At 50.0% G+C, this 274,215-nt stretch overlaps 14 protein-coding genes and 1 long non-coding RNA gene across 37 annotated transcripts; 5 read left to right on the forward strand and 10 right to left on the reverse strand.

Moving 5' to 3' along the window:
* Positions 1-9,034: 9,034 nt before the first annotated feature.
* KDELR3 (KDEL endoplasmic reticulum protein retention receptor 3) lies at positions 9,035-16,576 on the forward strand. The gene is made up of 5 exons (XM_074826658.1): positions 9,035-9,375; positions 10,369-10,469; positions 11,000-11,158; positions 12,508-12,760; positions 15,779-16,576. Exons 1-5 carry the CDS (start codon positions 9,285-9,287, stop codon positions 15,817-15,819), a joined length of 645 nt encoding a protein of 214 aa, XP_074682759.1. The 5' UTR covers positions 9,035-9,284; the 3' UTR covers positions 15,820-16,576.
* Positions 16,577-37,287, reverse strand: DDX17 (DEAD-box helicase 17). The gene is made up of 13 exons (XM_074826651.1): positions 36,719-37,287; positions 32,423-32,573; positions 30,250-30,349; positions 29,999-30,132; positions 29,207-29,272; positions 28,772-28,913; positions 26,522-26,682; positions 26,260-26,432; positions 25,827-25,937; positions 25,297-25,358; positions 24,848-24,907; positions 20,402-20,641; positions 16,577-19,732 (listed from the first exon to the last, which is right to left on the reverse strand). Exons 1-13 carry the CDS (start codon positions 36,760-36,762, stop codon positions 19,209-19,211), a joined length of 1,968 nt encoding a protein of 655 aa, XP_074682752.1. The 5' UTR covers positions 36,763-37,287; the 3' UTR covers positions 16,577-19,208.
* A 75-nt stretch (positions 37,288-37,362) lies between these two features.
* On the forward strand, positions 37,363-50,579 carry LOC141924327 (uncharacterized). Of its 4 annotated transcripts, XR_012623532.1 has the most exons (5): positions 37,363-37,682; positions 39,020-39,136; positions 39,825-39,997; positions 45,201-45,329; positions 47,556-50,579. It is a non-coding gene; the product is annotated as an uncharacterized LOC141924327 (long non-coding RNA). The 4 variants fall into 4 exon arrangements; XR_012623531.1 differs by lacking the exon at positions 37,363-37,682 and having other exon boundaries at positions 37,689-39,136; XR_012623530.1 differs by lacking the exons at positions 39,020-39,136; positions 39,825-39,997 and having other exon boundaries at positions 37,370-37,682.
* DMC1 (DNA meiotic recombinase 1) lies at positions 39,407-73,083 on the reverse strand. Of its 5 annotated transcripts, XM_074826653.1 has the most exons (23): positions 72,948-73,083; positions 72,376-72,445; positions 70,498-70,598; positions 67,902-69,599; positions 66,671-66,846; positions 64,051-64,123; positions 61,857-61,995; positions 61,030-61,085; positions 56,752-56,882; positions 56,232-56,372; positions 52,266-52,356; positions 50,480-50,524; positions 47,487-47,633; positions 47,101-47,183; positions 46,417-46,469; positions 45,472-45,513; positions 44,190-44,262; positions 43,452-43,543; positions 42,564-42,637; positions 42,352-42,466; positions 41,452-41,512; positions 40,797-40,913; positions 39,407-40,103 (listed from the first exon to the last, which is right to left on the reverse strand). In XM_074826653.1, exons 8-23 carry the CDS (start codon positions 61,069-61,071, stop codon positions 40,034-40,036), a joined length of 1,377 nt encoding a protein of 458 aa, XP_074682754.1. In that variant the 5' UTR covers positions 61,072-61,085; positions 61,857-61,995; positions 64,051-64,123; positions 66,671-66,846; positions 67,902-69,599; positions 70,498-70,598; positions 72,376-72,445; positions 72,948-73,083; the 3' UTR covers positions 39,407-40,033. The 5 variants fall into 5 exon arrangements, with proteins under 5 accessions (XP_074682754.1, XP_074682755.1, XP_074682756.1 ...); XM_074826654.1 differs by lacking the exons at positions 61,857-61,995; positions 64,051-64,123; positions 66,671-66,846; ... (2 more) ...; positions 72,376-72,445; positions 72,948-73,083 and having other exon boundaries at positions 56,232-56,373; positions 56,775-56,882; positions 61,030-61,062; XM_074826655.1 differs by lacking the exons at positions 56,232-56,372; positions 61,857-61,995; positions 64,051-64,123; ... (3 more) ...; positions 72,376-72,445; positions 72,948-73,083 and having other exon boundaries at positions 56,775-56,882; positions 61,030-61,076.
* On the forward strand, positions 72,736-76,067 carry CBY1 (chibby 1, beta catenin antagonist). Of its 3 annotated transcripts, none has more exons than XM_074826662.1 (5): positions 72,736-72,891; positions 73,451-73,712; positions 74,118-74,223; positions 74,308-74,423; positions 75,436-76,067. In XM_074826662.1, the coding sequence occupies exons 2-5, from the start codon at positions 73,635-73,637 to the stop codon at positions 75,514-75,516; spliced, it is 381 nt and encodes a 126-aa protein (XP_074682763.1). In that variant the 5' UTR covers positions 72,736-72,891; positions 73,451-73,634; the 3' UTR covers positions 75,517-76,067. The 3 variants fall into 3 exon arrangements, with proteins under 3 accessions (XP_074682763.1, XP_074682760.1, XP_074682761.1); XM_074826659.1 differs by lacking the exon at positions 75,436-76,067 and adding an exon at positions 74,548-75,243 and having other exon boundaries at positions 72,754-72,891; XM_074826660.1 differs by lacking the exons at positions 72,736-72,891; positions 75,436-76,067 and adding exons at positions 73,212-73,306; positions 74,548-75,243.
* Positions 76,068-76,270: 203 nt separating this feature from the next.
* TOMM22 (translocase of outer mitochondrial membrane 22) lies at positions 76,271-78,292 on the forward strand. The gene is made up of 4 exons (XM_074826663.1): positions 76,271-76,417; positions 76,522-76,640; positions 76,980-77,097; positions 77,545-78,292. The coding sequence occupies exons 1-4, from the start codon at positions 76,310-76,312 to the stop codon at positions 77,617-77,619; spliced, it is 420 nt and encodes a 139-aa protein (XP_074682764.1). The 5' UTR covers positions 76,271-76,309; the 3' UTR covers positions 77,620-78,292.
* A 223-nt stretch (positions 78,293-78,515) lies between these two features.
* On the reverse strand, positions 78,516-89,260 carry JOSD1 (Josephin domain containing 1). Of its 3 annotated transcripts, XR_012623534.1 has the most exons (6): positions 88,292-88,377; positions 87,085-87,892; positions 82,712-82,840; positions 82,401-82,595; positions 80,802-80,976; positions 78,516-79,974 (listed from the first exon to the last, which is right to left on the reverse strand). XR_012623534.1 is itself a non-coding variant. In XM_074826665.1 (5 exons), exons 2-5 carry the CDS (start codon positions 87,267-87,269, stop codon positions 80,877-80,879), a joined length of 609 nt encoding a protein of 202 aa, XP_074682766.1. In that variant the 5' UTR covers positions 87,270-87,892; positions 88,853-89,260; the 3' UTR covers positions 78,516-80,876. The 3 variants fall into 3 exon arrangements, 2 of the variants coding, with proteins under 2 accessions (XP_074682766.1, XP_074682765.1); XM_074826665.1 differs by lacking the exon at positions 88,292-88,377 and adding an exon at positions 88,853-89,260 and having other exon boundaries at positions 78,516-80,976; XM_074826664.1 differs by having other exon boundaries at positions 78,516-80,976.
* Positions 89,261-89,712: 452 nt separating this feature from the next.
* On the forward strand, positions 89,713-111,050 carry GTPBP1 (GTP binding protein 1). 2 transcript variants are annotated; one of them, XM_074826670.1, is made up of 13 exons: positions 89,713-89,945; positions 95,501-95,612; positions 99,779-99,959; positions 101,022-101,370; positions 101,814-101,937; positions 103,828-103,942; positions 104,403-104,547; positions 104,690-104,872; positions 105,554-105,689; positions 106,267-106,445; positions 106,950-107,147; positions 108,275-108,316; positions 108,748-111,050. In XM_074826670.1, exons 1-13 carry the CDS (start codon positions 89,754-89,756, stop codon positions 108,838-108,840), a joined length of 2,049 nt encoding a protein of 682 aa, XP_074682771.1. In that variant the 5' UTR covers positions 89,713-89,753; the 3' UTR covers positions 108,841-111,050. The 2 variants fall into 2 exon arrangements, with proteins under 2 accessions (XP_074682771.1, XP_074682772.1); XM_074826671.1 differs by lacking the exon at positions 108,275-108,316.
* A 1,312-nt stretch (positions 111,051-112,362) lies between these two features.
* SUN2 (Sad1 and UNC84 domain containing 2) lies at positions 112,363-122,919 on the reverse strand. Of its 3 annotated transcripts, none has more exons than XM_074826667.1 (18): positions 122,815-122,919; positions 122,277-122,432; positions 121,557-121,729; positions 121,270-121,404; positions 120,989-121,084; positions 120,701-120,794; positions 120,410-120,480; positions 120,025-120,149; positions 119,437-119,667; positions 119,279-119,356; positions 119,156-119,199; positions 118,538-118,691; positions 118,225-118,452; positions 117,086-117,170; positions 116,861-116,976; positions 116,506-116,673; positions 115,976-116,068; positions 112,363-115,859 (listed from the first exon to the last, which is right to left on the reverse strand). In XM_074826667.1, exons 2-18 carry the CDS (start codon positions 122,402-122,404, stop codon positions 115,746-115,748), a joined length of 2,133 nt encoding a protein of 710 aa, XP_074682768.1. In that variant the 5' UTR covers positions 122,405-122,432; positions 122,815-122,919; the 3' UTR covers positions 112,363-115,745. The 3 variants fall into 3 exon arrangements, with proteins under 3 accessions (XP_074682768.1, XP_074682767.1, XP_074682770.1); XM_074826666.1 differs by having other exon boundaries at positions 121,557-121,732; XM_074826669.1 differs by lacking the exons at positions 112,363-115,859; positions 115,976-116,068; positions 116,506-116,673 and having other exon boundaries at positions 116,827-116,976; positions 121,557-121,732.
* A 2,059-nt stretch (positions 122,920-124,978) lies between these two features.
* LOC141923753 (extracellular serine/threonine protein kinase FAM20C-like) lies at positions 124,979-130,167 on the reverse strand. Its single transcript, XM_074825378.1, has 10 exons — positions 129,620-130,167; positions 127,962-128,137; positions 127,795-127,873; positions 127,227-127,319; positions 126,927-127,042; positions 126,452-126,632; positions 126,226-126,335; positions 125,504-125,585; positions 125,299-125,358; positions 124,979-125,213 (listed from the first exon to the last, which is right to left on the reverse strand). Exons 1-10 carry the CDS (start codon positions 130,087-130,089, stop codon positions 124,979-124,981), a joined length of 1,602 nt encoding a protein of 533 aa, XP_074681479.1. The 5' UTR covers positions 130,090-130,167.
* Positions 130,168-134,556: 4,389 nt separating this feature from the next.
* Positions 134,557-139,475, reverse strand: DNAL4 (dynein axonemal light chain 4). 2 transcript variants are annotated; one of them, XM_074826673.1, is made up of 5 exons: positions 139,402-139,447; positions 138,888-139,168; positions 137,803-138,024; positions 136,891-136,974; positions 134,557-135,751 (listed from the first exon to the last, which is right to left on the reverse strand). In XM_074826673.1, exons 3-5 carry the CDS (start codon positions 137,872-137,874, stop codon positions 135,587-135,589), a joined length of 321 nt encoding a protein of 106 aa, XP_074682774.1. In that variant the 5' UTR covers positions 137,875-138,024; positions 138,888-139,168; positions 139,402-139,447; the 3' UTR covers positions 134,557-135,586. The 2 variants fall into 2 exon arrangements, with proteins under 2 accessions (XP_074682774.1, XP_074682773.1); XM_074826672.1 differs by lacking the exon at positions 138,888-139,168 and having other exon boundaries at positions 139,402-139,475.
* Positions 139,476-145,603: 6,128 nt separating this feature from the next.
* Positions 145,604-156,579, reverse strand: NPTXR (neuronal pentraxin receptor). Its single transcript, XM_074826676.1, has 5 exons — positions 155,723-156,579; positions 148,639-148,861; positions 148,251-148,495; positions 147,746-147,925; positions 145,604-147,326 (listed from the first exon to the last, which is right to left on the reverse strand). The coding sequence occupies exons 1-5, from the start codon at positions 156,308-156,310 to the stop codon at positions 147,102-147,104; spliced, it is 1,461 nt and encodes a 486-aa protein (XP_074682777.1). The 5' UTR covers positions 156,311-156,579; the 3' UTR covers positions 145,604-147,101.
* A 3,928-nt stretch (positions 156,580-160,507) lies between these two features.
* On the reverse strand, positions 160,508-178,304 carry CBX6 (chromobox 6). 2 transcript variants are annotated; one of them, XM_074826675.1, is made up of 5 exons: positions 178,196-178,304; positions 177,997-178,040; positions 177,737-177,802; positions 177,477-177,543; positions 160,508-169,309 (listed from the first exon to the last, which is right to left on the reverse strand). In XM_074826675.1, the coding sequence occupies exons 1-5, from the start codon at positions 178,262-178,264 to the stop codon at positions 168,392-168,394; spliced, it is 1,164 nt and encodes a 387-aa protein (XP_074682776.1). In that variant the 5' UTR covers positions 178,265-178,304; the 3' UTR covers positions 160,508-168,391. The 2 variants fall into 2 exon arrangements, with proteins under 2 accessions (XP_074682776.1, XP_074682775.1); XM_074826674.1 differs by having other exon boundaries at positions 160,508-169,363.
* Positions 178,305-181,000: 2,696 nt separating this feature from the next.
* Positions 181,001-199,697, reverse strand: CBX7 (chromobox 7). Of its 6 annotated transcripts, none has more exons than XR_012623535.1 (8): positions 199,460-199,697; positions 197,967-198,010; positions 193,892-193,957; positions 193,301-193,367; positions 192,350-192,689; positions 190,147-190,281; positions 189,551-189,670; positions 181,001-181,162 (listed from the first exon to the last, which is right to left on the reverse strand). XR_012623535.1 is itself a non-coding variant. In XM_074826679.1 (7 exons), exons 1-7 carry the CDS (start codon positions 199,526-199,528, stop codon positions 189,636-189,638), a joined length of 753 nt encoding a protein of 250 aa, XP_074682780.1. In that variant the 5' UTR covers positions 199,529-199,697; the 3' UTR covers positions 183,222-189,635. The 6 variants fall into 6 exon arrangements, 4 of the variants coding, with proteins under 4 accessions (XP_074682780.1, XP_074682779.1, XP_074682782.1 ...); XR_012623536.1 differs by lacking the exon at positions 181,001-181,162 and adding an exon at positions 181,168-181,182; XM_074826679.1 differs by lacking the exon at positions 181,001-181,162 and having other exon boundaries at positions 183,222-189,670; positions 190,147-190,278.
* Positions 199,698-223,390: 23,693 nt separating this feature from the next.
* On the reverse strand, positions 223,391-244,737 carry PDGFB (platelet derived growth factor subunit B). 2 transcript variants are annotated; one of them, XM_074826683.1, is made up of 8 exons: positions 244,679-244,737; positions 238,797-239,643; positions 232,014-232,110; positions 228,756-228,839; positions 228,067-228,272; positions 226,197-226,338; positions 225,624-225,793; positions 223,391-224,387 (listed from the first exon to the last, which is right to left on the reverse strand). In XM_074826683.1, the coding sequence occupies exons 2-7, from the start codon at positions 238,950-238,952 to the stop codon at positions 225,657-225,659; spliced, it is 822 nt and encodes a 273-aa protein (XP_074682784.1). In that variant the 5' UTR covers positions 238,953-239,643; positions 244,679-244,737; the 3' UTR covers positions 223,391-224,387; positions 225,624-225,656. The 2 variants fall into 2 exon arrangements, with proteins under 2 accessions (XP_074682784.1, XP_074682783.1); XM_074826682.1 differs by lacking the exon at positions 244,679-244,737 and having other exon boundaries at positions 238,797-239,724.
* Positions 244,738-274,215: the final 29,478 nt, after the last annotated feature.

Consider the following 274,215-nt stretch of genomic DNA (forward strand, 5'->3'; position numbering starts at 1 on the left):
GGTGGGAGTGGCAGGGACAGGAGAGGACAGGACTTGTGGGGCCACTGGGTCTAGTTCTGTGGCAGGCACAGCCTCTTTGTAATGCCATTGAGCTTTTTGGAGGAATGAACAGCCTGCCTGTCAAGCCTCTGGGTTCCCTGATGCCCCTCAACCCCTACGCTCACCATCCTGCTGGCAGGACCAACCCCTACAGCTCTCATGGGGCTATAGGGCTGCTGTACTCTCCTCTGTAGCAGAGTCACTTTTGACATCCTCCTTCTGTAAGTGTCTTTTGAGCTGGCCCCTCTGCTCGGGTGCCTAAGCAGGCTGCCAGCAAACACCACCGTCCGGCACAGAAAGGGAGCAGGTGAGAGAAGAGGGGAGACCAAAGACAAAGGCAGGGGAAGTGAGAACAGGCAGTGGAGAGGCAGACGGGATGAGGCCAGCAGCTTATTGCACCAGTTCTGGCACTGCTTGCTGTGGAGAGAGGGAGGGAGGGAAGGAGGTGAGGAGGGAGGCAGAAGAGGTGTCGGGGTCTTTTCTCTGAGCCTTTCACAGGGGACAGAGTGGGGGACGCTCCCTCCCTCGTTTTCGCACAGCATCAGGCTCCCTCTGAAGTGTTTCGGGAGAAATGTTGCCATAGAAATAAAACAGCCGTCCAGATTGCGAAGGGCAGGCCTGCCACCATGGCGGCAGGGGCTGGTGCAGGCGCGGGCAAAGTGGTGGCGGAAGGCCCTGGCCAGCAGTGTAGGGCAGTGCTGGGCTGGAGGGTACCTTGTCCTCCATCCTCTGCTCCCTTATCTCCGGCAAGAGCGGCAGTGGTGCTGCTGTGCCAGCGTGGCTGGTGCCAGCCCTGGGTGGCATCTCCTCCCCAAATGCACCAGTGGGTGAGTGCCAAAACTGTCCCTGCAGGCAAGCTGCCTGTCACCAGGCTCCTGAGGGGACAGGCATGGATGTGCACAGGTCTCTGGGGCAGTCGGGACAGGGTTGCACCACAGCAGGCTCCCATCCCTCGTCTGCCCTGGCCACGGCACCACCTGCATGCTGGAGAACAAGACTGAGAGGTCTGAGGGCAAGAACCAGCTCAAAGGCAGCCCCTGCCTGTCCCAAGGCCCCCACTGCCAGAGGATCATCATCCCTCCCGAGAAGGAGCTTCAAGACTGACCATCCCTGGTAAAGCCACCTTGTTTGGGAAGGAAAACCGGTGCTTGTTCCTCCAGGGGCTCCATGTGAGGGCCCCTCCACCCTGGTAAGGGGCACAGAAGCAGTGCTGTCGAGGAACACTAATTTAGCCAGACACGGTTTCGCAGCGCTGCGAGGCATCGCAGACGGCTTCACTCGGTCCTTACCATTCACAGAAAAACGAGCACCAGCGGGAGGCTGGGGAGCCGCATGTGTGAGTAAGGGATCGATCGCTAAGACACGAGCATCCATCTATTGATCCCCAGCCATGCTGTCGGGTTAAGCCAACCCAGTGCAAAAACGAGACAGGTCAGTGGGAACTTGCTGAGGGCAGATTGCCATTAACCACTCTGCTCTGTGTCTGCACTGATGTCAGTGTGCAGAGGGTGCAGGTATCCATCACTGTGTCCTCCTTCCCCTTGCTGGCACCCTTCCACTGGTGATACCACCCCAGGAATGCAGCTGCTTTCAGCGTGGTGGCCAGCGGCCGAGCTCAGGGTGGCCAAGCAGCTGGAGGGGCCAGCGGGGACTCATCCTGCCAGGTAACTCTATCCTTCCATGGCCATCTTCTAGCTTCCCAACTTCCCTTGTAAACTATGGTGGGGGGCTATGAGGGGCAAGGACTGCTGCCAGCCCCCTGCCAGTGCCATACATTGTGGCACTCGGTCTTGGCACCCAAAGAGGGGGAGAGATGGAAGACAAGTGGAGGAGAGGGAATCCCACTTCCGTCTGGATCAGCCCTCTCCAGTTCATCCTGTCCATGGCCATTCTCACCATCCCTCTTCTTCCCCACCAGCCCCTGTCCCCACCAGACTCACCTTTCCCTCCTAAGGCACATATTCCCCCTGTACTTATTGTCAGTAGCTACAAACAGAGGTGGCCACGTGCCGGGGTGACTCAGGCATCTGTGGATGCCACTTCCGATGGCGACAGGAGAGGGGGCACATCCCCACTTCTTTGGCGAGACATGCTCCCCACGCACCCTGCTATCCTCTCCCGGGCTCCGGGTGACCCCAACCCCGGGGTCCCTCTCCACACCTCCCACCTCCCATGGGTGCCTCCTCCCGAGAAACTGAGGAGGGCACAGAGCGGGGGTTGAGGGTAGTCTTGGAGCCATGTCACCACCACGCGTCCCCCGCGTGCACTGTCACTGTCTGCCCTTTGCAGCACACCCCCCAAAGGGGGGAAGGGGAGAAGGGAGAGGCCCTGGAGCCACCGTTTACTTTGCCACGGATGGAGCTGGGGCTGGGTGGTGGGGATGGGAGACTCCAGGCTCTCGGCAGAGGGGTTTGGTTGTCACCAGGTGATTTGTCCAGGAGGAGGGCATCGGGGGCTGAAGATGTCACCAGGGATGTTCGAAGTGATCTGCCTGCACCATGCAAACCTGCCTGCCCACTCCCACCCCAGTGGCGATGCCGGCCTTGCCAACAGGGAGCAAAGGCAGAGTTTCTCTGGCATTTTGCTCATGTCTTCCTCCTGAGATCCCTCACCCAAACCCAGTATCCAGAAGACCCTTTGCACTGTGCCTATCTGGGGGATGTTGGATCACCACTGGCAGGATCAGCCATGCTGGGACTAGAAGAACTGGAAGGCAAGAGAAAGGGGGGTAGGTCTGGAGCCTGAAAATCTCCACAGGCAGCGGGAGACCCAACACGTCCACTTCAGACCTGGTTGTGCCCGAGTGCTTGGAGAAGGTCTCCAGTCCTGTTCTTCTCCGGGAACCATCTGGGACCATCACCCACATGGAGCAGGAGAAACAAAAGGTGAGCCAGACCCAGCCCCGGGCAAGAAGTCACTAAGGAAACATGGGGAGCCGAAAAAATTAAGAAGTTACCTGCAAAGCGACCAAAGTCAGGGAGGTGAGGGGTGGGGAGGGACGTCAGGGAGGTTTACAGGCAGGTACCCACCCCTGCACCTTGGCCCGCGGCCACCCTGGTAGCTATATGTGCATACACGGTGCACACAGGCAACTTTATTATTCACTGGCACGCTCACATGAAGCCACGCATCTCTCCCTAAGTTATATTTATAGCTGTTTCTCACAGCGAGCGCAGATGAAACAATACATTATTTTCCTAAGGAAAAAAACCCCTTCCCAGTCTCATGCCGGTGAGGGGAGCAGCGCGCCCCAGCACCGCCTCTTACCCGGGTCCTGCCGAGGGCTGCCGCCTGCTCCAGCCGTGCCGAGCCAACATCAGAGGAAGGGGAAAGCAGCCGGTTTCTCCATCTCACCATGAAATGTCTCAGCCGGACCGGAGGAATCAGGGACGTTTCTCTGCAGCCCTCACTCGCCTCTGGCTTGGGGTTCCCCCCCCACCCCCAAGGAGCTACTTCTCCCCCGTGACCTGCTCCTCTCCTAACTCTGCCCTGCCCACGCCAGTGCTCTCCTCCTGCCTCTGCCTCTCAGAATTTTTCACTCCCAGGAGCGTCCATCCCACGGAGCACTGATGTGCCTTCGTGGCTCAGCGATGGGTTGAGGTCTCCCCCTCCTGCCTGGCTCCCTTGTTCCCTGGCATTATTTGCCTGTGCCCCTTGCTGCTCCACCGCTCTAGTCCCCAAATCCCCCCTCTCTCTTCCACTCTTCCTCCCTTTGCTCTCCGCTCCCTTTCCCTGGCTGCCTCTCCCCCTCGCTGATTGCTATGCAGTCTGTAGCTGAGAAGTCAGTAACTCTGTGGTAGGATCCAACAGCTTTCCGCTACTTTAGCCCATCCTCGCGTGTGAGCTCAGAGCCGCGGAGGCACCGCTGCGGAGCCGCCATGGGGGAGATGAGAGCGCAACCATCAGCAGTGGGAAGGGGACGGCGGGGCCGCTGGATGCCCCGGGGAGGCGAATCCTCCCTCCGGGCTGGCGCAAGGGGCTGAAATATCCACTGTTGGGTTTTTTTTTCCCACCTAGATTTGGGGTGCTGGGCTGACACCTCGCCCCGAGGAAGGGCCAGGCTCTCCCAGCTCATGCAGAGCATTTGCTGTGGGGCATCACCTCCCCACATCCGCAACCCGGCCTCCCCACCCTGAAGTGTTGAGGCCATCCTGCCGGGATGGGCAGTGCAGAGGATGGGAGCACAGGCAAGGAGGGACCAGCCCTTGGGGCTCCAGGATGGTGCATGGCCTCCCTGCTAGGAAACCTGTCCCAGAAACCTCCTCTGGGTCTCCATGGCCAGCACCATCTCAGGGGCTTTGAAGAGGTCACTTCTTGGTGACAAGGTGAGGGGCTGGAGGGACCTTGCAGCAGCAAGCTGAAGGCTGAAGAGAGCCCTGACCACACAAGCAGTGGCTGTAGGCACAGGCTCCCAGGGTCCTGGGTCCTGGGACCCTGCCACGCTGGCAGGGTCCATGGGCATTGTTTCTGTCTCGGTGTCTCATCTGCCATCCCCAGTGTTAAAGCCTGTGCTGGAAAGTCAGAAAAGATCAAAAAAATACTTTTTGAGTGTCCCCTGGGCCTCAAGCCTGCAACAATCATGACCCTCCCTCCCAAAACCATCCCAAGATCCCCTGGCACAGGGGATGCCCCCTCGCACAACACACTGTAGGGACTGCCACTCCCCACCGGCATTGGCCAGCACCGCTGTGGCAAGTGCAGCCTGCTCTTCCCTGACAAAGCCACCCCAAGGGGAGCAGAGGGTATTTTTAGTAGCTCTCCACGCAGATGAGCAGCTGCAAGCGGGAAGTGCATCAGGCTCCTCCACCAGCTAGCTTGCCCCAGACTGCCTACAGCTGCTCCCCACTGCTCAAAGTTGGGGGTCCTGGGGAGCTGCAGTGCCTGGATGGAGCAGGGTCAGCCTGATTCCTCCATCCCCTCTGCAGCTGTCTCTATGGGGACCTTGTTCAGGTTCATGAGGGGACTTGCTTTCCCAAAAGCCCTGCCCCCAGGCCCCATGGGGCTGCTTCCCAAGAGCTACTGGCTGGAAGCTGCACAGGTGCCCCGTGGCAAAGCGTACCGGCCCTCTGGCATTGTGACAGGCCTTTCCCCTTTGTGCAGTAAAGGGATGAACATGTTGCTCCTTCTTGGAGTGGGCAAAACTGCCATGCACCCGCCCACCCCTGCAGCCTCCTTGGCTTCAGGTTGCATTTCACCCTCTCTGCCCTCATCATCAGCTCCCCCTAAGATCTCACTGTCTTTCCTTCCACCTGGGCAGCAAGAGGATGAACAGCTGCACCTTGTGAACGGCCCAGCACCCTGGCATGGCCAAGAAGCAGCCAGCACAGCTGGGACCATCGGGAGGGACATAGGGACATAGGGACATTGTATCGAGGATGCCACCAGCCCCTCGCTGTCCTTGTGCCCCCGGGTTGCGGTGCCCTGGCCATCCCAGGCCCGCCGGCCCCGGCAGCGGGGTGGCTCACACTCGCCACCCCCGCCCGTCTCCACCGGCACCGTCTTTAATAAGAAGTGTGGAATATTTTAGCACCTATGGAAAAGCCACCACAGACGGTGGTGGCAGCCGTTGCCAGGGAAACGCTCCCAAAAATAGCCCCACTCCGCCAACCTTTCCCGATGCTGCTGTGGGGATGAGGGAGGCAGAGGGATGGAGGGACGGAGGAATGAAACAGTGGAGGGATGGATAGAGGGATGGAGGAATGGAGAGAAAGAGAGATGGCGGGAGGGATGGAGGAAGGTTTGGAGGGATGGATAGAGGAGTGGATGGAGGGAGGGATGGAGGAAGGAATGGATGGAGGGGAAAGCAGGAGCTCCTGGGAAGGTGAGTGCTGCCTGACCCCTCTCCATCTTGGGGATGAAGACACCTGCAACCCCTATGCCAGCAGCCCCTGCTTGGGCACCTATGGTCCTGCTCTCCTGCGACACCAGCTAAGCCAGCACAAACCCTCAAGACCTCTCCGCCCTGGGCAGGTCTGACTTAAACCATAGTGCTTAAACCAGACAACACAGTTTTGACTCCTTAGCACCTGCCAGGGTCCTTCTGCCATCCTCCTCCAACCATCCCATCTCTGTCCCCAGTGCTCTGGGACTGCCTCAGCCAAGCTCTCTGGTCACAGGGGCAGAGGTGGTGAGAGATGGAAGTGGCCCATGATGCTCAACCCCACCATGTTCCCTGGCCCCTCCAGGAATGTCAAATCACTTCCCTCTCTGGGACAGCTCTGGGTTGAATCCCAGGGGCTGCCCACCCTCCTGGGGGATTCTGGATGCAGCCTGAGCCACAGTCTGCAGCAGAAATGGAGAGGGATTCCTGGCTGAGCACCTCCAGAGGCAAAAGCACAAAAGTCTTCCTGGTGGCAGGAAACAAATGCTTTAGTGAGAAGAAAACTCCCTTCAGCCCTCTTCCCATGCCATCGCCTCGCAGGACAGGTGGAGGTGGGGAAAGGCCCTCAACAGAGCTGCTACCACCTGGCCCAGGAGCTCTGCAGGAGAAGGAGCCTCCCAGACCAGTGAAGGCAGAGAGGGAAAACCAAAAATAGAACTAAAGGGGGAAAAAAATAAAAAGAAGCCAAACAACCCCAAATTCTCATTTTTAATGCCAAATCCCAGCTTGCTCGCCTCCCTGTCACCCTGGTGACATTCCTTGTGGTCGCCATGGAAACGAGAGGCATAGAGAGAGCATCACCGTGCAGGGCGGTGGCAGCACCCGGCATTATTTCGGGAGGCAGGGAGACACCCGGTGCAAGGCGCTTCGTGTTGTGGCAGGGAGGGAGGAGAGAAGGTTTATTTTTACTTGCTCCCACTTCGTGTGCCAGTTTTCCCTTCTCTTAAGTGTCCGGGTGCCCCTCACCCTCCCAGCAGCTTTCCCACGGGCCTTCCACGTGCCGCACAGGGATGTCCCATGGGGAGACCCCAGCCCCACCACCATGTCCCAGCTGGGTGAGCTTGGTTGGGCTGCTCCCGGGAACTCCCTCTGACGGTCACCTTGGATGGCAGTTCCTGGTGCCACAGCAGGAGATAATGCCATGGCTTGGGGCCAGTCAGCTCTTCTTGGAAAGGTGCAAGACGAAGAGAATAAACCTTTGTCACCCTCAACGGTTTTACCCTTCTGCAGGAGGCTTCATCCGGTGGGTGGGACAAGAAGCTGCGAAGAGGAGCGAAGGGATGAGAGGATGATGAGGGCTCTCAGACATCACGCCCCAGGGGCTTGGAAGGGGATCTGTTGGAAAAGAGGACCCTAAATCTTCCACCGAAACCTCCCATTCCTACTCCAGGGCTCAGATCTCTCTCTGCCCACCTGTGAAAGGACCTGAGACACCAGGGACCTGCTGGGCCACCGGGGCTGGGGCTTGGCTTTTGCCAGCACCCACACGGCCTTGCGGAGTCCTGCTGAAACCCCAGGCAGCTCCACTCCGGCGGCTGGAAACCTGATTTCAGACAGTCCCTACCCTGTCACTCCTTTGCTAAAGCTTTCCTTAGGTCTAACCTGCTCTTCTCCCACCACACCAACCTCTGCCTCGGTGCGCTGGCCAGGGGCAGGCAGGGCCCTTTCTGGTTTCACAGGGCCGAGCGGGTGTTTTCCAGCCCAGCCTGGGAACGCGGCTGGAAAAGCCCGGTGCGGCAGGTGCTGAAGCGGCAGAGAGGGAAAACACGGCAGCCAGCCTAATGGGCAGGGAGGAAATATATGCAAATGTATTCAGAAAGGAATCCGGTGATGCTAATAGACTTGTTAGTCCTCTCAGTAAGCACCAGGAATAATATTTTTACACTTTAATCATTAAGGGTTTTACTCCAAGTGAGCCCATAAGGACACAGGGAGACACAGAGGAGATGGCCACATGTGACGGCTGGGGACAGGGAGGGCAGCCGCCAGAGCTGGCCCTGGGGCAAGAGCAGGCGGGGTCACGCAACCCCCAAGTAACCAAATTAGACCCACAGCCAGATGTAATTTGCTTGGGCATGAGGTGACAAATTCAAACATCTATTTCGTTGTATTAAAGCAACTTTATATTAGCAATTAGATAATGAATATCTCATGTCCCTGTCCCGATGCAGAGGTCCCCCCACCACTGCCATGAGACCTCCCGGAATAACCGCTGCTGCAAGGACAAGATTTATCCCAACCAGGCAAGATAACACCCAGGGATGTTTCTGAATATATTAAAACTTTATAACCATCGCTACTAAGCTCCTTTCTGTTAAATCTATAAAAACAGTAGCACCTATGTGCTTCTTTCACTCAACACATGTATTACATTGTTTGCAATCCACTTGTAGGAATCCAGGATTAATATTTTCAGCAGAGTTTGTTTCAAACCAGCCCTTGGGAGAATCTTTTCTTTCCTCCACGGCTCGGCTCTGGGATCTGCACCACTCCAGACAGGACACCTGCAGGCAGGGGCGCCTGGTGGCAGGGCTGCTGGGGAATGGCTGTGCATGACCCACTGTGGAAGTGGGGTGTGACATACAGCCACAATGGCCCGATAATTCAGATCTCTCCCCACTTCTTTGTTTGCTCCAGGAGACAAGGTGGAGCTCTGGGGAGAAGGTGCTGGAGGCAGGACAGGGCTGGGAAGGGCAGAGGGCAGGAGGCTGCTGGGTGGCAGCAAGACAGAGGTTAATGCACCCACGGGGAATGTCCCTGGAAAGCCTGGCCCTTGCAGGAAAGTGCATCCCCAAGGCCAGAGGATGAGGATCCCTTTCCCTCTGCCTTTTCCCCTTTAACGACACTTCCGTGTGTAACTTGAGACAAGTTGGGGAAGAAAAAAGAGGAAGGGAAAAAAAAGAAAAAGGGAAAAATAGCACAGTTATTCCCGCCTCTGCCTCCTCCTCTCTCTCCTCCCCAGCCAGCCAGGAGCCACGTCACCGTCACCCAGCACTGGCTTCGGGGCTGCTCAGCGGGCTCAGCCTGGGACTCTCCAGGGGACAAACCCCAACTTTCGGCCTGGAGCAGGGAGAGGAAGGCCCTGGGGCAGGGAGAGAAAATCCCCCTTGGGGGAAAAATAAGCAAGGGAGACATCCAGCTTGAGCGCCTGGCAGCGGAAAGGCACTCACAACCAGGGGAGAGGGGAGCCTGAACTTTTCTCTGCCAGAAGAGAGGGCTCCATACTCAGGCGAAAAGTAAAGTGGAGCTAGAGGAGAGCATTTGCTGGGTTGAGGCTCAGGGAAGAAAAGCTCCTTGCCCTCGCCCTCCCTGCCCACAGAAAGCGCCCTGCTCCCTTCACCCTAGAGGAGACCCCCCTGGCACCATGAACGTCTTCCGCATCCTGGGGGATGTCTCCCACTTGCTGGCCATCATTATTCTCCTGCTGAAGATCCTGAAGTCCAAGTCCTGCGCCGGTGAGTGCTCCCACACCCCAGGGAAGGAGGGGGGCCCTTCCTGGAGGGCAGCTTGACGAAGGGTGCAAGCAAAATGGGTGCTGAAAAGACTAGCAATAGCCCACACAAGCTGGCAGCCCTCCCCACTGGGGTCTTCGAGGGAAGTCATCCTCCTCCTCCTCTGGGAGGTCCCCCTGACAGGAGGAGAGGGCTGTGTTGGAAGGATGTGATGTGGCAAGGTGCACAGCCTTGGGCAGGTGTTGGTCTTGGGGTGGTGAAGCAAATGAGAGGGCAGCAAGGCCAGAGGGAGGTGGAAAATGAGTACAAGAAGCTGTGGTGGCACCAAAACCAACAACCTGGAGGGAGACCTGCTTTAGGTCGGGGGTCCTTCCAGCGGGTGGGCAGGTACCAGAGGCTGTCCTGTCCCTGGGCGAGGAAATCAGGACAGCAGCTTCCTGCAGGAGGATTTTGTTCAGAGTTCATGGTTTCGTCCCCAAGAGACTTTGGGGCTGGGCTGCAGCACCACAGCCATTATCCCAGGTAGAGAAATGGGTGGGTCTGACTGCATCTCCCTGCCAGCGGTGACTAAGCTCCATCAGCATCCCTGGGCTGGTCCCTGATCCTGCAGCTCTTCCCTCATGTGGTAGATGTCACATCACACAACCCCTGGGGAGGCGGGCAGGCACAGGGGGCAAGGGAGGGAAGATGACATTAGGCATTTTGATGACAGTAAGGACTGAATTGGCCAAAGCAGTGAACGTGCCCACTAAGTGCTGGTCCTTACGACCCAAGGCAGGGCTCAGAGGCATCAGCAGGAGCCTGCCCTGTTACTTGGGAGACTCTGGTCAGTCCTGGGATAGGTCTAGAGCTACCATAGCACCTACATGCCACACCTGGCTCACAAAGCAACGCACGTATATACACCACTTCCAAAGAAGGCACAAAGGGAAACCACCATCCTAAGGGTCCTTCCTCCCATCTGCATTACCTCCCTTTTTTCTCCCTGCCATGCAGGTATCTCCGGGAAGAGTCAGATTCTTTTCACCCTCGTCTTCACAACCCGCTATCTGGACCTGTTCACGACCTTCATCTCTGTCTATAACACTGTGATGAAGGTAAGGAGAGGGCAGTGCAGAAGCAGAGGCTCCCCTCAGCTCTCTGGTTTCTTGGGGATGTGACGGTACACAGTCACTAAGTCAGTTTTCCAGCCAGGAAGGGTGGATAAAGATACTTCCTTTGGTGTCACTGGCCCTCCATTGAGAAAAAAAAACAGTGAGTGAGCCAAGTCCGCCACATTTAGTACCAACAAAACCAGAACGAGATGCCACGAATCAGGCCTGGGTGTCCTTGCACAGCAGGAATATTAACAGATGGCTGCCACCAAGCCAACCTCTTCACACAGAGCCCTAGAGGGCTCAAACAAGTGTGATCCTCATGGTAGGGCAATCTTTAGTTGACTGCTGGAGTATCTCCGCAGAAGTCAATCCACAAGCCAGCACAGAAAAAGCATTCACCACTGTCTCGCCCTGTCACGGCCCCACCAGAACCAGATTAACAGATCTTGACTTTGGCAAAGCCGTCCTCTCTTCAAGCCCAGAAGGTGTAATTGCAGGTAAGGTCTTTCTGTCTCCCTTCCCACCCCCAGGTAATTTTTTTGCTATGTGCCTACATCACCATGTACATGATCTACGTGAAATTCCGGAAAACGTTTGACAGCGAGAATGACTCCTTTCGCCTTGAGTTCCTACTAGTCCCTGTCACAGGCCTGTCATTTCTGGAGAACCACAGCTTCACCCCCTTGGAGGTAAGGAAAACCTGAGGCAGGGAAGGGGAGGGGAAGCAGCAGCCTAACACCAGGCAGCAGAGTGAGCAGCACATTGAATAGTTGAAATTTTTAACAGCAAAAGCAGGCAAGAAAGGCAAGGTTGGCAGGCCTTGAAGACTGTACCATCTATAGAGCAGCTCAGCGCTGTCTCCTCTCAGTCCCAGCACAGCAGGCTCATTTTCCCGAACTCCAGCAGCACTACTCATCCTGCTCACACATTGGTGCTCTGCCAAATGAAAAAAGGTTTGGGTCTTAACATGTTAAGAGTTAAATCCAGTTGGTGGCCAGTCATGAGTGGTGTCCCCCAGGGCTCGGTTTTGGGGCCACTCCTGTTTAACATCTTTATTGATGATCTAGACAAGGGGATTGAGTGCACCCTCAGTAAGTTTGCAGATGACACCAAGCTGGGTGGGAGTGTTGATCTGCTCGAGGGTAGGGAGGCTCTGCAGAGAGATCTGGACAGGCTGGAGCGATGGGCTAAGGCCAACTGTATGAGCTTCAATAAGGCCAAATGCCGGGTGCTGCACTTGGGCCACAACAACCCCCAGCAGTGCTACAGGCTTGGGGAGGAGTGGCTGGAGAGCTGCCAGTCAGAGAAGGACCTGGGGGTGTTGATTGACAGCCGGCTGAACATGAGCCAGCAGTGTGCCCAGGTGGCCAAGAAGGCCAATGGCATCCTGGCTTGTATCAGAAATAGCGTGGCCAGCAGGGACAGGGAAGTGATCTTACCCCTGTACTCGGCACTGGTGAGGCCGCACCTCGATTACTGTGTTCAGTTTTGGGCCCCTCACTACAAAAAGGACATTGAATTACTCGGTGTGTCCAGAGAAGGGCAACGAAGCTGGTGAAGGGTCTGGAGCACATGTCGTAGGAGGAGCGGCTGAGGGAACTGGGGTTGTTTAGTCTGGAGAAGAGGAGGCTGAGGGGAGACCTCATCGCCCTCTACAACTACCTGAAAGGAGGTTGCAGAGAGCTGGGGATGAGTCTCTTTAACCAAGTAATAAGCGAAAGAACAAGAGGGAATGGCCTCAAGTTGTGCCAGGGAAGGTTTAGACTGGATATTAGGAAGCCTTTCTTTACAGAACGGGTTGTTAGGCGTTGGAATGGGCTGCCCAGGGAGGTGGTGGAGTCCCCATCCCTGGAGGTGTTTAAGAGTCGGGCCGACATAGCGCTGAGGGATATGGTGTAGTTGGGAACTGTCAGTGTTGGGTTAATGGTTGGACTAGATGATCTTCAAGGTCTTTTCCAACCTAGATGATTCTGTGATTCTGATTCTGTGTATTAACCAGCACCCAGACTCTCCACTGCCTTCATTTTGCATCTCACAGATACTCTGGACCTTCTCCATCTACCTGGAGTCTGTGGCTATCCTTCCTCAGCTTTTCATGATCAGCAAGACGGGGGAAGCAGAGACCATTACAACACACTACCTTTTCTTCCTGGGCCTCTACCGTGCTCTCTACATTGCCAACTGGGTCTGGCGCTACTACACAGAGAATTTCTATGACCAGATCGCTGTAGTTTCTGGGGTAGTACAAACCATCTTCTACTGTGACTTCTTCTATCTCTATGTTACCAAAGGTAGGTAAATAGGTTGGTATAGATCTGAAGGGTTCATTCGGCACTCTTGCAATGTATGGTGGAGCTGCAGCTTGCCACGCATTAATCTTTATGTGAGTTTATTCTTTGCTGTATTTGTGATGCACACTGTCCACCTAAAATCCAATTTAAAAAAATGTATCTCCTGAATGCAAGTTGGGCATCTCTGCTCACAAGGCTCTAGACCTGCATGTGAAACAAAGTATAAATTAAACCAGAGCTAAGCCTGGTTTAACTCCACCTTGGAAAGTAACAATTGCGGTATATTCAATTCTACGTACATTTTGAAAGATTATGAATCACACAGAAAAAACTTTGAGGCAGAAAAAAAATAGCTGTAGGCAGACAATGTACCTGAGAAAGCAAGTGCAGACATATGGAGATATTATTAAGCCTACTTTTTCTTTTGACGGAAAAGATGTAACATTCTCAAGAACTGATTCTGTAGGAAGATAGGCATCTGCATGGACAAGACGGCCCTTTCTGTTTCCCAAAAACAGATGCCCCTTCCACTTCAGCACCATGCTTTGGTAAATGGCTACGTACCAGAGCTAACAAGTGCATCAAGGGCATAAAATCTGGTAGAACATGCTATGGTTTGCTGCGGCTGAAGTACGCTTTAAAACACTTTTCTGTTGAGGAGGATGGAATTTGATAAAGTCTAGCCGGGTGAACAAATATTTTCTTCCTTCTTCACATTCCTGAACTAGTCTGCCAAAAGCAGTAGTGATGGCCCACATTTGATGTTTTGAGGGATGGATATTTGGTAGCTTCATGCAATATACCTGCTGGTAGAGAGGTGACAGGAGCACAGAGCAGGTGGCTGGCCTTGGCAGATTAAGACTTCCTTCTGTCATTAAAACATTTTTGTAGCCAGAAAAGTACTTTGTAAAACCAAGATCAAGGTGTTCCACGTCAATTCCGTTTTTTTTTTTTTTTTTAAATAATTCCCATTTTAGCTTCACTCAATTCATGCGTCCCGTGTCCTTCTGTATTTTGTGAGAAATCCATAGTCTTTGTAGTTGTGGATGGTGGAACAAAAGGGGGAAAAAAAACAACTGCTGGCTTTCAGTCTCACATCGCTAGTGATAGAACTGCAAAATTTAGATGATACAGGAGGCAGAAGAAAAAACATTTGTCCCTGGGACATCAGAGCAGGAAGAGAATTGCTTTTTTTTTTCCTTTACACCAATGTTCTGGATCATGAGAGAGAAAAGGGGTCTGAAGATATGCAAATGCTTTGCAGTCATTTATGAAAACCAGCAATATTATAGCAGGTTGCATCTCTCTTACAAAAAAAAAAAAAATATCACTTTTCAAAACATTTCTAAGACTGAGCTCAGACAAAAGGGCAGCTACGCTGCAAAAAAACCCCAAAGATGTGTTATATAAAGAAATGTATTTAATAAGACTTCAGAGTCTATACCAAAGCATTGCAAAGGGATTTTTATAGAATGCAAGTTCTCTTAATCTTGTTTTCAAAACTAGATGAGCTCCTTTCTGTTTAACACAAGGACCTGAAAGATACTCCGAGGAAGCTTTCAGCTCCCAAAAGCTTTTATTTCACGGAACAGCTGAGGTTGGAAGCAACTAGGGTGACCATCTAATCCACCCCCCTGCTCACAGTAGGGTCACCTAAAGCAGGTTGTTCAAGGTCCTGTCCAGACAGGTTCTGAGTATCTCCAGGATGGAGGCACTGTGCTGCTGTCTGATCATTCTCACTGTAAAAAATTTTTCTTGTTTAAGTGGAATTTCCCATTGCCCCTTGCCCCGTTACTGGGCACCACTAAGCAGTCTGGATCGTCTCCTTTACTCCTCCCATCAGGCATTTATACACAGGGGTAAGACCCCTCTCAGCCTTCTCCAGGCTGAGCAGTCTCAGCTCTCAGCCTGTGCTCCTACACCAGATGCTCTAGACCTTTAACCACCCTCCTGGTCTTTCTGGACTTGCTCCAGCATGTCCCGGTCCCTTGTACTGGGAGCCCAGAGCTCCAGCTGTGGCCTCACCAAGGCTAAGCAGAGGAAGGACCACCTCCCTCAACCTGCCAGCAGTGCAGCTCAGGAGGCTGTTTGGATTCTTTGCCATGAGGGCACATTGGTGGCTTGTGTTCAACTTGGCATCCACCAGCACCAGGGCCTTTTCTGACAAGCCGCTTTCCAGCTGGGCAGCCCCCAGCACATAGTGGTGCATGGTGTTGTTCCACCTCAGGGGCAGGATGCGGCATTTCCCTTTGCTGACCTTCATGAGGTCCCCACCACACCATTTCTCCAGCCTGGCACAGTCCCTCTGCCCGCATCTGGGGTATCAGCCACTTCTCCATCCACCCCATCAAACCCTATGGGCCGCTGGCATTTCCAAGGGGCCTCCCATCCCAGCTTCCAGATCAGGTGAGATGAGGAGAATCAGAGCAGGTCTGACCACAGACTTTATTCAGGCCATATTATTTATTAGAAGGAGGGAGAAAGCACTGGGGATAGAACAGTAGACTCTATCCTACAACACCAAGAAAAAATGGGGTAATAAACAGGGTCCGTGTTTGAGAATAACCGTAAGAGGAAACAAGACCCTTTCCCTTTAGCATAAAGGAAAAGTAAGTTGTGGATTTGCCCCCCCCTTAGAAGAAATTTTGTAGTGGCTGTCTCCCATCAAAGATCATAAATTCTTCCATTCTCAGGCTTTTACCCTTCTTGCTAAATGCTCCTAGATGCTCCTTCCACAATGAACAGGATCCTCTGGAGCTGTCAGCACACTGTCATAACTGAGACAAGCAGTTGTGTTACCTGAAGACAGCACAGCCCTATTCCTACTAGCCTACAACAGCACATGGAGGATACCCGACAAAGTCTATTTGACAGCCTTAATCTCATCGCTGTTTGCAAACCTGGCAACCCACTATCTAGCATTCTAATTAGCAAGTGTTAAAAAAATAAATTGTTGAAACAATGAAACAGTTGAATTCCCCAAAATTCCTTCATTACCTTCTCTTTCTCTCTGCACAGTCCTAAAAGGAAAGAAGCTAAGTCTTCCCATGCCTGTTTGAAGACATTTCTACAGACAACCCAAGAAATTCTGAAGACGAAGCTCTTAAGATCACAGCTTTCCTTTCCTGGCCCTTTTCGACTAACGGATGGCTCAGCTGAGTTTCACTCCATTGCCAGGAAGATGATGAGGCCTGGAAAGCTGATATGCTTTTCATCCATATGAGACTTTCCCTCTTTTTTTTTTATATTTCTTCTTACTTGAATTTGGTGCTAGTAAGTAGTGCTGGCCAATACTGAAGTAGTGCAAATTATTCTCTCCCAGCTCTTCCCAGCATCTACCTCCCAAAACATGCCTCCACCTTGACCCTGAGGCAACACAAGGAGTCTAAGGGAAATTGTCACTACTTTTAGTCCTTCAGTCCTTTAAGAAGTGCCTATAGTAAAGGGAACATGGTTGGATCTAACATATACAAAGGCCACTGACCCATTTCACACATGGCCACATCTGACACAGCAGATGCTACAATGAAAGTTAACTCTGCCTGACCCTCATTCTATTCAGGTCCTGTAACATTCAGGAAAAATACATTCCCTTCTAATGACATCAATCGTCCCGTTCCACAAGTATTCAAACATTCTCCCCATGCACTCATTCAGTGAAAGTTGTTCCTCGTATTTTACAAACGGGGACCATTTCAATTAAAATTCAGTGGGTTGCCAACAAGAGTTTCCAACTCCTTGAATTTGACTCTAAGAACTGGGAAGAACGGGGGCAAAGATGGCTTTACACTGCAAAAATAAAGACAAAGTTCACAATTTATTGACAACAGTGTTTTTATTTATACCTACAAAAGAAAACAAGATGGTATCAAAAGGACAATTTACAAACTAAGAATAGTAACATAGCTCTTAGTATCCTGTGTCTGAACACCACAGATCTATGAATCTCTCAATTCAAGTCTTCATTAATACAACAGGAATGTGTTCAGAGACCAGCAGGTGTGTGGAATAAGATGCTGATCCTACACAAAGCCACTAACCCTTCCATCGTTCAGAGAAGTCCAAACAGTAAATTGCTTCAGGAAGTGGGAGGGGAGGAGACACCCAACTCATTTGACACTCCCACAAACTTTTACAGATTGAAAACAACGCAAACAATACTAGACGCTACTGCTTTATCAACAAGGGCCCTCCAGCTGGTATATGGAACAGAGCAGCAAGCACCAGGTGGGACAGGGCAGCACATGCCATGGTGCATTTATGCATTCAACAGTCTGGTTAACACTCTGAACTGAACTGAGACCCTGGACTTCAGCTGACCTCAATGGCAATAAAGCACTGAAAGACTTGGCATAGATGTTTACATGTGCACAAGTCCCCTCCATAAAGAAGTGAAAGCTACAGCAGACTATAAGGCAGCTTTGGCGGTCCAGAGACCCTTTTAAAGCCAGTCAGTGAGATGTCCTACTCCTATACCCCTCAAACACATTTCTGCATTGAACTCACAAATTAGGAAAAAAAAAAAAAAAAAAAAAGAAGCTCTACACTTGCTTGTGACAGAGGCCAAAGACAAATCAGTCAGTGCCTGGAAAAATGACATGTTTCTGGCTTTCACTTAACACAAGCAAAGGAACTTCCCACCCAAGCTCTGGAACTAGAAGATGGGCCGAGGGAACCAAGGTTCTGGAAGATCTCTCCCTGTTCCCCGTGTCAGCAACCTACCTGTGTACTGCACACAAAAAAATGTGCATTCATCCCCCAAAATTTTGCTCTGGGAAGAAATTAAATTTAAAAAGAAATCATTTCTTCATAAGCAAACTCTTTTCCTGGGCTATAGGAAGTTCCACATTATTACAGAAGTAGTGGGCTGCCTTGTTCATCCACATGCAAGAACGCCAACTGAAAAAAACCCCAAAACCCTGCACTCTCATAATGCAAACATTATGCCTCACAAATCAGGAGATGTATCCATTCTTTTGTCGTATTATCAGATCAAGAGCAGCCAACTCCTGCTATCATCTACTGTCTCTGAACCGTCTGATATTAGAAATAACAAGTCAACAACATGCTTTACTAAAGGGGAAACCCCCTCACACCCACCTTAGCCTGTAAAATAAACAAGTTTTATTTACGTATTTACTAAAATTTCACTCTTCTCTACCATTTTCTAAAATGCTACCTACCTGCGAGAGCTCAGCTCAAAGGGACCAATGGAGCAGGGAAATGCACTCAAAAGCCAGAAAAAGCAATAGTCAGAGCAAGGTACAAAAGAAATAAAGCTTCAGAATCAAGATGCACTAACCAGCTCACCGCTTACCTCATGAAAAGGAGATTCCAGGCAATCTCCTCCTCCTCCTTTCCTCCCCTTGCCCTTCCCCCAGCCCACCTTATTCAAACGTCTTCAATTTAAGTGTGGAAAACTCTGTCACATTTTATTCAGCGTAGCGGCATTCAGAACATTCCCCGTGGCAAAACGTAGTTTGTTCATGAAAGACAAACAAGACACGCTGTTCATCATCTCAGTTGTTTAGTTTCTGGGCTCTCAAATAAGACTTCTCTCAATAAACCCAATAGTAATTTGAGAGCAGAAACTAATTTAAGGATAACCAGGCTCCACATTTGTGATACTGCAGTTTAACAATTGTAGGCAAAGAACTTACTTGGCTAATTATAGCAGCGGTACCTACAGCAACTCTCTGGTTTTCAGGTTATCAAATCCAATATAGGTTTGGTCTCTGACACGGGGTTGTAATCCCAACTTCCCTACTGCAGGGTGTTACAGGTACCAGAAGATGGGACCGCTGCCTCCAGAGCTGCAGAAAACACCAACAATGTACCTGGGGCGTTAATCTGAACACCGCCCAGCTCAGACAAATGAGCAGAGTTTTCCTACAGAAAGTCACCTATGATAGACTACAAGCAATAATAGTGAGCTATTTAAAAAAAAAAATTAAGATTAGGAGAAGTGAGCATTGCTCCCTTGCATTTATTTTAAATGAAGTGCTTTTTGGCTCCCCGAAGTTTCCCACCTCTCTTGATACTTCCTGAAATTAAGTTAACATGTTACAGAATAGAAATTCCTCCCCTCAAAAGTAAGTTTTCACACAAACCTTAGACACCAAGATGATCAAGCTGGGACCTATCTGCCTTATACCCATTTCTTTTAGAGAAAATAAAATTTCCAATTTCCTCAACATGCAAGACAAAAAATAATAAATTTTCCAGTCAACTATATATATCTCTTAAAAAAAAAAAAAAAAGAAAAAAGAAAAAAAAAAGAGGACAGGGTCAGTAATGTGGACTGGGGGCCATTTCTGATGGGCTTGAGGGATCTGAGTGTGAATTCTAAATCTAACCTGCATGAGACATCACAATGGGAAAGAAGAGAAAGAAAAGGTTCCTTTAAATGCAAGAGGTCTACACTGGTCACCATCAGGCGAGAGTGGTCTCATTTGCGTGAGGGGGGAGGGGGTGGGGGAGGGGGCGGGTACTGGTAGGTGGCAGTCTGTCCCATATAGCCCATCACATTAGTGGCAGGGGGCTGCGGAAACTGTTGTGACATGAGCGGCTGTGGCTGCTGGCCCGAGCGCCCCACCATCCCTGCATACTGCTGTTGGGTAGTGCTCTGTGAGGTTCTCCCAGCGGTGGCAGCTGTGGTGCTGGCACCATAGCCACTAGCACTGTACTCTGCAGTGCCATAGCCACTCGTGCCATAGGCAGCTGCTCCATAGCTCCCTTGAGTGTAACCATACTGGCTCTGTGCTGCCCCAAAAGCAGAATTTGGGCTCCCGTAGGCACTGCCATAGGTCTTGTTGGCTCCGTTGGCATAACTGTCACCACGCTCACGGTCTCTGAAGCCACCCGAGTCTCTCCGGCCCTCTTTCACTCCCCGGAGCCTCCTGTCACACTCTTCCTGGTACATCAGGTTAGGGTTGTTTACTGAACTGCTCGTTCGGTAACGAGAACGACCTCCTGGCGATGGATATATTAAGATTTAGTACCGTGAACAAGTCTTAAGCAATGAACTCTGGTCCAATTACACCACCCTTTCTCCCCCTTCTACATCCACAATTTTGCCCACAAGCAGCAAGTTCTTTTGACTGACTGTAACTCCCCTGCACAGCTGTGCATAAATCTCTCCATTTTTTTCAAGGTGTAAATACAAAGTTCATAAAGGGTTCTTAATGCATGTGCTTGAAGACAAAGAAACAGAAGAAATTCAGGACTAGCTTGGAAATATAAGGAAACTTATTATTCCTTCAGGGAATGGGAGGAAAAATAGTTTCAGTCCCTGAAGGTAAAGTCAGTGTACCCCTTTACTGATTTCAATTTTGCACATGCACGCACACGCATCCTGTTGCCTTTGCTTAAGAAGCAGCTGCGAGGGATTAATTAATTCAAGCGAAATTAGCTCTGTGAGGACCTTACCAGGAGAGAAAAAAAAATATCTACAGCCAAGGTAAAACAGCAAACTACCTCTCTGTCGGACAGAAATACTCCACCTACATAACACGTTGAGACCTTGGGTACAAAACACCTTTATTATTAATCTGTCTGTTACCTTACACTTGTACTTACTACTTCCCTACCCTCTTTTAATCTTCCCTCCCTCAAAATAGCCCTTTTCCCATGTGCTTTTACCTCCACCACCACCTCCTCCTCCTCTGTGGTCCACAAGCTGCATCAGTTTTGGATTGATGGCTTGATTGGCTTCTTCCAACACTTTGATAAGCTCCCTGGCTTGTTTCAGGTTTCCTGGTGTGAAGAAGGTGTAGGCAGTACCTTTGTTGGTACTACGTGCGGTACGGCCAATACGGTGCACATAATCTTCAGAGCTGTTCGGATAGTCGTAGTTTATCACAAATTTAACATCTTCCACGTCTTGTGAAGTGCCCAGGTGCGAAGCACAGTGAAGGGGTAGGGTTGAGGAAAGGGGAGAAGAAGAGAGGACGTGCCAACGAAAGGTGGGGAGCACGAATGCAGGTGACAGTAATAAGAAAAAAAAATACAAAGTTAGTAATTGCATGGAATAAATACAAGACAGACTCATCCCAAAAGAGTAGAAGACTCAAATGTAAGATCATCAGGAACAAAGATCAGTGTCCTGAAAAACAGTGGTAATTTTAAAGCAGTTTTGCCCTGCACTCAAATTCGTCCTCCCCGGAATGCACTTCTCTGTCTTCCTGTGTCAAAGACACTGATGCTTGTGAATAAGCTAATTTAATTTTGTACTTTGTTTTTTTTTAAAAAAAAAAAACACAATCTGGAAAGTGAAAATGCCACCATCAGACAGAGCAAACTGGGGCGGAGGAAGGGCAGAACGGCCACGGTAAAGCTTTTACTCTGTTGGGAGAAGTCTAACAAATAATAACGGTAATGAGATCACTTACCTTCCACTTGGTAACATGAAATATAAGGCAATCTTAAAAATATTTACTTTTATAGTCCTAATAAAATACAGTGAACTACCTTCCCTAGCCTAAAGCTTAAGACACTCCAATTACATTAGTATTATTCAGCCAACTCCTTAAAAATTATTCAGACCTAGCACATCTTAACTCAGCTTTGTAGTTATCACCAGAATGCATTGCACTAACATTTCACCATGCTGTTCCATCCAGTTCTGGCGAGCTTTCCTAATCTGGACAATCCTGAATTCCATTAGTGATTCCCTACTTCCTACAGTGTCAGATGGAAGCAGGAAATGAAATGATCAAAATTGCTTTGAATGCGAAATATTAAAATTTAGATCAGAACTGCATGCCTTATGGGAAGACAGGCTTTGTAAACTTATGGGACAGGAACAAAGTAAATGTTAGTGTAACGCTTCAGTGAAAGCACCTCAAGTTTCAAAAGCACCTATTTACTATAGTATACAGTATTTTTAAAAGGCATGGTATTGCCCTAACAGCTCATAAAAAAAAAATTAAAAATCTGCATTTTAAGAAGAATATTCTGAAAATATCCAAGATAAAACACAGATTTTTGTGATTTCCTTTTTTTCGTTTTTTGTTTTTTTTTTTAAAGAGAGAAACATTCTCTGTTTTGTTACCAGACCGATGCACACTCCCTCCTCCTGTGGGAAACCGCTGCAGCCGATCCCGTCTCTTTGCCTTTTATTTTTGGCGGCCTCCTTTCGAAAACTCCGCCCTCTGACACGGGACCACTGGAGCGCGGGGAGCATGCATCAAGGGTCCATGGCAGCGAGAAGTCCCCACACACGCTCGCTCTGTGAACTGGCTTAGACGCTTCTCTGTAGCCCCATTTGGTTGTGAAGCGCCGGAGAACCTGGGTTCAGGTAAGTTTCAGGTCCTCCAACGCTTTTTGTCCCCTATTTGGGGTTCTTAGGGGCAATTGTCAAAAAAATGAAGATACAAAAATTACATCCAAAGGGTCAGACTGCATCTATTGCCCAGACTGCATCAATTTCAAAGGGGTTGTAGGAAAAATAAAAACAAGAGGGTTGTAGTGACAAGAGGGGGACTTTATGTCTGTTTCTTATTACAGCAAAGAGGGGGCTCCTCAGTCTTTGCTGACTCCAAAGTCCTGAATCACACCAAAAAAAGGGAGTGAGAAGGCAGGTTTCACAGGGGGCTGCGCGAGTCTCCAGCTAGGGTCCTTGATGCAACAGTTTTTTTAAAAAGGGAAAGTGAAGTAAAGAGAGGAGTACGTATGACAGATTGCATCTTCACAGCCAGAGTGTAACTAGTCTGACAAGCTGCAGGCTACATGATCCTCAGCCAGTCCCGTTTCACACATTCATCAGTAGCAAAGTGACTTGAATTACCACAGAGGATACAAGGACGTGCTTTCCCGGCAGAAAGCACAGGGAATTGTAGCTACCAATGCAGACAGAACTGACTTGACTGGGGAGGAGCAGGAAGAATGGGAAGGCAGGAAGAGGAAAATGCAAGGGTGTTTTCCAGACTAGAAAGTGGTCCTGGTAGAGCACGCAGCTCGCTGAAGAAAAGACCAGAGCAAGTACAAGACTCGGCTTCTCCAGTCTAGCATGCTCCAAAGCATTTGCGCACACTCACAATCTTCCTGCGCTTTTCGAAGATAATGTAGCAGGATCAAGAATTGAAACTGTGTTATCATTTTTGACAGCTACCTGGGAAACATTCCCTTTGTCAGACCATCGGAATGCCCTATGGCACAGACAGTCTCCAATTATTAATCAGGAGAGAGATAAACTAGCAAACATGCTAGTCTAGAGAGCTGTTTAGACCATCAATGTAGATGTGCCCCCACCCCTGCACTGAGAATGATCTGCAGCTGATATCAAAGCTTCTGTTAAAGAAAACAAAACAAAACAAATTCAATGTTTTTAGTTTAATAGACTGAACAAAAAATAAAGTTTAAAAAAAAAAAAAAATCAGTGCAGAGAGAGGACCTCACTCCAGGGAATTATCACAAAGAAGTCATTATGGGACTCAGAACTTACCTGGAAGAAGCTTTTTTGAAACCAATGTTCCATTAGGAAGAGGGAAAGCCCTGGTGACTCAGCCAAAAGGCGCGCGCCCCTGTTTTATGTTATTTAGGTAGAAGCCTTCACTTTCCAGGATCTTGGAGGAAGTCGTCCAGAAGTTTGCCAGTTAAGTGACTTATTTTAAGAAGCAGCAAACTCAGGGCCCCAAAACAAGCAGAGATGTTGTTCAGTAACAAGAAACAGACTCTGGTACCTTTCCCCCTTAGCTCAGGTGAAGTGGAGGATGGGAAGTGGGGACACTGTTTTCTGAAGTGTTATCCAATTGAGTAGTTTTGGGGGCAGTGTTTTTTTTTGCGGGGGGTGAGGCTGTTTTAAATGTCTAGGCAAGATGCACAAAGAAGCTACCAGCACATAGCAAGCCTGTTTAAAAAATGCTGCTACAGAAAGCAGCTCTTTCATACAAACTGGTTTCAGGCCTCAGTCCCTTCTCCCAACAGGCCCAAGTTCTAACTGCACAGGTCCAGACATGACCCTAGAGGGCAGAGACTGAAGTCCACATAAACACCTCTCTCAGGAAGTGTTGGACGTTTTTTGAGGGGGGAGGGGAAGGAGGGGTGAAGGTTGTGTGAACAAAGTCTAGTAATGGTCTGCCTGTATTAAAGTGACCATATGATGCACAGCACAGCCACCCTTCCAGCACATGAACAAAAAGAGAGCTCAGGTAACTGAGATATTTAACAGAGACTTCTCTGAGCTTATCTGCACTGATTTGCAGTAGTTTTGTCTAAAATTTACTACAATGAGATATCGACCCCCAAGTAGTTTATCTTCTACCAAACTCAGGGAGGGTAGAGTATTCAATGTCTGTTACTGAACTCAGAGCACTTCAGAAGCCATCCTCCTCTTCTAGAGTGGGCACACTAGGACTGTGCTTAGCACGCAGTGTTTCACAATACAGATATGCTTATTAAAAAAGGGGGCACAACTGATGCATCCAGACAGATCATTTTCATACCACCAGAATAGAGCTGTGCAATTTTGATTCAATTACACATTTGGGTAACATGGTGTTAAAGGCCATATATAATCTCAGTGGTCCTGCCTAGAAGGAACACAGAGGAGGGAAGGTTACATGTCAAGACCAAAGATCTGGAGCAGTGCTTTCTCAGATGTGAATACATCTGTGGGGTAAACATGCGTGTACACTGGGGTTGGTATGTTCAAATCTGTGGTGTGTCATACAGGGAGAATATTAGCTATTTGCTGTTGAAATGCTCTCCCACAACTTCCTACTTGAACTTTATCTGACACGCTCTGAACTGAGAGCAATCCATCCCTATCATCCAGCAACAAAAGCTGGATTTGGGGAAGAAGTGAGTGTGGTGGAAGGGTTGGGTTGCATAATTGGACGTCTCTTCTCCCTCTTGGCGATCGATTGGTCATGCCTAGGCCTTGCTGCAGACCAAAGCCTGTTCATTAGGAGCAGGAAGAGACTTTGAATATGAAAGAAAAAAAAAAGATTAATGTTAAAAAACGTATTTCACATGTGGGGGAAAATCACGCTTTGAATTTTTTTTTTTTTTTTAAAAAGAAAACATATTTCAGTCCAAAGAAGAAAAATATGCAGCAGTAGGCAAGAGTGGTCTATGTGTACAAACCTAGCCCACGAGATGCAACGTCGGTAGCAATGAGGATAGGAGCCTTTCCAGAACGAAACTCTGTAAAACAAAGCATGCTATGAAGTAAGATTTTTCAAAAAGATAGTTACCTGAACTTGATTTACACTAAATGCTCATTTTTCAGAATCTAGGTAAGTTGGGTCAATTTCAGAAACCCCAGCAAGCCGGGATATAATGTGTCAATTATTTTTCAAAATCCAGCTCTCTGGGTTAAGCAATTTTCCCCATTGTGTTTTTGTCAAAAAGAAAAAAAAAAAAAAAAGGCTAATACAAGTACTGAAATTAACAGTACAAAGGCAAAGGAAGTTCTTTTGAAATGTATCTATTGGGTATAGAGACAAAAAAAAAAAAGGAGGCTGGAGAAAAGCATGTCTCGGTAAATTATGTACAGTAGCCCGAGTTAATTCTCCTCTCAGTGATGGACTCACCATTAAGCACCCAATCTCTTTCTGGCTGACTCTTGTCTCCATGGATACACATAGCTGGCCAACTGCCAAACAGAGATGCACATTAGTATAGACAGAAAGTACATACATTAAAGGCAACAGGGAGCTTTACTGGCATTTTGGTAAAAAGGCAAAAAATAAAAAACTTCAGAAGTATTTTTTATTCCCTGTCCTCCTCTGGCCTGCATCTACCTAGCATGCATACTGGTTTGTTTCTTGCATATTAAACTCACTGCCCACATAACCAAATCTAAGCCAAATCCCATTTGCTATACTGATACAGTCCCAATCAGCATATCAATATTCCGATACACTAAAAGCTGCACATCTTACAAATAGCCTCTCTTGCACTAATGCTTTGGTGGAGTGGAATCTTCTGGGAAACCAAGACTGAATGCAGCCGAGAAAAGAATGGACAAGTTGTTCCTGACAATAGCATCATGAGCATTTAAACCTTACTGCTTTTGATTACAATTTCTGTTTCCCATTAGAAACAAGGGGAAGCTAATCACCCATCTCTGCGCATCCTTCGAGTGAGATCATCACATCGCCTCTTTGTCTCCACAAAGATGATAGTCTTGTTTTCCTTCTCTGCCATGATTTCTTCCATCAGTTGTATCAGTCTAAAAATAGACATGAGATCTAAGATGTATATCCGCATATAAAAGAATATAGGAGCACTCCCTCAACTTACATTGAGAACATATACAACATGCATCCACATAATAAGTCAGCATCATTTACACAGAATTTAGGTCTGTTGTATAACAGTATGGCTAGAACATACACAATAGAGGAGTTAATTACAGGACTTATTTTGTTAACACTAAAAGGTTAAATAATATTACAAGTCACTTCACTATTCAGAATTCATATTTGGCTTACAAAGCAATGTAGATTTTTAAGTACAACCAAAAAAGTGAGATGGCAGGAAAACCAGCTTACTTATGGTCTTTCTCGCTTTCCATGCATACATCCACTATCTGCAGGATATTGTGGTTGGCACTCAGCTCCAAGTTTCCCACATTGATCTGAACATAGTCCTGCAGGAAGTCCTCGGCAAGCTGGCGTACTTCTTTTGGCCAGGTGGCACTCCACATCAGAGTCTGTCTGTCAGGCTAAGGAAAAAGGGAAAACGGATTTATTTAAGGTACTGGGCTTCAAACGGGAAACCAAAGGAGACTGTCATTTTACAAGGTTCACGCACCCTTATCTGGTCAACAATTTTACGAATTTGGGGTTCAAACCCCATGTCCAACATCCTGTCTGCTTCATCCAGCACTAGGTACGTACACCGACGAAGGTTGGTCTTTCCTGCCTCAAGGAAGTCAATCAAACGACCTGGTGTAGCAATGCAGATCTCCACACCTTCAAAACAGAATAAGGAAAAAAGAGTAAGGCTCTTCATTTGAATGTCAATTGGTATTTTTAGTCAGAATGAATCACCTTCCAGAGCAAGATTGTTTAAAAAAAAAGCACCACCCTCATTCGTACCCAAGATTGAGTCATTTCAGTAGAAGCCCTAGTTTCTTTTAGGTTTTTTTTTTCCATTCTGAAATTACTGTTACAGTGCCATTAGAATAATAAATGCAATACAGAAGCTAAAAGCTTACTGCCAGAAAACACTAGTGAAGAGCTGTCCAAAAATCAGAAGCAAAACAAGCTTCTACTAAAGCCTGACCCACCTTCATCCAGAATTATGTGGTCTAGAGAGCTCTAGAAAAGTAAGAGTGAACTCCAGCTAAATTCCCCATGTTAATCAAACATGAAGTGCTCCTCTTGCTGTACAGGTCAAATTACTTCCACCTTTTTTTTTAATATATAAAGCCAAAGCATCAGCTTTAATACTGAGTAATTATGCACCACTAGTGACAGACAGCAATCCTGCCTGTATTTGTTAGCACAAAAATGGAATTCAAATATTCATAAACTAGTATCAGGTATGGCAATTTATACACTACTTAAAAGGGGGGACTGGTTTCCACTGATTCCCAAATCTTACAGGCGAGTCCTTCAGTGTCATTGAAATGTCCATGGCAGGTAAGTTTAGGGAAGCAGGGGGGTAAAAAAGAGCAAAAACCCAACAGCTTTCTTGATACTGCTCTTACAGATGCACAGTATTTTGTGGCAACCCAGATCTTTTTATCTGTGTCAACCTGGACTCCCCAGAGCTGACAAAGCTGGGCATACTTCTAGTTTCTATAAAGCTCATGCAGGAATTACATTTCTAATGGAGTCATCGGTCTGCCAGGGAGACTGAATAAACTGCAATCTCTGTTAATGATGTATTCCTCCAAAGTAAATACATTAAATACCCCAAAGATCACAACTGAGAAAAAAAAGGAAAAAGAAAATATGTTTTCTGGACGCTTATCTATTCAACAATCTTTGCTGCAGAAAACACTAAGCAATCATCCAAAGCCAGTTAACATCTGAAAGGACTGAAAGCACTGAACCTGCCCACATTCTCCAACCAAAGGGTTTTCTTCATAAGCAGAACACCTACAGCACTCCAGAAAGGTGTGCAAAAACCCACCAAGCTAAGCTGATCCTCCCAAGGAGGATCCTTTGACTCTCCCACTGAAGATGCTACTTTTGAATTGGAATGCACTACCATTTTCTTGAACAAAGCTATCCTACAGCCTCCTACCATCCATGCTTTTATCCCATTACTGCAGTTTTCAATAATGACTCTGCAAACTGCAGCGGTAAGTAAAATTTTCTGATTTCTTGAGTAGATCTGTATATCTAATCTTACCTTGATAATACTTCTTACATCTTTTCACATAATTCTATTACATTTTTTTCATTTAGTGAAGATGAAAGCCAGCAGCACATTCCTGCATTTGAAGTAGTATCTAACTAGCCCTTGTAATGAAGGTTAGGTCACTTGAGCTAACTCTGTTACAGTGGCTGCTGCAGAACTGTGGTTCCTCATCATTCCCAACTCCAGCTCCTTGCTATGTACAGAAAGGCAGTTACAGAATGGTATGGGGTACATGAATGGAAATAGAGCTTAGTGCTTAAGAACAATAATAAACTCAAACCCCACTGTCTAGAAGTTTCTATACATTCAGAAATTAAGTATGATTATTTGAACAAGCTTAGGCAGAAAACTTGAAATTTGGCTTAAGAAAAATCATTCTTTAAACTTGCTGCTACTGCAGTTCCTGAAAATAACCTGTTCTCTGTTAAGTTTCCTTTTCCCCTTCCTACATCCTGATGATCTTCACAAGTGGGAAGTTCAAACAGAAAATAGAAAGGAAATCTAATATCCAAATAAGTTGCTATACAACAGAGACCTACCTCATGAACTATCATTGTAACTGGAGAAAGAAATAGCTCCTCATTCACGCACACCGCCTTCCAAACAGGTTTTAAGCAGATCACTTTATTCTGACAGACACTTTACAATACCACCTCCTCCAGAAACTGCTAACACCCATTTTAAAGTTACCTCTTTCTAGATCTCTGATCTGGGGACCTTTGGGTGCTCCTCCATATATGCAGGTACTCTTCAGTCTTGAACATTTGCCATAATCATCAGCCACCTGCTGTACTTGCTGGGCCAACTCTCTAGTAGGTGCTAGAACCAGACACTGCAGAAGGAATCAATTCAGGATAGCCAAGCTGCATACACATCCCTAACTTAAGGGCTTCGCACAGACACCATAAGCAAAGTTGGACCATCTGCTCTTTATTAGCTAAAACATTTAAGTATCTTTAGACTACGTCAGCAATTGCACAGAATTTCAACTGAGTGGGATGTTCACATAGTGATAGTAAACATTTCTGTACTTACTATTCTGATATACCAATTAAATAAAGTACACATCTCATTAATGATGCCATGCCTTACACACAAAAAGGAAGAGAATCAACAAGCACTCACAATTGGGCCATCCCCTCTCTCCAAATACGGTTGGTGGTTGATGTGAACAATTGCAGGCAACAAGTACTAAAACAGAAGAACTTTAAGTCAAGACACAGGAATTCAATATTCAATGCCAATGACCTCCTGCCATGACAACTGGATCATGGCAAGAGCCCATTTAGCCAAACAATCTTCAAGAAGCCAACACCTGACAGCAAGAAACCTTGGCTATATAAAGATCAGGATTCTGCAGAAACAGATACTTGCACTTACCCAACAAAATAGAAGATTTTCAGAGCTGCTGACCAACCATATCTGCTTTGACATTAGCACAAAATAGAGTTGCTCAGCACCTCTGAAAGGCTCATTGAAATTTAAATTTGCAGTCTAAATTAGTAGAATTGAGCAATCCCGACCCTACTCAATGCTTTTCATAAAGGATAAAATTCCTTCTTAACCACTGCAGATAAAACTAACATACACCTTGAAGACTCAACCATTTTTTAACTTGCATAGTTAATAAAACAAATATGCTAAAGAGCACAGACTGTTTTTTAAACGACAATGTAAGCATAGACCAAAGAGAAGTGACTAAGCATACAAAAAGAAAGACACACACAAAATACATGCCTGTGAATAAGACAGGCTAGTTTAGCTGAAACTTCTCACCCATGACGCAATAAAGCACATGTAATCATCTCACTTTATGCTTGTAGAACTGACAAGCCAAAAACTAACAAGCAGCTGAGAGTAATTTCTGCAAAGCGACTAGGAAAACTAAACAAATAAATAAAAGGCAAGAATACATACTGCTAGCGTCTTCCCAGAGCCAGTCTGTGCAATGCCCACCATATCACGACCACTGAGGGCTAGCGGAAAACCTTGGCACTGAATTGGAGTGGGTTCTGTGAAGTTCTGGTCCATCAAGGCATCCATCACATACTCTAAGAATTTAAGAAAAGAAAAAATTTCTTAAAGGATAACTGAGGCTCCAGAACAGGCCTAAACAGTTACTGCTTTTGAGTAATCCTCATTATCTTAACGAACAGCAAAATACTTACGGGGAAAACTACACTGGTGGAAGGCAAACACAGGCTTGGGGCAGCCCTCCATTCCTCGAATTGTTATCTCTTTCTTTCTTCGCAATTCTTCAACTTCATACTATTCACATAAAAAAAAAAAAAAAAAGCAAAGACAAATGCTGAATGTCAGCAAGGACTTAAAGTGCGTGTTTCTAACTATTAACTCGCTTCACACCTCTATATAACAGCTTCGTTAGATAACTGAATTGAAACAGAGATATAAAAAGGACCGCTTTCCTCAAGATTTTATTTTAAGATTGAGCTACCACATAGCTTCTCCAGTATTCAGACATATGAGCTCTCTATGTAGTCTAGAAGGACTAATGTCTCTCTCTTCTTCCAACCAGTCCTTTTTAATGAAAAAGTGTATTAATATAATATTTTTAAGACCTATACCCTTTTTCCAGAGGCCAGGAATGACCAACGGCTTCAAAAGTGATTAGAAACAGAAGATCAGGTAAGAAACATGTTTTATGTGCCAGTGCTAAGAGCTGAACAAAATAAACAGGCCCTAATACACTAGGAACAAGCAGAGGGCAGGGCAGGGCAGTCCCCCTCCTTCAATTAACACATTCCAGAGGTGGCTAAATACAGAGCTCTTGCTGGACAACTTGCAAGTCAGCAATGTTGCCTGGAATCTTTTCGGAACCAGCACTTCTTTTCTTCATGAAAGAAGCCCAGGCAACGTCATAATGATACCCTAAGATCTCATAATTCTTTTTAATGACGGAACGTCTTAAAATACTTCTGAAATGTGTATCCACATAAGCATAATTTTAGGATTAGAAAGTGTTTAATCTTTGTCTAGGTTATCTTACAAGTCCAACTGCACTTTGCAACATGCTTCCACCATTCATGATCTTATTCTCACTCTCATTAAAAATCAACAGAAAGATACACATCAATACCAAATACACACTTAATCCAAAGCAACAAATTTACTATTTGTGAGAATCTCTTGAGCTTGAATGAAAAGGTAAAAAAAGAAAACACCTTGTGGGAAAAATATGAAAATCCTTTTAGTTAGCGAAGGCAAAGACAGCTACAGCAGCTAACACTAACTGTGGTTCAGCAGTTCAAGTTGTTGTATCTTTAAAAAGCCAGTGCCTCTTTCAACTCCTTTATGCCATTTAAATATCTCATGAATATTTCACAAATAGTTGTAAGTCTATGTAATTAGATAAGAACATTTTGTTTGTTTGTTTCCTCATGTTAAGAATGAAATCTCTTATTTCTAAATATAAGACATTAAAGAGGGGAAAAAAAGACTAGACTCAAGTTGGGTGGGAAGGTGAGACTGTGTTTACTTTGTGGATACAGTAAAGTATTGCATCCAGTTTTGAGCCCCCAGTGTAAGAAAGACATTGTTTTAACAGAGCATGCCCAGTTTTGGGAGGAAAGCTAGATAGAGGCTGAAGTACAGGCTGCACGAAGACTGGGAGTGCTGGATTTGTTTAGCTTGGGAAAGAGAGGATTAACAGGGGAATTTAACTGCTACTTTCAACTACCCGATGGGTCACTATAGAGAAGATGTTTCAAATAATTATTGGGGGGGGAGGGGAAATACCATAAGAAACATTAAGCCTTGGGACAGCCACCTAGAGAGGATATAAACTCTCCCCATCCCTGGGGATATTCAATCTCAAAAGGACAAGGTGCTAAGCAACCTGCTATAGTTTTGTAGTTAGCCCTGCTCTGAGCAGAGGATTAAACTAGAGGTCTCCCACGGCCTCTTTCAGCCTTAATTATTATTACGATAAAATATAACTTTCAAACATTTCTCATGTATTTCTGGTCCTCTTACTTCATTATTTTAGGTTCTTTCAGGGCCTCCCCAGTACTGCAACTCTCAAGTTCTCTAAGTCTTATCTACACTGACAATAGCTAGACCATACAAACATTGTGATGATGAAATATAAACAACCAAATATACAGTATCTCATATAAAAACAGCTAAGAGCAGAAGCATCACCTCTGTTAAATACTGAAGGCAATTACACCTGTGGTACCCTGTAGAGCACACAAATATCAAACAAGCTTAATGAAGAGACAGTTCTATTACACACTGTCCCAGACCTCCTAGAACAAGTTTTTTCACTTGTGACATTTTCTGTTGTAGGCAAAATGGAACAGAGAGAATCTGAAAACTTACTGGAGTAAGCCTGGCCACTTCCGGATGTTCCACGTAAAAATTCTTTTCAAACTTGGGCAGTTCATTTAAATCCCATTTTTTCTTACGTAAACGTTCCCCTGGATTACCAAATTTCTTTGGAGGAAGAGGACCTCCACGACTTGCTCCAAACCTAGGAATGTTAGTTATTATAAAAAAAGAGCATTTGATTACTCTGGAATTTGCAAGTTTGCAAGTATTTTCCACCCTCTTTTTCCCCAGTTGACACATGAGCACAACATTCTACCGGAAGTCACATGCCTACAGTCACTATGATCGCATACAACTTCTTGAAATGACATAAGCCTGCTTTAAGTTATAACCCAAAACCATCTTAAAAGTTTCTTTCCATTACAGCCATCTGTAAGTCACTGCCTTAAAGCTCCTGTCTCTACGTTTCTACCTCAAGGTTCCCTCCTCGGGACAACACTATGGGTAAGCTATAGCACTTGCCTTTTCTTGAAATTGACAGTGCACTTAAAACATGGTTAGATGAAAGGGATGAGAAAAATCTCTAACTGTAAGTTCCCTGTATCTCTCTCAAGGTTAGTTTTACACAAAAATAGCTACTTCTCTGTCTCCCCCTCTGTGTTTTCTCTCCTTTCTTATCAAGCAGTATGCCTCAAATGAAAAACAAGCGTGAAGAACAGAAAGTAAACAACCCCAGCCAAGTCTGCAAGTCTATCTGCAATTCTGGAACCAAAACAATTAAAAATAATAAAATTTCTTTTTTAAACCAGAGTCTAACAGGAAAAAAAGAGTACCTGGGAAAAATCATATCCTCTCTCAAATGCTTCTGATGAAGACTCAAGAGAGTAAGAAGCTAACGTTTACTAAAAATTTCCTAACTAGCAGAACAACTCAGATGTTACTGCTCTTTCTCTCTCAAGTTTTCTTCACCCAGTTAATTTAATACACTTCAGAAGGTTAAGAACTAACTGGAATGACTCATTAATCTATTAGACAAAACATGAGCTTCTGGCAATAATCTGTAAGAGTAACTGAAAACTGAGGGGCATAAAATGATTATTCACTGTAAACATTATAAATTATATATTTTTAAATTCCACAAAAAGTTATAGCTCTTTCACTAGTATCATACAAACACAGCAGAAGGTACTTTTCCAAATGCTATCATGTCAAATTTTGTCCTAATTAAAATTTTGGTTAATAAAGCTACAGCTTTCTGCAAAACATGAATTCATGAGAAATGCCCATTTAAAACAAGACTTTCATTTAGATAGCAAATCCAAAGTGTCTGCACCTTACCCAGGCAGTCCACCAGTACATAAAAAACTGTTAATGAAACAAACCAAAAGCAACAAAAATCCCAAAGCAATCTTCTTACACTAGTAACTTCGGTGAGAAAGTACTAAAAAATAAAGATGACCTGAAATAAATTTCTGGATTATCTTACGTACAAGGCTATCTGTTCAGACATTAACTACATTTGTTCTTTACCTTACTTCCCAATGGAAACTACAAATTACAGTGTTTAAAGAGACCAAAAAACCAGAACTCAAATCAACATATTAACAGGAAGAAGGGGTCACATTGTTGGAAAAGATTAAGTATGATAGATACAATTTAACTTAAAACCTGCTAAGTAAGTTTTAAAATGTTTCCTTTGCCACAACTGCCTCTTCCCTCTCCTATAAATATCCCTTATTTTCTCATCAGTATGTCTACTGGATCCCCCACATGGCATGCACAGTCAGCAATTTTTGTCATACGAAAAGACTGAAACACAACTTCAAAAATTCAGTTAAGCATTACATTTTCTTTCAGGACAAAGTAAAAAAAATAGTATAGATTTTCATTTACAGGGACATTCACCTTTACTGAAGATGTCTCCTACTGATCATGCTAACTTGAGGTCAAAATAACAACTATTTCTGGATCCAAGTAGTTCTAACTAAATCCAGTCTCACTGAAGTCAACTGGACGTTCAAAGGGTCAATGAGTTCCCTTATGAAAGGATACACATACAAGAACTGATTGCAAGACTGGACACTGAAACAGTTGGGTACTATGAATATTTGCTCCACAGCTATCCAGGGGGAAAAAACAGATATATTTTACATAGAAGTCACATAGTTTCAGTTCTCCATTCTTATACAAGATATGGCTGTATACTGACCTGAAAGAAGCGAGCCCTGAAGCAGTCCTCGAACGCTGCCTCTATCCGCTAAACTGGCAGTAACTTACACTTTACATTCTGATTACAAGTAAAAATGAGATTCCAATTCCAGTTAAACTGATTTAAATCTAAGAATATTCCACTGATTTGCCAACAGTTTTCAAGTGTAAATTCAGACTGACTCAAAACATTCTTCTGTAATATTACCGGTGCCATCATTTCTGGGACAGAACCGAGTGAATTTGTTACATTCCAGTGCAAAACAGCATAACTTTCCATTCTAAGAAGTCACCTACTACTTGTTCCTGACAGGAGGAAAACAGAAAGCCTACAAACAAATCAGCACTGAGAAAGTGATAAACTTTCAAATGGCACTTAACCAGCATGCTGGGTGGCCCAAAATTTTACAGGTTATTTATGAAGTATGATGGTTGTTACTACCTACAAATATTTTCACACCTTAAATAGATGTATATAACAAACTGAATCCCAATGCATTAAAGCTTCCAGAATAATATGCCAAGAAAACGGTTTTCCACACAAATGTCCAAAAACTTCACTAAGCAGCATGTAGGTACTCCTTTTACTTATTCAAAACCCCTGATTTAAAAGAGAAGCATCCACTTATAGTCAAAGTCTTTACTCAAAATGGGATTACACAAATTTTAAGACACATCAAGTGTTGTGACTATGCTTTGGCCAGTGTTCTTTTAAGTAACTGTATATAAATCTGCATACTCAAGCTCACTCACTAAACTCCCAAAATCAGCTGGGGTCTGAACTATCTCAGACTTGACAAAGTGTTTACTCCAATGTCCTTGTGTTAAACTGAGCTGGAAATCTCATAGTGGAAAAACACCAGAACCCTCCTCTCTGTGAAAAAAAATGGAAGTATCTTTTAATTTCAGAGCACAAAATGTGGGTGTAAGATAAAGCAAGGACACAACTATCTCTCTTCACAGACGATGAGAAACTAAATGTTAAAATGCACAAAATATTCCTGAATCTCCCTGTGAGGAGGGAAAACAAGAAGGAAAGGAAAGGAAGGGGGGCTGAAAAAAAAAAAACAAAAAAAGAAGACTCATTAACCGAGGTCTAGTCAGACATATTAACAGAAGCTACATGATATGTTTATTGTTAATCCTTGAGAATGGAGGCCTAACTACTTGGGATCTGAAGGACAGAAAATGCCACTCTCCTAAATTAGTTCTAACTTTCTCTTTAAAAAGGCCTGGGATGAACGTCTTGCTATTTTCAACCCTTAAAAAACCTCAAGTCTCAAACTAGTTAAATACTATAATGCCACTGCATTTATTGCTGCCATCCTCGGAAGAAAAAAAAAAGTCAAACGTGCAGAAACCTTTTCCAAGCCAAGTTTCCTCTAAATAGCAGATTCAAGAGTATCAAGCACTAGGCCTCTGCAGGGCCACACAGACATCTCCTGTTTGACTTCTACGTAAGCTCGGTCATGCTCTTTAAGTGTGGTCCAGGGCCATGTTTACCGAGATCACTCTCTCGAGTATGCAAGCCCCCTGCATGGCAGCAGTTTTCAATCTCATTTCTTCTCACGATAAGCTTGGCAGCGCAACTGAGAAAGACCTTTCACCAACTGCCATCTTTCTATTAAGTCCAGAAGGAGCAATGACAACCAGAAGGGCAGACTGTCCAACCACTCTTGCCAGGGCCACCCAGACCTTCGTGGCTTGCGGGCGGGGGGGATGGAGAGAGGAGGAGAGTAGGGTGAGGAAGGGGACTGGCAGAAAATAAATTAAGCCGGGGGGGGGGGGGGGGGGCGCGGAGGAAAATGCAGGCCTCAAAACTGCAAGCTAAGCACACACGGTTACACATGAACGACGGAAAATCTAAATTAAAAACTCAACCCACCACCCCACCTTGCTGTCAGAACCCTACGAAATCTCCAGCCGTCCCCCAACCCCCCAAGAGAATTTCTGGGGAAAAAGCTCCCCCAAATACCGCAAGCAGAACGCGCCCCCCTCGCCGCCGCGAATCCTCCCCAGCCTTCCTCCCACCAGCCCCCCGACGCGGGGCAGGCGGCTCCCTCCACCGCCCCCATGCCGTGTCGACCCGCGCCGCGCCACCCCCCCACCCCCCGCCCGGCCTGCCCACCCCCCCCTTACCCGCCGCGGTCTCGGTCGCGGCCCCGGTCCCCGAAGCCCCTCATCGCACCCGGAGGGGTGGGAGAAAGGCAGCGGAACGCCGGCCGTGGGGACGGCGAGGGACTGGGGGTACGGGGAGACGGTCCAGCCAGGGGCGGCTGTGTCTCGGAGGAATCGCTTTGCGCCACCTCGCTTCTTTGGTGGGATACAAAAGGAGAAGAGGTGGTCAGTGGGTCAGAGACCCGCTGGACGTCGGCGGAGGGAACGGCGGGGCTCTCGGTCGGCTCCAGGGCCCGTGAAGTGTGGAGACACCAGCGTCTTCTTCCTCCGGGCTCCCGGCACAAAATGGCTGCCGCCGCCCCAACCCGCTTCAGTTACGTTACGGGCGGCCCAACGCTGCGCAAACTGCGGCCCTCGAAAATACCTACGCCTATTCCCGGAAACCAACTACGCCCTCAGCTCGCTTGGCGAAACCCTGCTCTGCACGGAAGGCAGGATGCGAAAGGTGCGTAGTGTTCTTTGCTTGAGTCGGGCCCCCGCGTGAGGAAGGGAGGGAGGAGAGTAACGCTCTCCCTATTCCTCAAAGTCTGCTACGCAAGGAGTCAACCCCGTAACCCCTTCTGGGCGGTAGGGAAAACCCAGGCCGAGGCGTACGTTACGTAAGTACATGGCGTACGCAAATCGTGTAACTCAGGCTGGCGTAGGGCAGGAAGAGCCCGTGTGTTTTGCGTAAAATTCTTCCGCGGGTTGTGCAGGCAGGGTTGGCGGAGGGTCGGAGGATTACGTTAATTTTGCAGCGTAGTCGGGTTTGGAGAATACGGCCTTTCGCCTACGCGCCGGCTGGCCCCGTGGAGGGTGGCAGCGGTGCTGAGGAGACAATAACGGGAACGCGGGGCGGCGGCGGGGGCCCGGCACGGCACGGCGGGCGGGGAGCGGCCTCTCGGGCTTCTGCGGTGGCGCCGGTGAGGCAGCACGGGTCCGGCAGGTCGGGGTCTTTCCTCCGCTTTTTTCCCTAGCAGATTACTGGGGGGATCTTAGCGCGGCGCTGGGGCAGGAGCGGGAGTGACAGCAGCCATGATGTTTTCTTTTGCCTGAGTGCCAGGAGGCCGAGATAAAATGGCATAACGGGCCCCGACGTGGGTCGTGCCGGCAACCACCCGGTCACACACCCCCCTCTGCAGCTGCAGGAGGTTCATGGCAACCTCTCCAGAAAGTAAACAAATTCACCCCTTCACCCCCTGTGTTGTTATTGGAAGTGATAGAAGAAATGATCAGAAGTACCCAAAGGACACCAGGCATGGCATAGACACCGTGTTTATGGCTGCTAGCGTTTGACTCCACATATCAACCAGAGACTCTTACCTAAAAGATAAAATAAGCCATGAGGCAATTATGTGGCATAGGCCAGAAGTTCTTTTGTCCTGACACAAGAAGCCATGTCAACTGGGTGGTCTGCGGGCACCAGCCAAATTTTGGTCCAAACCGCAGTCGTGCTATCATCAGTGCTTTCTGCATTGTCAGGTTATCAAAAATCAGTTATATCAGCACAAGATAAAGTGAATCCCCTTTAGTTTTATACCCTTGAAACAAATAACTTGGCCTGGAATGAGACACAGATTGTTTACCGTTTTAGTTTTACTTGCTGTATGTACGTATGGCATATGTGAGAAAGCAAAAAGCAGTCTTGGAGCTTAAAATAAGATGTTGGAAGAAACTTGGGTCTTTATAAGTGGGTGGAAGGGAGTCAAGTGACACTGTAAACTCTCATGCTTGGCCATTAGATATGAAAGCCTGGTGTGGGAAAGACTGGCGCATGCAAAGATTAGATGTTACGTTAAATGACAACAGCAGATCCGTTCCTGGCTCCGTCAGATCAGCCAGCCTCCCTGCCTTTGTCTCTCTGGACTTCACTGTGAAAAATAGTGCTTTACCTCAGGAAAAATATCAAAGGTGGTGTTAAGAAGCCACTCAAGGAAGGCAAACTCTCTAGCTCTGTCACACGGTAAACCCTGGCTACAGTGTCAGGCTTTTCTTGGATGAATTTCTGGTCATCACTGCCTTTTTACTTCATGTTATCTTACATGCATTAGTTAATCTAAATGAAAAAATTCTTGTATCAGTGAGGATAAAGCTCCTTAACCAGTCACCAAGGTTAGACCCATTCTAATTAGCACTCATACAAGAGGACAAAGTTAGGCCTTCCCTTAAAGCATCTAATACGTAAATTGTTGAGTTTATTTTAAAACAAGCAATTCCATGAGCATTGCAGGTAATGCAAACAGAATTGGTATTTTGTCCCCTGATTTCTGTCTTTACTCCCAGCTTCTTCTTTTGCCCCCCATGACATACATCTCTGGCCAGTTCAGAGCTGTGCCTGTGCTGGCAGGCCAGGCAGCATGCTGCCTCAGCAAGCCGAGTCATAACTGCCTTTCTCTCCGTGTAAGTACCAATGCCAGCCCCCCTTCCCTATCTAGCTACTGGTTTTGTTTTCCTGTGCTTTTTAATAATAATATTTAATATTATTTAATAATAATCTTTAATATTCTTATATTAGGAGACTGACAAGGCAATTATATGAAGTTTGTTTCTTTAAAGAACTAGACAAAAGGGTTTAAAATGTTGGGTTGCACCTGGTTTATTTCTCTCTTGAAAGGTCACTGAGATCATTGAGAGCAAGGTTTGATTCAAAGCACCCAGATACAAGCAGAGTACTCTTCCAATTCATAATATTTATTTTTAACTTTAATAAGAACAGTTTTAAAACATTCTCTCCAAAAAGCAGAAAAGGCTAAATAAAAATACAAAAATTATCTAGTCGACAAAAATGCCTAAAACCATATTTTTAAGGTAATTTATTGTTCTACTGGTACATGAGACTCCATCAAGGTCTTGGGCTGTTGCTCATGCCACTGCCTTTTCCATCTATTTATGTCAGTTTTATAACTGACTTTATTCCAGTTCTGCTCCATTTCACACTATTCTACCACATAGACACTGTCTTTGAAAGAAACTAAAAAAGAGTATATTAATCTCATGTGAAAGGACAGCTTTGATTTTCACAAAATATAGGAAGAGGATTCTTCGAACAATTCACAAGTTTATTTCTTAAATCTTTGTCTGCTGAAAGTTTAATTGAAAAATGAAGACCCTAAATGAACCAAATTCTATTCAGATCAATGAAACTGAACTGTACAGAGTTCATCCCGATGTTCTCCCAGAATAGCTCAAGTGGTTCCCAAAAGATAAAAATGCAGCCAGGGAGTTGGTGACCTTGCACAAATCTTCATCCCAACTGCTCAGGTGGGTTTCAGCTGTACATTTACATTGGTTTTCTGCCTATTCTTTGGCATCCCCAATCCCTCCAGCAGTTATTGCAAATGTGGCTTCATTTTCAGGCATCTCAGGGCTGGGGGAAAAAAAGAAACAAGAAACTTGTGGGTTTCCCTATGTTAAATGCCGTTGTGAAACAATCCCCAAAATGTTGTGAGTGTAAGCAATCTGTAATACTTCAATGTCTTTATACCTTGTGAAAACTAGAATGTGATCAATATTGTCAGGATCAGAAAATGTAAAATCTACCTCTTGGAAGATAACAAACACAAGGAAGGGGAATGGAGAAGGTGCAGGAGAAGGAAAGATTCTGTCTGTGCAAACTCTCATTTCAATTTCTCAGTTCCTGACCAGAAACACCAGTCTCTCCATGCAGTTTCACTAGTACAATTTTTAATGACTTGCGTCTGTCACAGCTTACAAGGTAAAGTGATACAAATTGTATCAGCAAAACTTAGAAATTTAACAGCTCTGGAATTTTCCTTGCCAAGGGACCACCAGTCTTACCAAACTATTTGATGGTCTTCTTTAAGAGATGAGCATCTAGTAGGATTTATGATGAAAGATTACATAATTTAATATATGTGATATGCAAGACAACTTTAAGTCTGTTAGTTAGTGTGTCCTTTCAGATTTTCTCTCAGTTTACCATCCAGAAACTAGGTTAGTTTGAAACCATGAATCAGCTGTCAAGCTGTTAAAGTTTGTCACCTTAACCTTACAGTTGCTGGTAACATGTCTTCCTTCCTGTGAAGGAAAGGTGATTTACCTGTCGTATATCTTTGCAATACGCAGCTCCCCTCTCCCTTTCCTCAAACTAATCCTGGTAGTCGAAGCATGAGCAAGGATGTGGCCCCCAATGGGCTTTTTTGGGTCCACCTGAAAGCTAAATTAGCAAGAAAATTGTGATGATTCACTGTGCGAATTTCATAGGTTAATACTGTGATTAACTGTCAGACGAGGCATATTGAACTCAGTAATGAATAATAAAGAGGTAAATATATCAAAAAAGGACTTTAACATGCCTCAATATATGATGTTCAGATGTTCAATGCTGGCATAGTTTTCCTCTCATTAAATTGAAGAGGCTCAGGAAATGCACACCTTAAACTTCATATATGAACTGCTCTAAAAGAAAATAGAGTGCTTTTTCAATACTTTTTATGGCTTGTCCTCATCGTTCAGGTCACAGTGAAAGAAGCCATCATGCCAGGCAGCAGATAAACATGAGAAAAACTCATTATGAAAACTGAGAGAAACCTATAGGTGTCATCCATGAATGATTCATCATACTAGAGGGACCACTGACCAATCTGAACCTTTATTTCAATGCCTCTTGCTCCATACAATCTCAGTTCTCATCTCTGTTACATATGTAATACAAAAGAGAAGAAATTTTTTAAAAAAGAGAAAAATTCTCTTACGTCATAGTTGCTCCTGGATCAGCAGTCATCTGGTTGGTCACAAACACGGCCACATTATATTCTGCAATAGAAAACAATGCAAGGAAGGTGGAATGTATCCAGTTAGAATTCCAAAATATTCTCCTATCCTTGGTAAAATCAAGGCTGCTGCTGAAGCACTTCGAATTCCAAATGAAAGAGAAGTAAATATTCTTTATGTCTGATGGCTGGAGTTAATCAGGAGACAGCCTAAACTTGCTCCTGTGTGACTTCAGCTGTAATACTTAGGCCAAAAATGAGCACTTTTCAGAATTCCACTGAACAAGTCTTTCTCAGTTCCCATGTTCTCTTTTGGCTCCCTGCCCTCAGCCCCCTCTCCCTCACTTTATCTGTTTGCCTTTTTTTTTTTTTTTTTTTCTATTTGCTGCATGAAAAAAAATATTTACTCATTCCTTATCAATATTTTCTTCCAAAGAGGCGGAACCCTGTTTGGCCTGTTAGCATCCCTCAGAGCATTGCAAAATACTGGGAATGTGACAATGGGCATGGCATTTCTATCTCCCTGTGCCTTCGTCCTTTTTTCTATTCTTCATGTTTATTGTGTTGAAATTTGGAGAAGACAATTTCTCTTACTGGGTATTTGTCCAGTTCTACAACCTGTTCTCTCATTTAGGACTTCTCTTAACAGTATTTCTAGGAAGAGTCTAAATGTTGGATAGTTCTAAAGGTTCCTTAATCTGTCATCTTGAAATAATGTATTATCAGTTTGATCTTTTTGGTAACTGACAGGGGTGTAAAATCAGGAAAGATTCCTGGGCCTGATTGATAATACACTCGGACTACTAGGTGGTTGTGCCACCAACAGCTACTGTTTCAGTAAATCCAGTCCATGCTTTCCAAATTTTGCAGTGTTTCCCTTACCTTCTGATATTTTTTGGAGCCTTGACAGCATCTGAGCGAGTTTCTGTTGTCGTTCAGCCAACTCTCCACGACCACTGAAATCCACACGGAAAAGTGCCATTATGGAGTCAATGATCTGCATTGTAATTATGCTAGATAAGTAAATATAGTGAAAGAAAATAGGAAAACTTATTCTGAAAGCAGTAAGCATACAGAAAAAATTAGTCTTGTACCAATAGCTTGAAGATACCCGCTTCCTCATGGAACTTGGCTGCTACATAGTCAAGTAATTCCATCTGATGTTCACCTGGTGGGAAGTACAGTTGTTAAGTGAAATTAGGACCAGAAAGACCTCTGAAGGAACAAAAGCCTGCATTTTAAAATTTCACTTTAAATTCCTGCACTGTTTATATTTTCACTGCCAGCAGTTTTGAATCCAGTGCCCAATAACAAGCTACCTGTACAATACCCAACAGTGCCTGTCCTTCTGCAGGTTCCAGTTTCCACTTGACCAGCTAACAAAACTTCTTTGTGAAAAGCTTCACAACAAAACTATGCATGAAGACAACTTAAGAACTGAAAAGCAATATAAACATTTGAATTTAATGTTGAATTAAATGACACACAGAAATTGTATTAATTATATTGTTCATGTTCATATTGTACTCTCAAAGTCCGATTCAAAACTTCCTTGAAGTTTTAATGCAGTGTCTTGTGTCAGTGTGTTGGAGCTGTCCCTATAAAGTTCCATTCCCAAGACCATAAAGAATCTCAACAGCATTTACAGAATTAGCTTGCATTCAGGCAGTTGTGGTAACATTAATTGGTGCTCCTCTTACTAAGATGCTACGCTGACACTCATCATAGACATGGCAGAGTTCATTTAATGTTGCGGCAAACTGCAAATCTCTATGTAGTGCTGCTGAGCTGGAATACTTACTGAGCTCAGTGTACACCACCAGCAATAGAAAATGGAAGCAAGCTTACAACGTCTTTTGTTATCAGCAAAACATTCTTTATGATCCTCAGTGAGAAATTCCAGTTAATAAACTGAGAACTATTAAAGCAGGAGCCTTAAATGAAAAACATAGATATCATGTCAGTTGCAATAATGGTCTTACTAGTATATGCACGTGCGTACAGCACGTTGTCAAGTACTGCATCGTGGTCAAGATTGAAGCGATCAGCAATGTCACGAAGGCGGTCTGGTCGGCTGACATTAGTCAGAGTTAAGGATTTCTCTTTGTACAAACCATGCTCTGAAAATAATAAAATGCTGTTCCAAAATAGAACTATGGAAAAACAATAAAGAATATTTGTTTTGATCCTAGAGAAGACTGACTTTTTTTCTTCACACTGTCCCATGTACTTAAGATAGTTTAGAGCTCACGATGATAATTGTTTTGTGTTTAGGGTTTGAGGCGGGGGGGGGTGGGGGGGGTGGGGAGCAGGGGGTTGACATAGGGATATCTATGCTCTAGGAATTTAGCCATGAGCAAAACCTATTTATACACAGTCTACCACAGATATGAAGTGTTAAAAATAGTGTTTAGTTCTTAGATTAATTTCTCTTGAAGTAAACAGAAAAGCTTCTATCACCTGTAGGAGGCATATTAGATCTCAAAAAAACAGTTAAAATCTGTATCCTAACTCTAATTTTTCCAGGTTGGATTACATCAAATAACAGAGAAAAAAGTCACTGCCTTGTGAGCCACTACGCACTGTGCTCCAGGCTTTCTGTGTCAGTTCCAATGTTTTACATGTATGAAACTATATCTGGAGCCTCCTACTTGCCTATAACAAAATGAATTGTCTTTCCAGATCATGGTACCTGTAGCTTTTAATAGTCCAAAAGATACAAAGTGTTTTCAGTATCAATGAAGATAATCTTTCCACCTGTGTAGCCATTCGGTCCTGGAAGCTGAGCTGTCACTACAGTAAATCATAGAAGATCAAAATGAAAATGTGGGAAAAATATTTTCTTACTCCCTCTATTATTACTTTTTTAATAAAATATGACTGCTTATCCGTATCACAAAGAACCACAACTTCTAATCAATGTGGAAATCATGAGTATCTCAAGTCTTACTGCCTTCTTGAGAAGAAATTCAAGCTACTTGTCTCAAATGCAGATCAGATGAGATTAATGGTGTCAAAATTGTGTTTTACTCAGTACCATCACTAAATCTGTATATTTTATATTGCAAATAGGTAAGGTATTAATAAGTTGTTACACACAAAACATCCTCTTAATCCTCTGCCCAAAATAGTGGTATTGATTTAGTAGGGTTTTTTTCCAGCTGTAACTCATATGATCAAAAATTCTTTGGATATGAATTTTTCCTGATATGTGAATAGTTACCAATTGTGGGTTTAGTCTCTTTGGAGTGAATAAGCTAAAATACTCAATTCAGTTGTAGTCATTCATGCAAAAAGGTATGACTGCTGACCATTAGACTGTACTAAATGGAAGAGGCCTTATTTTTCCAGAAGGTGCTATAATTTCCTTTATAATATAGGGTTCATTTAAGGGAATGTTTGCCTACCCAGTGTCTGGTAACTATATTTCAGCAGCATTAACAGTTATATTAGTTACTATTTACTACTATTTACACATTGAGAGATGTCGCTGGGAAATCAGAGTCCTGCTGTATTTGGCACTGCCTGAATATGGTGACTGCCAAAGTCTTTGTTTATGCAGTTACTGTCAGCCAGTAGTATCCTTTCAGTGCCCTTTCAGAATGTCATATTCAGCAAAACCTCTTGAAATCAGGAAATTAAAAGAGTTGCTGAGAAAGAATCTTGCCTGTGCCCTTTTCTGAGCAATGCCCCATCCACCTGTAACCCATATTTGTGCTCTGCTTTTCCAGATGGTGTGTTTCACTGCGATCTCTAAGACAGTCATCTTCTCTGTCCTTATGGCAAAACTTACATTGATGTGAGCAACGCTGAAAAGTAATCATTTACATGAGTTCTCTACTCAAACACAATTAACGGAGGTAAGAGTCACCAAGGTCTGTTTCACTGTATTTCTAGAGATAAAGCATTCTAACTTGTCTCTATGTGTTTAATTCTGATATAGTTGTAAAGAATGGATTCACTGAGAAGAAAAAGCTCTTTCTTTTAAGGTATTACACCTACCACAAAGGGTGTGAGATAGCTGAGTTTTGCCTGTCCGGAACTCTGTTAAATAAAAAGGAAAAAAAGGGTCAGGGTTTCTTTTTCTGAGTTGGCCAGATTCGGAAGTTACTGTAGTTAGAAACACGCTTACTTACAAAATTCACGTCTATCTCTACCTTTTAAAATCATTTAATCCCAATTTGTAAATCATACAGTGCAGTATAAATGTGTTACATGAAAAGCAAAATCTGAAATACTTTAATTTGATCATGCTTGACTGCTAAGGTCATTTATTCTTTCCTGTGTAGAAGTTAAAACCACATGGCACCTGTGGAAAAGTCTTAGCTGGGGACAGGGGGGTGGTGGGAAGAAATGGTTGATTCCACTGACTTGGCCCAGTTTCATTTTCAGTAAAATGATCAAGGAGAAGCTTATGAGTTTATTAATCTCATTATATCAAATCATGTTAGTCTCCAGTTTATCTTTTCTAAAGGGAAGAGTACTATGTTTTATGAACCCTTATGGTTGTTGAAGTGTTCACCAAATTTACAGTAACGGTAGCTTAATTGTCATTCCAAAATCTTATATGAAATGCAACATACCCTAAGTGTGCATAAATAAAATATTTTTTGTGGCTGTTTTGTTACCGGAAAGGAACACAGATTGCATCAGGGAAATCCTTCCTATATGACACATTAGTAATAGTATTAATAATGCTATGTTGTAGTGAATCACCATGTCCCAAATCTAATGATTACTCAGCTCAAACTTAGTCTGCAAGCAAATGAAGAGGAAAAAATGGGAAAACACTGACGGAAGTGTTTTCTTTCTTTTTACATTCATGCAGGTACTCATCTTTATGACTACAATGTGATAAATTTGATAGAAGTAATCCAGTTTGATTTAAAATGTAAACTGAGTTGCAACTCTTTGTTCAGTAATACTCATTTAATGTGGTTTTCTCACCTCCAAAGGCCTCAGTGATTGCCATGCTTTCAATCCCACCACCCAGAAGTTTACTGGAGAAAGGGAGAGGATTATGGTATAGTTAAACCCACAAAATCACAAGATGAAAGTAAAAAAAAGACATTTTTGCTACTTTAAGAAAAGTTATTTCTGCCCTAAAGCGCCTCCCTCATTTGTAAACTGAGAATTTACAAATGCATTAAGTGCAGGGCACTAAATGATCACTGATTCATAAAGAATTAATTCTGTCTTAACCACCCTTTCTGTGTGCAAGAGAAAGATCTATAGAAATTATTACTGGAAAAAAAAGAGAGAAAATACCTTTGAAAAGATAACATTCCATAAAAATATGTCAAGGGAGGTCTTGAAGACTTATAATTTTGACCTGAGACCTGCAGATTGTTTTGACCCAGTGAAAAAATGATGATATGCTTAGGATTTCTGGATGCAAACTCTGTTTATTTACAATGACTGTACAAAGTCCAGTTTCCCCTCGGAAAAGGAGTTGGTTTTGTTGCTTACTGATGCGGGCATCTTTGAGCAGCACTAGCTGCAAATGCAAGGTAACCTACGTGTTCTAGCTGTATATTTATTCCTTTATATTTTCGTGTCTCATTAAAGACAACAAATATGATTATTGGAACAATTTGGACTAAGGAATAATTTAAGTAGAGATAAGCTTACTCAAATTCCTGGCTGCCAGTAGTAATATGAAATACCATCTTCCGTTTTTCACTGTACTCAAAGGCAGTCAGGAAGCCTGGTTCCTAAGGAAGACCAAAGAGAACATGAGAAGTTTATTTTAGCTTTAACCTGAAGGTAAAGTGCAATATCCCACATAAGCATCTTCTCTCCACGCTAGCTTCATTTATACAGGTTGGGTATGAAAAGCACCACAGCATTTGTCCGGCTGTTGTAGAATATAAAGTATTATCCCTTTAGAGTAATGAGCAGAATAATTTTCAAAATTGTCTTGATGATGTGGTTAAAAACTCTGTTAAGAGAAATGTTGCACAGCATTTTGGAGAGGCCAGCATAAGTTTAAACTATCAGGAAAGTGATTGGCTTACAATAAGCTTGTTTGCGGCTTCTTTAATCTTGTCCACTTTGGCCTCTGAAAGCCCTTTTACATTGCACAGTGCCCGTCTTGTGGTCATCTGGATTCCTTTGATGGTGCAGATCCCAACTGACTTCAGTTTTTTAATATCTGCTACATTCTGTGAAGAAAGTTCCCTTCTGTGAGTACTCGTGACAGTTAACAACTAGAAGGCGAAGTAAACCTTTGAAACATACTTTAATATACATTCGTATGTATGTGTATTTTCACCAAGAAACAGATTCACAGTAAACTCTTCATTATCTAGTTTGTGACACCAACAACAGAAAATTTTAGGTAACATTGGTGTGAGGGGTCATGGTGCAGAGATGAGATCCTGGTGCTTTTGAGAGAAAGGTGTTTTGGGTCCAGTCATATTTACTGGTCCCTGTTCAGTGCCAGTCTTTCTAGATCCAAGTTGGTAGTAAAGAAACAGTACAGATTACTTCCGATAGTGTGGAGCCCAGCCTAGTAAACCCTGTAACACTCAATCTGTCCTTGGTCCCTTAGCACAGATAATCTGTAAACCAGATAATCTGATTGTGGATAATTGGGAGCTGACTCTCAAGGATCGTTGGATGCTGCCTCTAACTGCTGTGCTGTTTCTGCATGTTCACAGTTCCAGTTTAAAACACACATACCCTCCAGATCTGACCGACACTTTGGGCTAGAATGAACCACTAGATTTTTTCATAAATTGGGTGCAACATGACTTCAGTCAGCACCTCACCTCATTTCATGATTCTGACATCACTGGAAACTTAAAGGCAAGCAACAGATTACTCAGAAGAAAACAAACTATGTGAAACGTGTGGGATAATACTTCAATTTACCATTTCCAGCCAAAATTTTTCTTTGAAAAAAACTATGAACTGAACGTGTCATCTATTTATCTAGAGCATGTGGGTGCATAGGACATAAGAGTGGAGGGGGGCTTTTGTGAGAAATTAGTCATGTTCATTTGGAAGCTTATTTCTCATCCTGTGATATGTTTTTTGATTATTACATTAATAGGAATGAGCGAGCTAAAAATAAATAAGTCACAAATAAAAATTACTCTTCCACCCAAAACATGTAACAGCAATATAAAAAGGATTGAGCTGTTTTATTGTGGTCTTCTATTTAGATAACAGACTACTGCTGCAAAGATAATTTTTCTAGACCAAAACTTTAAATGCATTACCCTGCTTCTGTGTTTCTTCAGTGGCTCTGTCTTTCTGATGACATCAGACTTAAGGGTGTTCTGCATTACAAGTCTCTGTGTGGTAGACCTGGTTGTAGAAGTTCATGATCTCTCCCAGAGATACACCTTTCACCAACATCTTATGTACCAACCAAGGTCCTAGGATACAGGCCTCCTTAGACTAGCGTTCAATACTACAAAGTGTTCAGCAGTACTCCTGGCTTAACATACTGACACGCCTGCCCCTTACACCAGCTGCTTGTCCTGAGGCTCTACCCCATGTTGCAGCCCTGTCCCAGTTGTGTGCCCCTGAGGTGGAAAAGGGAGCAGACTGAGAATTTACAAAAAAAAACTCAACCACATTTTTTGTTGTGACTTTTTGAACAAATTGATTCACAAACCAGTTCACAGGCTACAAAAGCAGATGTGCCAGAAGGGATAGCATGCTCTAGGGGCAGGAACACTCAGCAAAGGCTGCAGGGTTGCAGCGCCTTAATTCCTACCACATACTTTTGAATGTCAAACCACAGCCTCGGTTGCGCTAATCTGGCTCTCTTTGTGGCCACGCTGTCAGATCTAGTAAATATTTCTCTCTCTACTTCTAGGGAAAAAATTCTGAACCCATAAAAAAATTTCTTTAAGCAAATTTATTTAATGAATATGCTTCATCATATGTTCACACAAAGATTTTAAATGGCACAGCTGAGAACAAAATCTTTCCCTAGCATGTGGGAATAACCACTTGGAGGGAAGGAAAAAAAAAAGGAGCAGGAAACCATTAATAAGCTAGAAGAACAGCCTAAGACATTATTCTTTATTTCCAAGATCTTCTGCATGCCGTGCCTTGTTTAATATTGACAGGCTAATACAGCACCCTTCCAGCTCATGAGGTCAGCCTCTTTGGTCAACTTGTTAAATTTTTGACACAAGAATTTGTGTATTTTTCCTATGTTGCCCCATAGTTAGAGCTCCCAACCTCATGATCCTTCTTCAGAACTCTCTTTAAAACTGCCAATGAACTGCCAATAAAAAAACCTGACAATTACACTGCTGACATGCTGAGCCCAGTAACTATAGTGCTGACTAATGCCTCATCGTGTCTGTGTCCTCCTCATCTGTATCTGTCTGTAGTCATTTATCTTAGACTTAAATCTTATATTACTTTGGGCAAACCCAACTTTTTATTCTGCTTCTATAACACTGAATGTAACAGGGTTCCGATCCATGAGCCAGTCTCCTGGATAAACATATACTAATAGTAATTCAAATAAATAGGTGATGTTTATGTGATAATAATGATGATGATAACCATTACAGGCATCCATATTTGCTGAAGAAAACTAACCACTTATTTCTCTAGCTACTAATATTTTCCTCACTCCCACTCTACCCCCTTCACTGGCATGCTGAAAATAGTATAACAATTGTCACAGTGTAATTTCACAGGCACCAAAACCGAAGGAGTAATTACAAAGATTGGCAGGAACAGGAAGTAATCTATCACACAGTTTTCAAATAAATTAGCAAGTAGTTGGTTTTTCAAGAGTGCTGGGTGCTAAATACTTTGAATATCTTGCCACTTTATTTAGGAATCTGATGGGAATGAGATTTTCTGAAAACCTGTCTTATCACCAAAGGCAAAATTTGTCTTCATATGCCTGATTTAGAATTTATTGCAAGGAGGAATTTCAGTTATTTGTATCAACGTGTGTACACTTTTGGAAATAACCTTACAACAACTTTATATGGACAATTCTGTGTGTAAAGTCATTGCTAATACTTACAATTCCATGCTTCTGTAGCAGGTCAATATCCTGAAAAAAGGATTCCTAAAAAAAATAGAAGAAAAAAATAAAAACATATTTTGCTTTTTCTTGTAATTACATCTATGTGTCTGTTTCAAATTTGTAAACATTTAAATTATTTTCTCTAATAATACATAACTTGGTGGAGTACCCAAATAAGCAAAGCCATAGTGAGCCAAGAAGGCCTACACATTTCCTATCACCTTCTTCATAAAGTCTCTCTTCACAGGCAAGCAATCCTCTGCTGTGCTAGTAAAGCTTGTGTTATGATCATTACCACCTTGATTTTTTCTGCCACAGTTTGTCATGGTTTAAGCCCAGAGGGCAACTGAGCACTACGCAGCCACTCAATCACTCCTTCCTCCTCAGGGATGGGGATGAGAAAATAAAACAAAAGGCTCAGGGATCAACACAAGGACAAGGAGGGATGACTCAACCATTATGGTCATGGGCAAAAGACAGACTTGATTGGGGAAGGAAAAAGGAACATCAATTTAATTTGAGCACCACCACCACTAATTTACCAGTCAGCTGAGTAGGACAGTGAGAAATACAACCACATCTTAAAAAAACCCACCTTCCCCCCACCCCTTCTTCCCAGGCTCAGCTTTGCTCCCAATTTTTCTCCTTCCTCCCCCACAGTGGTGCAGGGGGGCAGGGAATGGGGGTTGAGGTCAGTCCCTCACATGTTGTTTCTGCTGCTCCTTCCTCCTCAGGGGGAGGGCTCCTCACACTCCTCCCCTGCTCCCTCTCACAGGAGACAGTCCTCCATGAACTTTCTCTGACGTGGGTCCTTCCTACAGGCTGCAGCCCTTCATGAACTGCGCCAGTGTGTCCCTCCTGTGTATTGCAATCCTCCCAGCAACAGACTGCTCTGCAGTGGGCTTTCTTCAACCTTCTTCTGGTGCAGCCACCTGCTCTGGTGTGGGGTCCTCCATGGGCTGCAGGTGGGCATCTGCTCCACCGTAGTCCTCCATGGGCTGCAGGGGCACAGCCTGCCCTCTCACCATGGGCTGCAGGGGGGGTCTCTGCTCTGGCACACCTCCCCCTCTTCCTCCTCTTTTCTTTCACTGACCTCAGTGTTTGCAGAGGTGTCCCCCTCACAACTCCAACTCCCTCTCCCAGGTTCCCCTTCTTAAATACATTATCACAGAGGTGTGGCCGTCATTAATTGGCTCAGCCTTGGCACAGAGGTGGGTCCAACTTGGAGTCTGGAGAGCTCTGAGAAGCTTCTCACAGGGGTCCACTGCTGTAGCCCCCTCCCCCGCTACCAAAAACCTGCCACATACAAACCTAACACATAGTTCCTCAGTCTTTTCAGGCTGATGACCATTCCTTGGAAGCATAAAATTAATTGATAGCCCCCTTGCATTTAATATAGAATAGTAAAATATAAAGAAATAATATAAAATATATAAATATATATAATATATATTATATATATTTATTATATATAATATTTATATATATTTATTTTATATATATATTATATATATAAAATATATAAATATATAAAATATAAAGAAATAATCCTGTTAAAAACTGCATAGCTTTTGAAAGGTTAATGAAGAGTACTTGAAAGAGCAAGGCTGTACAGGCACTAGGAGAATAAGATTTCTTGGTATTAGACTGGAACAAAATTCTAAATACATTGAACTCCCTGATGGTCTTTGGGGACCTCCTGTCTCCGTGGATTTCATAACACTATCATAATACCTTCAAACAACGTTTGCTGCACGTATTTTTCAATCAACCATAAATTTACCTCATCATCCTGGTATCCTGGTTCTTCCTGGACTACTTGATCCTCCATGGCCTTCATCGTGAAAGAGCAGGCAATAAAGTATTGATCACTACTGGGAAATGGAAGCAAAGATAGTATTGGGGTGGCAATAAATAACTAAATGTCTGTAAAAGGACTTTTACGAAGTCCTTGAACTACAGAACCTTCTCAGTATGCCATCACGTATGTATTTAAACTTGGATTCTTCTTCCAACTCTTTGTTATCTGACCTACCAGCCCAAAAGGAGAAAATGTACTGCATTACTCTCATATGAACCAGTTTGGCTAGAAAGGGTTTAACAGGTATTAGGAAAAGATATGTCATTCCCTTGTGAAAATCATGGGTCAGAGATGAGTTTGGAGGTGGAGATATTTTAAATGACTTATCATAAGTGGAATTTATTCTGGTAAGAAAGTTAAAGGCAGTCTGTATTTTTATAACAAAAGTCAGCATAGTTGTCATGAAAAGGCTCTGCAACATCTCAGCTTCCCCATCTTTATGTGACAGAAAGCCCACAAAACAGTGCTATTTGAGAAGGCTACAACTCCATAGTCATTATCTTGAGCAGACTATAAAGCTGTATTTGTTTTCAAGTTCTTGCTGGAGTTCAGAATACCTAATAAATGCTGAAGACATGCAAGTAATGCCTGTAAGAAGTATGCTTGCATGAAGAGAATAAAAGAAGGGTAATAAAAATCTGAGGCTTTTATTATGCAAAAACATATACAGGTTTTTCATGGTTAACTTGCCATATCTGTACTCCACTGCAGCTTCACCGCCCTCTTTATGGGACTTCCTATAATCAAGGCCTAGAACTGGAATAGGCACTTACTGGTAGCATGGTTAAATAAAAAGCAAAATACGACCTCCTTAAATGTTACAAATGCAAGAAAAATTAATACAAAGTAGTTCCTTAGAAATATGATCTTATAACCTGCTGTATCATTTTTGTGGTTTTGTAAATGGATAGGTTGCTTCTCTTAATTGTGAGCTTGCCTTCACTGTTCTTCTATCTATGGCTGATTAAAAGTTTTGTAAACTACCTCATCCAGATGTATATATATGTTTGTTTGCCATCCTTGTTAATAAAATCCATGAAAAGTAAGTTGGCTTTATTATGAAACTACAAGATGGGCTACATCTAGCAGAGGATGGGATAATTTAGACTAAATATCTGCAAATAGCTTTTTTCAGCTTCTAAATGGATAGTTAAGGTCTGCCTAATATGTTTGCAAGAATACTGTCTAGAGAGGATGGGAGAAGTGAGATAGAAAATATTATAACTTTAGAATTATTTTATTTGGGTTTTGGAGTGAAAATACAATGGATTCACTTCTGCTAGTATTTAATCAAAATATTCCTATAAAATCAGTTGTTTCTGATAGTGTCAGGATATATTTCGTTTCTATTTCAGAACCCTGGCAATTATCGAATGAGAAATCATGCCTTCACGTCATGCCTTGTATCAGTCAGAAAAATGTTACAGTAAAACATAAATTAAAAAATACTTGAAGAGATTTTAACAACCCCTTATCTTCAAATACTGAAAGAAGAAAAACAAGTAATGCAAAAGGCAATCATATTACAATCCCCCTTCTCCATTAAAAATATCCTCCTGAAATGCACATAATCCTGCATTCCTCCAAGCACAGCTGAACAGGGCTTGGGACTGCTCTCCTATGCCCCATATTTAGGTCACTGGCATCTCACAGCAGAAAAACGAGGCAGACCCAGACCTGTGCCTTCCTGCAGGCTACAAGGGAAAATGGAGAAATTATACCACACCCTACTGAACGCTTTAGGGATGAACAAAATCCTCCTGTTTAGTGGAGGGTCCTCCTGTTGCTGGTGTGTTGGCGCACCAAAGACCCAGAGGATTTCAGCCACCGCTGCCTGCAATGAACCAGATAAAAGGGTGAAAGTCCGAGACAATGCAGCAAATCCATGAAGAAGTGAGGATCTTTGTGAGGAAACACGAACACTTTTGTGCCACGTTGGGTGTCCTGACCCTCCTGTTACTGCCCTGGGAGCTATTCATGAGGATATGTGGGCATGACTTGCAAGCTGTTCTCCTTCCAAAAGATACAGACTGTCGGTGTGACAGGGATTTGGCCCCAGCATGTAGTGTTGGGTTTGACGAGAGGGTTTGGAGTGGACAGTCATCGCAGCTGACTTGACTGGAGCCAAGTGTGGGCCCCACGTTAGGGGCAGGAGACGATCGGGCCTGCCCCAAGGGGCGCCGTGGTGGAATTTCACATCTATTGACTCAGAGGAAAATAAATGATTAATCATTTATCAACACACGGATTTATTTGGCTTTTCCTTGCCGGCTGCCTCTTCAGGGGATGTAAATTTCTGTTCCCAAATGGTGAGCCAGCACAGAATTTCCCTCCCCCGCAGAGCACCAAAATTCCCCGTCAAAATTACAACAATAATTAAAACACAGCTCATGCCCGGGCACCTCTGGGAGCACGGGGCCGCAAATGGCTACAGTACCCCAGCGCGTCGGGCTCCGAGCTCCCCAAACCCGCGGCTCTGCCCGCCTGCCTCCTCCTGAGGAGACGCGGCTCTTTTCCCGCCGGAGCGGGGGGGGGGAGCGGGGGGCGGGGGGGGGGGGGGGGGGCCGGGGGTGAGCTGTCTTCCCGCCAAAACGAGGCGCCCGCTCGCGCTGGAGTGCCCGCGACCGCCATGAGGGGGGCGGGCAGGCTCCTGACAGGAATGGGGCTGCCCCTTTCCTTACCCACCCCCCGCGCTGATGATTGCCTTCCGTTACTTTATCTTCTAAAATTTGTTTATTTGCCATCTCTAAGGAATATTGTATTACCCTTATTTTACAGCAGGCAAAGGCAGGCCGAATTAAAAACACGGAGTGGCGTTGGTTTGGAGGGCATTCAATTCAACACAACTCAGCCTTATTTTTTCAGGGTGCCACACACACATCTTCCTAAACAAGGCACGTGGCATTTTTGGATTGGATGGCCTAAACATGTCAGAAAACTGGAAGAGAAGCGACTTGCCTAAAGTCACAGGACAAGAAAATGAGCCTGAGTCATACACATGACTTAATCTGCCATTTTAAAAGGATGGAAAAGGAGCTTTTTAGGATGGAAAGGGAGCTTTTTAGGATGGGAACACTTCTACGAGACTTCTGCGGTCTTCTTGGAGGCAGTGTTTGGAAAGCAATCACCTGTTTTAGCTCACCTCTAGGGTAGTGCATGTAAAGGAGATGTCAGCGCACCCCTGAGAGCAGGAGGAATTGCTGGCAGCCCCTCGGGGTCACTGTCCTGGTAGGTGGGGGATTTCAGACAGCAGAAGGGATGGGAACGGCATCTCAGCCTGTTTCAAGGTGCTTGTGAAAACCTCCCCACCCTGTGCCAGTGGGAGGTTAAGAGTGCACATGGGTGTCTCAGTGCTAGACAAGTTGGGAAACCAACCAACAAAATCACAGCCCCTAAGCATCATCAGCACACCACAGGAGTGCTCGCAGGGTTCCTATTCGAGGCATCAAGCAAGTAATTAAAGTCTAATCCTGGGTGCCCAGGGCTTTGTCTATACAGAGGAATTGGCTGGCACTGCTTTTGAAGACTGCATTATTCTGCAAGAGCTATTCCAGAAGAGCACTTAGGCAGTCAGCCCTTTAAAGATGAATTCCTTCACAAAGTATGCTTTTATTCCAGAACCAAATGCACATGCAGAGGGAGATCCTTCTGGTGCTGCTGAACGGCTCTGCAGCAGCTAATGCCTCTCTAAACAACCATCCCTCCATTATCCTTCTAGTTTGTAAAACGGTTCTCAGAGGGGTCAATGAATGCACAGAATCTGAAGATCATTTCTCACCCCGAAGTGTTACTTAGGGCAACAGATTACATTGTACATCTTCAGAACATTGTGTGATCATTAACTGCTCATTCAGCTTCCAGCTGGTGCTGTGCAATAACCCCACATACCCCATCAGCCAAGTGAGTCGAGGCATCCCAGAGTCTGCTCCTTCCCTCTTACTGGTTCTGCTGCTGACCAGTGAACCTCTGGCTGTGGGTGAGGTACACCGCTGTGATCTGCATTTCCTCTCACTTGAGATCTCATACCAGTCTGGACAAGACAAGACCCAAGTCAAACCATTACCATAAAAATACAAAGTATCCAGCTGATTTTTTCATCCTCACAAACCATTTTAATCCATGATTGCAGTAGAGAAATCATGTGGGGGTTTTTTGGTTGGCTGGTTTCAATTCAGACTTATGTGGATCAAATGGGCTAGAGTCAAATATACAAGCTAATGCCTTCTCTGAACTTTCAAGTCGGGAGTTTGCCTGTTACCAACCAGGACAGAATAATCTGATATTTGGCCTTCCAGAACATAACCCATAAAGATTCAGCCTGGGATATGAATGTACATTTATGTCTGAATTGTTCTAGAAGAACTGTGCTTTCTGGTTTCCATAGGAATGCATTTCACTTACAGTTGGTCCCAGACTAAAACCATGACACACCTGAAATCTTCCCAGAATTGCATAATGCTTCTGGGCAAAGAGGCACAATTTCTTCATATTCTTCAGCTCTCCTTCTCTAGCAGCAATTCTTTGTTTGGGTGTTTTTCCCTGTAAAGTTGAAAATACATGTTGGGGTGGGGGGGGAGAAAGAGGGGAAGAGGGAGAGAGAAAGAATGCAATCTAAATATTAACAAGGTAAAAACTTTATGTCTCCTACAGCAAAGGAATATACAGAGTAAAAGTCCGGCACCACTTCGGAAGTTATGTTAGCTATTGTATCTCCAAAATGACCCAAATCCACAAATCATGAGAGCCTTGCATTTATGTCGCACTTTATCTACTCCCTTAGTCACACCAGAATTAATGATTACTGCTTCAAAAACAATGGGGCAAAAACCTTTCTGCGGGGAAGCACCAGGCAAATTGCACCTCAGTCAGTGCTGCTTTGATGTGCCCCATGGAATTTGTACTAACTCACTCCACGCATCACAGTTTGCTCCTCTTTCTCCACGCCTGAAAGCTCTTCTGAAAACCCCTGTTAGCTAATGGGTTATACCTCTAGCAAAAGAAAAGAACAGCATAATTTAATTCAGGTTATCAGAAGACAGCAGGATGAATCCACACAATTTTTTTGTACTTAGGGAATTCTTGCTTATCTTTCTGCCACTTCTGGTCCAAATCCCTCATTTATCTGCAGTGTCTCTGGTGCCCTTCTTTGAATGCCGCGTCCGTCTTGTGAATATGCCTGAAACTCTGCTTGCATATGTTGGGGCAGACTCTAAGTTTTACATAAAGGAAACAACCTTACCTATGTTTTCCTTCTCTGTGGTCAGAACAAAGATGAACTGCAAAAACTGTATCCATACAAGGGGTCTGAGAATAGGACTGTCAAAATATCACACCAGCCAAGCTTCATCATTCAGACTAGAGTAACAAGAGAGCTCTATTGTTAAAATGGAATTATTGGAAGGAATAGAGATGGTACTGCTAGACTGAGTGATGACTCTGTCCCAGTCTTGAGGTCTTTAGGCAAAGTCTTGACAAAATACTCAATACTATACTGCTGGGAGTGTTCCTGCATTAAAAAGACACAGATTTTGCTACCTCTAATTTACCTTGAGTTAATCACTAAGGACGTGTTACAGGATTAGAGATCTCCCTTCTGTGTATCAAGATGTCCTGTCCAGACCATGGTTCATCATTGCAGCTCTGGAGGAAATTATGGATTAGAGGGCTGTGCCCATTGATATTAGAGAGATGCTAGGTCAAGTCAGGACCACAACAGGTTGGATGTGACTGGAATAGAAAAGATGCCAAAGATAATTTACTAATATCAAAACATTGACTAGAGATTTCAGGCATGGGTATTTTTTTCTAAATGAAAAAAATAATCTGTATGTCAACTATACAAATGCAGTGATAGCAGTCCAAGCACCATGAGCTTCATTTTCTTTGTCATCATTTTAATAGGTAATTGTGAAATAAGTAATTCTTTATATATAATAAAGGATGATATGATAAAAAAAAAAGGAGCCTGGAATAAACAAGGCCACTTTGCAAACCCTAAACCCAGTTAGAGGCTTTATGGAGACATGCAGAGTCTATCGAAAAGACAAAGGAGGTAAGAAAAGCAGTCCCTTTTGAGAATGCACAAGAAATTTTTTACTTAAGGTAAAAAAAGCAAACTAGTAGTAGAGAACAATAGGACTGAAAGGGACATCAAGAGATTATCTGGCTCAAAGCAGAATGGCTAAACTTAGCAGATGTTGGTTTGCCTGCTGAGGCTGTGGATTTTCTTTTATCAGAGGTTTTTGAGAAAGAACCAGACAATTTCAGTGCTTGACTATCTTTGCCATTAGCCTTGTTTTCCAGCATTCACTGCGTAATGCAATTTTGTCTGTAAAAATATGCAATATACTTTGAGCTAACTTCTAGGTTTAAAAGGTCAGATAACTGGGACTCTAATTCTTGCATTCTTGTGTTTTCTACCCCAAAAGAGAAAAAATGCCATCATATCCAGTTCTAAAAACTTGCTCAAGCCTGAGGGATTATCTGGTAGTCTAGGGCTAAAATATTGTAACCATGTAGCTCTGTAATACCGTATTGAAATTCTCAGTAATTTGCCATAAGCTTTGTACCAAATTTGCAAGGCTTCAGGACTGAGGCTTGTCAGGCTTGCTTTGTTTGAACTTCTCTCAAACCCTCTGCACCTTTTACTTGGTGTGACAGCAGTTTCCATAATAGACCAGGTCTATGGCTCATTTGTTTCACTTCTGTTTATCTGTGTGGTACAGCCATCATTTTAGATAAATAGCAGTAACAAACAGTTATTCTACGTAGAGTGGGAGATTTACAACTAGCACAAGGATGCAGTGTAGAGAAATACAGGCCTGGTGCAATAGCAGAGGCCTTGAGAAGTGGGGACAGAAGATATGCAGAGGAGTACAGGCATGCAAATATAACAGGCAAGGCACAGCCTTGGCACTGGAGACCTGATGGCTATAAACAACTCACCAGTGATCAGTTAAAGAAATGCTGACCTGGAGCTGGATGAAAATGTTTTAGAGGTAACAAAGAGAACAAAAAGAAAAGTAACTAACAGGCACCACATACTGTAAAATCAGAAGTAGTGTGGCACTGCAGACTGATGAAGAAAGGTGTAAATTGCATTCTAGCAAACATATAAAAATGGCACCAGGTGGATCCTAGAGCAAGGAAGGAGAAACCATCAACATGAAGATCATATTCTCTCAGGAAAGCAAGCCAGATGCTGACAACTCTCCATATCACAACCCCCCCCACACCAGAATGAATCCACCAACCTTACGACCCACAAGAGCAGTGGAAGGGTGAGCAAAATACAAGGAAAAGAGGTAGAAGCCAAGAAGCATATGTGTTACTATTTTATAGAAGTACTCTAACTGCATTATTATTCTTTCTGTAAATTACTCCTGGATCAATAATCATTAGACTCTTAAGATTTCAATTATATTAACAAATTCTTGGCTTTAATTATACACAAGGCGTGCTTCCTCTTTGCCCATAAACAAGGTTTGAGTGTAGCAGCATGACACTAACAAGCGGCTGACATACCCACGTCTTAATTTCCCTGGTAGCTGATAAATTAGAAGAAACTCAAGGACTGCCTGAGCTAACAAGCAGACCAGTAGCAAAATGGACAGACATGGATTAAGTGCATTTCCTGGTTGTAGCTAAAATTCAGTCCTTTAAAAATCTATCACTGAGCACATTTCTAACCTACGTTAATAGATATTTTTTTTTTAAAATCTATTTTAAAGCAGCTTTTTCATTTTTAACAAAATAATTCTTCCTGCTTGGGAGACTGGTGCTGTGACCTGCAATTTATCAATCTCTGCACAGAAATCTCTACTGCAAGAAATGAAATGCAGCTGGGGAAATATATTACTCTGAATCATGAAATGTACACTTTGGGAGATACGCGTCTTTGTTAAAACTGGGAGAGCTTTCTAAATAGCTTTTGCAAACTCCAGAATAACTGCTTTTGACTAACTCCACATACACAGTTTTTTGTTCTGGAATAAGTGCACCTTGTTCTACTTTAGCTTAAGCAACTTTATGATAAACAGGAATAACAGACTAATTATGAAATAAGACTGCCCACTTATGTAGCTAAGCAGAAGTAGTAATTGCAGTTACATATATCATTGTTCATTTGAATTGACCTCCAAGGTCAGATAAAAGTAGGATGAAGAAAGCAATAGTAAAATTGATTTGCTATGAAACTGTTATCAGTCTTCAAAGTCAGTGATAATGCTATTGACAAGCTTGCATTTGAATTAAAGCTCAGTCACAGGCCTGGCTGAAGTCCATGGGTGAATCATCTTTATTTTGCTAAGTAAACCAGAAGAATTGACTAAATATTCCTCTGCTCACAGATGAAATGGAAAGCCATCACCCAAGGGAATGAAGTACATAAGTCATGCACCAGGGCTAGGCCTGAGCAGACTACAGAGCACGGCCAGGCTGGCACGCTCCCCATAACTAACGTCTCCTGTTGCAGTTCTCAGAGTTAGCCCAGGCTTTGGTTTGAGCCAGCAGGGCATTATGCTCTCCCTTACCTAAATGGCTTTGCATTTCTCCTATTTGTATTCACTGTGGTGCTCATCTGAACAGTAGAAAAGATGGGATCAGATAGCTGGGGGATGGGGAAGAGAGACAGGGAAAGACTGCCTCAGCAAGGGGTTGAATCAATTTTGCCATTTGGTGGACTCACCATTCCTGTAGACAGAGGGAACTTCTCTGGGACTGAATGCATTTGCGTGGTGGCAGCTGTACACATTGATGCATGAGGCAGGAGAAGAGGGAGAAGCAACAGGGATTATTGCTTTAGGAGGAAGCTGAGGCAGAAAACTTGATTTAAGTGCAATAACTCATCAGAAATGGAGGTAAAACAATAAAACTGCTCACAGATGCATCTGCCATGCTGCAGAACACAGGACTGTGTGTGTATTCCTAACCAAAAAAATTCTGACTCCTAATGCAAACAAGCTGAAAGTACTACAAACATTATCTTAACTGTTACAGCCAAATAGTTGGTGCTTCTCTAACTTATTCACACACCAGCATTGAAAAATTAATCTGAAAAAGACACAAACCAAACCAGCTTTATCTACAGAACGTAGGAGAGCAGAGTTTTCAGTGCTGCAGCTAAAAAAAGCATAATTCATGGAATGTTTTTTTTTTCTCCCCCTCTAATACATTCCAGCTCACAGAAGCTGAGTGCTTCTGTTGTCAAGTAGGTTGAATAATGACTTTGAGTACACTGCTCTGTTTTGTACTCAGGGCAGCATTTTCATTGGCATGCTTCAGAAAGAAGAATGTATTTAAAGTGCAGCTAACAGAAAATTTTTAATTTGCAAGTCACAGCGGAATTCACTGGTCTCCTCAAAGAATGGCATTTTGCAAGAAAAACATATTTTAATTCACACTTGGAAGACATTCAAGCACTGATATTTGAGACATTTCTTCATTTAAAAAAAAACCAAACCCAAACCTTGACTCTACTTGAAAACTAATCATTTTCACAGTGTTTCCACATACCTTATGAGTTTGAAAAAGTTAAGCCTTTCTAGCTCAGCCTCTTGGTTGGTAGCGGCTTTTCTTTTAAACCAGCCATGCTGCAGAACTGAACATGCTCTCCTTTTGGCCAGTTTTCTTCTCTTGGCTTTGCCTGCTGCTTCTGCAAGTGAGTTTGTATATAAACCACAGAAAAAACCAATCTTGCTCCATTTGTATTCCATATGTTTGCCAGGCTAGTGGCCAGAAGAGATCACAAGCAGTTTGTTTTTCAAACCCTAAGACTTGGATAGGCATTGACTGCATCATCACACAGCTATTTTTAGCTTACAATAATATTTAGAGCTCTCAGGAGTTGCAATTAGCTTTAAAATACTGTGTTTCCTTGATTTTGCTACACATAGAGCCTTAATTTTCAGTAATGGTCCAGCTAATAATTTTCTTCAACCTTGCACCTTTAAAATTAAGAGATTCATTAGCCTGATTATTCTTGTTTTATCCCTTGTTCCCTGTTCCTTGGATTATCATGGTTTCTTTACCAGCCTTACAGGAAGTGTGTCTATTTCTTCAACATTTCCTCTGTTGGTATCTGAAGAAAGCTTTTAATCTCTCCTCCTCATGTTTTTGCTGAATTGGTGATTATAAATGACGCATAGGTGTCTCTGAAACTCAGTGCCGGTGCACAGCTCCCACTTGGTTCAATATACCCCAGTACTCTCTACTGCAGTCTTTCCTCCTGTTTTGTCTGTTCCCACGGTTATTTTCCCACCGGATTATTAAGGCAGCACTTCCTGCTTTAATGGCCAGGCAATGCAAGACAGAGGAACAGGTCAGAGTTTCTGAGACCAAATTTCACATCACCTCTGTTAGAGCAATGAGTATGAGACAAGTAGGAAATCATGACTTGTAAATCTGATTTCAAAATTGTATGCAGTATTGAACTGCAGCCATAAGATGTTCCTAAATGACCAGTCGCTGTTCCCCACCCTAAGCTATTGCAGTGATGATGCAGCAAAAGCCAGCTGGAGCTAAGAAGCTGATGAGAGTAACAACCATCTTTCATCCCAGCCGCTTGCAAGGAATGACTGAGGGGCCTTGAAGGAACTCTCTCTAAAGTAAAAGCGTCTGTGAGTCAGCTCAGGAGTCTGAACTATCTGGGTGGAGGACTTTTCTGGGTGTTGCTTTAGGAGGAATTCAAGTATATTTGATAGAAAAAAAAAAAAAGGCAGGGAAGGAAATCCCAGACACAGCGAGAATAAGTATGAAGTATATAGTTTGTCACCAACACTATATTAAAGTTCCTAAAGAGCAACTGCTAAAGGAATCCTGTTGAGAAGGGCACAATGCTACAGAATTAGAACTGTCATCATTATGAGACTAAAAATATACCCAAAGCACTAAGGTTTGGAAGCTGTACTTGTCAATAGTTCAACACAACAGAAGTTGTTTCAACTGTCTTAGAGGACCTGCTTCCAGAGAAAGGAGTAAAGTCCTCTCACCCATTCTGCTCAGGAAGACAAAAGGTTTTAACAGGGGGCAGGGAAGGGACCTTACTATCTTAGGGACAGAATCTGTGCAGAACGACTGACAAAAAAGCAACACTAAGATGTGCAAAGCAATCCCACTTCCACACTCCCTTTACAAGAGCAACTGCCCTTAAGGATCTTTTCTGTGTTGCAGGGCATATGTGGATGCCAACAAGATCAGCTATGTCAGCAGGAGAGAGAAAAATTCACTCAGTCTATCACATCATCTCTCATTCTTCTCCAAACACTGCATCACCTCCCTAGGATGAGGTGCTTATTTTTAGTCTTCTAGTTTTAAGCATATGGAGACTGCTTCCAATCACTTTCCTTCTTATGCTTTTCAAGCTTTGCATCTTGGGTGCGGAGGTCTGAAATATTACATGTTAGCCATCCAGATTCCTCTCGCCTATAGCATGTCAGTGAATCCAATACCTAAGGAAGTATTTGCACTAATTACGCACACACAAGAGGATACACACACAAGCAGCTTTGATGGGTTCCAGCTGTCTAGGATTGACAAACATATACACATATATGTACACACACACTCCCGCTTCTCATATGGGGAGCACATACTAGAGCATAGCAAAGGCCTTCAGAACAACAAGCCTGCAAAGTCTTAGTAAAATACATAATATTTTATCTTTTCTTCCCCATTCTATACCTGAAAAAGTCACTGGTTTATATTTTACCTGTTTGGACCTGAAAGACATCGCTTGTTTGATGGGGTTGATACTTGCTGGAAGCTTGTCCATGTCTCAGTTCCTTCAAGAAAAATGAAATGCAGAAAAGCTTCAAGTAATTTACCACGTGGGTAGGATTAATGTCTTAATTCCCAGGTATTCTCTTTAAAAAGTCTAGCCCATCCACAAGTGAAACATAGCTGTTTCTAGGGCAAAATACAGCAGCCACTAGTGCTAGCAGCACCACATTGCAGACATGGGAAAAGGAATAAAAACATCCTCTCCTGCTGAAATGGCAGGAGAAATTTCAGGGTCATAGAAGGCAATTACAGGCTTGCAAAATAGCTATGACACCAGGGTAATGTCCTTATCTAGTAAAAAGTAACTGATGGAACTATTCCATAAAATGCCCAGCCAAGTCAGCTGTCTCCAGCAGAAGCAAGTTTGGAAGACTTCTTCCCTCAAGATTGACTCCATAAATTGCTTTAACAAAATTAATAAAGCACAACACACTCGTGTTTCAATGTGCAGATCTGGGTAAAAAATGGCACTAACATCATATGGTTACTGTATTTCTCTAAACCAGTTTTATAATGAAACTAATCTCTCTCAAACAGCCACTCCCTTCATAATTACTTAGTGAAATATGTTTGCCCCTTGCCACTCCACAGTGACAAAGCAGCCCTGGTAAGAGGGCTTTTTCTATCACTCTGTAATGACAAGACCCTGGCTGTGGTGAGAGGAATTGATATGCTGGCAGCATAGCAGTATCACTTTGATGATATTTAAATACAAGCAAAGACGGGGCTTCCAAAGGATAAAAGTGATCTGGAGCCTGGCAGTATTGCTCTAATAGTGTGTATTTTTAAAAAAAATACAGCAAACACGATTCAGCTTGGTCAAGAGAAACAGTTGTTGCTTCCACTTGTTGGCAGACATGTGACAGCACAAACTTTCATTACAAAAATACATAGAAATCAGCAAGGTGCAAGATGAGTAAGTTGTGTGTTATGCAGATACAAGTCCTCTGCAATATAAGTAAAGAAAAAAGAAAATGCTTGATATACCTGATTTCAGATTTTAAGGAGAATAACTTGCTCTCCTGCCAGCTTGTTTTCCAGGCCTCTAGATTTTAATGGAACAGGCAGACCTTATGACTAATCACCTATTTCTTTTCCCCCTCGTAAGCATACGATACAGGAAAAAATCACAAAGTGTATAAGAACACACACATTGTTCTTAACTTCAATTTAAGAACAATATAATTCAATTTATTTCCAAAGCATTTGTAGAGAAATAAATGACTGACTCTATCAGTACCGACTTTGAATATTGTCCCTGGCTTCTGTATCAGGTTCAGCACTCCCAGCCTCCTATTCAATGCAGCCTCTGTGTACATTTACCACTACCATTCCTTCCACCATTCATACTTTTTTCCATGCTACTTTGCCCAAATATCCTTTTCTTGCTTTTTTCCTTCTGCCATACTTTCTTTACTCTCTGCACTTAGAACTTTTCCCTTCTTTGAGTGACAAATAACCATCTTTTCCATTCTCCTAAACCACTAACAAAAAAACATGTCTAAAAAAACCAGTGAATTCCTATTAGACATTTCAAAGTAGTTTGCTATTCTGTATCCAAGTACAGTGGTAATGCTCCTGCATTAGTCCATCATCCAGGTCATTCAGGCCCCAGGATTTCAAAACAGGAATTAAATCAGATGCTCATAATTAACCGGCAAAAGCTTAAGTGCCAGGCACCTGCAGTTCCCATTGACAGCAAAATAAATGCTTATTATGAAGCATTTTGGAAAGTGTCACTACTTGTCTAGGTGACTAAATATCAAATTAGGACATTTGTTTTGGAAACCGTAATCCCAATTTTTTACTGACTTGATTCTCTTTTTCTTATCTGTATTTGCAGCCTGTTGGCTCACCTGTCTCAATTCTGATTACAAGCTTTCCCGTGTTCCACACAAGGCTTGACATACTGACGTGATCCCTGACAAGAAGTTATCACTACCAGTTGTTTAATCTTGGAACTAAAGCAGCACATTACTTCAGCAGTAAATGAATGAATGGTGAGAACAGCCTGTCAGCTGACCCATGAAAACAATTTAGCTTTCTTTCAGACTGACAAGATTTAAATCTTCAGACACTCAGATTTTCATCTGCTTTTATTTCCAAAATGAATCAAATTACATAGATGTGTGAACTGGGAACCAGTTGCTAAGTATGACATGCCTTCCCTCCCGGTAACATTAAAAATATGAGATTCTTCACAATATTTAAGCACTCGGTGCATAAGCCAAACTTAAGTATCATTTTCCCTGTGCCACATTTTTCACTTCTTTCCTAAAGGAAACGTCTGCTGTATCTTGGCTAGAGAGTACAATACAGACAGCGAGTGTTGCCCATGGAATGATGACCTGCAATGAGCAAGAATGCCTAAACAGTAAGGGAACTGCAAAAGGTGCTTGTGGGGCATGTGTTTGCAATTAGTAAGATCAAACTTAGAAAACGTGAAGACTGCTGAGGACTTCAAGAAATTCTTTCTGAATAGTTAAGGAACAACTCCTTTTTCATGTCATCTGACAAATTGATCAAAAAAACCCCCCAAACAGACAAACCTGTCAGTAATAGGAACAAGAGGAAGAGGTCAGCAATGGATACTTTTAATGAAAGGCTTAGCTTCTGTGACACATCCACTTGCTGGCCGCACATCTTTGTGAACATATTTTTAGCCTACATTCTTGTACAGAGTGCTTACTAGTCTTCTCTGGGCTGCTTGTCATCTTGAAGGAATCTGGGGAAGGGAGGTAGAATGAAAAACACAGTTCGTGAGTTTAGAATCCAGACTTAGAACCAAGTTTATGCAGAGAGCACACCCTCCATAACGCTCATTTTGCTTGGGTATTCAATGCAAATTTAGAAGTTGTAGTTTCAGGGTTCTCTTTCCCTTGTGAACCAGTGAAGATCCTGCTTTACTGCTGCTGAACACAGTGAGACCATCCAGCTATTTATATGACAACTGTTGAGCTATCAAGACCACCTTGTACCTGGTCCTAGTATGTCTCATATTTGCATCCCTTGCTATCCCAGGGAAGAACGCAGAATTAAGACAAGAAACCAAACCAAAACAACTGGGTCTCCCATTTACTGCTGTAAGTGTTACGGTACCTGGCCTTCGCAGGTCTCATAGGGATAGGTTCTAATCTCCTGGTGTCCCTGAATAGCTTTTATCCCAGGCTAGTTCAAGGCCATCACTGAGCCCTCATCTGCATTCCTTGAAAGCCTGAAAAGCTACCTCATCTGTGTATGAGCTTGCAGCAGATACCAGGGACTGGAAACGACTTTCGGGGCCACACAGTCCATTCTCATGCTACTGCAGACTCACAGTTTATATACTGTGCATGATGTCACATGGTATGGAATATCCCTTGGGCTAGTTCGGGTCAGCTGTCCTGGCCATGCTCCCTCCCAGCTTCTTGTGCACCTGTGTGCTGGCAGAGCATGGGAAACTGAAAAATCCTTGAGTTAGGATAAGCACTACTTAGCAACAACCAAAACATCAGTGTGTTATCAGCATTATTCTCACAGTAAATCCAAAACACACTGTACCAGCTATAGGAAGAATATTAACTCTATCCCAGCCGAAACCAGGACAATATCCACTCCTTATTCTATACCAGTTACATCATGCCCAGGTCCCACACTTTTCAGTACATCCCAACTAATCACCACCACCTTCCTTGTTTCTTAATATATACACACAGGTAGCATTCCTGCAGTCTATGGGCCATCCCTATAAAATCTCTGTTGAGTTCATTCAGCCCATGACTTTGGGCTCCATCAGTCTACCTGGGCAGAAGGGATGGTGCAAAGTCCAATCACTCGGCAGAACAAGATGGGACTTTGGTGCAGTGTGGCGGGTGGACGACACTGGGCGCAGCAGAAGGATGGTGCATAGCACTGGATTGTTGTGTGTTGAAGTCAGCTCTGGTTCCATCACTGCTGTGCTTCGCCTGGTTTTACCAGAGTTTATTCTTCATTAATCTAAGTGATTCTTACTGTAATATCATTGATACAGCATGTAGCAATTAATAGTAATGATGACATACAGTGGCAGGGTTGTATAGCAATTAATATCATACAATTTAATTTATTGGTTATTCTCACCTAAAATCACCCTTGAGGCACACATCAGTCTTCCCCATCCTTCTGCATCACCCACCAAGTGCACCTGGTTCCTTGAGCAAAAGCAATCCCACAAATGGGTTTGCTTTGCCTGGGGCAGGAATAACCCAGACTGGTTTCCCTAGCATATTTTTAATGTGCATTACATTCATGGGGAAGAATTCCAGTCCCCGATCTCCATCACAAATGGGGTTCAACGGGTTTCCGTGCCTGCTGCGGAGGGTAGGCACAAGCTGAACCAGTCAGTGCAGCACACGTGCAAGCCCCGGACATCTAAGGGCATCACAGACCTGTTATTGCTCAATCTCAGGTGGCTGAACAGTCTGAATTCAGGAAAGGAGGGCAGAAACTGAGTTTAAAGGACAAGCAATAACTCAATGTGCAGCCTACAGCTTGCACAAGCCACATTTCCTGACAGGAGCAAAACTACCCTCACTTGTCATCCATTCTGAAATTGCATTGCAAAGTTGTGTCTTGGACTCATCAGTACCAAAACATGATCTTGGGAAACCAGAACTGAAGCAGATATACATGGCTTGAATCAGCAGTGAAGAGACAAAACAAGGGTTTAAGGAAAGAAAAATGACAACTCTATACACTTTTTAGTTAAGAGATCATGGACACACTGTTCTTTTGAATAATAAAGTCTATGTTTTAGCCAAAGCAATGACTGCAGCTTTGAAAAGCCAGTAATTAAGGAAAGAAGCGCATAATTTGGCAAAAAAAAAAAAAGATGAAAACAGTTCTCCCTCCCCCTTTCTTTAAAAAAGGTCATGTTCGCAAAAGAGAACAATCAGACAGTTAGTGCAGATACTTAGGACTTTTAGGAGACAAGTAAAGCCTACTGTGAAAAGTGAAGGAAAATTAAGAACCTGGAAATAAGTAAATAAAAGAGAGAAGCCAGAGGTGATTAGGTGAAGGCATATTCGTTGGGTGAAGGATAAGAGGGCAGACGTGAGTGACCAGAAATCAAACCCATGCTTTACCCGATTTATTTTACTTATGTTATTAAGAGTTTTACTATCCAGAACACAAAGGCATGAACTCTCCTGGCTATCACTTGTTAATTCAATGCAGGGATACCACCCGTGACACCCCCGTATCATCAGAAATTACAGTACAACTGATGGTTGGATATTAGAATTCCTGCAATAATTAATAGATGCCTGCATAGCCCTCCGAAAATCTCTATTTATAGGGTGAGTTTCAGATTACTCCTGTGGGGACGGGTTTCTCCATCTCATTTCACTGTCCTTGTGTTTTCTTTGCCCAGCTATGAGCACTTTAATGAGGGCCTCCTGGTGGTGGAATCTGCGACAGCTTCGCAAAGTGGTGAAACAGCTGTTCTAGCTCTTGAGTTGGCTATAATGAAATGAAGAAACAAAGAGAAAAAAAGAGGCGTCTGCTTTGTCAATAAAATATAGGCAAGATATTTAGTATCTAGGATACTAAAAGGGACATCATTAACTGCAGAGCACTGAGGCAACAGGAATGATCTCACTACTGAAGAAATCGATTGGGCATAGAATTAATTTCAAAATGCCAAAAAAATTTATTTTATAGGTTTTAAACTCAGTCTCATTTAGTCAATGTAGCAAGTTTCAAGCAGCAATAATTACAATAAGTATTCTCTTTGACAGCAGAGTAAGCCTAGAGGAAGTCTACTGAATTCACCAGTCAGTGGGTTTTCCCTGTAATTATTGACATAACAGAAAACAGTAATAATCCCACAGTGCATATGAAAAAAAGCAAGAGAAACACTATGGAGTTAAAAGCAGCTCTGAGACCATCTAAACTATAGATTCTGTATTGCTCGTGAACTGAAAAAGCCAAAGAAGATGCTCCAAATTAGGCTACCAAGAACAGCTTGGGTCTATTCCAAAATATCCACATTGTCATGTGCTACAGCCCTATCTTCATCTTGTCAATCTCTCAGCCTTTCACCAGCATTCCCGAAAATGTCTTCATAAAAAGATATGCAGTTTCCTTACACAATGACTGTAATGTGCAGGTTCTTCACCATTTAATGAGCTTTAGCAGATCCTAAGTGGTCCAGTTACTGTACTGGAAGAGAGAGCGTGTGCTAGGTGCTTGCTTCCCCACAAAGTGACAGGCACAGAAGGATGCACGGTGCTACACCACAATGCTTTTAACATCACTTAAAATCACGTGTCAAACTACTCACTGGCAGGAGAGCAATGCAATATATTGAGAGGCAATGCTAGAAACAGCAACGGTCGGCTCTTGTCTCAGTATCTACCTGATGTAAGTGAAGAAATAATGATGAAAAGCTGCTGCCAGAATAGCCTGGGAGGTTGGTGCAGTGAGGAAATTCCACAGCATTTTTTGAGGAAATGGAGTCTGGCAAGAAATGAAATTTAGTAAAACCATGCAAGAGAAGAAACGTTCCTGAAGCAAATCAGACACTGAACCTCTTTCTCTTGCTCTCAAACTCCAGGAGCAGCTTTCTGAACTCTCATTCACAAGCCCTACCAACTGTGTAACTATTTACACACACATTAGCATCCATGCACGCAGCCATCAGGCACACAGAAGCGTGCATTCAACTCACACGCCAAGGAGGTGGGATGGGCTGCATGGCTTTTTCTGAGTCTCTGCCTCAGAGAATGAGGCTGTCAGACAATCGCTGTGAGACACTGGATAAATAAAGCAGTTTCATTTTACAGTAATTATAACATATTACTACAAAACTCATCCTCAGTGCAAGGAGGACTCAAGGGCACAACTGTGCTGAAACATACAGGTTTCTCCTAGGAGGATGAACATTACTATCCCTGTGTTACTGGTGGGGCACATCCTGACCAGAGCTTCTTAACACCTGTTTTTTCCCCCCTCAATAACAAACGCCTTAAGTATTTATAAAGGAAACCTAAGTGCCTTTGTTTCTGAGCATCTCTGGGAGATGCTTTTCTCATCTGGAGCTCTTCAGGTCTGAGTGTTTAGAAACTAAAAATTTTTCAGTGCATATAACAACTTAAAAAAAAAAAAAAAGAGAGTGTTAAGAGCTCAGTTCCTCACTCTTATAAGCACCTAGGTTAGCTAGGTTTTTTTCCGTTCAAAATTTTAATTCTACATTCTCCCAGCTTTTCTTACAAGGTTCTTGCACTCATTTCACTTCTGGCCCTTCTTTTCCAATATACACACGCACACACACACATATGGATGTTAAATGCTGATAGTAGCCACAACTACTTCACAAAGCCCTTGTTCAGAACTGCAAGTTTTTGGTCTACTTTTAAGAGTGTTGGTTCCCCCCTTCTCTTATTAAAAAAAATCACTAATTTCCATGCACAGACTCTCCATGCACAGGGTCAGAAGGCCACTGTTTTTAGCATCCTGCAAGAATCAGATAACGTTTAACTGGACTACCAGAAGATACTGCAGTACCAGAGATTTTTCTTGTCTACAGTCACCAGGTGGGCACTGTGGTATCTGCCCAGTTCTCATTCAAAATGAGCTATTTTCTGGTTCATTTCAGTCAGGGTGCCAATTAAAGCATTCTGAGAATGAAAGACTGTTAAATAACTTTTTTGTTGAGTATTAATACATGTACAAACCAAACTAAGAGGTTGGTGATTCTCTTATTTTCTCCGCTCTTTCTTGGCTCTTCTGTTTATCAGAAGCACCCTTCCCTCCCCTGCGTTTTTTTTCCCCTTTTCTTTACTGTTCCCCTTTAAAGTCAGTATCCAAATATCTCATTAACCTAAAATTGTCAGGAAAGCCTCACAAAGTCCTCAACAGAAACTTTTCTAACAATGAAGCAAGTAATTTCAGATCACTGAACTCTAACAGATTGGACAATTATTTTAAAATTTAGGAAGCGTGGTATTTTGCCTCTGCAATATAAAAAAATATTAGTGATATGTGCTACCCTGACATTCATTCAAAATATTATCCAAGCCAACTGCAAAAGCCAGCTCCCATGGAATACAAGCCAGCAAGTAACACAATAAAACTAAATTTATCCCATCATGTGCTGAGGAAGGAGGACTTTGCAACATGCACGGAAAATCAGGCCACGGGGACTGCTTCAGAGGACAGCTTGTTAAGGAACTGCCAGCTCTCTCCAAGTGCTAACCCATCATTCCCTGAACTCGGGGAGTCCAGGACCCCAGACCTTCTCCACGTCTTCTCCCACATTCCCAAGCAAGGAGGGATTCTCTGCCTAACGGCGTTTCGTTGTTTATCTGGAAAAAAAAAAAAAAAGTAAAAGAAGTTTTCCAACCAATTCAAGCATTGTGTGAGGAATCAGCGGGCCGAGCATGACAAGTCTGACAGCCCGAGCAGAGGAGCCCCATCTGCCAGCACCGGCCCCTTCGCCCTCGCCCCTCTCCGCCGCCGCCAGGGGCCCGCGGGAGGCCCGGGAGCTGGCGCGGGGCGCCGAGGCGGGACGGCAAGAGGCCGCCGAGGCCCGTCAGCCAGGCCCTGACGCGGCCTCCCTCGCCTGCTCCCGAGGCGGCAGCCCCGAGCATCCCCCGCCGCCACCCTCCTGGCGGCACCCGCCCGTCCGCGGGGAGGAGCGGCGGAGCACCGCCGTCGCCACGGCAACCCACCGGCCGCAAACCGCTCCCGGGGCGCGCGGCGGCAGCTGAGGGACGGGGAGCGCCGGCAGCAGGCGCGGCTCGGCGGAGAGGTGCGTCCCGCAGCCCCCGCCGTTGGGGCGAGCCCCATGGGACAGCCTGGCCCTACCACTGCGGGAGGGCGGGGGGATGCTCCTCCTCTGCTCTGCGCTCGCCGGCCCCGCTGGTTCCGCCAGCCGAGAGGGAAAACAGGACGCGGGACCGTCCCGGCGGCGGCCCGTGCGGGAATAACGCTCTCCGGTTACTCCGCTCCTTCTCGGCAGCGTTCCCGCGGGGCGGGGCGGCCCGGGCGGCCCCCCGGTGCCGGGCCGCGTGGCGCGGGGATCGCTGGCGAGCGCCTGCGCGGGCGGCGGGGCGGGAGACGAGGAGGCGCGGCGGGGGCGCCGGTGGGCCGGGGGGCGCCCGGCTCCGGCTTGGGGGGTGCTGGGGGGTGACGGCCCCGTCCGGCCCGGTCACGTGACAGCGGAGGTGCGAGGGGAGCCGCGTGCTGGCGGGGAGGGGCGCGGTGGGCGGCGGTCGGGCCGGGCCCCACGCCAGCCCCCACCCCGTGCCCCTATTCTGAAGGGCGGGGGTGCACAGCGTCAGGAGAAGGGGTGCGGGGTCTTGTTTTAGGTGGAAACTGGGCAACGTCAGCGCCGGAAAACAGACCACCAGAGGAAACCCCGTCCCCACCGACACAACCATCTTGTCGCATCGCTGAGTCTGGCCTACGGCCTTGGACCGGCCACATCCCGCCTGCTCGGGAAGCAGCTCGAGGCTGTCGGGAGCACCCCGCACGCCCAGCTGGCAGCACGCAATGCCTCTCTTCGGGAACACCTTCAGCCCCAAGAAGACCCCCCCCAGGAAATGCGCCTCTCTCTCCAACCTGCACTTGGTAAGTCCTGGCCTGTGGCTTGCCTGCAGTGGCAAGGGCTGGGTGGCAGCAGTTGTGAGCACCATAGTCCTTACAAGAGTTCCCAGCCATGCCTCTTTCCTCCTATGGTGCGGCACCATTTCTGATCACCGGTGACCAGATACGAAGGTAGAAAGGGAGTAGCTTAGGGTACGATAATCATCACCCCACCCACAGTCCAGAGCTTTCACCTAAAACTTCTCACCAATGGTCTCTAAACCCAGGGAGATGAGTGTATGTTTTGGCAGGAGAAGGTACAGACATGGTAGTGAGAGGAGCCGGCCCTCTACTGCAGCAGTACATGACCGAAGTAGGATTTCAGAAATGGGAGAGCAGGGGGTGGCTTTGGATTTTTGTAAAATGTTGAGCGTCATCTCCTACCTGCAGCTGGATAGATCGACCCGTGAGATTGAGCTGGGCCTGGAGTATGGCATCCCCACCATGAACCTCGCTGGCCAGAGCCTGAAGTTTGAAAATGGCCAGTGGGTGGCAGGTAGAGTACAGCTCAGCTCGTTTGGATCTGAAGTAGCCACGGTTGGCTGACAATCCATATCCTGACCTCTTTCTTTCCTTCCAGAATCAGGAAGCTTCACGGGGGATCGCAGGGAAATGCAGCGCTTGCGCAAACGAAACCAGCAGCTAGAGGAAGAAAACAACCTCCTTCGGCTGAAAGTGGATATTTTGCTGGACATGGTGAGTCTTTGCCCAACTGTCACCTGCCCGTAGCAGCGGAAATGCCCACGCGAAGGGTGCTGGGACCACCAGAGGAGGCCGTTCTTGCTGCAGCCTGCTCTTTCTGCTTTACCTTACTATGCAGGACAACTGTAACAGCAAAGTGACTGTGGGAGTAAAGTCTGATCCCCTCTGCAAGGAGAGGAAGGTTCCCCCTGCAGCAGAGCTTGACTTTAGTGAGCACTGTGGCTCAATTAGAGAGGAGCCCCTGCAAGTGCCATGTCTCCTCTTTCCCTTTCTGTGTGGAGGATAGCATTTTTCTTGCCCCTCTGGCCTCTGCCCTAACTGTGAAAATAAGTTATAGCTACCCTTTCTGGTCACAGAGAATTAAAGCTTCCATCTGCTGTGACAAGTGGTGTGACATCTATTCTATGGATGAAAGAATTCCCAAGCCCTAAATAAACCAAAATTCAACCTTACCCAGAGATCACAGCTTTCATGCTTAAAATCTGGAGACATTTGCAGTAAAATAGAATACCTGTGTATTCTCAGTCTGAACAAACACTTATTCCTTCATCATTTTCCTTACTTACGCTCTTCCCATGTTTTAAAACTGGCAAGTGGCTTTAGTGGCTGGAGCACTTAGCAGACACCCCAGCTGCCCTCCAGGTTTTCCAGGCGACCTCAATGTAGAGTGCAAATTCTCAGCTTCCTCTCACTAAAACGGGAACAAATCCTATCACCCGGGTGCTGTAAATCTCAGAGACCTCTCTGGAAAGGTCATGCTGTGAAATCGGAAAAGCTTCCCAGGCACAAACGTCTCGCTGTGTGTGCTGCCGTGACACAAGGTGCTTCTCCAGAGGGAGAGCAGCCTCCCTCTGATCCCTCTGAGGGCCTTTCGCGTCCCGCCACGCGTGTCCGGGGTACACGACCAGCTGTGAGGTCACGGGTCCGGTGTTCGCCCTGCAGCTGTGGCACGGGGCAGAGGTTGGAGTAGCAGCTCATTCTTATTGTTGTTGGCTGTGTGTTGCAGCTCTCCGAGACCACAGCTGAGTCCCACCTGATGGAGAAGGAGCTGGAAGAACTGAAGAACCACAGCCGGAGGAGGAAGTGAGGAAGAAGAGGTGGCTGGAGGATGGGGGAGCGAGGAGGCTGGCTCTGAGTCTCGGCTGCCCCTGCGTGCGGGACACTGGGGCTGGCTTGGGCCTGTGGGGCTGGCTTGGGCCTCCGAGCCGGGTTGGTACTGTGTGTAGGTACTTTGTTCCAGGGCATTGTGCGTAACAAGATGCCTCCGGTACTGTGTGGTGCTGTACGTACCGCATAACGGCTGGCTCGGCACCCCAACAAGTCATGCCACAACACTGTTAATTAACACTCCTTTTTTTTTTTCTCCGAGCACTTTACCTTGCTACCTTTCCTCACTGCAGCCCAGCAGTCGGTACCCTCTTTCCTGAGGCAGCCTGACAGCAGGCGGTGGAGCAAACCCCCCTCCCTGCCTGCTGTACTTAAAAACGCAGGGAGGGTGTCCCCCCCCCCCCGATCTGTCCCCTCGGGGGAGCCTGTGGGGGCTTGGACGAGCTTCACCGCATGCCTTTGGCCAGCAGGATGCTGGAGTTGCTTGTTCTCAAGGGTTCTGCGTTCCTTATAAAAAATTTACATTCAAAACCAGATTCTACGGGTGTTTGTTACGTGAAGGGTCGCGCTGCGAGCTGGGGGGGCCCGGCGGGAGCCGGGAAGGGCGGGCGGCCCCGGGCGCGCCCCGCCGCAGGAGGCGGCCGATGGTCCTCCCGGGCGCCAGGGGGCGCTGCCTGCCCCGAGCCCGGGGGCGGCAGGACCGCCCCGCTTCCGGCGGCGCTCCCGTTCCGCTTCCGCTGGCTGGGCGCCCCCTCCGTCCCTGGCTGGTGGTGATGGCTGCCGCGGCGTCCCTGTCCCCGGAGGAGCTGCTGCCCAAGGGCGGCCCGGGCAAGGCCGAGGAGCTGGAGGACGAGCTGGAGGACGAGGACGACGACGAGGAGGTAGCGGGGCGGCTGGCGGCGGGGCGGGGCGGGCCGGGGCGGCAGGGTGACCCTGGCGGGCGCGCAGGGCCGGGCCGGGCCTGACGCGGTGCTGCCGCCCGCAGTTGGACGAGACGCTGGCGGAGCGGCTGTGGGGGCTGACGGAGATGTTCCCTGAGAGCGTGCGCTCGGCGGCCGGAGCCACCTTCGACTTGTCGCTGACGGTAGCGCAGAAGATGTACAGGTGAGCGAGCAGCGCGGTGGGCCGGGCGCGGTGCCCGGCTGCGGGCGTGGGTCCCGCGGGCGGGGGTCCCCGGGGGGTGCGGGGCTGTGCCGCCGGCTCCCGCTGCGGCTTTGGCCGCTGGTAGCGCAGGGCAGGCCAGGCGGGCAGGGGGCGGCCGGGCCGCGGTCTCTGTTTCTGGGCTGGGTGGGGAGGGCGGGAGGAAGGCGCCATGGATGGGCCGCCTCGGGGCTGGAACGGGCGAAGGCTTTTGTCTGAGGCACAGAAGGGAACCGCGGGAGAAGCCGGCGCCTATAAGAAGCAGCTAAGGAACCGACTCTTAATGTGCTTTCTCTTCCCTAGATTCTCCAGGGCAGCTCTGTGGATTGGGACCACCTCCTTCATGATTCTGGTTCTTCCTGTCGTCTTTGAAACTGAAAAACTGCAGATGGAGCAACAGCAGCAGCTGCAGCAGCGACAGGTGAGGCAGGAACAGGCCAGCCCTCTCTCCTGGCCCTTGGGAGTTGGGTCAGGGTGTCCACACCTCCTCCCAGTTACCAGCTGTGGAAGGAGCTTAGGGAGCAGAGTGCAGTTTGTTACACCTTGTGGCCTCCTTCATCCCACCATATGCCCTGGTTGGATGTTCCAATGGGATGATCCTGCCAATTCCCAGTAACGGGCTGGTGGCAAACTCCGGCAAACACAACCCAACTTTTGCTGGGCCAAAATATGCAACAATGTCCAAACCCGCCCTGTTTGCGTTTGGTGTGGTCGAGCTTTAAGCTTGGTTGTCATAGCTGGGGAGGAACTGATATGGCACAACACTGCTGGTACCTTCGGCCCCGCCGAGTAACCATGGGAGGGGAGGGCAGCGCGTGGCAGCCATCCGGTGTCCTCACAGCTCCTCAACTGACTGTTTTCCTTCCAGATCCTCCTTGGACCCAACACGGGGCTCTCAGGGGGAATGCCAGGGGCCCTGCCTCCGCTGTCTGGAAAAATCTAATTTGTGGAAGCTGCATTGGATTCGTATCATGTGGGAAGACCTTGAGATTATGATATATTGAACTGTTGATTTGTTGGGTCAGGGCATTTTTTTTCTGTTTGTTTGTTTTTATTTTTGGTTCTCCTTTGGGACATTGACCTGTTCATAACAAGGGGGGGAAGCCCCCTCTCTGGACCTGATGATGGCTCCTGTCTGCATCTTCCCCCTGTAGAAGTTGTGAGTCTTTCCTTTTATTCAATTAGTATGCCATAACCAGTTACAGACTTGAACTGGGCGAATCTTCCAGCCTCCTTGCCCCCTACAAAACCCCCCAGGGCACAGGTCAGTCTTCAAAAGGTGGCGGTTAAACAAAATAAACCCTTTCTTGGCTGACTCGGAGCCAAAGGACACCAGTGACAGGAGGAGTGACGTTCCCAGCAGGCAAAGCAAAGGAGGGGTGTGGGTAGCTGCACCCCACAAAAACACTCTCTGGGAAGAGGCATCTGCAAAAATACTTTCACTGCAACTGTGTGTGTGTGTGTGTGCAAGAACCAAGGGAGCAGCAGGCCAGGTTCAAGATGATCACATCCGTGCTGATCCTCTGCCTCATAAAGTAGAGCTTCAGATAGCGGCTGCGTATTTTTTTGTATTGAATATTAAATAAATCTAGCCTGAGCAGTGTCGTTTTAATAGACATCCTTTAGGGAGGCTCCGTTCTTTCAGAGCTGTTGGCGGCTTTGCGGGTAGAGACCCTTCCGTGTCTGGGGCATGGCTGTGGGGGAAGGGACAGACAGTGCTTTGTCACCTTCAGCGGGCTGAGAAAGCTTTGCGTGGCTTAAGGGAGTTCTCAGAGAGGTGATTCTACCTCAGCACCAGTGACCAACTTTCAAGGTTCTTAACTCACAGAAAGGGTGCAGTTTTATAACCAAAGAAAAAAAAAATTTATTTTTCCTTTACATACTTTGTTACAGAACAATTCAGTTGAACATACGGAAGTGATAGGACATTTATATGGAAATGGGTTTTTTTCCATTTTTAATATTTGGTTAAACAAAATACATCTCTGTAAACAAACCCAAGACAAGGCTCTAACAAAACCAAACAAGCAAGAAAACAAAACATGGGCTTCCCCACTCCCAAGCGGTGGGCCTGGACCAGCTTGCCCACCCTCTCGGGCGCAGCAGCCTCACCTCCCACAGGGGTGTGATCATACACTTTCCCTTTACCTGAGCAGCTGGATCACACTGTTTCCCCCCCACAGGAAAGGAGCTGACATACAAGGAGAGGAAAGTAGCCCCAAAATTTTTTAAAACATCTTTGCATATTGTGCAGTGATCCGTTGGCTTGCAGTTTCCATGCAGACAGGGTTTTCTTCAAAGTGTGACTTTAAATCAGCATAGAAAATGTTGCTGTTGAGATTTACTTTTTCCCCCTCTTGAAGAAATGGCTTCAAGTCACGAGCAGAATGCCTGCAGGCTGCGCATCCAGCCTGTAAAGTGTTTAAAAACTCTGCCAGCTGGTATTGGTCATTGGAATGTGTTACGAAATAGGACTTTTTATAGAAACGTCGGGTCTTTAAAACAGAAGAGCCATTTGCCCTTGACTGCGGGAGGCTGTGCACAAAAGGCTGCAAAATGATGCCTGCCAGATGTCCAGGGCTCGGCGAACAGCATCATCCCATTGTCGTGTGGCCTCTGTTCTCTGTTAGGAAGGTGCGATTTCGACGGTGTCTCAGCTTCAAGCACCCGCTCATGCGTTTGCAGAGCTCTCAAGAAAAATAACTGAGAAAAGGTAGTTAAAACCCCTCCTTTCACAAGCTCAAACACCAGCAGCGAGACTTTCCCGCATGATGGAGCGGGATCCTTCAAGCTCCAACACGTCCCAGAGATTGCTGTTTAAGTGAGACATCCCACGTGTAAAGGAAGGAAGCAAACAGCAGCTCGGCCAGGAAGCGCTAAACGCAACAAAGTCTGTTCCAAATTCAGTGTTGCCTTCCCCTGCTGTGGAAGGCATGACTGAGCTACAGCTCGCCCAGGTGACCGGGCAACAGCTGGCGGAGATTCCTCTCAGCATCTCCATGTCTAGTCACTCTTCCCCGCAGAGGGGAGGAAAAAAGCGATTCGTCCATTAATGGAATGTTTGTTGGCCCACACTAAGAGAGAGGTTGGTTCAACTGCCAGGCCAGGGTCTCTCTTAACACCCAAAGGTTCTGGTGGACCCTCTGCATCTTCCACATTATCAGCTAGTAACTATAAAAAGGGCAAAACCTGACTACTATAAAGGCTGCCCTCCTCAGCTGATATTTTCTTATTTTCTTTGTAACTTTACCTCTTTCTGGAACATCTTGCGTGGCATTTGCAACTGTGGGCTAGACTTCTGGAAAGAGGAAAATAAAAAAGGAATGAATTCCTCTCATAACCCCTTCAGGTTTTATTCCTCTCTCTAAGCAGCCCCTAAACTACTAGGTGACCATGCAGAAAACCAAAATAGATGTTAAAAAAGAACAAAAAAACCTCTACAAGGTAGCACAAAGAAACCCAAGCAGACTACAGCCTCTCTCCAGTCCAGAAACAATACTCCTCAATTAGTCTGTGCTTGCTGTTTCCACATTGCCTTAGCCAGCCACATCCGTAAATCCCTAGAGACACTGGGGAAGAATCCTCTAGCTACCCAGAGAACGTCTTGAAAGATGACACTGTTTTTATTACTGTTTTTGACTTTCCAGCACAAACCATCGCTAAGAAGCAGAGGGTCGTGCTGAGCACCGTACCATTCCTAGTGTTTGGGAGTATCCTGAGAGACCCTTAGGAATTGCAAACACCTTCACGATTACCTGTTTTGGAAGGAGAGACTTGTGAAGAGGCGGCAGCGTGCTCGACCCCTGCTCCTTCCCAGCAAGCCCTGGAAGGAGCAGTGTTCCACCACACACGGCCTTGAACCGTGTGGGGAAAGGGAGGCCAGAGGCTTCCAGACACCCTAGCCCCAAGGCCCGGTTTTAAAGGGTGCAATGCCTTCTAGCTAGCCAAAGGGCACGCAGCTCATCCGCCTTTGCAGTTAAAGTGACTGGCTTCCAGTTGCCTCCACTCTGCCCTCAATACTTCCTCACCCACCACCCCCAGTGTCCTACGCCGTTGCCCTATTGCACCAAGGAAGGAAGAGAAGAGCCTAACAAAGGAAATTCCAGATGAGAAGAGTCAGGGCACCCATTATCCAGGTTTCAGGATGTCAGAAGTTCAGTAAGGGGAAGAGCTGTAGTGGGAGGAGAGAGTCAGGCCATGTCACACGTCAGCTCTCCAGCTCTGATGTGCTTCCACCTCCTCTGGCACCACCAGCAGGAGTTCACAGTTCTTTCCTCTCAGCTGGTGTTTCAAAAATTTCCTAAAAGAGAAGGAGAAATAAGTGCTACTGAATGTAGAACTTTGTCATCTTCTACAACAACTAAATGCAACTAACTCTGCAAATATGACAAGAAATGGGAGGAAACCCACACACATTGTCTACTTATTTTCTGACATAAACCACACAAACAACCATTAAACTTGCCGCACAAGATTCAACACACCTCTAAAATTAAAATTTTCACAGAATCAGATAGACATGATCTTAACCTCAGCAGAGAGAAATCTATATAAGATGTCACTTTCCAATTTTCCAAGGTGGCAAAAATAGAATTAAAACCAAGTTCAGTTTCTTCAGATCTCCAAGATCAAGAATCCCACTGTATTTTAAAATAATTGCAACAAATCTGGAATACTTGTGGAAAAAAAACCCCAAACCATCATTCAGATGTCCTTATCGTAGGTCGCAGCAGCAGCTTACCACCTGGTCATCTGACATGGTTCTGCAGCCTGCTTCTGCCTGTAAGCTTTTTCTAATACCAAACTTGGATTATCTACAATAACCTTGAAAGTCAAATCAGCGTTTTCTGATATCTTTCAGCCCAGATTTCCAAAATTCCCTACATAGGAAGTCCTTATTTATTGCTGAAGAACAGCAAACCCAGGATAAAATCCACCAGAGGCTCTGCACAGTAGCACAGTACTTCCAGAATGGTGTAACTTTATCCCAGAATTTCACAAAAGGCTGACATTCCCTTTACCAAGGCTTTAATGGCATGGCAGGCTCTGCAAATACTGCTCATGTGCAATTCCTACCTCAGAACAAGTCTAGTCAAGACAGCAAAGCTGCTAGTAAGCTTTAGAACAGGAGGGAATGGAAGTCAAACAGCAACTAAGAGCAAGTGAGACTTTACAGTCAAAGTAATTACACCAACCATCTCATGTTAAGACTAAAGAGGGGAGGGGAATCCAGCCAGGAGTGCAGCATATGCTTACACAGGCAAGTGATTCCTAGCAAGCAGCTTTCACTGCTGTCAGGGATAACGCTGCGCTTCTAGTCCGGAAAGCCTTTTGTTGGGAACATACACAGAGATTGCTTAAAGAGGCAAAGGAATGCCGATACTCTCATGTTTGAGGAGAGAACAAGGCACAGCACATCTCACTGCAGGTGTCACCAACTAATACCTGACTTGGCCTCTACCTTCATCACTAGTGCCAGAGCCAGCCACGTAACAGATGAAGTCAGGTTCTCCTGAGCTCGCAGAGACCACCACTGCTGAAAGAATTTCCCTAGCTTCATGCATATGGGCTATAAATCCAAGTGGGGCCACAAGAACCTTATTACTCTCAAATGTTTGCTATTGATGGTCAACCATAAATGTTTCAGTTGCTAGCTCTTTAAGGACAGATTCCCCACCTCCAACAGGGAAGGATTTGAGGAGGAAAAGGATAAAAAATTCCCACCTGAGCTCACTTTCACCTCCAATCCACTCGGGCACCTTGAGTTTGGAGTCTAGGTTGTAGTAGGTGCCTCCCACCTCCCGGACACAGATCCAGTGCTGTCGCTTGAGGGGGAGCTTCAAGGGGCCCCAGCAAAGGCTGGAGGGCAGATTCATGATGAAGCCCGTCACGTTAGACAGAGCAATAACGTTAACATCCCTGAAAGAATGCAGAAAGTAAGACAGCAATAAGATTATATTCTGGTACTTTAGCTTCATTTCTTTCTCGTTTTTACAAACAGCAGCCATCTGTAGAATTACACAACTCCTCAGTACCTGCGCTTATCCCACCAAACCGCCTCATAGCCTTTGGTCTGAAGCGCTGCCATGATCACGTTCACATCATAGTTTCCGTTTCCCAGCATGCTCTTCTTGTGGGGTGTCACCATAGTGTTGGGAGACAGCCTGCAAACAGAACAGGAGACTGCTCTAGCGGGCGTTTGCAGAACCTATATTCCACAGTTGGAAGGGGCTACTTGCTGTACAACTTGAAGCCTGTTTTCAGGGGTTTTGTGGTTAAACACAAACTATTCTGTTCCCCCTTATCACTCAACAAAGGGGCTGAGAGGCCTAAATAATGCATTAAGAATAACTTTGATGTACAAAGCCTCCAAAGATCTGAGCTTTGATGTGAAAGAGACAGCAAAGCAGGAAGTTCTTTTTCCCTCCCTTGAACTGGTACCTCTGAAGGATGCTTCAATTACTTTTTCCTCAATTCAGGGTTGGGAGTAAATGTCAGTTTGCCATTTAGAGCAACGGCTATCAGAATTTCAAGAGTTCAACAGTCAACACCACTCTTGAAGACTGGATGAGACAACAAAAGGCAGGGCGGGTTGCCTGCAGAAAAGGTTGTTCTCCCACCCCCACCGGTAAATGAAAGAAGTATTCAGACACAAAGCTGTGAAGATATTTGTGTTTGGGAGATTTCTAAAGCATTGCCATTGCTATAGGATAAGAAAAAAATATCTGTTGCTGTCGGTACCTAAACAGATAACCTTACTGCAAACAAATCTCTTCAGCTTTAATCCATAAGCTTACCTAGACATCACTTGCATTACTACAACATCTAAAAATTTAGAATCAGAGTCCAGCATGTTACATGCAAAAATTTAAGACAGCCTTTGCACAAATGAAGATAATGGGTGCAAGACATAAAACATGGAGACATGTGGCAACAAAGTTAGTCACTTTTACTGTTTTCTGTTTTCTCCTCCCAAGAAATTTTGTAAGGGGGGGGGAAACAATGAAGGGGGTGAATTATTATGGTGACAGACAGGCTTCAACAGCTGGAAGAGAAAGCACAGGGGGAAACCGGGACCAAAGAACAGCAACATCATGCAACACCAAACCAAAGAAACTCAAGCCTGAGATCAGTTCTCTTGTGATGAGCTGCTCTTTTGATTGGTAAGGACTCCATTAGGTCTGCAGGCACAAGGTTCAGATGTTTCATATCATCCAAATATCCAGGTTTCACCTGCCTCTCCCTCACATCACCTCCATCCTGCAAAACTCCTAATGTTCCTGCACATTTTTCACTCAGCCTTCAGTACAGTGCAAGTTCTGCAGGCTTATTTCATCCAGTGAAAATCCCTCAGCCCTTCTGCATTCCTCCCCTGACAACATAACGCATTTGACAAGAAGAAGAAAGCAGTGGATTGAGGAAGGAGTTTCAGACCAACCAAGGCTAGAGAGGATATAGACAGGTGGCTTTTTGCATCAGCTGTGAATTTTCTTGCAGTGGAGCAGACTGCAGCAGAACAGCCTGGGAAGTGACTTTACAGAAGGGAGGAGTCCAAAACAACGTGGTGATAGGAAAAGCTATTAATACCCATCACTGGGCATTTCCGAGCGAGGCAGTGACATTTTCACAGAATCATGGTTTCTAGTCTCCAAAGCTCTGCTGTATTTTACTAATCGCAGAGATGTGACTGTAGCTTGTCACAGTTCTTCCAGCATCTCCATCAAGCAAGATCACTTGGCTACAACTAATTCCTCAAGACCACTGCTTCAACCTATCAACTCTCATGAGTGCCAGCCAGCTAGGAAAGCCTTCCAATTAACAGAGCCCTTTAGGTTGCACAAGCACCCTCTTGTGGCACCGTTTTCCAGAGACAAGTTTATTTGAGAGCTGAAAGAACACATCTATCTTTGTTCTTACCTGTAACTTTCAGAGCCCCAGAAATGAGATGAAGAGACCAGCAGAGGTGATACACAAAAAACTGGTACCCGTGAGCAAACTTTCACGAGGAATCGCCTCAACATCTCTACTCACACCTAAGTAGGTCCACAATCATCAGCTGAAGGATTCTGATTAGACAATAAATTAAGTTGCCTCCCCAAAGTTTGGGTTTTTTTTTTTAATCTAGACACTAAGATGAGGAAGATTGACAAAGTTGGACAGAAATTCAGGTAATAATCCTCCTGAGCTTTCTAAGAAAGAAACTTTCAACATGTTGTCTTAACACAACAGGCTCCAAGATTCCTGTATGCAGTTGTCTTTCCTAATCTGGTCTCAATATACAGACTCCAGTGAAGCAAAGAGATTTTGTGTGTATCTCCACAACAATGTTTGGAACATGCAATCTTACTTCCTGCAACAAAAAAGCCAGAGGAACATCAAAAAGATATTTCTTGTATTAGAGGAAAGAAGAGAGGAAGGTCTGCAAAATCAGAGGGGAGCCTGGATCAAGTTTTGGCATACACTTGAGATGATAATTGTCAGACTACACTGGCCTTATGCAATGAGATGCAGCAAAAGGGAAACTAATGATTAAGCAATGTGGTTCAGTCATTCTTCAAGGGATGTGGTAAAAGCTACAGAAAGCTTAAGCCTATTTGTGATTTCGTTACCTTGTCAACACCGGGTTTAAAAATCACACCTCGCAACACTTTTGTAGCTTATTATTCATCAGTCCTTATCAACACACAGAATATGACTAGACACAGGAAAGACATATGGAGAAGTGATGTATAAAGGGCAACTAAATCCACACTTCTTAAAGGCAAGTCAGAGCTAGACATGAGTGGTAACCCAACAGAGATGCAAAGGCAGTAGCAATTCTTATGTGTAGCCTATAGCTCATCCATTTCTGAGAGGAATTTCCATGTATACTTCCATACTACCCTGTGTATCTCGATCTGAATATTAGGATGGAACAATACCAGGTTGGAATCAAAAACAAATTCTTCCTTCTTGGGCAAGAGGTCTGACAAGATTAACATCCCAGTTCTTTCTGAGAGGTTTCATGCTGCACACTAATTCTCTCTCACCAAACCCAATGAAAGACAACTAATTAGATCATCGCACTCCTTCTACCACATGAACTGCCTTTGTTTGCTTCAGACCAATAGCAATCCATCTGCGATTAAGATTCTGACAATTGCTGCTCTGGAACAAAACCATTGCGTCTTTACATTGGACAAAGAGTGCCTTGAGCCTGCCATGGACCAGCTCCACTCCACCAACAGGAATTTTATTTACAACGCTATCGTAAATAGCATTTCAATCTCATATTTGCTGTTGTCCATCACCACATTTCTTTTGCCAAAGACAGGCATGCATTTGACAAGTTGAGCACCCGCTCCATAAATCTGCCACTTTCCAGAACAGCAGCAACAGGCACACAGCTCCCTGCTCATCAGCACAGGGTAGCGCGACTGCCTTGCCCAACAGTACCTGTATAACTGCTGTCCTGAAGCACGACTTCCGACCTGTCACAAACAAGATGCTGTTAACTGCTGGTATCAGGTATTCAAGTGTAACTTAGGCAATGAGTACAACATCCACAGATTGAGTAAAAGAGACCCCATTTCCTATTTGATTACTTCGCTTCATCACTGAAAGGTCATCACAATTTTCAAAGGCATGCTCAGAATTTCCACAAAGCACCAAAACAGCATAAAGTAAGCATCTGGCAAAATATGAGCTATTGTACAGGCCACATTAATAATTTACATTATTCCAGTAATAACTCAAAAATGCTTTTATTAATTATTTGAAGCTGCTGGGGAATATTTATAGCAATGCCATGGAAAATATGGATCTAGCTACTGAACTAAATCCAGTCTGACAGAGTTCACAGGGTCTTGCTGTATGGAAAAAAACCCATAATATTTGAAGAACTTAACTGCTTGACTAAAGAGCCACTCTTCTGGCAAAACTCCTAATTTCAAAAAAATTTATAAGTGTTGCAGTGCTAAATCAAGAAGTTTTTATGATGACCCATTTGTCATTCCTGCCGCCTTCACTCTCACAAGGCAATCACAAAGTCCGTTATTAACATCAAGAGAACATATCCACATGAGGCAGGGGCAAAAATATGGGAAAACGGGTAGAAGATGCATTAAGGTGGGTGGGGGAGAAGACAGCAAACCAACCACATGACAGCATCTGCAATAAAGCCCTTGGACCCAAAACTGGCAGCCAGAAAAATTTAAGAAACAAGTAAAAAGAAAGAAAATTTCTGCATGGAGAGGGGAGGAAAAAAAAAGGGAGGAGGAAATTTAAATAAGAAGCTACATTCACTTCAAAACAGTGGCACACTCCGAATCCCTCCTTTGCTCTATTTTTCCCCCCATATAAGATCTGAAAATTCCTCTGAGCAACAGAGGACGAGGGGAAGCTAAGACCAGTGCGGAGAGTATCCTACCTCTGAAAAATCTCCTGCAGGGTTTCCCTAGTGAAGGCGTTGCTGTCCTGGAAGACATTGTTGAGGGCATGGAGGGCACACAGCTCCCTACGCTGCTTCTCATGGTAAATATGCAGTGGCGGTAGCTGGGGTGGCTCTGGTGATTCCGATTTGGTCTTGTCACCTTTCCATGGCACGCAACTCATTTTTGCGTAGGGTGGATGGAGAGTAGGTGGTGAGAAATGAAGGAGGCTGAAGTTTCTTCCTCCACAGTCACAACAGCAGCCCGCTGCCCCTTTCTTTTGCAGGCTAGCGCTGCTTCCAGCTCACAAAACCTCCTCTTGTGCTTCAGTTTATTCAGTAATTGCCTCTGATGGCTGGTTTTAAAAACCACATAAAGATCTGCAACATGTTTTTCCTCCCTCCTCCCATACCCCATAAAATGCAATACTTCTCTCCCCCCCCTCCCCCCCCAAAAAAAAAGATTTGAATCCCCTTAGTCTCAAGGTACCAGCTGGAATTTATCACATCGCTCCTTTTCTTCCATTTCCTTTGGTCTATAGTGCCACTAAAAAGGTACCCAGAGCAGGTAACAAAGAGAGGCCCACCCCCAAAGTGACAAAGTGGAGAAGATGAAGCCAGCTTCTGGCGCTGCCTATGGGAGGACAGGGTGGTTAAGGACTTATCAGCTGCATTCCTCCATTCCTTTGGGAATGACTGAATCCAGGCAAGAAGATGCCAACAGCTCAGGAAAGGAAACCGCTTCTTGTTAGGCCACAAAAAAAAGCCAGGTCCAGGCTCCGGGGAAGGCAATTCCTCACAAGCCACCCTGTACTCCGACAAAGGGAAGTCTCCATTAGCAATGAGAAGGGGCAGCACAAGACCCGTGGGAGCGAGGGGAGGGCAGGCAGCAGCCGAGACCAGCCCCAAGGCCTGCCTCGCACCTTCCCACGCCGGCCCCCCGCACCCCACGCTCGCCCAACCACCACCGCTAACAACAGCGGCCCGGGCGGCAAGCGCTGCCCGCAGCCAAGGCCCAGCCCCGCACCCCAGCCCCGGCAGCCCCCCGGCAGCCCCGTCTCCCCCGCGCTGAGGAGAGGCCTCCGTCTAACCCCCCGGCCCCGGCCTGGCAAGCCTTCCCGCCCCTCAGGGCTCGCTGCTGGGCCGAGGCGCCCGCCCTTCCCCTCAGGAGGGACGCGAGAGCCGCCGCTGGGCCCCGCCGCCTCACCCGCTGCTCTGCCCCAGCCGCCCCACACCGACAGCCGCCCGCGCGTGCGCGCCGGGCCCGCTCGCTCCGCTCTAGGCACCCCCCGCCCCGTGACCCCCCCCGCGGCGCGCGTGCCCCGCGGCCCGCCCCGCACGCGCCGACGTCGCGCGCGCCCCCGCCCCCTGACGTCAGCGGCCGGCGCGGGGCAGCCTGAGGGGAGCGGTGCCAGGGGGCCCGGGGCGGGGCCTCCCGCGTCCTGGGGCCGCAGCCGCATTTTCGGTTTGCCCCCGAAACGCCCCGGAGCCTGAAGCGCGGCGCGGACGTGGGCCGGTCCGGAGAGAGGGGCAGGTGGCCGGCTGGGCTTGCTGCCGGGGCGCGGGCAGGGCTCGGTGGGGGAATGTCCCGGCGTGCAGCTTACGGCAGGCAGGGCTCGTTCCCGGCCCTGCGGCTCATATGCTGCATAACCTTTGGCGAGTTAATTTCCCTGAGCTTCAATTTCCCTTCTCTTCTCGCCTGCTTAATTAATGAGAGCGGCGAGCCTCACGCTGCGATAAATAAGCCGGGACGACTGAAGTGGTTTACCGCCTGGTGAATAAACATAAATCCTCCCCGACGTCGTTTTGGGCCAAGCTGGAGCTTGCGGCTGTTGAGGAGCGGATGCGCGACCCGGCGGAAGAGCAGGACGGACAACTTCCCCGCCGGCCTGCCCGCCGCCTCAGGGTCACCTGCCGCCCCGCAGAACCCCTCAGCGGGCCCCCGCGGGCCTGACCCTCACGGGCGGAGCGCGGTGAGCAGACAGGCGGCGGAGGGGCTTTCTGTCAGGAGCCCAGGACTGGAGGGGACGGCGCGGCCGTTCCCGTTGGTACGGCGGGGCCCTTGCCGACCCCAGGAGCTGGCGGCACGCTGGAACCGCGACGCCCGTCACTTCAGCGGAGCGCCCGGCCGGGACAGCCGGGCCCGCGGCTTGGAGCGACAACCCGGAGCGCTCGCTCCTCGTCCTACTGGCTTACACAACTGTCCGTGAAAAATCCCCTCTTTCTCATTGGCTAGTCCAAGAGTAACCCGCCCACCAGGGCGGGCCCTGCCCATCCGTGGCGGCGGCTTAGTCCCACCTAGTTGCTCGGGTTTTCTTCTCCGATTGGCCTTTAGGGATGTTTGTCACGAGGGCCAGCTCTCCTATTGGGTAGGAAGCACCGGACACGTCGAGCGGGCTCTGTTGTGTGTGTATATATAGAAAACAAGTCGAGCTGGCAGTAGTTCTCCCATTGGCTTCGCGCGCTTTGAGTGGGCGTGGCCCTCTCTCATGAATAACAACGATCCCGCCTGCCGTTGTCATGGCTACAGGCTAATCGCCTCCTTTCTCCGTCGGTGATTGGCTGGCACCGCCCTGGCGGACTGGGGGCGGGGCCGCCGCGCCTCCTGGGGCGGAGGGGCGGGCGTGGGGAGGGGAGGTGGGTGGGGAAGGAGGGCCGGGGCAGGGAAGATGGCGGCGGCGGAGCGGAGCCGATCTCCAATGGGGGGCTCCCCGGTGCCGGCCTGTATGTTTGCCCCGGAGCCCAGCTCCCCAGGCGGGGTGCCTCGCGTAGCAGCGGCCGCCTGTCCCCTCCGCGCCGCCTTCGACGCCGAGGACGGTGAGGCGCTCAACGGCGAGCCCGAGATCGACCTCACCAGTAAGGTAGGCCTGGCGGCGGGGCGGGTGGCGGCGAGCGCCATCACCTCGCCGAAACCCGCGCTGCCCTCTCCGCTGGCGGCCGCCTTGCCCATGGGGCTGCTCCGCGGGGTGGCCCGAGAGCCAGGGCCAGGCCCTCTGCTCGCCGCTCCTCTCCCCTCCCCTCAGGAGAGCGAGGGACTGGGGGGCCCGCCTGCCTCCGCCGGGGTGGGGGTGTCACCCTGGGGCTTCCCTGCGGGCTGGAGTTGCGTCCCGGGGGCTCCCCCTCGTCCCAACATCACCCGGCCGGGCGCGGAGGGCTGGGCGGCAGAGCCCGCCGTGCCGTGGGGAGGCGGCCGGGAGGAGCGCAGTAAAGTTGAGCTGTGAAGAGCTGAGAGCGAGCTGTACCCTGGCCGGGAAAGGAGGGAGCTGGCAGGCTTGTCTGCCCTGCTCCTTCCCCTCCTCGGTTCCCCAGGGAAGCGCCTGCAGCAGGTGTTGCATCCTCTCAGCAAGTGCAGGGTTTGAAGCTGACAGCTGATTTAACGTCTCGCTAACGTTTTTCCTCTGTGCTGGTTCTCTGTAGTTAATCTTTGCTGCCAGTCGCACTAGTTCCTGGGGCTTTTTCACAATCTTAAAAGCAGGTCAGAGCTTGTAACTTCTGAGCACAAGGGCTCAGCGACAAGGGTGCCTTGCTCTTGCAAACCAGGTTACGTCAACACAAAAAGGTTTGTTCACCTTACACAGTTCCTTGCTAGGATGCAAGTGACAAAATTGTGTGGTGGTTTTATTTCTGTCAGAATCCATTCTCACTTCCATCTTGCAGGAAAGTACATTGTAGTAATACGTGCATGCCAGAGCCCACCACCACAGGCTACATTAAGCAGCCTTTCCACACCATCTTCTATTTTTTCCCAGTTAGCTGATATCTTTAACTGTATACCTTTTGCTGCCAAGGGTTTGCTGTATTGTGATGCTATCTCACACTCTAAAGTCTCCTGAAAACTTGATTTGGTCCGCTTGTAATTGTGTGATCCAGAACTCAGCACAGCTGGTGCTTCCTCCTGTTTTTCTGCTATCCCTCCTCTTCATGCTTCCAACTGGAGTTGTTCCCAAGTCCTGGATTTTCTTTGCCCTCTGTGGAGAAATGGAGAGAGAGGAATTGTGGTGTGTGGATGTGGAAACATTTGTTTTTGAGGGGATGATTATTTTACAATGTGGTACTGTATTAAAACAAATGTTATGAAGATGTCTTATAAGATAGTAAAGGTACAGAAATCAAACATGCAGTATCTATCGAGCCACCTGTTCGTGCCTTAATGAGCTGGACAAGATTTTGATACAGGATGCCAATATCGATCTGTGCTTTGTCTTGGATGTGGCTGATGTGGAAGAGGGCCCAGGAGGACGCTGAGGGCTGTGACACTGATTCTTGACAGCCAAGAACCTGACCAAAACTCTGATGAAGAGGGAGGAATGCTTTTCTCCCACAACCTCCATTTGTGTTGTCAACCTGTCTTCCATTCGTAGAAATCTGCAGACACTATGGAGGTGATAGGTAAGCATTTTTTTCACCTTTATTACAAGTTACTTTTCCATACAGCAGTGTATACCTGCTGTCTTTTCCCTAGACCTTTTTATTCATCCCCATCTTGGATGAGAGCTAAGATGGAGCTCTGTCCCACCTCTCCAAGTTAGTCTCCTGCTATGTGCTCAAAACAGGGATCCCATATGGTGAGAATGCAGTAACTAACCTGCCCCCTGATCCCCCCATTTTTTCTGTCTTCCCGGTTGAATTGCTGCCCTCCAATTCCTGCTTAAAATGGTGATGCCCACTGCAGTCAGTTTGTTTGCTGGTTGCTGCTTCTGTCCTGGTCTGACCTACACCCTGGCTGTGTTACATACTTTTCTCCCAGTCCTCCCCCAGTGCGTTCATTGTAATGTGTGCTCTTTTTAGAGAGGAACACTTTGGGATTCAGTTATCAAGTGCACCTTGTCAGCTGAGCAAGCAAACCGTTCCATTCATCAGCACAAATTCATTATCATGTCCATCTTAATGGGTGTTTGTTTTCCCTTCAGTACTAACACACTGCAGTAGTAATCATCTTTCAGGTCAAAACCATATCGCACAAGGCTATTAGTGAAGCTGATACTTATATTAGGTCTGTGTTGACAACAGATCATTAATAGCAATTGAACTATGTATGTCCACAGGAAATGGAAAGCAAAATATGACATTACAGAAGGTGCTTTTCCCCTGACTTCCCAATGTCAGGCTGTGTTATTCCAATAAAGAGCAGCACTACGTACCACATAGAGTTTGGTTTGGCCTTAATCTTTATAGTCTGCCTCATGGATATGGGATGCTTCTTTTGTAAGGACTGCCTGTAGTAGTGCTGACATAACCTGAGCTCAGTCTCACCAGTGTCTTGAAACTGCTGTTAATATTATGGGCTCTTGCTTGCTGTTGGGCAGTACAGCATGGCATAGTCCAACTTGTCCCCTTGGAGTAAGCTCAGACAGCTGTAGCTGTTGCCCACCTCTGGTGTATGTTAATCCCAAAACTGATCAGAGGAAAGGTAGGAGAAGCCCAGAGATTGGGAAGGAACTTTAAAAATGGCATCTCAAACTTGTGAGATATATTTCCTTCTGCGGTCATGAGAATAAAACAATAACTGGTTGTTACTTTTTTGCTCTATAGGAAATCTGAGGTTGCTAGACCCACATGGCTCCTACTGTTAACTGCTCAATGCCTCACAAAGTGGAAAGAACAAAACGGAAAATTTTTGACTTTGTGAAAACCTCTGAAAAACAGGAATATGTAGTGCAAGCATGGAGGGGATTGCTCAAAGGTGAAAAGCAAAAAAAGCAAAGAGGCCAAGATGGAGGGCCTCTCTCCGACCAAGGAGATGGCAAAGGACAGGCTCCCTCTGTCCAGCAAGCTAGCTAAAGAGATCTTCAAAACAGCAAGTAAAGTCTTGCAGTGACCTAGGAAACTGCAGAACTGGCTGGGGGCTGCGAGCTGCAGAAACAGCTGTTAGTAATACTGAACGGCATTGGAAGGTGTGATCCATGAAAGCTGTTATTTGTTCTACACATCCTTCTCTTGACGTCCCACTATATCGTATCAGCCATAAGCTTCATCGGCCCCAGGGTAGGCTTTGGAGGCAGTCTACCACTGGAACACCCTTCAGCAGCACCTTTGCATGGCAGTGGAAGCGACAGGGTGGGGGAACAGTGTTTTGAGCTGATGTGTGTGTGGGTACCATGCTGTTTGAGCTCCCAGCCATCCTGCCTGGCACCATGAAGAAAGGCTACAGCAAGCTGCTCAGCTGAAACGTCCCCTGGTACTTTAGCCAACACCCTGCCCACTCACACTGCTGAAGCATTTGAACTCATAGAAGAATGAAGCTGGTGATGAGACTTGAAGAAACTGAAGTTAGCGTGCCTGTACACTGGTGGCCTCTGTTATTTTATTGATCTTTATGTGTATGACAGGCTATTTAATAGATCTTCCTGAGTCCCTGACCTGTGCTGGCACCCTAGCCTAAACAGTGAGCCTGTCTGCTGTGCTTCCAGGAATTCCTGGAAGTGCTTGTTGGGCAAAACAAGGCCTACACGTCAACACACAGCCTTCCATTCCTGTCCTGATCAAGCCTCCAAACAGTTGCTGATTTCCCTCTCAATACATTTATATCCTGTGGTCTCCTTTAAGAAGAAAACAAAACCGAAAGAACAACTAATAAAGGCAAAAGTCAGTCCTTTGTAGCATGAAACAGAGAGACTATGTGGCCTTCCAACAGGAGTGCTTTGCTACTCTGCATACTGTGCCAAGTAGTTAAAAGGCTTAGGTAGGGCATGTGTCTAAAAGAGGCACGTGAAGGTGATTGTGTCTCTTGCCAGGCCTTGCAGACACATACATGTTCTGCGTGACCCTTAACATTCCAAGAAAGTGTTGCTTTGGCTGCCTTAAACCTTCTAACCAGCGCTTGCTGCCTGTGCGTCAGTTTTCCAGATGCATGCATCGCTGTAGTTTTGAAAGCTGCTTAGGTGGTATTTCTGTGGTTTTGGATTCCCTTACGTTCTACGTTTCTAATAAAGGCCTTTATCAACTATGTAGTAGTAGTAGGTGGTAAAGGTAGTCCTTTCTTGAGTGCACATAGTGTTAGCTGTGCTAGCAGTCATGCTGTGTTAGAGAATGTTGGGCAGGCTTGAAGGTGTAATCGTTGTGAACTGCTAAACCATATATTTTAGGTAAATCTAGCACAGGTTTCAGACTGGCCTTAGTGCATAGCGAAGGGAGGTACATCTTTCTGGACGTGATTTTGGAATGTGTATGTGGACAGCTAGTGGAAGTATGGATTTCACTGAGTGTTATAGTGTGGTACGGGCCTGCTACCCATAGGGCTATCAGTAGTTGATACCCTTTACAACTCTTACTAAAGGTGCCTTTTTAACAGAAACGCGTATCTCAGTCACAACAGCTATTGAGCCGCCGTACCAGGATGCTTGACCACCAACAGATTTGTAACCATGGAGGCAGCCAGCAAGCAGGTAGCCAATTGGTTCTCAATGAGTGATGAAGGTCTCCTTGGTTTGCCACTGCCATGCCACCATTGTGGCCACTCTGTGCGAGTGTCCTCAGCTGTACTGTATGAGTGACACAGGTTTTTGCCAGAAATAGTGCTACACCATCCCGTTATAGGAAAAATCCTTCCTGAAGCACTGTCTTGTCCTCCTTTTCCTCTTTGTTTCTGTCTACTTTTTCCTTCTCTTGATGCCTCTACAGGGAAGGGCAAAGGAAGTTGTGGTTGTTGCAATAACTGCAGTCAAAGCTTGTTGGTAACACAGCTGCTGGCTTGCAAAACTGCAGCTCTCCACTGGTGAAATGTCCATATATGCTCATACAAACTGCTTTGTATGTCTGCCTCTCAGCACTGTAGCGTAAAGTACCTCAAGTTTGTTAGGAGTTTGAAAATAATGCTTATTCATGTTCTCTCCTTCCCCTCTACCCCCTCAGAAAACAAAAGGGGAGATCAAGTATGTGAAAGGCTTATGAGATACTCTAGGTTTTGGTGCCTAGGTATGCCCTGCAGTGAGGTCTGGCTGGCTTCCTCTGGCTGTCCCGTCATGCTTTGAGGGAGCAGCAGCACTGTGCAGCAGAGACAGTGGAGTACCCAGCTAAGGAGTTTCTTTAGAGAAAATATTTCCTCCCCTTTCTGTTTTCCTTGCACGGCAGCATGTATTACACAGAAGTAGAAGTGGGATGTCACTTAAATGTGGTTTTAAACATTGGTTACTTCAAAATGAGATGCTAGGTATTCTTATTTGCTTTGAAGTATATCTTCCAACATAAATTAACTCTGAGCTCAGACAAATAACCTTGTGCAGTGTCACAAGAAAATAGCTGTCAGCGAAGATGGTTTTAAAAACAAAAAATCCAAAAACAAACCACCAGAAAGCGGTCCTTGAAAAAGAGCCCTTCTCTTTCAATAAAACACACAGATTGATTGTCCTTGTAACTGAAACTGGCTTTGAAATTGTTTGCTTGACATCTGCAAATGGATATTTAATCTTTTTTCCAGCTGGTGATGGTGAGTCCAACTTCAGAGCAGTATGACAGTTTGCTCCAGCAGATGTCAGAGAGAATTGATGAGGGATGTGGGGAGACCATCTATGTCATTGGTCAAGGATCAGGTGAGTATAGCTTCCTCAGAAAAACCACAAAAACATTAAAATTATAAGAAAAAGCTAATTCATCTAACTGGACTGCTGCTGAAGGTAGTACTTCTCCAGAATAACTTGGAAACCTCCATAAAGTACAGCAGAACATGTGGGACAGATTAATTTATTCCTCCAGCAACTGTCTTATGTAATGGAGCTAAGCATATTTTTTGTATAAAATAAGTATTATGAAAGTATTATTTTGGAAATAAGGCATAAATTTTCTGGGCACAGCAGGAAAAGATGAAGGATCTGAAATTATAGTAGCAGTTTTAGTACAGACATCCTCAATGTCTGATGGAGGTCTTGTTCTGTCTGGTTTTGTTCACTTCTCCATTGTAAATAACAATATTTTCACCCCACAGGAATGTATTGGAGATATTTCAGATAGCCAAAATATATGCTGCTGACTTTCTTTGTTAGTGTGTGTCTGTACTATGGAGAGAAAGGTTTTCCTTTTCTCAGCATGAGGCCTTTATTGTCACATTAACTTGGGTGTGGCTGCAGTCATTTTAGATTTTAGCAGTCAGCATGGGTTACCTTTTTGTTCTTTTTCACATTTTGAATATTTGCATCTGATGCTGGTAAAATAATATTGAACATGGCCTTGCTTTGAAATTGAATTTTCTTTTCTGAATGCAAAAAAAATGTCTATGGCTATCATAAGACTAATGGCATGTTTCAGATATGTTGGATATCTACTGGATATCAAGTTGTTATGATCAGACATTCTACTAGTTACTGTGTTTGAGGAAGAATACAAAACCCAGGTCGTCAGTGCCAGGGTTGGATGAGATAATGAGGGGAGAGCTACCTCTGAACTTTTTGGGTTTTCTTGGTGTCTTGTGAAGCAGCCGACATAGAAGAGAGGCCAGGATTACATGGCCAGTGGTCATGCAGCCAATATCCCAGGGATAATGCTCTTGCCTCCAAGTGAACTTCCCACTTGTAGTCTGAATCCTTGGTGTTTGGGATAACCACATCTGCAGCAGAGATCTAGCTAGTCAGGCTAGTAACTGCTTTCTCTTCTAGGATACCTTGTGAGGATGTTAACTGGTGGTTGTTGCAATGATGTGCTTAGAAGTAGGCATTTGTTTCTTAAAATATGAGCTAAAACTTCTGACTTCATTTTGGGTTGCTGCATAGTCGAGGAAGGTGGGGATATTTTCTGTAAATTGGAAACAATAGCCAACAGGAAAAAATCGTGATATCCCTGTGAAGTGCCCTTCTCGTTCACTCACTGTCAGTGTCTATGATTTTGATCATCCTGCATATCCAACTCGGATGATTGAGAAGCGAGTGAAGACTGCCAGGAAGCTCACTGCTTCATCAGTAGTGACCTTTCCCTTTCTCCTTGGCTCTTACCCTCTCCTGTTCTCTACTTCACATTGCCCTTCTATGACCCAAGACCCCAGCACTGGTGCATTTTGTTTTCCCCATCACCTCAGCAGCTTCTCAGCCAGCTTATGAGCTAGGCTGGAAATCACCCAGCAGCTCTACTTGTAGAGCTGTGCAGTAGTTGAAATGCTGATTAGTTCGTGCAGACTGCAGTTACTGCTTACCAGCTGATGAGTCAGCCATGCATATGAATGTGCACACAGCAATAGCTTTGGTCATCCAGGTGCTATGTGGCTCTCCACCTTTGTTTGCTGGGGTTTTTTACCCACAGAGCAGATTCTGGCCTGAAATCTGTGCAGCTTCTCAGCACCTGGGTTAGGAGAGAAGCTGAGAGCTGTGGTGGCCACTGGCTTGCTCTGACTGTCAGCTCTTTGCTTGGGTGGGCTGTTCAGAGGCAGCAGTGCCTCCTTGGTTTTTTCTGGCCTCATATGCTGTCAGCATTTCTTTCAAGTGCCAGGATGAAGGCAGTGAGACATGCCAAAAACATTGTTTTAACTGGAGTACGTGGGGGCTAAAGAAATTGCTATGCAGACCAGACTTGCAGAAAATGTGCACTTGGGATGTGGTTTTATAAATAAAATAAGCTGATTGTTTAAATTGGTCCCACATTCACTGGTTAATTGTGGTGCTATTTCAGTCAGAGCTTTTCTTTTGTTAGTGCTTCTCCCTTTATTGCAATCACAGAATCACGGAATCATCTAGGTTGGAAAAGACCTTGAAGATCATCTAGTCCAACCATTAACCCAACACTGACAGATCCCAACTACACCATATCCCTCAGTGCTATGTCGGCCCGACTCTTAAACACCTTCAGGGATGGGGACTCCACCACCTCCCTGGGCAGCCCATTCCAACGCCTGACTACCCGTTCTGTAAAGAAATGCTTCCTAATATCCAGTCTAAACCTTCCCTGGTGCAATTTGAGGCCATTCCCTCTTGTCCTATCTCTTACTACTTGGTTAAAGAGACTCATCCCCAGCTCTCTGCAACCTCCTTTCAGGTAGTTGTAGAGGGCAATGAGGTCTCCCCTCAGCCTCCTCTTCTCCAGACTAAACAACCCCAGTTCCCTCAGCCGCTCCTTGTACGACATGTGCTCCAGACCCTGCACCAGCTTCGTTGCCCTTCTCTGGACACGCTCGAGTCATTCAATGTCCTTTTTGTAGTGAGGGGCCCAAAACTGAACACAGTAATCGAGGTGTGGTCTCACCAGTGCCGAGTACGGGGGTAAGATCACTTCCCTGTCCCTGCTGGCCACGCTATTTCTGATGCAAGCCAGGATACCATTGGCCTTCTTGGCCACCTGGGCACACTGCTGGCTCATGTTCAGCCGGCTGTCAATCAACACCCCCAGGTCCCTCTCTGACTGGCAGCTCTCCAGCCACTCCTCCCCAAGCCTGTAGCGCTGCTGGGGGTTGTTGTGGCCCAAGTGCAGCACCCGGCATTTGGCCTTATTGAAGCTCATACAGTTGGCCTTAGCCCATCGCTCCAGCCTGTCCAGATCTCTCTGCAGAGCCTCCCTACCCTCGAGCAGATCAACACTCCCACCCAACTTGGTGTCATCTGCAAACTTGCTGAGGGTGCACTCGATCCCCTTGTCTAGATCATCAATAAAGATGTTAAACAGGAGTGGCCCCAAAACCAAGCCCTGGGGGACACCACTCATGACCGGCCGCCAACTGGATTTAACTCCATTCACCACAACTCTTTGGGCCCGGCCATCCAGCCAGTTTTTTACCCAGTGAAGCGTGTGCCCATCCAAGCCGTGAGCAGCCAGTTTCACCAGGAGAATGCTGTGGGAAATGATGTTAAAGGCCTTACTAAAGTCAAGGTAGACAACATCCACAGCCTTTCCCTCATCCAATAAGCAGGTTGCCCTGTCGTAGAAGGAGATCAGGTTTGTCAGGCAGGACCTGCCTTTCATAAACCCATGCTGACTGGGCCTGATCATCTGGTTGTCCCGCATGTGTTGTATGATGGTACTCTGGATGAGCTGCTCCATCAGCTTCCCAGGCACCAATGTCAAGCTGACAGGCCTGTAATCTCCCAGATGATCCTTCCGACCCTTCTTATATATGGGCGTCACAGTGGCCAATTTCCAATCTGTCGGGACCTCCCCGGTCAGCCAGGACTGCTGGTAAATGATGGAAAGCAGCTTGGCAAGCACCCCAGCCAGCTCCTTCAGCACCCTCGGGTGTATCCCATCCGGTCCCATAGACTTGTGTGTGTCTATGTGATGCAGTAGGTCACTGACTATCTCCTCCTGGATTGTGGGGGGGTCGTTCTCCCAGTCTCTGTCCTCTGGCTGAGGAGGCTGGATTCCCTCAGTACAACTAGTCTTGTTATTAAAGACTGAGGCAAAGAAGGCATTAAGCACCTCAGCCTTTTCCTCATCACTTGTTACTGCAAGAGGAGATGTTTTATCTGACTGAAGGAAATTGCACACATGTGAAGTAAGGGACTTAGAAATGTGTCTTACCAATCCCTAAGTATTTGCTTGTAGAAATTTTGAAGAAAACTCCTCTAGATGAAAGATGGTGCTTTTCTAGTATCTTTTAAGACTTAGAGTGAAGACCGTCCTTTTTTATTTTGGACAAAGGGTGCTTGTTCTGTTTACGTGGCTGACATCTCCAGTCCACATATAAATCCTGGTCGGTGTGGAAGTCCCAGGCAGAATGACATTACTGCTGGCCGTTGCAAGGTGGTGCTCACTGACTGTCCTTTGTCTCCTCACATCATACTAGATGGGACTGAATATGGTCTGAGCGAGGCAGACATGGAAGCATCCTATGCCACGTTGAAGAGTATGGCCGAGCAGATCGAGGCAGATGTGATCCTCCTGCGGGAGCACCAGGAGGCAGGGGGCAAGGTGCGGGACTACCTAGTTCGGAAACGTGTGGGTGACAACGACTTCCTGGAGGTCAGGTGAGAAGCTGGGTGGGGACAGGGTTAGTCAGCAACTCAGCTGCATTTTTACCCTGTGAGCAGTCCATGATGCTGAACCAGCAACGCTGATTCGAGTCTGGGTGTTGTAGCTACCCAACAAAGGGAATTGAGCTTGACCACTCCTTGCTAATGAAATTGCCTTTTTGTTGTTGTTGCTGTCCCTTTTGTGAACAAACTGTTTGTGGAGATTTGCCTGTGTTTAGCTGAGGGCTGTTGCTGTCTGGGTGACAGGGATCTTTTGTGGACTAGAATCCCAGTAGGGAGTCACATGTGCACATGTGTCTCTGTGTGTGTGCATGTATGCACGTGGCTGTAATACAATACTTTTGACCAAGGGTTCAGTTCTATTCCAAGACTGTGATGATCCAAGTCATAGTTAATGCAATCCAAGTTAATGGACATATAATAGCTTGTGTAACATGAGAGTCTGCCCAGACCTGGATGGAATGGATTTCCAACATCTGCCAACAGCTGTAATAGCCAGCTTCATCAGAAACAAGGAAGGAGATTGGTGTAGGAGAGGGCTTTCCCCTAAAACATTTCATTGTTGTTTGAACTTTTCTGGGAACACCAATTTAAGTTTCTGTGCTTTCCCTAGCACCTGGGGCTATTGCAACATGAAGAATATTAGACAGACAGAGGTATTCTAAACCAAGTTTGGATTTAGCCTTTCTTTTGAATTGCCACAGTGTATATGTTGGATTGCAGAGGCTAGGGGTTGGAGGAGAGATACTCTGTATGGCATCAGGCAATGCTGGGCTCAGCTGACTGTTCTGCACACCAGTGACATGTTTTCACTGTCTTCCACATCCCAGTCCCCAGAGTCTGGGATCTCCTGTTAACTAATAACTGTGAAAGAATATATGCTCTGCTTGTGAAGGTCTAACATTTTTGTACCTTTATTTGAAGGTTAGGGAGAAAAAACTAGTTATTTGCAGGAGCAGTGGTGTTTGGGTTGGGTGGTTTGTTTTTTTTTTGGATTGCTTGTTTGTTTCTTCAGGTATCAGATTTCACCAGGTTCCTTTTTCCTTTCCCCTCCAGGGTAGCAGTGGTTGGCAATGTGGATGCAGGAAAGAGCACATTGCTAGGTGTCTTGACACATGGCGAACTAGACAATGGCCGAGGCTTTGCTCGGCAAAAGCTCTTCCGCCATAAGCATGAGATTGAGTCAGGCCGCACCAGCAGCGTGGGCAATGACATTCTGGGCTTCGACAGTGAGGGCAACGTGGTGAACAAGCCTGACAGCCATGGCGGCAGCTTAGAATGGACAAAGATCTGTGAGAAATCCACGAAGGTCATTACTTTCATTGACCTGGCTGGTCATGAAAAGTACCTGAAGACCACCGTCTTTGGCATGACTGGCCATTTACCTGACTTCTGCATGCTTATGGTAGGTAGCAAGAAAGATGTACGCTACCAGCAGGAGCGGGGCTGTTCAGAGCTTTAACAGCCTAAACTTCTTTCCTATTGCAAAGTCCCTGTGGGGTTGTGGAGGGAGGCAGCATCTCCCAGAGGTGGAGAGCAGCAGCCACCGTGGATATCTAGCCAGGGCTCTGAGGCAAGTGCCTCAGGACTGTCAGTCTCAGACAGGCCCAAGATATATGGTTCTTGAAAATGGAAAGATTCCAAAACTCCAGAACACCTTGCTAAAATTGAGGAGCAATGAGCCCTTAGCCAGTGTCCAACAGCATTTGAAATGAGCTGGGTCTGCTCATACAGATGCATCTACAACCTAATCATGGCCTACTACACATCTGACACAAGACCTTCTCTGTAACCCAGCTCACTGCAGGAAGAACGTTTGCATGACTGTATCTTGTATCCCTGGTGTAGGTTGGCAGTAATGCTGGGATAGTTGGAATGACCAAGGAGCACTTGGGCCTGGCCCTTGCACTTAATGTTCCCGTCTTTGTTGTGGTGACCAAGATCGACATGTGCCCTGCCAACATCCTGCAAGGTGAGTCCTACAAGTGCTCTCCAGGGCTATTTCTTACCTCTGTATGTGCTGTTGTCCTCTGCTTGGGTTGAGGAATTACTGCTGGAGGAAAGCTGCTCTATCTAGTTTTGACTGCATCTTAAACACCTTCCAGAAATCTATCCTTTTCCCTTGCCCATTTTGCAGGCAGTTCAGTCGTCGTCACCATTTCAAAATTACCTGAGTTGGGGGACTCAGCTGGGCAACCCGAGGGTTTTGCTTAATTGAGCTCTAAGGGGAGAAGCATAGAGTGGGTGTTGTGCCTTTGTTTTCTCTCTGGGTATTTAAACCTGGAGGGAAAGTCTGGAAGTTCTCTTGAAAGCTGCTTTCCTCCTTGCCCACAGTTTGGGCGTGATCTTCAGCTGTGATCAGACTTGTTCTCCAGCAGCTGTTAAGTGAAGGGGCAGCTGCTTTTTACATCCTGCTCACCTGGACACTTCTCAGATATGCTGGCATAACTACAGCAGCTCCTTCCTCTGTCTGAACAACTAACCAACACTTAATAAATCATGGTTCAAATCAGCTGCTTGTGTGGGCTACGGTAGCAGGACTAGACCAGACACAAGCAGGAATGACAGTGAGCAGTAGGGGCTAGTGACCTTTTTTGCTCAGCAGCAGTTAAAGCAGCACCTCTAACCCCAGCAGTGTCCCTTTAACTTATGCTCGACATTTTTCAGGCTGTGACTAACTCTCACCTTTAAAATTCTTTTGTTGCATTTCTCACACCTTCAGGAACATGCTGTGGTTAATTTGAGCAATGGTTTTTTTGATAATCAGTCCTAAAAGTGAATGCTCCTGGTACTGTCTGTGGTTAGTTCATTATTGTAAAAATCCTAAATATGTTTCAGGTAAACAGACATGTGATCAGAAGATAATCTAAATGTCTCTATAATAGATGTTTGGCAAAGAAATGTAAGGCCCAACCATAAGATAATAACTGGGAAGGAAGGAGAACATTTGGCTTGGGGTGAGGAGAGAAGAGCTGCTCTTGGGAGAAGCCATTCATGTGTCATGTTCTGTTTAAATTAAATAGACACAATATTTGGCTCAAGTGTATCTGTAAAGAGCAGATGGCATGATTAGATGTTTGTGTTTCTGTATCCAAAACATTACTTTCCCATAGGCAATCATTTGTTCACAAAAAACATCTAATTGGATGACAATTGTGGAATATAAATGATTTGCTCTTTTAAGCCCTTACGAGCCTTTTTTTTTCATTTATTGTAAGGTACTTTGCAGGACGCTGATGCTAGTGCATCAGGTAATGCCCCTGCTGGCTGATAGTTACGAGTCTTAGAAAATAAATTAAAAAAAGACAAAAGATCGAGGTTAGGAGCCATGAGGTTTGTCCCTAGATATTTATTTCTGGATCTGGTCCACCTACACTGTCCTAGTCTGTGATGGTGATCTTTACCTCTTTCATGCTTCTCTAAGCTTCTAGGACAGGTTGATCGCCAGGGAAGGTGTGTTGAGGTTGGCTTGGTCCAAACTGATTTCTCATTCACATATTCTCAAATATTTAAATGAAAAATCCTTTATAGGAAGAGGAAATACCTTGTAACTGCTCAAAGCTACTTAATAGACAGCTGTAAAATGTCTAGTTCACAGCATTGCATTTGCAGATGCAAACATGTATGTCTGTTCATGTACGGTGTTGCTTGGCAGCAGGCTAGCTGGCATGAAGTGGAAGATGGAATGGCTCCTAAGTCCCACCTGGGCTGCAGCAAACTCAGTCTCACTCACACACCTTTAGCCATCTTCTCCTGTCTATTTGTGGCAAGAGCATCAGTCTCCCTTCGGGGAGAGACCCCACAAAAGCGATTTGTAAAGACGGGAGATGCTGCCCTAACAATATTCATTTCACCCTTTAAGAAACCCTGAAGCTGTTACAGCGACTGCTGAAGTCCCCAGGGTGCAGGAAGATTCCCGTGCTGGTTCAGAGCAAGGATGATGTCATTGTAACAGCCTCCAACTTCAGCTCAGAGAGGTAACGGGAGTAGAGGAGAGTTGTTTCTCTTTCAATCCTACTTGGAGACTGGGTGAGAAGATTCAGAAAGAGAGTCCCATTGTCTAGATGTGTGAAGGTTGCATCTGCCATGTGGTGTGTTGATTCCATAAGAATGTGTTGATTCTGAGATTGACCTGCTTGTGTTCCCCTCTCAGACAGAAATGAGAGGCTCCTTCTGGGCAGTCTGCAGAAGATGGCAGGGTATTCGGCTTCCTTCAGTCCTAGAACTTTACACCTATTCCTGAATGCCATTAGAAGGCAGAGGCAATGTTGCAGGTTTTCAAACATGGGGTGTTGTGCATCTGACTGCTTGACAGAAGGCTCTCCCTTCCTAGCACTGTGTATTGAATTCAGTCCCAAGATTTTGGATGTCTCCCTACACGTGGAATTCCAGGCACGGAGGTGAACTAACTCCATTTTCATCCATTTTCCTTTATAGGATGTGCCCAATTTTCCAGATTTCAAATGTCACCGGGGAGAACCTAGATTTGCTGAAGATGTTTCTTAATCTCTTGTCTCCACGGACCAGTTACAGGGAAGAAGAGCCAGCAGAATTCCAGATAGATGATACTTACTCTGTCCCGGTAAGGGGCCTGGTATTTGGAAGAATTTTCTGCTTCCTCTTTCAGGTTGAAGAAGGCATCTTCCCTAGAGAGGGGAGTTCTAGACCTCTTCTGCTAGCATGGTCAAGTAACCCCAATTACTGTTTTTTCTTTTTTGGCATAGGGTGTAGGAACAGTTGTGTCTGGGACAACACTGAGAGGCCTGATCAAGCTAAATGACACCCTGCTGCTGGGGCCAGATCCCCTTGGCAACTTCCTACCTATTGCTGTCAAGTCCATCCACCGCAAGAGAATGCCCGTCAAAGAAGTGCGGGGAGGCCAGACTGCCTCCTTTGCTCTGAAAAAGGTGGGGTGATCTGCTCTAGACTCCCAGAACAGGAACCGCTCTCCTAATTTTAGAGTGCTCTTGGAGTTCAGCTGGAATGAGGAATAGCATTGGAGATGCGTAACAAAGCAGAGACATTGCAAGAAAAGTCTCATCTTGTGCTGCAGCTGCATTAGTGGCCTAGGCAGGGTATTTACACTGTTTCTCTCAACTTGTAGGACCAGCTGCTTGATTTGGGGTTTAAAAATTAGCAAAATGTGATGTGACTCCTCTGGCGAAAGGTTTCTGTCAATAGAAGCTACACTGGTTTTAAGAGGATATAGCTATACCAAATTTCATGTGTTCAGTCTTGTAATTTTGTGTTAACAGGCGTTATGCTTTTGGAGAGATCATCTGCTTGGGTAATGTGCAACCAGAATGTATGTTTTGCTTTTAAAGGATCAATGAGTTAAAACTTCTGTGTCAGTGTCCAGCATTCCCAGCACTATAGCTAAAGCTTCCTTAGAAACTTCAGCTGAACTTGATTTTTGCAACCTTTACATAACATCGTTACATACTGCTAAACAGCTCTGGCTTTGCCTTTTGGTGAGCACAAATTAGTATCTGTGAAATCCCTTAGGATCCTTCTGGATGCAGTCAGCCAGAGAAGCGAATTTCTTCCCTGGAGACTCATGCTAAGGTTTTTGTGTCTCTGCTTTTCAGATCAAGCGTTCTTCCATCCGGAAAGGCATGGTAATGGTGTCACCCCGCCTGAATCCACAAGCATCGTGGGAGTTTGAAGCAGAGATTCTGGTGCTCCATCACCCCACCACCATCAGCCCACGATACCAGGCCATGGGTATGTGTCTCTGTGTTGTCTTATCTTTGTTTCCCAGTGGTAACAGTTCATATCAGCTCTAGCCTGAGATGATTTTTCTCCTGATGGCTCTGTCAGCCTAAATATAAGCCATAGTTCCTGGTTTGACCTTTCCCAGCAATACATTAGAGAGAGGAGAGGGAGCTGACAGTGGAGAGTGATGAAGGCTGTAAGTAAAAAGGAGATGTGTGACTCCAAATGTACTTGGAGCCTGCCTGAGCCAGATCTCCATGCTGCACAGATTCTTCAGCTTCAAATGCTGACTGACTCATTTTAGGTCCTGCCCTCTAGCCTGGCCGCTTGGCATGTAGGATTCTGTTGAGGATGCTTCAGGAAAGTCTGTTTGAACGCAACTGTTCTAGCTTATATATGTTTTCTTTTTGAGGACTGAACAAAGGCAGCCGTGTGACCTATATAGTCTTTGGTACGCAGTAGATTTTTACATTCCAAACTCAGTGCTGTTAGCTGTATAGTAGCAAGAGCTGCCTTAGATGTCTGGCTGAAGCTTATTCCACTAATGGCACTGGCTGTTGAAAGCCTTTGTGCATTACATTCACAGTGCATTGTGGCAGCATCCGTCAGACAGCCACGATTCTCAGCATGGACAAAGACTGCCTGCGGACGGGGGACAAAGCCACAGTGCACTTCCGCTTCATCAAAACCCCGGAATATTTGCATATAGACCAGCGTCTGGTCTTCCGTGAAGGCCGCACCAAAGCTGTGGGTACCATCACTAAGGTAAAGGCTGAAGAGTCTGAATTCCTTTTGCCCATTAGCCACTTTTGGCACTGAGAAGCCAGCAGGAGAATCTGGATAGCTCTGGAAAATTGAGGGAAGAGGCCGTCCTTTGATCACAAACATGGGTTGTAGATGACCAATGTACTTTGTCATGTGGTGGGTCTTAGGTGGTGTGAATGAGGGAATGTGAAGGTGGGGGGTGGGTCACATGCCTTGGGTTCTTATAGCTTGGTCTCTTTCTGACAGCTTGTAGCTGGTCCCTTTGAGTCATGTCGAGGAGGGCAAAGTGTCACCTCAGCCAAGTGGCCCTTTCTACCCTGTAAGCGTTCTTGAGGGCAGCTCAGAGGTCTAGATTTCTTTGAACAGCTGTTGCTGCATTCTCCTCCCAATGGCTATTGGTATCAATTCTCTCAAAGCTTTTTATTAAAAAGCAGCATTGAACCTTGCCATGTTGGCCTAGCTATTTTTAATGCTGATTTTGGCCTCTCCCTTTGTAATTTGCAGTTACTTCAGACCACCAATAACTCACCAATGAACTCCAAGCCACAGCAGATCAAGATGCAGTCAACCAAGAAGGGAGCCGTTACGAAACGAGAGGATGGTGTTCCCCCAGCTGGGACAGCAGCTGGAGGCCCACTAGCTGGGGACGAGGCCCCCTCAACAGCCGCAGCGCCGCTGACACCTACTGCTCTGCAACCATTGGTAAGTGAGGAAAATATAATGCCTGTCCTAGCTGTTTGCATCCTGATTTAGTCTGTTGGAGGAAGGACACTGTAAAGCACAAGCATTATACCCTCATACTCTTGAACTTACCTTGGCAACAGAACAGTGCAACAGAAACAAATAGAAATATAGGTAGTGTCACAGCAGAAATCAGAATTCTCTGATCACTGGATGACTCCTCATGACTGACGTGTCAGCAGCCTGCAGCTTAGGGTCCTGGGACAATTCAGGTTGGACCTGGGGAAGTGTCTAGTCTGACGTCCTGCTCTAAGTAGGATTAGCTGTGAGGTCAGACCAGGTACTCAGGGTTTTGTCCAGTCATGTCTTGAAAAACTCCAAGGAGGAGGACTCCACAACCTCCATTGGCAACCTGTTTCACTACTTGTCTGTGCTCACAGTGAGGGAGCATCTCCATATACCCAGTAGCTGAACTAGTGAAGCCTCTAACAACCAGTCACAGAATGAGTCTGTGCTGTCTGAATGAGAGGTAGAACATCCTTATGCTAGAGAAATTACAGCCTAAGTAGTAGTATCAGACAGGTCGTCTGCCCTGTCAAAGAGGGAGGATGGAGATGTCCAAGGAGAAGGAAAGACTTATCTCTTTCTAGAGAAATTTATCCAGGTTGTTTTGTTGGTTAGGACTTCTCAGCTCAACTTGTCCAAGAAGGATAGCTAGCCTTCCTGGTCTGAAAGGAATGGAAACTCAATTCTAGCTGCAGGCTTTGGGAGCTATTTATCAGCTTTATTACTGATAGAAGTAAGGTCTTTTAGTGTACTTAACCGAGTAAGTGAAAAAGTTCAGGAACTGACTCTGTCAAGAGACCCCCTCTTAATTTTAGCTATCTTGGTTACCATTGGTCAAATCTCGCCCTCTTGAGCCAGGCTGGCTGCTGGAAGAGGGCCATCCCTCTGACAGGGGTTCTCTCCCTTTGCACGTGCCTGCGGCTTCTTACTGATCCCCCATCTCCTCCTTGTCTTCTTGTAGTGTCACTGTGGTTGTAAGTAGTGCTCCCAGCTCGCTCTTTGTTTTGTTCCTCCCCCTGAGAGTTTGTGTTGCTTTTGTTCTTGCTTACCTCTGCCTCTCTCTCCTTGCTGCTTGCCCTCAGCCTGCGCTGGATGAAGAGCCCCACATCCGTGAGGGCAATAAGGTATTTGGCTGCTTTAAAAGATAAGGGTGGGCTTGCTGGCCTGAGAATGGGAACAGAGTCAGGTTAGCAAGAGAGCCCTGGTAGGGGGCCGGGGGGCTCTCCTTCCGTTCTGCACAAAGCCTGAGGCCTCAATTTCCTGGATGCCGAGCCCCATGGCATCTGCTGACTCTCATGGGAGCGAAGTGTTCAGAAAATTGGGAAATCAGGTCCTGCCCAGCTTGAAGGGCTGAACTTCATGATGTATCTGTCTCTCCTCCTTCCTTCATGATGTGTGTGTCTGCTTTATCTCCTTCCTGCAGTGGTAGGAAGCTGATCAGTCACAACTGCCCTCCTGCTGTCTGAACATGCGTGTGATCCATTTGAACTCCTGCTGTGTTGATACTCTGATTCAGAGGTCGCTGCGCACTAAAGTGTAACTTCTTGTTTTTCAGTCAAAAGTCGGAGGAGGAGGCCGGCGACGTGGGGGTCAGCGCCATAAAGTGAAATCTCAGGGAGCCTGTGTGACTCCTGCCAGTGGCTGCTGAATTTCTTACTCCTCCTCTCTCTGAGGAATTCCACCCCTTCCCTTCATTTCTTATCCAAAAGATCCAGCGCAGCTTAAACCAAAACCCATCCCAGCTGATTGGCTGCAGAAGAATCGTCCCTCCTCCCTGAAGGAAGCGATGGAGAGGAGCATAATTTATAAGCTAATGAAGGTGATAAAACACATGGAACTGAGTAACTGACACCTTCCTCCTCCCCCTATCGACACGTTTTTGTACATCATGGGCTTAGTTTTTATTCTTATTAGTTTTTATTATATTTTGTGTGCATGAAGATGAGAGGAGAGTCTGGATAGAACTGCGAAGAGCCAGTTAGCTGCCTCCCTCCTCCCTCACCCCATTCTGTCCACAGGACTTGCTGCTCTCCTCCTGTGTGCTGTCTCAGATCCAGGAGTTATCCGATGTCTGAAATTTCAGACTTGCAAAGGTTAAAACACATTGCTTAGGATGTCTCCATAGGGCATTGTTTCCTCACCACTGTGGCTCTGTGCCAAATATGTTTCTGTATGCTCTCCATCTTTCTTAAGCTATTTCTGAGTAGGTTTAATTTAATGTTGTAGTGACTGAAGTTTGAAGGAGATGGTAAGAAAGTTTATTAGTTGGAGATCTAAGAGGGAAACAAATTGGAAAGCAGTTCTTGATGTTAAGTTAAGGAATCCTATACTAAATAGCCTTCTCAAATACATTGATAGCACTTAAGATTTTAATTAGAGACAGAATTAAATGGGCAGTCATTTGCCTATCCTGTTCCCCTTCCCATCATGCTGCTTTTCCTATTGTTTGTTCAGTGCACATTGGAGCAAATCTAACCTGCCTCTCAAGGCTGTGGCAGCTCAATTGACAGTATTAAGAATATAGTGCAGGAACACTTGGTCCATCCTTTGAGCCAGAGAAAGCCTTCTCACCTTGACGGACAGAGATCACAGGTGGTAATATACCTTTGGAACAGAGACACCAGGCAGACAAGACCTCCTTTTGATTCTATTTACTCCCAGGATTTCCCAAATCATCTGGAACTCACTGGCCAAACTTTGCTATGGCAGAGGTAGGATTTGTCTTCTTCCCTCTTGGCTGAAGAGGGCAATGATGAGTTGGTACCAGATTTTAAAAAGTGCTTTCAGTTTTGGAAGTACGTGGTAATTTTTATGACTTTAATTTTTTTAAGTTTGTATTTTTCTTAATGACAAATTGTGGCTTCTCCAGGAAGGCCCTGCAAGGACAGTCTATGAATTAACTTTATTGTTAACATGTTTTTTAACCCTGAGTTGTGCAAGTGATCAATTCACTGCTTATTTTGATCTCTTTTCTTCTAACCCTGCCTCTTTGCTCGGCTCTGTGAGGACAGGTGTTATCCTTTGCTGGCTTGTGGTGAGCTGTGGGATCATGGTAGCATTTTGAGAGAGGAGGTGGCATCCTCAGCAAGTTGTGGCTCTCCCCAGCAGGTGTGGTCAGCCTCGGTTTCTTTGAGGGCTTCCTCCTCCAGTGAAGGACTTTTATTTTAATTAGAGGGAAACTGAAAAGTTTGTGTCCCTCCTTAGTGAGCTGTTCCTGTTTCTCACTCTGTGGCACCTGTGTGGCGTTCATTCCAGTTCACCTTGCGATTCGAGGTAGGCTTTCAAGCCAGCTGAGCGACAGCAGGCTCGGGGGGGATAGCATGTCTCCCAATGCCGGCACCAGCACCGCAAAAGCATTAAGCGGCACAGGAGAGGTGAGGAAAGTGGTTTGGAGACAAGGGTATTTTGCCTTAGACACTGCAGTGGCATGAGCGTGGGTGGAAAGGGGAGGTCAGACAGTCCTTTCCAAGCTATGTGCCTAAACACCAGCACTCTCCTGGTGAGGGAGGAACTATAGGCGGCTACAACACTAATAGCACCCGCATTATGAGGGGGTGTGAAGTGTGGCTAAGCAGGGCACAAGGGCCTGGTTGGTTTGCCTTCTGGCCCTGTCACAGTATCAAACTGTATCTGATTTCACTGCCCTCTGCTTCTGAGGGGAGCAGGGAGCTGCGGGCGGTTTTCTCTTTCTCCATTCCTTGTGCTCCAAATGAAGGAGACTGCCAAGACTGGAAGAGGGTTTACTTCAGTTCATGCAAAGGAGGTGGTGTGATCTCTCTTTTGTGACCAGCATTCAAAGATCACTCAGGCTGGTGTGATCTATAAAATAAATTTTAAAAAAGTTTGTTCCAAGTTAAAGTATGTCCTGTTGCTTTTTGTCCCTCCGCAACACCAGTGCTTGCTGCTTTAATGCCAAAAGCCAGACCAAGCGGGTTTGCCTGGCACCGTGCCCCTTTGCTGGCTATAAGAAGCAGCTGCATTTGTAGTGATGTCAGGGGAGGGCATGCCATGCCGCAGGAGAGGTGCGGCTGAGCCTCTGCACAGCCCCAACGGCTTTTATTCTGCCTATGATGTGGTGCTTCTTGGCGGCAGAGTGGTGTGAGCTATGCTGTGTGAGATGCATGTGTGTGTGAAGAGCTGCTCTAGCAAGTCAGTCAGTTGGGGCCAGCTCCGCCAGAGACACTGCTAGAGGATGCGGTTTTAGCACAGCACTTCCATTGCCTGTATAAGCTTGTGCTTTCTGGGCTCTCACTAGGACTTGCACCTCACCTGTCTCTCTAAATACAGTGAGACTCTCCAGGGCTTGGCAGTGGGCTTTTTCCTGCCTCCTCGGTTGGTCTCAGAGGTTCACGAAGGCTTTTCTGGCCCTTTCACAGGTAAGTGTTGGGCTGGGAGCTGGTGGTGGCTGGAGCGAAGGCCCACGCAGCCCCTCTCCTCCTCCTGGAGATGGCTGGTCCAGGGCCATCGGAGAAAAAGGGCTTCCCTAAGGTGGCCTTCTGCAAGGAGCTACTTGGGTGCTCCTCCACACAAGCCTGCCTCCAGCCCATCCTGGTTAAGCAGACACCAGTGTAACCCTCCCCAAGCTCAAGCCAGTCCAATTTTCCTTTTTGCAGCCTCTTTTTATGCTCTAGGTTAGCTTCCTCATGCTGAGGAAAATGAAGTATTTCCTTTCTGCTTGCTCTTACCTGTCTGCTGAGTAATTACAGCCTGTGTTAAGGAAAAGAGAACAACCCCCAGCTACCCTTAATTGTGGATGTGTCGGGCTTTGTCCTTGCCCTCTCTGCTGCCCCAGCCTCATTTGCCACTCCTTGGGGCCAAGCCAGGCTCTGTGCATGCCCACGGTAAGGCAGAGGGTGAACTAAGGCCCAGGGATGGCTGGGAGGTCACAGGCATGGTCTGTCACAGACATAGACTACTAGAAGTCATCACAGTCCCAAGGCCTTTGAGCTTTTAAGAGTAAGTCTTGTTTTCATCATTGCTCTAAGCAGTTTTTACATCCCAGAGCCTGCTCTGTGACAAGGTGAAAACTACTGACCCTAGAGTTAGTATGTCAGGCTGGAAAACAAGGATTGGCCATGAGAATACACAGAAGGAGAAGAACTCCAAGAATAGCTTCATCGATCTCCTAGCTGTGCATCATTCGCACCAGCAAATTCACCTGCAAAACACAGCAGTTTTGATATAATTTATTTGTCTTGGTCTTTTTTTCTTGCATAGGCATAAATTACAATCTGTTGATTAGAAAATAAAATGAACAAAACAGTGCAGCATTTGCAACAGGCTACAGCATCAAATACAAACTTGTCTCCTGCCTGTAACCATCTGTTTCTGCAGGGCTAATTCATAACACGTGCAGGGCAAACTGAGAAGGAGGGAGAATTGAGGAGGGAAATGGAGTAAATAAGGGAAATCTGCTCTGACAGCTGTTTCACATTTCTCTTCTGCATCAGCACTAGGATTAAATACCCCTGGGCAGAGGTGCACATGCTGAAGTAGCAGTTTTATGTGCCTTCTTTTCCTCTGCAGCTCAGGAAAGTGTTGCAGAAATCCTGTAAGCTGCTGCTGGCAAGAGGCAGCTGGCCAGGCACTCGGTACAGGTGCTCAGGCTGCAGCGCAGCACGGATGAAGAATCTGGGGGATGAAAAACTGCACATAGCCTCAGCCTGCCTTCCTGGGGATCCTCACAGAGTTGGCATGGTGAGGCCTCTAAAACCAGCACTGTCCCCTACAGAAGAGCACAAACCCCCAGGGTGACCTCTGAGTGGTGGCTCCAGGGGGTTTTACCTCACAGCAGCAGAGACTTTCCAAAAGGACAGGGCAAGCTTGCCCTGTACAGCCAAGTGCTCCCTACCCCACAGCCAGCCGTTAACACTCCCTTGGAAGGAGCAGAGACCCTGTTCCAACTCCCTTCTCAGGTCCCCCTTTCTCACCTCTCACCAGCATGCCTGACTGCCCAAGAAAAAGTGATTTTGTGGTAAAAGACCCTGTCTGCCCTGACAGCCCAACCCAGAGACTAGGGAGTCAAAAGGGACATAAAAAAAGGGGTTTTCCAGCCTCATGGTTATGGCATTTGCTCCAGCAGCCGGAGAACCCCTGGGGAAGGAAGAGAGCTTCATGTCTGCTCTCTCTTCAGTTAAATACAGGAGCTGCTCTGTCGAGCCCAGGACAGGTCTAGGCATTCATAAAAGCACAATTCTGTGCATGCAGGTCACTCACAGACATGACTCCAAGGCAAGCAGGCAGCTGTAGACAAGTTTAAAATAACTTTGGCAGTGGATGCCAAGAATTAAGACTACGCTCAATATAGGAGAGAATTTATTGTCACTGGATCTGGCTGCAGCTCTGCGTTCTCCCGGCAGCGGCCTCCCAGCTTTGCAGGGGGCTCCAGGGGATAATTTTAACCTGTTCAGGCTCACTTCCCTTGCCTGGAGCAAGAAGACCCCTCCGGAAGGGATGTGCCACCATTACCCTCAACCTGTTGGTCTGGCAGGGAGGGGTGCAGGGCTCAGCACCTCTGCCTGATGCATGTCAGGGCATGCTGAAGGGAGAAACCTCTTCAGCCCCTTCCCCTCCTCTACACCCCTCACCTTACAGCACTTCAAGCAGAGAACACCAGAGCAGGACTCAAGTCACAGTGCTCTCCCCCTGCTCGCCGTGCCAGGGGAAGATGATGCCAGCATTGGACAGGGCTGAAACACTAAACATGAGCTCTTTAGCTTTCTTCCGCGCCCCCCCCCCCCCCCCCCAACAAAACACAAGACAAATATGGAGGTTGTAAATGCCAAAACCATAAGCCAAACTAAGTGTGCTGCAGGCAGCCAGGAGGTGGAGTGGCCAGATGGCCCTGGCACTCCTCAGCCTGGGGAAGGTCCCCATGCATCCTTCCTGCAGTCCCCTGCCACAGCTCGCCATCACGTGGTGAGTACAGGCAGGATTTATGTGCCCGATGCAGGCAGGACTCCCCATCCTGCTCTGGCACAGTCCTCTGCAGCCAGGGCTGGGGGAGCTGAGCAATGCCAGCGAGAAGGCAGGAGGGAAAGGAGGGAAAGGGAGTCCTTCCAAGAGAAAGGTCAGCCCACGCCAGCCATCTGCCACTGGGGACCAGGAGGTGACCAAGGCAGCCCTGAGCGCTGCAGGGGGGGGAGGCCCTGCTGCCCCCGCGAGGTGAAGCAGCATGCTGGCACCTGCAACCCCTGGGGGAGGAGGTCTCCCCTCTGTCCTATCTCCCACCCAGCAGCCCCCTGAGGGACAGAGAGTCTTGCAGAGCACCAGGGCAGCAGCTCCCGCTCTCTGCAAACAGTCACCTATACACAGACGCAGCCATGGGTGAGTGGCCCTGGCCACGTGTTGCAGTCTCGGAGGACATCTCCAGAGCAAGGAGGGCAGGAGTGCCTCCAGCACCCTGCCAAGCAGCACACCACAGAGTACCTTGTCTCCCAGGTCCAGCTATCAAGCCACTGACAACTCAAGGCCCATATTTTAAACAGCTCTGCTCATCTTATTCTAGCCTATCCTACTGTGTGCACTATTCTCCTACTAAACAAAGCTCTAGCCCTCTCTGTATCTAGGCCACTTGCCCAAGCAGCGCCATGTAATATTCTCAGGTTAAGTAGAAATTGTGTGGAAAAAGTCATTCTTCCCTTTGTTACTACAAAAAAAAATCTGCAACACCCCAACTGGAAAGCCACCCCCCTCCCCGCCCTTTAAAAAAAAAAAACAAACAACCCAAAACCACAATAAACCCAAAAGGGGAAGCAGGCAACAGGCGTTTTCAATAGCATCAAGCTTAACACCAGGGAGCCAGCCAGCCAAGGGGGCTGACAGCACCGCCAAGACCCAACGCAGCCGCCAGCAGCAGGAGGGCTCGAGCAGACGGACAATAGCACCGGGGCGGGCTCTGTCACCAACACGTGCCAAATTTCTTCCCTCCTGCTGCCCCAGACTGTTAGTTTTATGTTAATACTTTATTAATACTGTTCTATTTCCCCTCTGCCAGCCCAGCATCAGAGGTCTGGAGATCTTTACCTAAACCAACGCCAAGGCAGGAGAAATGACCCCACGTGGAGGGGAGAGACTCGCTGGCTGTGACCAGTGGCTCCTACCTACCACGGCAGCACCCAGCCAGTCACCGCAGTCCCACACACCGTATAACGCCCAAGCCTGCGTGAAGCACATCGCAAAATTACATACCCCTTTCCCAAGCCCCGGCAACATTAGGCACGCCACCAGAAAGGAGCAGGGCAACGGGAATGAGGGGCTGCGCAGACCTGATTAAAAAAAAATTAGCTTAAAAAGTTAAAGTGTCCGATATGCACTGACAAGCCAGCCTGCGCTAGGACCCACATGGGATGCTCTTGCCTTGCCACCCCAGTCCATGGAAGAGTGAAAGCCTCACCCCTTAAACGCCAGCTTTTCTCCTCCCCCAAGGGGAGCAGCTCCCTGGGGCGGCTGCTGGCACATCCCAGGATTTCTACGTGCGAAGCGGCGAACCAGACGAATCCCCCCGCCTGCTGTCAGCCTGGCAGCATACTCATCCCGCGCAGCATCTGGGGCTCAGTGCGCCGGCTCCCCATGCACGCGGAAGCGGTAGATGCAGGTGTATTCAGGGTGGCCCCAATTGCTCAGCACCCGGAGCTCCACTAGCTGATACGTGCCCACAGCATCACCCTTGGGGAGAGGGGGAAAGAAAAAAAACTGAGTCCTTGAGAGCTCTCGAGGACTCAAGACTCCAGGGGTCCCACTTTCTTCTTGGGGTCTGGTGTTCTAAAGGCAAAAGCACTTACCTCCAGGTAAAATGTTTGGATGGGGTCACCATCATGGTTGTAAGTGAACTGCCCAAGAAGGCGGCCCTCCTCTTCTCCCTCCTCCTTCAAGCCCTAGAGAGGGTCAGGGAGGCAGAAAGGGAGAACCAGGGGTGATCAGAGAGGGAGACCAGAGGTGATGAGTGCACCCAAGGCAGAAGAGGGAGACGGAGGCACAAGCACACTTGGCCCCTGCTCCTGCTCTTCCAGGCCAAAACAGACAAATGGGGACAGGGGCCAGTGGGAAGGAATGGGGAGGGGAAAAGACTGAGAGTTACACCTATGCAAACCCCTCTCTCCCAGTGTCCCGCAAAACCCTTCCTGAAGCACAGTGCTCCCCTTCTCCCCACCAGTACTGCTGTTTCCTTCTCTTCAGGTTAAGACCAACCCCCCCAGAGCACCCTACAGTGAGGTATGGGGCTCTCTAGCCCTCCCCTCCTGCATTCCTCCACCATGGCACCCTCCCACCATGTCCCCCAACTCCTCCCTAGGGTCCAGGCAAGGGTACTCACATAAACAGTGAAGTCCTTGGGGGCACTGGGGATGGTGCCCTGGGGCGAGAGGGCTTTTGGGATGTGCTCCAGTGTCACGGCTGTGGGGCGGATGGTGCTGGAGAGGCGGATGATGGCAAAGCCCTGGGACCCACGAAATGCCCAGCAGTTCCCGGGGTTGACGTCTGGCTATGAGCGTGGGAGCAAGACACCAGCAATGTTATCACCACCAGTGCCATTTTTCTCCCCTCAACATCAGCCTGGTCACTTGCTTAGAGCGACATCCCAATAAAACCCACCAAACCCACAAGAGAACCAGTCCGGCCAGTCCTCCCCACTCACCCCATCATTGGGGTCTCGCCCTGAGGGTGCCCACCTGCAGGATGACACGGGGGGACTGTGAGTGGTACCACAGGGGGATGCCAAACAAGCTCAGCAGCGCTGTCCGTGTCTCATAGGTCTCCGAGCAGCGGGTGTTGATGACGCTGGCCCCTGACACGGAGAGGGGACAGCAGCAGGTAAGCTGCATGCCAGCACCCCATCATCCCCTCCCCAGGATGTCTGGCTCATCCCAGGTGGGTGAGTGTCCCCCACCACCTACCTGCTGACTCCAGGGCGTAGTCAACCATCCCCACACGGTCCTCACTGTAGCGCTTCAGGGCCTGGTCCACGATGAGGTGTACTTGCTGCAGCGGGAGCAGAGGGTACAAGAGGGGTGAAGGGCCAGTATGAGTGTCCTGGCCCCCACCCACCTCCACCCTGCAGGGACTGAAAGAGACCGAGGACCTTCCCACAAAACAGCCGGGGGATGAATCACCGTGGCAAAAATGAGAGGACGCACATTTGGCTGGGAAGCCTCGTTAAGAGGTTGCTAAAAATACCCCTCGACAAGAGGAGCTGTGCAACAAAGGGGCGGCACCCAGGCACACTGGGCTTGCCTGTCCCCATCTCAAAAGAGGGGCTAGCCTCAGGGGAGGAGTATCCCTCAGTGGGTACCAGACACAACCAGACAGCCCACCCATGTCTCCCCAGCATCATCTGCTGGTCCCTCCTGCCCCATCCCACAGGATCAGTGGGAGCTCCGCAAACCTGGAAGAGGGAGAGCTGGCTGGAGCATCCTTCTGGAGCCCAACCCAGCCCCAGGAGCTGCTATAGTCTAAACTTTATGGCATGCACAAAGCTTGTGCAGACTGTGGGGACTGCTAATCCCAGCTTGATCCCTCCCCCTCTGCTACCTCCACAGGGAATTGCCAACAACTGTTTCCAAAGCAAGCAGACTCATTTTTTCCCTTGCTGTCATTCTGCTGAAATGCTTTGCCCCAAATGACTTGGTGGTGCTGCTGAAGCACAGGAGTAAGCAAGATGCTCAACCCGTAGAAACCTTTCTGGTACCTGCCGTGCCCTCTGGGTGAAAGATGCATGAGCAGAAACTTGGATTTAAGACAGCAAGAGCCCTGCAGGAGTGCCGAGATCACCACCTGTGACGTCTGCCAGAGCAGGGCACAGGCACAGCCCAGGGCAGGCTGGCAGCAGAGAACAGATGAGGGAGTTTCAGGGATGCTCTTGCCAGGTGGGATGTGAGCCCAGGATCTATGTCCCAGCTGTAAGGGCTGTCCCCACGGCTCTGCTACCTGCCAGGCACACGTGCCAGCCACCCCCCGCACACACACAATGGGGCACAGCCCCCAATCCCACACCTGTGGTCACCATCATGTCCCTGGGGCTCAGGCCAGCACTCACCTCCTCTGTCATCCCTGCAGTCCCCCCTTGCCGCAGGGCCACTCCAATACTGGCCTGAGCATCCCGTGCCGACAGCCTTCGGTCCTCCAAGACTTTGGCCAGGATCTTGTGCTCCAGGGCCTGAAGCTCTGCTTGCAAGTCTTCCCGCTGGAGGACAAGGCCAGCAGCACCATCCCGCTGGGACCGCGACAGGAACCGACTGACCCATGCTGGGAACTGTGCTTCCACCTGAAACAGTGGGGACAGAGCTCAGCCCTGGGGCAGGGACCCTCATGCCTTCCTCTGCCAAACAGGATGGGGAGCAGGGACTCACGTCAGCCCGCACTGCCTTCAGCTGCTCCAGCAACCCCTCCATGTGCTTCCCCATCACCTCCTGGTCCGACTTGAGGCCCGCCAGCTCCCTTCTCAATGCTGCCACCTCCTGCTCCAGCTTGTCCACCTCCTGCTGGAAGCTCCCCTCCACGGAGCTGTGCCAAGAGAAAGGCAACAAAACCTTGCACGGACAGTCCCAGCTTCCCTCTGCAAACTGGGAGAGGAGGTTCATCCCCCATCGCGAACGCTCAGCCTCATCTCCAGCCTCAAAGGGCTTTAATTCCTGTGGCAATGACCTCTTCTACTGCATCCCACGGGAAAGCATCCCCAGCTTGCCCCTCAGCTGAAAGGCCACGTTCCACACAGTGATATAAAATGATAGTGGCAAAGGCCATTTGCAGCAATCACCCTTTGAGCCCTGCTGCCAGCCAGGGCACTTGCTTGTTGACATACCCTTGTTATGCATCCCTCCTTTCCTCCAAAGATTGTACCTCTCAATCTCTGCTTTGGTCCGAGCAAACCAGACCTGGAAACCCCCCCTAAGCCTGCTGTGGGGATTTCACCTGCTACCCGCCTGGCCCTAACAGAGCAGCAACTCTGCCCGGACAGCCAGCGTTACCTCTGCCACTCCGAGTTCAGCTCCAGCAAGTGCGCCTCCATCTCCTGCCAGGAGAAGGGGAAGGGTGTGATACCTGTGGTGAGGATGTCCTGCCCAGGTACCACCACACGCTCGTCCCCTTACCTGAGAGGCTTGTGCCATCTTCCCCAGGCGTCCATCTAAATCCCTCTGCACCTGGGCTCGGAGGGCATCCAGCTCACCCTGCAGGGTGAGAAACGGGGGAACATCAGAGCCTGGCCCTGCATGCCCCCATCTCCCCACATGCCTCCCACACCCCTCACCTGGAGGTGGTTGGTCACATCGGTGCGGAGATGCTCCTTCAGCCCTGCGTCCCGGCGGCTCATCAGCCCCTCCAGCAGCGTGAGGATGTCCCCTGGGGGCGGCTCTCCCCCTGACGCCACTGCTGCTGCCCCCCGCTGCAGCTCCCACTGTGACACCTCGGCCTCCAGCACCTCAAAGCGCTTCTCCAGGGCCTGGAGGCGAGTCAGGAGCCGGTGCTCCCCCCACAACCCCTGTGGTGGCAAAGGCAGGGCACGATGCAGCTCCCTGGGGAGGTGCTGATCCCCAGGGGGGCCACCTGCTCTAGAGAGACCCCTGTGAAAGGGGACCCAGGCCACCGGTCCCCAGAGTCAATGGCATCTTACTTATCTGCTGCTTCCCCCCTGCTCCATCCCTGGGACACCCTGAGACTGAGATGGCCAGAAGCTGGGGGAGCCATTTCCACTAGCATGAAGCCACCACCTGCCCCATCCTTCATGACTTCCCCATCCCCTGGGAGGGCTCCTCCAGCCACAGACCACACTGTCCTGGCTCTCCCTGCAAGGCACCCACCCCACCTGGGCCACTGCCGTGCCTTTGCCAAGGCTTACCTGGTCCAGTGCAGTCAGGTCCCCTGCCCCAGACACATCGGAGGAGGAAAGCTTTCCAGCTCCCCACCACGGGAAGGTGGGGAGGCTAAGTGTTGCCAGCCCGTACGGGTAGAAGTACCAAGCTCCTGGGCATGCAGGGGGACAATATGGTTAAAACAGCAGGCTGGTAACAGGCCACAGTTGGCGGTACAGGGTGGACGTGCAGAGGTGTATCGCCTGGGGTTACTGGGAGGCAGATTACAGGGGTGCAGATGCACCAGGGTACCAGGAACCACAAACACTAAGCTCAGGGCCATCCCATCCCATCCTATCCCCTGGGTACAGCAGTCAGACACTCTGCACTGCCCCAGATCTCGGGGGAACACATTGAGCCAGGCCGACTCACCGTAGGCAGCAGCAGTGAGGAGCAGGAGGAGCAGCAGCAGAAGCAGGGACCTCTTCAGCCACGGGTAGCGCCTAGAGCATGGGGAAGAAAGAGGTTTCTGTAGGACTGCAGCACCTTCCCCCACTGCAGCGCTCCTCTGGATGGGGGCCAGAGGGACAGCAAAGCCTGGCCAGGCTTCGGCACGAGACACCCACCCAACACATGCCAGGCTCTGCGGGGCACCCCCTCTCCGCAGGTGCTGTGGGATTTCCCCATGCCTCCCCCATCCCAGTGTCCTGCCACCACGCTCACCTGGAGAAAGGGACGCTGCCCAGGCGGGGAGCTGTGCTGGTGAGGTGGTGCCAGGCAGCCACTAGCCCGAAGAACAGCCACCCCACGAACCGAACTGCCGGGAGAGAAACCAAGCCTCAGGCGGAATCCCAGCAGAGACGTCCCCTCTGTCCCCAGGGATGTTCCCACAGGGGCATAAAACCCCTCTAACTGATCAGGGAATGGCACACACACAGCATGTGGGGAGTAGAGATGGTGGCAGGGAAGAAAGGTGCTGCTAAAAACTGCCCCCACCAGCCCTCCACTCACCGGGGGAGGTGAGCACCTGCCAGAGAAAGGAGCCCACCCGGGAGGCCACGGTCCTCAGCCCTGACCCGGAGCTACTCTGGCCTGAGTAGAAGTGACCTGCAAAGGAAGAAGTGAGGCAGTAAGTCACCAAATGGAGCCTGCCTGCATCCCTGTGCATCCCCCAGGGTGAAGGCTTTGCACGGGGGGTGGCACGCAGCGGGGCTGGCAGCACCCTGGGCTGGTCCCCTTGGGGACATCTCCCCCAGCATTCCTGCTACCGCGGGAGGCTGGTGCATCCCTACCGGCGTAGTCATCTTCTGAGGAGTACCCAGACGAAGAGGCGTAGGTGTCGTATGTCTTGCTCTCCAGCAGCCCATTGATCTTACTGGACTCAGTGTCCCCGGTGCCTCTTCTCCTCCTGGTGGAGAGCTCCCCACCTGCCCCCATAACACAGAGTCACCCCCTGAGAAACCACCCACCACCACCCCCAAAGGGAACAACCCAGTCAAGTGGCCTGGGGGGCTGCCCCAACATCCCCCCCCAGTGGCCAGGGAGGTCCCCAGCTGCTGGGGGAGGAGGAAGGGCTCACCCCAGTATGTGCTGCTGTCCAGGGCATCATCCAGCATAGAGCTGCCCAGGGCGGCAAGGCCCCGGCTGCCCCCCAGGTAGGACTCACTCATCAGAGACTCGCTGTAGTAGGAGGTTTGGGTGCTGGGGGCAGGGGAGAGGCGCTTCGTGCTACTCGATTTCCTCCTGATCATCCTGCTGGGGACAAGAACGGGCTCATCAACCACACGTGGTTATGGCACGAGGGCAGGTCACAGCGCACCCATGGGAGAGAACTGGGGAATCCCAATCCCTCGGCCGGCGTCACTTCCCTCCCCCCCCCCCCCCCCCCCCCCCCCCCGCCGCTGTACCAGATGGCAGCAGGTTTTGGAGGGTGCAAGCGCTGCTTTGCGCAAGGCCCTCTCGCCCTTCCCCGGGCGGCTGCCGGCGCCTCTTCCGCTCACACCGCTGCGGTTTTCCGGCCCAGCGCACCTCCCGCCCGGCACCGAGCCGGAGGCGGCGGGGAGGAGGCGCAGCCCGCCCGAACTGCCCACGGCAGCTCCTGGGCCGGGGGGGCACGCAGGGCACCGGGGTGGGCACAGCCAGTGCCAAGGCGGCCGGCAGCCAGGCGGAGCTCACCATCACGCTCGCCTCTGCGGGCCACCCTCGTGTCCCACCCGGGAGGGTGCCCAGGCCGTGGTGCGGGATGGAGCGTCCTGGCTACCTTTGGGGGGGGCACCCCGCCCCCCTGCACCCCACTAACCTGCCAGTGCTCTCCTTGAAGGGGAGCTGTTGGCCCTCCAGCAGAGAGCTGCCGCTGCTGCTGGTCGTGGCATCGTCGTCCCCGGGGTAATAGCGGGTGGTGACGAGGCGCTGGCTGCGGCGGGACATGGCGGCGGCGCGGGGGGGCACGGGTCACCTGGTGGGGGGCCGGGCAGAGAGGAGAGTGTCAGTGGGAGGGGACCCGGGGGGGGGGGCCACCCCTGCAGCAGGGGTCCCGGCACAGACCGAACCCCCTCCCGCGCGGGCGGCCGTAGGGTGCCCGGTGGGGCGGGGGGTGCTGCGAGCCCGCCGGGAAGAACGTGCTGCCCCGGGCCGTCCCTGCCGCCAGCGCGGCCGCCTCCCCTCATAGGGTTATAAACCCCTTTCTCCCCCCCCGGGCCACCCACCCGCGCGTGGGGCCGCTGCCCCGCCGAACCCTCCGCACCCCCCCGGCGCAGCTCATCTCCCCCCCATAGGAGCCGGCCGGACCGCCCGCCCCCCCGCCAATCCCGCCGTACCCGCGCCCCACGCAAACCTACCAGCAAATCGCGTAGAGACCCCCCGTCCCTCCCTGCTCCGCCACTGCTCCGCTCTCTTTTGTTGTGCAGTGGAAGGCGGCCCCCGCCCCCCCCGCCCCGCCCCGCTGCAGCGCGCGCGCGCGCCCGCCGGGGCCGCCGCCGCGGGGGGGGGCCACCCCCCCGCCGGCCTCTAAGGGCCTCTTCGGTATCCCCTGCTTTGTTATCATCATCGTTATCATTATCGCTATTGACATTTTTATTATTTTATTTTGCTTGGTTTGGTTTTATTTTATTTTACTATTACCATTATCATCTGGGGGGGGCAATAAGGACTGTCCCTACCCCATCCTCACCGCCTGGCTGCCCACGGGGTCACCAAACGCCCCCGTCCCTGTGCCCACCAAGGGCACCGGGCAGGCCCCTGGCAAGTCCCATGGGGTGATGCCGGCCCAAAATGGGGGCTTCCAGGTGCAGGGCTGCACCCCGGCCCCATTTGGGTTTTGCCGGGGCGGCTGGTTTGCCAGCCCTGGTGGGGTGGGAAATACCCAGCACGATGGCACGGCCGAACCCATCCCCGTGGCGAGGGCAGCCCCACTCGACGCCCATGCACCCACGCCGCCTCGACCGGGCGGACGGGTTCTGCTGCTCCGCGGGCCCACGGCCTCAGACACCCCGTTACCATCCCTCTCCCTCCACGGGCGGCCGGGCCGGCTCAGCAGCGGGGCGCGAGCCAAACCTGGCTGCTCCCGTGGGACCTTGAACGCGTGGCGACACAACCAGGACCTTGTGCAAACTGGCTGGGCTGAGAAAACAGCCGCCCTCCCACAGCCCGGTTTCTAAATCCGACAGCACCTCGGAAAAAGATTTGCCTGGGGGGGCTAAGCAGGGGCAGGGGGGAACCAGCCGCCTGCATCTGGAATGGCCCTGCTAGCTTCGGGTATGGCAACAAAAAGGCATTTATAGAAAGAGTTAAAAAATACGAAACTGGCAGAAGGGGAGTAACCTGTTGCAAAACAGCCCCCAATTTCCTCCCCATGCCTGGGTTTGGTGCACAGGCCGGGGCAGCCGCAGGAGGACATGCCATCGGTGTTGGGGGGGGCACACAGCAACAAACCCCGATTTAGACTCCACAGCCCGTTGTGTAAGGCAGACAGATCCTCTTTGTCTCTTTTTTTTTGCCTGCCTTTTGAGCCCGTTTTTAATTCCGGCCTAAACGTCCGCCTGGCTTTTTTCCACAGCAGCTCTGTCTCCCACTGCACCAGTTGCCTTTTTTCATCCTTTCCTGCGACTTCTCAGTGTTCTGTGGGTGACCAGCCGGGCTGGAGGACATCTCTCCTCCCCAGTGGCACCTTTGTCTCTGGCCATGCTGATACCGACCCTGTGCCCCGTCCTGGGGACACTGGAGGTGGCCCTGATGGCACCTCCCCAGGCTGACTTCACCCTGCCACGGATTAACCCCTGTGGGAGGCTCAGGGGATAAGCTGGGTGCTGAGCCACTGGGCACTAAATAGGGTACACAACCCCGGGTCAATCTGTCCCCTCCCCTTGGGAGGCACTTTTTCAGTCAGAGAGGGAGCCAGCGGTGGTTCCTGGGGTATTTAGGGGGGTGTTGGGGGGGGGGTAGGGTTTGTCCCCCCTTGCTGCACCCCCAGTGCCGTGGTGATGCCAGAGCCATGGGTGTTTTCGGGTGGGTGTGGGAAGGACAGGGATAAGCAGCGAATGGCTGGGAGCTTGTGCCTCAGTTTCCCCACACCAGCAGTGGGGGGTTTCAAGCTTTCTTTCTGGGGGTGACCAGAGCATCGCTGTGCTGGGGAGGTGGGGCAGAAGGAGCTTGCCAACTGCTTGAGTTTGGCAGCTCTTGGTGGGGAAAGGTAGGAAAAATCCCTACCCTTTCCTAAAAGGCTTTGGAGGGCTGAAGTAACACGTTCAGGCACACAAGGACGGGTCAGGGCTGGGAGAGCAGCCCTGGTGGGGGAGATCTCAGCTCACGTCTTCTCCACTAGGCCAACCTTTTTATTTAAATACCCCCCACCCCGTCCCGGCTATCCTCACAGCCTGCTTTCCTGGTGCATCATACCGCTGGCTCCAGACACTGCATGGAGTCAGAGCTACACGCCAGCCCCCGTAGCACCCTCAGCAGTGCACCAAAACACCCCAACCCAGTGGAGTACCGAGACATCCCCCATCACACCCGTGACCCCACATCATCCACCAGCACCTTGTCCGGGTGGGCTGCCACGGCCAGGCAGCGTCCCACTGCCGCCAACACCTTCCCCAGGCGACGGTCTAGCGCCTGCAGGTGGGGCTCGGCCAGGACAGGGGCCAGGGGGTCGGTGGCCAGCGCCTCCCGCAGCAGGTCGCTCAGGCGGTAGGGCTGCGTGGCCAGCAGCTGCAGCCGCAGGTAGGTCGACTTCTTGATGCTGCCGAAGATGAGGAGGGAGAGGTCTCAACCCAGGGAGCTTCTCCCCAACAGCAGCTCCAGGGCAGGCGGCGGGAGCCCCTTACCTGCAGCATTGCCGGAGGGGGGCCAGGATGGACGGTTCGTCACGCGAGTGTGTGCCAAAGCTGGGGGGGAGAAGCCCGCCAGTGGGCATCAGGGCGGCATCGCCCCGCAGCGCAGAGCTCAACGCGGGGCACATTTCAGCAAGACATGCGGAATCCTCCCATCCCTTTGCTGGAATTGCTTCCCCCACCACCCCCCCGGCTTTACCCACGGCCGTTGTCCAGGTGGAGCAGGAAAGTGTCGTTCCCAAATTTCTCAAAGGTCTCGTAGTGGTGCCGGTCCATGTTGCCTGCAGTGGGGCAACAAATTTGCCATTGGGTGGCGGCCCAGAAGGTGGGAGCAGGGACACGGAACACCCTCCTGGTGCAAGACTGAAACCCAGAGGCTGGGGAAAAGGTCTGGGGGCACCTCTAAGGTGCCCATCTGGTGGCTCTGGTTGTGGGGGGCCTCCAGGCCCCTTCTCATCCCAGCAGCACCGTGGAGGGAAAACAGCAGCAAATGGAGCAGAAGTAACAGCAAAGAGATGGCTGAGTGGCTGGGGACGGGGAGACAGGAAGCTCTCCATGTCAGATGATGGCAGGGGGGACAGCATGAGGAGGAAGGAGCAGCCCCGAGGACAGGAGAGGCAGCGCGAGCCCAGGGGAGCATCACCACTGTCCCCGGCTCCCCAGGGGCTGCACATAGGATCTTAAGCAGGAAGGTGCTTCCCATGCCCGGGGTGTTCAGCTGGGATCTCCCTGGCATCTCTCCTCTGGCTTCTGCCTGGGATGTGCCCGAATAGCACAGCCCTTCACTCTCATTTTGGCTAAGAGCGTAGCTCTTTGGCCGACAACCCTCACAGGGCATGGTACCATGGGACACGGAGCTGTTTGGGCCTCTCAGTCCTGAGGGGCCGCCACAGCCCCCAGCGCCAGCATGGTGGGGCTCACCCATAAGGAAATCGAGGATGGTCATGTCAATGAGGTCAAGGAGGCGATGGCCCCTGTTGTAGGGCGGCATCTCTCGCACCTGAGCGCAGTAGTTGGGGTTCAGCTCCCACCTGTGGGCAGAGGCCGGGGCGGGGGACAGGGCCATGAGAGTGGCCGTGGGGCAGGCCCCTGCTATCCCACGGCTCTGCTGCCCCATGCCCCCCATGCCCCCCGTGCCCTGGCTCACTCAGCCTTCTTGCTCTTGTGGTAGGAGCGGCGCCAGGGGCTGCGCCAGGAGCGGCGCTTGGCCAAGGTCTTGTCGGGCAGCAGGGTGGCCATGGAGCCCTCCAGCCGGTCCGGCTTGCCGCAGAGGGCATGCTCAGTGGAGCAGTAGTAGGAGCACTCCCCGTAGAAGCAGACGTTGCCCGCTGGCCGTGGGGACAAAACAAACGTTGACAAAGAGCAGGAAGGCAACAAGCCTGCTAAGCCCATGCAGGGTGGTCTGGCAGGTGGCTGGGTGAGAATGCTCCATGCACCATGGCCACATGCCACCAGCAAAGCAATGGCAAGGAAGGCCTTGAGGAACAGACCTCCACAGCAGGAAACCCGGCGGGAGCTGGAGCAATCCCCGAAGGGACAGTTTGCCCTGGGCAGGAGCAGCAAGCTCCAAGTGAGCTCCATGCAGGTGGCTGCAGGAGAGGATGGACAGCATGAAAGCTCACCTGGGGAGATAAAGAATGTCTTGGCCAGTTTCTTGTCTGTGGTGATGTCACGGATTTCCTTCGTTATATTGACCAAACGGCCAGAAACTGGGGGGATTCGCCGGAAATCCAGGATCCTGAAACACAGAACTTGGGACAATTTCTTGCTGACCTTGGCTGGTTTTCACAGTGAGTTATTTAAAACCGCTGTGAGATGCAGGTATCCCTTGCAACACGAAGGAAGAGGTGGGATGCAGAAGCAGTTTCTCTGCCACTTTGCTGTCATGGGAAGGCAGAGTCAGATGCCAAGCTTGTGCTCACCTGTCCAGGTGGAAGGCTGCAATCTCTGCGTTGTGCCGCTCAAAGTCCGAGAAGTAGAAGAAGTCGATGGGGGTTTCCTGGTCCCGGGTCTGCCTGGGAGGAGAGGGGAGGGTGGGGACGATGGCCATGGACAGGGTCACCCTGAGTGTGGGCTTGGCTCCGAACCACCCCTCACCTTGTGTCCCTGGTACCACTGGAGACACAGCCAGACCCAGTCTCCTCTAATCACTCCCTGCTGGGTGGTGTGGCCCCAAACCCCCCAGCCAGGCCCTCATGCACCCCCTGCTCCCAACCCAAGGGCTGGGAAGCCCTCATGGACTGGAGGGTCCATGGATCATCTTCTTTCCACCACTGGAGGTCACTACCCCATCACAAGCTGCACCCAGCCTGCTGCAAGCACCACCGGGGAAGGCGAGGGGAAGGGAACCATCCTACTCGCCTGTTTGCTGAAGCAAGGCAGCACATGAAGCATTTCTCCATTTCTCCCTCCCTGGTCTTCTCTGGCTATTCCTCACCACCTAAGGGGACTGTGAGGGTGGGGTATGGGTTTGTCCCCAGTTCTACTCACTTCATGGGCTTGAAGAGGGCCTGCCCATAATTCGGGAACGTCATGATGAGTTTAAGCTGGGTCCCGCCAGACTTCTGGACTGAAAGGGGGTACAACAAGATTGAGGAAAGTGGAGAGCAGGCAGCGGGGCAGGGGTGTGGGCAAGGGTGCAGGTAGAGAGGTAGTACCCGAGCTGACAATCCTCTGCGTGGCCAAGTCCCGGAGGAGGGAGGGCATCAGGGGGTCCTGGCGCGGGTACAGCTCGTAGCGGTTGATGCCGACGTGGAATTTGAGCCAGGCAGGGTAGGTGTCGTAAGCAGTCTTCCCTGTCGGGAGGAGCATCTCGGCTTTACTGCTGCTGACCCTGCAGTCCGACAGCCACCGCCACCCCAACAACAACAACATAGTTTAGTTGGGATGGGATGGGTCCTGTGTGCCCAGGCCTTTCCTGGGAGCCAGTGCACGGAGTGTGAGGTGGGAGCAATGCCCAGCACAAGCCCTGGATGGTGGCGAAACCCTCTGCCCTGTGCACCCTCCTTGGGGCTCCTGGCACCTGGGCAGATCCCACCCATGGCTGGTGGCCGGGAAGATCCACCTGCAGGGCTGGAGGGAGGTCAGTGTCTTCCCTTGCATTCCCCATGGAAAATCCCCAGGCTGATCCTGCTCTTCTCATCTGTGCCTTTATTTCCCTGCCGGAGCAGTTTGTCTCGTTTTTCCCCAAGGGATTAGCTCCTGGGAATACAACTGGCTACACCTCTCCACATGCTCACTGGGGATACACACATCCATAAAACGGGTGGAGGAGCAGGGCCTTCCCAGCTGCCCCCAGCACTGACCTGAACTCCCACCCTCAACATACAGTTCCCCTTAGATGGGTTTACTGCACACCCCTGCCTTCTCTGGGGGGATGAGTTTGGGTTAGCACTATCCCTTTCTGTGCCTCCTGCAAATTTGCAGTTTGCTGGCATTCAAGAGGGTCTCCTGGGAGTATCTGCCCCGGCTCTGCACCAGCACCCACTGGCACTGCAATGGGACAGTCCAGCCCAGGATATCTATAACCTAAATCCTCATTTCTCTCTCTAGGAAAATGCAGACTGTGTCCCGATTTCATCAAACCAGACCCATCTCCCATAGTTATCCATAGACGAGGTGGTGCTCAGAGACAAGGCAAATGCCTGCTTGTGGAAACCAGCTCTTAAACCAGCTTTTATTCACTCCCATTTTTAGCAGCTACCGTGTCTGGAAGGTGTGCTTTCTGTAAGAAAGCTGCTACATGTTATCAACGCTAAAGCTTTTAATATCTTCCCTCCTAATTAGAGGTTAGTAGTCCAGTGATAAAAATAGGCAGCCAGCAGCAGTGAGCTCACCATACAGTCGAGCCTAAAGAGGTCAGGCAACGTCCTGTGAAATACAGGACAGGGATGGTCTCATGGTTAGAAGTACATTGTGGGCTTTGCATCTCCAACATATCAGGAAAGGGGATAAAACTGGTTAGAAATCTGGAGTGAGGACTTCCTCATACATACAGAGAGAGACCAAAGGCTAGAGTCTGTACTGGGGAAGGAAAGGAGACAAGGAGATGACCTAAAAGATACCCTGCATAATACTATGAATAATTCAAGAGTCTCCTCTGGCTTTGCTGTGTGCTACAGGATTCTGGGTAGCAGCCCAGAAACTCAGGGCTAAGAGAGGATTTGAGGCACAAGAAGAGCACTCTCCGTAATCAGGGCCCCTCTGGGATGGGATGCTGGTCTATGAAAGGAAACAACATGTTTGCTTCCTGCCACTTGTCCCCTCAGACCCACGTATCCCCCAAAAGCAAGGCAGGGCTGAGGTCTCTCCTCACCATTCATCACTCCTGCTGCTGTGGAGGCTGAACTTCTCCATGGGGTTGACGACAAACAACTTGTCTTTCTCCGTCAGCTCCGGGACAGGGATGTTGTAAAGAGGATGCTTGAAGAGCGCTGCCAGCTTTGATCCCTTGATCTGCCCTGCATTCCCCTCTCCGGTCTGGTGCCGGACCCCCGGATCTCCAGCCCTTGCTTGCAGCCTCACTGCCTGCGGCTGGGAGCTTTTCTCCAAGGAGCCATTGCTGCCGCTGAAATCCTGAAGGATTCGCAGGCTCAGCTTTTTGGGGCCAGCCAGCATGGGGCTGCCTGATGGGACACCGGAGGCTTTTGCATCGCAGACACAGGGCCTGCGGGCTGCGGGGAGAGCCAAATCCATCGCCACGTGCACCAAGAGGGCCAAGAGCAGGAGAAAGAGGAGGCTGACTTTAAATTTCCTTTGGAAAAGCCTTTGCAGCCGGCACCGCATCCTTCCTCACCCAACACTCTCAGCAAGGGGTGGGCACCCACCTGGGGCTAAAAAAGAGTTGGTGCAGCCACAGCCTCTGCAAAAATAGGAGAGAGGTGTCCTGGATTTAGAGCATCACAGCAAAAGAGCGACCGGTGCAAGGGTAGATTCGCAGGAAAGATCTGTCACTGCAGCACCTCGTGGGGTGACACTGCCAGGCTGGCAGCAGGATGGGTCTGGAGTTTGCAGCGGGGTTTATCATCACTGATAAGAGGTGAGTTGGCACCGCCAAGGTTAGCATGAACAGGGCAAGTTCCAAATCAATAGCCACAAGGTTGGCTCAGGGACAGCGATGACTGCAGATAACCCCTGCACCACCCTGTCCCTCTGTGCTGTCACCTGCACGGGGCTGCAGAACGTTTCTTGGTATACAGGGCGTTAAAGTGGTTCTACACCTCTGCAGCACCCACTTTGCCCAGCACTACACAGCCCTATTCCTCACGTCCATCATATCTGCACACTTGTAATCCAGGAGAGTTTTTGTCCTGATGCTCAGCCAGAGCAGTTTTATCACCTACCCCCATCCATTCAAAATCACTCATACTCAACCCCCCTTCCAAAAACCACTCAAGTTGGGTAAAACAAAGGGAATGTGAGTATCAGCATCACTGGGAGGGGAAAAGCTGGGCTGGCAGTGTAAGGGAGGGCTGCCAGGCAGGTGAGGTTCACGGGCAGGGATGCTCCCAGGGCCTCTGGAGCAGGCAGGAGTGGGGATGCTGCCTGCTGCCTTGGGCATCAGCATGGAGGAGCAGTGGGACCCACTGAGCCCTGGGTCGGACTGGCAGCTTGTAGAGGGGAAGGGCAGCCCATTTTTACAAGAAATTAACTTTTCCAGTGACACCCAGGGACACAGAGCCGGGCCGCGTGGGCAAAAACGGTTGGTGACTTCTAGGGAGGGAACTTTTGTTTTTTTGCTAAAGGGCAGAGAAGCACAGAACTACCCGCAAGAAGCCTGGGGCCTTGGGTACAGAGTCCGAAGCGCTGTTTTTTGTCTTTGCGATTTCCCAAAGGATGCAGAGAACATGTGAAATCCCATCCATCACGCGGTCCTTCCTCACTGTGTGATATACCAGCAGCCAGGCTGGACATCCTCGCTCCAAGCCAGGGAGGGTATGATGAGTGGCGGGCAGGAGGGGGTACGCTGGAGACCCCCTCCTCTGCTGCCATCCCTGCACTACCGTCTCGCTCGTGCTGCCCTCTCTGCACGGTCCTGTGCCGGCTCCGTCCGTGGTGGGCTCGGCCCCCGCCCAGGCAGTGCGGCGAGAACGCAGTGTTCCCGGTGTTCTCCGCTCGTGACAGTTGCCTGGAAACCGCCTCCGGCTGACACCATCAGCCGCCCCAGATTCAGCCAGCCCCGTGTTCACTTCCCCGCGCCTTGCGCTAACAAGATGGCCGATGGGAGCCGGGGCGAATGGGGAGGAGGAGGAGGAGAGCTTTCCAGCCCGGCTGGCGAGCTCAAAGCCCCGCAGAAGGAGCTGGGTGGAGGGGAGCAGATGGCTTCCCCGGGGAAGGGAACACGGCGTCTTGCTCTGGGAGGTTTGCTGGATCCAGTCCGGACATACGGCTTGGAAAGAAGGCACCTAGGAGGGGCTGGAGCTGGAACACGGGATCGTTAGGTCATTGCTTAGCAAAAACCAACATCAACAAAAACCATGTGCTAACCACTTGCATCAGAGGAGCTGGGCTTGGCTCCCAGAGCAGGGCCACAGATTTCTTTATTCCAGAGCCAGCCCTGGGAGACCAAGGGGAGAGGGACACCACCCAAGGGGGATAGAAACCTCCCTTCCATACCCTAGAGCCAGATGGGGACAGGGACCCTGTGGGCTGAAGCCACCCTACTGACCAGGAGTCCCATCCCCTGGCTAGGGGAGCTTGCAATCCTACCCCCTGTCCCAATTTAGCATCCCACTGGAAAGTGAAGGCAGGGGAGATTAGATAGGGCATTTGCCACCATTAGCACTTTAATGCCAGCATTAAATATTAACCAAAAGATTTTTCAGCAAGTCAGACACGAGCCCGCAGCAACTGGGAAGAGCTGGAGAGCTTCAAAGCCTGCCCCGATCGCCTGACAGCATGTCGATGTACCTTGTTGCCATGACATCATTGCAGAGAAGCAGTTGAGTTTGCACCTCTTTCTTCCCATCTCCCCCCGCCAGCTCTTCCTCCATCTTCCCAGCACCTTCCCCCCTTCCCAGCAGGTTCAAGTCACCCTTGGGGCAGAGGAGGAGCTGTACATCCGAGGACACTTCCACTGCTGGCACCAAGTCAGGGCTCCCCGGCAGCTGATAATGATGTTGCCCGTCTCCCCTCAGCAGGGATGGATGAAGTCATGAAGCAGCCCTCTGAGCTGCTATTGGAGCTTTCCGGGACAGGCGGACAGAAAGGGTCCTTTTGGCTGGCACCGATGCATCACCCTGCGTTTTTCATCTCCTTTTCTACGTCTGACTCAGCCTGATGCTTTGATGGGTAATGGCAGCAATATGCAGGGGGCAAGAAATGAGAGCGAGAGGAGAACACTATATCGAGTCACCTGTTGCCAACTTCCCCAGCTTTCTGCTGAAAATTCGCAAGGTAAAATCCTTCAGCAAGGGACTGTAGTTTTATAGTCAGAAGCAGATAGGCCCTAGAAGCTCCAAAGCATCAGCCACAGAGGGGTCTCTTGCAGGAAAACACAGGACAAGGGACCATCTCCGATCCATGAACCATACTCCCCTGAAAATTACAGGTGTGCTCAAAAATGGCCAGTTTCACAGCAAGAGGAGGGTGAAAGTCTTTCTTCTAACACACAAGGGCCAGCACAGCATGGCTCAACTTGCAACGGGCAGGAAAATTGGTCTGTCTTATTGAACACTTGCCTCAGAGAAGGGGCCTCATGCACAGCTGAATTTTGGGAAGCTGAGGTTTGTGCTTTTGCGTATGCCACCAATGACGGGCATGCAAACCAGCTAAGATGGTTTGGCTTCTTCATGGCAACTTGTGGGAAAGCTGTTACCCTTGGAAACAAAAATAGCTTGCCGCTCTCCTGTGAGCCACCTTGCACTTACCTTGGGGGAGTTACAGTGTGGGAGCTGACGTGCTGCAAATTCACACCTAGCTCACCTCAATCTGTTTGCAGGCTCAGGCTTCAAGAAGGCTGGGGAGCAGTCAACATTCGCTTCTGGCCGATGCGGGTCATGGAGACATTAGCTTGGGTCAGCTGGTGGCCAAAGAGATAACAAACTGGCAGCGAGGCCAAAAGATTGTGTGCTGAGGTAAGCAGCTCCCTGTGATCATCTGCAGGTCACCGCGACCCTGCAGAGATGCCCATGACCAGCATGTCTGTGCATATGCGCACAGCAGTTAATTATTCATTAGCGTGAAAGAGGCACAATTAAAGCAACTATGGTATGGCTGAGGGTATCGTCATGCTCCAACACAAGGCATTCCAAAGACACTGGCTTTACCTTCTCCTCTGAACATACAGGAGGTAGAAAGTTGTGGAAGAGAAAATAATCTTTTCCACCTCCCAGCTGCAGAAAGTGCCAGTCAGCAGTGCTATCTTCCTGTAAAGGCAGCCAGCTGAAGTGAGACAGAGTAACCACACCAAGAGAGAGCTCAAAGGATTTGGACTCTTCTACACTGCACAGCGATCCTGACGCTGTGGCCCACTGCACCAGGCAGGTATCATGTTACCAACTACTTTATGATACCAGTTATGTGTCCCCTCCTGCCTTGTAATTCCCTTCCACCTGATCAATAAGGAATTAGGTGAGAGGACATCGAGTGCAGCCAGCACAGATGGTCCAAATTTGAAATAATTTCTAGTTGTCTTCATACTACTCTAATTCCTGGCTTATAGAAGAGCTCCTGACATGATAAAATAGAGGAAGGACATCTCTAGCATCACACTGAGGTCCAGAGAAGGAACAAAAGGAATTGTCCCTCCACCAGTTTGATCCATCCCAGACACTAATGCAGAAAGGTCCTTTGAAATTGAACTATGGACTAGAGCAAGGCCTTTCATAAAGCACAAGGTGCCAGTGGTACAGCTGGCAACATTCTGAGAAAAAACTCTGAAAAACCAAGGAAGCCAGAGATACAAGACCCCAAAGGTCAGAGCAGAGGCACACTGGCTGGGCAGAGGACACAGCTACGCTCCCTTGCTGCTACTGCTTAAGACAGCTGTGTGACCTGAGGACTTTGGCCAACAGCACTGTGGGCCTGGGAACCTTCCTCAGCATTGTGGCTTGCACTGGTGAAAGGAATTGAGCAGGGAGGGTGAGAGCACATCTGGTACCTACAAGTCACCCAGGAAGCATGCAGGATGGAGACTTGTCACCATCCTCCACCTGAGCTACACCACTGCTTGCTTACTTCCATGTTTCCTGAACTACTTCTCCTTCTTACCGTCCGCTTTGGAATTTTCATTTTAGAACACAGAGAGAAAGGGACATTTTACTGAATTTTTATTGTAAAAACACAGTTCCCCAGTTTTATATAAATAAGCCATATATGTAACATACAATTATGTTCATTTCATCCTCCAACACTGACAGCTTTAAAAAATGAAACAGGCTAAAAGAATGCAAGTCCAAAAAGACATTAGGCTTCTGATGACCAAGTGATATCTCACATGGAGCCTCCTTCCTCTACCAGCCTCCAAACAAGATGCTGAAAGTACACAGCACTTGCAACACCCCCAAGAACTGACAGGGAAGCATTTGAGCCTTATGAAGAGCTCTCACCCACTCCCCAGGCATCGTCAGCCGCCTGTGTTTTCATGCTATCTCAGTGTGCGGTGGGTGAGAAAGGAGGGGGCAGTTTGCATAGCAACCTCCTACACCCAGGCAGCTCAGCTGTTGTACCCTCCCAAAACAAGCAGGGAAGGGCAAGCCGAGTCTGCTTTCTTGGGGCCAACACCTCCACAGGCGGCCTGAAGGGAGACCCTTGGCACTGCCAGTTCTGTACTGACATCTTAGAAGGGGGAGAAAGAAGGTATTCTCGGCATTCAGAGAGAGGAGAGACAGGTGCTGGTCAGAGCCATACCACATGGTAGTGGGGAAGGCAGAGAAGAGAGGACATGATGTGGAACAAGTGGGAGGGAAAAAAAAAAAAAACACAAACCATAGGGCTAAATAGCGCCTTTCCTCTTTCGCTTCCTCCTCCTAGCGCTGCTGTACACTCTGCAGTGTGTCGTGCGATTACCTATTCCCCACCTCCTTCCTGCTTCGGCTCAAACACCAAAGAAAGAGCCACAGACAGATAAGAAATCCCACGAGCAAGGACAGGACAGCTTAGCAAGTTTATACGCACAGACACACCAACTATAGGTATCCCACAGAACTGTTACATCAGTATGAAAAAAAAAAATCTTGACGTTTAACTATTAAAAATAAAGCCCCACCTCCAGATTGTACAAAATCTGTCAAGAGAAGGAAGAAATCTCTTGTATGCAGCAAGTCTGGAACCCGGCCAGATGTCAGGAGCACTTCCAGACACACACGGCCAGGCTGCCACCAAAGAACATGTACAGCAGATTCTTCACCTCGTGAGTGATCTCAAAGCCAAAACCTTCCCCAATCACCACATGCCAGGAGGACCCAAATTTCTTGTCCATCATCTCTTTGATCATCTTGGCAGCACTCTGGAGAATGTTAAGAAGGAGAGTATAGGGTGAGACGGAGAAAGCAGGGAGGTTTTATGCAAATATCCCCCTAGTCTCTTCTCCCTTTAATAGACAACTCAAGCCATGGGCAACAGGTATAGCAGCTGCACTGCAGGAACTGGGAGCTCCCCAGAGCTATGCCCAGAGGTAAAACAGGTCTCTGTTTTCAGCAGCCCCCAACACAGCATCTAGAAGAAATTAAAGAACTGCATCTAGCAATCACTTCTCTCATTCACATCGTCTGAAGCAAGAGTTCTGGTTTAGATGCTGATGGAGTTATGCTGGGTGCAGTGAGCATGAGAGGAGATTCAGGTCACTAAGCTGTGGCTATTTTTACAGGAGTCAATTTTTTTCTCCAGCTAATTACCAAAACACTGAAACTAGGCTGACTTTTAAAAGGCTTGCTTCTCCGAGATCACACCCTGCTTGATCTGAAAAAGCAGAGAGGAAGATTTTGCACTACATGCAGTGTCTCAGGAAAGATAGGACAGAAGGAATCTCTGGCTTCATAGCTCTGCTTTGCTCCAACACAAAACTGCTCCAGCAACAAGCAGTCTGCCCTGCCCACAGTGCAAGGTGTGTTTTCCTTTATTGTCGGCTCTCAAAGTTAAGGGCAACCTTTCCAAAGACCATAACTTCTGCATCACCCCTCATTTATATGGTCTCAGCAATTTCATTCAGGAGGCTGAAAACCAAGAGGGAAAACTTAACAGACTGCACCTAAAGGTTCAAAGGCTTTCATGTACTCATCCCCAAAACAAGAGTCTCCACACAGTTCTGAGCCAAGCCCTCTGGACACGGGGCATTTTACAAACAGAGTGGAAGCATGTCACAGGCAAGACAGGATCAGGAAGGAGGTAAGGTTTGGGAGGCAGCATTGCTACTAATCTCTGCTTCCTGCAGGAAAGCAAAGTGCTGTTACGGATCCTGCTGACAAAGGGAACTGAATCTGAGATCTAGCCAGGCTCTTTGCCACCTTCTACCCTTCCTCGGTGCAGAAAGAGAGTAATAGGATGTCAGGATCTGACTCTAGTCTGCCCTGCACCCTTAGCCCTGCTCCTGCTGGTTCCCTGGGCCACAGCAGCTGAAGGCTGGCCATTTTGGAATTTGGCTAGTACCTCGTTGTTGGTGGCGTATTTCTCACATGCTGTGACACACAGCTCCATAGCTTCTACACGCATCTCCTCCGGCATATCTGTGTGCTGGAAAAAGAAAACAAACAAAAGGAACTAAGCAGAAAAGTAAGAGCTAGACACAAGACAGCAGTAAGTAGTCCTTACTTTTGCATAGGCTATAGCAGTGGCCTAGACTGCTGGGCATGGGCAAAAGGCAGCTAGTCCTCATGACTAATTAATGTTTGTTTCAAGGTGGGGGGCATCAGCAGCAACATGGGCTTGTCCGTACACCAAGCATTTCCACTGTTTCAGAGAACAGTAAATATGAAAATGGGTCACTGCAATACAAGTGATCCATTTGTTCCTTTGTCCCAGCCAAGGAAGAGTTCTTCTCTACCTAAGATTAAGACTAGCACTAAGTAAGCACAGCTTAAAGTAGGAGATAAACACATTTGTCAGTTTTTCTGTTATAAGATGAAGGGAAAACATGTTAATACTGCTCCAACCAGAGTCCTTAATTATTGCTATAGGCATAACAAAGAAGTCTAAATTACATAGTCTTTTCTTCCTCCTCTGCTATCTGGCTGGCTAGCAAGATCTTACTCCAGCTCCTCTAGGAAAAAAGCAAGCTGCATCCAGAACACAGGCGAGACCTCCAAAGGCAGCATGTTCAATCTATTAGATGAATCACAGAGCAGGGGGAGGGGAAACAAGGTGCTAATGTTTCCCTGACAAAGGTCAAGGAGAGAGAGAAAGCAGCAGCCATGACTGGGACCCTTGCACAGGACCATCAGTACACATGGTCTCACAGAAACTACTCAGTGGGAGAAATTCTAGTTTGGAAGGTTGGTAAGAATGAAGGTAGAATTTCGTATCTGTAACACTGATAAATGCATTATCCATCCTTTTTCTTACCCTAATCAGTGGAAAGCTGTGAAGTCTTTTATAATCAGCCTCCTCCTTTTTCCCCTCCCCGGTGTCTGCCATGGTCCTTCCACAGTGACCCCGGGGAAGGGGCAGAGGGGCTGCCTGGAGATCAGCAAGGTGCTGCAGGGAAGACAGCCGAGAGGAACACGGTTCTGTGAACACAGGCAGAGCAGCTTCAGCAGGAGGGGAAACTTCTCAGTCCAGAGGACACTGTTTACACAAAAACAAACACAGGAAACAGAAAGAAAGCTTGGAATTAAAATGGAAGGCAAATAAAACTATTACGAGAGTATTGCCCCATCTCAGTTATTTACTATTTCTCAGTACCACCTTCACACACCACGCACTTAGAGAGTTATCTTACAGACCATTAACACAAACAAATTTTAAAAATGTATCATTTTCCATAAATGAGGCTTCAAGAGCACAGCACTTTCCCAGAAGCACCAATCGAGCTTGAAGGAAGAGCCAAGTCTGGGCACAGCTTCTGACAGGAGAGGGGAGAAAAATACATCAGCCGTTATGTCTATTGATTAATTCCAAAAGGATTTTCCCAGGATACTATTATCTGCAAGGGTTTCAAACTGCACATGACAAGCAAAGAGCATTTTAGGAACGGGATCAGCATACATGTGTGGACAAAAATGTTTAACAGGAACATCTTGGTCTGGTTTGTGCACTTGCTCCTCATATCCCTGAACATTTGTCAGCTGGGGAGGACCATATGGGAAGACGCGGGACCATGCCTCTGGGCCTAATTACCAACCAGCCTCTACTTGGGCAACACAGAGGCACAGTACTGTCTGACTGGCAGATTCAACCATTTCACCCTCTGGTGCTCTCATCCAGAACAAAGCACCTTCCTCTCCTACCCAGAGGAAGCAAGGGTAATTCCATATTAAAGGAAAAACAAAACAAACACGGTGTCAGGCAACACCACACAGACCAAGCATTTATGCCAAGCATGTAGAACTGCTGGCTAAAGCAACTCTGACAAACCACCGTTTCTCACACGAGGGTCTATGGGGTCTGAAAGCATCCCCGCCACAAGCTCCACAGGACAGAACAGCCACCTGGCTGGCACCAGCCTCCCGCAGCGCGGCAAATCCTGGGAGTCACTTCAATACCCAGCCTCTCCCCGAGATGTGCCGGGACCACAGACCGAGGCAGGCCGCCAGGAATTGTCCCAGCGGCGGTTTCCCCCGGGAGAAGCTGCCGACGGGTAGTTGCGTCGGTTAAAAAGACACGGCAGGGAGGAGGCCTGGGGCAGTCCGCCAGCCGTGGGCCCGGAAAGGCACGCCCCAGCCCCGACGGCGGACAGAGGTGGGGGACAGGGAGCTGAGCCGCTGAGCACCTAGCGGGGGAGAAGGAGGTGAGGGGCACGGCAAGAACAAGCTGCCCCGCCCCCTCTTCCCGCACCGCCGCGGCACCACCAAGGGGAGTGGGGCGGAGGGGAGCGGCGGAACACGGTCCGAGCGGGCCGCACGCTCGCCTCCCTCAGCCCCACAGGGGAGAGGGAAGGGCTCGGCAAACGGCCCTAAACAGAAGGGAGGAAAGGGGACGCGGGGGCTCCAGGCACGGCCTCACCTACACCGCCGTGGCCCGCTCCACCACCCCAACGCAGGTTGCTAAGGAAGAGCCGCGCTTGTCATAGCAACCGGCGCAGGAAGTCCCACCCGCCTCGCCGTCCATTGGATGTGAGCTCGCCGCCCGGCACGTCTGATTGGCGGTCTGCTCTGTCGGCTACCGCGCGGGGGCTTGGGACGGCGGCGGCAGGGTGGCCTTGGGGCGCCTGTCACGCGCCGCCCTGGGCCCCGGCTCGGTGCCCCCGCGGCGGGTGGCAGCGCCCGCGGCCCGGTGCCGCTGGCAGGAGGAGCGGGAGGGAGGGCCCGGTGCTGGGAAGGGGCTGGCGGCCCCGCGGGGGGGCCTCGTTAAACAGCCCCGCCGTGGCGAGCGGGAAGGGCCCGTGATTCCGGTCCTGCGTGGCCGCGGCAGCCACAGCTGTGCCCTCGAGTGCCGGGCCCGGCCCTGTGCACTTCCCCTCGGTGGGTCACCCCGGGCTGGGTCGGGAGCTGCGGGGAGCCTCCCCTGCCCTGGGCTTGGGAAAGGGGCATCCAGGAGGCTGCCGGCTTTCCCGCCCTTTCCCGCTGAAGTTTTCGGGCTGGGTTTTGGCTGCAGGGACAGGCTCAGAGCCCCACCCGCAGTCCAACTGCCTGGTGTCTGAAGACTTACTGTTTTTCTGGCTTGAAACCCTTCTGGGGCCAAGTTCTACCTTTTGATTTAAACAGTGAGGATAAATACTGGAGTGGTTTGGGGCAATTCAGGGTTTTTTATTAATGTGTTTTCATTGTATGAGGGAGGCAACCACTCATGTTTGCATGTTGATGTGGCTGGGAAGAAGGAGATTGATGCCATGAGGATGGGTCATGAATTTGCAAATAGCTCCTATAACACCTCCATCCCCACTAAGCTCAGCCCTGCCCTCCATGGCCTTTATTTTTGTAATGTCTGTTTGCTTTGTGGTTTTCCTTGACTCTGAGCTCTCTAGGAAACCTGTGTTGTCTCTGCATCCTGGTAGCCAAACACTGATTGCCTCTAAACCAGGGCTTAACAGTTTCCTGTGGGTCTAGGATTGTATTTGTCTGAAATTAATACAGGTGAAGAAGCTGCAAGCCCCAGGATAAGACTGAGGGAAAAGACTTCTCCTGTGCAAAGCCTTAGCTGCTGGGCTTGATGCCTGGGTTTCCATCAGGGCCCGTCCTTGTCTTGCAGGGTGGCTCATCTGGGTCTGATCTTTCATGCAGTCTTCTGGCTGGTGTATGTTTGAAATGTCCTCATTACTGTCTGTCTGCTGAAAGAATAATTGCTTTCTAGCTGTCTGAGAAGGAAAAGAGTGGGGGAGGAACAAGCTGGGCACTCTCCTGCTCCTACCAGTTCGTGAAGTCCTCTTCCCTCACCCCCACCTGCCCTATAACCATAGGGGGAATATCTTGTCTCTTTTGGTGGTGTAACAGTGAATCAGACCTCCTGATTGTCGGTTGCCTGACAAAGTGGTGGAGGCAGCAAAGCTGTCTTTGGGCTTGGAAAAACAACGCTGCAGTGATGATTCGTCTTTGCCTTCGGCGCTGGTGGTGACAGAAATGAAGTGCTGCCTCCTGTCTCCCTTGTTCTCCTACCACTCCTACCTCATACGCCGATTCCTTCTCCTTCCTCCTTTCGGCAAGCGTTGGCCTCTTGCAGTGAAGCAGGCACAGAGCTAAATTTGTCAGAGACAGATAAAAGCTGGGAGATTTTTTTTTCAGAGAAGATAATTAGGAATAGAATCTCTGCGAGGAAGATCTTTCCATCATCGTTACTTTATCTCCAGGCAGCTACTCTAATCTCTCTGGGGACACAGCGCTTTCAAGAATCCAAGAATCGTATTTTTGCTGTGGTTTTTTTAATGCTTTAATCCCTATGTAGTTCACCCACTTTTGCTACTAAGCAGCGAGTTGGCACAAGCTGGTGTGTTTGTGTGTGTATGCCTGTGTTGGGGGGGGGGGGGGGGGGGGGCAGAGCACGCATGCGTATGTGATTCTGGGTTCAATTAAATGTGCTTTGGTTTTGATCAATGTATCCCCAGGGAGTGTTTCCCTCAGGAAATGCTGGGACTGGTTGTAAGGATTATTCATCAGAGGTTCCTAGCTGAAAAGCTAAGGAAAAATGGCTAAACCCAAAACTGCACAGGCCCCAAAGATAGGAACGCCATGTTTTTTGTGTGTGGTGCATGATACCGTGGGGCTGCAAGATGGAGATGCCTCCTGAGGAAGGAGGCCATCCCGTTTGCCTGTCCCCATCTGCTATGGCTTAGCAAAATGCAGACAGTTTGTTTCTGGACAGGGTTTCTGTGGGCTGCCTCTCTACAGCACCACAAGCCAAAACCTTGAAGGGCCTACAATAGCTGACACATACCGGTCCCTTAGCTGCTAGCGTGAAAGGCAGCTGCATGGCTGGCTTCACATCACCTGGTCTTTAGTTTCCATACTGAGTGGCCAGGTGCCTGTCTGTAGGTGGAGGAGAGTCCGGAGCAAGGGTCCAGTTTGCCCCTCTGTATCTTTAAGGAACTGTAATCGTTGCTCTGCTCTGGCTGGTCCTTTCTTATTCGCCACGAAGCACAGAGGGAAACTCTTTCAGCCCTTTGCCTTTGGCAACCATGGTGAAATGCAATAAAAAAAGAAGTGCTATTTGCCACCTGACATTAGATTGTATTGTACTCCTTAGCTGAGAAACAGAAATGTAACCACCAACTGCAAAATATATGTCTATATAATATATGTACTGCCCCACGCTTTCTTTTAGCCATCTCCATCGTTGACAGTAGAAGGATACTGGACAGCAGGCTGACTTGTCATCAGGTGGAGGGCACCCACAGACTTTCTCTTTTCTTGGCCTCTTCTGGCCAGGTTTTGGGACTTCCCCATCGTTCCCATGGTCACAGACCCTGGTGTGGCCCGTCTCCTCTCTGCGATAAAGCAGGAGGCTAGAGATTGCTGTTCTGCCTGTTGGCCGCAACCCAGGGGCTGGGCGCTGCTCCACACCACCTTGGGTAGTACCAGAGAGCCCGGGCTGGGGACTTGGGACACACCAAGGTCTGCCCTACAGCTGGCCCAGGGTGGGTAATATGGTCGCAGCTCTCTGGAGGCAGGAGAAGCACTCAGGAGGCCCCATGGGAATGCTGAAGCTGTGTTTTGCTGGGATCAGAGCACCGTGATGTTGTGTTGAGCTGAGGGAAGGCAGAGCCGGGGATGCTGGTGTGTGAGAACAGGTGGCAGCTGAAAGCAGCCTGTCCCTCTGCTCCGGTGGAGAGAGCAACCTGCTTTGGGACAGCCAGATCCCGTGGTCTGCTGGGCAAGGCAGTGGCACACGCGTGATCCCATAGCTACTACCTCTAGTAAGGGCTGCTACTGCAGCAGTAGCAGCCATGTGGGGGCCGTTCCTGTGCCAGATGCTCTGGAAGCACGGCATGTTCCCCATGTGAGCGCCACATGACTCTTAATGAGCCTTCCTGGCTCTGGGAGGGAGCAGAGGAGGCTCCCGACAGGATGGGGAGGCGCAGGAAGGCAATTAATGCAGCCCCCCATTGCTAGGGCAGTGGGAGTAATGCATGCTTTGGAAGTGTTACCTCCTGGGGACAAAGTACAGGCTGGCTTGACTTGGTTCGAGGGGCCAGGAGGTTGACATGCCATAGGGAGCCATGACCTCCAAGCTCAAAGCCGAGGCCACAGGTGTCAGGGAGCACAGGAGCTCCCCAGAGTCCACCCTGGGGCAGGGCTCCTAGGGCTGCCTGTGTCCCCGGGGGGGGCAGTGCCTGCATGGCTCGTGGTGCCCTCCAGAAAGCCGGGCAGGGGCTGGAGGGGGTCAGGAGTTGCAGTGTTTTCTTTTCAAACCTGATAATAGCCATCAGGCCTGAAGGTTTCCTGTTGCCAGGTTTGACCTGTTCTTCACTGCAGGACAAAGCTCTGTGTGGGGTGGGGGTGAGCCTAGCTAAGCCCTTGGCCTGCAGAAAGCCCTGCAGCAGCGAGTCCTGTGGATTAGGAAGGGAAACTGGCAGTCCCTTTCCTCCTCTCGAAGCGTGCTAACTGCCCCGTGGTGGGGAAATAGAGGAGAGCATGTAGGTGATATCCATCACACCGCCTGTCTCCCCCACCATCTCCTCTTGTGCCAGCCCTGCTGAACCGCCATAGCCCGACGGTGCCCCTGCCTCTGCTCTGCCCACCTCTTGAGTTTCCTCCATTTCTTTCCCCTTCCATCTTAGGTATCTGGACACAACACAGCATCCCAGCTGAGCAAACCTACCCCAACCACAAAACCTTCTTGCTGTCATTAAAATTTTCCTTCTTTAACCTCCTAAGGGTGACTTTTTTGTTCCTCGTCTCTTCTGTGTGCGACGTGTTGTTTTCCAACCAGCTGCCCTTAGGGAGACTCAGGGCTTTCTCCTGAGTGCTCCTGGTTAATTTAGAAGCAAGCAATATGTGTAAGTCATTGTAATTACTCCTTCCAGCCAGCAATGCCATTGATTTGTTGTCTCCTCCACTTTTTAAGCCCTGTCACAGGTTTGCAGCTCTTGCAAGGCTTGGTTTACCAAAAATAAATTGTCCCGTCTTGCTCTCCTCCTCCCCAGATGGGTGAGAAGAAGCCGCTGCTTCCCACAGAGAGCCAGGGCAGGATGGAAATCAAATATTTATTCCTGTTCTTGATTTTCTGTCTCCCAGCCAGTTTCTAATCACTCCATAATGCCTTCAGTTCCTGAAGAGCCTTATACGGAGGCGTTTGCCGTAAGCTTCTGAAATGTCTGGATAAATTATATCAAGTTTCCCTGTGTCCCCCCTGGTCTGCCCAACTGACTGTGAACCTCTAGGGGGAGAGGAGGTTGCCCTGGCAGAAGCTGTGCTGCTGGGCTCCCCTCTTTCTCCCGTCCCAGAAGTGACAGATCCACACGTCCCGGGGACATGGCTGGGGTTGGGATCACGCCAGCATCACCTGCCAGGGAGGCGGAGGGCAGCACTGAAGTCCCTACCCAAACATATCCTGGTGTCCCCTTTGTTTCTGCTTTTCTGAGAGGGATTTACACAGATTTTGGCGTGGGCTGAGTTTCCGGGCTCTGGAGGAGATGGGTTTTATGCCAATAGCCTACACCAGCGGCCAGGCTGTTTCCATCCTTGTTCATCCTCCCGCATGTCTTCTGCCTTGGCTGGCAGCCCTAAAAGCTCCCTCACAGGACTCCTGCAGCTTTAATAGGAGGGTCTTCTGGACCAATCCCCCCCCCATTTCACCTCCTCCTAAGTCTGCAAACCCAGCAATAGTTTTGGACATTTCCTCCTCTAAAAAGCACTGTCCTTCCTAATTATGCTGCTGTTATTTGGGCACACAAGCAGAGGTCACCTGTTGAACCCCCTCCTCTTAATGATTTTGGGGTGAGTCTACAGCTCAACAAAGCCCTTGAGCATGTGCTCCAACTGAAGTATGTACTCATAGTTATTTGTTTCTTTAAAATCCCCTCAACTTTGAGGAGATGTGCTGAAGGGCTGAAGGTGAGAGCCCAAAGACTTTGTTTTATAGCCTTAAATACCCTCCAGAAGAAGTGGGAGCTGGGGGATGATGTGAGGAGACCCCACCAGAATGGCAGCAATGGCAGGCCCCTGGGGAAAACTGAGTCCTCTGGCTTTATGCTGTTTTCCCCAAATACTGGGGAGGTTGTTTCTTTCCTAGGAGGGACAGGACCTACCAAGGGGCAAAGCATCGTGCAGACCTGGCCAGACCTGGTTGCTCCAGAATAGGTGGCTCTAAGAGCGGTGCTGAGAGTAAAGTGAGAGTAATAACCACCTTGTGCTTAGCTAGGCCAGGAACTCATTATTGGTACTCAGTTAGATTTATACCCGATATGAGCTCTTTGCCATCTCGGTCTGACCTGAAGGTCGTGATTTCCCACTGGTTTCTGCTTCCCTGTTGTTGGGATGGGGGTTCCTCCTCTGTGGAGAGGTGCTTCCCCCAACCCCCCGGCAGCAGCCTGTACCCCATGCTGCTCCATGACTGGGTAGATGAGAGGTGGCCAAATTGTGACACCACCACCTACCCTGGGGCAACAATACCCAGACCCTTGCGATGATATTTCTGTAATGCCAGCTATGCAGCTGCGGGCCCGGTCATCTCCCTCCAGGGACGCCACCCTGAGCATCCCGGGGAAGGACACCTCGGCTTGGGCTGGCTGGTCCCCTCTGCCCCCGCAGCGACCTCACACTCCATGGGAGGCTTGAACAGAAAACATCACGTTTATTGTTCACGATCAGCTTTACAAAAGAAATGTCCCAACACGGGCGCACTTCAGGGGCCCCTTTCACGAACGTGCATTAGAGAAAGCGCGTGAGCGAGCGAGGAAGAGGGGGCAGCTCGGCTGGGTGCAGGAAGGTCACAGTGTTTCCCACTTGGCACAAGGGCTGCACCCCGTCCCCGCTGCATCCCCCCCCCGGCAGGCTGAGCTGCCCGCTGCCAGCGGGGACCCTGCCGGGGGGCGATGCTGGATGGCGGGGCTGTCCCCTCTGCCTGCTTCGCTTTCCCTGGGCGTGGGGGCAGCTGTCACCGAAAGCGCAAAGTGGGACTTGGGGTAGGGGGAGCACTGGAAGCTGGACATCGCATTGAGCAACCATGAGACCCCCGAAATAACCCTCCCCACCCCAGACACACACACACACTCTCACGGTTTGAGACGTTGGTGACCACGTGGTGTGGAAACAGCGTATTTTCAGGCACTCCACAGGGAAAATACCAGCCCACCCCATCGCCCTCCCAGTTCCAGGGCCAGCGGTGGCCCCATCCCTGGCCGGGAGCAGCTGAAAGCAGGGGACCCAGGTGGAGGCAAGGGCAGCAACCCAATGCAGCACCCAAAAGGCCGGGAGATGGACAGCAGGGCTCCTCTGACCACCACCATCCTCTGTCTCCTTTTTTCTTACTTTTGCTGCCTTCAACAGCAGTGCTGCACTCTCTCCCCCTCGGCCAGGGATGGGGGAGGTGCTTTCCCTTTCCCCGCTTCCCTCAGTGGCCAACTGACCCCGCAGCATGGGGGGGTGGGGTGGACACTGTGCTTCCCTCTGCCTCAAAAGCCTGACTCCCCTCAGGCAGCCGCCCTGCCTGAACAGGCAGTGGAGGCAGGGGAAGGGGCGTGGGGGGGACCACTGCCCTGCCGACCCTCCACCATCCTCCCTTGGCCTCCCTGGGCCACACTTGAAAAACCAGGGCAGGAGGAGAAGAGGGGATGGGACTGGAGGAGAAGATGCTCCTGGCCAAGCCTTTGGGCTCATTTGGAGTACGGGCTTACAAAACTATGTAGCAGGGCACTAGAAATAAATAAGGAAAGGGGATGTGCTTGGGGGGTGCCTGCACGCTGGCATCCCACCAAGGCTGGACCATGCTCGAGGTGGATGGAGGTTTCCTTCCCAGTCCCTGTTGGGGCTGACAAGGTGGGGATCCTCGCCATACCAGAGACGCCTGTGGGTATGGCAAGGTCCTTCTGAACAGAAGCAGGGCAAGGTGAGACCCAGGGGCAGGTGTGCTGGGAGGGCGGACAAGCCACACCACCAGCATGGGGGCAAGAGGGAGGCTGCCAGGTGCCGCCCCTCCCTCCCAGGATGCCAGCAAGGGGTGCTCGAGCATCACCCTGGCAAGGCTCGGCAGTCTGGGAGGGGAAAAAGGGGCTCCCTGCTTTCAGGGCTGCCACTGGGCTCCTCGGTGCTGGGGAGGGGGCAAGGAGCCGCTCATGCCTTCCTCCCTTCCTCACAGGCAGCGAAGCCCCCCTTGCTGGCGCCCCCAAAGACCTCCACCGCCTGGTCGTCCCACTGGATCACGTTGCCTTGGAGGTGGGAAGTGCAGTTGGCCAAGCCCAGGATCTCTGCCGGCGCCAGCATGTGGTCCCACACGCTGAACTGCGCCAGCTCCCCAACAAAGGCCTGTGTGGCGTCAAAGCGGCCGCCCAGTGTGTCCTAGGAAAGAGCAAGAGAGGTGATGGGGCAGGGATGGGGACAGGAGAAGGAACATGCATCCAGTGGGCAAACAGAGCAAGGGGGAGAGGGAGAAGTTTTGGGAGAAGTGGAGCGAGATGCCCGAAGGCAAGGAGGGGAGAGGATGGACCTGTGGGGCAGATGCAAGAAGACAAGGTGGGGAGTGAATGGGGGACAGAGGGTTGGAGATAGGTAAGAGGAGAAGATGATGAGCGCACGTGGCCTACCGGGAAGTCAGATTAGCAGGCAGGAGAGTCTTCACCCAAGCTGCCAGTGTGCCGTGCTGAGTGGTCCTGCCCGTGCCACCCCTTACCCTCGCCCCATTTGGGGGCTACCCCCCCAAACGCCTTCACACCAGAGTGATGCGAACCAGCAGCTCTCAGTGTCGGGCTGGCACATACCTGCTCCTGGCCCAGGATAATGACACCCTGGGGCTTGATGGCATGCCAGGAGGCCAGGTTCTCGCCGGCGCCCCGCTGCTCGCCATCCTGGTATGCAGACCACTTGCCGTCCCGGGTGGTCCACGCCACGCAGACATGGTGCCAGGCCTTGTCCTTCAGGCTCAGCGGCAGCTGGGCGACCTTCATGAGACGAGCAAGAGCCCAGCACTCGGTGGGACTGCTGGGGGACCCTGCTGTCCCCCCAGCCCCTTGTAGAGCAAGCGGCGCACACCCACAGTGGTGGCACCCCAAATTCTACAGCATCCTGATGTGCTGCTTCTCCCTCTCAAAATCCATGCCGGTGAGCCATCCTCACAATGCTCCTCATCCTCCTGCCTTGCCCCTCCACCCCGGGCCCCTTCCTCCCAGCTCCCCCACACCGGTACCCCCAGGAGCATCATTTCCCATGGGGGTTGAAGCAGGGGAGATAAGAGCACAGCTTCCCTCCCTTGGTCCCAAAGCTGACCTTGTCATTGATGAGCAGCTCCAGGGGGTTGGTGCCCCACTCCAGCAGCACGATCTCATTAGCTTGGCTTGGGACAGAGTAGGAGAAAGGGGTGCCGAGCCCTGCCAGGGCCTTGGACTTCAGCCACATGCAGATGGTGAAGGCATAGAGCTCTGGCAGGCTCTTCTTCATGCGGGCATACATGTAGTTGTTCTGCACTGGGATGGTCACCTTGAAGGCGTCGGGAGGGCTATAGCCCGGTGGTCCTGCATGCCGAGGATGGTGAGGAGAGAGAAGGGTCAGCATCCATCATTGGGATGAGGGTGGCCTGTCCTGGGGCAATCCTGGAGATGGACCTTGGGGTAGGGACCCCCCTGCACCACTTCCATCCCCATTGGGCAGGACTCACCGTGCTCCAGCTCCGTCACCCGGTTCTGGAGGAAGTTCAGCTCCTTCTCGATGTCGTGCTGCTGCTGGCTGCGGTCGGTGTTGGCAGCCTGGCGCTCCTTCTGCAGGGTCAGGATCTTGGAGAGAAGCTGCTCCTCCAGCTGCTCCATCTTGGTGTGGAGGGCGTCACGGGTGAGTGCTGGGGTGGTGGGCACTGAGCCGTTGGTGCGGGCTGGCAGCTCCTGCTGCACTCAGCATCAGCCACAACAGGGGAAGAAAGGAGAGAGAAAAGAGAAAATTCGCACGCTGTCACCATAAGAGGTTAAATAAGGACATGCCCAGCCTGCACCACTGTGGGGAGTGCTGAAACTACAACCCCACATCCGCAGGCAGGTCTTCTCTAAGAGCCTCCAGATGACTTTGTACCTCCCCTCTCAGAGCCCCCATTGAGTTTGTTACTGTGAAATGAAGCTTGTCTGCTCTTAATGACTTTCTGCTGCTTCAGAGACAGAGCAAGGATGGGACGCTCGGACACTCAGGTCATCCCTTGGCTCTGCTCCCATGCGCAGCTTCCCATGAGAAGGGACCAACGTAGGAAGGAGCTCGGACCTCCACCCCCACCACTCGTGAGACTGCCTGACCACAGCCGCCACGGTAACATCACATAATGGGGCTGTAATCCTCTTAGCCCAGCTCAGCCGGCACACAGGGGTGCGTGCATGCATGCCAGGTTGAGCAGGTAGCTCTCCATATGTGTAAGCCAGCCTCTCCTAGGCCATCGCATCCCACAGAGAAGTGGAGCCAGTGGCCAGGCCATTGTATCTCTGGTCCTCAAGACATGACCCATCACTTGGCTGCATTGAGCGTGTCTTGTCCCATCAGGTTTGAAACCCAGACCAAAACTCTTCCCTTGGCTGATCCAAAACCTGGCACCTGGCGAAGATGCTCCCAGCTGCTACTCTACACCCTGCAAAGATCCCAGATTCCACCTCACTGGGAGACCCCATCCCAGCTGGAAGAAAACCAGGCTGTAAGGGAGAAGGTGGCCCTTTGCCACGCTCCTGGGGTTTCTCCATAAATAGCAGCCCTCACCCTTCCCCACGTCCTTGGGGCATTAGGCTCTTTGCCATGGGCTTGGAAAGATGGTCACCACCTTCTCTGTGCTGCCAGACCTTCCTTTGGTCTGGCAGAGGCCAAAGCAGGGGCCACCATGGCTGCTCCAGCACTGAGAGGTGTCTGCATGGCTGCTTCAGCCCTGGACATTCACATGGCTTGTGCTGGTGGGACACATGGTGATCCCATTCCTGCTGATCTGGATAGGCTCCCCCCAGCCTCAGAGCTGGCCTGGAGGAGGTCACCATGCTCATCTATGGTTGTGGCTTCCAGCTTTTTCTTCTTCCCTATATCCCACTTTTCCAGGATGGACAGGACCTGATGATCATGCACACAAAGATGAAGGGGGGGAATGCCTGCCATTGTCACCCCCAATCTTTGCTGTCCATCGTGAACAACAAAGGGGAGGGGAAGGCCAGAGAAAAGCTGTGGTTGGCTGGGCAGGATGTAACCTTGGTGGATAGGAACAGCAGGGAAAAGGTAGCAGGGAGAGGGAAAGTTAAAAGATGGTGTTGGTGTGAGCACAAACAGCCCTGCATGGGACAGCAACACACTCAGGCTGCAAAGAAGAGGGAGGCTGTGATGCCCCGGGGTCTGGAAGAGCCTCCAGTGGGGTCTGCTGGGGCAAACCCACAGGTTTTGTGAAGAAAACCAACACAGAGCACCAAAACCCACCAAGGAAATAGAGGTTGTGTAGGGCACATCTGCCACCCCTGACCAAAGGCCAGCTCTCACTGCTGGCTTGCTCTGGCAGCACTGGGGTTGCTCTCACCGAGAACAAAACCTCTCTGGGAAGGTAAAAGCACCTGGCAAATGACATCCTGTCTTTGGTCTCCGTAAAACAGGGAGAGATTGGCCAACGGGGAAGGGGCTTTAGCCCTTTTTCAGGGTGGGGGGCACGTCTTGGGGACCCACTAGTGCAGCCGGCTGAAAGGCAGGGTAGGGGTGGCAGGAGGGAAGGAGAGGCGAGTGGAAAGGTTAATTCTCATCTTCCCAGGGCTGCGTGTGCTCGTATCCAAGTGGAGCTGGCTGTGTTGGTGGGGGAAACACAGGTGGGATGGGGATGGCTTTGCCTCTTTGTCCACATCCTGTGGGCTCTAGGAGCTTTTCTCATCCCATCAAGCCGCCTGGCTGTGGTGGAGGCTGGCACGCTCCTGTCTGCCTCACGCTTTGATTGCTCGAGCTGCGGGTTTGGAGCCTACGTTCCTACTTTCATGCATGGCTCCATCTGTTAATGACGAAAAAAGAAAAGGCTGGGAGCTTTTGTCACTCTTGCTAGCCCCTGATAGCCTGCCCTACATTATTCAATAGTGATTGAGTGGTTTTTTTTCCTCCCCCTTCCTCCTGCTTTTCTCCCTGCTGCTATTTTCTTCCCCCTGTAACTTTTCTCCCTATGGCTTTTTAATTTCTCTGGCTTCGAAGCATCTCCTCCTGATGCTCCCCTCCACGCACACACACACGCTGTCTCTCCCCTTTTGCTCAGTTCCTTCCCCCTTCCTGAGTTTTTCCCCCTCCATCTCTCTCTCCATCTCTCCCCAGACCCGGCAGTCAGGGCGCTGACAGTCAGACCCATGTGGCCACCTGAACCATTGCTGACGCCATGTTCCTCCTGGCGAGGGATGCAGCTGGTACCCTCATCCGGCAGAGTTTGGGGGCCACCCCATCATCCCAGGAGCATCCCAGCAGACACCATCCTCATGCCCGCAGCCAGACCACAGCTGGACAGGAGACTGGACCTCCCCATCCCACCCCCCACAGCGGGGATGGGCCAGGTGATCCCCTCAGTGCGGGGCTGGGCTGCATCCCCTAACCATCCTCCTCATCAGCAAGCTGCTGCTCAAGCATCTTTCTCCCAAATCAAATTATTTGCAAAATTATTAATGCTAGATGTGCAGCTGTTATCTACCGGTGACCTTTGGGGAGGGGAGATGGAGGTGGGGGGAAAGCGCCTTCTCCCTGGCTGTTCGGCAGGCTTTCCATCTGCCTCCATGCAGGCAGCAGGGGAGTGGGCAGCGGGTGCGGGGGAGGCTTGCTCGACACGTTTTGGCCACCAGAGTCGGCAAAAAAGATTGAAAGATGCCAGGTAATATTAATCACGCTAAATGTCAGCAGCTGGCGGGGGGGTGGGGAGGGGGAGGCAGGGGCAGGGGGCTACACGTTGGTGTGTGCTCACTCAGGCTGTAGCCCTCGGTCGGCAAATGCACTTTGATTTATGTAAGGAGATCAGAGCTCATTTACTAATGCACCAGCAAATCTGGGCCCCGCCGCTCCCCCTCAGCTGCCGGCACGCGAGTGCCCACCTTAGCTGCTGAGATGGGGAGGGCAGGACTGTGGGATGATGCCTGCGGGATGATGTCCCAGCACATCCCAGGGATCACGATGCCAAGCTGGGTGTGTGCACACAGTGGCTCCATCCCCTTCCTCAGACCCACGAGTCCTCCCCGCATTGACCGCGGCCTCCCAGCCTGCCCACAGCCCATCCATGGCTGCTGCCGTGGGATGCTCACTGCCATGGGATGGCACACCCACCACACCAGGTTTTTTTGGATCCTGCCACCTTTTTGGACCCAAGCAGGAGCTCAGCAGTCATTAAACTCCAGGAGGAACTGCTCGGGGTGGGGGGCGAGCAGGGATGCCTCAGCCTTTCCCTCCTCCTCCTTGCAAGAGGAGAGCTTACTGCTGATCCCATCCCCCTCAAACCTCGCTCGGGGCCTGGGGCTGTCATGATTTGGGGCTCTCCATCCCCAATCTGCCGGAGATGGAAGCAGGAGGGAGGCAGCCAGCTTGCTCCCATTCCCGTGCCCATACCTGAGGGTTTCCTGTCAGCAGCCGGGTCGTGAGCCACAATGGCTCAGCCAGCACAGCCAGATGCCAGCTGAGGAGCAAACAGGCTGTTATGATTCTGCTGGGGCCAGGTCCCCCATAGAGCCCATCAGGCTGTCCCCTCTCCTGCTCTGCTCCCCTCCAAGGGATGATGGGGAGGACAGGGACATCTGTACTCCGGCACAGCCCAGGCAGACAAGGCAATTACCTCCCCTCTCTGAAACCACTCCGTTTCCATTTGCAATAGTAATTAAAAGCGTGGAAAAGGAGCATCTGGGCCCCCCATCTCTGTGTGCCAAGATGCACCCGAGCATACGGATGTGAGCACGTGTGGAGAGCAGGGGGGGCCCCTCAAAACCAGGAGGAAAAAGCCCAGCCAGGCTGCTGCACACAAGGAAAGGGCGAGTGATGCCTTGGGGGGGCGTTAGGAGGAGGTGAGGGAAGATGTCCCTATGTGAACGCCACGCTGGTGCTCGCCTGTTCCCGCTGAAATGGCAGGGGGCAAAGAGCAAGCCCGTGGGGGTCCTTCCTCCAACCCCCTCCCCCCCCCCCGACAAACCCTGCTGCCACGCCACCAAAATTAAGAATCAAATGACTTAATAGTTTTTTTGGCACATCAATAAATCTTGTTATGCCTTACAGCTGGGGCCAGGAGCTCCCGGATTAGATCAGCGATCTTCCACCAGCCCCCTCCCTGCACTCCCAGCTCCGGAGCCTCCAGCAGTAATCCCTGCTGCCGGCAAACCCGCCGGGAGGTGCCCTGGGACGCAGACTTCTCAAGGGGGGCCCACAGCATTTTGTGTCATCCCTCTCCTGAGACTAAGCCACCCCGGGCTTTGCCAGGGTTTCCTCTTTCATTCCCTCCCGCCAGGTTTTGCAGAGCCTCTGGCACACTGCCTGTCCAGATCACCTTCTGGGGGGATCACTGCCTCCCTTTAGGAGAGCGGCTGGGGCTGGGGGTGCCCCCCATGCCGTGGGGTACCCCAGGAAGGTTCCCAGGGCTGACTGATGGAGCTGCATGGGATGGGAGATGCAAGCACCCTGGGGTGTCTGCTCGTACACAGGGAGGGGCAAAGGCAAGCTGGGGAGAGGAGCACAGGCAGCACTCGCCTCACCGCCAAGGTGTGACCCCAGGGCTTGGCTGGCCAGGCTGTGGCTGTCACCAGGCTGGCCCAGGTGGCACGTTATGGCAGGCTGGAGCCAGGGCAGCCAAAGTCCAGCACACCCACAACACGCTGCCCTATGTCCTGAGCCATCAGGGCTTGCTGAGCCGTGGGGTGCTGCGTCTCCCCTGCAGAGTACCCTTGGGACCCTCGGGTCCCCAGCAGCATGAAAGGGAACATTTTTGGCGATGCAACACCTGTCTTCCTCCTCACTATGTATGTGTGCGAGCCTTGACCCAGCATCGCTTCAAGCTCCCCAGGTGCACACAAGAGCCTGCTCCAGCCCTGGTGAGCTTCACCCTTCTCCACCTCAAACCTCCTGCGATCGCCAGAAACCCCAGGAGAGGGGCCAGGGCAGCTCACGGGTGATGCAGCCCCTTGGGGAAGGGGGAGAGTGTGACCAGAGAGCAGCTAAAGGCCCAATACTCCCCAAGGTTCAAACTGATGTGCTGGGCACTGTCCCTCCATGCATCGCCCGGTCCTCATGCTCACACAGGTATGTGTGTTTGGGGGCTTATTTTTTTCCCCCCTTTATTTCTGGGTGAGTGCATCCACTGTCTGCACATGCATTTCTTAGCCCAGTTGTGTGATCCTGCTTGTGGGAACCTGTTTGTTTGGGGTCACAGCAGGCTTTTGGAGTGGCTCCGTCCCTCACTTTGGCTGCATTGGACTCTGGGCATTGTGCTCAGCTGGGCTGCACGTCCCCCCTGTCCCCACATGTGCCTGGTGTGCCTCTGTGTGTGTTTTCATGTGTGTGTGTGTGCATTACCCTGGCAGCTGACCGGTGCTTCTGCCAGTCTCCAGCTCTTTCCCTTCACATGTGCACATGTTTATTTGCCTTTCCCTGTCTTTCTATACCTGTTCATATTTCCATCCATTACAAACTCTGTCTCATTTCTCAGCCCGTGACATTAGTGGCTCTGAATTTTCCACCCGTGGCCTGCTGCTACTGCACCCACATGGCTGTAGTGAGGGGGGCAGAAGGGGAAAGCTGGGGAGAGGGACCCCCTGGGGTGCTGCCTGACCCCGCTCCCAGCTCCCCACTCTGGGAAGGAGTGGAGGAGGAAACAGGGAACCAGATGGGGAGATAAGGAGCTTGAGGACTTCCAGGAGGCTCCTTGCAGGAGGCTCTGACTCCCAGCAGACCTCAGGGGACAACAGAACCTCCAGAAGAGATGGGACATCTGGAGCAAACCCCCCAGGGAAACCAGACAACTCCCCTCTGGCAGCTTTTGCGTGCCCAAACTATTGCCCCAGCCCTATCCTGCAAAGTCTGCCAAGGTCCGTGTGACTGCTAAGCCCACATCAGCCCAAATAAACCGACGCACAGGTGCGCTCTATGATGGGCCCCATCCCAGACCTCGCCGTACAGCCTTTGGTGCCACTGGCTTGCGGCTGGGCCAGGGCTGAGCCTGCTGGGCACACGCTGCATGGCTGCTACAGAGTGGAGACCAAGGGTCTGCATCCCCAGTGCCAACAGCCCGATGCCGCAGTGATGGGCACGGGGAGCGGCTCCAGCCGCCCCATTCTCTCTACAGCTCCTACGGACCATGTGGGGAAGGGGCACTGGGCTCACAGTGGGCGGCACCGTGCTTTACTATGTGAGAAGTCTCATTCGTAACTGCGATGGCATCGGATGGGATTTACCTGTCTGCTGAAGGGCAGGATCTGATCCCGAGCGGACGACCTGCTCTGGTGGAGGCCTTGGTGGGTGCTACAGGGCGAGCAAGGTGCCCGATCTTGGTGCAGACCGGGGGAAAGCAGGGCAGCCCTGGCCCCTTGGGACCACCCAGTACGGAGGGATGAGAGGGGGGCTGAGGGTGAGCCCCTTGTCCCTGGGCAGAGACCTCAGGGAAGAGCAAGGACAAGGACAACCTTCCTGCATCCTCATGAGGGGGACAAGCTGGTTTGGGGTGTGTGTGGCTGCAGGCCCGGGGAAGGGCATGTGTGGGAGCATCCCCCCGGGACCATCCTCCCCGCCCCGACCCCCGGGAGCATCCCTCGCACCTCTATCCGGTCGATGCGGTCCTGGAGGGCGCGGACGGCCTCCTCCAGCTCCCGCACAGCGGGCGGCTCGGCGGGGGGGTGGCCCATGGTGCCGGGGCGCGGGGCGGCGCGGAGCCCGGCGGCGGCGGCGGGGGGCGCGGCGGCGGGGGTTCGCAGGCCGCCCTCGCAGCGGCTGAGCTTGCCGGTGAGCTCCCGGATGGTCTCCTGGTCCATGCGGATCCGCTCCTTCTGCTCCAGCGCCGTGCGGCGGAGCTGAGCCGCCGCGCTCCGCAGCGCCAGCAGCTCCTCGGGGCCGGGGCCGGTGGCGGGGCCGGTACCGGGGCCGGTGGCCGGGCACTCGGCGCTCAGCGGCGTGCAGACGAAGCGGCTGAAGAGCGGCGGCGGCGGCGGCCCCCCCGGCAGGCGCGGCCCGGCGCTGGCCAGAGCCTCGGCGGGGCCGTGCAGCGCTCCCAGCCCCTTGTCGGCGGCGGGCAGGAGGGCGGCGGCGGCCGAGTCATTGTCGGCGGCGGGGACGGCGGCGGGAGCGGCGGTACCGGCCGGGTGGACGCTGGCGATGATGCAGATGATGGCCCCCAGGAAAGCCAGCATGCCCGCCGCCAGCAGCACCGCCAGAAACTTCAGGGTGGCAGCGGCGTGGGGGGCCCGAGCCCGCGGACAGCGAGAAAACAAAGCGGGAGGAGATGGACGGACGGACGGGGGGACGGACAGACGGCGCGGAGGGAGCCGGCAGGAAAGGACGGTACCGGCAGCAGCACCGGCGCCGGGCCCCGGCGCACCGCGCTTATATCTGCCGGGCGGCGCCGCCCGCACCGCGCCGCCCCCGCCGCCGCCCCCGGTACCGGCCCCGGCCCCGGCTCGGCCGTGCAGCCCCGCCCGGACCGGCCCCTCCTAGGGACCCCCCCCACACCCCGAGCATCCCTCCCCGAGCTGCAAGTGCGAGGGGCCCGGGCGGTGGGAGGTGAGCGGGCAAAGGGTGCTAGGGATGGGGAGGAGCGAACGGGGAGGAGGGGGCACCCCCCGGGGGCAGCCGGGGACGGGAGCAGCCTGGGCTCGGGGTGGCTGAAATCAGCCCGGCGGGAGCCTCTAGCGAGAGGATGCTCCTCCGGGCCAGCCCAAGGGAGGATTTTCCCCTGGGAGATGCTTAGGCTGGAAGGAAAGGGCCCCTCGTTACGCTGAGGGTCAACACCTTGCAATCGGGTGTCCTCTGGGAGGGTGTTTTGGGCCGCTGGCGGGCCTCATGCTTCTTGCCTTTCTCCTAAAAATTAAACTAGCCACCTTCCAGCTCTTGGAAATGCCTCCTCCGGGAGGGTGGCGGGGCAGCTGTCCTGCTCTCCCACCCCAGGCACGACTGTTGAAGAGACCAGCTATGGGATGCCTTGCCCTCTGCCTTGCATGCCCATGACATCCATTTGGGAGGTAAAAACCTACATTTAATCTTCCCCTACCATTGCTTTATCCCAAACTACTCGTAAAGAAGGTACTTCAGACACCTGCTTTCTCCTTGCTCCCACAGTGCGCTCGCCCATCCGACACAAATCATGCCATGTCCTCTCCCCTCCCCAGGCACACCAGGGCCTCGGCTACGCAGCCCAGCCGAGCAAAGAGGAGCAGTGGAAGGAAAGCAAACAAAATCGATTTTAAGCTCTGCTCAGCGATGGCAGGAAATCCTTCCTAGCTGTCAGGGAAGCAGCAGCATGTGTGTTTAAAACAACTCCAGCACTGGATATGAAACACCGGTAAAGATTACATCTTCTCCCCCCCAGGCACGTTTTGAATGGATAGCAAGGGAGCCAGAGCTACAAAGTCTCCTCAAATTTGGCTTCATGTGAGCAAGGAGCGAGATGCTGCCAGCCAGGCATAGTCATCCTCTCCCCCCATAGAGTGCATTGCACTCCAGCCCCCCCAGAATACTCACCATGGAGCCAGCAAGAGGCCTGCTCAGCTCATGGTGCTGAGAGGTTGCGGGGAGGAAGGGAGGAAGTTTGATGGGGTGTTTTAAGGAGGAGGAGAGATGAAGAGAAAAAATCAGGGGAGGGCGAGAAGGTGGATGTGGAGAAAGCTCAGTGACACGCATCTGGCCCCAGCAGCGAGGCCAGCGAGCGCTCCAGGCAGGTGAGTGCTTGATGCGCTGAGACGAGTTGGCACTGGTGCAGGATGCAAAGAAAATGGAAGCTTGCACCCCGCGGTACAAAGGGAAGCCTCTGACCTGCCCCTTCCTAGCGGTGGCAGGGGATTTCAGCCCCCTGCGGCAGCCCCTGCCTGCAGCCTGCCCGCCCCTGTCAGTGGCCAGGCAGGAGTGGATTCAAAACAAACCCAAGTGGGTGCTGGACCAGCCCACCCTACCCCACTGTGTGCAGATCAGGATGGGAGGGGTGTCCATTACCTGGAACTCTGAAAAAAATGCCATACACCCCTATGAGGCTTTTTGCGACCCAAGCTGGGGGAAGCGATGCTGTGCTGGGGGCTTTGCATTGACCTGGCCATCCAGATTTTATTGCCAAAGGCCACAGGATCACGGTGGCAAGGTTTATCCCTCCGGCTGACACCGCTGTGACAGTGAGTGGGGTGGGTGAGCCCCTCCACACCAGCCCCCACCACTCACCCATGCTGGGAGTGGAGGAGTTGGGTGTCACAGCAGGGCAAGGCTCATCGCTCACGAGGTCCCAACCTCTCCCTCTCCCTCAGCAGGGACCCCAACTTTCTCCTGGAGACAAAGAGGCAGCAAAAATAGCTTTTCACAGGGGGGTGATGACTCAGACTGGTGAGTAGCCAGAACAGCCTCCCTGTCCCATGAATAACGATTCAAAGATATTCGGTGGGCAGCCAGCTCCATGAGGACATGGTGATGCCAAAACCCTGCCCTCCTGCGGGTGACAGGGTGGGGGAGGCGATGAGGGGGCTTTGGGGAGCCCGGTTTTGAACAGAATTGGCAACAGAAGCTGGTTTTAATAAGAGCTCATGGATTCAGCCCACAGGGACGGGGAGCGAGCGATTAAGGGATTTTCTTCCATCTAATTAATGCCCAAACAGTGTCTCGGGCTGGCTGCTGTCCCCAGGGGGCGGCTGCGGGCAGGGCAAGACGGGCTAAGAGGCCACCCTGCCGTGGTCCCCGGGTGAGAGGGACATCTGAGATGGGCTGCTGGCTTGAGGGGAAGCACACCCCTTCCTGTGAGCCAGGTGGATGCACTGCCCCCCATCCAAGCCTCTCTGTGGAAACAAGACAACCTCTTGCCGGCTGGGGGAAAACCTTATCCTTTCGTGATGCTCAGGCCAGTGGTGGGGATGAGGAAAGGAAAGAGCCCTTTCCCAGGGGAGGGTAACCCAGGGTCTCTGGGGCAGGGAATGTCCGCCCTGGCACTATCACCCAACTTGCAGGCACACCCAGGGCCACCCAAATGGGCAAAAGGGCTCCTCCGCAGCTGCCACACCATGAACCCAGCTCCACCTTCTCCTTAGACCAGGAGCTTTCAGTCCATCTCACTTGGGGATCTGCAAGCTCCACGCAGCGCGTAAATCCTGCCTTCTTTCATTTCCACATCTCATGGTGCCACAGACACAGCTTGTGTCACCTCACTCTGGTTACAGGGTCTGCCTGCACCAGCACACTCACACATGACATCGTTGGATGTGTCCGGTCAAGGCCAGTGTCTGCCTCTCCAGCTCCAGAAAGCACGGGTCAGAGGTGGCTTCATTTGCTGTACTTGGGTCCGGTCAAAAGCCTGCTCACCTCTCAGCAAAGCCAGGGTGCAGGGGTGAGGGAGAGAGTGCCAGCCCCACAGGCATCTTGGGACACAGCGGAGGCAAGGTGAGCATGATGGCAAAACACTAGTAGCCCAACACCTTGGCCTGCTTCAGTGGGCAGCGTTCTCTGCTCCCGGCCAGCCAAGACACTGCTGGAGGGGGGTCTCCTGCAGCTTGCTGAGCCTCGGACACGGGAGAAGCATCACAGGGACCCCCAGCCTTGGCTGACCAAACTGTGACTCTCCCCTAGTCCAGCGCAACCTCTCGCCCTCAAGGTGAGCCCTGGATCACCTTACCCAAGGGCAGCCCTGAGGCTGTTTTGGTTGGAGACAGCTCGATGGTGACACCCCGCAGCCATGCCCAGCCACTACCCTTTCCCAGCACTCAGTACTGACTTCCCCCCTCTTCACCCGAAACCCATCTGCTTTCCCCATCACATCTCCCACCAATAGCACTTCCCCACCTGAAATTTTGCTGTAAGCTTTTTTTTTTTTTTTTTGGTATGTTTCTATGGGCAAGAGACTAATGGAGTGAATTTGGGGCTCTGATTACACACATTAGGAGTATTTTTCACTCTATTTCTTAGATGAGCATGCCATAAAGTGCACTTAGGCACACATGTTGGTGTTAGGAAAAGCCTAAAGCATTTTTCAGCCAATGAGTGCTAGGTTGTGCTCGGATTTAATTCCATTTTTTAAAAGAAAAGGATGCAGGAGACCCATGGGAGGTTCTCCAAAGCACTTTGGGAAGGCCCAACTGTAGCAAGTGGAACCTGAACACACTTCACAACAGTTCTCCCCCTTCCCTCAGCATTACCGAAGTCTCCCTTGTCCTTTGTCAGAGCTTCTCTGTGCCCAGAAAGGTCTGAAGACCCAAACCAGAACTGACCCACGGTACACGAGAAGATACTAAGCGTGTTCGTATTTGACTGCAGAGCTGACCGACGCTGGCTTAGGGCAGGTGTGTTTCAGTAACCCTACTACCAGCTCCGCAGGTCACTTACAGAGCAGGTCACAGCCCACCCAAGGAAGAGGAGACAACAGGTTTTGGAATGTAACAATTTATTGGGGTTAATTTTTTTTTTAATTTTTAACTCCCCATTTCTGGCATTGATACAATATTCAAGAGCAGCAGAAAGAACAAAATGTACAAGAATACAAGAGTAATCAGCACAACCCCCACCCCCAAACCTGGAGCAAACCATTTTCTTGTGGGAAGTGCCAGGGGAAGAGGCAATTCAATCACCCCTCCAGTGGCTATGCCTCCCACCCATCTGCTCTAGACAGAGTTTAGCCAGCTGGGAACTGGATTAAAAAAAAAAACAAAACAAACAAAACAAAACCTGAACAAACACTATATTTAAAATGAAAATTGCAAGACAAAAAAAATATAGATATACAATTCATCCGTGCACAATCCTTAAATGCATTTTTTTCAAAATAAAAAAATTACAAGATACATATTTAGGTTTATTTTAAATTAAAAAAAATTACCACCTTCACTCTGTATGCCAAGTGAGGGGAAATAAAGAGACAGGTGGGTTGCACCAGAACCATCAGCACTCTAGGAGTTAGGTCTGACCTTCTCTAAGAGAAAGGATAAGGCTCTGGTGCTGCCAAAACTCAAGCACAGGCAGAATCTGAAGCACCCAAGTACCACAGAGCTCAGTGGGGTAACTCGCCTGCTCGAAGTTCAGTATTTGCAGGAATCTGCAGGATTTGAGCCTAAGCTTGGCACTGGGGAAGGTGAAAGGAAGGAACAGATGAGGCAGGCCCCTGTCCTCCACCACCAGCGGACAACTTTCTATCCAGAAAGAAAACAAATGGGAAAAAAATAAAACAAAATCGCAAAATAGAGAGAGCCCTCTATTCTTAAGGAGCGTACAAGGCTTAATGGCAGGGAAGAGAAGAGGAGGAGGGGAGGACAGCATACCAAGCTGATCAGCTTGGGGGAGGCGCGAGCACAACTTTTTTCTAAAAAGTGTCATCACAACGAATTTCTTTTTTGTTGTTCTGTTTGAGGACTTGACCTAAGACTAGGTCCCCCTTTGCAGCTGGGGGGCTGGAAGCAGCAGGCTCCCTCCAGGACAGCTAAAAAGCAACCTACCTGTGAAGGAGCACCTACCTGCTGCTCTGCCCAGAAGGAAATCCACAGCACCCCCGGAGAGCGGGGTGCAGCCGGGAGGCTGCTGGGGAGCACATAAGGGCCCTGCTAGTCCTACGAGGCCCCCAAGCCCCACAAAGTGCTTTGACACACCCAGCCGCACTCCTGCGGTTTAGTGCAAGCTCTAAGTGCTCAGCTAAACAAGGAACGAAGTCGAGAACCAGGGCCCTAAAGTGGGAATTAACATTCAGCTGCTTGTCCCAACCATGCCCCTTCCCTCCCACCAGATATATTTCTGAGCTGCTGCTGAAGCTGGCATCACCCTGACTGCATCCAGCCGTTCTTCTGTCACCTTACTCCTTGCCCTGCGCTGCAGCACAGTGCTTGCTGCCCATTTCCCTGCTCCACTCAGCCCGGGAGCACAGAGGGCATCTCCACTCCTCCACCCCCAGCACCGTCTCTGCCGGCACTCCCAGATGGGAGCCTGGAGGGAGACAGCTCAAAGCACAGCACTCAGCTGAGGTGGAGGGACTCTCACCCCAAAGATTGCGCTTTCAGACGGTCCTGGAGACATTTTGTTTCCCACCAGAGAAGCTGGAAGGGACAGAAGAGTGGCCAGAGGCAGCCCACCACCATGGGAAGGGCAAACTGACTACACCTACCTTCACTCCCAGAAGGAGAAATTTAAAGAAAGGGAGAAAGTTGAGGCCCTGTGACATCCTCGCAAGCGAGGCAGGTGAGACACAGGGCACCTCAGAAGCACCACACAGAACACACGCGAAGCTGCTGGTGCCAAGGCTGCTGACCCTGCACAGACAAGGGTGCAAACCCCACTAGCCACAGCAGTCTGACACAGGGCAACATGGAAAGGGGAGAGAAGCAGAGGACAGAAGGGCAAAGGTGAGGATGGAGATAGACTCCAACTATCCCATCTACACCCCCAAAAAGAAACCATACACATTGCACTCTGGGGAGGGACCTAAAAAATAGAAGAAAATACAATAAAGCCACTTATTTGCTCAACCCCAAAGCATCGATGAAATGAAGATACTTGCTGGAGTTACCTAGGGAAGGAAGCACGGACAGGGAGAGGGGGATTTCTGAAGCAATACTCAGCACTCCTCGGGCTCTGTGCAAATGCTGCAGGAGTCGGGCTGCCAGCACCCTCAGCAGGATGGTCCCCTCCACCCCCCACCCCTTCACACCAGGGAGACGGAGGCACAGGGCAGTGACACAGCTGGCAGAAAGGCCACGGCAAACCAAGAAAAAGCAGAACCCAGGAGGCACCAAATCCCCGGCCCCAAATTAACCCTCTACAGCACAGCACATTCAGAGCAGAGATCAGGAAGGCTGTGCACAGGGTGATGGGTGAGACGGGGGGAAAGAGGGGAAGGGGGAGGGTTTCTTTTATATTTATATATTTATATATAAAAAGTAAATAAGATCCCAGCTCTTGCACGATTATTGGGTGATTGAAAAATGCAGCAAAAGCAAGCGACATTGGAGTAAAAGGATGCGCCAGGCAAGGAGGAAAAGGTCTTGTCAGAAGGTGGGGAAGGAAGTGAGGGGAGAAATAAGCACTTAGCCAGACATGCACTCCAGGTTTGTTACACTTCCCTGGGAAGAAGGACCTGCTCCGAGCAGCCCCGCTAATGCCACAACCTGGGGTGGGCAGAAGTGTGGGGAACTCAGGACACCATCCTTCAGCATGGCAACCTCTTTCTGCCAGGAGGTCCCCAGGAAGGTGATCATCTCCAAACGCTGGGAGCTGCCAAAACCTCCTCTACAAAGAGGGGCTGGGAAAGGGAGTGAAATCCCTAGGAAGACTCAGCTCAGAGACAGCTGCTACCTGGTAAATAGCAGGACTGTTGTGGTTTTTTTTGTTTGTTTGTTTTATTTCATAAAATCTCCCTGGGAACTTCAGTAAGGGGAGACACGGAGAAAAGCTCCCTTTCTCTTTTGGAAACAGAAATTAAGCAGTGGCTCACCACAGCTGGGTCTGCTCGCCACACACTATTTCTCTGTTTTCCATCCCAAAAGGAGTTTGCATCTTGTTAGCTTCACACCTCTCCAGTCCCACTCTGCTCAGCGAGGAGAAAAGAGAGCACAAGACAGGAGGCTGCCACTCCAAGCTGAAAACTGTGGGAAGCACTGACAGAGCTCAATGGGCAGAGAGAGGAGAAGTTCCCAAGAACAGCCCAGGCGATGGAAGGCATCGAGACATCTGTCACCTGCCACTACAAAGCCAAGGGCACCAGAGAAGTCCAGACAAGAAAAGCTGTCCTAGCGTCCCCTGCCCGTTCAGACACCAACATCTGGTGACTCCCCTCTTCCCTGCAGTCACTCCCACACACCAGATGAACGCCTAGCAGAGACATCTTGGATGGGGAAGCCAGCATGAAAGAGCTGCCTCCTTGCTTTGAAGAAACATTCAGGCAACGCTTCCCCACCACCTCGCAGGAAGCTGGGGCAGAAGGTGGCAGCTCTACTTGAGCACAGTCCCCACGTGGTGTTCCTCTCCCCTCTCCACCCCAAAACCTCCAGCATTTGCTGGTCTCAAGAAGAGGGTATGCCTTGCTCAGCAACACCTTCAAAGCACACAAGGCAGTGCTCTCATCTGCCTCTGAAGATCCAGCCACTATTAGAGATGGGACTCTGTTCTCTGTCCTGATGTGGTGAATCCTACATGGAAAAATGCCATTCCCCACTTGACGCTGGAAGAAGCTAAGAGACCCTAAGGAGGGGAGGCATATCTGCTTCCTGGGAGATAAGCCCACCGTGTTTAATCCTGCTTGGATATGGGGGAGGGGAAAAGAGAAGAGACAGTGACTTGGCAGGAAAGGTACATGCCAACCCCAAATCTTAGCAGCTTGCTGTGCATGCAAAGTCAGTCAACTGTTTCCATGTTGGTGGCTCGATCCACATTCTGGCAGAATGCGACCGGCCATTTCCGAGGGCCACCTGGCCAGAAAACCACTTGGAGACTCCACCTTAGCTCACAGGAGAGGTATGGGAGGGAAGGGAACTCACTCCAACACTTGGGAGGCAAGGACGGGAAGGGTTAGTAGACAGGGTTCCTCCAACATACGACTTGCCTTTTCAGCTCAGAGATCGCTGCTTAGTCCCAGAATGCCTTTCCCTCCAGTTCAAGCAAGCCAAACACCATCCCAGACACACATGCTTCGATACTACAAAATACTCTTTTCTCTAAGGACCATCTAATACCACTACAGTTTGTGCAATCACTGCATTTATTAGTCATTTTTAAACTCTCTCTCTCTCGCTCTCTCCCTGTAGAAATTTTTTTTAAACTTTTCTTTTTTTATGCAAAACTAATCATTTCACTTTTTCCACTCCATCATAAAATCTCCTCTAAAAACACGACAACAAGAGAACAAACATGGCACAGACACAGAGAATACTTCCCTGTTTTTTTTTTTTTTTACCTAGGGCTTATGGGGAAGGGAAGGGGATACTTTCAAATAAACTCCTCCCTCAGTCCCATGCCCTTTTTTAAGGGCATGGATGGATCTTCTTTCCCATCTCCATTAAGGAGCAAGGGTAAAAAATCAGAAGGAGGAGTGTAACCCACGTGAATACGAAGGTAGGTTAGTCAGCCTCAAGTGGCTCATCCACCTGAGGGAACTTGAGGCTGCTACTGCGTTCAAGTTAGAGGTTTGCTAACTCAAAACAGCACAGGATCCTGATTTCGGATCCAAAGATTCAGGGTTTGGTTCCCACCTGGTGACCTACCCAGGGAGAGATTTGTCACACAAGCAGTTGAGCTGTATCTGCAAGCCGGATCATACTCCTTTCTTCCTCCACAAAGAGGATCTACTGCATGAGTTCCTCTGCTGCAACAAGTCCCCTCATCTCGTCACCACAGGAAGAAGGTCCTCACGGAGTATCCCTACAATGACCCACTGTTTTGCTCTTCACAGACAGTCCCCTTGCTTGTCACTATGGAGAAAGGCAAAACCCCTTCAATTAAACAATTCCTGCCCCCTGCCCCCAAAGAACACCATACAAGAGACACTGGGGAAAAGAATTCTGCCAAGCAAACACATCTTGGCCAAAACACATCAAGAGTTTCCTATTAAAGTTCCCTTTTATCTCCCACTTAAACGCTTCAATTATTTTTTTTTTCAGAACCTCAATACCACGAAACAAAACACATCACCACATACACACCAAACAGTAACTTAACAACCTAAAGTGACTGGCCAGTTTGCATCCACCCCACAAAGAAGCTCCTCTTATCTCGCAGCCACAGAATAGTTCTTGTTGAGAAGTGGGGGGGAAAAAAAAAAAAAAAGAGAGAGAAGAATCTCCTCACTATTTCCCTAAGAATGGGCTTTTCCCCTATGACAACAAACTGCTCATCTTTGAAGCTGCAGTCAAATGGATAGGCTATGCTAAAATAAGGGATCCCTGGGTGTGCCAGGCACAGGAAAGATGCAAAAAAAAAAAAAAAAGACACGAAAAATACAGGCAGGTATTAATACAGACACGCACACAAGTCCAACAAGTTATAGGAAGCCTTAACTTGGTGAATGGATCAGGGAAGTCTCTTTCTCCCTGCCCCTAGCTTCAGCTGCGAATGCAACTGCATCCCCAAAGAGTTCACTAAGCTCTTTAACCAAGGAAAGAAAAAGAAAGAGGTGTGCAAAGGGTGGTGCTAACAGCACCTGGAACCCCCCTCAGACCATCTGCACAGACACCCAACCACAACTGGTGTAAATCCACCGTGCCCACAGCAATGAACACCACCCACTTTGAGGCAAGGCTTGTGGGGAGGGCAGCAAAGATTTTATTACACCAACCCAGGCGCTGGAGGCAGGGAAAAGACAAGCTCTGGGCACAGAAGGCCTAATTAAGGTCAGAAGCTGGTCTATCCTTCTACCACCCTGATGATGCCCCTTGGGCAGACAAATATTACCTCTCTCCCACGGACTGCCTCCCTTCTACCCTCAGACCACTGCAACCACAAAATCACTACTTCACACAAGAGCGCTCCTCGGAGCTGGCAGCTCTTGAGCATCCTCGTGTGAAAGCACCAGAGGGGCCAATTCCATCGTGTTCACCCACCCAGGGCAGATTTGTAAGTAGGTGAGCCCTGGCATGGGGAATTTTTTCCACCCTTTTCACCTCTGCAGCATGTTATGTAGAAGTGACACCCCTCTGCCCCATCCCGAATACCAGGGACAGGGCTGAGAGGGCGAGACTCTCCCACCGATTGATCAGCACCTCTTTTTCTTGCCCCTACAGGCTGAGTCCTGTGCAAGTAGGGGAAGAAGGGAGAGCAAAGGAATGGCATCTTACCATGAAGCTTAGGACTCAACACAGAAATGGAGCAAGCCAGAAATGGCAGGCAAAAGAGAGAGCTTATTTTGGATGTGAACAAGGGTGGTCAGGGAAAGAAGGAGCTGTGGGTAAAGAACAGCAAGCTGTGGTCTTCCTCACTCCTACTTGCTAGGGGTGAAGAGAAGGAATTTCTAGATGAGCTCACAGGAGCTCTGGGGGAAGAGATCCAGCACACATGCATATGATGTGAGAGAGAAGTTTCTTACTAGCACCTTTGGTTGACAGTTGTAAGGGCTGTTTCAGATGCTGAAAAGACAGGGGGGAACCCTCTTCCAGGCCATCCACCACAGGGAAGGGGGAGCAGGAGACAAAAGGAAGCAGGAAGAGCAAACGACCTGCCTTAGCATCCATCCCTCCCTCCGAGGAAACGGAGGGGAAGCAAAAAGGGTCAGTGGAAGCTTATGCGCAAGGCGGGAGACCAGCCTCATCCAGCTGGGGCAGCGTCATGCTGTCGGCGTATCTTCCCCCAAACTGAAGGATGGATGCACAGCCCACTCCCACTTCCACCACAGGAAGGCCGGGGAAGGGCATTTCATGCCCTCTCCCCCAAGCAAGTGCAAGTGATGAACACCAGGAGGAAGATCTGGGCCAGAAGCAGACTCCCCTTTTCTTCCCTTCCCCCTGCAGAGCTGAGCAAGTTGGAAGCTGCAGAAGAAGAGGGACCAGGGCACCTGAAAGCGCCCATACAACTGCCAAGGTAGCACCAATAGTCAAAGGAAAGGGGAAGCCAATCTGGGGTGTATGCTGCACGGGGCACCCCCCACCACCCCAGCTTTGTCTCAAGCACCTTCCAGGCGTGACACTTCACCTGCCCCTCTCCCCCTCGCTCTGGGGGTACCTGGATCAGCAACTGCCATGAGGACAGCAGAGGAGAGGGCAGATCCAGGCCACAGGCCAAGAAGGGGAAGGACGGCAGGATCAGAGTCATGGCAAGGGGGAAACACAGGAATGGAAGAGACTGCATGCACATTGTGGGAGAAGGCTTGGGGGGTGTGGGAGAGGGCTCCAATCCTCTTACATCCTCCCCTCAAGGGTCTGGAGCTTGTCTTCAGTTTTTGTCAAAGATGGAAGGGGAAGGAGGAGGAAGAGCACCTTCCCCACCACCCCCACAGGCACACAGACACATGCTCATCCATCCCTCATCCCCAAAGGCTCCACCGCCCGTTGGACCACACCACATTCAAGGACAAACAACCACTCCCCAGCCCCACCACGACCCTCCCTGCCTCCCCCCAGTGGCAGCGACACCCAGGAACAGTGGGTGCCCCTACTCCCCCGCACTGACACACTCCAGTCTCCAGGCAGGAGGGAGTGGGCAGGGGGAAAGGAGGAGAAAGGGTGACAGTGAGGGCAGAGGGACAGCCAAGGGGAAAAGGAGAGAACTAAGGACAGCCATTCGCACCACGACTTCTCACAGGTAAAGCTTCCCCCACACCCCTGGAGCGGGGGGGACCTGGCTGCTCACTTGCTGCCTCCTCCACCGCCACCCGCTGCCACCTTCTCAAAATCCTCCGCGTTGCAGAACTCCTTGATGGTAACGGTGAGGAGGTTGCTGGTGACATCCGTGACCACCACGTTAGAGCAAGGGGACATCTCGGGACGCCAGTCGCCGGCCTCCTGCTCCGGGTCAGAAGAGGAGAGGGACAAGGAGGGTGTCTGCCCCCCACTGCACCCCCCCGGGGGAGAACGCTTGCTGGTAGCAGCTGACTCGGGTGGGATGGAGAGGTCGAGGACCTCTGATTCACGCCAGTCGGGGATGGCTGGGCTGAGGGTCTCGGGGAGCAGCTTTGGAGGGGAATCATCTGGGTCGGAAGAGGAGTGGGGGGCGGGCGATGGGCAGCCGGAGGAGCTGGAGCTGGGGGCATCATAGGGGGTGGAGCCCATAATGAGCCCACAGGAGGCTGCCTGGGAACCTTCGGCCTCCCCTTTGCCCTCCAGAGAGGGGGCAGGCGCAGCAGATGGCTTGTTGTAGAGCGAAAAGGCGCCGAACTTCATGTGGCGGATCTGGGTGCGGAGGACACTCTCACTGAACTTTTTGCTCTTGCCAATGACGCGGTTTCGGGACGGGATCTTGGGCCGAGCCAGGCCCCCGGCCCCATTGGCTGGCTTCCCACCTTTGTCAATGACTTTGAGGTTGAGGATGATGCGGCTGCGCTTGGGCTCGCGGGGTTTCACCTTACGGTTGATGATGCGGACGGTCTCCGAGAAAGGCGAGACGGGAGGACGGATGCCAGCCCCGCCACCCACGCTCCCGCCATTCTGGGGGTCTGGACGGGGCAGCGGGCGCCGGGACATGCGGTGGCATCGCCGGATGTCTTTCTTGAGCCGGTGCACCGCGGCGCTGGAGTGGAGCTTGGGAGAGGAGGTGCTAGAACCAGGCTTGACAGAAAAGTGTACATCCCCAATGTGAAGGGCCTCCGCTTGGGCCCGAGCCTGCGGTGGTGGGGAGAGAGAAAAAAAAACAGGGTCAGAGAGGCAGCCTAGGTGCACCCAAATCTCAAACTGGGCATTGCTCACCTCAGGACAAGTGCTTATCAGCAAGGCTGTCACATTTATACCCACATTAATGACAAGCATAGATATACACCTATGGGCTACTGACCGCTATGGCACAGGCCCCATACAAGCATGGGCACTGTCTGTATCCTTTTTGGGCACCTAATTACTCCCTAGGCTGTGCCCCTGTTGACATGTACTTTTCCCAGGGGGAAACTGCCACCCTCCAGCCACGTTTCAAGGTTGCAGTTAACAGTTTCCAAGGCCCCCCCTCAGTCATCATCAGCCAACGTGCACAATCCTGCACTGTCAGACAACCAGCCAAGCATACTCCTAGACATTGGGGCTGTTAGTGTTGAGTTAGCATCCAAAATTACTTACTAGTGCCAAGACAGAGGACTGTATCAGGTCCTCTATAAAATGAGCATGAGACAAGGGGGAAAGGAAGAGTAACGCATCCAGCTTGCTCTTCCCCTCCCACAACCAGGCTCATCTGCTCTGGAAAGCACGGTAGAAGGGGGTCTTGAGGAACACTGACGGAGGCGGGAGAGTGTGATCTGACAGAGCTGTCCTAGCTAAACACAAGAAATGCAGATATCTGAAGCTTAATTTTAACTAGAGATCACAAGCAAGTTGTTTATCCTTACTCTGCTGTGGGAGTAAGGTCCAGTCTTTAAAGCAAGACTAGGACAGCTGGAATTCAAGACAAGTTTAACTGCATCTCCAAATAAGACACTGCCTTGTCCTTCTTAACACCATACTTGTTTGAAACCTACTAATGAAACAGAGCAGGAACCAGCAGCACTGGTTCAACTGCTTGGTGCCAGCCCTGCCTGAGAGCCAGGGCAGGGGCACAACACTTTTAAGCTCTTCTGGTGCTTGGGGATAGTGCCAAAACCTGCCCTGGTTCGTGCACCAGAGACGGGAACATTTTCTGGCAGCAGATGCAACAGTTTCATTGGTAAGTTGAGGCAGTATGACCTGAAGGCCCTGTGAGCATGGCAACCCAGATTATATTCTTACATCATGCCTTGTCAGAGCACAGCTGCTTGTAGAGCTCAGCCTCCCACCTGTACCCCGCTCCTTGCCCAAAGCAACCCCCTTCCTTATTCCCTCCCAGCAGTGGTCACAGGCAGAAGTCACCCAGGCCTGGAAGGGACAGGTGAGTCCCCCTCCGATTGCCCATCTAGTGAGCAGCTTCCCCCACCTCGTGGGCATAACAAGAACTGCAGTGCTAGAAGACAGCTGCTTTTCCTCCCCAACTTTTCCATCCCGTTGCCCCCTTGTACACGCCAAGATTGGGATGGCTTATTGCCAGCTAAGAGCTTAAGCACTCCAACACCATCTCCTTTGTCACCCTGCAGTCTGTGCCTCCTACCAGGGAAACGCCTGGGGGAAAAAAATGTGCGTGTAAAGGCAGGGATCTAACAGATCTAAGCGAGGGGCCCAGGCCAGCTCTTGCACAATAAGCTCAAAGCCCCGGCCCTACATCCCCAGAGCTTTGCTGTCACCCAGTGCCCCTCTTCTCCCACCGAGATCCCCATGGGAACCACAGAAGATCCTGAACAAGCAGAGAACAGAGACATGAAGACATTTTGTTCCTCCCTGGCTAATACTGGATGAGCATGCCCTCAGTACTACTTGTATCCTGGCTTTAAAAGGACTGCAAAGATGAGGCCTCCTTCCCTGGCTGTATGTGAAAACACAGACTGAAGGCTCATCTGAACCAGGGACTCTAGACTTTTTGTTAGCCAACTGACAAAGAAATAGGGACAAATAACATGACTGCCAAAGCAGGCACACACACTCTCCATGTTAACCCTGGGCTGTACAGGGCTATTTTACCTAGCTAGAGGGAAGCGTCCCCAGCACAAACCCCAGCACATCCTGCTGTAGCATGAAGCATCCCAGTGTCCAGCTCATTTCTCTTTGCTCAGCCTTGCGTGTTTCTCCATGCCCCAAACTGTTCAGAAAATGGTTAAACACAGTCCCTGTCCCAGGCATCCTACAGGCTAGAGCACAGCAGCAGCACCAAATGAACTCCCTGCATCACGTATCAACTCTCCCCCATCCCATCCCAGTGATCCACAACTTAAAGAGACCCCACAGGCCCCGCCAGGAGGTCACAGGCACAGACAGATGCACATCTAGGGCTGCGCTTGCTCCCTCTCTTCACAGGTCCTTCTGGAGCAGATGGCAGACACCAGGACAAGCTACAGTTTGCTTTCTGACATTACATACCAGCACAGGCTGGATTATTCTTCCTTTCCCCTCCGCCTTCCCCATCACAGCCAGCCCTTCCAGCATTGCTGCTCTTGTGCTTTGGGCTTCTCACCAATTTACCACTGCTCAGCTGAGAGCAAAGTGCAACACAATGTCCTGTTCTAAAACACCGAACAGGGAAGCCAGGCAGATGTGCCAGTAAAAATCCTTGATCCACAGCTTCAGCAGATAGACACAGGTATCCTTCAGGGCTTCTCCTGCCGCCAACACCACATGTCTTCCAGATTAATTCCCTACCCTGTAATCACACCTTGGAGTAAGGAGTTCTGCCCCCTCTGTGCCACTCTGCTCCGAGCCGAGTCTAATTGCTGCCTGCTCACAGCACTGGCTTCAATCACCTGTGTGAGAAAGGTGGCAGCCTCCCCCGAGTGTGAGGGAAGCAGTCACAAACGCCTACAGTTGCCTCATACACCCCAAAACTCCTCAGCAAAACTTCCCATCAACCATGTTAAATAAGTAAGCAATAATGCTGGGATGTTCACTGCTCGGCTGCTTCCGTAGTCCTGCTGATTGTACTTTCTCAACCTGTGCACGTTAATCAGCTCTTGCCCTGTTTTAACAGAGACCTGTCTTGATTTTGTGCTTACACAGCGGCTAGCACAGAGCCCTGGTCCATGATTAGGACTTTTCCAGTGTGCCAGAACCACTAGGTCTCCTTCACCTGATATGCATCTGCCTTTCCAGTTACTTCTAGGGCACCTCCTCAAGGCTGAAACCGTTTCTGACTCATGTTTCAGCTCTCTGCATTTATTAAATACCAGTTTCAGTAGTCTCCAGGTAGACTACATGCAGCATTGATCTCTTTAGCCAGATTATTAAGAGAGAGGGTAAGCCAGGAGCCAACAGTCTTCCCCTAGTGCTACACTGCTATCCACAGTGACCAGCTTCAAGACAAGTTCCAGAGAGCAATATGCAAATATTCAGCTTACCTTGAGCTTGTTTTTCCAGGTAAGGTTTCAAGAAAAATAGTATCAGATGCTTTATCTAAGACCAGCCCCCAGAGCCCTCTCACTTGCAAAGCTCAGTATTCCTACCACAGGATCAGGTTCATTCAGGCATCAACTATACGAACTCAAGTCTCTTCCCTGCAGAGGACAGCACATTTTCTGGGCTCTCCTCCTGCTTCCAACTTTACATTAAGTAACTTGCTACCTCTGGTTTGGAGAAGACTTGGCATTCAGTTTTATCTGTTGGAAATGCACTTCTCCCTGCTATGGATCCATTATTCAGTCACACTCATGAGCCATATGAGCATAAGGTCTTTGAAAAACAAACCCATTTAATACTTTCAGCTGTGTCACCACAGTTTGCTACTTAACTCAGAAGTTTCCCAAATGGAAACCAGCTCTCTGGGTTTTGCTGTTTTCACCTGCAGGATTTGCTCACTGCTGAGGAGGTACTCAGCATGTATACGAAGTAATTCACTCTGCTTACAGCTCAGCCTATATCAGGATGCAGCTTCTGGAGGCTTGCTGCAGTGCTCTGTCACGAGAGCAAGCCAATTGCTAGGATTGCTTCCCTTCCCCCTCTCCCCTTTTGGGATATGTATCACCTTTATTTAGCTTGTACAGCTCTCCCTCATTGCCCCTGGGAACTAGTATATCTCCCCTGTTCCCTACTATTTCTGAATAAATGTCCCTTGGGGCCCAGCAAGCATATTTGTTCATTCATTCCCTTAACACACTGAGGTGCACAAGCACGTACACGGACACGTGCTTAGAAAAGCCTCTCTTACCTGATTTGTATCAAAACCTCTGCAATTTGGAAGAAAAAAAAAAAAAAAAAGAGACAAAAAAGAGACCTTGTAAGGCAAAGGATTTCTAGTTAATTATTTCAAAACAAGTCATTTCCAGTAGCGCTGCTGCACATAGTAGCGCTAATCTCTCATAAATTACTGGTTCTGCTTTGTCTTTTATTCTCCACCTGCATTCCCACAGTCCTTGCTCCAAACAGTATTCGCAAGAGCTCTTCTTTCCCCTTTTTGGCTGCCATTCTGCCTTTTTATCACCCTCTTTCTTCTGAAGTCTTCCAAGTGACAAGGCAACAGCAAGCCAGTTCATAGCACAGTTCTCCCAAGCAACACTGCCATAAACTAAAGTTTCCCTAGTGGATGGGGAACAAAATGCTACAAAGGGAAACGGTCTGTTTTCAAACTGCTTGGGGATAATTTACGAACAGGGAGGAGATCAAAGGAAACCCAACTCTAACTTTAGAGTTCAAGGAAGGGCGAAGTGACAGAATACCATGCTGCTCAGCCCCCTCTTCCCCTCTGTCCCACCAAGACTCTCCCTTACTTCTTCCTTCCCATTAACGTTCTCTAGCCTTTTCACCTTAGTATTTACAGCCACCCTGACTAGAGGTCTTTGCTAGCCACCCACTGAGCTTGCAGACCAGGCTCTGTCTCTTAATAGCACTTGCTAGACTTTATTAGATTAGTTGGCGAGTTTTGCATTCCACACAGCAGAGCGCCAAGGGAAAAGCAAAATAAAATGAGCAAACCGAGCGGGGGAAAAGAGGCAGATCGCTATAGCATGCGCTATGTCCCTTTCTAACCGCGCACCAGCTTCTATTCTGACCTGCAGCTGAAGGGCCCATCCTCAAGGACGACTTCTGCCAGGCAGCAAAGTAGTAAGGTTCTGATGTACAGTGTTGCCCATTTCAGACCAAAGGATCTGCTTTCTGTACACTCAGCACAAAGTTTGCAGCATACCAGCAGCCTCCCAAGAATTGCAACCTCCCGCCAAGCTTGATCTCAGCTGTGGGAAAGTTTGCCCCCAGTATGCAGAGAATAAAGACCCATTTCCTGCCCAAAACTTTGCAGTTGAAGTTTGCAGGGGTCGCTTTCAACACCGGCCATCTTGATAGCGATATTACAAAGCCTGGACTGTAATTTCCCTTTGCAGTCTGATCGAAAGGGCAAGTGTTAGACAGCTCTCAGCAACAGGAGCCTGGCTTACAAAGGCAGCAGGTGGCCAAAGATGCAGCTTTTCAAAGCTTTTCCAAAGGCGTGGGCCACTAACCTGCTGGAATGCTCTCTACAAATTCCCCTGGGTGCTTATCTGCAGCTTTTGAGAACTAATTCCAGGATAAACCTAGCCCCAACTGCAAACTAAAACACCCGCACAAGCCAGGAGACTGAGCAGCATATGGGGCAACTTATTTCAATGCTTTACTGGAGGCTCAGAAGCCCAAGTTTAAGCACTGATACACATGAAAAATCCTAGCAAGCCACTAAAGCTATGGCAGACTAATCTACCAAAGCAGTCCTAGGCCAGATTCCTGCTTAAACATCATTGCATCCAGGCCTAATCTGTTCAGTTAACAGATAAAAAAGAATATTGTTCTAACTGCCAACTCCAAAGACTCCCTCTGGGATGCAAGAATCAAATTTCTTCCCCTGCTTCCGAAATTCTCACTGGCAAGAGATTCTGCAGCCGAAGGATCCGAAAACATCGTTAGTGATGCGTGAGGCAGAGCCAAATCCCGCTCCTCCTGCAGCGGCACCAGTGCTGCAGGACTAGCAGAGGTCAAACCCACATCTTTGGCAGGTCAGAAGAACTGACAAGAGATGCATACGACACAAACTATCATGCTGGTCTCTGTCGCGTTTCTAGCTGCAGTTGCATTGCCAGTGGTTTGCCTGAACAGAGCTCAAACAAGTTCAGATAGGGCTAGCAGAGATAGAGTTACTTCTTGCTGCCTGGCCTGGGGTGTTATTTTTAGGGTGGGATCCGAAGTCACAGAAAAACGGCAAGTCAGGGTGCTAACAGTTTCGCCAGCTCCGTTTCCCAGAGCTGCAAATCAATCGGCAGTGGTAGCACTCTGCCCTGCCAGCCTCTCCCACAAAGTGGCACCAGCCTTCAGGAGAGCTCATCTCGCTCCATCTTCTGCAAAGTACCAAGCCAGCTCCGCAAACCTACAGGTTTTCAGTAGTGTTTGAGAAGCTGGCAGAAGGAAGATGTGCCACGGAAACGCGTCAGGGATGTGATTCAATGGATGCTGTTGAATAATTCAGGTTCTAACTTCAGGGGGGGTTTAAAGGGCAAGGGGAGAAGAGGAGGAATGAGTGAGTTTTATTTTTGAGTTTGGGGGTTGGTTTTGGTTTTTTAAATGAGTGACAGATTGGCAACTGATTTTGCCGTATCACATTCAGAATCTAAAAGAAAAGGAACTGGTTACACACAGTAACATTAAAAGCACAGCATAAACACTTCTCTACAACTCTGAACAGTGTCAGGTGTTACAAATACTACTATTTTTTTAATTCAAGCAGAGAACTATTTTAAGCTGGTGGTTTCCCTTTAAGCGTTCCTCTGCATTGTTGGAAACCTAAACACAAGGGTTTAATTTAATGCATGACTGCCAGAAAGAGAAAAACCAACTAGTCGAGTTTCCCTGAATAAAGTGTAAGAGATGGTACATATCAGTTCTGTTTGTAGTTCCAAGTCTGCAGATACAGAAAACTGTTAGCAGAAAAACAGGCAATGAGGGAGAAGGACAGTTCCATCAGCAGGACTTCCCAAGGATTACCATGGTCCCCTGGGTTTTACTTGGGGCATCAGAATACACGTGCTCCTGCATTTCTTCTGCGTGCTTTGTTATGTCCTCTTAAAGCAGAGGAGAGGTGACACCCTACCCCTCATGGCTCTTTCCGGTGCTCATACAGTTAAAGTGCTGCACTGACTTGAGTAAAGCTCCTACTGCTGTCAGGCAAAGGAAAGTATTAACCTGTTTCACAGATGGGGAAGCATGCACAAAGGCTAAATGACTTGCCCAAAGCCATAGGATGACTTAGTGATAGCGATGCCTTACCACAGGGTCTGCTCTGGCTGTCCCAGGGCTTTATACCAGATCAAAACCAGGGAAGCTGTGAACTCGCTCATATGTCTTAATTTTGCACAGGTATGTTGTTTCTACATTCATTTGAAATCTGAGACTGACGTAGTTGGAGAGTAAGTGGTTGGGAAGAGAGGAGCAAAGCAAGGAGTTTTGTCCGTAAACTAATAAATCCATAGAACTCACATAGTGGTCATACAGCTACCAGATTTCTTAATTTTAAAAAGTAAAAAAATTGGGGGGGGGGGGGGGGGGGAGCTGCACTAGGGACTACGTTCCTTGTTCTTCACTGCAAGCAAGCAGAGATGCTACAACACCTCCTTGCAGAGATGCTGGGTCTATCAGAGGGGAACTGGAAACTTCAGCTGCTATCCTATGCAGAGGTAAAACACTCCATGCCCACCCCCCCCACAAACCTAAACAAGACTACAGCGTACAGATCAAAACACGAACCCTTCATGAAACTCCCATGGAGCACCTACATCCTGAAACACAGTCAGAGGAGCACAAGTGGCAGTGGGATTCCCGCCGCAGCTGCCTGACCGCTCAGCATGCTGCTAAGTTGCAGGGCACGGGCTGGATGGAATAGGCTGCTGAAGGAAGAGGGAGCAGGGCTGGCTAGCTCTCCACTGCGGCAGCAGAAGGCCATAAAGAGGGAGAGGATATTGGAAAAAGAGATCGCAGGCTCGCCGTGCACATCTGCATATACCGACTGTCCTGCCGGGGCACCCGTCGCTTGCACGCACACACACTCTCCCCTTACAAGCTTCTGCGTCCCTGCCCCCCACCCACTTTCCCATCAGGTTGTCCCCGCGTTCCCAGAGCCAGGCGGCAGACACAAGTCAATTGAAAGTCCAGTCCTTCCAAGGGCACACACCGGCGAGGTCTGAGAGACATTTGGCTAGGCCTAAGTTATTTAAATAAGAGTTACCTTCAGGAGAAAAGTTTTAGGCTTAGGTCCTCTCTTCTTGGGCCCGTACAGCTCACGCTCTCGTTCCCTTTGGGGAGTCAAATTTGTCAAGAAGTTAAAACTTTTCCCAAAGGGAGAAACAGAAGCATACAAGTTTAAAAAAAAAAAAAAAAAGGAAAAAAAAAAAGAGAGCGAGCCTGCTGAACGCCCTTTCCCGCTCACCCACCGAAGCCAACCCTGCTGCAGGCCCCCCCAGCCCGGGTTGGGGGATGAGCACTTACTTCTGCTCGAAGGCGGCGATAAGGCGGGAGTCCAGGATGTTCTCCTCGGGTTCCCAGGTGCTGTACCTGCCGGGGGCGCGGGCAGCGGGGGGGAAGTTGTGACAAGCGGAGGGGTTCGCATCCAACCCCCCCCACGGCCGCACGCTGAGACACCCCCCCTCCCCCCCCCCCCCCCATCTCGTCCCGTCCCGTCCCCCGCTGCCCCGGGGCCGGCCCCCGCAGGGCGGCGGGGGCGGGCCCCCCCGGCGGGATGCACTCACTTGATGGCCCAGCCTTTCCATTTCACCAGGTACTCGATGCGCCCCTGCAACACACGGGGAGAGGAGGGAGGGGGGGTGTGGGGGGGGGTGTGAGGCGGGGGCCCGACGGGCCGGCGAGCGGCGCAGCCAGGGCCCGGCAGCGAGAAGCTGGGGGTGTCCCGCAGCCGCCCCCCCGCCCCCGCGCCGGCCGGCCCCTCACCTTTCGGATGCGCCGCTTGATGATGGACTCGGCGGCGAAAACGCGCTCCCCCACTGCAGACAGCTCCATCTTGCTCCTCGGCGGCGGCAGCGGAGCCCACAGCCCATAATAATCCCGCCCGCCCGCGCCGCCCCGCCCCCTGCCCCCGCCCCGCCCTCCTCGTGCCGCCGCCGGCTCGCGCACGCCCGCGCGCCCCCTCCCGCCGCGGCCGCGCGTGACCCTCCCCCGCCTCCCGGTCGGGGCGGGAAGGGGGGGGCGGTTGCTAAGGGGAGGGGGCGGCGCGCAGGCGCCGGCCGTTGAAGGGGCCGCGCCGCGGGTGGTGTGAGGGCGGGGGCTCCGCCGTCGCCCCCCATGAGGGGGGACCCGCGGCCCCCGCCCCGCGGGACGGCGGTCGAGGCCGGGGGCCAGCGGCGGGCGGTTCGCGAGGGAGCGGGAAGGGAAGCGCGGCCTGGCAGAGCCCCGGCATGGCGGCGGTGCTGCTGCTCTCTGCCGCCTCAGCCCCTTCCCGCCCAATGGGTCTGGGTTTTACTTAAAACAATGGCGGCAGCGGGGCCGCGCAGCCTCCTCTCTTCCTTCTGCAGATGCACCGTCACCCGCTTCTGGCCCGCGGGGGGTACGTGGGGAAGCAGGCGGTCTTAACGTACCTAGTACCTACGTTGTGGTGAAAAACTAGCAATAAAGGTGCTTAAATCCTTTTTTTGTTTGTTTCCTTTTGGTTGGCGCTTGTTTTTGAGCCAGTATAAGGTACTGCAAGGTAAATGGGCCAAGCATGCTACATAAACCTTAAAAAAAAAAAAAATTGAAAAAATGTTCAGTCACAGAGGCGTTCCCTGCCCTGAGTGTTACTGCAAAATCCTATTTAATTTGCAGTGTGCTTTACACTCTCTTACAGGTGCTAAAAGGAAAGGAAAAAGCAGTCTCTGTGATTCAAAATGGAAGCTGGTAGCCCTGCAGCTGTCTTCACAGGGAGCTCAGGGTCCTCCCTCACCTGGAGGTGCCACCCGGCACAGCAGAACAGCATGTTCTCCTGCTTTATCTTCGTTTTAGGGTGTGGGGGGGTGCGTTTCAGAATGATACCCTCTGGGGAAAGGGGGAGCTGTGAAGAGGGCTGTAAGGCAGCGGCCGACTTGCTTTTGCTGCCTTTCTCAAACCACCACGGCCTCACCAGCTACCTGCAGAGCATCGGCGCCCCTCTGCCTCCCGCTTTTCAGCCGGCCTGGCAGGGAGCACTCACAGCCCCTGTGGCCTTTGCTAACTCTTTCTCCATCTGCATTTGCTTTCCCTTTACACCTCTGGCTCAGAAGTTCCACCCAGAAGGACAGTTTTCTGGAAACGGCTGTATTTGTCAGTACGAGCAGGGACGGGTTTCCCAAAAGCAAGGTGAGCAGGTAGGAGAACGAGTGTTTTCCTCACTACCTGCGACTCAGGCAAGATCTGTCATAGCGTTTTGTTCTTTTTCACCTTAGCAGCTGCACAGTTGCAGCCACCACAAGCTCTCTGGCCAGAGGAAAAGTGACTCAGGGAAGGATGCGTTCCTCACCGCCTGTGCTCATCTGAAGCAGGGTGGATGGAGAGGTTGCTGAATGCTGACAGAGAGGCCAACAGACAGTCACACAGACCGTGGTTCAGGAGATGCGCACGATGCAGTGAACAAGGTGTTTCTATGGTCAGGGCCTGAACTGTACTGTACTTCATCACTGATAATTCTGCATTTAGGTCATACCATTTGCTTCAAGAATAGGCTGTAAGTGGCCCTTTCTCAGGTATTTACCATCACAGGCCAACAGAGAACAAACCCCAGACTGTCACCTAGAATGGGACAAGTCCTTCTGGACTGCCCCATTTCTCTAGACACCACTTTTTAAAATCTCAGTTCTTTATACGCTTGAAGGTGACTTCAAAAGAACAAGTCGATCAGGTGTTGCTTTTCATTTTTTTAGCTGCTTTTAACTTAGCACATTAAGTGTTCATTAACACCATCCACATTTAAATTGGTGTATTTGTTACTGTTCACTTTGTTTAAACAACTGCTTTTACACTTGTGGCTGAGCATCAAGTAATTGAACTTCCAACCATCAGTATCATCCACCCTAAAAAGCAGGCACTCCCAAATCAAATGGGGAGAGTCCTTATGCAGGCACACAAGCAGCAGCTGTAACTGATGGCCTTGTCCCCAAACAGACATGCGGGTCACAAGCAACACACCTCACCTCAGGGCAGGCACACAAGGCACCCCTGATCCATGGACCAGAGGGGGCAGCAACATTTCAGAGAGCTCCATGTGCTCTTTCTAGTTATTTTCTCCTTCCACCTGTCAGCAGGACCCTCTTTTCAGCCAGACCCTCTTTTGGGCAACCACTCAAATCATGGTGAGCAGCCATTGTACAGGTATTGCCCAACAGTGGGCTCTTTCATCTAACTTTTACTTCAGAAAGCGAAGTAGCAGCATAATACCCAGCTGTTCAGAGCACTGTTGGGTATTTCCTTTGTTCTGTTCACGTTTCCAGTAAAACACTTTAAAAAACAAAACAAAACAAAAAACAACCTGGAAGATGGCGCTCTCAGAACAACTATTGTTCACTACGGACACTGAAATAAAATATTATTTTGGTGCCTTACTGCCTGCAAGACCCTGGTGCCGTAGGATACACCATAGCACTTCTTGCTAGCACGGAGAATCCAGTGCAGGGAAGCAGTAAGCTTTGAGGGAGCAACAAGACCTTTCTCACCAGAATCACTGGCAAGCGGTGTATGAGCATGGGTGGAGAGCAACAGGTGCAAGAACATTTTTTTTGTTTTTTAAATGGCACTTGATAATGGGAAACTCACCTGCTCAAAGCTGGTAGCTGCTTCCACGCTCATTTTTTGCAGACCCATGACCTGGCAGGAGTAGCAGTGCTTATCTCCATTAGAACAACTCCAAGGGTTGATCAACTGACTCCATTGCTGTTTGCTCCAGGGAGGTCACTGTTGGGAGCAGCAGATTTCTGTAAAGAAACAGTCATTCCCTCTCCTACACCGGGAGCTGACACAGCTGCACACACCCCAGTCCCTCAAGCAAACGCTGCATCGTTTTTGAAGCAAACCCTTGGCACTATGGTCATCCATGTCAACACACAGTAGGATTTCCCAGCTGCAACTCTGCAACATCCAAGAGCAAAGACAGACCCCCCAGAGCCGACTGCGTACCACCTGTACAGCGGTTCTGGGTGGCTCAGTGGGGCCAGAACAACCACCCCTCCAGCCCACTAACTTTCTGCTGTAGCGGAGAGAGGAGGCGGCCCATGGGGTTCATGCAGTGCCTACACCACTGGGGTACTGCCATATCCCTGGGGCCTGCCTATGAGTTCTCAAACGGGCCCAGCCACCCAGGCTGCTGCTGGATCGGGGTGATTACACAAGTCCCGCAGGTTTCTTGCATCCTTGCTTCAAAAACAGTCACTTGGCGAGCAAAACACTGGCAAGAGAAGGACCAAGAGCAGGGAAGACGAGTGGTGCTGAACAGGCAGGGGGTGACTACCAGCTTCCCGGCAGCACTCGCCATTGTAGGGGCCACAGAGGCCGCATTTCATTCCACACTTCTTGGAGAACACCAAGCTGCTCACACCTTGTGGTTTCACCTTTTGGGTGGTGCCTACCAAAGCAGGGGCCCAGGGGCACATCCTGCAGTGCGGCTGAGTACCCTTGTTCTTGGGTATCCTACTGGGAGAGCTTCACAAGGCAAGCCACCTGCACTGCACAGATCAAGGGAGCGGCATAGCAACAGATTATTAAAAAAAAAAACCCCGAAGTACTATCCAGATTATCCTTTAATCCAACCAACACATGCATGTGAAAGGACAAGCCGTTATGAGTTTCTAGCGCCAGCCAGCCTCTGCAGCATTGGCAGGGGTAGGAGGACACAATCTCCAGAGTAGGCTTTCCCGTAACTCTGCACTGCAATTCCTTACAACTTCACCTGACTCACTAGCTGCTGCCAGAAAGTAAGTGGCTGGCTGGAGTCTGCTCCGATGCCATCACTCAAATCCAGCCTCCCTGGCTCAGGGCAAGCACGCTGTCTGTGCTTCGGTAACACTGGCAAGACCTAACCACAGCTGCCCTAAGCCATGACCGACTCAGGAAACACACCCCATCCCCCTCTGCTTCTGCTCCGCGTGCTTTTGTGATTGACGTCATAGCTGCATTCGGATGCAGGGCTCAGCCCCACGTTACATCTACTAAAGACATCTCAGACAGCTCCATTCGTTTGCTGAGGTACCCTGATTAACAGCTAGCCTCCCTCTTGAGGGAACAAGTCAGAAACCAAAGTGGACAAAATGTTATTTGGAATTCTCTCCATGGAGTATCAGCAGGATCCAGGATTCGGGCTCCTCAGCTAAGCCTCGTGTTACCTGCAGTGAATCAGGGGTTGAACTCCACCCAGGAGCTGTTGTGCTCCTGGGGAGCTCCTCAAAAGCCCTGCAGGCCAACGCACCAGAGGCTTTGGCTTGGAGGAGAGCAGCTTCCCCCCTGGCAACCAGAGCAGAGCACGTTTGGCAGCTCAGGCCTCACCTCAGATTTTCTCCGTTCCCACAAGGGGTGCAGGATATGGGGCACACCAGCGCTCTCCTGGTGCCGGCAGAGCTGTCCTGGCACTGCAGCATCACATGAGGACATCAAGAGGTCCCTAAACCCAGAGCAGCAGTCACCCTGCCATCGGAGTTCTCCTCTTCAAATTCTAATCCATTAAAGACCAACCATATCCCAGGTCACCTTTGTACAGCTCTAACTTACCCAGTGGGTTAAAAATTAATAAAAACCTAACCTCCTCGAATCAAAGTAATGAGTAATGTCAGAAACAGTCTTTTGCAGGCTCCATTCTTCATCGATCCTTCTTTACTGATCTCTCTCACGCACGCACACACATTTTCCATTTTTTTTCCAGCCACACTGCATGTTTATACCAACAGAAGTGACGGGTGAAAAATAACTCAGCTGTAGAATTAAAGTAAGGGGAGGTAAATGACCACACAAACAGACCATTAGGTAAATGTCAGTTCTCATATTTAATATTTTAATAATTTTGTTTGCAACATTTACCACATAAATCATCTAAATAAATAGATGCTGTACAGTCTCTTATCCATATCAGTACAAAAATAAAACCACACTTTGTGTCAAATTATACTCGAGCCTGCCCTCCCTTTGCTATTACAATCTCCTTTTACAGCACATACTCGCTCAGAAAAGGCATTATACTCTGATTGGTTTGTTTGGAATTGGTTTACTCCCTATCTCCCCCCCCTCCCCAAATACATTCAATTAGTCTGTACAAAAGCTAGAAGCTCATTCTGTGCAAAAGGAAGCTTTCTGTGTGTGCAAAGACTCAGATGCTGTAGCGTGCTGACAGGAACAACGGCAACAACTGAAGAGACGAGAACAAAAATAATCGGGGACCCTCCCCTCTAACTGACCCCATCCGCCATCTTCGCCCCCCCAACAGAAAGGAAGCATACCAAATTAGATGAGTCAGCGTGCAAAAGAGTCCAAACGATGTGCGTATGCTAAGGGAAAAGGTTGGTGCTGAAAACCCAGAGAGAGAACTGGGGTTCCCCCAGCTGTAGAGCTGGCTAGGTGAAGAAAAAAGATTCAACTCAGCCTGCTCAAAACGTTGTTGAGATACGCAGAACAAAAGCTTCATCTAAATGATTTCAGTTCTTTTGTTGCTGTTCTGTTGGAGATGAGGTGAGGAAACAGCCTCTGGAAAAATCCAGCAGCTACTGAAGACAGCTCCTGGTTCACCCTCTTTTCCTCTCCCCACTCCCTGCAGAAGGACAGACAACTCTCCGTTCCTCAACTAAGCTAATAAGGTGCAATTTTTCAGACAGAAAACTCTATAAAGATGTCTCCAGGGCTGGAAGAAGTGGTCGTAGTTCCAGACCAGGACCACCCAAACTGAAACTCAATTTCATTTTTCCGTTTCCTCAGACAAAGGAGGTGGGGAAGAAAGAAGCCAAACCTGCACCCCGAGGGTGACTTTGCAGGTCTCCTCTCCTCCCCTAGGGAGCCCTCCTTTACTTGGCACGGTGGAGCACACTCCCCCTTCAGCCATGGGAGGGAAGCAAAGGGCTGGGTGGCAGCTCTGGAAAAATGATAAGGAGCAGCCAGCAGCCTGAAACAGATTCATCTTTTGCTTTTCAAATGCCACTTTTAGACAGACGGTAAGGAGTACTTAGCACTCCTAGTGCTTTGCATTCCAAAGTGCTTCAAAACATACTTCAGATTTAAAAGCAAAAAAAAGCTGCTTAACATTTTGACAGATTTGCAAAAAGCTTTTTTGTGCTGACTCTACATTTTCTGGTTAAAAAATAATAATAAAAAAGGCTTTCCACCTCCTCCCTCTCCAAAAATCCCCCTCCTAGTCAAAACTCTGCTACCCCAGTAATGAGATAAGCTGTGATCGGGGTTTCGAACGATCTTATGAGCTCTGCCTTTCAACATCTGACTGGCACCCTCGGACAAGAACCCCTAGCATCTTTGTTTCCATCTGCTGTGGGCTGTGCTGCAATCTCAGCAGCAAAGCTTCCACCCCATCCCAACTTGGCAGCAATCTCTCTCCCCCCTGTCAGCCATTACATGCTCCTACTGAGCTCCGCTCCTCTCTACAACTCCCAGTTAACTAGGGATCATCTGCCACCTGCTCCCTGCTAAGCCACTGTACTTTAAGAAATAAAGGGTGCAAAGGGAAGAGAGGTGGAAGAGAAGGGGTCGTTACTCCAGGAAGTACCTGTTACAGGAAAGGATTTGAAGGGTCTGAATTCAATTTCAAGTGATTGTTTCTTTCTCATCCCAGTTGTCCTTGGGCTGTTTTGTAGGCCTTCCCATCTTGACCAGCTGCTTGGGTGGAACCCAGGTGGTTCGACACCCAGAAGGTTCACACTTTCTCTGTGAGGACAGTAAGTTCAGCAGGCAGAGGACCACACGGTCTCTTGATCACAAGCTATTGTCTCAAAACAAGCTTACCATGCCCTTGCGGAAAACTGTTTTATGACAAGCATGGCAAAAATTACATGTTCCCTTTACCTGGATGTGCCATTGCTATAAATTCCCATGTAGAAGTTACCCTTTGCAAGCTGTTATCATACACATCTCCCTTGCTTTCCCAAATGGTAAAAGATGGATACATAAACACAGCACTGACCATCTCCTCTTCACGGGGCCCACTCAGAACTCTGAGGGGCATCCACCCACTGATGCAAAGGATCAGCTTCACTGCAAGTTCTTTGCACTTCTAACATGCCTTCTCTCTCAGCTGCCAGCTCACCCAAAGGCCTGTCCTCAACTGCCTAGCAAGAGCAACTCTGAGGCAACTCCTTCCCTGACAAGCAGCTGCACCTACCATTTTCCTAGATGGCCCACTGCCTTCCTAGGCTGCAGGTAGGCAAGGGAGGAACAGAAGACTGGTAGATACCAATTAGCTTTAGAAAAGGAGGTTTTTGCACTTCCCTACTTCAGAAAGCACAAACTTAAAGCTTGAGAGGAGAGGAAGGGGTGGAGAGGTGGTGGTAGATTTAGCTTTGCTCAAACACATGGATGTGGCTGACAGCCCTCGCTGCTGTCTTCCGCACCCCGGCCTCTGTTGGGGCTACCACCAAGGGTCTTACATGAGCTACCCTGCCTATTTTTTGACCCGTGCGAGGCCTCCCTTCTCTGTTCCAGTGAAACCATCAAACAGCACTAGCTGGCATACAGCAGGAAACAGTACTGGGGCCAAGGGCCCCCCCGTGAGGTGAACAAACAATTTCGTACATTCAGTCACAAAACACCAGAAGAACAATTCTGGACAGTTTCACAACACTAACAACAAAAAAAAAGAGCCATTCATTTCTCAGTAAGCTTCTTTCTTTCTGAGGCTCCAACACAAGCAAGGGTCAATTCACTAACAAATTTGGGCTTATTTTGGCAAATGAAAGTGCTTTTGGGTGTTCTCACAATAATATCCTGGCCTTGCTTGAAAAAGGGAAATAAAACCAACAAAAAAACACCTTGGTCTCACTTCACAAGCAGAAGGGCCCCCAGGCAAATGCAAGACAATAAGGAGCATGCAGGAGCTACAAGGCTACTTAATGCCACTGCTTATGTGTTAAAACTTGCTGTTCCAAGGCATCACATATATCAGAGCAGTAACATCTAGTTTATAACCATCCAGAAACAGAGGCAGTTCTTTCCTTTTTTTTTTTTTTTTTTTTTTTTAAACACAGTGTTAACAATAAAGGTTTTCCAATCTCATGAAGCCTCTCAGTGCTGTCATATATACAGTGAGTTCACTGTGAGAAGACCTATGACAAAAACTTCTGTCCCCCAAACGTGGCTGGTAAATTCTCACATGGAAACAGTTCTAAGAATGAGTATTAGAACAGCTCTTCTTTGAGAAGTTTGTTTCTTGCATACAGTTCAGTAATTTCCACTGGCTGAAGTTTTTCTTGTTTACAGCCATGGAGCCAAACGAGGTATGGGAGAGTTAGCCTGTTTCTATTCTCAGCTTGTGCTTCAAATAGAATTATTAAACTCAGCTTCAGCTGGATGCTATTCTGGCTCTTCTAATCAAATGGAATGCTTAACAAAGCTCTGAGCACAGCATCTGATTTTCACAGTATGTTAGCCCAAGAGGTCCCAAATCAATTTTCAGATTTTGGGTTGAACTGGCAGGTAGACAGTATTGGGGAGAAGAGACAAGTAAACCCAGACAACCTCTCTTGCCTTCACAAGTAAAACCCCCATACACCTCTACAACTGCAGAAGGGGAATAAAGCTAATTTTAAAGTTCCTGAAGACCAGCTCTACCAAGGAAGTTTACAATGATATGTCACCAGACAATATGGAACAGAGCCACATTTTAAAGAGATCAAGAGAAAAATCTTCTCAAAAAGATCTTTAAGATAAGCAAAAATTCATGAATGTCAAAAAAAAAAAAGTCCACCCCAACACAGTAACTGCTTAGTTTCCTACCACAAACTCCTCCTCACACACACAAACCAAACCCACGCTTAACCCGATAAGGGTTAACTCCTCATTGACCTGTACACAAGGCAGCATGGTAGCCAGGTACTTTGTTCAAGCTTCATGTAGCGAGATGATTAGTCACCAGCACAACTCAAGCTAGCTTGATCCAAAAAATGATTAAGATCTGAAGCTGTGGGTGGATCCTCTTTGAAAGACCACCACAGGTCTTTGAAAACTCCACTGCAAGAGGAAGAAAAAAATGTTTAAAAGAGAAACGCCAAAACAAAACATGGATAAGTCTCAGCTGGTGGAGAGAAAAGCAGAGGATGGAAATCCAGTTTATTAGGACAAGTTCTTTCCTGACACAGGATTGGTATTGCTTCCTATGTCAGCCAAAGCCAGGAACCTTAGTAAATAGGAAGCTTTTTTGGTGTATTTGTACACTGAGACAAGACAGGACAAAGGCAGCAGTACCTGCATTAGAATAAAGAAACCAGATCCTATAAATGTCATGAAGATTTAGCAGGATGAGCCAGAGTTCAAGACTTTTTAAAAAGTAAGCTAAAATATTATGCTTCTGCAACCTAACTACTTGATCTGCTACAACCCTCAAGAGTGGACTCAGCCATGCGGTGTGTCCACTGGCCACAACAAGAGAGAGATGCAGGTATGCAGCACATTTGGCAGGTGCCTTGAAGAGGGGGTGTATGGGTGACAATGACAACGCTGTCTGACCCCACATCCTGCAAATGAGGGTGCAACTCCAGATACAGAAGCCTCGCTCTGGACACCCACGTTCGACAAACATCCTGAGCCTGTATGCTTACCTCATCAATTTGCCCTTGCTAGCTACTGCAAGCTTCTTTCCCACTCACTCTTCCTCCCACCACATAATTCCATCCCCGCCCCCCCCCCCCCCCCCCACCTTCCACTTCTCACCTTCTCAGATTTCTCCATAATAAAACTCCCATGTCACTTCTTTGAGAGACAAAAGGTTAGTCCAGAAACTGAAGATTTTCCCAGTGGTCCTGAAACTGCTGTGACACAGCAGAAGACACATCTGCTCAAACAGCTCTGAGATGGAAGGGAAAATCCTAAATCTACACTGAGCTACCATATCCTATCTGAGGTAAAACCTGCTTTTAATAAAAACAGGGGGCAGTCCAAGCACTTTGCAAAAAGTAGATGTTTGGAGGACAAGAAGCCCCAGAGCTCCAAAATTCTGCAGACCAGCAGCCAAGCCCTTCAAAGGAACACATTGAGGATTTCAACAGGTGCCTTTACCTCAGAGCTCAGAAAGCTCTTAACTTCATTTAGCATAAATACAGCAGATAAGAGATGCTTCAGGCAGGGTGGTGAGAGGAAACAAAGGATTTGAGGACAGTAAGCATGACAGGTAGCCAATGTCACCCTTCAGCACTCTGTCCTGCAGTCCCCACCTTAGACTCTAGCTTACTTTTCTTGCTTTCCATAGGAAAAGGTCTATATTTAAAAATTCATTTAAATAAAATTTGCTTTTAAAAAAAAAGTAAGAGAACATGCATGTGCAAGAACAGATGCTATGCTAAACTACCAACTCAAAAACAGCAATTCTTCAAAAACCTCAAAGTGTCACAGGCAGTCCAGCACAAGGCATTTTTAAGTGCAAGATCAGGCAGGGTCTATTGAAATGCAGACCGCTTTCCTTGGCAAAGATTTTTAAGCCTTCCAAGGGGAAGTTCCCATCAGTAAAGTAGTACAGGATCACAGATACTGTGAGGAGACTGGAGTCACAGAAGAATATTACTCAGGCAGTACAATCCAAGAATTCTCATTGCTAAGAATTAAGAAATTTTTTCTCCTCCTCAAATCTAATACATGCTTTCCCCACATGTTGTTTACCTTGGATCTCTCAATGGGAAGATCCAAGAACAGAATTTGCTGCCAATCAAGGTTCATTTCTAGCTCAGCTCTGTCCAATTCCTGTGTCCTGGGCCTGTGCCAGTATCTTGGATATCTTTGCAGTGCCAGGCAATGCTTCGGTTGTCCTATTAGCCCCTCCTCCCAGGGGAGAGGAGTAAATTTTCATCCAACTTATTACCACAGATTCAGGGCAGCATTTGTTATTAATACTGAATTTGGCAAAGGGTAAAAACACCCCACTTTCCATAACACATTCCTCACACAGCAGAGCTGAGCCTGGAAATCCTGTTTAGCATATACAGAATGGTATGTCTCGACTGTGCTGGGTTTCTGAGCTTTTAATGAGGGCAAATTGAATTTATGTTGCCAATTTAGATTTCAGAGATGCATTTCAGTCTTTCCGCATGATCAACAATCAAAGGGAGAAACCTCTGCTGTCTATACAGACCCATGCTGCAAAGTCTGACTTACCACAGACAGGCAAATACGGTTCTGAAGTCCTGACAGCAGGCCACAGGGAAAACAGCACTGGAGAGAAAGTCTTTACAGGCTGGAGTTATCTACACAGGTAGCATCCATTGCCTCTCGCTGCTGCAGGAAGAGAGGGAGGAGGAAGGTGGGAAGAGCAATGCACAGAGAAGTATCTTTATCCAAGGGATATCAATTACAGAACAAGGCGACAGGCTAGAGATCCAGCTCTCTTTCCACCTCCACATGCCCTCTCCCCACAAATGCAGCTGCCACCACTTAACAGGATAAAAGGTGAATTGTTCAGCTTGCTGCTTTCACATCTAGGAGGGGAGTCTTTGCCAGGGAAAGGGCTGTCAGTTTTTCAGATGGACAAAACAATGACAAACACACACCCCCTACACTGCCCTTTTTTGCGTATCTGAAAGGGGAAAAAGGAGAAGAGGGAAAAAAAAAAAGGAAGGTCTCTGTAAACATTTTAAGAGGAGACATTCTGGATTTTTTTTTTCTTCTTAAGGGGTAAAATAACCCTTCCCTAGCCCCACCCTAAAAGCACTGGTTTTGGGGAGCACTGAAAACAGAGATTCAGAACTGCGCACTCCGGTCTCGGAAGAAGCCCTCAGCCACTTGTGCTTCTCTGAAAGTGACGGTAATGGAGTTTGCTGTGATGTCTGTCACTGTCACTTCGCTGGGGGGCACAGTGGGAATCCAAGGGAGACTGCCATCCACATCTGCTGCAGAAGGAGAGGCAGATAAGAGCATGTTAGTGAGAGAGAGAGAGAGAGGGTGAGGGAGAAGAAAGGAGGAAGAAGAGAGGGAAGGGAAGGATGGAAAAGAGGCCTCCTTTCTGACAAATGGTGGTTGAAATCAGCCTGTACTGAGTCTGCACATACAAGGCAAGAAAGAGCATGGGCAAGCCCTCTCCTCAGAGGCCAAGGGAAAATGGAGGATCACTGCACGATATAATAGGAAAGGATTAGCAAAGGTGTTCAGACATACACCAGCACCAGATAGCCTACAAAGGGGTCAAAAGACTCTGTAACACCACCCAGCTCATCTAACCATCCACAGTTCCCCAATACCTCTCACTCCATCTCAGCCCCTAATTTGGCTGTCAGGAAAGCACACTTATCCAGGTGTGAGCTCACCTGCTTGTAAACGCCCTACCCTGCTGAACAGGAAAAATTCACCAGCCCTTGTAGATGCTCTTCAGATACTCCTATAGGAGTCAAAGGGACTCAAAATGGAGGGTCTTCCTTGTACTGCACCTGCAACGCAGCCTGGGTGCGATTCTCTCAAAAATCCATTAATACTTCTTCATGGAGAGGCTGTTCTTCCGTTCTCATATCCTTCCTTTGCTCTCAGATAGCTCCATACAAGAAACCCAAGCATTCCTGCACTTTCTCACTGTAAGAATAATTATCATTCCCTTTGCCACCCAAAGCCTCACTTCCCCCCAGCCCCCGGAGACAGCCAGAAAAATAGAGAGGAAGAAAAACATACCCTGTCCCTGCCACTATAGCTGTACTATACACCTTGTTGTCCTAACCTGGGTAAGGAATGAGGGTGCCTTAAGGTGTATTTCCTGGCCTTTGTCTGAAATACCTGGGGTGCCTACTTTCACCTCAGAAAGAGTCCAACACCCCCCGTCCCCCAACAATAACTGGAATTTCATGCAGTCCGTGCATCAAGGGGAGAACAAAACCAATTTTACATTTCTGTAGTGCCATTCACTCTTACAATCCCCAAGTGCTTTAGAGCCCAGAGCTTCTAGGGGGGGAACAGCCCCACTCATTTGCACATTGCCAGGATGCAACACTGGGTTCCTCTGTGCTACCCCCATTGCTGCCTCCCTGGATTTTGGGCACTGTTTGAGTCCCTCTCAGAAAGGAGGGGATAGCATTGATTCCCAGAACACAGCTCTCTCCCCAAAATCCTGCCTAATCCAGCCTGGCTAACAGCTACTCCTAACAAGGAGTAACAGGATTCCTTTAGCTACTACAAGGAGCACAAGCCCTGGTTTTCCACTCCTCAGGAAAGCTACGCCTTCAGAAGCTCTAATAATGCAGGGATAGAGTTTCCCTGGTAACTCAGAGCAATGCACACATCCCACAGCCCTCCTGCACAAGATGCTAGTATCACTCCCCAAAATGCCAAATGTGCTTGGACATCTCCCTTGCCTACACTCACACTGCCTACTCAGTGGGATCATGCAGGAGTTACCATCCTTACTTCATCTCTCTCATCCCCCTCTCACATAGCTCTATAGCAAGAGACTCTGGAGGACATGGGGTGTGGAGAGGAAAGGGAAGGAGGGGGCAGAGGAACGCATAATGGGTTCCTAACAGTATTCCTGTATGCTCCTCAGAGCAACACTGTGAGGGGAGTGCTGGTGTCCAAACTTGTCCACTGCCAGCCAAGCCCCTTTGGGCAGGGGACCAGGCTGAGCATGTGGACTGTGGCAGAGTTCATCACTATCACACCTGCATGCCACCTGTGCTGGGACGAAACTGTAAGAGGGGAGTAACTTGCAGTATTTTCCTCATGTTTTCTAACACTGGCAGAGGTGTCACTGATATAAGACTAGAAAGAGGCAACACCACCAGAAAAGCAGATTCATCTGTGCTATTATCCAAACAAGAAAGGAACTTCCAGACAAGAGGGCCACAATGTGAGACAGAGAGAGCTGCTTTGAGGACCTGACCTAAACCACAATCTCAGGATGAGGCAAGCAAGGAGGAAACATGCAGAGCATCCTTTGCATGCCCCAGAACTTCACAACCAAGGGGTGTCTGGCCTTACCTTCTTTGCTGGCGTGCTGCATGGCCTCCCAGTCCTCAGGGCCCTGCCTGGCCTCTAGGCCCACTGCATCATTCAAGAAGAACTCATGTCTGCAGTTTCGGCTCTCCAGGCTCGCCATGCGGGGGAACTTCTTCCTTGATAGTCGCAGGTATTTCTGGTTTTTGCGTTGCTTTCGGAGAGAGAATGGCAGGACTGCTCCTCCAGTCTTCTCTGAGAACTCTGCCTGCCCTGGCTTACTCCCTGGCAGGCTACTGTCTCCTCCTCCAAACCTCCGTGCAAGAGAGAAACAGAGCTTCTCCTTTCCCTTGTGGGCACTCCTCAAGTCCATGCCATACAGCCGCTGCCAAGACATCAACGCAGAAAGGGTCAGAGCAGAAGTCTGATAATACAGCCGGGGCTCCCACCTGAAGTCAGGAAACTATTCTTTGTTCAGTCCCTGAACATCTAGATGAGCTAGGATGAGTTGTGCTGCTTCTACAACAGTTTCTCTGACCTCTTCAACTGCCATCTAAGCTCTTCCTAATACGTGCTTTCTAGGATTGGCTGCTTTACTTGGCAGCAGTCAAAGTGTGCTGGAACTCCACTTCCAAACAGTGGTTACCTTTAACAAGACGGAAAGTCCAAGTCCAACATGCAATTAAGAAAGCATGCCAACCAGGTAACCTGCAACCACCCAAGCCCAAAGTTGATAAAATGCTAGTTCAGAGAGCAAGAGCTGTTGTTGGTTGGGGTTTTTTTTGTTTTGTTTCCCTTTTTTAAAGACAAGTTAGCTGGCTCTTCAGCTAACAGGTTAAAACTATCTGCCTACCCACTGATTTTTTGTTGTTGTGTTAGCTTGTTGCCTCCAATTTTGTCCACGCAATAGCAAATGGACATTTTCCACCTCTCTGTGAGCAGAGGAGCAGCACAGCAGCTAACGAGTTAGAAATACACAGAAGAGCAAGAGGCTACCTGCAGTAGGAGGCGCTTTGGTTTGGGGCCTCTTTTCCTGTACCCCGATGCACGGTCTCTCTCTTCCCTGTGAAAGAGGAACACAAATCAAACCGAGTACTAAATACCACAGCACAAAGCCTAGTTGGAACTTCTACCTTTCACAGTACAGCTCCCTCATTTCCTTCATTAAAAGCCAATGGTGACCAGCATGGGCTTGGAAAACATCCCAGAATTGCTTCTTGTAGGAGTGAAAGCCTTGCAATAAGGGCATTTCTCTGACTTAGCTGATCAAGGATAGGTTAGCAAAACTTACCACCTCACATGACTCCAGTCCAGCCCTGGACCTGATTAAAACCTGAGAATGATTGCTCTTTGGCTCAATGCTGCTTGTTCTTGGCCTCGTTTCCTGAACAGTGCCAATCAAAACTGCTTTAACCCTGTCTTGTCCATCTCAGCCAACACCACGATAGAGAGATCAAGCAGGATTCATTGCTACACATCTCATCTTTGATTGGAGTAGGGACAACAAGGGCGCTTTAGGCACACTGTGAAATAAAGACACTATTTCCTTTTCCTGTGTCCAGGGAGAGAAAGAACATGCATCCTTACTTTTCTTCATAAGCCACTACCAGGCGAGGGTCCAAGATATGATCCTCTGGCTCCCATGTGCTGTATCTGAAGAAAAACATAAGGAATATAAAGTAAACAATACTTTAATGAAACGTTCTCTCTGCAGGCCTGCTACCCATGTGCTGCAGCCCTGGATACTGTCTTCACAAGGGTCGGTGGGGCCTGCCACAACATTGTGAGAGCTCTGAGGAATCCCAGCCATTCCCTCCCCAACTTCCTGCAGACACTGCTTCCCCTTCCCAAAACAGGCAGGGCCAAGTGTCAAGCAGCTCTTTGTAGAACAGGGAAGACTTTCCTCCCCAGGGCCCCCTCCACGCTGTTTGCAAAGCCTGTGCAGACACTTGAAAACCGATTTTAAGTCAATGCCTAAACAGGTCTCATCTGCAGCGCTCCCTCAAATCCAACAGACCCCATGGAACCTTGAGACGTGATCTGATACAGCTTTCTGAAAAATAGGTCTCTCTTAATTTAGAGTGCTCAAAGAGTAAGTATGCTTTCTCACCTGCATTATTAATTACCTCTAATCACTGAAGCCAAAAGTATTCATTTAAGAAGAGTTTAATTTTTCTCCACTGGTGCCATTCAACTAAACATGTTTAGACCTGGGCCCTGAGGCAAGTTGATGGCGACTTTCCAACTATTCCTCCTCTTGCTCGACTCCCCCTGCAGGTTATTTCTATCTAGCAGAGGTCATCAGTATTTCTGTAACGGCACAGGACGAACCCATCTGCATTGTGGTCAGGGCTACCAAAACTACTCAAAATAAGCTTGATGCTCTGAAAGTAGCCTGTGAACAGTGTCACTCACTACCCCATCTCCCTCCTCGATTGACAGACAGCTGTGACAGGAGCCAGATGCTTAGGAAAGGACTGAACCCACCCAGCAGGCAATGCCAAAACAGGTTCCCAAAGGGCACAGCTTCACTTAATACCAGGGAGAAGCAGCCAAAAACTCCCATTGTGGAAGGATCACAAGGTAGCCCTCGTAGGATGTTTGCTTCTAAGGGGTCAAGTTTGCCCAGAAAAGGTGGGTGGCATGTCTCTACCCTACAAACTCAAAGGCAAGAAAGCAAGTCTGAAACCCCAGACGCCTCATAACATTAATTTTCCTGGAATGTGAGGTCCAGGGCCTGAAGGCAGAGCCCCTCCCAGCCCCCTGGGAGGAAGGCCAGAGAGGAGCCACATGCAGCTGGGCAAGGGTGCATTTGTATCAGTCCCTTTAAACAGGGGGGAAGCATTTTAGGATGTTTACATTTCTGGATGAAGCACAGGCTGCACATGAGGGCATGTGATACATGCATATATGTACGCAGGGGAGGTGGTTTGGGAATGTTTTCCCATTTCATCTCTCCATTAGATAGAAGAAAGGTACTGAAATATAGGAGCATTCCTGGAGAATAGATCTAGAAATGAAAGTACAATTCTTTCACAAAAGGGAGAAACAAAAATATGAAATTCAGATATCCCAAAGTGCACTGTACATCAGAGAGTTAAGAACAGACATGCCTTCAAAACCAGCTGATCCCCCCCTCCTTCCCTCCTTTGCTCAAGCCTCCTGCAGCAACCTGACTGTGAGCTGTCAAAGCCAAGATCCTGTTTGAACAGAGGAAGGTTTCCTCCCAGCTGCAGGGATTCTGGCATTCATTCTACAAATTTAAGAAAAATAATAACACAATGGGGGAGAAAAGACATTGGATTGCTTTTCATGGGCAGGAGAAGAAAGGGGATTTGCTTTTAAAAAAAAACCTGGTGGGTGTTGCCTTTTTCTCTGCAGCTCTCTGGCTTCGCTGCAGTGGCAAAACACTGCATATAAAAAAACCCATGGTTCAGTTTGTCACGCGCATGCGCGCACACACACGCGCACAGAGCTATATATATGGGTACACACAGCCCAGGCTGCAGGAGAATTGCAGAGAGCAAGCACTCTGGAAAACATAGATCATATGATCTTCCTTCGCCCTCCTTCTACTCCTCCTCTTCCCCCTCCCCTCTTAACTCCAACCCAAGTTGTAAACAAGCTTGTAGCTAGAATCAGACTGTAACTCCTCCATTCCCTGACTCCAGCAGTATAATCCAGAAATCTGAGGTGCACTGCATTAACAAGATTTTTTTATTTAAAAAAAAAGTGAAATATCAATTACATGGGAAAGCAGCAAACTACTGACCTATCCTTATTCCCTTCCATGAAGCCTCCAACAGAAATGATGGGATAACTGGTACAGAGATTACAAAGAGCAATGCGACAAGGCTGGGGAAGGGAAAGCAGAGAAACACAATGTGGGATGTGGAAATGGAATATGTTGGAAGACAAAGATGCAAACAGCTTGTGGTGTTGCGTGCCATCGCAGGCATATGTATGTTTAGAAACAAGGAACAGAGACTGCTAGCAGGATGTAAGGGACATCAATGCTCAAAGCATCCTGGTTTTAAGCAACTCAAACCACTGCATGAACAGTTAAAATGGAGGGTAGAAAAAAAAAAGAAAAATCAGTGCTCTTCAGATTTGGAGTTTGGGGGAAGATGGAAGGTGTTTGGACTTGTCACAGCATCAAAAGAGGGGAACCTTGATGTCCCCTTGCTCCCTGGGCAGAAGGGTGTGCTTTTAACTCCCAAAAGAGAGTTTCTGATCCCCCTGAGTTCCAAGGTGCAGGGCAAGGAAAGGCAGTAATAAGAATAAGGGCTGCTCTGTCCAAGGAAACTTTATGCCATGTCTCAGTCCACCTCTTGGCAAGTGACTTTACAAGAGAAGGACCTCAATGCGTTTGTTGAAAAGAGAATGGATAAACATCAGTATACTGGCCAAAAGGGAATGGTGCCTCACAGACTACAAATGTATTTCCCAACCTCAACCAGCGATTAAATTAGACTTGACTACTTAGAAGCTTGAAGCAGTCCAAGAACTGACCCACACTATATGGCAACTGGTGCTCAACAAGTGCACAAGGTCACACTTTGCCAGCTGAACTTACAGTCAAGAACAAAGCCACCCTCTCTCACCACCAGCAGGGAGGGGAAGCTGCTTGTATTCACACATGCCCTGTAAGGACAAGGACTGGGCATGCAGGAACACATTTCTACTTCTTGGACACCAGGACCATCCTAGTGGGCCCTGCTTTGCCACTGCAAGGATAAACCTGTAAAGGCAGCCCCCTGTGCTTAGCAACACACAGAGCAACGGCATGTGTAATGTAGTTGTACCCATGCGCATTTACACACACAGACAGTTACAAACAGAAAAGCAAAGACAGGGCCCCATATGGGTTGTCCAGGAGGCTGTTCTACTAGACTGCTAGCTAACATAGTAATATTCTCCAGTTACCTAATCCTTTTAATCTCAAAGCATTTTACAGACTATTTAGGCAAAGAGCAATCACTCTTCTTCAGAGACAGCTGCATTTTAATGAGGAGTATCTGTAATCAGCGCACAGCAATGCTGAATTTTTTTTTTTCTTCACTTTTTGCAACATAGTAACGAAAGCAAAAGCAGAAAAGACACTCAAAATAACAGAAGGTTTCAGGACAAGGAAATGAAGGCATGGAGGTAATTTCAAAGGGACAAAGATCACCTGCATTTGGCTACAATCAATAAATCTGAAACATTGCCCCTTTCCATTTGTGAATTGCAGAGGGGAAGCAGTGGGACAAGCCAAAACCATCAACTTGTTTTCTATTTTAAAAGACTGCTTATAGCTCTAAAAATAAAGTGGGGTCCTCTTGGTGCTGAATCAGCAAAGCAGGAGCCATTCCAAGTTCAGAAGAATCAGGGTTCCCTGTTGAACTCACGATGATTTTAAAAACACTGGTATCTAGAAAGCACTCAATGGAATATTTCAGTGGTGGCAAAAAAGTCAGAATAGACTGGCACAGAGTTTGTATCTCTCAGCTGCCAGTCTGGAAATAAGATTTGGTTTTGATCTGTGGCTTCTTGGTTTTGTTTATCGTTATTGGAATGAGGCACAAGAGGTTACCCGTTAAGAATGAGATGCTCAGTTGCAGAGATACAGTGTAAGCTACTGCCGAATATTAAAGAAAAAGACAAGTAAAACACAACTTACTTTGGGGGCCATCCTTTCCACTTCACCAGGTATTCTACTTTACCCTAAAGATGGAAAAAGGAAGAAAAAAACAGGTGAACTCTACAAACAAATATGGGCTACAGTAAGAGATGCAACCAATCAACAGGACTAAATTCTGCAACTGAAAAGCTCATTTCCCATCACTTTATTTTCAAAACAAAGCCACTTCCTCATTCAACTACACTTGGTATACCTTTTTCTCCAGAAAATGGGCACACGGGGGTATTCAGGCATGCTTGAACTGCCACCAGCTTGGAATCATACCTCTGCAGAAGCCTTGCAGGCAGAACCTCAAAAGCCAACCAGACAGCAAAACTGCAACCATTCCTGCATTTACAGGCAATCCTACAAGAAGTCAGCACATCTAAACGCAAGAGGGAGATGTGTGCCAGGAGCAAGTGTCAGAGGAATTTTTTTAAGCAAAGAGAAGAAATACAGTATTTCAGAACCTATGAAGCATCTCTTTGGCATGTTACCTTCCAGTTGCTACATGCTTTGCTCAAACACTCTTCCATCCATCACAGTCACTCAACCTTTTGACCCAAGCAAACAGCAGCTCACAGCTGAAGTTCAGAGTTATCCATTTATTTGATCACTCTAACTACAAGATTTAAACAGCAAAAAAAAAAAAAAAAAAAAAAAAAAAGGCAAAAAGGAGGGTAGTGATTGGAAACCATGTTCACGGGCTCCATGAGCAGCTACTAAAGTCTTTAATATTATACCGAGGGGCTTGTTAAGCACTTCGCAAAGCATGGCAGAGGCCTTTATGTGTGCAGCATGTCCCCCCTCGGAGTGCCACTGCTGCAGCTGCAGACACCTTTACACAACAGCACGGCCGGCAGAGCGCTTGGGTGCTTGAGCCAGAGAACCGGTTTCGTTTTCCTCACGGGGGGCTCATCAGCCTCCCAGTGTTTGACAGCGCTGCCCGATAAGGAACTTTCCACCGGAGGATCTCTACTCGCTGCGTGCTTACGGGTTAGTCCTCGTCACACCCCCTGGGGATGGCGAACGTTTCCACGGCGGGGGAAACTGAGTCACTAAGCTGGCTGCCGAACCCTTCCAAACCCCCTCCGGATTCGGGCTGTCCGGTTTGCCGGCGCCGGCACTGACTGTGCGTAAACCGAAACCCCCAACAATGACAGCCCACCCCCGTTGCCCGGGCTGCCCCAGAACCCCACCCACCTCAGGAGCGACTCCCGCCAACACGCGTGTCCCCCGCACGCCCGCCCGCAGGCAGGTGCCGGTACCGCCCCGGCCCCGCCGGCAGCGCGGGGGTGCCCGTTACTCCGGGGGGCTGGGGAGGAGGAGGAAGGCAGGGAGGAGGAAGGCAGGGCGGCCACGCGCGCGCCCACCACGCCCCCCCATCCGCCGCGCTTGTGCGGAGCGGGAGGGGCGGGGGGGGTGTCCCGGTGCGCGCGCGCGCCCCCCCCCCCCCGCCCCGGCGGGGCCCGCCCCGCCCCGCCGCAGCCCACCTTCCGCACGCGCTTCTTGCGGATGCTCTCCACCGCGAACACCTGCTCCCCGATGGCCGACAGCTCCATGCAGCGGGCGGGACAGCGGCGCTGGCGCCGGCCACCGGCGGCCCCGCGGCCGGGAGAGCCGGCTGTCGCGAGGCGGAGGGCGGGCGGGCGGGCGGGGCTGCCTCCCGCGGCGGCGGCGGCGAGACTGGCCCGGCGGCGGCGGCGGCCGTTACCCGCTGGCGGCCGTTACCCGCCGCTCCCCCTCACACGCCCCCTCGCGCGCGGCCGCGCCCCCTCCCCTCCCCCCGCCCCGCTTTAGAACCTGCGCAACGTTTTCCCCGGCGCGCGCGCGAGGGCGGGGCGGAGGAGGCGGAGGCGGGGGCGGGGGGCGCGGCTTGGGCGGGAACCGCGGAGGGGCCGCTCCCGCCGCCCCGCTCCCGCCGCCCCGCCTCAGCCCCCGCTTCCCGCCGCCGCCCCCCGCCTCACCCCGCGGCCGGCACCCGGCCTGGCACCCCCCTTTCCTCGTGGAACGGGCCGTCGGCTCCCACCGCCCCGGCGCTGGCGGGGGGAGCGCCGTGAGGAGTCTCCGCCCGCCGCCGCGCGGTCCCCAGCCGCCGCAGAGCGGTCGCATCTCCCCGTGTCCTCCACAGGAACGGCCCTCAGCGACCGCGTGTCACCGGCGGCGGGCGGGCAAACACCGGGTGACGAGGCGTTGAGGCAGGAGAGACAGGCGGCCCCCACCGCTGCGGAAAAACCCGGTGTGGCGCGTCTGTCCAGGCACACGCTCCAGGCGCCTCACCGGGGAGCGCTGAGGGATTTTATGGACATAGCACGCACGTAGCTATCTGACATCTTGAAACAGGCAGGACCTAAGGCCACCTCTTCAGGGTGGCCACGGCTTTTTTGGGCAGGACACGAGAAAATAGGAACATCGTGAGTAGGTATTCAGCACCGAGGTGTCCACGCTCCTTTGCGCATTGATCTGGTATGCAGAAATGTGCTTTTGCTTTCCGACCGCTGCATTAAATGGCAGATTATTTTTTTAAAGTCACCTCGGACATCCTTTCATCACAGCAGAGACTTATTTCTACATGCGTAGCTACCTTTCCTCCCGCAAGCGTGCTCAGCTGCTCCTCCACTGTGACTGCGTGTCGTTGGATGCTGTTTGTATGCCAACAGGTTGAGACGGGATGAACCTTGCTGTACAAACGGCAAATGTTATACAGATGGAAGTCTACAATGAGAGCGAGTTAATGTTAGTCATTTAGTTTCAAAGCGTTCATTTTCACACAACGTACCCAATCCAGACCTGTGGGTGCAGTGAGTGGCAGGGTTATTCTTGCTGCAGCCCTTGAAGAATTCAAAGTCCACTGTCAGGAATTGTGACCCTTGGGCTAACCATGAAGCAGACCTAGCAGCTTATAACATAGTTTTGGTTCGTAACAGCATAGCCGTTGAGTATTCAAGGATTTTGTACTGTATTGCAAAATAATAATAATAAAGCTTTGATCTTCTTTTTAATCCTTCCTTTCTCATATTATGCTCCTATGTTTTAGAAGGGATATGGAAAAATATTTAAGATTAAATTTACTTTGTTTCTCAAAGTTGAGGCCTTCAGAAAAAGCAGAGACAAAGATCTAAACATTTCTCTGAATTGCAGCAACCTATTTGCCATTCCTTTCCTTGCATTTGAATCCAGTTACTGCGGTGCTGAACTGGAAAGTGGAAGAAACTGTGCTCCAATGGCCACCTTAGGGTAAAATTAAATAAATAAATAAATCCCACAGTCACAACAAACTTGCAGAGGAATCCATTATTGATAAACTGTTGTGCTTCTTAATATAGGATATTTGCAATCTGCTATGTGTCTTTTTAAGGTCAAGAATATATATTTCAAAATTAAAGAAACTTTGTTCAAGAATACTAAAGGAGTTCTCAGAACAAATCCTGCATTTTGATCGCAAGCTATAATACTCTTCTTATAAATGGAGGTATACAACAAGAACCCACGTGCTCGATATTGTCAGTATAATTTCTGCATGATTATTCCCTTTCTTTCTGCTTTTCCGTTTTCTCACACCAGCAACTGACCCAAGTGAAGTTTAAGCGATATTTGCACCAGTTATGTCGCAGCTCTCAAAAAAGCACTCCTTTGCCTGGAAGGATGAGTGATGAAATCTGTCCACAAGATGACACCAGCATGCAGCAAATTTCCAGGCAAATCCCACGACATAACAAAACTATGTATTCCTTGTTCATTGGGGGATTTTTCCATGCACATCTTCCTTCCTTCCGAGGGGCTTTATTCTCTCGTGCGATTGTCCTGGCTGCAGTGAAACCTGTGTGAGTCCGGGCTGCCACAATGACCATGATCCCCTGGTTCTTCCAGTGCCTTCAGTACCAGAACAGCTTGCGCTTCATTTTACTTTTCAGAAAATGATACTAAGTGTCTCACCATAGCCTGGATAGTGTTTTGCAGAGCTTGGGGGGGGTTTTCTTGCAACACTTTGGGCAAAAATGTTACTTTTTAAAGCTGTTACCATAGTTGCTTTTCATTCTACTAATGGTTATAATGTAATTTGAGTAGGGTGGTTTTTCGGTGGTGGTTTTCACAACCAAGACCTGAACTCTAAAGAGGAAGAAAGAGGAAGAGGAAGAACGTCTCCCTTCCTCCCACCCAATCCCAAATTCTGAATTACAGTTAAGTGAATGTTACTAAGCCATTTATAGGGACTGGAAATAATTAAGACAAAAAGTTTAAGCCATCAAGATCTTCAGATCTTACAGCCTGTTTTAGCAGTACTTTAAAAGCCATTCCATGATAAAAGACCTTTCCTAAAGTGTATCAAGAACTAAACTACAGAGATCTTTATTGGAATTGTTCTTGTTACCACTAATTGTACAGTTGCACTAATATATAGCAATGAACTCAATGTGCAGAAAACCAAAGCAAATGTTGAACCTTCCTTAGCACAAATTCAGAGACCCAGATCCAGGAGCCTTTAATCAAAATTCCAATTAACTTCAAAGAGTTTTACTTGAGTAAAAATTGCAAGCAGAATCTAGTACAGAAAAATTACCATTTTAATTGCTACGAGCCTGATTAAGCAATTCAGCTTCTAGTTGATACAAGCACTTATATTGACACTAAAAATTTATTAATGGTCATTTATATTCTACAAAGCCTAATCCTGCCAAAGACTGGTGTTTGTTTTTTTCCCCCAGAAGACTGCAGCAAAGATCAGCATAGCTTCAAAACACCCCAGCACATCCCCGGAGAAATGCTGCTTGATGAAGCTTCAAGGAACGACCTTGCAGCAGAAGCAAGCCTTGGCAGCCCAGGAGCACGGTGCCGCCACGACTCTGTAATGTCACGGGAGCTGGCAGCCATGAAGAGCCATAATGCTGACGCCGATTGCGATGTGTATCACTGACTCAGTGAGTGAACTGGCCTCTCTCTCTCTGCCGTGCTGTATGTTTAATTATCAGTAGATGGCACTCATCATGCTGCTCTGCAAGTGCAGCTCCATTTTATCCACAGATCATGGTTTCGGTATGCGGCCTTGTAACACACCACAGAAATAAAGGACAGTGAACGGGCATGGTGAGTGCTTCTCTGGCCCAGGAGAGCAGCCCCCTCAGACCCCTGAGTGGGTTCAGCAAGTGGAGTGGGCTGGGGCACAGGCAGGATGCACGGGGTATCAGTGCTGTTAAGCTCAAAGGCATCAGAAAAACTACCCTGTTGGTATGCCTGCATCAGTTAATACTTTTAATGTTAGTTTCTTAAAATGCATGGAAAGAATGCAGCTGCCCTCTGCTGTCAACTGGCAGCTCCTCAGTTTACTCGGAGGCCTTGCAACAGCAGCCAGCAGTGTGACAATGTGTTTAAAGCCACACTTGCTGTGCATTCCTCACCTGGCTCTGATCCTCTCCCAGCACAGGATGGATGGCCAGCGAACCACAGCCCCAGTGCGCAGTCGTGCTCTGCCTCCAGGGGTTACACAACACATACAAGGAAAACAAACATGTAAGTATCCTTGCCTTGGCCAAAGGAGCTAGTCCTAGGGGATAGAAGAAAGATCACCTGACCCAAGCTTAGGTCCTTCTGAGAGCTCTGGTTGGGGTTTGCCATGAAGAAAAATACCTCCCATGGGTTCAGTGTCATTTCACTTCCCCTCTTAGCCCCTTTTTGCCCAGCATGGGGTTTCTCCACCCCTTACAAGGCACAGATGACAGTTGTCTACTTCAAGCTTTCAACCTCTTTAAATCAGAGCACCCAGCATTTCACTGTGGCCATGCCTTGGGCGTAGATCTGAGGCACCTGGAGTACCGTCTAAGTGGAATGGTAAGCACTGAATCCCAGACTGTGATCCTCTAAAGACTGCACAGCTGGCACTTGTCCCTTAGTGTCACCTCAACTTGGTGGGCAGCTCAGTTTTCCTCTGCACTTTGGCTCACACCTGGGTGTGACTGGGATCCACCAGGTGTTTCTTGACAGTCTTCCCAGAACAAGGTCAGTGCAGAAAGTAGCAGTTACCATTTTTATTTGAAAATGCTGCTGGAAGAGAACTTGTTTTCTTACCTGTTAAACAATAGCTCAACAGTCATAGCACACACCTGGCAGTGCTGGTGATCAAGATCCAGTCCCTCCTCTGTCTTCAGGGCCATGAAAACCCCTCTTCTGGGAGGCTGCCCGAAACACCAGGTTATTTTGTATCTCAGGAGCAATGGGAGCACATATTCACCCACTGAAGTTGCCTCATTTGGTGCAAGATGAATTCAGAGTTCACTGGGCCAGAGAACAGGTGTGACACATCTCACCTTCATGGTCATTTTCCTGGGCAAGAGGAGATCTGTGTCCCAATCCCTGACTGTGTGTACGTGTTATCCAGTGCCCAGCTCATAGTGAAATACCTAAACAGGTCCTAGTGAAGGTGCTGTACCACCGATCTCGACTTTGCAGGATAAACACTTAGCTAGGGAATGGTCTTCCCTCTCTCTGGGCCACTTGGACTGCTGAGTACTTCTGTGTCACAGCAAGAGTGACATACGCTGGTTTGGCACACAAAGTATGCAATTCAGATAAATTCCTCTACAGAAACTGTAGTGGGATTTTCAGTCCTCTGAAGCCTAGACTTGAAGTGTGGGTGGGCAAGGGAAAATAAGTGCTTTTGTGGTTTGTCTTTATTTTTTTCCAAATATGTGGTTTCAATGAAATTGAGTTTTGTTGTTCCAATTAATTTGAGCTTTGTTGTTTTAGTGAAAGCCAGCCCATCTGTGGACATATGATATGTCTTTGAAAAGCCTTGGTTCCCACATGCTCTACAGAAACTTCTTCAGCTGTTCATTGCCTAAAATTTCCAAAGACTCCCACTCCATGTATGTTCCTCCCGCGGCACCTCCTGCCTGTAGAGCATCCAGGCCTAAAAATGTTTCTTTTCACAGACGACTATTTGCATGTGAGACTGTGTGTGTCCCCTGTTCCTTCCACTGTGAAGGGGACAGAGATGCAGTACTCACTTTCTTCATGTCTAAAGCCCCCTGAAAATTTTGAAAGACTTAAAAAAACAGGTATGGGGCCAGAGAGTCTTCCACACTTAGCTGAGGGTTCGGCATCTGTGCAGGCCACGATGTGATTGGCATTTGTGTTCAGATCTCCTGCTTTGGTGCCAGAAGCAGGCAACCAACCTTCAAGGCAGGACACATCTGGGTTATACCATTGGGATGTGGAAGCTAGGAGGTGCTCTTCTTCCTCATTACAGACATACCATATTAAACCATGTCCTGCCAGGCCAGGCCAGGCAGAGTAGAGCAGACTAGGCTGGTGGAGAGAGTGCATTACAGTCCCTCCAGGCTGAGGAGGCCATTTTCTGGGAGAGGGCTCTCACCACACAGCTACTATTTGCACGCACCCCACACTCTGCACCAGCACCTTTACAAGAGGCCTCTGTTCTGGTGCGTGCCTGACCTGAGATCATGATAGAGAAGGTAAATGGAGGAGGAGAAGGAATGCACAGCCTAAACTCCAGCGAGAGATTGAGCTTTCACATGTTTTCTACCTTCTGCCTTGAGGCAGCTCCTTGTCCTGCATGATAGTTTGACCCTTCGGGTGCCTCTTTATATCAGCAGAGGCCAGAAACCTGAGTGCCATCCTGGGAGGCACCTCATTACCTCAGTGTCTTGCTCTCCATGTCTGAGAAGGCAGTCGTTGCCACCGGCACCAAGTTTGTTCTTTGTGTAGAGCATTTGTTCTCCTTCTTGTCAATGATTTCCTATGTAAAAATCAAACACCAGCTGGTTTCTTCCTGAGGGAATGTCTTTTAGGCCCTTTAGAGCTATTCCTGATCCTTGTGCCTGACCACTATTCTCACCATTCAAATGGAACCCAACTTCTGCCTCCTAAAAATGGGAGTTCATGACTTTGTCACTCAATAGGGTCCTTTTGGTGCACATGGAACAAGCTGGTGAGTCACAGAAGGAGGGTGCAACACTGCACCATGCCACCTCTCTGCCCTGTCCCTTGGAATCAGTATTTCCAGAAGTGATGCAAAGAAAGGAGTTACTCTAATCTGTTGCTCAACTACTGTTGACTTGTCTTGTGTATTTGGACTTGGCAAAAAGCTGCTGTCTGACTTGTCCACAGAACAGCATTAGTATTATCTGCTGCCTAACAGCTGGGTTGCAAGGATCGAGTAAATAATTTCTGAAGCACTACGAGAGGGACAAAAGGCATTAGAGAGAAATGAAGTGCCCTAAGGAAGCCTTCACAACCAACTTTGCCTGATTTCCCTGCACACAACCACATACATGTGGGGTCTGAACGGTGCTTGTTCATTAGGTGGCAGTACAGGCCCAGGATTTCACGGGCAAGCACAGTCTCCAGAGGGCTCCTCTGGGTCTGAGTCGGGCTTTGTAGGCTCAGACGCTTCATTGCCCTGTCTGCGTATTTTTTTTCCTGGGGAAACATGCTGTCCTGACAAATCCTGGAAGAACACAGAAGTGGTATTGCAAAAGCAAAGCAGCAGCAATCAAGACTTCCGATACAGCCGTACGGGCCTGAAGTCTCCAGGAACTGCACAGGGGGGGCTGGAGCTGTTTGGGGTAAAACCTGTGCAAAGGACCTGCAGTCCACCCATCCACCCAAAGCAGCACAAAGGGCAGTGTTGTGGGGCTGCCACTTTTCCCTGAACTGGAGGACAACAGGGCCGGGCCTCTCAAAAATCTCATCCTTTCTGCAACAGCCTGTGGAGAGGCCTCAGACTACTGATCACTCAGAGACACATGTTCTTTGAGGAGGGAGCACCATGCCACTGTGCCTGTGCCTCCTGCCTCTGCTGTGGGGCCGGCAGCGATGCCTGACACCTAGCCCAGGACCTGGAGCCTCCTGTGCTTTTGAGTAGAAGATAGCCAACATGTCTCAGGTTGTGCCTCTTCCAATAAAATGTCCTGAGCTGAGCTGGGGTAGGAAAGGTGCCTGTGTCCTCTTACAGCCCTCCCAGCCACCTTCTTCCTCACCTTGATTTCCTTTACGTTTTCTTGGTTAAATGTTTGTACAAGTTTTCAAAGCCAGGGAGTGTGCTGGCAAGATGTGGGAGCATTTCCCTTGAACAATTTTGTTTGAGGTGTTTTCACTCCCTCCCTCTGCGCTGCCAGTTATTCCTGGCCTGGCTCAATCCTTGCAAAAGCCCAGCACTACCAAGGCACACCTGACTTGGCTGGCAAGTGCCATGGCTATTCCCGTCCCAGCACTCCACTGGAGACAGGTCTGGGCTCCACCATCTCAGCTGGCAGCTTAGTCATTTTCCAGCCCCAGGTCAATAACCTGCAGCCTACTCAGTGCCCCTCTGTCAGAAGCTGAAAGATAAATGCCCTTGAAATCTGAAGTAACCATGATAATTTTATTTTGAACAGGAAAATAGACTGCTTTTTCCCCTTATCTAATTGATTAGGAATGTCAAATATTCTTTTCTGTACACTATGCATGCCTCTTATTTATGTAGGAAGCAGCTGGTCTAGGGATTGAGCCAAACGCTTTTTTTTAACTAGAAAAAATTAAGCTTTTTTGGGGGCTGGGGCTGGGGGGGGTGTCACTGTATTTCATCGTGAGTTGACAGATAGAATCCATCTCTCTGCTTTTCCCTCTGCGTCCTGACATGTCTCTGGGAAACACTCACCATGTCCCTGCTTCAAAGAAAACTGCAGGTGTCTGGGAGAATGGGGGCGAGGGGGGAGCACCGAGACACAGTCAGGCCACCGGGATGTTTTCAGCTCAGGAGCCATGTCTGGGTGCCTGAGTGACATCAGAAAAAAATCTTGGCTTTTGTCTGGGTAGATTTCTGTCCACTTCTATTTCTGCACATTGCTGAGCAGTACTAGATGCAGCAGTTACTATCTAGAGGATGATATTAGCTTTGTGTCCGCGTGACTCTAAGTAATTCCTTTTTGTAATGGGCTTAAAATGGAGCGTATGTTCCCATTTTTCTTAGTAGGCAGTTATGCTTCCCATCTGAAATTATACAGCCTTAGACTGCATTTCAGAAAGTTTTCTTACGAAGAGCCTGAAATTGCAGCGTAGTTAGATTTGTTACTGAAGAAATCTGTTCATTCCGTCTGATTGACAGATACAGCAGTGTCTACTTGCAAAACCCGACAGAAAGATGGTTCTTGGTACAATTTGGTCAAATGGGTAATTGAACCCCCCTAAAAGATGTAGGTCTCTGCAGAGTCACTGGTCATCCTAACACCTAGAAGTTCATGCAAAGAAAGTTGCCAATCAATAGAACTCTTTTGTAGGATAAACATGTAAATAATTTAAACATGAGGAAAAATAGACAATCAACATTACAGGTGTCACTGTAAAGCTGTCACTATGGATGTGCCTTATCTCAAAGCAGCCTGCTGTAGCTCCACATGACCATGGCCAGTGGTTTTGGGAGTGGGTAGTTTGTTAATGGGGGATGTACAAAAGAAATGGTAATGGAAACACTAAGTAAGGCCATGTATTGCATGAGAAATGCAAAAATGTATCTCCAGTAACACCTCTGTTCACAGAAGGTGAGAGCAGTGACAGGTCATACATTGGTGGATCGTTGAACTAGCAATCTTTCATTCAGTGTATGGTTGGCATCATCTGCAGGAGGTTTATACCTGCGTGGAGAGAGCTGGGAGATACCAAATAAGTGGGGTGGTGTCTTATGTCTCCTTTAAAAAATGTTCACATGGCTTTTCATCACTCAGCCATGGCTGATGTCACCACCACTGTTTCCCACTTTCCTCAATACAGATCAGCTCGGGGGGTTCCATCACACATCCCAGATGTGTACTTGCCTCCATAAGCAAAATGGGATCTTGTTGGACTTTGCCATTGTAGTTAGCAGAGCAGCCACAAATGGGTTGCAAGTGGGGGAGAAAATAGAGCTAGAGATGGACTTTACCAGGCAAGATAACACATATTCTCTGTGACAGGTTATTATGGTGAGTGACCATTCTGACAGTCACCTTGAAAATACCTTAGTCTGGTGAGTTGGCGTGACACCAATACAACTTTCAAGAGGCTCGCACGCGAGGTGTCCCATGACCAGCCACTTATCTACATAGGCCTCCAAGTTTGAGCCCTGAAGACCATTAAAAATGGTTTGAAGAGCGTGTTCACAGCAATATTGAGACAACCTAGACTACCATAACGTGAATATTCCCCCTGCTTTATCCTAGTTTTGCGGTGTTTCTGAGAGCCGTTTCAAAGCTGAGCTCGTGGTTGTTGTTAGGGCTATGGCCAGAATGACACTCTCTGCCTCAAAGCTGCCTTCAGCAGTAACTGAGCTGCTGAATGCTGCTCGATGAGATCGCAGGGACGAAGCAGTTGAAAAGGCTTGACTTCACCTGGTTTGGCAGGAAACACTGCGATTTGTTTAATCAGCTAGCCAAACAACCTCCAGCACCTGCTCCCTTAGCAAAGGAGGCCAAGCAACAAACATTTCACTGGATAAAAAGGTTTCTACCAAGTTCTCACCGATGGGAAGGAGATCTGCCAGCAGCACTGGTCTCCATCACCGAAGCCTGTTCACAGGGGCTGACCTGAACACCTGGACATAGAGGTAAATATGGTCAACCTGGTTGCTCCCACCAGACATGAGGACAGATATACACAGTAATTTGGGCTAAATATTTGGGTTTGGTTATTCCAGGTTTTTATTTGTGTTATCAGGAGCTGGTGAATTGCCAAAGGTTTGGCAGCTGATAAAAACAAGTGTCGTGTCAGATCCAGGGAAAACTCCATGCTCAGGAGCAAGTTGCTAGCCCCAGAACTCTTTCCTACATGTTTCAAGGTCCCCAAGGGACGTATTCTTTGACAGTGCTGTTGGAGGACAAGGCATACTCTGTATGTCGAGCAAGCTGGATTATGCTGAGGCAGTGGTTCCCGTGATCAGATTTTAGCACTAACTATAGTCGTTAAATAAATCAAGACAGGAGCTGTGTTCCTGGACTTGCTGCTGCTTGTCATACACTGGCACATTGTTCTCCTGAGGTGGGATTCACTGTGCTTGGTGTTTGCCAGCTAAAAATTAAGCACCTTAAATTGAGCTGACTGAAAATGAAGCAGTCAAACACTAGCAGCCCTTGTCTCCTTCTCTAGACAAAGGAGAGCGTTGAGCACTGCTAACAGCATGATTCATCCCAACCTTAAAAAAGTTAAGCTAGGGAATTGAGTTGCTTTCTGGGTATGCCCATCTCACTCTATTGACTATGGAGGGAGCTGAGGCAGCTGTCTGAGACTTCACAGTCAATGTTTAGATGTCTGCTGTGAGATGAATCCCACTGTTGTCCAAGAAGATGAGCTTTCTGCCCTGGTGTGACCAGAGTTACTGCCACACATGGACAGGTTTGGGTATGCGTGAAGGGCATAGCAAGCACAGGGGAAGTGTAAACACGCAGCCTTCTGTGGGGCTGCGTGCTGCATTCCAGCTCTGCCCCAGTTTCCTTCCTAATGGCCTCCCACTAATCCATCTCCAAAACCTCTTTGACGTGGCTAACGTTTCCTCAGAAACTGGCTTTCACTGACTGCTGATGTGACTGACAACATACACCCTGTAGCAGGGGACAAGTTTATCTTCTGGGTGGGAGAAGAACAGACCAAAACAGAGCCAAGAAGATTTAACCTTCACAGGGCATTTATTATTACCCAGAACACAAATCATCCAGAGGCAGGACCTGATGTTTGAGCCCAGACAATGCAGATAGGTGGGACCTTGGATCTGGCTTTTCTGGATTGTGCAGGAATGTCAGTGTGCAAAATCAATCCTTGAAACAAATGAGTTTGCTCAGCTTAGGGTGTCAGTGGACATGTATGTCAAATGCCTACTTAGACCTGCCATCTGCTCCTCCACTGCAGAGCCTGGCCCTCTTTTCTTGTGCCAGGACAAGGCTGGCCAGCTGTGCACGCTACTGAGTGAGTGCTGAGCCTTGTTGGTAGCAGATGTGCCGTGTCTGTGAGCACCCAAGAACTACTGGGTCCATCTTGCCCAGCAGCTTGTGTCCTCATGTAAGAAAGTAGAAATCTGGGGAGACACATATACAGCTGAAGTAATGCCATTTTGTGTACAAAGACCCCAGTTTGATTTTAAAAAGGGAAACTCCTTTCGTTCTTGCACCTGCTTTAATCAGAAATCCTCTTAATCGTCAGACAGAGATATGGATCTGATCAGCCCCTTGAAGACTGTTGATTGACACTGACAACAAACAAGAGGTGTGGTGTTTCACATGCTAAATTTCTCAGAAAAGAAGTTAAAATAAACAAACCCAGTTTTACTTGGATTCCTCCGCAACACAGACATTTAAATACAGTCAGTTGGGTGCCAGTGACACTGTCACTGGGAAGAGAAATCCCGAAGAAAAGAAAGCTGAGCGCGAGCCAAACGGGAACTGAAGAGCCAAGGTGCAAGTAACAGGGGTTCCCCTTGTCCCAGCCTGGAAGCCTGGCCAGAAATGTCATGAAACCATTCATCCCACACATGATCTATATTGTTTTGTTATTCTGTTTTATTTAATCTGGCAGTGAATTAACGTATATGATATGACTACTGTGGTTAGCTTGCATGGACGTCTTCATAGTTTGGGTACAGCTACACAGGGGTGGCTTGGGATGGCCACCTAGTTTACCTTGAAGAGATATTATCCTGCAAAATGGCTAAACCAGTGGGTGGGAGAGGTCAGAAGAAGCACTGAAAAGCTCCCTGCTCCCCACAGGAAAGCCAGGGGGTGGCGGGCAGCCCAACCACAGGGCCCTGGCTCCTCCACAGTGCTGGGAATGGGCGATCCATGGCAGTGTCCCCATGAGCAGCAGCCCCAAAGTGCTGACACTCCTGTGACGGGAGCCATCTGTGCTGATCGATCCCCGCACAGCAGGGGAGAAAAACAAAAACCGGCCCAGGAGGGCCTTGTTGCGAGAAGGAAGTATTATTTAACGTGCATTGTGTTGGGAAAGGAAAACAAGGGTCCTGGCGCTGGGCCAGGTCCATTGGCCTCTTTTTTTTTTTTTTCTCTTTTCTTTTCTTCTGGGCAATTGTTCTAGTGAGGCCAGGGTTTTTTTGGTTGTTTTTTGCTTTGTTTTGTTTTCTTTGGTGTTTTTGGAGTTGACAATGCACGGGGTAATTTCTCGGCGCTCTTCCTGTGTTTTGGCACAAGGGCTGCCCAAGCACTCAGCCACGCTTCCTGTGGTAGAGACGCCACTGCCACCGCCACCGGTGCATAGGTTGCATCATCGGGCAAGCGGGGGCTTCTTGCCTGTCCCGGAGCCGGGGGGCAGGAGGGAGAGGCGGGCAGCGGGGTGAGTCAGTGGGGAAAGGCAGCACGCATTTCTGCAGGGTGACTCACCAGCCCTTAGGAAGAAAAAAAATAATAAAAATAAATTCCAGCCAAATTCTTTCAGTGAGGTAAACAAGGTCACGCAGTGCGGCGAGATCCTGTTTACCTGAGACAGGACGTCTTTGCAGAGCTCATGCTGGAAGCAGGGACGTGTTGACATGACTCAGGGTGGCCGACGCAGGGAGATAGGGCTGGGGGCACTGCTTGACCCGAGGGTGCTGGCTTCACTGTGGTGAGGAGGAGAAAAACCCCCTCCATGGGGCTGGATGCTCCCCTCTGTAGAGGCTCACCCTGCTGCCCTGCGGCTCTGCCAGGAGGGAAGGCAGGGGGCGAGGGACCACGGGGTGATGGCAGGGCTGTGCTGGCACCTGATGCTTGCCTCCAGCCCTTGTCATGCCTGCAGCCCTGGCAGCTCCTACCCACTGCTGCCTGCTTGCCCATACCCCATCGCAAGTGGACGCTTTCCCCATGGCCCCACAAGGAAGCCCCGGTGGCCACACAGTTAATCAGAGCCCATTCCAGACGCTGACTGAGTGTTTTTTCCTGATAACAAGACGTGTGTGAGTGTACGTCGCTTGGGTGAATATCCTGTTCTTGCGACGGGCCGGAGAAGTGGGAGGCAGCCAGGCGGGGGGGCAGGCGGGGGGGCGACAACAACGGGGCAGTGCACCGGGATTTCGCATTCCTGGCATTCCTGCCTTGGCCGGTGACTGCAATACAGTCCAGTGGGGAGGACAGGGCACCCACGGGTGGCCATCCCAACCACCTGTGCACCCACACTTTGCCTCCATCACTGCCTCCCCAGTGAGCCAGGCTGTGGCGTTGCGGTGAGGGGTCAGCCCAGGCCACCCCCCTATGGCCACCAGGTCCCCAGATGGAAGCGGCCTGGTCCCCTCAGCGTCTCCTCTTTCCCTGACAGTCTTGGCCCCTTATCCAGCACCTGTCCCTCAGTTTGATCTTCCCGGCTGTGTCCTGGGAGTGCCTTTTCCAGCACAGCCCTCATGCTCCAGCTCTGCAGCAATGCACGCTGGTGTGAACCCATACTGGGGTGTCAGGGGCACCTGCTGCAGGTTGAAAGGCTGTGGTACCTTGCCAAGTCCCCATGTCCTGTCCTTGGCCACCCTGGCTATCCAACAAGGACACACTGTAAGGACTTTGTGCTCAGGTCTCGCAGTCCGAGGTTTCACTGAATGAGAAAGCCCCGCTTTCTGCCCCACTGGGGTGTTGTGCATGGGGAGGACAGGGATATACAGGAGTAGAAGTTATCCTGGTCTGTACAGTTGAGTTTAGCCCTCAATAAGGATGTTTCTCCAGCTCCTTCCTCTTCCATAATCCCCAACCCATCAGCCAGACTGGGTTTCTTGCTGGGTCCAGACAAGCAAAGGATGCTTGGTGCTTCCCCCACTCCCAGGCTGCTGTCAGGAACCAGCACGGTGATCAAGGAGCCCATGAGACACCCTCCTTCCACCAACACTGCTTCAGCTCTTGGGGGTGCAGAAAAGCACTCACAGCCCTGCTTCACTCCCAAACAAAGCACAGAGCCCAAGGGTGCCCCTCAGTCAGCTGCCTGTACCTGCTCCCAGACCCCCCAACCTTGCAGATGTGAGCCATGATCTTGCAACCCAGCTATTTCAAGAGCTGCAGCAAGAGCTCTTTTTTTTCCTTTTTTCCCTCCTTTTTTTCATTGACACAACAAACCAAACAGGGTCAACCCTGACCCTCGACCAGAGCTACGTCAGGATGGTTTTGTCTCACGGTCAAATCAAGATTCTCAGGGTCTTGCACAACCAGGTACTTGGAAAAAAGAAAGATTTCTTTCTTTCTTTAAAACACACCCCTGTCCCACCTTCCCCAGCTTCCCGCTTCACCCTTGCACAACCTGCCAGAGTTTGGTAACTTTCTCAATGAAACAGGGACACATCGTAGCCCCACCAACTGTTAAAAAGAAGGAGAAGGAGACTCCCTGGCTCCTATCACCAGCTGCACACACATGTGTTGGTGGAGGGGGAAGGGATCAGGAGGAAAGAGGACAATACTTCTGGTCACATGTAGAACCCCGTTTTTGAGGAATTGAAAGCGTGTTATATCTGCAAGATTTCAAAAAAAAAACCCAAGGGTGCTTCTGCATTTTAGGAAGCAGCCAGCACAGCCATGCCCCCAAGGTCCAGGCAGCCTTGCAGGAGGCTCTCGAGGGAGCCCTGGCGATAGCCCTCTCTGTGGCCATCAGGGAGAAAATTGGGGCACACTGGGTGCAGGTTCCTCCCATGACTGCGTATGCATCAAGGACCTCAGCCTCATCCCAGTGCCTGGTGCCTTTGCCCTGGCAGTGACAGGGTGAGGATCTGGCGAGGTTTGAGGTTTTCTTGGTGCTTGTCTGTTGGGGGGGGGGGGGCTTACCACCAAGACACTATGATTTTGGTATATTTGTGTATTTCTTTGCTGTATTTCTGGTGGGGAATCCCCACAACACGGAGTCAGGCTATCTGCAGGACTGCAGTCAACACCTTCACTCAGTGTGTAGTCAGGTCCTTGCTGTCTTAGGGCCTGTCTCTGCAGAGAAGAGCTGCCATGCATTGGTCCCAATTTTCTTCCCAGTGTGGAGGGCCTATTTACCCCCCACTGAAGGGGGACTAAGCCACGCTGCAGAAGAGGGCTCAGCGCAGGACAAGGCAAAGGGGCTTCTGCACTTTGATCTCAACCCCCAGTGCTGCACAGGACCTCCCTTTGGAGCTCCATTTAGTCCTAAACCCCTTAAATTCAACTTATTTTTGAACAACCTTTTACACCTGCAGCTGAAAAGAGTCCTGGTATCGGAGAAAGGTGGGAAGATTTTGGACAACATATTGACAAGTGAAGGCACTTGTCATAAACAAGATAAACACATCTGGGTATGTAGAAGAAACGGTGTAGAGGTCTGACACATGCTGGCAAAGCCTGGACCAGCCTGAGATTGCTTGGGAATGGGACTGCATGAGTCTGGTGCTGCCCAGAGAAATGGTCCAAAGATCAGGAACTTCATCAGGAACCTAACTGAGCTCCAGTTGCTCAAGGATTTCATCCCTGCCCAGGGCTCTGGAGCAACCCAGCTCCTTGGGAATGGGAAAACCCCAGCAGGGATCCACTGGAGTCCCAGAGATTACAGCCTAAATGACTAAACCTGTTAGGTCACTCAAATGATCTGCTTCCTTTTATGGTCAAAATCAAGTGTCAGAATCACAGGTTTCCTCTTTCCTTAGAACTGGGCTTTCTCGATACCACAAATCCTTCTTGCAATGCTAAAATTAAATGTCTGAAAGCACATGCATAGTGTTGCAATCTTGCTGCCTTTCTTACTGGTCTGTGTAATGCATGAGTTGAGTAACAAACAATAGAGGTTGGAAATAGCTGGGACCGAGATTTCCTCTTTCAATTGCAGAATTGTTTCCTTGACTGGTGCGTGCATAAGACAGGTGGTAAAATGCTTGCCCCAACCAAGTTTCCTGACAAGCAGGAGGGGTCTTTGGGTGAGGGGGGGAAAGGAGTGAAATAAAAAGTTCCCGAAAACCAACTTCTTCCTTTCTTGGGCTTAGTTTCACCCTCCTACTCCTTTACAAGTTCACTCTGTCTCTCAGTAGCTGGTTCCTCACAAAATTCTCAGGTCCTTTTTCAAACCTGTGCATGGGAACTACTGACACTCCATACGAGAGATGGAGACGTGAGATGAAGATGCCCATACCCAAAGCACCTCTGATACTGCCAAAACCTGGCGCTGTGACCTCTCCCATCCAGTGACACATACCCCAGGGAGCCAGGTCCTACCAGCCCTGGGGAGCAGCAGAGCTTGTTGCTCTCCCAAATTCAAGCACTGTAGTAACAACCTCCCTTAGACCTTAGTAAGTCCCAGATGGTACCTGCTCCAGCTGAGCATAGCTGTCCAGGTCTCACCAGGCTCTTGTTTCCCTCCACTCCAATTCATTAAGGACTCATCACATCTGAGGTTCAGGGCCCACCTGCCTTACCCACAGCTCAGCAGGAGGCCTGGCAGGGAAGCTGTCATGTCCTGGTCTCCAGGGGACCCGAAAGCCCATTGAACACAGGTGGGGAGCTTGCAGTGGAGCAGCTTTCCTGGATGCTGTAGACCCAGCTGTGTACTTCTGGTCCTGGTTGTGCAGGTAGTCACCTACACATACATGTTCCTGCTTCCGAAAACCCAACTGTTTGAGGTCTTCTCCAGATCCTGGTGTTTGCACCTTATCTGACTAAAATGACTGTCTGCCACACTCAACTGTTGTGACCCAAGAAAGGGACCTCGGGTTGGGAGGTATAAGGTGGCTGCCTGTCCAGCTTGTGACACTTTGGCTTGGTGGCTACGGGCACCCCAAGCGCCAGGGACGCTGCCAGCAGTGATGATGTTCTTCCCCAGCTGCACCCTCAGTGTGGGCAAAGCACCACAGTGGGCATGGCAGCACCGTGCCAGCTCCCACCATTTGCTGCCCAAGGGCCTCCGCTTCCCAGATGGGTGTTCACATGCACCCAGATTCCTTAGAGGTTAGTTGTTATTTTTGTTTAAAACAGGTTCATAAATATTCATGCTTTCCAGCTGTAAAAAAAATCTCCTGTTGATGGCTGGCCTTTCTCAGGGACTGGTGGTGTATCAGCCCCTGCTCTTCCTCCCCACGACAGTGGGAAGCCTCCAAGCTCCCAGGGCTTCTCCTACACCCATCCACCCAACACAGCCTTCTCTCCAAAAGGAGAAGCAGCTTCTTAACCCAAACCATTCCAATCAGTTAACCTCTTGCAAGGAAAAAAACACACAGGATGAACTTGCAGTCAAATATCCTGCTTTCTAATGGCTGGGTAAGAGCAGGTAGGGAAGGGAATGGGGTTCAGCTCTGGGTTTGGGGGTTGCACCTGGCTCCACATCTGTGTTCAGAGAGGGAAGCTGGGGCAGGTTTTCTGTCTCGCACAGTAGCAGCATCTGGTTGCTCCTTCCTGGCCATGAGCTTTGAAAACATGTACAAAACCTGAGTAAATAAATAAGTACAATAGGTCACAGTGTACCCAGTGGGACTATCCATGGAAAAGGGAAAATACATATCATGGGGAAAAACGGCAAATCCTGTTCAGCTGCTCCTTTCTGTTTCATTTAATGCATTTGAACACGGCTGTGCTGGGAAAATGCTTCATTCAGTTACTGGACTGTTCACACCTGCCTCAGTGGAGCCAGGAGAGTCCCGTCCCAGCCAAACCTGAATTGCAAAGAGCACCCATTTCAGTCCTTTTACAACCAGCTGACAAAGCTGGTGTGATGCTTTGATGAGTAGAGCATCCCCCATCCCTCTCCAGGGACAAACCTGCACCGCTGGCCATCTGCCTCGCTGCAGCAGGAGCCAGTCCTGCCCTTTGCAGACAGAGTGCCTCATGTGGATTTGTGCAGCCTTCTGGGAGGGAGCTGCCCCTCGCCCAGCCTGGGATGCTCCAAAGTGGGGTCTCCTGCCAGTGAGAGTTGTCCTCCCTCTTTGCTCAGCTGGCCAGTGTTGCCTCAAATTTTCCAGGGCAAGGCTATGCTGCGATTGTGGTGTTTTGTCCATGGCCACCAGGTTTATGGGACACCAGGGAGACCCCCCTTTTCCTCCCCTCCCCCTCCCAGCGTGTTTTGTTTTTCTTCTTGATTAGCGGAAAAAATTCCTGAACATGTCAGAGGGAAGGAAGGTCTTTTCTCTCTCTCTTTCTCTCTCCTCCGTCAGTTAGTGAAATACGAACAATTTCCATCATCATGGTGAAACACTTTTTCCACCTAAATAACACCTCTGCAGGCTTTAAAGGCACAGGCTTCTTTGCACAGCACCCCCCCGCCACAAGAGATGGTCTCCTCGTGGCTGTTCCCCATCCTGCTTTACCTGGACACCTGCAGCCAGCCCAGAGCTTGGGTAATTACAGGCACCTCGCAGAAACACAGGCACCTCCCGGGGCTTTTCCTTGCAGACTTCAAGCCAGCATGTGCAGGGTCATGGCAAACCTCCCTGCCCTCTAACACCCTGGCATGCTCTAATGTCAGCTCTCCTGAGTGTTCCGCCAACCCGCTGACAACCATGGAGTCTGCTGACATCCCCAGCCACGGCCTGGGGAGTGGTGAAATCCCCTCCGCAGAGGTGGCCATCTTCAGCACCTCCTCCGCACCCAGCTGTGCATGCCTGGCTAAGCTCCGCTCCCCCTGTGCAGCCCAGCCTGCGATGGGAGGCCTGGCCCCTGCCCACTGGAGCGGAGAGCGAGCATCCCTCCTGCCACACGCGCCTCAGCTTGCCTCCTTCCAGCCACCTGCCTATTTTGGGCAGCCAAAGCACTCGGGGCAGGGTGCGTGGTATGGTTCACATGTGACCCCATGCATGCACACCGGGCTGTCCCTTTGCTGGACCCTCATGGGGCGACATCTGACATCACTGGGGAAGAAGATCATCTATGGGGCCTCCAGAGCCCTCTGGCCAGCCGCCTGCTGGGTGCCCTGGGCTGCCACTGGGCATGCATGTCTGAATAAGGGCTTCTTTCTGGGATCACACCTTGGTTCATTAATCACCACTTTTCCTGTGATGACCTCATTTACTTTTGTCTCTGATGTCATCGTTCACAGCCAGCTCTGTGCTGCAGGGACCAGCAGTAGCTATCACTGTCTCCTCTGCTCTTCCCTGAGTCTGTGCTGAGATCCGTGCTGAAAAATAGTTTCTCTTCATGCAGAAGACACCCGAGCAGGGCCTGGGTTTGGGGAGCAGAACTTACCTTCACTGACTGCATTGGCCAGTGGTGGCCAGGGCTAAAGGTCAGGGCATTTGGGAACTTGGGAGTTTCCAAAGCTGCTGGGGCAAGACCTGCAGCAGAGATGCTTGCCCAGCATCTCTGCATGGTCGATCCTTTGTTTTTGCAGCGCATGCAAAAATAAAATCACAGCAAACATTTCAAAACACACATTGACTGTCAAGCCACAAACCTCCCTGCTGCTTGGGTCCCTGCCGTGTTTGGGTTGCTGTTTAATCGCCTGCAAACAGCTCCTTTATTGAGTTATTAATTACAAGGGAGTTATTTCCCTTGAGGCTGCTTTCCTCCCAGCATTGCTATGGCCTTTGCTGTGAAACCAAGGCATCGAACCAGAGAGTCACATTTGGTATCTGCCTGGCTGGGGGAGGAAAAATGATAGGTGAGCCCTGTCATAATTTTATATTTTGGTCTCTTCAGCATTCTGGCTCCTCTGCTGATAGCCCCACGGACCCGCTGCTGTGACTGTGGCTCTTGTGTTAACCCAGTGCCTGCACTAACTGCAGGGAGGCCCTGGCATTTGGGGTTCCCTCTAGTTCCGACCCTCTTCCTACTAATTTTTTGTGAGGTCTGCTGTTACTTTAACTCTGAGATGAAAGCCGAAAACAGCCGAGACTGCCTGGCTTCCTCATAACATCTTTTAAGATGGGAAATTCCCAAGCCTGCAACAAGTTGACTTGGTCACGGGCAGATCACGGCCTGGGGAGGGGCCGGCACCATTTGGTCATGGGCTGCATGAAGGCGAGTGGGGAACAGCTGCATGCTCAGGCAAGGAGTTTTTGTTGGATTTTTTTTTCCTAAATAGCTTTTAATTCTTCATATTTTCCTTCATCTTTGTACCCTGCTTTTCCCTTGGCACAGCCGGCTTCTCCACCCCCAGGACCCACCAGACGCTGTTGCATGGACAGTGAGGGGGGACCACCCTCCAACACATCCCCGTGCCACCCCAGGATCCGGTGGGACAGCAATGACTCCCACCAAGCCCTCTCCAGCCGTGTCCAGAGCGTGGGGAGGTGAGGCAGCAGGACAGGGTAGCCGTCATGGGGGGCACGGCTCATGCCAGGGAGGCGCGAGCTGAGTGCAGGGAGCAGAATGCCTGTGTGGGCTTCATGCCGCATGGCTGGGCTGAAGAAGGCTTCTTCCTTCAAGCCACGGCCAGGCGTGGGGGTGAGCTTAAGCTGTTTGTATTCCTGAGTGCCAATAAAATAAGCAGAGAAGGGTTTTCCTGGGCCCAGTGAGGAAATTCTTGCAAACTGATTTTTCACTTCATTTAGCCATGCAACATCTTTAGCATTGCAAACCCTCAATGCTAAAAAGCCCAAAGCCTGGATGTAAACCATGGGGGTTTGTTTTTTGCACCTGGATAGCCCATGAGCTCGCTCTCCCTTCTGCCTGCCACTTTCAGGAGCCATGTTCTTGCAGGGGAACCCATCACCAAAGCCTCTCTCCGCTGCCTGGAAGGCTGGATGCATTTCCTCCATCAAAAGATGAACCTCCTGTTGAATGACATATCCTGAGACTGGGCCTTTAGGTAAAGCAGCAGCTGAGCAATTAAACCAGGGAGAGTTGCCAAGGCTCCCCGGCTCCTCTGAGATCACCTGTAGCACCGGGCGAGCCAAACTGGCATCCCTGCACAGAGGAGATGCTTTCCGGCGGCTTGCTGCAGCCCTCCCGGGGCTTATTTCAGGATTTAATTCCCAAGCTCGGCTTTGTGGGGTGGATGTAAACCACCTGCTCCAGCCTTGAGAAGCGACGTGGGCGCCCGCCTTCCTGCGCCCCACGCTGACCTGTGCTGAACGCGCGCCAAGGCGCTGCGAGCAAACGGCGTTCGAGCGAGCACCCGAGCAGCTGCTGCAAGCGGACGCCAGGCGCTGCGGAGGTGTCAGCTCCAGGCGCCCGGGCCCGCGGCTTCTTTCAGCACCTATTCATTTCGAGCTGTTAAAAGCAGACGCATGCTTGTGGATGGGGCTGCGTGCCTCCCCCGGGACCGCCGTGGCCAGGCAGTGTGCTGGTCCCCTGGGGTGCCAAGCCATTCCTCCCACCCCTGGTCCGGGCTGATGCACCCATGCTTCCTGAGCCTTGTACTCATCTTTGCACCTGTTGCTCCCCAAATTCCCTGCTGACAGGCCTTCTAGCCTACAGAAGTCTCACGTCAAAAATCTTTCTTCTCACCAGATTATCCTAAGGAAATCAGAGCAGGGATGTGATTATTATCCTTGCTGTGATTTTGCCCGTGCTTTCCATTCTCAGGAGTGGGTAGAGCTCATCCCTGCTCCAACTCCCTTTGGAGGATTGGGAAAAATGTGTCTTCACCCCAAAATGAACAATGCCAGCACGAGGCACACACCCGGGAGTGCCAGCCTTGTCCTTCGAGGACAGCCTGGAGCACACCAAGCTCCCCGGGTTCACCATTGCAGCACAAGTCCCCACTTGGGTCTACGCTGCTCAGAGCTGAGCCATAGACTGGGGGTGCTCTGCATGTGCCGGGGGGACCCTACAATTGAGGCACAAGGCAGCAGCTGCCGTCGCTCCCCGTGGCCTCGTGCCCAAGTGCCAGATGTGTGATACCTCCCTTGCTGGGAGGAAAGGGAAGCGCAATGGCCCTTCCGACCAGGGAAGGACCACTGTTGTCTAGACGATGTGACTAAGGAGGGAAGGGGCCGACTGTTTGTACAGCTTTAGGGAATGTAAACAGTGCCGACTGTCCCGAGCCCTTCAAAGCAGAGGAATCTCGAGATCGGATGAGAGCGCAGGGAAATTCTGGCCAGGTGTCCAAACAGAGGGGACCTCTTCGAGACAAAATCCCCAGCACCTGAGTCATTTCGAACCAGCCTGAGCGCTGGGTGACAAGCGGGAAGGAGGAGTGCAGAACTGCCGACCGTGGGCAGGGCTGTGAGTGGGCTCCCAGGACTTTCCCAGCTTTGGTCGCTTCTCTCTGCAATCTCAGAATAAGTGTCCTGAAAACGAAACTGGAGCCCCTTGGGAATCCCACTCTGCCCCATGGTGAGCTAGTTTGGCCTCTGAATTTCATTCAGCTTACAAAAGAAAGAGAAAATGTTGTTTGAGAGGAAGTTTCCTTTTTTCTTTTTTTTTTACAACTTTAAATACAGTACTGAGTATAAATTAATCTTACATTTAAAAAAAAAAAAGAAAAAAAATTAAAATAAAATAAAACCTCACCATCTTTACAAACCAAAGGAAACAGATTTTGGAACAGGAAAACAAAGTGTCTTAAGACTTGAGGGCTTGGGGATGGAGGGAGGGAGCAACATGCCGCCTTGGCAGTGGTATGAGAAGTGCTCTGGGCTTCCAGGAGGTGAGGGCTGGGTCCCTCCACAACTTGTAACAGCTCCCAGGTTGAGGCTTCGCCTCCTTCCCCCGTCTCCCTCTGGGGCTTTGTCCCGCAATAGGGGTGCGTGTGTGTGCGAGGGGAGAAGCGGCCGGAGGCAGGGTGCGGCCGCGTCAGCTCTGGGCAGGCATTTTCTTCATGTGTAACTGCAGCGCCAGCATGGCACAATCCAAGACTGGGACTCAAAGGTGGCAGTGGAAATTCCCATCATGCGTAACATTTCTGCTAATGGTGACCGAGTATTAGGTCTGCAGAAATAGCCCTTACCCGCAGAGTCCTCCTCCCTCCTCTGGAGCTGGCAGTGGCCTGGGATGGATTCTACGACTGACCCCCCAGTTTTGCTCCAAGTCCTCCTCACTTAGAAGAGCTCGTTTCTGTCTCAGATGGCTGCTGCCAACTGCAAAGACCATTCTCATTTCTTTCTCTATACCTACACAGACCTGCCCACATCTTGGACCAACTTCCAAGCTAGGTGGGCTGGGAACACCCATGGGCAAAAATCCAGAAGGAATTTGAGAGGGAAAATGTGAGGAAAATGATGGGAGATGCAGGGACATTAGCTGGAAGAAAGCAGTGGAGGCAAGGTGTGCAGGACACCTGCGAAGGGGTTAAAAACCTCAGACGAATGACATGATTCTGCTTTCAGGACTACGGAGCAGGCAAGGACAGCTTGCTGAGATTAAGTCATGCTTCTAAGTTTGGCTGTTGTTGGTCTTGTTGTGGTGCCACTTCGCCTCCTGCAAGGAAGTTGTGCTGGGGGGTTGATGGAGAGTGAGAGAAAAGGGCAGCAAGAAAGAGAGAGATCAGATGATGTCTCTGCCTGTCCCACCACAGACCGCGCAGGCACGTTGCAGTAACAGTGTGCTTTCCTGCCAGCCCAGCGAAGCCGATGCATGCACGTGCCTCTGAGCTTCCTGCCACTGGGGAACAAAATCCACTGAAGAACATATATATATATATTTATATATGTATGTATAAATACACATACACACACACACGCACGCACACGTATATATATATATATATATACACACACACATATACACGCGCACACATACAGAGCGAATTTAAAAAATAATTTGAGTCCGAGCCTGGAAAGTTGAATTCTCCACCAGCATGTGCAAAGATGGCTCCCCTTGGCAGGGGCCGGGGGCGTGGAGACGATTCTGCCGCCGTCTGCTCCTTCTGCTCCTTCCCCATGATCCAAACACCTTCCAGTCAGCACCAGGAGCAGGAGAGGAAAGGGAGGGGGGAATTCATTTGGTTTCTTTGTTTTGTTTTGTTGTTTTGTTCTGTTCCCCGAGATGTTGTATATCTTAGTGGTTTTGGTTTTTCTTTTTTAAAATAAAATATACACACGCACGTTAAAAATATAAATCTGTCCAGGTAGGGCGATAAAAGTCCTTAGTGCATTTTCCATCATTGGTCGCCGCTCGCAATCTGAGATACGCCTGTTTTCACAACGTAGGTCCAGTGCAAGTGTTGATCTCAGCTGGGCCCCCCAGCCTTACCAGAAACATGAGGGAAAGGGAGGATATTCCCCTTCTGCCCTCTGTCCATTTGTTTTTCTCCTTCCCTCAGAAGAAATTGGACCCACTTTCCTTTTCACATTTTCCATCCTGTTCTCTGGAGCAGGGAAGGCATTGTCCTGTTCTTGTCGCATGTTTGCGGCTGTCAGGGTTCATGGTTTTATTTGTTCTTTGTTCTTTTCTCATATATATATATATATAGGTCATGTTTGTCCTTTTTTTTTGTGTGTGTGTAAAACTTTAAAAGTATGCTAATAAATGAAAGAAGGGAGAGGCTTTGGTGGGAGAAGGTCCACTGATGGAAAGGGAAGCACCAATTGCCGTCTGAATCAGACGTCGAGGCAGACGGACAAAGAGGAAAAATTATCACTCCAAGGACCCCATGGGGGCAATACAGCAAATATATTAAATAAACCTGGAAGTGAAACAAAACCAGACATGGCATTAGAATATGTAACCCTCTCCCCCTGCAACTCCCCTCCTCTCTCATTTTATACTCTGGAAATGTTTGTGTCGAAGTGCCAGATTAGAAGCCCAGGAGGGATTTTGACCTTCTCTATTTTTTCCCCTGGACAGCTTGAGCCAGAGCTGAGATTTGCATGAGTTTGCATCATTTCTACCCTGGGAACTTTGGGCTGGCCAGGAGGATCCTGGGATAATCAGAGCCCTCACAGTGCTAAGCGTGGGAATACCAATCCCAAGACACCGCCTGGCGCCCCTCATCCCCAGCTCCTGAAATGCCACACGTGGAAGCCTGTCATCCCCTCTCCTGAGGTGAGGGGAAGTGAATGTGAAGCAAGTGGCCTGGACTCATTCAAGGGGCCACGGCAGAGCTGGAACTGCTGAGTCCACGGGCCAGGACTTTGCCTGCTAGGCTGTGCCGCCTCTCCAAATTCTCCCCCTCCAGGTCTGCACCCTCGTTACTCTTTCTCTCTTTTCTGCACCTTTCCCTCTCTCATGGGGAACCAGGGCTTATTCTCCTTTCCCTTGTACCAGTGAAATTCTTCTGATGACGAGGGAGTTACTCCTGTTTACACAAGTCAGGGAGAGAAGAATCAGACCCTGGACTGACAAAGTCCAGATCTCCTGCCAGAGATTCCAGTTCTCCTTTCCCCTGGTATGACCTTTCTTATGCACACAGGCTTCCCGCTAGGAGAGAGATGAACCAAAAGTGTTGCTGCTTTTCAGTCTTTCTGCCAACTCAACTAATGAAACAAAAGCAGAAGGGATCCCCAGAGCAACATTAATTCTCTGCTTTCAACAGAATCAATAGAGAAAGGAGAACAGGAGTTGCTCCACAGAAGAGATGAATTACACAGACCCCAAGGGGATTTAGGTGCAGAGAGAAGTCAGTCTTGCTCTCTGCCTGTAAGGGAGGCAGAGAAAGGTGAGGGCAGGGCCCGAGAGCAAGTATGGTTGTAGCATGATCCTTCCACCTTTGCGAAGAGCCATAAAGCCATAAATAGGATGCACATTTTGGGTTCCAGCCTAGTACTTCCCCCTCCTTCAATCTGCGTTTTATTATGCCCAGGCCCTGCAGTAGCCCCGCACTGAATGAGTGGCCAGTGCTGTGGGAAGGGTCCGAGAGGCCTGGGCAGAACCGTGTCCTGGGAGAACATCTCTCCTGACTGGAAAAGCAGCTTTCTCTTACCTGCCTTGTGCTCTCTCTCTCCTGCCAGCACTTCTATGCTATGAGGATTTCTTTCAGCACTTTCTTATCGTTGACATGCTTGTACTTCTTATGTTTCCTCTTCTGTGCCGGCGGCCGGCGTACTCGCTGCCTCTGTGAGACAGCGGCTGTGGTGAACGACGGTGACAAGCCTGCCAAAACAGAGGGGAGAGTGTCTGTACAGCGAGGGGCAGCCGGCTCATGTTGAAATATCTTTCTCCACATACTATCAACAAAGAGCTCTGCGACAGGAGGGCCACAAGGCCTCCTTCTGTTCTTCTGTCCCTTGTCCTCTGTTCTCCAGTCTCTGCCCTCTCCCTTTTCCCACGATGCCCTTCCCCTCACCTCTCACCTTCCCCTCCTTCATTTCCCTGGGTTTCAGCCCCTTGCTGGCAGGCAGACATCCTGGGAAAGGTCTCTCGTCTGGTATAAACCAGTGAAGGCCCATGGGATTCACTGGAGCTAAGCAGACTGAAACCAGTGGAGGGCTCTTTCCTCTCTCCCCAGCCTTTCTTCTCACGCCTCCCTCCACTCGACTAATGCCAAGATCCTTACGTCTCTGTTCACGTGGCCCTGGCCGGCTATTCCTGGGGGGCTGACGGGACACCGCTTCACACCGACACTGCACATGGTCCTCCAAGGGTACAACAACTTTTTTGAATTTTGGCTTCCTCTGGACAAATTCTATCTTGTTCACCTATTTGGAAGAGAAAGACAAGGAAAAGATTAATACAGCTGCAGCTCCCTCTCTGTAAAAATATTGTGTCAGTACGCTTCTGTACTGGCTTTCTTCCTAAAGGGTCAGAAGGCAGTTTATAAAGCACGGTTCAAATTCAGGGGTGGTGTGTATGGGAGCTAATTCTGTACACACCAGCAGAGCAGACCTAGACCAGGCAATCTAGGATGTGAGTGGTTGTTTCCCCCATTCCTAACTATTGCCCCTGCTTAAGCAGGATAACTGGCTGATCACAGACAGAAACATGGGACGTGCAGAACACCCCAGCCTGTTTCTGACAGATGTGGTGGCAGAGACCTGGGGGCAACCAGAATTCATTCCCACAGGATCCTACAGGAAGGGCAAAAGGAGAAAGACTCAGGCTCGATGCAAGCAAATGCAGCTTCACCAGCTCCGCTGAGGCCTGTCTGAATTTGTCTCAAGCTCTTTAATAACTTGCAGGGCTGAAGCCCTCAGCTCTGTGTTTCGCGGGAAAGGCGGTGCTCTGGAAATTCCCTCAGACTCTCCACCAGTGCTGACTCAGAGGGAAGACTCACTGCTCCACATCCCACCACAGGGCACAAGTTTTCTAAGGGGTCCTCCCACTCTAGCAGCAGCCGGGCCTGACCCCACTCAGCTTATCTAACAAGACCGCGGTCCCTGAAGTGCTCCGCAAGCTATAAATACTTGCTCTGCCGCGCGTCTGGGATTGAATTCCTCTAAACCCACTGCCCCCAGCAGCATCCCTCAGGCAGCGCCGAAGCAGCCAGGCTGTTTATCTTTCCTTGAAAGCCCACTCCACACGCTTCAGACCACACGCTGCTCATTAGACAAACACTTCCAGCCAAACAATAGAGAGACCTCTGTCCTCAAAGAAACCATTTCCAGGTCACTTTTTCAGGCTGGCTTTTGACCTCTCACTTGTTTTTTCCACAAAAACAACTCCTGCTCCCCCCATTTTTCCCTCATTCAGCCTGGCTTTTCTGAGAAAGGAATTTCCTGATGAAAAGGGCTCTGTGAATACAACCTCTCCTGGCCAACCTCTGCCGCCTGCCTGGGGGAGTCTCTTATGGCTCAGGCAGAGGATTAGTACGGGATGAGTATTATTTTTAAACAAGCTGTCTGGGAGGAAGCTGTGAGGAGATCACTGGTAGCTGTGAGGAGAGCAGGACCAGAGCAAGAGGTTAGCCATTAGGTGTCTGCTTGCTGCTGGAGTGGGTCAGGAGGTAACTGTGAGGCTGAGAAAGAGGAGAAGCTGCTCCAGTACGTGTCTTGGGAAGAAACTGCATCAGCAGCAGGGGGATGGAACACCAACACTGCAAGCCCTCCTCTTTTTGCATCAAAATCAGTTCCCACAATGAAAGTGTCCTATTTCTTCTGCTCTAATACAGAAGACAAGGCCACCTCCAGCCACAGAAATAGCCGTGGCGTGGAACTGCAGCTGGGGATGGGGCCCTGTAGCTCTGATATGGTGACAGTCCCCAGCCGCTGGACAGCACCAGCCCTACGAGTAGCTGGCAGGGACGTCACCCCACGCCAGAGGCTGCAGCGCTGTGTGGCTAATGCAAAAGATGTGACTGCAGAGGGGGTGGGAGGGAACAAACAGCTGTGTGAGCCTTGCACCTGAAACCTGCTGTGGTTTTGGTTTTGGCGGGGTAGGGATGGAGGTGGGCTGTGGGACGAGGGTGCAGTGGGAGGCGTCTCCCTTACCTGGACGTGCCGGACACGAATCTGTGTGGGGCGACACTGCACATTGCGGTTGTTGCAACACCCGGAGCAGCGCTGCACCTCCACACAGGGCGGCCACACCACAAAGTTGGCATTGGTGCTGTCTACCATGTTGCGGGAGATTTCAAAGACCACCGCCCGTGTCTTGCACTCTGCGAGGACAGCTGGCTCTGCTGCTGCCAGAGCATCTATGGAGGGCCAAGAGAGGAAAGGGGGATGAAAGGGGCTTTGCAGCTGTTACCAACCCGCTGCAGCCACCTCTATGGGAAGAGAAAGACCCCACATGGCTCTCTCACACACACACACGTTCTTTCTCCTTCTCCCACCCCTCCAACTCCCTCCCTGGACAGAGCTGCACCCTGTGGAGGAGGTCCCAGTAAAAAGATGCTTCTCACTGCAGCACCAGTCCTAGGCAGGAGGTGACACCTTCTTTAGACCAAATCAGCACCGGTGGGCATTTAGAGCAGAGCAGCTTGCAGAGCTTCAGACTCCCTCTCTTGCCTTCCCCAGATCCTACATGAGGCCCAGACCCTCTTTCTCATCTGTCTATGCATCCAGGCACACCCCCCGAATGTACCCCCAGACGTGGATTTCAGACATGCATCTACACCCAGCCACAGCCGCTCACATGAGTGCCCCAACAATCACAAGGTGCAACACCCCCGACTCACCTAGGCTTCGTCGCTTTCGAGACAGGGCCACCGGGTTTTGACCAGGCTGAGTTGCATTCAGGTCCAGGCTTGAGCTATCCTCCTCTGCAAAGGGAAAGACATGACCTAATAGCACTGGGTAGAGGCAGGAGAAGATGGCAGGCACTTGTGCTCTGCTCACCAGGCAAAGTTCAAAGACATGGGATAAGCCATGGCCCCAGTATGTGTAAATCCTCCAGCCAGGTCACAGCTGTGCTGGGCATGGAGACACCAGGTTTTGCTCTTTGCTCAGACTAGGCAATTCAAAGCAACAAGCCTATTGTGAAAAGGTCTGGGAGAGGAAAATGCCAGCTCAAGAATGACAAATCCTACAGCAGGGTTGTCTGATGTCAGAGAGGAGTAGCAGAGGGATTCAGAGGCCAGGATATGGCAAGGAGGATCAAAGACCAGATGGACAAGCAGAAAGTTTGGTATATAACACTGAGGTGCCTTGCTGGGATGGCTTGGGACTGGGAGAATTGGGGTGCAAGAGGGCAGGTGAAGGGGAACAATGGGTGGGAGGTGGGCTGTTTGCCTTCTCTCTCCCAAACCATGGCAGTTGCTCTAGGTTAGAGTCAGTTTTATGACAGAAGAACAGAAAAACAAAGTTGAAATGGCTTTGTCCCTATCCTACTCTAAGGTAAGCTGCAGAATCTGGAGGTATTTCAGTCAGCGATGGGAGAGGAAGGCAGACAGCATTCAGGCCAGCCCTGAGCAGTTCCCTCCCACCCCACTGCTTTTTCCCATAGGAAGTGCTGAATAGAGAAATGCCCATAATCCCCATGGAGCACTCCAACACGCAGCCCCTCCTGAGCTCTGGACAATGGCCGTGCTCGGAGATAGCTCCCACCCAGCCACAGCTCTTTCCTTCTCTGACCTGCTTTAGCAGCTGAAGGAAGCTGAATGGACGTCAGCATCAAGGGAGCAATTTTCTTACAGGGAATTTGGGGCCAGTAGAAGATCTCTGTTTATCAGATGTGCGGTAGAGCAGACTTCCCATACCTATCATGTCCCATCCCTCTTCCTCTGTCCTGCCCTAGTGCAGGTCTCTTATAATGGGGAGCAGGGACTTTGCTTCCGCTCAGCTCTGAAGCCACTGCTGAAGGATTTGGGATGCGTGCACAGAGGCTATATTCACAGGGCAGGAATCATGTGCCTGTGCAGTCAACATCTACGTGTGAGGTGGGCAGGCAGACATCCTTTAAAGCAGCTGGAGCGGTGTGATCAATTCTAGGACACCATTCATCTCACCCTGCGGCAGGCACCCAAAATGAGATCTGGTGGATCATGCTCTGGAAGGGAATAGCTCTGCAAGGGCTACAGAGGGTGTCTGGATGACTGGCTTAGATGGTCATGCCTGCTTTGCAGGCAGCCACAGTTAAAGGAGATGACCCCCACTCTCCACACACCTCTGTTGTTAGGACTACAGTATCTCAAGAGGGCAGTATCTCAGCTCATCTGCCTCCTGGAGCTGCCTAATCCTGGCTCCCTGTGCAGTCAGTGGAGGGCAGCAGCTGTGGCACATACGTGGCACATGGACACAACAGGGAATAGCCCCAGACGCTTTGGGATTATTTTGCTAATACACTTATTCATTAATAAACTAATTCCACATAGGGCAAGCAAATGGTGATGCCTCTCGGTCACTACCTGGGAGTGGAAGAGTGTAACAAAGAGACAGCTTCACAGCACCATTTTCTGTTTCCCTGACCAGTCTTTCCTATCTGGGACCTGAAGTGAAGCCAGTGACTCAAAGCTCTGCAGCCTTCTCCCATACCCCTGGGCTTTTCAAGCCAACAAGAGAAGTCCATTTATTTCTTAATCGTGAGGGTGGTTAGTAACTGCGATAGAGATGTATCTGTTCCTTAGACACTGGGACATGACAGACTGCATGCATCTTCTCAGCCTCTCCTTCTCCACCCCTCCATCCTGCGCCACCTGGCATTTTATCAAACAAGGGTGGGGGCTGCCTTTTGTGCAGAGGTTGAGATGATGAGAGGAGAGAGAAATAGCAACAACTGTTGACTCAAAACAAATCTCCTATTGAAAACCGGGTCCCTCCCTCTCCCAGGTTGTCCTTCTACACCCCGGGTCAGCACTGAAGACGGTTGGGGTGGGGGGACCAGCCTGGGACAATCCAGTACAGCTAATTTTGGAAGTTGCCCCATTGTGTGGCTTGTGGACAAGGAGGAGGGAACTGGTGAGGGCAGGGAGCGGCCTTGGCGGTGGTGGGGAGCCTCGTCGCCTCTTTCTAAGGCAAACAATAGCTGAACGCAGCTGGTGCCCTCCCCCTCGCTTTCCCCCCCCTGCCCCTCCAGGGCCGTTTTGAAAGGCAGTGGGAATGCTTTTGAGACTGCGCCAGTGGTTGGACTGGCATAGGAAACAAAAGCAGGAAATTCTGTTCCCCCGTAGATAGTGTCTCGGCAAGGATTACAAAGCTCCAAACAGACAAAACACGAGAAAGAAGGCGAGCTGGGGGGGGCAGGGGACGACGGGCGGGAGCAGGGTTAGAATAGAAAGGAATTTGCTCTGAAGAGACCGTTTATAAATAAATTCCTGGGCCAGCCCAGCCGCCGTGGCGCGTGCTTCGATTCCCACACGTGCCGACCCCTCCATGCTTCACTGCTCCTGTCGCTTGCTGTGCTCAGCCCTGGCCAAGTGACCCTGAGGCACGGCAGCCCCCGGAGCTCTTATCTACGGGCAGGAGGTGAAGTGACGCTACCCTGACTTAGCCCCTGTTCCGTATCTCAACCACGGACACGTGCTCTGCTGCTCCCGTCCTAAGAGCCTCTGGGAGCCTGGGGCCTTTGGGGGTGCTAAACCTGAGAACTCACTCAGCCTTTTCCTCCTCTATCACCCTATTTCCACCTCCCTTTTCTCCACCTGCTAAACTGATCCTTGGCCAATTCAAGCCCTGCTGCCTGTGCATCTGCCAAGGTGAAAAGTGCTGACCCCAGTTCCTTGCACTCACCTTGCCCATCTTCTATCATTTTTGGACACCAGTGTTCCTTCATAAACCAGGCAGTTAGGAGGATATCTAAAAAGGCATCTAGTTGCCTATCATCCACAGGTTTCAGGGTGGCTAGGTGTGTAAATAGTCAGGTCATGGCTCCCAAAAGGTTCCTATATTTATAGTGAGGTCTGTTGATTTTGTGCCTGCTAGAAAACAGAATATTCCCTCCCTCCCCTGCAAAGAGTTAATAAAAAAATAGAGGAGTGTTTGGTGAAGAGGAGATTTACCTACGGAGTCTATCTGCAGGGCACGCTGGAGGTCGCTGATGGAGCGCACTGAGCTGCCACCCAAAATCTCATAAATGTCTTCAGGTATGGGGTCCCCCTGCCAGATGACAAAAAGAAAAGAAGGGGAGAAACAAGTGTTAGAGAGGTGATCTGCAAATACTGACTGCATCGTGGAGTGGGAGTGGGGGGAATCAAAGGAGCATGGAAGAGGCACAACAGAACCAGCGAAACGCAGACATGCCCTCCTGAAGGCATCATCCTGAAACCTGAGCAAAAGCGAGAAAGACCCTCTTGCTGCCTCCAACATTTCCTGGTTGGAAGACTGAAAAAGCCAAAAAATGCCCGGCCTGCACTGCAGAGCCCCAAACACTATGCATGCAGCCAGCAACGCTTCCTTCTCCGGTGCTGTATGACTTCTCCAGGTGGCCTCTCATTCCTGCTGCCTGCAGTAAAGGCGTTTTAACAGACTTCCCTTACACTATCAGATAAAACCTTCCCAATATTTCCCTCTGTTATGAAACTCCCTCACAGGCTTTGTCAGATATCGTGTGTATGTGCGTGTGCATGCGCGTGTGTTTTCAAACCACAGCGGCCCAATAATATACATCATTTGCATACTCTCTTTAAAAAAAAAAAAAGGTGGGGGTTGGAGAGGAAGATTGACCTTCGCAGCTGTGGCTGCTCTAGCATGAGCCCACAGTGAAACCACAAACGCTGCAGAGAGGACATGAAAGGCTGTTTAAGGCGGTGGGCTGAGGAGCCGACTTGGATGAAGAAACACATGGGAGTTTGGATGTCATTGCATGCCAGTGCCAAAAAACCTTAAGTAAGCAGGTTTATAGACATCAGACGATGGGCCAAATTCAGGGTTTATGCGGGCAGGTGCAACGCCATCAATCTCTTGGGAATTTTACTCTGGCACCAGGCTTGAATGGGCCCTAGTGACAGCACTTAACAAGACTACAAAGGAGCAGTGTGGGAAAGCAAGCACTGATTAAAATATACTTCCGAAAGACTAGAAAAAGAGATGGAGGAAAGTACTGGCCAAAGTGTTTGCTTAGCTCCTAGCTCTCTTCATTCAGGTGTACTCATGCGGAAAAGCTGCTCTTTCAGCCGGGTGCTGGATGCCGTCTGAGCCACAGCCCTACACATGCCCCTGTAACTGAGAGGAGAACTTGGCTTGTGTGCTTGTGAAACGCAGGGATTTTTGTGGGGGTTTTTATGGGTAGTGGGTGGCATGTGTGTGGTCCTTCTAGTGTACAGCTATTTCCTCTCTGCCTGTGTTCTGTGCAGAACATTTCCTTTCCACTTGGAGTCGAGGAAAACCACCAGGCAGGTGGTTAAACGTTGGCTTTTAAACCTTGAGGGCTTTAGCCCAAACCTGCAGCCACTTTTGCATGGCTGCTTGAGCCTGGCACCCTCCCACACGTGCCTGTCCCTTGGCCACCCACATTTTGCCTCTGTTTACAGGGCAATAGGAGTGCTCCCTCCTCAGCTCTGCTAGTCCACCCTCTAATAGTATAATTTAAACTAGGACATGGTGGCTTTGAAGGCTGCTGCAGCCCAAGTCACAGGGCAGAAACCTCCTGGGATAGCTGCAGAGCAGACAACACTAGCGTTTTAACCCTCCACAGCCAGATCCACCAGAGAGCTCAAGTCAGATTGAGCATCTCTGCTCCGCTCCGTCCCTGTCACTGTCACATCTCACCACAGATCTGGCTGTCCGCCTGCAGTGAAAAGCAGATTTTACATCCCCAGGCATTACTTCCTCAGTCTCCAAGGGAGAGGGAAGCAGCATCAGTGATGAATGCACAGCGAGAGAGAGACTTGTATAATTCAGGGATCACTGAATAGCTGCGAAATGAAGATGCCTTCTGACAACTCCTGCTGCGTGAGGAAGAAGGGAACCAACAGCCCAGTGCCAGAGAGGCTCTGCAGCACTTCCCTGCCTTGCGCCACACACGTTTACTGGAAAAGGGATCATTTGCAGTTCCCAGTACTTGCAGCCAGAGCTCAGAGCTGTGCGGTGAAATTGCAGGCTTCTGAATGTTTGCACCTGTCAGCCAAATGCATTTGTGTACGAACGCTGCTGTGCACGAATGCCCCTGGTCCTTCCTGACACTTAATACGTGTAGGAAATGGAACTTTATTTTAAACTCTGGCACTCACTGGGGGAGAGCGTGGGCAGGTGTTACGAGACTTGGTGACTTTGGAGGCGAGCTGGGAGGTGTCACCTTGCTAACTGAGCAGGGGGAACAGATACGAATCAGGGATTGCAAATGCAGGCCCTCAGGAGCTGGATTGCTGAGGACTGCCTGTAGGAATAAGCTCCACTCCCTGCTCACAGCAGCAGTTTTAGGTGCCAATTTTTTCTTGTTGCAGATACTATCAGCATGGCTACAGCGTATCACCAGCCCACATGGCTCATAATCCTGTCCTCCTCCCCGGGTTTGTGAGGCAGCTCTGTCAGTGACAACTGCAAGCCTGTGAAGCTCCTTACTTTCCTCTAGTGCTGCAGAACCATGTCCAAGGCTGGCCTAAGAGCAGCTACGCAGACCTGAGCTGCACGGCTCATCCTTGCTCCCTTTGGGGTCCGATTTGGAACAGCCATGCCTCTGGGCCCCCATCCCAGCCCTGTGCCTGGGAGGCTCTGAGATTGGGGCACTGCACACACCCAGGCTCGGGGCACTTGGTGGGAATGGGGCACAAGGTCCACCAGCCACCTCCACCTGATCCCATGGGGTCAGAAGGTGGAGGAGCATTGCAGGAGGTGGGATCCTCAACAGACCAGCCCAAGCTGCTGGTGCTTTTCCTGCTTAGCAGCTTCTCTGGAGTTATTTGTCTAACACAGGTTAACAGTCTCCCTTTTTAACTGCACGGCAGATCAAAGAAGACTTTTGTCTCAATGGACTCCTGGCTGGCTGTCAAGTGCCCCAAGGTCTGGCCTCGTATTCCTGCGAGGCCCTGAATTCCTAGAAGAAAGTTTGTTCTTCCCTCCCTCCCTCCCTCCCTCCCTCCCTCCCTCTGCCCCCAGTGCCTGGTTCTCCCTCGAATCGTAGGGGCACCCCCCACTCTGCCAGTCCCCTGGCAGGGGTGTCGCCTCCCCTTCTCCCGGCTGCTGGTGCTCAGGGGGACGAGAGCCAGGGCACAGCTGACACATGGCAGCAGAGCACCTGGGCAGGGGCCCTGCCTGCCCGGCAGCCGCTCTGTGCTGCGGCTGAGACGCCGGGACCTCTCGGCGCGTCAGCTTTGCCTCCCTCCTCCCAGATGTCAGCAGCGCTGTTTGGCCGCTGCAAAGCGGTGCACGTGCAGCAATGCCCTGCAAACGGGATATTCCCCTGTCCCCGCTCCCCACAAACATGCTCTCCCAAAATCAGCCTCTTCCTTAATGCCGCCACCCTTTGTCTCCAGAGCTTTCTGCCAAGGTACGCTTTTGAGCGCCAGGGATGCTGAAAGGTCCCCTTGCGACCAGCCACTGCCCAGGTGGCGCAGGGAATATGCAAGGCTGTGCTCCAGTCCTCCCTCTGGCTATTCACAGGCAAGGGCTTCAGAGTCTCGCCCCAAGGTGTGTCTCCTCACAGTAGCTCAGCAGACACAGAGGAGGAAAGAGCAAAGATTGTGCAACTAGCAGGGAAGGCAGACCCTCAGGGCTCAAAGAAACCAGCCAAGAATACTCCCAAGGTGAGGACTCCTCCAGTCCTCTTTTTTGAGGTGGTGTGTCTACGCACCTACATGTGACGAAGGACAGAAGCGTAGCAGCAGTACCAGCCCAGGGCAGGGAAGCACCCAGCTATCCACTCCTCTGCCCAGGAGAGGAAGACTTTCCCGAGTGACTCCACACTGACCGCGGCAGGGGATCTTGGCAGCAAGGTCTCCAGTGATCAGTCAAGCAAAAAAACCCAAACAAAACCAGCATTTTTAATTCCCTCTGAAGCTGACGTGAGGACCCTGAGGGGATACTCCACCACATTCCCTGGCAGAGAGCATGACCAGCAGCACCTGACACCAGCCCACTGAACCCCAGGAGTTCTTGCTCCCCTGGCACAGGGCTTCCACTCCTCCAGCACCACTCCTGGCTACAGGGGGACCCTGATTTCTGCCTGCCAGAGGACCATGCGTGCCTCTCCAAACAGCAGGCACAACCCTCCTCACATGAGCCCCTTCCACATGGGATGGCAGCTTATGTTTTCCTCCCTTAAAAGAATCAAACTTAATGTTTGATCTACCCCACGTTCCTAAAATACAGCCAGACCTACCCACCCTTTTCCCATTTCAAGGGGGACTCCGCTGCTCCACCCTGCTCCTCTGCGCTCCCCCCACACCTCCCCTGCAAGGGCTGGAGGCATTTCCACCCCCAGGGCTGGTTGTGTACCAGCAGCACTGGAAACAGTGCAGGAACCACTGTCATTCTCTCCTGCCGCTGTGCATCAGCTGACGGTGAGAGGGAGGCAGGGACAACTTGCCTGGCTCCTTCCACCAGCTCACCCCAGACATGTCATCCATCCCAGCTTCCACTGCTTTGTCCTTATCACAGCCTTATGCTAGGAAGACTCGGGAAGAGCCCCGGAGCCTTGCATCAGAAAGACGTGATGGGGAGCTGGGCTGAGGTTATAAGCAAGCACCCAGCCGCACCCCATTCCTTGGGAATTCCAGAAAGCCCTGCCAGTGGGGCTTCACCCCAGCACAACCACGCCAGGCTCAACCCATCTCTGTAAATGTTGCAAGGCAACTATTACAGCCCGCAGGGCAAATGCAAATCGGTTTAGCATCCTTGCTTCCCAACTGGCAAATACCTTCCCACTGAGGCTCGTACTCCCTCCGGCTGGAAGATCTCCAGGGCCCCTCCAGCTCCAGATGGGTGTGATCGAAGAGGGAGAGGGACTCAGGAGGCTCCATCTCCTGGCTCAGGCCTCTGCTGATCAGGAGGAGCTACTGTTCCCCGTGCACTTTCTCTGGCAGGGCTGGGGAGGAGGTGCAAGCCCCATTCAGAGGATGACTATGGTTCAGCAGCCTGGTTGTTGTGTTGCATGTGCCTGGTGCAGAGGCTGCAACACACTTCCCTCAAAGTAGATGTGGGAACTGGCTGCAGGCAGAAGCATCTACCCAAGCAGAAACCTTCATGGTTCTCTGGCCATAAAATGACAAATATCACAATTCCTCCCAAGAAACCTAGACCCAGGATTCCCAAACTCTAACCCTACTAGGCTGTCATAGAGCTGTGCAGTCTCTTAGTGTGATTACAGTGCAGAACAACAGCCCCCTGAGATCAGACACTTCCATCTTCACCCTTCCGCAGCACCAACCGTAGCTGATGTTTCACACTGCATGGGAGAAAGAGATCTGAGCCACCCACAGAGGAAATACCATCCTCTGCCCAAAACAAACATAACCACTGGGCAGCCCACAGCTCTAACTGCTTCCCTTTGTGGCTTGGGCAAGGGCAAGATGGGCCCATAAGGAGGCGATGTGATGCTTTGCACACAACCCCTACCCTGTCACCCACAAGAGGGGCTGCCTGAAAATGAGGAAGGAAGAGAAAGAAATGATGCAAAGGGAGGAAAGTATTGGTGGAAGGATATTTCCTGCCCCTGACAACTCCCAAGCTGCAGATCCAACCCATGGTTTTGCCACCTTGGGTAGAGCTGAAATGGGAACCAAGCGCTGTGCATAAATGTTAGGGGCTTTCTGATCCACCCAATCTGCACGCGATCAGACGACAAAACGTGGCAGCGGAAATCGAAGGAATTGGGGTCTTGGGGCTCCTTTTCCTTGACCATGGTTCAGGGTGAGGCTTTGATTTCCACACAGGCAAACCGAAGAGGGTTGGGGTGTACGTTCATCAGCCAGATCTACCATCTGGCCCCCACCCTGCGCCCGGCTTCCTCCTGGGCAGAGTGTGCAGGAGGGCTGCGGGACAAGATGCTTGCGTGACTGTGCGAGCACAGCAGAGACACTCATCTCCTGCCTCTTCCCATGGCCCCAGCTAGGCACACACCTTACTGAATAACTGTCACCCCATGTCGGTGTCTCTAGCCACACTGGCCCCTTCCTTGCCCCTTTCAAAGCCTCCTGCCCTTTCTCCATCGGCCCCTTGGCGATGCCAGGTTGGGTTTCACACCCTGTGTTATTCCGGAGGTGGCAACTGGGCCTCAGTCCCTGCCTCACCCATGCTGCCGCGATGCCAAAATAACCGGAGGAGGTGAGAGGCTCGGCGGGGCGGCCGGCGGGCACGGGGTGACAGCCTCTGGGTGAAGCTGCTGGCGGGGCAGGAGGCTGCAGGCTCCCCGGGGCTCCCCAGCAGCACCCCTGCTCCCGCATTCATCAGGGACCGCTTCAGCCCGGTCTCACCTTCCCCACCTGCCTGGCACTGACTCCAGCCCGGGACATACACGGGGGTGGGTTTATTTCCACGCGAAGCCTTCCTGGCGGGGCCCGTCCTGAGGGGAGAGGGGGGAGCCCCCGCCGCTCGGCGGGAAACCGGCCCAACGGTCGCTCCCCCTCAGGGCCGGGGGCGGCCGGCTCTGCCCGCCATTAGCGCGCCCGCGCCCGTGCGCAGCCCTTCCCTCAGACAGGGGCAGGAAAGCCGCCGCCCGCCCGGGCTCTTCGCCCTCACCGTGCAATTCCCTTCCCCCCGCCGCCTCCGCCACCCCCGGGCTTTCACCCCGCCGCACCTGCGGGGCGGGAGGCGCCGCCGCCGCCGGTCTCTCCCCACCGCCCCCCCCCCGCCCCTCTCCCGGGCTCTCGGCTCTGCAGCACCGCCCGCTGCTGGCGACGGAAACTCACCTCCAGGCGCGCCAGGGGCAGGGAGAGGATGACCGCGAAGACCACGCCGAAATTCATCCCGACTTCAGGCCCCGCCGGCTGCGGGCACATGGACGGCGAGCCCCGGGAGGGAAGCGCTTCCCGCAGACAGCCCCGCGGCCGCCCCACCTCAGGCATCGAGGGCGCCCTGCGTTCCCATTTCCCCTCCGGGCCGGGCTGCGGGTGGGAGAGTTGCAGGAGCCCTTGGAGGAGGAGGAGGAGGTGGTGGTGGTGGTGAGGGGAGACAGAAGTAATTCTCGGTGACTCGCCTGCCTCTGCGCTATCTCATAAGGCTGGTGGAAAAAAAATGCAGTCCCTTGAAATTATACACATCCAGAGTCTGCGTCCCCCTCACCACAAGGGATGCTTCAGTACTGCCTTTTGCTAGGTGGTCCACATGCTATTTTTCCTCTTGATTGTCTTCCTTTTTAAAATACATCTATGCAAAAGATTTTACACGCAGGTAACAACAACTCAGTGTTCTTAGAAAAAGATACACAAAATAATCATTAAAAAAAAAAAAACTTTTCCAAAGTTTGGTATGAAATCCAGAAAATAAAATCTTCTTCCTAATGTGTCCTTTTCTTAAAATGCTCCTTTTCTTCCTAACGCCCACTTGCTTTTTAGCAAAAAGTTGCTAGTGTGCATTGAATTTCTTCCCCTTACATTAGATTCTGGCTTGGGTGCCTTCTCGTTCGAAGCATTGGCGTGAGGTTTGCTTTGGGTTTGGAGACAGGTGAGAGCAAATGTTTTCGTTCTGGGTTGCGTGTGTGTGTGCGCGCTGAGCCTTGACAAGCCTCAGAGTGGAGCCGATGCTGCCTTCCGCGCTCTGTTGCAACAAGAAAGAAAAAAAAAAAAAAAGCAGAAAAGGTAAAATTGAAGGGGAGGCGAGCAAGCCGATGGGTCTTTATTTTAGTCTGCGAGCTGCAAGAGAGACTAAACTGGCACTCGGGGCTGCTCCTTTTATAAAGAAGAGGAGATGGGTGGAGCATAACTTGCCATCCTCCTCTTGGCTGGGTATCAAGGCGAAAAATCTAGTGAGGGAGTAGCAGTCCATTGCTGACAAAATAAAAAGTGTGTTAATTTTAATGATAAATTAATTTAAAATTACTAATGCTGTAATAACCCGTATAATGTGGCTTTACTATCACGTGAAGAACGGGGACAGAAATTCCTTCCTCTTCGGCAAGAGATAAGAAGAGAGGAGTTCCCAGCATGGTAGTTTGTAATTTTTTTAGCCCAGGGTCTTGCTGTTGCAGTCTGGAGCCCATTTCTCTGAGCTCCACTCACCTTCTTCCCTGCCCTGCTACACCACTAGCTCCAGGGAGAGAGATGGCTTTAATATCTTACATCTCTTTGTGTGCAGGAAAAAAAAAAAAAAAAAGCCAGAGAAATTTAAACGTTGCTACAAGACAATCTGGTGTTGCTCGTGGCACAGGGAGGTATTTTCCTGCATGATTATCTCCACGATGTAATAAACATCTGAAGGGAAATTAAGCAACAAGAATGGGGGGGGGGGGGGGGGGGGGGGGCGGGGAGGGATGGTGAAGGGAAGATTGCTAACAGGTGAGTTCAAGAAAGAGTCATATCCTATTGATAAACACCCGTACGCATGCCCTCTCATGTACATACGAGTGATCTCCCAGTGGGGAGTTGCACACTTGCAAAGCACACTCCAGGCACGACCAGAAGGGGTTTCTGCACCATCTTTGTGCAGGCTCATATCCACCAATACATTCCTGCACCGTCATGCACCGCAGGCACTCGGCAGGCGTTCACTCTGAATCCCAAGCATCTTCCCTGCTTTTTCTATGCTACGCACACGCTTCTATTTGAGCCACTCGCATGCACAGCTACGTGCAAATTTTGTCTCATTCACACATCCCTGGGCATCCATGTGTTCTCCTTCACTCTCCCCCTCTCTCTTCCTTTCGCACATACATACACCCACTGGCATACTGGTGGCCTCATCTCACAGCATCACACATGCTCCCTTAGACTATCTAGGTGCCTGCCAGTCTCATGCAGCCAACCCTCTCCAAAAAACACGGTCTCGCACCAGCACTCATATATGCACCATCCAAAGTGTCCGGGTACGAGCAGCAGCTACCAGAGCTGAGCAGCAGGCAGCCCACCAAATGCTCTTCTGTAGCAGGCGTCTGACAACAGCTCCCAGCTTGGCTAGCTACACCCCCAAACCTGACTTTGGTCTCACAGATGTGGATGTTGGTCAGGGACACAAAGGAGGACTGGGGGTCCTCCATATCTTTCTTAAAATAGCATAACTCCTCTGCCTCTACCACCACAGAGACAGGTAACTCAAACACAAAATGAAAGGTCCTACGGTAGGGCAGTGTGTCAAGATGCAGTTGGATTGTAAGGGATCACCACACTTCACCCTGACCCAGAAGAAGAGGGAGCAGATTTCCTCACTGATGGGGAGTTTGTCAGAGCCATGCCAGCTCCAAAGCCCAGGTCATCTGAGGTGCATGACTGCAGCGATAAAGAGTGTCCCGGGAGTCCCTCAAACTTAGTCTGAAGTGGCTCGGTCCCAATTTTGAAGCTCAAGTGGGAGGAAGTGGAAATGCAACACATACCTTTGCTCATTTCCACTGCCAGAGACCTTAACAGGACTTTGCTTTAGATGCTCCAGCCATGCTAGCCCTGTCCCACCCCAAATTCCTCAGGACGCTCTTAGAATTCCCTTCATTCTCCATCCTGGCCTGCCTGCAGTGTATCAGCCATTTCACGTGATGACAATTTGGCTCCAACGCCTGGCAGGGTGGAGCTACTACCCTAAAGTCTACCTGGGCACTGAAACTCCTTCTGAAATCTGCAGGAGGCTCCAAAAGAAGGTTTTAAAAGGACCTGGATCCATCTCACCAAGGATTTGAGATGGCCAAACCAGCTTCTGGAAGTCCTTCTGACTGTGTAGAGAGAGCTGAGGGCAGCTAGTTCCCAAATGTCCATGACCTCATTATGTGTTTAAAGTTCATAAGGTGTAAATGGAGGCTCAGGTGCCCTTTGAGGATCTCTGCCCTCGAATAACCTGGTGTGGTTCCACCATCGTCATGCCACCTTGTTCAAGCTGTGTAGGGGGTCCCCACGCTGTAGTGGCTGCCTGGTCAGCACAGAACAGGCTGCATGTGGGAGGGTTGATTAAACTCATCAGCAGGGAGAAATATCACTGCCGGAGAGGAGAAGGACTCTGCAGTAAGCTAGCAGGGACTGCTGCAAATTTCTTGCTCAGTAGCAACAAGAGCTGCTGCAGGGCCTGTTTTTGGGGGGACTATGTGCGGTGTGTGGTTTTTTTTTTAAATATCCGGCTACATTACATGTGAGCTGGGATAGAAATAGAGTTATTTATTTTCACGTGGATGATGCTGGGCAGTTTTTAGAACTCGACATCAGAAACAAAAAGCTAATCCCTGTTGAACCTCCAGACGGCAAGGAAGAGGATGTTTGGAATTTGACTAATCATCTACCTATGACCCTGCCTGGAAATAGAGCAAAATGATATTCAAGCTGGTCAGCCTTCAGTCGCTTTTCCTTACTCTTTCTGCTTTTAAGACAGGGACAGATTTTTCTCTAGTGAGATCTTTAGACTCACTAAAGGCTGGGTCAGTCTCATTGGCGTTGAGTTTAATAGGGGCACGTGCACTTAAAACTGCTGTGCCTTGTGCCTTGAGCCGGGCAGGTGCTCCTTTGATTCTCTTGCTTTTGTGAAATTAGCTTGTCATTTATCCCATGAACCCCTAAATCCAATGGGGACGACTCTATCTTCCCCTCACCTGTGGGGTGAGTGTGGGGGCCTGTGGGGCTATTGGTGTCCCAGATGTCACAAGGCAAGAGTTTGAAACCCCTGTTGCATATGGTGGGAAGATATTTTGAGGCTACATGAAGCAGCTGGACCATAAAAATGTCCCATTAGGGCATTGCGACTTGACAAGATCCGGTCACAACCGTGCTAGCTGGCAACAGCCCTTCAGAAAAACCGCAACAAAAACAGAGATTTCATAAGAGCCTGTAGCAGGGTTTCTTATTAAAACACTTTCACCACCACTACAGGTTTCTAACCTGTGAACAGCTGAACTCATCTCCTTGGTTATTTTCTTATGACTAGGGAGGAGGGCAGCACGTGTCTGAGGACAATAGGCAGTTCCTTGCTGCAAGGCTGCTATCCCCTCATCTCATGTCGGTGGAAAAAATGATCTACTAGCCACCATCCACAGAGGCATGATGTGAGGGGTGATTTTTTTTTTTTTTTACTTTTTTTTTAAGGGGGGGAGAGAATTGTGAAACAGCAAGAAGAAAAACAGGGCTTACAATGGAAAGCAAGACTCAGTCTGAACAGCTGAGGTGTCTCAGCCTCTCCATGATGAGTCCTATTTTGAAAAACAATCAATGGAAAGTAATTAGGAGGTGTTGACAGCCAATGTGTAGTCAGTCCGCCCACTCAAGGTATCTAACTTAGGTGTTGCTCCTGCTCCGGTCTCTAAGTTCAGGAGAACAGTGAGCAATCGTTACACCTACTCCACGGGGCTGCTGCAGCCATCAATGGAAGGGAGCAGCCGTGACACTGAAATTAAGCACCTAGAGTAAGTTTTATGCCTGGTTTACACCAGGAGGCCCATTCTGTGGGCGCATTGGTTTTATGCCACATCGCCGTGTTTTACGAGGCTTATCCCAACCCAAGCGATCAGAACAGAGTCATCGTATGTAGCTTACACTGCTGTTTACGCCATTTGCCCCAGAGACTGCTGCCACAGGAGCTGCCCTGACTTCCTAACGACTGAGTTCAATCTAGCAGAGGAAGAAATGAGGAAGGGAGAAGAGAGACCAAAGGAAGGAGACAGAGACAGGAGGGAGCCTGGTGTTTATATTTGGTGCTGGAGAAAGGCAGAGCCTCGGGGTGCCCAGGGCTTGCATAATTCGCCTTGTCCCCTCTGGCGCTGGCAGGGAAAATGCTTTCCAAGGATGACTAAAGCCCTCACAGAGCAACTGGCTCCAGGGGAAAGGGAAGGTGTCACCTGGCGAACAGGCATTTGATGGGACCTGCCAGGCTTCCCCAGGAACAACCCCCTTGCCTGTCTCTCCCTGGCAGAGGGATTCCCCCAGCCCCTCACCACCTCCTTCATCTCACCCATTCCTGGCAGAAACCTGGCAGAGAGGAGAGGGTGGGGAAGGGGGATGAGCACATAGACGCATGCAGAAGGCAGAGCATGGCCCCTGACAACAGCAGAGAGGGAGAGGGCTTGTGCCAGCCACAGCTTGCTACCCCACACTTTGGGGTGAAGGAGAAGGCAAAGACATTTCACATCCCTGCAGATGCGCAGCTCAAGCAGAATTCAAAGAGAGAAGGCAAAGCTGGGGGCACTGATTTCCCAGTGCTTTCCCGTGTGCATACACGTTCCTACAGCAGGTGGGGAGGAGGGGATGCAGCCTTCCCTGCTCACACTACCATATATTTCTCCCCCCTCCCCAACTCCCAAGTTTAGGGTAGAAGGGAACAATTTCCTTACTCTGGCAACCATCCATTATGTCTATGGATCTGCTCCCCACCCCATTCCCCCTCTCTTTCCTGTTTTGATGAAAGGAAAAAATGTTCTGCTTTCCTTCTTTATTTTTCCAGACTGGTGAATAGCACTCGAAAGGAATTTCTCTCCCTCCCCCTTCCCCTCTCCCAGTATAATAAATATATACGTATGTGTGTGTGTGAATACACCACACATTGCAGGTCATCTGTTGTTTTTCAAGAGGCATATACTAATTTTTTTCTGAATTGATTAGGTGGGCAGCAGTCCCCCTTTCCACTGACACCACCCCAAACACCGCTTCCCCTGCCCTCAGCCTCTGCCACTCACCGTCTCCCCATCCTTTGCCCCTGGGTCCACAGCAAGCGGCAGTGGCTGTGGCAGCAGCGAGAAGGAAGCTTGCAGAGCTGAGTAAAAATAGCCCCAGCAGTTACTCAGCTCAGAACGTAACATGACTCATGATGTGAAATGAAGATGAGGGTCGAAAACCAAACGCAAGTGGCTCTCCCTCCCCCCCCCCCCCCCCCCCACCTGCTATGGCTGCTCACGTCACAGAGCAAAACCCACTCCAAATACTGCTCGCCAGGAGTCAGGGCATCAGCTGAGGCAGAAAGCCCCATGTGAGCTTGTCCTCCCGCCTGTGCTGATCCAGTTGTGCCGACACCAGTGACGGCATATTTGGTGACACTGCGCCCAACCCTCAGCTCATTTACCTCCCGTAAGCCGCGGGCCCAAACAAAACTTGCACCCCATTGATACAGTGGGATGAAGCACCCTGCAGCACCCTTGTGCCAGTGTAGCCAGCAGCTGATTCACAACAGCACAGATGCAGCTGGGCACCCTGATTTGCCTGTACCTGCTGTGGCCTGAGCCTGTGATGGGGGAGATGAGTGTGTTCATGCCCATAGCCCACCCTGCACCTCGACCCCAGGCAGGGTGCATCCCGCGTGGTGTGGAGGACACCCTGCTCCCCGGGGCACGTGGGAGAGCAGCACCCCTGGCATGGCGGGAGGCAGGCCATCGCTATCTGCTGACCTGTGTAATAAAGGAGGGAGTTTAAAAATAGACTTTGAGCTGTGATGCCGGAAAGGCAGCGAGACGTATAGAATGGGTGTGTATTTATCCTACACGCCCTGTGTCTGACGCCCCACTGGCATAGGGACCTGCCCCAAAGCAAAAGTGCCGCTCACCAGTCACAGGTGCTCGCTGAGGGGCCCTCGTGCCAGTCCTTACTGCTGCCTTCACTGCGGATGGTGGTGGGTGTGCAGGGTGGAGGGGACCCCCGACCTCTGTCTCGCAGGTACCAGGGCTACTCAGAGACGCTCAGCCACCACCCCATCCCAAGGCCATTTGGAGCAGCGGGACATGCACCTCTCACCCATGCCAGATCAACCCGACCTGCGACTCCTCCACCCCCCGTATACCCAGACAAAGTGGCATCTCTCAGGACAAAGCCTTTCAATAGATTCCCTGCCCTCTGCCCTCTCCTGAACAATGAGAAATCAAGGAATATTGTCCGAGCTGAATAAAAAGATCTAAATTTAGAGTGTCTGATGTGTTCTTGGTTTCCTGCCATGACTCCCCTCCTCCTCCGCAGCCTCCCTCTTGTTAGCCTTGTGCACTGAAAGGTTTCTGATGGGGTGAGATCACCACCAAGACCCTGTCTCCCCAGTGATGAGACAAAGGGGAATTCCAAGTTTGACTCTAGTCTCTAATTCTGTAGGGCAGGGGGAGGAGAGCACACTGTTTTTTCCCTCACTAGCTTAGATGTGCAGAGAGGAGAGGGAAACCTAAGGTCAAGAGAGAGGGAACTTTCTCTCCCACTTCAGTGTCCTTGTGTCCTGGCCCTGATGTGCCCCAAACACTCTGTCCATACGTTTACACCTGCTCACGGCATCCTCACCTCCAGCTCTGTCAGGGCAAGTCCTTGGAGCAGCACTGCACCTCTGCTGTTCTAGCCCAGAAGCCCTGGCTTGTAGAACCCTCACTGTCCTCCCACTTTCCTCAAGCAGGTCTGGCAAGAAGCAAGCAGCTCAGAAAGAGCAAATAGAGGTAGAAAAAAGACCGACCCAACCGAAAAAATGCCAAGAGGGGAGGGAGAGGAGGGGTGTTATCCAGCAATGTACTCCTGATGTTTAAACAAGGGACTCCCTTGGGTTCGTGCCTGATAAGGCTGGGTGTCAGGGGAATCTATTCATTTGTTTTCCTCTTTAAACAAAAAGGCCTTCCCATAACCACAGTGAGGAGGGAGCCAACACCTCTTGACGAACAGACTTGTCTTAAGTGCACACACGGGAAGCCTTTCTGTCTTGCTCCTGGAGAGGAAAAAAAGCCCGGACTGTGAGTATTGACCACACCACTCAGTCTCAGTGGAAAGGGGAGTGTGGGCCAGTAGTATTTTCTGCATGAGAATGGACACCAGGAGCTAACTCAAGCTTGCCAGCACGTCTGTGGAATGTCTGGAAGTGCAGGGGTCCTTTCTGATAGCAGGATCCAGGCAGATGGGCTGAGGGACTGCCTCAAAAGCAAGAAAACCTCCTCCTGCCCTCCTTTGGCTTTGAACAGAGTCTCCCAAGAGCCTCCTCCGACCTTTCCCAGCTTGGTGGCCGAGTCGAATGAGCAGGTGGAGCAGGGCTCGGAGGCCAGCCAGGCTCTCCCACGCTTCACTCTCTTTCCCTGGCTGTGTAATCTGGCAGAGTGGGGGTATTATGAGTCTTTTTAATAATAATAATAATAATAATAATAACAACAATAACAATAATAATAATAATAATTTCCCTTTTGCCAGGAGTTTGGGGGCAGGCTCTTTGGAATGACACTTGCACGTGCCAAGGACAGCATGCCAAGCGTGCCAGAGCTGTTAGTGGGACAGGAGGGGGGAAGGAGCAGCACTAGGTGCTCACAGGGAGGGGGAGAGCAACTGCAGCCCCAGCCGACATCTTGTGAGCAGGCAGAGAAACTGAGCGGGGCTGGACCCACTGGGGCAGAGGGTAATTCCCTCCTTCCTTCCCTCTCAGCCAGCGTGAATGGCACATGGGGCTCAAGAACCGAAAGGAAGAGCCAGGAGCCATTTGTTGATAGAGAGTGAGTTTAATGCCCGTTCCCAGCTCAGAGGGATTGGCAGCGTCGGAGGCTGGGGAATGGAAAAGTTCAGGTCTCCTGTTCCATGTGCAGCTGCTGCCAGAAAGCATCAGGCTAATGGATGCAGCAGAGTGGGAAGGGAAAAACCAGCATCAAGGCCACTGGAGATGAGGCCTCCTACCATGTTCTGGCTTGTCACCAGCGTGAGGGAGCAGCAAGAACAGGGCTGCTCCACAAGAGAGAACAAGCCAGGAGCCAGGAGTGACCCAGCACAGGTTCTGACCCCGCTGATCCACGTACAGTCCCTCAGTACCTGAGCTGAGACAGAGATGGGACTGGAAATGAAGCAACCTACAAAGTAGGTCTAGAGTCCATCTAGAAAAAACAGTCAGGAAGCCAGGACAGCAGGAGGCAGGACCATGCACGGGTACACCCACAGCATAGCTGGGGTTAAATGGAGCTCCTGGGCCATGAGCACATCTGGGTACAAGTCCCAGGTGAGGTTGACCAGGAGAGATAAGGTCCTCAGATAAGGTCCTCAGGGTCCTGACAACCATCAAGGTATGTTCCCACACCTTGTGGAGGTCTGAGCTCGATGGATGGCTGTTGTTGGTTGGGTTACACACAGCCAGGGCAGGGACATGGAGCCGGGTCAGAATGGTGGCACAGAACCAAGGCAGGGTCAGTGTGGGGACAAGAGACTTTGAGCCAGGTTGGAATCATAACTTGGAAACAGGTCAGGGACATGAATCTGCTTCAGACACACAGAGATGAAAACGGGGTCCCAGAGGTAGGCAGACATGGGGAAGTGTACCAAGTCCCCACTGCAGAGAGGCTGGGTAGTTGTATGTGGCATGGGAGAGCCATCACCGAGGAGCCGCAGGGATAGGAAAAGGAATGCAGTGGTGCCCTAGGGTCTTGGGGGAAGCAGTGGGGTGCAAGGTCTGTGGGCTTCACCTGAGGAGGAGGCATGGGGTCAGGTCCTGCACAGCCCAAGGACCAGGCTCTATTGTGCACAGCTCAGGAATGGAGAGACTTCAGCTCACCACCAGCAAGGAGCAGGAGCAGGGCTGCCCCACACAGTGGACCAGCCCAGGGCCAAGCACAAGCCCAATGCGGTCCCACAGGTGATCAGCACCACCAAGGTGACAACGGGGACAGATTCCAGTCACAGCCCTAGACAAAGCAAGGTCTGGTCAGGAGCAGCAGGAAACAGAGCTGGAGACAAGGCCGCAGCGTAGGTCCAAGGTGCATCCTGGAGACAAAGCTACCACCAGCTAAAGTTTGGAGTCCATCTGAGACAACCAGTCAGGAAATCAGGACAGCTGGGGACAAGATCAGGCACAGATACACCTACAGCACAGCTCAGGCCAGAAGCAGGTACCTGGGCCTGAGCTTAAATGGAGCCCCTGGGCAGAGGGGTGGTGGTCCCAGGTGAGCCTGGTTGGGGCCATTAAGGCCCATCAGTGCTCTCAGGGTACTGCCAAGCATTATCCATCCCCATGGCAGGACATTCCCAGCTCTTCAGGGCGTGGGGCCATAAATCTGTCCCTGATGAGGCTCACCATCCGGGCAGGATGTCGATTACCTAAACCAGCCAGAGGGAAAAGAGGCTTGAAAGCCAAGACACACCTGAGCAACACGTAGTCAAGCTGAACTATCCTTGCCTGGCCTCATCCTTCTTTCACTTGCTCTCCCTTTCCCTCTGGAATGACAATGCAAGATACTGCCTCCATCTCTGAAATCCATGCCAAGAAACTTTTATTTTTAAATTTGCAAACAATGACCTAGCAGCTGCTCCAAGGCTTTTTTTTTCCCTTGCTAACAGAGTGGAAATTATATATATATTTTATTAGCTCATCAGTGCTAAATTTCCCTTCCCACCATTCTTCATTAAAGGCAGATGTAAAATGACCCCCGACTCCAATCTCTATTGAAGGAGGTGTGACCCCTTTCCATCTAATAGAAGTTTCCAGAAAACCAGTTTCTCCCATCCTGCCTCTTTGCTTTGTCCAATTGTTGGTAGAGGGAGCCAAGAGTTTAAAATGCCATTTTGGCTGCCTCTCCATTATCTTGGGCAGAGGGAGGGTTGAGATACCTCAGAGAATGGAAAAATCCCTATAAAGGAGGCAGCATGGTACAGATGTACCCTCATGTCTCACAGGCCCTTGGACCCAGCTGGGATCCAAGTATGCTTTCTTGTTAAAAAAAAACAACTTTTTTTTTTTATGATATCATCTATCTCAAGTTCTTGCTGGACTTGAAGTCAAGCCCAGCCTGCAGGTCTTTACCTTCTGTACCCAAAGACTAGCCCTTCACCACGCACTGGCCATGTGCCACCCCAGGGCAGCTCTCCTGAGCTCACGCAGGGCGAATGGGACCTGGGAGCTCCCCGCAGCCTTGCACTGCCCGTCGGGGCTGCCTGCACCACTCACGCACACCACGCTGTGGGTAGTGCTGCCAACACTGGCAGAGGACCATTGTCACTGTATTAGGATTATCTAACAGCGCATGCATTCATCAGCCTGAGGCATGGCATGGGGATACAATCTCCTGTTCATGCCTCTGATGAAAATTTGATTAAAACATGCAAAACCTTTTGTTTTCTTCATGTTCCCCCTGAAGGGATTCCCTGAAGGCATTACTTTTCTTTTCCTGTTCCCTTTTTTGAGGAAAGGTTTTGGGCTGACTGCCTTGGTCCCTAAGGTCCACAAGTGATAAAGGAGCATGCATCCCCTTTTTTCACCACCTGCCAACGTGCCAAGATATTTGTGTGGGTAACAAGAGACAGAGTTCATCACACAGATGTCGTGTACAACCACCACTCCCCTGAGAAGGGGCATGTACTCCAGCGTGCAACAAGACCTCGTCCTTTCCATTGATGCAGCTAGCCAGGGATACTTGAAACATGGATTTTAGTACCTTTGCCACATCTCAATCTTTCTGCCATGCTTCTTCTCATTCTCATCCCCCCCCAAGTTATTTATGGCCTGGATCTGGACTTGTCTTAACTAAGCAGAAAATAATAGCATGCTGGATGCTTCTGGCATGCTCGGCTGCCACGACAACTTGGACTTGACTCCAAGCCATCAATCTAGGTGGTTGGCTCTTGTTTTGAGAGGTGTCCTACAGGATTTTGGGATCAATGGTCACTGGATGCATATGCTGTGAGTTAGACCCCTCCGGACACCCCAGTCTCCCAACTCAATCTGCTTGGCATAGGACCAAGGCAGGACATGCCAGACTGGCTGTTTTGGACCTGGCAGTTGTTGGTAGGTCTGGGCTTCTCTGCATTGCCCCAGCCCCATGCTGGGTATGCCTCAAAGTTTGGGAGTTGTTTGATTACTGTCTTAATCTCTTTCAGTGTCTGAGCCACAATAGAAGGTCAAGTCAGACGTAAAGGCCGGCTCCTGCCACTGCTCCGGAGTGACTGCGAATAGGTCAGACTTATCTCGGGAAAACACAGCTCCAGGAATGGCACAGCCCCTCTTGTCAACCTGTCTGGCCTCTCTTTCTCCTTCCCCCCCTGCTCACTCCTGGCGGGACCCTCTGCAGGGCTGCCTGGGCCACGGGAATCTCAGCAATGCCAGTCGCACAAAGCCCTCTCTGGTGACAATAGCTCATTCCTTCCTTCCGCTGTTCCTCCTTCCACCTCTGCAGCTCTCACGTGTTCCCAGAGCTGCTCCCAGGGCCTTCCAGAAGGTCCTGAGCAAAAACCCCCTCCTGCTCTCATCCCTCAGCCTGGCTGGCCCCTGCCGTGCAGGGCAGCCAAGTGGGTGCTTTTGGGGAGGAGGGGTGTCCCTGCAATGCAGCTCTGCTTGGGAACAGACGTATTTATCTCTGTCTGTGACTGAGGGTGTGGTTTCAAAATTGGCGCGAGTAGCTTGGAGAAAAGCTTCTGGAGCAAGCAGCTCTCCTGCCCTCTCCCCTCTCCCTCCAGCTGTGTATTCCCTCTTTTTTTTCCTGGTTTGTTCATTTTGCTGGGATCATTTTCAGCCAGATCAGCTCCAACTTGCCTCCCTGACACCTGCTTGCTCGTGATGATGTAGGAAGCTGGAGAAAGCACAGCCAGGATGGAGGCACCAGCCCTTTTGTTGGCAGCAGAAGCTTAGACTGGTGGAAACCAATCCTGAAACCACCTAATCCCTCTCTCTTCAAGCTGGGGAGTATCCCTACGGCTATGTGGGACGTATGTATCTACGGTTCTACCTCCACACAGGGGATGCTCCACACACCTCCAGAAGGCCACATAAGTGTGTGCAGGAAGGTTATTGCTGTATAATATCTTGCATGGGAATGGATGTTGTGCAAATGGCCCGGAGGTTCTCTATGGACTCACGTGTGCCCCCATATCCGTTCCTGTGGGATCATCTGTGTTTCTTACATGTGGCGGCCGTGCACCATGGCACAGCTTTGTCTTTTCCTTGCCCACATGGAGTTTGAGGAGCCTAGAGCTGGGAGCCAAACCCACATGAACCACTCTGTTCTATCTGGGCCTCAGCTGAGGCAAGTGAGGCTGGAAGAACCATCAGGGTTGCTGTAACCCACTGCCTTCTCCCCCTCCTCCTCAGCCTATTTCCTGACACAATTCCTATATAGGACAAGTTTCTGTTGCAATCAACTGTTAAGTTAATGAAACCTTGAATTAACCCCCCTTTTCTCTCCCCTCTCCAGGGAAACCGTCCCAGTGGGCAAAGCAAATCCTAGGTATCTGTTCTCTGCTCTGAGGGAGGCACATTCCCAAGGACACGCGTGGGAACTTGGGCTGGAGTGGCCTGCGGGGAGAGGGCTGGTTGATACGGACCTTTAAACATCCCTGCACGTGTGTACGCAGGGACACTCACCACCCTCACTGAGGGTGGTAAGAAGAGGCGGGGGGAGAGGTGGGATTGTGTAACTGGGATTTCTCTTACCCAACAGACAGCAACCCCCAGGGCACCAGCAGATAACAGGGCAGTGGCTGGTAAAAGGTGTGAAAGCTTTTAGGCATTGCCTGGCAAGGTGTTTGCTGGCTCTAGACAAGCTAGTTCACTGGTGGTCTGGAGGGTGACCTGGCCATGTGGCTTGAATGAAATCAGTGGATTTGGAGAAAGGCTGCTCTCTTCCTTCAGGAGCTTTTCTAACCAGGAACAGAGCTGCTGCAGGGCCACTCTGACTGCTGGCTTAGCCAGGGGTGGTGAGCACCTTTTAATACCTGCTGATGCTCGACTAATCGGTGTATTTTTCTAATGTGGTGCCTTTCCTCATTTGAGGTTTGCCCTGGGGTTCCTATCTGACTCTACATGTTTCCAGAGACATTTTTTGCCTTTAGCACTGATGGAAATTACCAATCTAAAGACTTCAGTGTATTAATACTGTGTATTTGTTTTCCTGCCTCTTCTTCTGGATTGAGGGGTTGCAGCCTAGCTCATCATGGGGCTAGAAGAGTCTTTCCCTCTGCCTTTTATGTTCAAGCTAGCACACTAAAGGAGCAGGCTTCACCCTCATTTGCACCTTTACTGCATCCCAGATCTGGAGTGATGCTGGCCTCCTTCTGCTGAGGCTCATCAGGAGGTGGTGGCAGTGGTGTATTCTCTGGTCCTGCTCTAGCTCCAGGCAGGGATGCAACAATGGGCTATGAATCATAAAGACCTGTGTTTTTTGCTGAGAGGTGGTGCTGGGTAGAAATGCCAAACTCAGACTGATGTTTCTGTAAAAATGCAGGCAAGCTGGAAGGGGCTGGGGGGAGGGAGCATGAGTCGTACAGAACAGATCCTTTAGTCCTGTCTGGCACTAGCAATAATAGCAACAATAGTAATATTCATCATCATCACAGCATTCAGATATCAATTTCCATCTTGCAATTTCTGTGTGTGCACTGACTCATTTATTTTCCCTGGTGAGACAGGGAGGAATTGTTAGCCCATGGCAGATGTGGGGAAACAGACATCCCAAGTCCTGCAGAGAGGGCCACTAGTGGGGTTTATTCGATAAATCAGTCCCTGCCTTCTAGTTCCACATCCACAAGACTCTGTGTGATAAGTGTCTACTAAAAGAGGACTACTCTGTCATGGTATCCCAGGCACAAAGGACTCTGGGAATCAAAGTAACCATATCGCTGAAACTACTGAGACTATTTTTTTCCTAGCAAAGCTGTTATGCTGTGTGGGAACATGGGAAGGTATTTACCACCACTGTAAGCTCCTGAAGTCATGTTATGGGCTTTAATTTCCAGTGCTGGGGCACTGGCACATTGCAGTGGGACTAAATCGGCTAAGAAGCGTGTCTAACCACGGAGCCATCCGTGTGACGCATGAGCCACTGAGTGCAATGAAAGGCAGGCTCATGGCTGAAGCCTTTTTCCCAGGCCAGCCTCCCCCGCTTCCAGCTGTGCTGGGCAGGACCCTCTTTGCAGCGATGGGACCGTTGCGTCTACAGCTCCGTGTTATCGCTGGCTATGCCTGCCCAGATTCAATAGCAGCCATTGTCCCAGGGAAAGGTCACCCAAGCCAGGCACACAGACAGCAGTGAGTGTGGAGGCTGCTGCTGGAACGACTGAGCACGAGGAAGGGAAGCGAGGGCAGAGGGCAGAGGGGACCAAGGGGATGCAAGGGGCAAGGATATCGGAGGAGGTCTGGGTTGCCTCCTGCCTGGGGGAGCTTTGGGGTCCATATGTAGTGAGGAATAGGATGATTTCCACGGGGTTAAGCTTGCGTTTGTGTGGGCAGCACATGGACCCTTGTTGGGAAATGTGTCTAACACCAGAAAGCTCAAGGCTTTCCTAGGCAATCTGCTTTTCCCATAACTGGCTGCGCTTCTCTTTTCTTCCCTTCTTGAAAGCAGTGCTTGCAGTGCTTTAATGGCTTTAGCACCACACCTACAATCGACGTCACCTAGTCTCCTCTTATATGTCTCAGTCCCCAGACAAGTGTTGTGATTTAGTATGTCTGACCTTGTGCTCTGTGACATAATGAAGGAATGTCCTCTGCACAGGATCCCATTGCTTTTATCATCCCGACGAGGTGCTGCGTTCACAGTGGCAGTGATTTTTATGCCTGTTCAGCAAGACTTTTTCTCCCCAGCCTGTTAGCATTGGGTCATTTTGTGCTTCGTACCAAAGCTTCACAAAGAAGCAGGGCTGGAGCCGTTTTGGCAGTCATCCTTTCCCCTCATCCCCTCTCTCTGGAAAACACACTGGAATTTCAGTAACAAATATTCCTCCAATTTCATGATCAGATGTCTGGGTCATGAGTCCCACCCTGGTTTCTGCAGCATGGCTTCTACCAGCCCAGGGTGGGCGTCTACCTCCTCCAATTCCTGACTGTGAGGATATCCATGAAACCACTCACAAAGTCAAAGCAATTGCCAGCATTTTTTCCTAATCTATTCATAGTCCTGTAGGGCTTTAGTCAATGCTCTGGAAGCATATACCATTGGGTGATCATCTTGCATTTGAACAGCTGCTAATCTCTGCAAATTTGCATTCACTGGGGTTTTTCACCTCCTTGTTAATCTCAGGGCATTTGGTTTTGGGGCTTCTGTAACAAGCGTTTTTTAATTTTCGAAAGAAGTTCTCTTCTCATTATCAGAGGGATCACCCTGGGACAATCATTCTCCAGGGAGAATAGAATGGAGATAAATTAGAGATGCGTTTAATTTTAATTCAATTAACATGCCCAGGATGAGCTGGAGGGTGGGCAGGGCAGCAGGGGAGAAAGAAAAGTGAGAGCAGTTTGCCCCTGGGTACCTGTGGAGAGAGGCCTGGCTCGTTACTTTATGAGACATCCTCATTTAGGAAAGATCACAGACCTGGGTTTTGCCCCAGACCCTGTGGAACCTCGCTGTGCCCCTGGATATGTCTGCAAATCTCCAGGAGGCTCCTCCATTTTGGGATCCTTCTCCCCAAGCTATTGCTTCCCAACCTTCTCCCTGTCCTTCCTCTGCAAGCCAGGGAACTAAGGGGGGGAAGGTACAGCTACTTTTCCAAACTCTGCCTGCAGAAGGAGGTCCACCAAAGCATGCTGCTAGCAGGAGACCCCAGGAGAGCAGGCTGCAGTGCTGCTTGCACCGAGCTGGTAAAACCTCCAGAGCCTGACTTCCCCTGGCAGAACCTGCTTGAACCTGCCCTTGCGTTCTGCCAGGCTTCTTTACATTGGCACCAGCTCCTCTTCAACGAAAAAATAAGGGGACTTTCCCAGGCATCCTACTTTAGTGGTACCAAAAGAGAGAATGGACTGTTCTCAGCTATGAATATCCCTCTACCTTCACCAGGCTTGACTCTGCAAGGAGCTTTGGTGGCTGCTGTTATTTGGGTCAGAGTTCCTCTCTTTGGCTGATTCTTCAGACTCCAGTTACGATTTCTGGTCAATTTTATTCCAAATCAGCACATCAGTTGCAGGCATTTCTAAGTTCTCAAGACCTTCAGAGATGTGCTGCTGTAAGAGACCTCAGTTACCAAGAGTAAGGCTCCTTGCAACCTCTAACATGAGAGAAGAGAGTGGAAATATTTACACTTTCCTTGACTTTAACTCTACAAAGATTTTGTCCCCTATCCCCATGCTGAACAGACTCTTATTTTGATTGTCTTATGACCATTTCTTCAGAGGTTTGTCTGTGCTACCTAGAAAACCCAAAACACTATCAGAAAAGGACTGAACAGCAAAAATAAGTATTTTCTTCAATACATCTATAATGCTGTTGCCAAAACAGAGTTGTTTAGAGCCATTTGAGATGTCTTAGGGTACCTGAGACACAGGAGAGGGCTGGCAGATCTGCCATGGGACTTACTGGAGACAAACACCCATCTGGAGTAGCAGCTGGAGGCCAGGCAGGATACACTACTACATCTAAAATGAAACTGGATACCAGTATTTGGGGAACTGCATCAAACCACAGCTAAGCGAGTTGCAAGTGCATCCCCAACTTGAGTGAAATATCCTCAGGATGTATAAAAATCCAAGAACTGAATAAATATGGCACTACCAAGCCTCGCAAGCACCCTGTCTTCCCTGCCAAATCAAATCCGGTTCTTGCACTAACACTGAATTGAGCTGCTTGTCAGTTCTGCAACAAAATAATTTCATCTCCGCTCAGGCTGGCCATCTGTTCACTCTTTGGATTCACATGATTTTATGCCGTAGCTCTGTAACCTGATGATCAATAGCTTTGCCATTTCTGGCAGCTGGCATGCTGCATAAAATCTTTCCCAAGTGCTCTTCTTACATGGATGGGTGAAAGGAGCCTTGAGATTTCACCATGGTGTTGACCAGCAGTTTTTTCCTGCTGTTGCCAAAATGGAGCATGGGTCTCCACCATCTCTGCCTCTCCCGCATGTAGTGGCACAGACTATTTCAGCTCTTCTGCCTGCTCTTGAGGATCTCACTGCTTTAGGGGCATCTAACCACCAGTGGCTACCTCCTCCCATCCTCAGTCAGCAAGTTCAACCTGCTCTGCTTCTGTCAGAGATTTAATTGACTTTGGTCACTGTGTAAACGTGCTGCAAATCACTGCAGGGTTGATAAGAGCCCAAGTTTTATTTCTGGGCCTCAATTACATGATGCTGATCAAGGTTGCGGTGAGTTATATCACCGTCACGTGGCTGGGGCCACCACACACTGTCTGTGCTGGCTACCCAGCTGAGTGTGTCCAGGGACTGGCATGAAACCATGGTACCCTCAAAGCAAAGCAAACAGCTCTTTAGTCCCTGGGGGATCTCCAGTGTGTTTGATGAGGGGTGCAAAACCCAAAGGCGCTGCGGCGGGTGCTCAGGTGAGGACAGAGATACAAGCTTGGCGGAGCTGCGGGGCAGGGAGTGCTGTGGCTGGGAGCCCCCATCACATCCCCATGTGGCCAGGGGTAGGGGAGGAGAGGGCCCCTGAGGAACAACAGAGCATTGAGCTGCCGTATCTCTCAGGGGTGAGGGAAGCGGAAAGGCGATAAGAGCCCTCTCGGATGAGGAATTCCTTCTCACTTTCCCCTTTCTGTTTGCCTTTCATCAGAGATAACATGAGTCTTGGTCAGCTTACCAGGACGCCAAGTTGCCAGCACGAGAAGGGACAGCTGCAGCCCCCACTGCGTCCACCCCCCCAGGCACGCACCCACACCTGCCACCCTCTCCAGTGGGCTCCCACGGGAGCAGCCTGACCATGGCCTCCTCTCCTTTCCCCCCCCATCTGACCTGCATCCTCAGGTCCCCTTGAGTGACGCCCCATCAATTACTATCAGGAGCTGTAACCTGAGGAGCAATTCGGAAAAGAGGAGTGAGATTATAAGCACTAAAGCCAAGGCTGATAAAGATGGCAGAATATTTGGGTAGCATTTCACTGCGGCACTACCAGCTGGGAGGGAGCAGGGAGCATCTGAATGCCTGCCCACACTGTCTCCAGCCTGGGCTGTGCACACCACTGGGAGAATCAGTCCCTCCTGACTCTCAATGTCCTTGAGCTCTCCAGCTGCATCACATGGTGGTGGTCTTTCCAGCTACCACCCAACAGAGGCCTCTGTGAGCTTTGCGCAAGCTTTTTTTTGTGAGGCCAGGTTCTTAATTCTCAGAGGCCCTGAGTCCATCTCCTGCCTCCACAGATGTGGTGGGTTTGAAATGAGCAGAGCTCTAGGAAGAAAGGCCCAGAGGAGCAGTCCTACCAAACCACAAGTTCCTTCTGTAACTACTTGAACCATCTCCAGAAGAAGAGGATGATTTCTAGCTGCCTCTTCTAAATCCAAAGAAGACCACTCTGACTGCTTAGGCTGATCCCCTTTTCCCCTGCCCTGCATGACACAGTACAGAAAATCTTGCTTGCCGAGCCTTTTCCCCAGCCCATGTTACTGTGCCTGTGATGTGTCCAGTGACCGATCCTAGTGATGTGGCACAGTGAGGTACAAGCACGTTATGGGCTCAGTGGGAGCTCTCTGGGAGTCAGGAGGAAGACAGAAAAGTTGTATGCGGTCGAATCCAGTGAGGCTCAGCCTGTTGCCAATTTTCTCAAGAGAGGCTCAGCTGCACAGCACTTGGGATTCCCAGAGCATGACTGGGCTTGCTGGTTGCCTCCTCAGCAGATGTGACTGATGAACAGTTTGGCTGGAGATTTGGGCTATGGTGGTGCCTCAGCTCCACACCTTCCTGCCTACACCCTCTTGCCAACAGTGGGGCGATTGGCCATTTGCTCTGGCAGTTCAAGAGGAACTCTTCAAGATGGGCACAGACATAGAGGCCAGGGTCTACTTGTTGCCGTGAAGAAGTGAATGAGAGAAAACACAAGGAGAAAAGATGATGATGGAGCAAGAAGACCAAAGCATGGAGCCCTGGGCACAAACCCTTGGAGTTGGAGTGGGATCCTTGCTCTGTCCACAGCAGGATCTGGGAATGTTCCCTTCATGCTGGAAAAGACCACAGTGGGAATTCAGTCCTTTTAGGCAGGGACTTTTGAGCACAGCTTCCAGTGAGATGACTTGGACATTTCTCTGTCCCCTGGAGTCACAGCCTGTGCCATTCAGCAATGGGCAGTGCCCAGACCTCTGTGGTGTTGCAGCTGGAACACACAGACCGGGATGCCCAGAGGCAGGCTGCTGGTCCCTCAGCCATCCCAGTCTCTGATTCATTCCTGCTGTTTGTTGCCGGTTCTTGCCAAAGGGAAGGCTGAGGAGAGCAAGAAAAGAAGGGGTGACTCATCCTCAAAGACCAGGTGGTTGTCCTAGCCAAGGGACACCTGAGGGCTTCCGGCATGGCAGGAAAGCAGTAAGAAGGGCAAATGTTCCCAGAGGAGCCGTTCGGAATAACCGCAGGAGAACAAGGGTTCCCCTGCTGCATTGTGTGCCTCCGCATCTGGGAATCTCATCAAGCCCACGCGTCAGAATGAGCTCATAGCCAGGGTGGGAAGGAAAACCTAGGGCTTTGTCCACCCTGAAGTCCCCTTCAACCATTGCTTTGGCTCCCTGTTGTGCTGCCAACACTGATAGCTGAGTTACTACCTCCTCATCCCACCACAAGTGCCACAGCATCACCCCGACCTACTTGTGGTGGGATGAGGGGGTAGGAGAGTCCTCAGCAAGCATGCTCTCGAAGGTAGAAGCATACCTTCAGTAACATCAGTCACCTTCCTGCCACAGCACACCTCTGTGCCAACACCTCCAGAGACAAAGTGCTCAGGGGAAAGCCAGGGAAGAGAGCACTCAGGAGAGCAGAAAGAAGAGAGCGGGGAGGAGAAGGTATGGATGAGAGCAGAGGAGATGGTGATTCAGCCAAGTGAAGCTGGAGCCAGCCAGGGAAAGCCTGGGGTTGGGTTTTGAAGAAATAGGTGAGATGGAGGTGGAACTGCCGTTAATGAATAGTGTATGAGACCTGGCAATTGAGATAGATCGTACAGCAAGATTAGAGGTCATGGAAAGTGTATTAAAAGCCCTGCATTGCTTTTATTCACTGGAGACTGTTGGAAAAACAAGCAGGAAAGCAGCACAATGGGTCCCCCAGCTACAGACATCTCAGCACACATTTGAAGGACAATGGAGAAAACTATTAACTCCAAGAGTCCTCTATCCTGTCTCCAGTAAGATGCATGCCTTGTTTTGCCTAGCTAGGAACTAGGGATCAAACAGACAATGCCAATTATATAAAAAAAAAATATCTCTTAGAAATTTCTTCAGGGGAAAAAGGGATGGGGAGAGGGGAAGAATGGTGCAGCCACCAGGATTAAGCACAGTCTGAGTAAACTGGGCCTTCAGCAGATGTTGACTTGCAAGGGAAAACAGGTTTGCACATAGACTGGCCTGTTGCCTTGGGACCCCTCCATCCTACATGAGGGGTGCTTTATTTTGACAACATGATCTGGCTACTGGTTCCCGCAGTTCCCAGGTGCTGATGACCAGCTGGGCCTGCAGAGATGTCCCACCTAGCCACTGAGAGCTGCAATCCACAACTTGGCCTGCAAACACCACGTCTCCACCCCAGGAGAGGGGACAGCTAGAATTCCAAGCACTGCAGAGGAGAATGCACTTAGAGGGAGTGAGGGCTGCAGGATCTCAGAAGTGCCGAGCTCCCGCAGAGCCGCAGCCAGCTGGCTGTGCTGGGGGAATGTGTCTCATCTGCCCTCTCCCAGACGGGAGGGTGGCTGGTGGGGTCAGACACCGAGGAACAGCAAGGAGGATGCTGAGGACCTGCAGCCCCTCTTCCTGCTCTGGCATTTAGCCTTGGCTGAAAGGACAAGATCAGGAGCATCCTTGCTTGAGGTGTCTCCAAGTGTCTCTCCAGGAGGGAAATTTGCAGCGTGTCACCTGTATTAATTAGATAAATTATCTAATTAAATTGCTCTTCCATTGGTATTCTTTCTGGTAACAGATGGCGGCTTCCTTTCCCAGGAACCAGAAAAGCTGTGCATCTCTCCTCATGTTCTGCCATGTCCCTGCTCATGACCACATCCTCTGTGGATAACCATCGCCAGTTCACAGGGCTCTACTGAGGATTTTAAACTTCAGTCATATTTGGCTGACAGATGAGTGGAAGGACCCTGGGGAACTGTACTACTTTCCCTGCACGAGAGGACCTGAGTCCTTCAGCAGTGACTTGTCTACAAGTCAGAGGCAAGCCAAGAAGCGTGGGCACAGCCCCTCAGGACTTCTGATTCCCACGCTGGCAGGGTTTCCCTGCACCTCCTTGGGAAAGCACCACTGGGATTCACAGCTGACTTGAGCAATGGCAAACTCCTGCTCAGATGGGCAGTGGAATTGGACAGGCTAATGTGCTTGTAAGGTTCCTCAAAGACGAGAAAGTACTGGCATGATGTTCAGGCTGGCCTCTTGCTTCTTCTGCTGCCACAACAGCCTGTTTGCCCTTCCAAACCTCCCAAATCCCATCACATCTTCCCCGTGGCCTCTTCTGGTTCAGCAATCTTGCCCTTCTGCCACTATGCTGCTCCCTGAGTCAGTCCTGACCCATGTGTATCCTGTTTGCCTGGGCTTGGAAGGTTTCAATCATTGGTTCTCATGTCAAAATGAAAAACAGTGTAGGTGGGAAGGTGTGGGGCAACTCCTCCTGGGAACACCTGCTGCAAGCGACCCTGTCACCACCGCTCTTCATGAAGCTCTGGGAAGGTACTGTCACCTCTTGGCTCTTGAGGAGAGGGGATATCCTTAACATCACTTCTTAAGGTATTTTGGCTGAGCATCCGGTCCCCTCTTCCTCTCCCTGAGTTCCTGTCCTCTGCAATGAGCGGTGACCTCAGCTTGCTGAATGGGTTGTTGAATTCAGAGGTATGAGGCCTCCCCATGATCCTTTCTGGGCCAGTAGGCTATTTGGTTCATTTCCTAAGTCTAGAAATAACCTGTTATTTCAGAAGATCCTTCCCAATCTTGAAATTAGCCTCCTCGAGGGTGCTGTTTGCTGCTTTGACTCATATACCCCCTTCCTCCCCCTGCCCCAGCCTGGAAGTGTCTCAGCCCCCAATTTAACCATGGGTTGATGGGGTTGCAAAGAACTGGAGAGTCTCCAGTCAAACAAACAGGTCCTCCCTGAAGGAAAACAAAGCTTTACACAGGGTGGGGAGCTTTTGACACCCTACCTTGTCTCTCTCTGGTGTACCTCAACAATCCATTTCTATTGCCCTCTATCCCTCTAGACTGCTTTTGGGGACATCTCTGTCCCTGGAGTACTCTGAGCATCTACTCCCTTCCCAGCACAGTCCCTGGAAGAGAAGTCTTCCCTGATCCAAAAACATCCCTGCTCTAACCTCCATTCAGCACACGTCATTGCAGATCTCCCCTGCCTCTGCATGCCCTTCCTTGTTTCCCTTCCCAGCCCTGCTCCTGGACACATGTGACAGCCCCAGGTCTGCTCTGCAGCAGAATGTGTCTCCATCACTGGCTCCAAAATACACCAGCCCCTGGCTGTATCCTACTCCCCAGGAGTATCTTAGCTTTGTGATTCCCAGCCCTTCTGTCCTTGGCAGCCTTACCTGGCTCCACCACCTCCCCCAGGAAACGCTGTTCAGTATGAAGAGCAGCGGTGCTGGATCCTGCTTCCAGATCAGCATTTATCTCATGCCGGGCTCCATCCTTCAGTATCCAACACACATCCTTAAACCTTTTGTATTCTGCATAAACATCTTTGCCTAGATCTTCTAAAGGCCCAGGCAAGAGAGGAAGCAATAGTCTACAAAGAACATGAAACTTCTGCATTGTGGTCTTACCCACTGATCCTTCACAGATGCTGACAAGTCCAGCTGTGCGACATGGCATGAGGCAGGGGCTGCACAGGGAGCAAATCGAGATATGTAGGAACTGAATGTGCTGCAAAAGGCCAGTGTGTGTCAGTGATAGATGCAGAGCCCTGATTTCCTTGTTCCTGAGCCTCCAATTCCAAGCTGGGTCCCACAGAGCATCCCACAAGCCACCCCATACCTACAGCATCCTCTCTGTAACTGGAAGTCCACAAACCACCCAACCCACCATGGCTTTCCTTGCCAGGCAGAGCCAGGCTTCTGGATCCATGTATGGGGAGTGAACATGGTCCATCCAGGAGGAAGAGCAGATGCAGATAAGTTTGGAGCATAAGGAGGTGGAAGAGGACTCACAGCCTGGCAGAAACCAGCTGCTGATGCTGGGGTAGCTCAGAGGAGAGGCAGCAGCAGCAGCACAGTGAAGGGCAGGGTCACAGGAGTTGGGGGAAGGCTCGAACCGGGAAAGAGGGGTGAAGCTGATGAAGAGCATCTGGAGATGTAAGTGAGGTCAGGTAATTCCTCATATAGCAGTTCCTGTGCCGCTCTGGGAACAGACAAACAAGGCCTTCCTTCCTCCCGGCTTCCTCCTCCTTGGCAGCTCTCCTTTTTGGGAGAGGCAGCTGGCCGAACCGCTCCTCCCTCACTGCTGGCTGCATCCCTCGGGTGACTTGCCTGGCCCTCATTGTGCTCCACAGATTCACACCTCCCTGCCCAGCCACTGGCCGTGAGGGCAGTGTGGGCACAGGGGTCCTGCCTGGGACCCGCAAAAGGCTGGTGGTGCCCTGGGGTGGCACAGAGCGGTTGGGCAGCAGCTGGCATTGCTTTGGGCAAACGTTGCAAAGCACCTGCTTGCCTCTCAGCACGGTGAGGTCGTGGTTGCTATTTTAGGCTGGGAAAGCACAGGAGAATAGACCTAAAATCTCCCTGCAAAGCTGCGATGGGCACTTGACCAGGTGTCAGCTCCCACTGCTGGCGAGCCCGAGTGGCGGTGCTATTTTAGGGACATATTCTTTCCCTCTGCTGAGGCTATTTTTGGAGGCTGAGTGGGTACCAAAAGGACCCGGATATGTTGCAGATAAGGGACCGATGACATTTTGGTGCTCATATTCCAGCCACAAACACTGCTTACGAAGGCAGACCCTGGGAATAGCAGAACTCCTGGCAGCATTCTGGCTGTGCTGCCCTTGTCACAGGCAGCAGGATAGGGGTGCTTTGAGCTTCCCCCCAGCAGTACCGCCTCGCATGGGTCCACGGTCCCAAGGGCTCTCCCAGGCATCAGCGCTGCCCCACAGCATCACTGAGCCTCATGGCATCACTGATGGGAGATCCTCCTCCTTGGCTCTGGAGCAGGCAGTGCACATGCCATGGGGACAGAGTTATGGACCGAGGGGGTCTATATCTGTCTGGGACAGGCTCTTGCTCCTCAGACACAGAAGAGTCTGAGATGTAAGTGCTGCCCCTTTTAACACAAAAGAGGAGGGTCTTTATCACATGCAGCTGTGGTACACATCTTTTTCTTAGAATTAGGGATACAGAGATCGGATAGGGGGAATTTCCGTGGCATATGTGTGTTAAGCAGAAGTCTACACCCATTGTCATTGCTCTCCACTGCTACGTGCAAGGACAGGGCTTATTGAGCTCCCCAGCCCAGCCTGGCTGGGACACCTGCATCTCATAGGGCCAGGAGTTGGGAGACCCAAGGGCTTTGCCCCATCCCAGGAGAATGGGTTTCTTGCCCCAGAGCCACTTGGAAGAGCCCTTGGCACGTGGGTTGTGGCACTGCTGACCTGTACCTTCAGGAGAGGAAGTGCATGGGGGCTTCCTCGGGACCTGAAAGGTGACATGGATAGGGATGTGGTCAGGGGTGGCTCATGTCTACAAGGCAGAGGCTTGCACGCTTCTCCCAGCCCTGGATGAGACTGGTGGCCAGGCCCTCTGGCCTTTTTACTCAAATTTTCCATTTGTGCCCATGGGACAGAGGGCCCGTTGTGTGCGTGGGACACGGGGACAGCCCCCCTGGCATTTTGGGGTGGTGGAGGGGAGAGCTTTGAGACAGCAGCGAAGCTGGCGCCCACGCCACCACCGTGCACTGCTCTGTTCCCACAGCTGCCCTTGCTTTGCCATTCCAGCTGAAGCTGTCTCAGCAGCTGGGGCTAGGATCCAGGACATCCCCCCGGGTCATCTCCCCAGGGCTTCTCTACACCAAAGTCATCTGTGTTGGCTTACAGCTGCCTCATCTCCTCACCCTGGGCCCCCCCAAGGCCTCCTTGCACCCCAGAGCTCAACGCGGGGGGCTCAGGCTGGGGGAGACAGAGGCACAGCATGCCGGAGGGGTGGGAGGTGTGTCGTAAACTGGGACTGAGATGACTTGTCTGTGCCGTCTCCAGCACAAGCCCATGTATAAGCCCTTCTGAATCTCCGTCTTTGTTCCCCTCGGTGGCGTCAGCAGCTCTTCGCTCCCTCCAGGAGATGATTCTGCTTCCGTCACTGCCATTTCCTGTGTTTCTCTCTCCCCCCTCACCCCCGTAGAGCCAGGCAACACCGGCACAAAAACAGGATTCAAGCTGCTGGAGAATTACCCTGATAACAATGACCAAGGAGACAATCCGCTGGACGGGACCGTCCCCAAAGCCAGACTGAGTGGGGCCCCTGGCCAGCTCACGCCAATCTTTGGCACCCCCTCTTCCCTGTCCCCTAGGACTGCTGGAGCCCAGGGGGAATTTGAGCAGCCAGAAAGGGGAAATCCTGGGTGACCTGCTGTGTGCCAGCAGATCCTTCCACCCCCATGCCTTGGCCACAGTGGCTGGGCAATGCAGCTCTGACAGCATCCCCGCAACAGCTCCCATCCCCACCAGCAGTCACCAGAGCATCAGGGATCACATTGTGCTCTTCCTTGCCAACCCAGCTCCATTTCTCAGAGGGCAGACTGTTTTTGGGGAGCAGCCAAGGGCAATTGTGATCTGGCTTCATCTGTGAGCGGAGCTGAAGGCAGCTCTGGCTTGCAGGCAGGACGAAGGGTTAAAATGCCTGCAGACTTGCTCCCATGCAGCAGTAGTCCTGGATCTGTGTGTCCATCCCTCCATCCTGGGCATGCCCGAGGGAGAGCTGGGATTGCTTAGCATCCCAGATGGAGATCTGAAATTTGGGGAACCTTCACCCATGGCCCCAAATCCTTGCCTGGATCTTATGAAGGAGGTCCCATCCCTGGCTGCTGGCCACCACTCCCTGCTGAGAAACTGCTGCCCTCCCAGCATGCTGGCGGAGCCATGGGGGGAAGCATCACTCGCTTCGCTTCATGCAAAGCTGGCTGATGCAGCTGAGGCAAGGGAAGAAGGGGCCTGAGCGAGCCCAGACGACGGTGCCTGAAGCAAGCCAGGAAGCACATGCACAGACCGATCTGCTGGCAGGTCTGGAGGCAGCGACAAGTGCTGGGAAGGAGCTGCAGAGCAGGAGCACAGCTGGAGCCTGAAGAAGATGCATCTATAGCCTCGCTCCAGCTTGTTGAACAAGCTGGGTCTGTGCACGTGTGGGTGTCTGCACCACCCTCCCCCTCACAGGTGCTCGTTCACCCCTAACCGAGTGCTCCCTTTGCCTTGCAAGGCAGGGACCTGCAGCTTGGGGGGTAGCAAAAACTGACTCTGTGTGACAAAAAACACCTGAGTGACATCCCCCCTGGCTTTATGACATGGAAACCACACTGCTGTGCCCCACTTTAACGGGGCATCTCTTTCCCGCTGGGGCTGTGGGTGTCTTGGAAATGGTGCAATGCAAGAGATGTCCTAGAGATGAAGGAGCTCAAAGAAGTCCTGCTTGCTGCAACACCCAGCAAATGCCAGCCTTGCAGAGCAAAGCTGGATCAGGACATTGTCTCCAGCCTTACTGATCCCTCCAGCCTTAGCCCTGACCTTGTTGCCTCTAGGGGAGATGACCACCTGCAGATGCCCAGCAGATGCCCAGGACCTTGGAGCAACTGGTGGGACCAAGCTTAACAGTAGGCATGAGTCTGTCTTGCCAGGGCCAGGGGGTTGTAATCCTCCCGTTACCAGCAGTGCTGCTGATCCATAAATTCCCAATGAGGGAGGAAAAAGCTGACTTTTGGCCAACACAGGAGGTCTCTGACCAACAGAGGCAGGAAATAGCTACGGTGAGCGAATAAATAAATGGTGCAACTGTAGCTCTGCCTTACATGGTCTTCGTGGGGAGTTTTCCTTTGTTTTTCAGGTTGGCTATTTATACCATGGAGTGTCAAAATGATGTCAGCGAAGCCTTTGCTCTTCTCTGCAAAGAAAACCAGCCCCGAGAATTTTTGCAGGGCTGAGAAACCTCTTTGAGCAGCAAGACTCAGAGGCTGTTCACAAGGCTGGTGGAGCTGGCAGGAAACTCCAACTGCCATGCAATTCCCTAGGCGTCCCCTCCGCTTCCAGCTTGGGGGGCCAGTTGTCCCAAACCTGTCTATGATATGGTTCTGTCCCTGTAAAAGTCCATCTTGTCTCCCATAACCCCCTCCTAGAACATCTCTAACTCCCTCCCAGCCTCCCCTTTCTCACTGTCTTTCTTTCTTGCCCCCTTTTTCTCTCTCCTGTTCTCCATCTCAGCCCTTAACGGTTTCAGCTCCAGCCTGCTCAGCCTGGTGGTGTTGCCCCAGGTCTGCCTTGGGGGACAGGGAAGAGGGGACAGGGTGTCCCTCTCCTCGTGGGACTCTGCTGCTCCCCTCGGAAATCTCAGAAGATATTTTAGAGACCTGAGCTCCCAGCCAAGCCCCACCCCCACACTCACATGGGGTGGGAAAGCACAAGTTCAGCCCAAAAGAGGAAGGTTCCGCAGGTTCAAGCTGAGCCTGCCCAGCAGTGGAGGAGCGCATCAATGACCCCGCTTTGGGAGAGGGGAGGAGGAATACACCCTCCTTTCCCACTGCGCTTGTCCCCTGCAATTAGGAAGGACGATGACGAGCCCACTCAAGGCAGTGAAACCTCAACTGCCATCCCCAGTGCCTGCAGGCAGGGGTGGCCTGCAGGGGAGTGGGAAGGGAAAAGCCAAAACAAGTTCAAGAGCTGCCGATATACTTGAGATGAGAAAAACTCTTGCTGGTGACACATGCATCAGGTGTTTCCAGATGATAACAAAACCTGCCTGAGGTCATCGATATTTAATTAGCAATGGGCTCAGTTAAACATTATCCCGGGGGCAGGAGGGAGGGGAAAAGCACTGAACTGAAGAGAGAGATTTAACTCTTTGCAGAGAAAGAGAAGGAAGAGGGAAAGTTGCCTATAAGGAGAAAGGGTCTCCATGGTTGGACCCCATCGGACTCTGACATTAGGCTGGCTGGAGGGGAAGAAAAGCTTTGGGGTACACACCTCTCTCAGGACTCCAAGAGAAAGAGCTGTTTTGCCCTGTGGAATCAAAATGAGCTAAAATTGGAAGTTCAGCGCTCCTGCACCTCAACAGTCCCAGGGCATCTGAGCACAGCTGCTGGAGCAAAATGCTGGTGAGCAGCAAGGCCACTGGCTTGTCTGGTTTCCCCGACAGAGCCCTCCTGGCTGGGGTCATGTCGGTGGCTGGGGCACCGTGGCACTTTCTCTCGGACAGCTGAGTCATGCCCCTACTACCTGCGCAGGTTCACACCTGGGTTCCTGCCTCGCCGCCGCTGTCTCCCCCATTTCCTCTGACAGCTGAGCCCCTGGCACCCATCCCATGTCCTGGCCCCAGGGACACCTGGCTCAGCACCCCAGGGCAAGGAGGAGGAGGAGGGAGGCATGGGGGGGCCTTACCTAGGGTTTCTCCTTGAAAGGAAGGCTCAAGTTGAAGAAGAAGGGATGCTGAAGGCTTGGAGTATGGGGAATGTGTGCATTTTGGCCCTCCAAGCACAGACTGGCACCCCAGCATGCTCCAGGAGGAGATGCTGTGAAGGTCCAGCTCAATCTGGGGCACAAGAAGTAAAGCAGCACGCAATGGAGGGGGAAAAACATGTTTTCAAGGGAAGGGAACTGCTTTGGGGCTGCAGCTTTTGTAGCCTCACACTCTGTCCCTAGTCCTGGCCAGTATGTGTGCACAGCAAAGGAGGGGGCCAGACTGTGCACAAGGAGCCACGATTAATAGAGCTAGATCATCTCGGTCTCCACAGGTGCTGTGTATGGTTGTGAGGGGGAAGCTGTGGACCCAGAAACAGGGAGCCAGCACCCAACTGCATGGGGCGAAGGGCTGCTGTGACACCTCAACACAAAGGAGGGCAGAACCTAGGTGAAAGGGCACCAAAGTCCCACTAGCACCCACCCTGCTTCATCCTTCCCCAGCCCCTTGCTGTCCCCCTGCTGCTCACTGCCACCTCCCCCCCTCCAAAATCCCCTTTTGGCTGCCCCGAACCTGACACTCGTAATTACCCCCGAGATCACAGGGACCTGCTGAAAGAGTAAGCATGAACTAAGCGGGGGGGGGGGGGGGGGAACATGAAAAGCAGCCGCAGTCCCTGCCCACAGCCAGGCCCCCCACCGCGCCTGCAGCCTCCCGGCACCAGGGACACCTGGGGAAGGTGCTTGCCGGGAAAGGGGAGAGGGAATGCACTTGGGAGATGGACAGGACAGCACTGTCTGGCTTGGGATGTGGTCAACTGCAGCTCCCACCAACTGGCTGGCATCCCTGGGATCTGCTCCTGCCCCACAGGGAAGCCCCTCTTGCTTGCCAGTGGCTAAGTGCTGGGGGATACTCCCGCTCCACCCCAAGCAGAGCCTGGGGGACAGTCAGCCTTTGTTGGTGCTCAGTGTCACCCCTCCAGGGGTGCTGCATGCTGTCCCTCCTGCTTTCCCGGCAGCAGTGCTCTTCCATGGCTGAGCCCCCAGGAGGGATCCCCAGAGCAAAATGGTCTTTGGGGAAAGGGTCTGCAGAGACCCCCAGTGTGGCAGCACAGCAAAGGCCCACAGCTGGGATGGTGTCAGCAGCAGCAGGTGCCCTTGGCAAGGATATCACCGGTGACACAGACAACCCACCCAGCACAGCCCTACCACACTCCTAGGACCTCACCCTCCCCTTATCCCTGCCTGTCACCAGGGCCAGGCACCAAGGAAGAGGACGGAGGTACGGGACAGAGAAATAAAATCCTGCTGGGCACTTTCCTATCATCCCCTCACCAGGAGTGGGCGTACTGCTGCTTTCCCACCCCCAGCTGCAGTGACACCCATGGGCACGGCCTGCACGCCCTGCATGGGAGCCATCAGACTGGTGTGTGTCCTCACTGAGGTCCCTCGGAAGTGGGAGGAGGGATGAAGCTGAGGCGGGGAAGATGCCACAGTCTTGGTCCCCCTGCACCCCTCACCCACAAGCCCTGAAAATGAAGTGGGGTAGGAAAAATGAGGAAAGTCTCCATTTCAGGGCAGAAGAAACAGCAGCAGCAACTCCCCAAGTCTTCGAGTGAAGGAAGAGGCTGCAGTCCCAGGCGGGGCGGAGCAGGGCAGCAGATGCAGGGACTTCATCTGCGAGGAGCGAGGAAATGTCCCGGAGCTGTTTGATCTTATTGTATGGAGGGAAACGGGAGTGGGCATCCAGCCTTGCTGGAACCAAACAAAGATTATAAATACCTCCTGCCATCAACAGCTCCTTGCTGACCCGGCCCACCAGGGCCCTGGTTGCTGGCTGATTCCCAAGGGGAAAATGAACTTTGGTTTCTATCCAGCTCTCAAACACGGTGGTGGAGAGGAGCAGAGCACACAGCAGACAGCTCTGGCCATAAAACCGGGTGAAGATTTGTCTCTGCAGAGGGATGCACGCTGGGAAAGCCTCTCCCACTGGCCTTACACACAGCTGCACACAGCAGGAACAGCCCTTGTTGGCTTAATTCAGTCTCTACCATCGCTGGTGTCAATAAAGAAGTTAAAAAATACATATTTTAAAAGCTCTGTGATGTGGTGGCTGAGCGTGAAGTGATGCCTGAGCCCAGTGACAGCCCCTGAGAGGTGTCCCCACACCCCTTAGGGCACAAGGCTGAATCCAGGTGTACACCTTTTCCCGTTTCAATCCTTGAGCTTGAATTTGGTGCTGCACGTACTACCAAGAGTGCTGCCCAGCACTGGGGTGCTTTGGGGCTGGGGGGGGAGGCAAGCCCTGGCGCTGCCTGTTGAGCAGCACCTGGGGGCACCGGGGACCCCAGCACAGCAGCTGTCCTCTCCAGGAAGGGAGGACAACCCCGCGCCGCATTTTGGGGAAGTTGGAAGACAGTAGGAGATAAATTTAGTCTTCCTCACTGTGCTCGGTGGCTGCTGCAGAAACACGTGATTCCCCAGTGCCGATATGGGGGGGATGAGAAGACTTCCCAAAACTCACGTGGGCTTCCATGAGCCGTGTGTCCAGCTGGGGAGCAGCACTGTGCTGGGACCATTGATGCCCAACAGCAAGGAGGCCATGGCAGCTGTGGGGATGGGGGAGCTTCAGCTTTGGCTTTGCCTTGGCATGGGGAACTTGGGGTGCCTGCGGGGCTGCGGTCCCAGAGCAGGGCTGCCTGCCACCCCCTTGTTCCATGCAAGGAGGGCCTGACCTCCATGGGGACCCATCTTCCCACCGCATCCACCTCCCCAGGTCCCGCAGGCACTTCTAAGGGTTGATGAGAAGCCAGAGAGTTGTCAGGTACGAAAGTAGTCCTGGGGCCGAGGACGCTGCAAATCAAACACACACCGCTCTCAGAAAAGGCCAGTGGAGTTGCTCCAGCAGAAAAGCTGCTGCGCTGTGCATGAACCCAGCTCCCCTGGGGCACCTTCATCAGCCCCTCTCCCCTGTCAAGCATACTTGAAGCTCCCCGCCTGTCACTGGGATCAAAGGCAGGGGCCGGGATGTCAGCTGGGCCACTTGTGAAGCTGACTGTGGGAGCCAAGACCTCCAACTTGAACCCGCTTTTTTTCCCCCCCAGGCTTCCTCACACGCTTCTAATGTCTCTGCTCCAGCATCACAGCTGCATCTCGTTTCATCTCCAGTGAGGGAAAGAGGCAGCACTGGAGCCAGATGCACCCCAGGAAGGATGGAAAAGCGCTCCCCGCCCCCCTGCCGGAAGTGCCGGGTCCCAGCCCCTGTGCTGGTGGCAGCTGGGGAGCAGCGGGTACTGTGGGTGAAACCCAGCCCCGCTTCCCAGCCGCGGCCCTCCCGGCACCAGCTGGGACAGGACATGTTCCCACGGTGCCCGGCGCTATTTCGGCAGGGTCAGGGCTGTGCCTGTCCTCCCGCGGCGCTGGGGTTGGCCTGAGCATCACCAGGGTGCAGGATCTTTTCTGAGCGGACAGGGAGATCATTGGCCATTTTGGAGCAGGGAAGATGCACTCAGAGTGCTACTGTGGCACTCGGGGAGCTGCGAGGGGAAGACAACCGTGCTGAAAAGAAAAAGCACAATGTTAAGAGAAGGTGGTTTTAAAAAGAAACATAAGCCACCCTAAAACCAGTTTCTGGGCTCTTGGGAGCTGCTCGACCAATGTGTGACCTGCACTGATTGCTGCCTATTCCACTGCGGACTGTCCCTAAAACAGAGGATGGATGCTCTTCAGGAGCGGGAAGGCTGGGAGGACGAGGGCTGCCAGGCAGACCCTCGCTTTTGGAGTGGGAAGCTTTGCTGAAGCCAGCTCGGCATCCCCTGGCATTGCCCCCCACCGGCACAGCTTGACAGGGACTTCCCAAACCTGGATCCCAGGAGCTCCCCAGCAAAGTGCCTAGACAGCATGGCAGGGCTTCGGGGAGCCCTCAGAGGGACCACATAGCCTGGGTGACCTGGCTGCAGCTAAGCAGGGCTTTTGTCCAGGCCAGCCCCACCAGCCAAGCCCTTGGGAACAAGTGTCCCATACACCATCTACAGAGGGAGGAGCGCCACCTCCTGACGTTGGGTGTCCTCTTGGCCCTGGGATTCCAGGATGGAAAAAGATCAAAAAACGCCTTTGGGGGTTTTTTGCCTCCACCCATTGCTTTATCAGGCAGCAACTATCACTTCAAGAATAAAAAAACCCAAATCTGGCACTGGGTCCCAAGCCAAAGCAGCTCCTCCTGATAGAGACACACCAAGCATCTTCAACAAGGACAGTGTTTTTTCAGGACTGCTTCCTTCTACTTAGGTGCTAATTTGACTAAAAATTCCCTCTGCTACCATTGCCACTTCCAAATACGTTCTCCAGCTCGTCAGCCTCCAGTGGAGTGCCCACCACAAGATGCGATTTGGCAAAATTAGGTGCTTTTATAGATTTTCATCAAGGCAGTGCACAGCTTGTCATGTCCCCAACACATCCCAGTTTTATGTTGATAAACCCAATTCCCTTGGATGAAGCTGACTGGTTTGATTGAAGGGGCAGTAGCAGACAGGGCTGGCTTAGAGCCACACGCTTGCTAGCCAGCTAGTGCAGACGTGCTTTAGAACAGCTAACTCACCGCCAAGTGAAAAGACCACCTAAGGCTGACTAACAGGCAGGAAACCCTTGCTCTTCAGAGCTGCTCATAGAACTGCAGCCTCAAGATGGACAGAGGTTGGAAATTCCACTTTCCCGCATTGGGGAAATACTAATTTAAGGCTCTTTATCTGCTGATTTGAGACTTGTGGGGAAAAAAAAAAGAAAATAAAATTAGTGGGTAAGACCTCTCTTGTTACTCTTGGCTGAGATCAGCCAGCAGGTTCATGTGTTAAATGAGGCTGACAGGGAGCCAGCCAGCTTGTACAGTCATCACGTCTGGTTTCTAGGGAAACAAGGTAAATGTTTTTCCTCCTTCTTGCCACCTTTTAACTCTTAGAAGGTTCTTCCACATCACCACAGGAAATAATCTCTACAAGAACCTTTCCTCATTTCAGTTAGAGCAAATAGCATCAAACTGGGTCTGTCTCAGAGCAGCACTACACGTTGGTGTGTAGATCTGAAGAGTTATTACCTCCATCACTGCCACGTCTCCAATTATGGTCAGCAAAGGATATCCCAGCGCAGTTATCTAAATTTACACGGCCTTCAGTCAGGCTACAGCCCGAACCACAAGTGATCTCACTACTGCAGCTGGAGGCAGACAAGCACTTGGGGCCACGGCTGCCTTTCTTGGTATAACGCCTCAGCTCCCACTACTGCGGTGATTCGGTCAGGGCTGGTGCTCTACACAGAGCCAGTCCCTGTCTCATCTGCCCCTCACCGTCGGTCTCAGCTGGGAACACCAGCCAAACTGTCTCCCCAGGAGCTGACAGAGTATTTTGAACCATGCAGTAACACACCACAAGCAGCACTCACAGCTCTCCCTCTTCCTCGGAGGGTGGGAGGCAGAAAAGTCACCCCTCGTCCCCTCCCAGGGCAGCCTGTTTCCCAGCACCAGGCAGAGCCTTTTGGCAGGGTTGGGAAATGGATCCTGAGCTGCTGCAAAGTAGCAATTTGTCACATTACCTGCTCTCAGGAACAGCAATAAACTGCATTTGCTAACAGTAAGCAGGTTACATCCTCTGTCAGACAGAAACTGGAGGGTTTCCACAGCAACAGCCAGCATGAGCCACCTACCTAAAATTTAGTGACATTTCAACTATCTGAAGCAGTTTCATTATTTCAAGGCCTGTTTGACTCAAAGGAGCTCCCTAGCCATCCAGCAGACAATTTAATATGTGGAATAATACCTCAGTAT

Source organism: Strix aluco, chromosome 5 (genome assembly GCF_031877795.1).
Source record: "Strix aluco isolate bStrAlu1 chromosome 5, bStrAlu1.hap1, whole genome shotgun sequence".
Lineage (NCBI taxonomy): Eukaryota > Metazoa > Chordata > Aves > Strigiformes > Strigidae > Strix > Strix aluco.

Coding starts and splice junctions, on each gene's coding strand:
- KDELR3 (XM_074826658.1), top strand. CDS start 9,285: ATGAACGTCTTCCGCATCCTGGGGGATGTCTCCCACTTGCTGGCCATC. Junction 9,376..10,368: donor GAAGTCCAAGTCCTGCGCCG/GTGAGTGCTCCC, acceptor CCTGCCATGCAG/GTATCTCCGGGAAGAGTCAG. Junction 11,159..12,507: donor ACAGCTTCACCCCCTTGGAG/GTAAGGAAAACC, acceptor TGCATCTCACAG/ATACTCTGGACCTTCTCCAT.
- DDX17 (XM_074826651.1), bottom strand. CDS start 36,762: ATGAGGGGCTTCGGGGACCGGGGCCGCGACCGAGACCGCGGCGG. Junction 30,350..32,422: donor AAGTGGCCAGGCTTACTCCA/GTAAGTTTTCAG, acceptor TTATGTGAATAG/TATGAAGTTGAAGAATTGCG. Junction 25,359..25,826: donor CGAAGGATGCGCAGAGATGG/GTGATTAGCTTC, acceptor TCTGTTTGGCAG/TTGGCCAGCTATGTGTATCC.
- DMC1 (XM_074826653.1), bottom strand. CDS start 61,071: ATGCATTCAGTCCCAGAGAAGTTCCCTCTGTCTACAGGAATG. Junction 56,373..56,751: donor TGTCATGGTTTTAGTCTGGG/ACCAACTGTAAG, acceptor GTCTTGTCCAGA/CTGGTATGAGATCTCAAGTG. Junction 47,184..47,486: donor AAGCCGCAAACAAGCTTATT/GTAAGCCAATCA, acceptor GGTCTTCCTTAG/GAACCAGGCTTCCTGACTGC.
- CBY1 (XM_074826659.1), top strand. CDS start 73,635: ATGCCTCTCTTCGGGAACACCTTCAGCCCCAAGAAGACCCCCCCCAGG. Junction 73,713..74,117: donor CTCTCTCCAACCTGCACTTG/GTAAGTCCTGGC, acceptor TCCTACCTGCAG/CTGGATAGATCGACCCGTGA. Junction 74,424..74,547: donor TGGATATTTTGCTGGACATG/GTGAGTCTTTGC, acceptor CTTACTATGCAG/GACAACTGTAACAGCAAAGT.
- TOMM22 (XM_074826663.1), top strand. CDS start 76,310: ATGGCTGCCGCGGCGTCCCTGTCCCCGGAGGAGCTGCTGCCCAAGGGC. Junction 76,418..76,521: donor ACGAGGACGACGACGAGGAG/GTAGCGGGGCGG, acceptor TGCCGCCCGCAG/TTGGACGAGACGCTGGCGGA. Junction 77,098..77,544: donor AGCAGCTGCAGCAGCGACAG/GTGAGGCAGGAA, acceptor TTTTCCTTCCAG/ATCCTCCTTGGACCCAACAC.
- JOSD1 (XM_074826665.1), bottom strand. CDS start 87,269: ATGAGTTGCGTGCCATGGAAAGGTGACAAGACCAAATCGGAATCACCA. Junction 82,596..82,711: donor GTTTGGTGGGATAAGCGCAG/GTACTGAGGAGT, acceptor GCATTCTTTCAG/GGATGTTAACGTTATTGCTC. Junction 80,977..82,400: donor GGAGGTGAAAGTGAGCTCAG/GTGGGAATTTTT, acceptor CTTCTCTTTTAG/GAAATTTTTGAAACACCAGC.
- GTPBP1 (XM_074826670.1), top strand. CDS start 89,754: ATGGCGGCGGCGGAGCGGAGCCGATCTCCAATGGGGGGCTCCCCGGTG. Junction 101,371..101,813: donor CTGACTTCTGCATGCTTATG/GTAGGTAGCAAG, acceptor TCCCTGGTGTAG/GTTGGCAGTAATGCTGGGAT. Junction 101,938..103,827: donor CCCTGCCAACATCCTGCAAG/GTGAGTCCTACA, acceptor TCACCCTTTAAG/AAACCCTGAAGCTGTTACAG.
- SUN2 (XM_074826666.1), bottom strand. CDS start 122,404: ATGTCCCGCCGCAGCCAGCGCCTCGTCACCACCCGCTATTACCCCGGG. Junction 121,085..121,269: donor CTCAGAAGATGACTACGCCG/GTAGGGATGCAC, acceptor CTTCCTTTGCAG/GTCACTTCTACTCAGGCCAG. Junction 120,481..120,700: donor GGCAGCGTCCCTTTCTCCAG/GTGAGCGTGGTG, acceptor CCCATGCTCTAG/GCGCTACCCGTGGCTGAAGA.
- LOC141923753 (XM_074825378.1), bottom strand. CDS start 130,089: ATGCGGTGCCGGCTGCAAAGGCTTTTCCAAAGGAAATTTAAAGTCAGC. Junction 128,138..129,619: donor AGCAGCAGGAGTGATGAATG/GTGAGGAGAGAC, acceptor GTCGGACTGCAG/GGTCAGCAGCAGTAAAGCCG. Junction 125,586..126,225: donor CATCCTCGATTTCCTTATGG/GTGAGCCCCACC, acceptor GCCCCACTGCAG/GCAACATGGACCGGCACCAC.
- DNAL4 (XM_074826672.1), bottom strand. CDS start 137,874: ATGGCAGACACCGGGGAGGGGAAAAAGGAGGAGGCTGATTATAAAAGA. Junction 136,975..137,802: donor ACAGCTTTCCACTGATTAGG/GTAAGAAAAAGG, acceptor TTCTTTTTCCAG/CACACAGATATGCCGGAGGA. Junction 135,752..136,890: donor AATACGCCACCAACAACGAG/GTACTAGCCAAA, acceptor AACATTCTCCAG/AGTGCTGCCAAGATGATCAA.
- NPTXR (XM_074826676.1), bottom strand. CDS start 156,310: ATGCTGGCTTTCCTGGGGGCCATCATCTGCATCATCGCCAGCGTCCAC. Junction 148,862..155,722: donor ACCGCATCGACCGGATAGAG/GTGCGAGGGATG, acceptor TGCTGAGTGCAG/CAGGAGCTGCCAGCCCGCAC. Junction 147,926..148,250: donor AGCTGCTCATCAATGACAAG/GTCAGCTTTGGG, acceptor CGTCTCATGAAG/GTCGCCCAGCTGCCGCTGAG.
- CBX6 (XM_074826674.1), bottom strand. CDS start 178,264: ATGGAGCTGTCTGCAGTGGGGGAGCGCGTTTTCGCCGCCGAGTCCATC. Junction 177,803..177,996: donor TGGAAAGGCTGGGCCATCAA/GTGAGTGCATCC, acceptor CGCCCCCGGCAG/GTACAGCACCTGGGAACCCG. Junction 177,544..177,736: donor ATCGCCGCCTTCGAGCAGAA/GTAAGTGCTCAT, acceptor GACTCCCCAAAG/GGAACGAGAGCGTGAGCTGT.
- CBX7 (XM_074826678.1), bottom strand. CDS start 199,528: ATGGAGCTGTCGGCCATCGGGGAGCAGGTGTTCGCGGTGGAGAGCATC. Junction 193,958..197,966: donor TGGAAAGGATGGCCCCCAAA/GTAAGTTGTGTT, acceptor GTTTTTCTTCAG/ATACAGCACATGGGAGCCAG. Junction 189,671..190,146: donor GGGCTTCTTCCGAGACCGGA/GTGCGCAGTTCT, acceptor CTCTTCCTGCAG/CAGCGAGAGGCAATGGATGC.
- PDGFB (XM_074826683.1), bottom strand. CDS start 238,952: ATGCCTGAGGTGGGGCGGCCGCGGGGCTGTCTGCGGGAAGCGCTTCCC. Junction 228,840..232,013: donor CCTGCAGATAGACTCCGTAG/GTAAATCTCCTC, acceptor TTCCCTTTGCAG/AGGAGGATAGCTCAAGCCTG. Junction 225,794..226,196: donor AGGGCCACGTGAACAGAGAC/GTAAGGATCTTG, acceptor CTGTTTTGGCAG/GCTTGTCACCGTCGTTCACC.